General features: G+C 32.1%; 1 protein-coding gene, 1 long non-coding RNA gene, 1 other non-coding gene and 1 pseudogene across 3 annotated transcripts; all 4 read right to left on the bottom strand.

The window, feature by feature from the left end:
* Positions 1–14,860: 14,860 nt before the first annotated feature.
* On the bottom strand, positions 14,861–17,926 carry LOC141543028 (uncharacterized). Its single transcript, XR_012482303.1, has 4 exons — positions 17,823–17,926; positions 16,255–16,347; positions 15,081–15,165; positions 14,861–14,981 (listed from the first exon to the last, which is right to left on the bottom strand). It is a non-coding gene; the product is annotated as an uncharacterized LOC141543028 (long non-coding RNA).
* Positions 17,927–84,484: 66,558 nt separating this feature from the next.
* On the bottom strand, positions 84,485–258,291 carry LRRK2 (leucine rich repeat kinase 2). Its single transcript, XM_074269491.1, is given in 52 exon segments — positions 84,485–85,921; positions 87,225–87,296; positions 88,410–88,612; positions 89,530–89,682; positions 94,792–94,976; positions 97,609–97,631; positions 97,634–97,680; positions 98,916–99,109; positions 99,652–99,846; positions 100,219–100,319; positions 105,408–105,578; positions 106,753–106,913; positions 109,670–109,860; positions 111,632–111,732; positions 118,094–118,240; positions 120,029–120,220; positions 120,444–120,590; positions 122,830–122,984; positions 130,354–130,538; positions 133,467–133,555; positions 134,564–134,765; positions 143,189–143,407; positions 149,491–149,618; positions 150,992–151,221; positions 154,831–155,012; positions 159,631–159,817; positions 168,791–168,884; positions 173,847–173,995; positions 177,507–177,757; positions 178,317–178,537; positions 179,009–179,078; positions 182,248–182,366; positions 185,423–185,611; positions 187,520–187,778; positions 190,729–190,899; positions 190,981–191,112; positions 195,203–195,342; positions 196,482–196,626; positions 204,143–204,255; positions 217,362–217,486; positions 219,076–219,205; positions 221,470–221,576; positions 226,451–226,530; positions 226,613–226,746; positions 230,602–230,721; positions 237,515–237,646; positions 239,990–240,124; positions 244,955–245,092; positions 245,957–246,045; positions 251,628–251,737; positions 257,088–257,173; positions 257,468–258,291. Coding segments are annotated over 52 exon segments (7,575 nt in total). The 5' UTR covers positions 257,622–258,291; the 3' UTR covers positions 84,485–85,799.
* Positions 137,654–138,944, bottom strand: LOC141542859 (tetratricopeptide repeat protein 29-like; annotated as a pseudogene).
* LOC141545312 (U6 spliceosomal RNA) lies at positions 194,948–195,054 on the bottom strand. The gene has a single exon (XR_012482983.1). It is a non-coding gene; the product is annotated as a U6 spliceosomal RNA (small nuclear RNA).
* Positions 258,292–259,965: the final 1,674 nt, after the last annotated feature.

Here is a 259,965-nt window from a genome sequence, read left to right as displayed (position 1 = left end):
TTAGAGAATTTAAGGGATCAGCAGGAGAAATATGTGACACTAGGGTAGAAACTTCTCCAAAGCCCAAACACATGTTGTTAGCAACAGAAATCAAATATCAGCATTAGCAGCTTTAACAACCATCAACCCAGAGATGTTAAGGGAGTCAGACAAGTAGTCAGAAAGAAATACAGGGCGTCTTTTGCTGACACTGATTATAGCTGGTCCTGACTGGCAATTCTATGACCCATATGCTATTCTGGGTCACAGTTCCAAGATGAAGAAGAGTGCTGGTAGTTGTTCACAAGGAGGCAGGGGCACTAGCCACATTTCCAAGGCCAAGAGGATAGTTAGTACTAGATAGCAAGTACTAACTATCTTGCAGGATGAAAAGGACCAATAGCTCCCCCACCCCAGGTAAAGAACAGAGCACAAACCAAGAGAGCGGTGACCATATTTCTCCCAGTATTGTACCACTTTGGAAGTACCAAAAACTGAGGATCCCCAGAACAAGCTCTGAAAAAAAAGCACAAAAAACTCTGAAGCTTGGGACTGTGCCTGCCCAACCCCAGTTGAACAGAGCCCAACTTTAACATAAAGCTCTAAATGAAGAAATAAGCTAGAAAAATGAGCAAACACCTGTTTATTTTTTTGAAAAAGAGAAAGAAGAAAGTCTTAAAAACGAGAAAAATAAAACATTTTTTTCTTAAAAGATGATAAGAGAGCACTTAGCAGAATTGGCCAAATGGAAAAGGAGGCAAAAAAAATTCCTTGAAGGAAACAACTCTTTAAAAATAGAACTAGTCAAGTAGAAGCTAATGACTCTATAAGACATCAAGAAACAATAAAACAAAGTCAAAAGAATGAAAGAATGGAAGGAAATATGAAATTTATCATTGAAAAAAACTAACCTAGAAAACAGATCAAGGAGAGATAATTTAAGAATTATTGGACTTCCTGAAAACCATGATAAAAAAAAGTTTACACATCGTCTTTCAAGAAATTATCAAGGAAAACTGATCAGATATCTTAGATCTAGCAGGTAAAATAGAAATGGGAAAAGTCCACTTATAACCTCCTGAAAGACATCCCCAAAGGAAAATTTCCAGTATTATAGCCAAATTCCAGAGCTCCCAAGTCAAAGAGAAAATATTATAAACAGCCAGAAAAAAAACTATTCAAAAATCATGGAGCCATAATTAGAATAATATAAGATTTAACAGCTTCTGTGTTAAAAAAGTAGACTTGAAATATGATATTCTAGGAAGCAAACATGATAAGCAAGAATAACCAACTCAACAAAAATGAGTTTAATCCTACAAGGAGAATATTGGATATTTAATAAAACAGAGGACTTTTCACTCATTCCTAATGAAAAACAAAAACAAAGTTGAATAGAAAATTTGACATTCAAATAGAAGATGAGAAGACTTAAAAGATAAGCATGAAACAGTAATCATAAGGAATGTAGTAAAGTTAAGCTTTTTACTTATGGGAACCTAATACATGTAACCAACTCCTAATAACTTTATCATTATCAGGGCAGTTAAAAGGAGTTTACATAGTGAGAAAGCATAGGTGTATGTTGATTATGTTGAAATGACCTCCAAAAAATTAAAAGGAGAAAGAAGGATATATTGAGAAATGGGAGGAAAAGAGGTAGGATGGGGAATTTTTTCTCTTAAAAGAGGCATACAAAAGAGAGTTTTTACAACGAAGGGAGAAATGACAAAGGTGACAGGCAATGCTTGAACTTTATTCTTATTGGAATTAGTTCAAAGAGGGGAGAAAATATATATAATTGAATGAAAAAAAAGACAGGAGTAACAATCATGATCTCAGACAAAGGAAAAGTCAAAATTGATTTAATTAAAAAAAAGATAATCAGAAAATTATTTTATCCTAAAAGATATCATAGACAATGAAATAGTGTTAAGAAGTTTTACAGCAAGTTTCTTTGAAAATCAAAGGCCTCATTTCTCAAATATATGGTGACTGTAGGATTGAATTAAACAAAAATATGTATATAAATGAAAGCCATTCTGCAATTGATAAATGGTGAAGTATATAAACAGGCATTTTTCAGAAAAAAAATTCAAAGCGATCTATAGTTATATGAAAAAATGCTTTGAATGGCTATTAAGTAGATAAAGGCAAATCAAATCAACTCTGAAGAACTCCTCCTACATTTTTTCAGAAATGACAAATGCAGGAGGTTATGAGCGAAAAATAGGCACATACAATGCTGATAGAATAGTGAACTGATACAATCATCCTGAAGAACAATTTGGAACTATGTCCAAAAGACTATAAAAATGTGCATAACCTTTGATGTAGCAATACCACTCCCAAAGAAATCAAAGACAAAGAAAAATGACCCATATGTACAAAAATATTTATAGCAGCCATCTTTGTGGTGGTAAAGAATTAGAAATCAATAAGTCAATAATAATAATAAGTCAATAATAAGTCAATTAGAACAAGTTGTAGCACATATTTGTTATGGAGAGCCATAGTGCTACAAAAATGACAAAAAGGTTAATTTCTGAAAAACATAACAAGACCTATATGAACTGATGCAAAGTAAAGTGAGAGAATCAGAAGTATTGTACACAGTAACAGCAATGATGTAATAGTAATCAAACTGTGAAAGACTTAGTTGCTCTCATCAATACAATGATCCAGGATCATGGATCAATGAGGAAAAAATGCTATCCTATTCCACAGAAAGAACTTTTGAACTCTAAGTGCAAATTTAAGCATAATTTTCTCCCTTTCTTTCTCTTGCTTTTTTAAAAATATGCTTCATATAGAAATGTATTTTGCATCTTTTCACATGCATAATTGATGTCATATTGCTTGCCTTCTTGGTGGGTATTGGAGGATCTTGGAGAGAGGGAGAGAATTGGCACTCAAAATTTAAAAAAGAAAAGAACATCAAAATAAATAATAAATTAGGATTTTTTTTAAACAAAAAGCTGCTGCAATTTAAAAAAAAAAAGAGCTTTGTGTAATTCATAATAGTCATATGATAACTGAAACCAATGTTGAATTTTATCAGTCTTTACAATTCAAGTTTCTAAATAAGTTTACAATTGTGTATAAGCCATACAAAAGTTAAAAAAATAATATGTAAATGGTTTTCTTCTAACTGCAGGAATATTTTTAAAAGCAGATTTATAATTACCTATTACACAAATACCTATAACTGAAAATCTTACTATTAATTTGACAAGGTTAGACTAAAATCAAACTATCTCACAGTTTATTTTGCCAGATTCTTTGTGCCCTGATAATATAGTTTGCTTTTCCCTAAGATGGAAATAGAAGTAAGGAAGTTTTATTTCCCCTTAATAGATTCAAACACTAGCAGTATTCCTATTCCTGTCAGCGTTGTTGGAACTATCTTTCAATATCAGAAACTACTGTGCTTCCTCATAAATACCATATTATTGATATACATACACTCCAGCTTGGATCCAGTATAGCAGATACTCTTGTATTTTTGTCCCAAATCAGGATTAATCCGTTTTCAAATTTCAAAATCAAGTACAGACCAACAGTATGTATAGAGTATGCAGTTGTATTGAGTTCACATCCTTTACTTTCCAAATTTTTGACTACTGTGACTTTGCCATCATGCAAGACAACATTTTGGTCCTATAAATGAGAAAAAAAGTTTAAGATTATATTAGTTTCAATCAGTTGCTTTCTGGACTGATCAAAGTAAAAGTAAGTGAATAAGAGTTATACTGTACCTTTAGAGCAACTACTATTTTTCTTGAACATGTAAGTCCATCTTCACAACATGGAACACTTTCTGTTAAAACTCGGAATGTTCCATATTCTTGACCACAATAATCCTAAAAGAAACAATTTACAATTTTAACAATTTACAAACTTTTCTATCAAAGACATTTAATCTACCGTGATTACCTTGAATTGTCAATGTTTCCAATTAAATTTTAACTTTAATAATTATTTTAAATGACTCATGTCACTTTCTCCTCCAATTTAGCTTCTTCTAGGTATGCAAACTCTAATTTTATTCTCTAGAAAACAACTTCATTTCCACTTTTCCCCAAAATCCTTATAATATATTTATAATTATAATCCTTAAAACTTTTACCGATCTCTCAGGTTGAGAGTGTATGTATGTGTGTATGTGTGTGTGCGTGACATTTGTGATTCTATAATTTGGGGGACTATTTATTTCTTGTCAGTTTATATAAATAAATGTCTCATCAAAATATGTATAGAATTAAATATTTAATAGGACTAATCCATAAAATTGCTTACAAGTAATCCAAAAGTTTAATGTTTGAATATAAAATGTAGAGTTGTAAAGGAACCTAGAAATCAACTTGTCTGACCCTTTTTATTTTACAAATGTGGAAAATGAGACACAAAAAGGTATAGTGGCAGAGCCAAAATTTTAAGCTAGATCCTCTAACTATAAATCCAGTGCAACTTTCACTACAGTATATATCATAACAATATCAAGGAGCATATATCTATATTTATATAAATTGCGCACTGTGAAGCAAAAGTAAACTCAGTGTTTAAAAACAGTATATCTATTTGATAAAGATTAAAATATTTTAATAAGATATTTGTAATTACCTCAACAAAGGAATACTGACAGAGACCATCATAGCTGTAGCTTTTTCCATCAAAGGTTCTAACATGTCCATCCCCATAAATATGGCAGGATGTTTGACACTTGTTTTGTGTGCAATTCCAAGATCCTTTTATACAAGTACTAAAAAAGATACCAAAATGACATTTATAATAATATAATATTTGTATTATATATTTATAATAATTATAAGAAAAGCATTAATATATTAATTTATAAGGGAAAGAACAAAAGAAATTGGTATATTTATTCATAAAGTTGTAGGAATATCATTGCATGTCCTCTTTTCTTCTTTCTCTCTTGTAAATACATTTTAAAAATGAAAATCACCGGTAATTTAGTTTTAATCCTAAATGACTAAGATTAAAAAATATTTGTTTTTTCCTTTTCTCAGCCACATATTTTTTTAAACTACAAAATACAAAAACTCTCTCCCCACCCCATCCCACCCCCAATCCCTCTAGAAAATTATTAGTTTGATATGCACCATTCATTGCATCCAACTGTTGTGGTACTTCCTTGGTCATATTCCCATCCACCAAAAAAACATGGGCAGTCATCAGGAAAAATGCAGTTTCCTTTTGAGTCCCGAACCATTCCTATAGGACAGAAGCATCCACGTCTGCAGGGAATGTCCTCCTACATAAAGGAATATAAATAATCATTCCCAAAGAAATTATACCAAATCTCACTTATTTAATATAGATTAGGAGATTATATATATATATATTTTTTCCTTTCAAATAAAGTAATTTAATAACAAATTTTCCAAATGTTTGAATTTCTGAATTATTGTAGTATTTTAGCATTTAGCACTTGCCATTTACTTACATTAAAATTAGGTATATTCCAAGAGCTACATGTTCTGTCCTGTCTTCGCTGTGCATTTGGTTCACTGCAGTTCACATATTCAGCTCCTCCAGTACAATTTTCTAGAATAAAAAATAAATAATGTTGAGTAGATAGAATTTCATTCAGGTTCTTTTAGTAAAATGTGGGCATACTAAGTTTATAGACAACCATTCTCCCAGTTCCTCAGTCTTATAACCTAGCAGTCATCTTGGACTCTACTATTTCTCAGTCCCCATATCCTATCTGTTTTGAAACCCTGTTGATTTCACCTGTACAATTTCACCCTTTTCTCTTGTGATACTGCTACTTCTCTGGTAATGGGTAGTCATCACTTTATACCTAGAGTATTCCAATAACCTGCTGTTGGCTCTGCCTGTCTCAAGTTTCTCTCCATTACAATCCAGCCAGCCACTAAAATGGTTTTCCTAAAGCCCTTACTCAATAACTCCAGTGGATCCCTACTACCTCTGGGATCAAATATAAATTACTTTATTTGCATTCAAAGTTCCTCATAACACATGTAGTACTACCTACTTTTCCATTTTTTTTAAACTTTATTCCCTGACATATCTTTCATCCAGTGATACTGAATGCTGTACAAATAAGACACTCCATTTCTTGGCTTCTGGCATTTTTTCCTGACTGTCCTCTCCCTTCTCCACCTCAACTACTGATCTCCCTGTCTTCCTTTAAATCACAACTGAAATTCTACTTTCTACAGGTAATCTTCCTCAATCCTTAATTATTTCCTATTTATCTGGCATATAGCTGTGTTTGTGTATACTTGTTGACAGGTTATTTCCCTCATTAGATTGTAAGCTTCTTGAAGGCAGGGGCTGTATTTTGCCTCTATTTGTAAACCTAGTGCTTACCTCAGTACCTGATACACAGTAGATACTTAATAAATGTTGATTGATTGACTTACTTGAGATATTCTCAATTGGATCCTGGCAATGAAGACTCCCATCTTTGCAGATACTGGTAATGAATAAAGAAATACAATAAAAAACTACACATCATATAATTGCGGTTCCTTAATAAACTGCTATTGTTTGACCAAATTAATGAAATATTAATATAATAATAATAATAATAATGATCACTGATGATGATGATGATGATGATGATAATCCCTAAAAATCCTAATTATCGATGTCATAAAACAAAGATTTTGGGCAGGAGAGGCTGCAAATTAAGGGCAAGGCAGAGATAGAGTGGTTTTCATGTTCTTTGAAATATTAATGAACATTTTGACCAAAGCACTGATTGAATTAACATTAGGTTGTTATGATGCATTTAGTCAAAATCAAAGTCAATAAAAGTCAAAGAAATAAATGACAAAAATTTGAAGGCTTGTACTACTCAAAACTTTAAAGATAATTTGAGAAAACTTGATAAAAAATTTAGAAGCATGAGTATCCCTGTATGATCTGGTATTACTCAAGGAATGTGAAAAGTAATTGGTAGAAATCAACCAAATACTTTGTCATTTAGTGGAACAGTGCTAATATTATGATTTTTTAAATAGTAAAGAAAAAGTTCTTCCAAAATTAAGAAATTAGCCTTTATTTTTTATTATTATTATCTTTCTATCCATAAAAAATTGCTATGACCAAATCTTGATAGAAGTGATAATGATGTTATATAAATAAGACACTCCATTTCTTGGCTCCTGGCATTTTTCCTAACTAACCACCATGCCTGAAATTCTTTCCTTTCTTCACCCCAACTACTGACCTCCCTGTCTTCCTTTAAATCACAACTGAAATCCTACCTTCTACAGGTAATGATTCTATGACTATGTTCATATTGTGTAAGGGAAAAATCTGGTAATGAAATAGTTTGCCCCATATCACATCACACTTAGTTCTGTATTAAAAGCACAGTTAAAACATTTCATTTAAAATATATTGGTATACTAGACAGAAATGGTGGTATTTAAAATAACTTTATGATTTTTTCAAAGGAATTTTTGAAGCCATTGGAATCCAATGGTCAATGATGTTTGGAGTTGATAGGAACATTATGGATCGCTTGGTTGAACTTTTTTCATTTTATAAATGAACTAAGTCCTAGAGGAACTAAGTGGACTTCCCAAGTCACCCAAGTGGCAAAGGAAGATTCAATTCAAGTCCTTTTACTCCAGAGCTGAAATTCTTTCTAGCACATCATACTGTCTTATCTTAAATAAGCTAAATGTTGACAAGAATAAGTCCAAATAAGAAGTTAAAATTTCTAATGTGCTAATTTTAGGCCAATGCTAATTTTAGGCATGTTAAATAAACTTTTAGATATAAATAAAATCCTTCTCTCAGCAAAAAAACTAGTCTCTTTCTGATAGTTTTGTCCAAGTAAGAGCAACAGGGCATAATTCTTAGATCCCACTGTTAAAACCATCATATTGTATTTTACATACCATACATTGCCATCAATGGAAGCAATTCTGCCTGGTTTCACAATTTCATCATTTATGTAACAGTCACAGTGAGTTTTCAGGACACAAGATCCTTCACTATTAAGATACATTCCATCAGGGCAGCCACATCCATCAACTGGAACATCTTGTACATCACAACTCTGATCTCTCTCTGATAATGATTGGCAAGAACTATTGCAAGCTTTTGCATTGTATTTGAAGACCAGGCCATTTTGACAAATTTGTTCTATTTACAAAAACAATAAAAAAGTAGCAGTTTTATAGAAATAAAAAAAATAGCTGTTTATCTTAGGACATCATTAGTCTTCTTTATAATTAAGAACTTTTTTTTGCAGAAGATGTGCTTTTGAAAATTTGTGTAAAATTCATATTTTGTCAGTCATAATTTAAAAATAAATCAGTTCATTTTTTATGAATCAGAGAATATTTATGTAAAATATTTATGTAAAATATTTATTGAATCATTTCATAAATTATTTCTATATTTGATTTTCTCAAAATGAGGTATATCCAAGGGTGTGTGATAAATGTTTAATGACCAGTTCTCAAAAAAAGAGGTGTATGGAAAACACTTTTAAATTTAATCTGCATGATTAACACTTTCTCTATTACTTTCTTAAAACAAAATAAAAATAATCAAGCCCCGACTTGTTCTCTAAGGCAGATAATACTCATTTTGAAAATCTAATAATTATCTCTTACAAACTCTCACAAGTGTGATTAGGTATAGATTTGCCCTTATTATAATCTAAAGGTAAAATTCTAACTCAGCATTAATTCATTTAATCCCCAAATATTTATTTAATTATGACTGTCATTTGGAAATATTAACTCCAGATAAAAATAAAAAGGAAAGATGTTCTAAAGGAACATCTAAAAAGTACTAACAATACATTTGTAAAGATATATAGGGAAAATAGATATAGTCATGATGAAATGGGATCAGTGAAAATAAAGTTTGCTTACCACATTGGCCCTTTCTCCATCCACTTAAGTATACTCCATTCTCAGCACATGCTTTTACATAGTTTCCCATTGCTGTACATAAGCAATCTTGAACATTTTCACAAGAACAAGTGAATGTTTTACATTTCTTTAAAGCAAGAAAAAGATAAACACCATTGTATCATTGTATGATAGAAGTAATAAAATAATGATTTAACGTCCATAAATCTGAATTCTAGTTTCAATTCTACATTTAATTTATTATAAGAACTAATAATTTAATCTTTTTGAGTCTCAATTTCCCTATTCTGCAAAATTCAAGGTTTGGACTAGATAATCTCTAAGGTCTTTTTTCTTGCTCTAAGGTCCTTTCTTTCAAAAATAATATACTCTGATTTAATATCTTTAAATAGCTATGCTCTTTCACTGACTGTCTCTCTTTCCTACTTCTTCTTTGCCTTTAACTCATAAAATTTCTATGTTCCTTCAAATCCTAGTTCCAGTCTATTTCATATAGATATCCAGATTCTACTCTAACAGTTTACTTCTTCAGGAGATTACTTTGCATTTATTACACACATGAACACAAATTTATCATCTGTGTGCATATTTTTTCTTGCAATAAAATACGAGCTCTTTTAGGACAGGGAAGATTTATTTCATTCTTGTCTTTGTTTCCCTACCATAATACCTGATAAAAATAGGGGCTTAATTAATTTTTATTGAAAAATTATTTATTGGTTTTATTGAAAAATGTTGATCTTTTCATTCATTTACAAATTATTACATGCATTAATGTATATCGAAATATTTTCTCATGTGGAGATTTTCTTTGTAGCCTATTATTTGGGTTAACAATGAGAAAATGCAATCCTTACAATGAACATTTTTACAAATTAAAATGAAATATCTTGATAAATCAAAGTTTTATTCTTTCTTCAATTTTTATCTTTTAAAAATCTTACACACTAGCTACTTTAAGCCTGTTTACTATAAATTAAATTTTCTCACAAATAGTGAGATATTAAAGATTTAAACTACACCCACCTCTTGGTAGGATCTAGGGTCCACAATGGAATGACATGAAGCAAAAGGCCCACTTGGATCAGTAAGAATCAAACAATTCTTTTCAGCAAACTTTTCTGAGGAAAATAAAGAATGAGTGTATAAGACCTTCTCAGATAAATGCATTTTATGGAAAAATTCCTAATCAATATCAATAACAGTTCATTGCTGAAAGCATTATGGTAAAAATATTTTACTATAACTATAGACCTTTATTTGGTTCTTTAAGATTTATAGAGTATATTAATAATCTCATTTGATCCTCACAATATCTCTATGAGATAAATATTATAGTTATTATTATAGATTTTATAGATAAGAATCTGATATTAAAAGAAGTTAAATGTATGTGAAAGAATTAAGGTACATAATATGCAGACACAAATGAGCATATTTTTTGTTGGTTGGTTTTTAATAAACATCAGGGTCCCCCATATTAGGGAAGAGCTCACTATTCAACACAAATTGTCTTGAAAACTGGAAAGTAGTCTGGCAGAAACAAATGACAGAATAACTCATATCTTTTACCAAGATAGGTTCAAGGTGGATACATAATTTTTGCATAAATGGTGACATCATAAACAAATTAAAGATGCATAGAAGAAATTGCCTGTCAGATCTACAGAGAAGAAAAGAGTTCATGACCAAAGAAGAGGGAGAAAGGAGAAGAGATAGAGACAGAATCAAAGAGAGATACACAGAGACAGAGAAGCAGAAATAGGCAAAGACATAGACATAAGCACAGTTTTGATTACATAAAATGAAAGTTTTGCACAAATACAACCAATGTAACTAAAATTAGAAGAGAAGAAGAAATTGAAGGAAATATTTGCATAAAATTTCTATGATAAGAGTTTTGTTTTTAAGAAATACAGGGAACTGAGTCAAATTTACATGAATAAAAGTCATTCTTCAATTGATAAATGATCGAAGGATGTGAATAAACAGTTTACAGAGGAAGAGAGTTATCAATCCAAGTGGAAAATTCTCTAAATCATGAATTATTAGAGAAATAAAAATTAAAACAACTCTGAGATGTCACCTAATATCCATCAGATTGACTAATTGGCAAGATGACAAATGTTAGAGGGGCTGTGGAAAACAGGTATATTGTAGGTGAGAAAACAGGTATATTGTTCGTTGAATTGTGAACTAATTCAGACACTCCATCTCAGAATCTACTAAACTGTGCATGACTCAGTGATAATACTACGATGTCTATATTCCAAAGAGGACAAAGAAAAAGGAAAAGGACTCATATGTGCAAAAATATTTATAACAGTTCTTTTTGTGATGGCAAAGAATCAGAAACTGAGAGGCTGCTAATCAGTGGGTGAATGGCTGAACAAGTTATGGTATATGAAGGTGATGGAATACTTTTGTACTATAAGAAATGATTAAAAGAATGGTTTCAGAAAAACATAGGAAAGGTTATATGGAGTGATGCAAAGTGAAGTGAGCAGAACCAAGAGAACAATTTATAGACTAACAACAATATTATTGAAATAATAAAGTTTTAAAGACTTAGAACTCTGAACACAGCAACCAACCATAATTCAAAGGACTCATGACGAAACTTGCTATCTACTTCCAGAAAGAAAGCTGATAGACATGAAGAAAAGATTAGAGCCCATTTTCTTTTCAGAATTAACTTTTGCAAGTATTTTTCATAACTATACATATTTGTATATGCAGCCAGGTGGCACATCAGATGCAGAGCCAGGCCTGAAGTCAGGAATACTCATTTTTTTGAGTTAAAATTAGCCTCAGACTGTGTGATTTAAGTAAATCAGTTATCCCTGTTTGCCCCAGTTTCCTCATCTGTAAAATGAACTGAAGAAGGAAATGGAAAACCTCAGAGAACCACAAAGAATGGAACATGATTGAAAACTCTTGAACACAACAACAATATATTTATAATAGGTTTTGTTTTTCTTGGTTTCTCAATGAGTGGAAATATTGAAGGGAGTTGTAAAGAATTTGGAACTGAAAATAAAATAAAATTGAATTTTGAAAGAAAGAAATAATTGGGTAATACACAAAATATTAGTTGTAAGTCAATTGAGATTATAAAACAGATATTGAAACCTAACATTCTTAAAAAGGTTTTTTCTGTTCTACATAAATAATGCTGCTACCAGAATATAACAAATAAAGGTCACTATCAAATAACTATCTGTGAAACTCTATAGTCATTTGTTATGACTTTATAAACCCTTGATCAATTTTATATCAAATGGCCATCTTTCTTTTTTCGTTTCAATTACATTTTAAGTTTACCATCACAGTTAATACTAATTTTTCCAAGATTTCAATACTATTTAAAGGAATAAGAGAACTTTAGAGAGGATCTAGTACAAATCAATAATTTCACAGTTGTAGGAACTGGGGTCTAGAAAGTAGAAGTGATTCATTGATTCATCTCAGGTTACCCAATTAGTGCTAAAGCCACGATTAAAACTCAGATTCTGACACAAGATCCAGCATCAAGCTGCCTTATTCCAACATTTCCAAAGAAATGAAAAAGTATAAGATTTGTTATAGTGTTTTTTGCTTCAAAAATTATCAATTTTTAAAAATGAAAACAAAGATAAAGTAGATTGAACTGAGAGAAAGTGATCTTTGAAGAAAAGCATTTTTTTCAGTCCTAAAATATAGTTTGTAAGATGATGATGGTGAAATCTACTTTAATTTTTCCTTCAACAACCTTGTAAGCTTGTGTAAGGATCATGATCCTCATTTTACAGGTGAAATAACTGAGACTTCAGGGATGTTAAATAGCCTGCTTAAAGCCACACAATCAATAAAAGGGAAGATCTAGTTTGAACCCAAAGATAATGAATTCAAGAGGCCCTAACATTGGAGATAGCATATTTTATTTTAATATTTATTTTAGTTATATTTGAACTCTATACTTAGAGTTTAGTATTCTTAAAATTCAGGACAAAGCATGTTTGAATGGAAATGAACTATATAATAGTTAAGAGTTCTGGATTCTAGTCCTAGTTCCGATATTCATTTGAATGTTAATTTTCTTTGTAAGTTTGTCAACTCCTTTATTTCTCAGTTTTCTCACTGTAAAATTAGAGGTAAATTAGAACTCTTTCTGTAAGAATATGAACATTTGGGAGGAGATGAAAGAATGAAAGGAAAAGAAGAGACAATGTAATGACTAAGCTTACTGACATGAATTCGAAATACTTCCTTTGCTAAAATCAAAGACATTCTTTATTCCTTTCTTGCATTTATACAACAGGGACTTGACTAATCTTTTTCCTCTGAACTTTTTCCTTTCCTTTGAATTGTCCTTTTGGACAATTTTGAAAATATCGTTGAGAATAAAACAGGAATTGATCTTGTTACTGGGGATAGTTGGTAGCTTTGAGTTACAGATACAACAAACTATGTAGTTTCATGTTAATTTAAAGTATTGATCCTTTAGATATTACCATTTTCTATGCTTATACATGAAGAAGGTCTTCCTTTGGGACAAGACATCATTTCCCATGAATCAGCAAAAATCTGAGGTGTCTTTTCTAACATGTTCTGACTTGACAAGAAATCATCTTCTGCTTTGTTATTGTAAGATCCACAGAGTCCTATAGAATAAATCATATAAGTTAAAAAATAAAATATTTTAAAAATTCAACTTAAATGAATGAAATGTCACAATAGTCAAAATAATAGTGTAGCTAAATTTTATACTTCAATTCAGTAAAAATACATTGTGATTATTATTATTACTATTACTATTACTATTACTACTACAATACACACACACTTGGCATTGTCTGAGAAGTTGGAAAGATAAATATAACAATAACAGTTCCTAAAATATCTCTTTCTAATATTTAGTATTTCCTATTATAAAAGACATTTCAATATCATTTTATTCCCTTGAAATAATGAAGCAGATTTTTTTCAGACAAAAGAACTAAATTTTAAAAATCACAATTAATTAAGTTTATGTATTCTTGACAACTAAGTGGTTTTTTTAGGTCAAATTATCTTTGTTTTACAATAGCAATACAATAAAGAATGAGAATTCGCTTACTTTCAAATGTTCCACAATGGCTTATTTCCTTTAGGATAAAATACAAAATTCTCTTAGCATTTAAAGCTCTCTCCAATTTGGTTTCTACTTACCCTTCTAGGAATATCTCATATTGTTTCCTTCACTGGTCTACTAACTATTCTCTGTAAAATCAAATCTATTTCTGACCCTATATCTTTACAAAGTCTATTTCCTATATCAGAAAGGTATACCCTCTTCAAATCCATCTAAGAAATACTTTCTTTCTTCAACTCTTAGCTCAGAAGCTGTTTCTTAGAGACAGTCCTTCTTGTCCCCCCCCTCTACTTCTTGAAATTACTTTCTCTCTCTTGTCTCTCTCTTTCTCTTTGTATTGGTCTCTGTGTGTCTCTGTTTTTGTCCGTGTATGTTTGTATGTGTGTGTGTGTGTGTGTGTGTGTGTGTGTGTGTATACTTTGCATTTACCTATCTTCTTTGTTCATGTTGCATTTGTCTACTTGAATGATGGTTCCTTGAAGAGAAAATATTGTTTTGTTTTTTTATCTTTTTATCTTTAGGACCTAACACAATGTCATATGAAGAGCAGGTGCTTTATAAACATATGTTGAATAAACTACATTTGTGAAATTATAATCACTATAACACTGTTTTTTACAATAGAGGAATCTTATTTTTAAAAAGCTAACTGTGCAGATTTTTCAAAAGTGGTCTAACATTTGAGTGGTCTAACATCTAATCATTAGATTAAGGCAAAATCAGGTCTTCCTTTTTTTCTGCTTTTTAAGAAATGAAGGAGTTTTGTGGTTATCATGAACAAAATGACAAATGGAAAAAAAAACATTTTTTCTTACACTGAATTCCTTAGAAAGAAAATATTTCTTGTGAGGACTTACCTAACGTGTTTGTAAATTTGTTGGGTGGCATAGAAATATACAATTGCATCACAGGATGAATTTGTATCTGCATTTTTAATCCAAAAGAAGTCTCTACTTGTAGGTATGAGGAAGATACTTTAAAAATCTTAATTGCATCTGTTAACAAATGAAAAAGGACAATCATGAAAAGATTTGATATTTCATCATTTTGCTTTGAATTTTCATATATTTGTTACATACAAATATTCAGCTTACCTGAAAAATAATAGCCTTCCCTTTTAATCTTGTTGTTCGTGACACTACCATCGTTGTTAAATAGATATTTGTCAGCTGAAAGAGACTAATGTTCATGTCATTATTAAAACACGCACATTAATTCATGGCTTACAGTCTACTGTAAGTCTACTGCTTATTTATTATTTACTTTTAATTTTGTGTCTGTGTGCCTAGCACAATGCATTGAATATAATAGAGGGTTAATAAATCTATGAATTTACAAAAGTGGTTTCTTTTGGAACATATTTTCAAAAATCTGAATTGCAATGTTTTTGATACCATAATTATAATGTTTTATTTAAACTAATTAGAGGAATAGTCAATTTGGATTTTCTTTTTAATCTAAGCTAATATGCAAAGTAGCTTTTGGGGTTGGTTTTCTTTATTGTTTTTGCTATTATGATGGAGGGCTCTTTAGTATAGGTTTATATAGCAGGAAATGATAGTAACTTTTAAAAAGATATCCATAAAGTTTGTTTTTTTAAAGTCTGTATAGTAGAGCATCTTAAAGAAAATTTGGCAAGTACATTGCCAAAATGAAAATTTTCTTTTATAGTAATTATACATAGGATGAATCTCATTATATAGTTTTCCAGGAAATCTTAGGACTAAATGCTTAATAAATAAACAGGAATGATCAAAATATTTGTTAGGTATAAATAATATTTTTAAAGTACTTTCAATGCATATTCTCTTAATCAGTTTACATTTCTCTCAACAACTCTTGGAAAATCACAAAATAGTGATTAAGTGCCCAGTATGTGCTGAGCAATAAAGCCAAGCTGGGCTTACAAAGAAAGACAAAAGAAAGTTTCTGTTCTCAAGGGATTCACATTCAACAAAACTTTGTTACTTGACTTCTTACTATATTTAAGAGACAATTCTCAGAATGTAACAAAGAAATAAGGCAAAGATCCTTATCCATAAGAAGGGAGATTCTATTAAGCCTCGCTGCTAATATCATACAATGTTGCTTACATTATTGTTTAGTAAGCATTAAATAATAAATAATATTAAATTAAGTTGTTTATAAATAAGCATTTCACATTCTAGATCAGAGGAATACAACCAAATGAATTAGATTTACTTTCATTCTATTTACAATAACTGGCTACTTACTGAATGTATGTTATTATTATCATTTACTACTTACTGAATTTAAAAGAAGGGTGATACTTTTCAAGCATGTTCCAGTTTGACCACTTGGACATGGACGAAGTTCAATGCTAATGGACCAATTTTCATCCTATTAAAATAATGTAATTAAAAGAAGAATTATTGGTTACATGATGTTATATATCCCATTCACCATGATTAAAAAAATTAGGTATTAGAGATGCTACTTTACTACCATGAGAGCTTAATACTGAGAAGATAGAACTATGCCATACTTTAGTGCTAATTCTAATTCTACCATGAAAGGGATATGTCCAAGTTCAAATGAAAAGACTTGAAGATTTATATTCTTTCCTAAAGAAATTAAGCAATGTGTAAGTCTATTACCCTAAACTGTTTCCCTGTGCCCTCCATAGGATTCTGGAAGCATTTCTCTTACATTCCAAAAAACAGATCAGGGAATTTCATCCCTTAATTCATGAAAGAAAACTTTTGACCAAAGAATTACTAAATAATTTCTATTATTCCAAAGGAAAAGTGGATATTTTTATCTCAAACTGAAAGGTTTGTTTTAAAGATATTTACAAACATGTTTCAAAGATTGTTAGCTAGACATTTTAACACTAGCACCCTTATGCAAACTGAATATTGAAATTACACTAAAAATTGAAGCAATTATCTCAATAATTTTGGAAAGGGATAAAGATTGAACCCATTTCAATTGCTATTGGGATATTGTGATATTCCTAGCTGAGGAAATGGCTTCTAACATTGCAGGTCAGCAGCTTCTTTGCAATTTAAATGCTTTAAAATTACTGTGGAGTTGAGTGATTTGTCCAGGACCACCAAAAAATATATATGTTAGAGAAATGAGTTGATGAATATCCTCCTGTTTCGAACTCTAGCTTTCTACTTATTACATTATGCTTCCTCTCAGCAATTCATGGAAGCCTACATTTTTCATTTAATTTTAGTAGACCCTATATTCAGCTAATCATTTAGCTATTTATATCAACAAAATAGAAAGCAAACATAAGTGGGAATATGTTGACTTCAAAGGTTTTGTTGTTTTTTTGTTTTGTTTTGTTTTTCTGCCTACATTCTTGCATTCTTTAGTTTGGATAACATTGCTCCAGCCAGTCACTTTACAACTCAGCTCACTAAAGGTATGATAATGCTATTCAGATGCTCACATATTTATTAACATTTTTCTCCTACAGAAGTAGCTGCCTCCCTGTTAAGATGTTTTCTCTTGTGTATTTTCATAGGAATAGATACTTGATCTATGATTTCATTAGTATAAGGAATTTCCAAGTGAGTAAAACTTCCTTTACTAATAAAAATGAATAATTTATACTTTTAGAGACATAAAGCACTGAGATATTAAATGACTTTATAGGTTCACAGACTCCATATGTGTCAGGTTCTCCATACCCAGGTCTAGCTCTCTACCACAAAAAATAACAGAACTAACCAATAACCTTAGGTAAATCATATTTGTAATTCAAAATTAAGGCCATTATTGTACTTCTTTCAGGAATTAATTAAAATCATCAGGAATGAAAGAATATCAGTTCTTTCAAAATATTTTAAGTTACCACATACATGGACAGCTAAGAAGTGACAGTTTCCAGGATGTTCATATGAAACACCATCAAAAGTTGTAAATGAGCTTCCTTCTACTTTACATCTTCCAGGACATAATGCTTCTGTGCAGAACCACTTTGCTTCTTGACAAGTACTGTCAAAACACAATTTTTTTAGGTTAACAGCTTTAATTTCTTTATCAGTAAAAGCACTCAATTTTACTATATTAAAATTATATATGTTATATATAATACACATATATACATGTATATACCTATACATGTATATACACATATACATAAAGGGGTATGGTTAGCATACAATTGAGTTATAATTTACAGGCAAGAAATTGCTAGATATATGAATAAGAATTTCAGTCAATCATGTAGCAAAAAAGAGGGAAAATATATGTACAGCGCTGAATGTGTACTAGTACAATTTATATTTTTCATGTGAACAAAGAATGAGGGATAAAATTGGTTTGCTATGATTTTATTATAAGAGCTGGCTGATTTTATTGTAGGAGTTGAACATATGTTTATAGCCTTCAAATGAGAATCTGGGATGAAGAGAAGCGATATTTTTCTCCATTCTGTGATCCAAGGAAACACATTGTTGAAAAACTCAAAGGAAAATCCAACTAATTATGCAATAAACAGAAAAATAATCACCACTGTTTTGCTGGACTGGGAGTAAAGAAGACGAACTCAAGTACTACATTAGGCAATTAATACCTTATCTGTTTCCTTATCTAAAAAATATGAGTTGGACTCAGCGATCTTTAAGGTTTTTATATATCTCTAAATCAAGTGAACCTATTTTAGTATTAAAATCATTCAGATTTAGAATCATTGCCTTCACACTTGGTAGAGACTTCGAGTGACCATCTAATCCAATTATCATTTTATAATTTTTAATAATAACTGAGGCCTAAAGAGGGAAAATAATTTGATCAAGAACACAGAATTAGTTGTGAAGTATAAGTAAAACCTATGTCTCAGCTCCAAATCCAGGACTTTTTCCATTATTTTATGTTGAATTAAGTATACTCTTTCCCTTCAGTTACATAGTTACATACAAAAGTTACATAAATTATTTGGGATCAAATTCCTATTATATATTCTAGTTCATATTGCTGAAATTAATGTTTTTCAACAATTCCTTTGTTATTTTTATTTTTTCATGTTAAATTTGGAGAGGCAAAATCATCTACAAATTTTGATATAATATAGATATAAGTAGATGGGTTACATTTTTATGTCTGATATCAGAGTGATGAACAAAGACCAAAGAGTAATAAATACAGAAAAACAGATGTCAGTTAAATATAATAAAAAACAATCCTAACAAATCTTGAGCAAACTATCTAACATCTTTGTGGTGTTCTATATATTTTTTAAAATTATCTGTTGCTTTAATGCAATATTCTGCATCTACAAATGAATGATATGCTTCTCAAAGAAAGGTATAAGAATTTCTATTTTTAAAAAATAATATAAAATGTTAAACTCCTCAAAAGAAGGAAGAAATACCAATATGATTTTAATTTATTTTTTAAAGTTTTCTTTAAAGATATATTTACAACAATTTCAAACCACATTATTTGTTTCATTTTACCAACACCTTGTATCAAAAATGCTTACCACTTAGAAGAACAGGGCCCTTCTCGTACTTCTCCTGGCTTATATACCTTCCCATTAGATTCACAGGGACAATCGGCCTTTAATACACAGGTGAGTTTTTCTCCAATATCATCAAGCATATAACCTAAAATACATTTGAGCATGTTATTCTTTAAGTATCAGAGTATGAATAAAGATTTTAATGTCAGAAAAATTTCAGGCAAAATTAAGTAAAATCAATCCTTAGCGTCTTCAAATTTAAACTACTTCTTACAATATTTTTCTAAAACTTATTTTTTTAAACATATATCAGGCTGAAACTCAAATTTTTTTCCATCAATACTTCAAAGAACATTCATGAAAATCTGCACTGCATTAATCATTGAATTTCTATTCTCACAGCTAATTCTTGTGACTGGGTAAAAAGCTTTCTACATGGTGTGCACAGGAAGGAGCAGTGGATTTGGACTAAGTCCCAGAGCTGGCAGATCATTTAATCAGTTCCTCATTGGTAAAACAGGAGAAATAATAATTTCATTGGCCACCTCATAGACTTTTTTTGTTAGGAAGGTATTTTGTAAACCTTTAGATGGTAAATTAGTATATTACTTTGATTATTTGCAACAAATTAAAATACCTTTTGAGTCAAGTTCATGGCCCCAAAGAACCTAGCAGGAATTAGAAATATATTGTGGAGAGATTGAAAATTTAAATACAATAGAGGAAGACTGAATACTAACTTAGAAAAATCCTTATAGAACCCATTTTGGAAATTTCCTTAGAGGACTGCAAAGTGAATCTGTAAAGTCCCACATATTCTGCCATTGCCTGTAAAGAATAGACTGCATTTGGAATTTTAGTTGCTTCAGTTTGAAAATTATCTCAGAATGTATTACCTTTGGGGCAGGTACAGCCACTCACACATTCATTGTTTTGGAAGGGAGCCACATTGGAACATGTTGATGGATTTGAAGGGATACATTCTTTATAGATCTGTGTCTCTGGACATACATGTTTTTCTGAGAGAAAAAATAAAAATACATGAAAAATAGAATGAGATGGTAATTAATGATATTTATTTGTGAGTGTTAGTGGATATGTTTGTTTGGGAGGTAGGATGAAGGAGTGGTATTTGAAAAGTATAGGTTAAGGGACCGGCTTGCCTTTATATCAGTAAAGTGGCTGAGATATAACACTTCCAAATTTGGAAGCCCCTTTAAAACTTTTTTTCTTGATAACCATGTGTTAAGATCTACTAGAAGCTCTTTAGAGGCCTAGTTACCACCTGTTCTGATAGAAGAAAAGCATGTGAAGCCAAGTTCCAGGAACTCAGTCTTCCTGGAGCCACATATCTTCTCAGGTTTACAACAAGAATATTTCATTTCAAAAAATGAACCTACTTCATCTAGTTTTATTTGACTTAAATATTATAAAATTCCAGCTTTTAAAATTTAGTTAAATAATTGCAAACTATTTACATGTAAGTAAATTTAAAATTTGCCAATGATCTTGTAAGAAATCATAGCATGATAGAATGGCACAGACAGCATTTCTTGTTGTTTTTACACATATTGATAATTCTTGTGTTTTTTTGTGTAAAATTCTAAAGCTGTTTTAATATAAGGAATTAAAAAATATGTTTTCTGAATGCTTCTAAATTTTAATATTTCAGAAATATCATCAACCTAGTGATTAATAAACCTCTCTAAATATAAATTATTTGGGGAAGAAGTGCCAATTTGACAAGATGCATTAGGGGAACAAAGCAGTCTGACAAAATTTGGTTTAGACTAACTTTTTAATAAAATACATCATGATAAAATTAAAATAGATGTATGACTTAATCATTGAAAATAGAATTTGATTAGGCACCTTTCACAGTTATGAATATAGGAAGAATTAGATCACAAAGACCAAAAGATACTTTTGATTACAAAAATTTTATATAGCAAATTCATATTTCTTGAATAAAAAGAAAAGTAGTTAATTGGGAGAAAATCTATTTTTAAATGTGGATGGAATATTGAGCCTGAAGAGAGGATAATCTGAATTCAAATACAGCTTCAGATATTTACTAGCTATGTAACCCCAGGCAAGCCATTTAGCTTCTATCTGCTTCAATTTCCTTGGTTACAAATTGGGGGAAATAATAGCACATATCTCTCAGAGATATAAGTATCAAATGAGATAAGAAGATACATGGTGTATAATTATATGTATACATACACACGCATATATATGTAAATGACATAATGTGCATATATTTCCTAATATACATGTCATATGTATATTTTATGTATACTTATGTTTATATTTATATATGTATATGTTCACATTTATATATATATATATATATATACATTATATCCATATATGAGGTTATAATGTATATATCCTAATATATATATCCAAACACATATTTTTTACATAATATAAAAAGAAAGTTGTCTATACACCAAGATGACTATAACAACACTTTTTATAGTAGCAGTACGCTAGAATAAAAGAAACAGCTAAAGAAGTTATAATACATGGGTAATAATGGTACCTTGTTACATTGTAAGCAACAATGAAACTGATGAGAGAAGCATGGTTAAAAAAAAAGGTTAATATAGTATAAAGAAAGAACACTATAACAAAGGTTAATATCTTACATTAACTATAGTGTGTGTATATATACATATATATGTATATACACACATATATATATGTTATAGGGGCTACAACCATATAATTAGAAAAAAACAATATTAATCAAAAGTTAATTCTATTAAATTATAGTGGCTCTAGAAAAGAGCTATGAAAAAATCATCTCCCAACCTTTTTTGGGAGGTAAAAAACTATGAATGTGGAAGAAATTTTTTTAACATACTTTTCAGTTTTGATGAATTGTTTTTCCCCTTTTTTATTCTTTATTATCAGGGCTGTTTTTCTGGGAATGGAAATGGATGCAAGGGAAATGTATAAGATATAAAAATATAAACAATAGCTATTAGAAATTGAAAATCAAATATTTGAGATGGATAATTTTTGTTTTTTAATAATTTAAAATATACATATGTTTGTAATTTATAGTTTAACTTATAATTTGAAGTTATTATATTAATGAAATCTTCCCTAGGTTGACATCCCACTTCCTAGCCAAGTGATTTTTCAGCTATTCATTTTATTCCTTTGCACTTATTTCTTTGTTTGAAAAATGAAAGAATTGTATATTGAAGCCTTAAGAACATTGCTTTAAGCTCCAATATTCAGTGGCTTACCACAAACAATATCAGGATCATTTCTCCATGATTCATAATCACCAGGACCATCTGAAGCACAGAGGCGGGACAATTCAGAGAAACTGTCACAAGTATATTTCTTGCCCCCATTCTTACAGTAATCTTCAATGCAGATTTGTGTGTATTCATTGGACAAGGAAGAAATTTTTCCACATTTCTCAAAATATGTTGCAATCACTTTGTTGCAGTACTACAAAAGAAATAAAACATGTTTCTTTAAAAAGACAAGAGAATGTAAATTTGAAATGGATCCAGTTAGCACAGTTTCATAATTTTTTCCACCTTTATTTGGAGCACATAAGTAGGAACAAAGATAATAAATGGTGGGAGTGATTCAGGGCTGAGGCTTGGAAGGGAAAAAATGATAACAGGATAAGGGGGAAAGATACCCAAGAGAAAAGGAGAGTGTAGAGTTGAACTGGTTCATCAAGAGGTCAAGCTAGAGAAGGTAGGAAGTATAGTTAATGTAAAAGTGATGGTCTAGGAAAGAAGTATGTGGTTGAGAGTTTGGAGGTTATGGTAAAGACAAAAAACAGGAAAAAGTAAGATATTTTTGAGGATGGAAAGGGTGGAAGGAGAGAGAGTATTATATATAGGGTGAATGGGCCTGATGGGATGAAGTATTTCTCAGTATTGAATCACATGATCCCTGTTCCCAGATCTGGGATGCTGGGGAGGTCATTGGATCTTTAGAGGGATGAACTTTGAGCCCTGGGATATAGGAAGTTGAAGGAAGTGACAAGACTGTGGGAGGCAGCCAATATTGGTAAGCTTTGGTCAAGCATGGTTACATCCTTTTAGTCTATCCAGTGAGAAGGCTTGGGTCTTTTGCCTTTAAACCCTGGACAAGTGGCTTAGAAGCAATCCAGGTTCCAGGAGCACATGGCAGAGTTGGGATGGCTCCTAGGTGTGTATCTGGGCCTCTCCCTGCAGGGATTAAATAAATACTTTCTCTTTGTACCTGAGGATGTCTCTGATTAGTTAATTTGGAGAAGGGAGTATAGCACTCATCCCACACAGGGAGAAATAGAATGGAGGGAAATTATAATTGTGGGAAAATATAAAATAAAAAATTATCAAGGAAAAAAACTTAAAAACAGAAATCATGAAAAAAGGAATTAATTTCCTAGTCATTGTAGATGCAGATAGTTAAGTATTCCCAGGTACCCTTATGTGGTACTGTGAGGGATTCACAAAGGAGAAAGTGGAGATGTTGAACCTTTGAACCAGTTCAGAGTGAAGCTGAATTTACTGTGTTCTCTTTTCCTTTAAAATTATCACTTTGAGATTGTGTCCCCTTTTTTTTTTTATCTTAGAGATCAGGATCTCCCAGGCTCCCAAGGAGTCTAGAGAGAGAGCCCATCCTCCCAGGATAAGAGAAGAAATACTATTCAGAGGCAAATAAACTCCCATTGATCTTTTTGAAGTTCTGAATTCTCATTCAATTGAGAAATCCTAGTCTGATCAGTTCAGGCTGTCCCAGCCCCCCACCAAGATACCCATAACAGGTTCCCTTAAACTCACTCCTTGAAGAAGGCCTAAAGTAGCTTGCTCAGCTGCTAGGACTCTGCCCATTGAGAAACATTCCCTTCTCAGTGCAAAATTTCCATCTCCCTACTAGGACTTTGCCACTATAGAAGTCAGTCCCTTGGAGAGAAACTGGTTTCCATCCAACAATAAACTTTCATTTTGCCATGATTTATTTCATTGTCTGGTTTGTAGAATCTGTGACTTCTTATTCTGAATATGGGGACATGGTTGCTTAGAATTTTCTGGGTGTAAAAACCATGCCTTCCATCTCAGGAATATCAATCAATCAACATTTATTAAGCACCTATTATGTGCCTTTCATTCCACTAAGCCTTATGAGGAGAGACAGAAACACAGAAAGAGAGAGAGACAGAGAGAAAAGAGAGGAGACAAGAGAGATAGACAGAGACAGAGAGACAAGAGAAAGACACCTTGTCCTCAAGGAACTTACAATCTAATGAATAGAGATTAATTTATATTGCTACTAGAAAAGCATTGGTTAACTAAAGTCTTTTTTCCCCTTCAATTAACTTTCTAATGGAGGAAACAACACAGAGTAGGTAGGAAATCATTTCAGAGGGAAAGGATAGCAGATAAAGGGATAGGGAAAAACCTCCTGTGACTATTGTCTGAAACAAATCATGTTTGTGGGTTTCCTTTTCTCCTCTCCAGGGTGGAAGCTAAATTATCATATAACTTTGGAAAGGCATTTCTCCAAAGTAAAGAGAATGGAATGGATAAGGGAAAAGGGAGATGAGAATAATCATTTATATATTGTCTACTATATAGCAAGCACTACAAATATCATATTATTTTATTCTTACAACCATGTGAGGTAAGTATTTTTATTATTCTTGTTTTATAATGGAGGAAACTGAGGCAAACAAAAGTTAACTGATGCACCCAGAATCACAAAGTGTCAGAGGACACATTTGAACTCAGGTCTTCCTACCTCTAGGCTCAGTATTCTATCCACCATGCCTCCTGGCTGCAGTAACTGCTTAAGTTTTTCTATTTTAAGCGCCATTTTAAATTCTACTTCTCATTTGAGTTGCTGCAGTGAGTGGTTCTGATGTAATAAGGACTCTGTGTCTCCCTGATATTTGAGGAGAGTGAGCCACCTAGCCCAGGGAAATTCCTAAAAATGATTCCCACCCACCTGAATCTCCCTTGGGAAAGCTACCTGCTTTCCCTCTCCCATGGAATCTCCCACCTCCAATTAATCTGTGAATCACTTTAGTATGGGAAACGATCACCAAACTTATTGATTTGAAAATTAGCCCTTAATTGCTCCCAAGCCCCAAATCACAAAAGGCCAATAAAAAAATGACTCTGTACCCCAAACCTTTGCTAATTCCTATCAGGAATAGCCTGCTGAGGGAAGTTGTTTCTCAGTAAAAATAAAACCTTTTTTTTTTTTTTTTTTTTTTTGCCAAAAACCTTACAAAACCCTGCAACACTAGACTGGTGACCCTATCACTGTTAGGGTATCTACCACCCCTCATCTCACACATCTCAACAGCTCTGGTGTAATGCCTCAATTAATTTAGAAGTTAGATTCTCTAATGGAGGAAACAACATAAAATCGGTGGGAAATAATCTCAGGGGGAAAACCATAGCAAATAAGGGGATTGGGAAAAGCTTCTTTGTCATCCTAAAAACCACATGATTCTCCAAGATCCTATAAGAGGATAATGGCTGTAAAAAATAAATGAAAATAGTTTTACCGGAAACACTATACAGAAACTGCAGAACATAGAAATAATAGGCTGGTTATGTAATTCTTTCTTACATTTTTTCCATCCTCACATTCTTCATGTTGCTTAGCAACAGCATTAGGACAGTCATCAGAAATTTTACTGCTGGCAATGTTTTCATCAATATTGTCCCCTTTAAAAGAAAAAAAAAAAGAAATTCAACATTCTTTTATTTGGGGATATCTGACAGACTTCACACTTACATGAACTAAATATAGTAGCTTGGTGAAAGAAGCCGAAGTTTTGATATTAACTATAACCCACCAGCTCAATTCCTGGATTGTTGATGCTTAATAGGAGTTTGGTGATTGATGGGATTGTACCTACATTAGTGTTCCCCTGCTTATTTATTCTATTGTTGTTTTTCTTTTTATTTTTTGGAAAAAACTGGGACAATTAACTCTTTTGTCTCATTTAGTTTTTATTTATGATTTCTTGAAATATGGCTCTGGGAAACCAGGCTTCCATAAAGCCCATTGGGATTCAAATAGAACTACTTGACTAGGCCTTTAAACCCAAGCATTCTAGCTGTCATTGATCAGCCAATAATAGGTTGCAGTCCAGGCCTTACTTATTATTTGGGTTTTGATGGCTCAGAATCTGTGTAAATAGCAATTGTTTCCCTTCTGGCCAGAAACTCAGAGGGTATTCCCCTCCCAGACTGATTCTTTTGTAAAAGGCAAACTAGGCCACTTTTTGCCTCAATCTTTATCTTGCCTTTAATTACTGAAAGGGTGTTGCCTCATAGAAACTGAATGCTAGGAAAGACCTTAGTTTAAAAAGGTCAAAGTTTCCCACTACTTCAGGCTCATCATCAGTTGTTTGGAACTATATCTATCTCTCATGACTAGAGATAGAGTGAGGTTGATGACTTTGCACAACTCTGCCTGATTTCAATCCAATTCATTTGCAAATCAACATATACCCTCCTAATGTCATAGATACTTTTCTAGAATGATGGAGGATTTGCAAAGGTGAAGGTTAAAACTGTTGAATGTATTTGTAAAAATAAAATACTTTAAAAAAAAACTACAATGTAGCTTAGTGATATGAGGCAACATTAAATAGCAAAAATAAAATTAAAAAATGAAAGGCAAGCAACAACATTGGTACTATTTTGTTAAACATTAAACAAAACTAGAATATGTACATAACTAGTCTTACCAGAATCATCACCCAGTTTTCCACAAAGACCACAGGTGGCATATGATTTGTGAAGAGTAAGCTATAAAAGAAAATTGCATTTATAGTTTAAAAATGCCTCTTAAGGCACAATATATACACATTGCCATTGTTTAGAGTAAATTCTAAATTGGTTAAATAGAGAAAATTAGACTTGGAAATGGATATTTCTAGCTCCAAAGTAAGAAGCAAACCTCCTAGGGTTCCCTGGAATTTGTTCCTCTATTCAAGGCCCAAACATAATTGGTGGAATGGAAATTTAGTCATTAACTGCTAAGGTCACACATTTCCACTAATACTTTCTGAAAATGTATTTTTAAATAATAAAATTTAAAAATATATTAGATATCAGGGTTTGTTTTTAAAATCCTGATTTTTCTAATAAAAGTCTAACATCAATTGCATAGTTGTTATGGAAAGATCTCTAGATTCAGGGCCAATAATATTGTTATTTAATCCTTGATCTACCATAAAGTAATTGTGTTAACACTGACAGAATCACTGAGCTTCTTTGTTCTAAGTTTTCTGATCTATATAATGCAGCCATATAATATATGGATGGGTCTCAAATATGACTTTTTTACCCATGCTAGCTGTGTGAGGCTAGAGAAAGCAATTAATCTCTCAGGGCCCCAGATCACTCTTTATTGAAATTGAAAATATTTACTTAAATTGTGATCTTTTTAGAAAGACTTTCTTCCAAGATGACTTTTAAAAAAATCAGATCTCTACAAAAATGATAAATAAATTAATGTTCTAGAGTAAGTGATCTCTAAAATTCTTCTTCTTCTTCTTTTTTTTTTTTTTTTTTTTTTTTTTTTTTTGCCTCTGTATCACTTAGCACTTATATGTCTGGGTACATAATAAGCACATGATAAATCACTTCATTTATTCTAATTCTAAATGTTTCTAATTCTATGTTCCTGTGGATCATTTTCTTCCTAACTTATTTTTGTTTGAGGGTCAGTAATGAAGTAATAAATGCTCTGTAATTATGTGTAGGCAAGTCTATCAAAATAAACATTTTTTGATCTTGGAAGCCCTATTTATATTTGGCATATTTTATATCTTTGTCATTTATATCTTTTGTCTAGCTTATAATTAACAATAGAAAGAAAAGGTGATCTCACATACAAGGTGTGTGTGATCTATGTACATTTTAAAATTTCCCCAATAACAATATTATAGAACGAAAGCAGAGATAAACTTACTGACAATTTGTCCTTTGTGTTCCACATTAAAAATAGGATTCCTCTACGGCTTTCCAGCTTAGTATAGTCTCCATAATGTTTTATGTGAATCAACTTGTTATTAAATGGAACAGATACACTGTAAAAAATTACCATATGTTAAATTAAAGACATTAAACATTTCATTTTCTAAATAAAATGCATCTCAAACTCAACATATCCAAAACTGAATTCATTATTTTTCTATTTAAACATTCCCCAAGTTTCTTATTTTTGTCCAGGACATTATCATTCTTCTAGTCCCAACCTGAAAACATTCTTCTAGTTTGCAATCTGAGAATCATCTTCTCTTCTCTCATTTACTCCTTTCAGTATCAAATCAGTTTCAAAAAGCTCTAATGCATGCGATTGCCTATAATATATAATACTAATTCATCTACTTGTCATTTAAAATTCTTTACAATCTGTGTCAACTGATTTTTGAATAATCCTCCATTACTACTGCAGTATTTTTTACTCTCTAACCACACTGACCTACTTGCTAATCCCCATGGGGGATTTTATCTCTATCTCTGCACCTTTGCACAGCATTGCACTGCACCCATTTCCTAAATGTTGTCTCTCCTTATGAATACATCTTGAAACCTCTAGCTCTTTTCAAAGCTCAGATCAAATGCCACTTCCTTCAAGAGGCCTCTTATTTTCTTACTTTTTAGTCCTTCACCCTAGACTCTCAAAATCACTTTAGATTTATTTTGTTTATATCTCATATTTGCTTATCTGGGAACATTTTATATTCTGTTGCCCTAATAGAATGTTAAGTTCCTTGAGGGAAGAGATTTCTCACTTTTGTATATATATATATATATATATATATATATATATATATATATATATATATATATATATATATATATCACATATAAAGTAGGTACTTAATACATAGTGAATGCTTAATAAATGCTTATTTATTAATCAAATTGATTGCTGGTTAAAGATATTTCCCTATTAACACTATACCCAGCACTGATCCTGCAATAAAATCTTTATTATTTCTGAAGTATTCTTCCATTATTTAATGCTTCTAGAAATAATGTGACTGCTGGAACACAATTTTCAATGGCCTAAAATTTTAAGCTTATGAAATGTCCTCAAGCTCTTTGGCCTTTGAAAATATGTAATCTCCATGACACTTGGAAACATCTAAAACACAGAATTATTTATTACATATAAAAATTTCAAGAATGTTCACTTTTGGCATAACTTTGTAGATATAACTAAAGATACATTTTAAAATATCCTAGTCATAAAATTGTATGATAACTTAATTACTAATAAAATTATATTTTTCCAATTTTGTGATGACTATATTTAAATATTTATAATAATAGCACTTACTCTTCCAGGGGTGTCATGAGGATAAAATAGATAATATTTGTAAAGCATTTCACAAACCTTAACGTATCTGTGTGTGTATACATATACATTATATATATATATATATATATATGTTTATTTTGTTCCTGATATATAATCCTAACAAAGTAGTAACAATTGTTTTATTTTTGTCCTTTTATTAACTTTTTCTTCCATGTATTTTAAAATAAGTTTTATTGATGTTCTTTTTCAACATTTCCATCTTTATTAATTAAATTTTCTCATAAAATCTCTTGTTTTTAAAAAAAAATTTAGATGTATTTACCTTTCTCCATTAACCAGGATTGTTTTTCCAGTAATAGAGACATCAGTGCCATCAATTAGGACTGTGATCTTTTCAATCTCACTCTGATTATTGCGTTTGATTTCAATGTTAAAATCACTTCCAGATTCAACACAGTGACGACAGAAGGTGTATGTGCACGAAGATTCAAAGGAAAAGATTTTACCATTAAAGGTTTTATATGCTCCTTTGCCCCATGTAGAAGATTCACCTAAAACATGCCAGAAGTGTATTGATTATTGTACAGCAATTACTGACTTATGCTTTTACTGAGAGGCTTTGAAGTTTCCTGTAATAATGAGATTTACTGAAATTTATAAAAGAATTACCATGTATATAAATTCCATTTATAAAAGATATTATGATAAGCTTCACTACATTTAAATCCCTCTCACTAAGCATTAAGGCTGAAGGAAAGTATTTCCTTGATTCGTTCGCATTTATTTAATATAGACATCAAAAATGAAATACAATCCTGTGTCCCCAGGGAAATAAAAAATAGATTTTATTCTCTCTTTTTTGCCTGGCATAGATATTTTTTTAAAGCAGCTTTGAAAATCATCATGTATTACTCTTCACAGCTAGTAATCATTTCCACTGAGAATATATAAAAGATGTCTTTCATCTTTCATTTCACTGTCCATCTATGTCTTTGTAGGATAAATATAGGAATAATAAAGTGCCCTTGTCCTAGATCTGGATAGAAGATTATTTATAATTTCACCTGACATAGAAAATATGATCTTTCTTGAAAGAGTAAGGGATTTGTACAATTTGAATAATTCTGATGTATAACTTTATAAAGTTTAATTATTTCACATCTGTTAAAAAGCATAGAACAAGTCAGGTATGTGGCAATAACTCTGATCTCTGGTACTAAGGGATAGTGAGGCAAGTGGATGACTCTGAACTTCAGTGGACTGAGCCAATTAGATGTGTTGATTCAGTATGGCACCAATATGGTGAGCTCTCAGATCACCTGGGATCTGAGGTGGAATGATACTTAAGAGGGATCCATCAAGCTTAGGAAATAAGCATTCTGTATTGATCAAGAATAGAATCTACCTATGAATGGCCAGGTAGACTACTTTGATCCAGCAGGTTAGAAAAGCCAATAAAATGTTTGCTCTATACTTTTATTAATTTGTCTGTCTATCTATCTAAGAGTAGGTTTCCTTAACTGGTATACTAGGTTAAATATGTTCACAATTTAAAAAAATGCAAAAAGGTTTTAAACTTAAGCAGTTCCCTGAAAAGTGGTGACACAATCAAGATACTAGCTATAGGATCATAGATTTAGAGTAGGAATAGCTTTTAAAGATCAATTACCATAACTCTCTCCCTAACCCACACCTTTTTCCAGATGAGGACTACAGTCAGAATTCAAATGCAAGTTCATTGAATTATTTTCCTTTACAGTGTTCACTTGGATACACTGTAGTTTTTTATACATAACAATGTTCAAAACCAGCATCTACATCACACAAAAACCATCAGTTAATTTAGTGAAAAAAAAAAAGATCAGAAGTTCCACAAAATGTCAATCAAACTTAGAGTGGAAAACAACCTATATAGTTATTGAATTTTAAAAGTAGTTTCAACATGACAGTTTTAATATCATTGGAGGGACAAAAAATTTGATTGAAAGTAATAAAGCAAATTATCCATATTATTTCTTACCTACAATAGTAGCTGTTTCAGAGTATTTAGGTGTAGCTTCTGGTATATGGGATCCTTTTTCTGTTAAACACAAAAGAAAGCATATTTATTTATAACAAGTATTTTTTTTAAAGTGCAAAGCAGATTTGCATGGTTAGATAAAAATCCTTTATTTTAAATAAAGAACCTTTGGAGGTTCAAGGTCAGGGCCTAAATTATCCTATTTCCACAGAATGTGTGATTGTTAGGTTTTCCACCCTACCAGTTAAAAATGACCTCCCCTCACTATGCAATTCCTTGGCATACACCCAGCCAATGGTGAGAATAAGTCCATTTTTTTTTTCATTTTCAAGACCTGCATGATAGCTAAAAGGTCATAGCTACTATGTATGTGATATTCTTAAAAATGAAGATTTGATCTGCTTTATTTTTATATATTGTGTGTTATATTTTTCTATACTCAGCCTGTTTTATTTTCATCATTCTCAAAGTAGACCTTATTTCATTCTGTTTCGCTGATTAGGTTCTATAAACTAAAAAACTAAGAGAATTAGTTCTCTGGAAAACATGATTGATAATATATAACATAAATCTTTAAATTTCTGATAACCATTTTTTATGGTTATAACCATCTTCTTTTTATGTCAGGCATTTAAATAAACATGAGCATTCAAGTCCATATTCTGAAACAATCAGACTAGGTGGGATAAATATTTTAATATATTTATACATACATATATATTATCTAGACAAATATAATACAATTACCCTAGTTTCTTAAAAATAGCAAATTTATCTTTGTTAAAACAATGTACCATATTGGGGGAAATGGGGAAGAGAGATAGGAATTGGGATTGTAATTTCACTGGTAGGTGAAAAAACTCTTATTATTACAGATTGTTAACTTCTCTATAATTTAAGACCACCAGGCTTAATGACTTGCCTAATATAACACAGTAAATCTATTAATCAACTAGAATTAATCACTTACTATGTACCCTGGAGAATAAAAACCAAGAAAGTATATCAGAGAGTGAGACCTGAACTTAAGTCTTTTTTAATTTTCAAAATACCTCTCTATAATTTTACAGGCTAGTAAGACTGGTGATGAAGGGAATCTTGAAGAATTTGGAAATGTTTCAAAGGTTGTTTTTAAATAAACTCCAATAAAACCTACATAAATACCTAAATATAATTTAGGGTTTTCTATGGCTCATGCAAAGTTTAAAAATATTCAAATTGCTTTTCTAAAAATTGATTCTATAAATTCAAAACTCCTCTTATATTGTGAAAATGTATGTACTAACTACCTTGATTTGTTTGAGCCCTCAACTATACCCCAATTATCCAAGTAACTGAGAAGAGCTACATAGGATCTATTTGGTCTATTCGAATATTGAATGGCTCAACATATCAATTGAGTGCAGTGACTGTGAGAGTAAACCCAGTGGGATGTTCAGAAAATCAGCAACTCTGAAGCCAAACTCATATTAGCCTTGGGGCGGACCCTGAGCCATTTGCTTGCTTGTGGACCTTAAAAAACATCCTTATCTTCAAAAACTCCCCTAATTTTTGTGTATGTGGTTCTTTGAAATATCCTGTTTTATGATTTTTGGAGACATCCCTTTATTTTATTGTTTTGTTTTTGTTTTTTTGAGGCTGGGGTTAAGTGACTTGCCCAGGGTCACACAGCTAGGAAGTGTTAAGTGTCTGAGATCAAATTTGAACTCGGGTCCTCCTGAATTCAAGGTTGGTGCTCTATCCACTGCGCTACCTAGCTGCCCCCTTATTTTATTGTTTATGCTCAATTGTTGAACTATTTATGTATCAGAAGGCCACAACTCTGACACCTGGAATTCCTCACTTTCCTTTCTCTCCAATTCCTTGCCTTCCTTTATTTGAAAACCATATGTTCTATCCTCATGTTTTCCTTAATTGAGATGCTTAATATTAGGCTAAGTACTCCCATGCACTTATTTTCCTGATTAATAAAGATATTCTTTAATTTCACAAGCATTGTCTTCCTCTGAGTTTCTTCCTTTTAGGGAGATGTGGGATCTTGCAGAACTAGACTTTGCATTCTCCAGGTATTTTCCCCTTTGTGAGAAAGAGAGCTCTAAATTCTCTAGAGAGCAAGCCTGCCTCAGTTTACAATAAAAAATAGGAATATTGACAAAGACAACAACCACATTCTTAAATAAAAGTTTCAAATTAAACCAAAAATTTCTCCCTGATTATCTAAATCATATCAATATACCTGATTCATTAGATCCAACTGTTGAATAATCAGGTGTACTTCTTGATGCTTTAAAAAAAAAGAAAAAGAAAAAAGTTGAAACATTTTCAAAGGAAAACATTTTATTTTAGCAAACTGACAAAAAAATCTAAATTCCTGAAAAATGAACAATAGAACTAAAACCAGAAAATATATTCCCAATATACATACTGCCAAGAAATTACTTACTATAGTTATAAAAATCTCATGTCCAATGGAGATCAGGTTTTGATTCTCTATCCAAAATATTAAAAACCAAGTTCTTTGATGATAACTTAACCAACGGCAATAGATATTTTAAAATAAAGTATTTAGATGTGAATGGTTTCAGTTGCTTTTATGTTAGATATTTAAAAAGCAGTTGACAAACTGTAACTTACACTGAGACTAGATTGAAATTGACTACCAGATTTCAAGCTGGCTACAATTCTACAAGATACACTTACATGACTCTAAAGCTGGCTACAATTCTATAAGATACACTTACATGACTCTACAAGATACACTTACATGATCTTACACCAGATGAAATGCCTCCACATGAAATACTAGATGAAATTAATATTATAAATATCATAAAAATATACTATAGATCATAAGAAATTTTGATGATTTAAAAAATGCAAATAATTACAATAAGTGCACAGACATCAAATTTAGAGACATATAATGGAAGATTAACATAATCAGGGCCATCAGCAGAACTATCATGCTATCCACACTTTACTCTTAGAAAGATTTACACCAAATTCATTTCTCCTAGAAAGTAACATTCCAAAGAGAATTTTTTGGGGTGGAGTCTAACCAAAATTGAGGTTATTCATAGCATTTAATAGACCACATATATGTAAAAAGAAGAGACAAACAGGATGTGAGTGACATAGTCAATATGCAGTACAGATTGCTGGATTGATTATACTTATTTTCTCCAAACTAAATATTTAACAAAAGCAGCAGCCCAAAAGCAAAGAGCCACCAGAAGAATTAATGTCAACAGATCACAACACTTCTATGAATGGCAACAATTTTTTGCTAACTTGGAGGGAAATTTGAGCCAACAAACAGTTGGCAATGGTAGAGCAGAAGAGTGGACAGCTTTCAGAGATTTGGTGTACAGGATGACATTTGCTCATCTAGATTAGAATACTTACAAACATCAGTACTGGTTTGACAAAAATGATGGGGAAATTCAGAAGCTGTTAAGTGAAAAACCAAGAACTTCACAGGTGTACCAGTAGGATAGTTCATACATCCTTAGGAAAGTAGCATTTAATTCCAACAAAAGTAAAGTACAAGTGAAGCTTAGAAAGATGCAAGATTCTTGGCTTAGAAAGAAGGCAGATGGAATTCAGTTTTATGCTGATAGCAACAATCTAAAGCACTTTTATGAAGGTCTGGAAGTTATTTATGGACCAAAGATCTGTGGTGCATCTCAACTACTGAGTGATAAGAGAATGATCCTAGACAAATGAGCTGAACTCTTTCATAGGGTTCACAACAGGCAATCATCAATCAGTGCTGAGGCCACGGACACTTTACTTCAGAATGAAGTTATTCCTTTAATGGAAAAAGAGGTTTTTGAATGGCATTAGACTCCTTTTCATGTGACAAAGCACCTGGTGATGATTCTATTCCAACTGACATTTACAAAGTGGGGGAGGAGTGCATTGTGCATATAGAAGCTGACTGAAATCTTCTGAAATAAATGATAAAAGGAGGTTATTCCCCAGGAATTAAAAGACATCTCTATTGTCCAGTTTTATAAAGGGAATAGATTGTGACAATCATGGTGGGGGAGGTTTCCTCTCTTTTAATCATTACTGGCAAGATTCTTGACAAAGTTCTTAATAGGCTGATCCTTTCCCTGGAAGATGGTTACCTACTTGAGAGCTATTAGGGCTTCAGAGGGGGCCAAGGAATGGTTGTTAAGGGGCTTGACAACCCAAAACTGCAGAAGACATCCCCAGAATAGAACAGATGACTATACACAAGTTTCATTGATCTGTCAGTTGTGACGGCTTATGGAAAATTATGGCAAAATGTTATCTAATACATTAGTATTATACATCTGTTTCATGACAGCATGTTTGCACAGATTCTGGACAGTGTATGATGCTCTTGCACTTTCCTACTCATTAGTGAAGTGAATCAGGACTCTGCGCTTGCTCCATGCTCTTTAGATTTATGTTTTTAGCCAGACTGTGGGACTCTTTCAATAAGGATGAAAATAATAATATGTATAAAGACAATGCCTAATATTAACTTTATAATATGCTATATATAGATAATGTTAGAACAAAATTTCATTTCAGGGTGAAACAAATGTGAAAAACAAATAAGACTTGGAGCAAAACAGGAATCCTCCTGGGACAAACCAACATGATCTGAAGAAAAACTCCAGAATGAGGATTTAACTGGTGTGAAGTATAAATATCTCTAGATTAGCTCTGCAGAAATAGTCCTAGGGCTAGCTGGGTTAGAGGCAGTCTAAATCCTAAACACAGAATTTATACTTCCAGGACAGCCTGGAATGTGGGAGATCTGAATTTGGGAAGACTGAAGGAATCTACCCTCATTAGGAAGGCCAAGACCAGCTAGCTATGCTGCTTGAAACACAGCTCTAGGCTAGAAGGAACCAGCACACCTAGTGAGTGCAGAAGCAATGGGACAGGGAAACTGCTGGCTTCAGGCATTTGCAGAAAGTTTGGTTTGGGGTTCCAAGTCAGAGGGGAAAGCTGAAATGAAGCAAAAGACACTGTCCCCCCAGCCCATGATAAGACATGCTTATACTAATATTTATCACTTTAAAAAAAATGAACCAGCAAAGCAAGCAAAGCAGAAAGAACCCAATCATAGAAACTATGGGAAAGGGAAGACCAGGGTTCATCTTCAGAGGAGGATACTGAAATAAAAAACTAATGAAAGCTGTGATCAAAAAAGGAACTTTGACACAACAATGCAAGAAATAATCAAAGAAAATTGTCCTGGAGATAGAACATTAGGAGAAAGTAGAAATTGAAAAAAAAATCCATCCATCATCACCTCAAAGAGATCCTTTGTGGAAAATACTTGGGAATATTATTGCCAAATTAAAAAAAAAACAGATCAAAGAGAAAATCTTGCAAGGGAAGGATCCATGGGTGGCAGAAGGTTAAGTATTAGTAAGACAAATTAAGGAATAGAATTAAAGTAGAAGAGTTAGCAGGAATAGGAAATAAGAGATATACACAAGCAGTACAACAAAGATCAGGAGTAAAATTTATTAGAAAATAAAGTAAGGTTAGTAATCATTGATCTCAGGTAAAGTCAAAGTTAAAGATTTAATCAAAAGATACAATATATTATCAGCCATATTAATATTGTTTTAGATGCATGTTTACATATTTGTAAATGCATGTACATCTGTTTGTGTGTATATATGCATGAGGGTATATAAATACATGTATATGGGTGAATATATTCACATACACACACATATATAGTATGTATATATGATATATATGTGTATATATAGATATAGATAGCAAAATTAGAAAACTATTTTGCCATTTTATCAGTCTTGCTGACCACATTTCAATACTCTGAAGTATTGTAATTTTAAAAATTATAAACTTTCAGGTTTGCCTATATTTAAAAGGAAGTTCACCTAAACTTATTTGATTATCCCTTATAAAAATTATGAGATTGTTAACTAAGTTAATTGAAGCTACTGTTTTAATCAAGTATTTGCATAGTTACTCTAAAAGGAAAGTTGGTAATTATACAAAGAAAATTTCTTTTATAAACCTAGAAGGGTTCTTGGAATATCTAATAATAGTTTCTTATTAACCCTGTGCAAAAGTTTTCAGTGTTATGGAATTCCTACTGAGTAAATAGATACAAATATTTCTTACACAGAATGGAAATAAAGTCTTCAAGGTTCCTTAAATATAGAGTGAGTTTCATTTGAAGCTATTTGTTTATCACTTGTGGAGATTATATGCATCTTGAACCAACTTAACATTAACCAACTTCACTTTTAAAGAAATATTTTTACTTTGTAAAGACAAAATACTTTTAGAGAGAAATGTGTGTGTGTGTGTGTGTGTGTGTGTGTGTGTGTGTGTGTGTGTGTGTGTGTGTGAATCTGGAGGTTTAGAATAATTGGCCAATTTTGCAGAAAATTTTTAACAAAGAGAACTTCTTCAAGTGATGTAGATCAGGGAAGAACTGCTTTAAGACTATGCCCAAACTGCATCAGATGGTTTCAGAAAAACCAGACTGTTGTATGAGATGAGACTTCTGAAATTTAAATGGACGATTTTATTTTTCTGCTTATTTCTTCCCTTTGTGCCTTTTATGTATAAGATCAGCTTTTCCATGGGGATCTTCTTTTTTGATTTTGTCCAAGCCACAAGTCCATCTTCCCCTTTTCCCCTCACATTGCCTCCCTTTGTACGTCCCACAGAGTTAGAAACTCTTGATGAAGTGTTTGTCATATATTAGTGCTTCACTGAGGGGGCCATGCCTCTCAAGAGAATCAAATGGGGGAATGAGAGAAATGATTATTAATAATCTTTATCTTGGGGAGATCCAGAGCCTGATCCCTCTTCTCAATCCCTGATTTTAAAAGTTCACTATCTTGAAGTAAATTACTGATAAGATTGAATTAATTTTCCTCAATCTTGGTTGGACCCCACTCAATCTTACAAGAAATTTAATCTAAGATGGGGAAGCTCAAAGTATCAGGCTTGAGCTTGAGAGAGATCCTTTTGCCTAGATAGCCAGGTTGGGAATGTTCTGAGTACAAAGATAGTTTTCTATGTAGCTCTCAGCCCTCAGTGCTATGATTGTCTTTAGTCAAAGAGAGATAACCAAATGACCATCGTTTTATTAATAATGTGCTAGTTTTATTAATAAAAGGATTAAATCACCCAGAAACTATGTCTCTTGAACTTTTTTAATCATCACAAAATAAAGAGCTGGATCTGGACAGAAAGATTTCTGTTCAAATCTGGCTTCAGACATTTACTAACTCTATAAACATGGTTAAGTCTTAAGTTTCTTTGTCTATAAAAATGAGGATAATAATAGCATCAACTTTATATGATTGTTGTAAGAAGAAAATGAAATAATGTTTTAAAAACACTTTGTAAACCTTAAAATATTATAAAAATGCTAGCTATTATTTATTGTTATGTATAATGACCAGAGAAAGAAGTCAATGCTTAGACATAAAACATTTTTAAAAAACATTAGAAATAGCTAATATTTTGACACACTAAGAATGTCTATTATATCTGTAAATTAAGTCATTATTACTTTTCTTAGTTGTCAACCAAATTCAAATCATCTAAACCCTTTAAAAAGTATGCCTAGACAGGCAAGGTAATTTAGGATACAAGATTAAGGAAAATGTATTAATTGTTGTCCTCTGTTCTTAAAGAGAACCAAAATGACATCATTATTTTGGAATAAAGGTATAGTGTGTCCAATTGTGGCTAGTCAGATCAATATGAACTCAGAACTTTCTATCACAAGTCATACACAAGTAGTCCATATGAACATTTTGAATGTATGTATCTCTAAATTTGCACTTTTCACATTTCTTTTTGAGTTACTGCAATTCTGTTTCACTCATAGAGCACAGCACCTTCTTTGATGTGGGCATGTCTTGATGGGTGGTTCTTTCCTAGTGTCTCACATGTCTCACAATCATTTTTAAAAGTTCTCCAGAAAGAATGTTCTTGTATTCCTTCTTCTGACCACCACATGAATGCTTGCCTTGTGTAAGTTCTCCATAAAATAGTTTTTAGGTAAATGTACATTTGGCATTTGTTGCAAAGTAAAATGAGCAGAACCAGGAAAACTATGTACACAGTAACAGCAACATTATGTGATGATCAACTATTAATGACTTTACTCTTCTCAACAACATAATGATCTAAGACATGTACAAAGGATTCACAAAGGAAAATTCCAGATAAAGAATTGATGGATTTTGAATGCATATTAAAGCATATTTTCACTTACTTTACTGTTCCCCCCTCTTTTGATCTATTTCTTCTTTCATACCTGAAAGAATTCCATGTTAAAATGAATGGAATTCATTTTACATGATAGCACTTGTGTAAACTATATCAGACCAACTACTATCTTCAGAAGAGGGGAAGGGAGTGAAGTAAGGAAAACATTTTTAAACTCAAAATATTGTTAAAATGAATGTTAAAATGTTTCTTGACATGTAACTGGGGGGAAAATAAAATAGTATTTTTAAAAAGCTGAGTTATATTGCACAGGAGTGCCAAAAATCACCCCATTAAAAACAAAAACTATTTACATTAAATAAGAAACTTATTTTCAGACCTTTATTTTTCCACATTAACAGCAATATGTACTGTAATAAATGGTAGGAAAAAACAGCTTCCAGCACTCAATACCACAAAGTAGCATAGTTTGTCATAAAAGAGTAAAGCAAAGGGTAAATAGGGGGAAATAAGAGGGAGAGAAGGAAAGAGGAAGGAGGAGCTTTTGTTATTTCATTTCTGTTTCAGAACTCATCTATTACTTCATAGAGTGACAAAGATGGCTTACACATACTAGTTTCTGTGACAAACAGAATGTTATCCAAGTTTGTGATTTCAGCTTCATTCATGACATTGAGAATATCTTGTTAGTAAACATTAATAAGATGGCATCTCTAAGCTCATCCTCTGCCAACATCCTCATCAGTTCTTCTTTGGTTTAATTGTTCTGTCACTATTGTCAACTACAAAAACCAGTCCTCATGTATCCTGGAAATAATGGTTCCATAAGGGTCAGATCTTGTCCTGGCCACTTACATTCCACAGCATGAAACTAATATTTTTGTATTCTGAAGTTTTTACATTGACACTTATACTTGGAATTATAGTTGCGGTTTCACCCAGCTTCAATTTATACAAAATAGTTGCCTTCCTGCAGCATCCAGACCTACCATTAGAACTTGCATTTCTCTTTTGCCAAAGAGTTCCTTTAAGAGATTAGCAAATATATTCCCCATATTCCAAGAGTGATGTGTTGAATGTTGGCAAAAGAAACCTGTGAGCAGCTGCCGCTCCTTTTTTTATTGACTCTCCAGGCACTGGTTTTGCTTCCTGGTCTATTTCTTCTTTCACAACTGTGACTAATATGGAAATGTTTCACATGATTTCACATATGCAATGTATATCAAATTGCTTACCATTTTAGAAAGAGGAGATGGGAGGGAGGAAGAAAAATTTGGAACTCAAAATCATGCAAAAAGGAATGCTAAAAATTGTCTTTGCATAAAATTGGGGGGAAATAAAATACCATTAAAAACACAATTGGCATAAAAACAAGTCAAGGAAAGATAATTTAAGAATCATTAGATTCCCTAAAAATTATAATCTTTTTCAAATAACTTCAATGCTATATTTCAAGAAATTTATATATATAACTATTGCTTTACTAGAACCTGAGAACAAAGGTAAAATAAAAATAATTCTCTGACCATCTTCTGAAAGAAATTTCCCAAAAGAAACGTTTCAGAAAATATGATAAACAAGATCCAGAGTTTTTTTTTAATTAAATATGAATAGTGCAAGAATTTAGAAAGGAGTTCAGGTATGAAGGAACAAGAGTCAAGATAACACAAGACTTAGCAACTTCTACTAAAAATCAGGGGAAATCTTGGAATACAGCATTTGAAAAGGTAAAAAATAATGGCTTACAAAAACAAAACCTTACTCTACAAAGTTAAATACAATTTTACAGGTGTGTATGTGTGTGTGTGTGTGTGTGTGTGTGTGTGTGTGTGTGTGTGTGTGTATGATGGACCTACCATAAAATAAAGACTGTTTGATCATTTTTGATGAAAATACTGGAGCTGTGTAGCAGCTTTGAAATGCAGATGGTCCAGACATAACTAAAAAGAGGGATTTTTGAGAATTTACTAGCAGCTGTATGCTGATTGAGTACTATTATTATAACAAGGACAGTGTTTTTATCCTTTTAGAACTTAATGCTTTTATATTTAACATGTATGGGACTGCCTGCCATCTAGGGAAAGGGGTGGAGGGAAGGAGGGGAAATTTTGGAACAGAAGTGACTGCAAGGGATAATGTTGTAAAAAAGTACCCATGCAAATGTACTGTCGAAAAAAGTTATAATTATAAAATTAATAAAACATTTTAAAAATATTAAAAAAAGAACTTAATATTTTTTAAAGATATTAAGGGAATTAAATAAGGAGGGAAATCTAAGGGTGCATTCATTCTGTTATTAAGGTTTTAACATTAAGTAAAAAAAATCATTTTAAAAGCTTTATGAAAAATGGACTGGAATGAAAAGAAACGTAGGAAGACCAATTCAAAATCCATTACAATAGTGCTGGTAGTGAGGTCCTGAACTGTTTGCTAGGTAAGTCAGACATGAGAGATATTGTGAAGATAGAAGTATCATGATTTGGCAAGTGATTGATATGTTGGCTGACAGAGACTGAGAAGCCTAGGATGCCAAGCTTGTGAAGCTACGAGACAAGAAGAATAGTCCTACTCTCAGCAGAAATAGGAAAGTTTGAAAGAGTTGGGTTTAGGGAGAAAGACAAAACTTTTCAAGTGATTAGGTGTGGAAACTTCTGTGATAAGAGAGAGAGAGAGAGAGAGAGAGAGAGAGAGAGAGAGAGAGAGAGAGAGAGAGAGAGAGAGAGAGAGAGAGAGAGACACTCACACAGACAGAGACAGAAATAGAGAAAGAGAAAAAAAAAGACAGACAGAAAAACAAAGAGAAATAGAGACAGAAATATAGAGACAGAGACACACAAAGATATACAGAGAAAGACAGAGGTGGATTCAGAGTCAGGAAGACCCAAGTTCAAATTTTTCATTACACATTTAATTCTTTTGTGATCCTGGCAAGTCACCTAACCTTTTTCAGTTTCCTCAAATGACAATAATAATAGTACCTACTTCTAGAATTGTTGTGAGGATCAAATGAAGTAAGATATGTGAAATGCTTTGCAAAACTTAAAATATTTCATAAATATTATTATTATTATTATTATAGTTATTACAATTATAGATGAACAGACTAGAATCCAAAGTGAGTTGCAAGGTCACATAAATGGTAAATAGGCCCAGAGTTTGAACCCATCTCCTGCCACGTCATCACAATGCGGCTGCCACTCTTCATGTTGTTATGTATCATCTTACAATTATTTTTGTACTAGGTTTCAGTGAACATCAGGAGATGGAAAGAGCACAAAAGGAAAAGATATAAAATGAAGGGGAAATTAAACAATGAAGGTTTCAAAAGTAAAGTGGAAAAGGAGGAGTCCTAGAGAGCTAGTGTTGGGTTTGCTACGGGTATAGACAGTTGCTATAGTTACTTATTGCAAGGATCTTAGCTAAGTTTGCTGGGTGGATTGAAGGAAGATGTCAGTTGGCATTTTGCCTTTGTTACTTCCTTTACCACTAATACCTCTGGTGATCCCTGACCAAGTGGCATATAAACGGCAATATAACCTGAGGTGAGAAAGGTGGAATAATCAAAGGACCCTAGAAAGTGGCAATATAAAGATGGGAGGGGAAGGTGCTTTTGGGAAAACTAGAGCAGAGGACCCCATATATTAATGCCTGGGAGAAAGCAGTGTTACACTGTACTAGTTTAATCTCTCCTGTGAAGAGTTCTTATTTTATTTTATTATCTGTCTCTTATCCTTCCAAAACAATCTGTTTTTGAGAGAAATGAATTTTTCTCTTTTATATTAATAATCAATTATTTAATTAGGATCAGAATTTTTTCAGAAACCTGTGGATTGTTCAGTTTCTTAAAGAATGTTAATAGAAAAGATTGCTCTGATCCTTGGGTTACATGTCTTTCGATCCTGGGTGGGAAACCCCATCCAATTAGAGAACCTTACAAAGAATTTAATATAATCAGGGTGAAATGTGGTAGATTATGTTCTAATAAAACAGATCTGAGTGATCAAAGTCACATTCAATCCCCCCCACCCCCACTCCATTAGAATAGGTCAACCTCTTATTATAATATTCATTCTTTCATTATTTGTAAACCAATCAGAATCAATTGCCATCCTGAAGAATACTCCAACTTCCATTTATTAATTATGTACTAGCATGATTAATAAGATGATTAATTACTCATTAATTGTCCCTAAATTTTTATATATCACATTCTTCAGATACAAAGTAGAAAGACTAATTTAATTTATGAATTTTAATCCAGATACATTAATTCTTCCTGCTTTTAAATGTTGCCTATAAATTGCCTCATACTTTTAGAAAGTAGGATAATGTTTTTAAAGGACTTTCAGCAACAAGCTCTGTAACTGTAATAATGATTAGATAGAGAGAAAAACAAAAAATTAAATTAAAATCAGTTTCAATTAAGTCACATTTACATTTTAGTAAATTTGCTTCACTAATCCTCTTCTTACACTTTGCAAATATGGGTAGATCCTTTCATAATGTATCTACCCATGCGTGGAGAGCTGAAATGTTTGTTATTTCCCAGGAAATAATCTAAAGTGAAATTTGAAACTCTTAATTAATTTCAAGTTTCCTTGAAATTTTTCTTAAGTTATTTAACACAGAGATATAATTTTTATTATTTTGTTGCATTAACATGCTAATTAATATATTTTAAAAGGTAATAAAGGTAATAAATGTGTTTATGTGCATTCATATAAAGTTTTTTTAAAATCTATATTATGGGTGCAATGGATAGAATGCTGGTCCTGAAGTCAGGAGGACCTGAGTTCAAATCCATCCTCAGACAATATCAGAATGGAAATGATGATAAAGTGTTTTAAAGACTCTGAGAAAACAGGGACTTGAATGTATTGTTAGTGGGCCTATGAATGTATATAATCATTCTAGAAAAGACTTGAAATTATACACAAAATTGCTACTAAATAGCATGTAGCCTTTGACCCAGCCAGGTCTATACCTAAAAGAGAGAATTAAGAGGAAAACCTCTCTTATGTGCCAAAATATTTATAGCAGTTCTTTTTTGGGGAGAGAGAGAGTGAGAGAGAGTGAGAGTGAGAGAGAGAGTGAGAGAGAGAGAGAGAGAGAGAGAGAGAGAGAGAGAGAGAGAGAGAGAGAGAGAGAGAGAGAGAAAGAAACTAAGAGAATATTCAACAGCTGCAAAATAGTTGAGCCAGTTGTGATATATGAATGTGATGTTATTCTATAATAAATGAGGAAACAGGGGCAGCTAGATGGTGCAGTGGATAGAGTGCCCACCCTGAAGTCAGGAGGACCCAAATTCAAAACTGAGCTCAGGCACTTAATACTTCTTAGCTGTGTGACCCTGGGATTAACCTCAGTAACCTCAATTGTCTCAGCAAAAATAAGTAAGTAAATAAATAAATAAATGAGGAAACATGATTTCAAAATGACAAAATGATGCAGAAAGAAAGAAGTGAGCAGAAAAGAATGAACAATTTATACATGCATTCATATGAAAATATACAATAGATATAGATGTTATACCTAGATGAACAATTTTGAAGACTTTTTCTTTTTGTTTATTTTTTTTTTCTGAGGCAATTGGGATTAAGTGATTTGCCCAGAGTCACACAGCTAGGAAGTGTTAAGTGTCTGAGACCAAATTTGAACTCAGGTCCTCCTGACTTCAGGGCTGATGCTCTATCCACTGCACCACCTAGCTGCCCCAAGATTTTTCTAATCTAACAAATAATGAAATCTAGAACCAATATAATGACACTGAACAACTTTGAAAATCAAAAGAATTATTATCAATACAAGGACTATTCATGATTTTAGAGAACTAATGATGAAATATGTTATACATTATACTGAAATGATGAATTCAGGGTACATTATGAAATATAGGGTGAATATATTCCTCTAGTTTTTGTGCATAAAATATAATGTAAACATATTATATATATCACACATATGTATAAATACACATCATATTAAAAAGGGAAAATTGAAAACTAATTTATGTAAATGGAAGTTAGAAGTTCCAGTAACACAAAAATTAGAAAAAGGAGAGGGCTTGGGGGTGGAGGGGAAGAAAATGAGTTTAGTTCTGAATGTGTTAATTCTACAACAACTATAAAATGACAAATGGGGATGAGAGACTAGAGTACAGGATGTTTAGTATTGGAAAAGTAGATATGAAAATCATCTGCCATAGAGATGATAATTGAATCCATGGGAGTAGATGAGATTACCAAATAAAATAACATAAAAGAGAAGAGGAGCCAGGACAGGCCCTTGGGAACATCCATGGTTGGCAGACATGATCTTTTTAGCTTTACAGCAGACAACAATATTGGCGATACTTGAAAATCAAGCAAGAAAATCATTGGGGAAAATTGGTAATTTACTATTAGGAAGAAAGTAATGGTTAGGGTAGAGTAGGATGGTGAACTGCTGATGAATGTGTGGATAAGGTGAGATGGTATGTCAGCCTAGAGTGAGTGATCAATGTCTGGTGAGAACTGAGCAATAGGGGTTCAGGTAGGGGCAAGAAGAATCCCCCAAGGCCTATTCCTGATGGTTTGTCATCTTGGGAGGAAGAAGACAAGGCCCAGTTGCATAACAGAATTAGAAATATGGATAAAAATGTTTAATGTATTTTGAATTACTTGTCATCTAGGGGAGGGAATGGGGGAAAGGTGAGGAAAAATTGGAACCCAAGCTTTTGCAAGGATTAATGGTGAAAAATTGTCCATGCATATGTTTTGAAAATTAAAAAGTTTAATGTTAAAAAAAGAAATATGGGTAAAAGTAGAACTTTGGATTAAAGAGTTTAATTTTTATAGAAGATTAAGTAAGTAGTTTAAATTAATAGATGAAACAATTCCTTAACTAAGAATTAAATGAATATTGTTAGGTCTATAGCCTAAAGGTATCAAAAAAAGGGAGGGGGAAGAACTTATTTATACAAAAATATGTATAGCAGATCTTTTTGAGTGACTAAGAATAGGAAATCAAAGGGATGCCCATCAACTGGGAATGACTAACCAAGTTGTGGTCTATCATTATAATGGAATATTGTTGTGTATAAGAAATGACAAGAAGGAGGATTTCAGAAAAATGTGGAAAGACTTATATGAACTGATTCAGAGTGAAATGAACAGAGCTAGGAGAACAATGCACACAACAGCAATATTGTTTAATGAAGAATTATGAATGACTCAGCAAATACAAGGATCCAAGACAATTTCAAAGGACTAGCGATGAAGTATACTATCCACTCTAGAGAAAGCACTGATATTAATTGAACACAGACTGAAAAATGCTATTTTTCATTTTCTTTCTTTTCTTTCTTTTGTTTATTAAAGTCTTCTTGTAAAATGATTAATTTGGAAATGTTTTACATACTTGCACATGTATAACCTATATCTGATTGCTTACCATCTCAGGAAAAGGAGAAAGAAGAGAGGAAAAGATAGAATTTGGAATTCAAAACTTTAAAAGTTTTTTTTTTAAATAATTAGGTGAATAGTTAAAAATACAGAAGACATTTCCATTTATTCATGTCAGTGAGAAACTAAAAAGCTTTGCTCACTAATATTTCCTTTAAATATTAAGACCATGCATTCTGAAGATAGGCTTAATGAAGATATTAACCAAGATAATAGCCAAAGACTTAATATATCCTATTATGTGGTTAGTATTATGTAGGGAAGATTTTTATAAGAAAAATAGTTGAAAGATGTTAGGCTGAAAATCCAAATAATTAGACAGGTTCACCAAATAGCAAAGTGAATCTCTTACCTTTGCAGGGGAGGCAAAGAACCGAGACTGAGAACAAGAATATCAATTTCATGGTGATAATTAGGGACCTAGAAAGAGAGAATCAATCATCCTTAAGAATTAGATCCAATGAAGAACTCTCATCCTCAAGATTTTATACCTACCTAAAACACAATCTCACGTCATGTGTTGGGTGAGGTGAAATCATTGATGACAGAACATAGATAAATAAATGCAAATGCCAAAAACAAAGTCTACTTTAAGTCTTCTTATTGTATTCTTACTGGGCCATCTCCTTTCTTAAATCAACTCAATCAACTCATGTGAAACTCAAATAATTTCCTTTATTCCTTCCTATACAAACAAAAAACTCAGGAAGTAAAAGCTTTGGGATTAAAAAAGGAACATATATATGCTTTTATCTGTTTTATTAATCATCATGTAGATTTTAATACTTCAGAAAACTTAAATGCAATCCTTTTTCAGAGGCAATGTGGTATAGTGGATAGAGAGCTAGCTTAGGAACCAAAAGATCCGTGTTTAAGACCTATCTCTGATTCCTATTATTTAGGTAACACTAGGCAAGTCACTTAATTTCTCTATTCCCTACACAATTTTTTAATATTCTTAAAGAAGTTGTAGAGACGGTACCAACGTGTAGTGCTAAATGGAGTTTCCTCATTTAGTTATTCCTGTATCAGCAAACTCATAGATCCAGTTTCTTTTCTCAACAATCAAAATGTATTCAAAGTCTAAACTATCTTTCTTCCTTCAATGTTTTTCTTTCTCAAATCTGTGACTTCTCTAGTCATAAACTTATAGCTACCTCTTTTTTCTTTGCTTTCCATTTTAAAAATTTAAACTTTAAATACAAAATGAGAAAAGAGAAAAATGCCATATGTACAACAGAACATAAGAGAAATTTCAATATAAAACATTTTCATTTCAAGAAAACCCATATAAACACTACACATTTTCTTTTTTTTTTTTCTTCATCTTTTTTATTATAGATTTTTATTTGCAAGATATATGCATGGGTAAATTTTCAATATTGACAATTGCACAATTTTTTGTTCCAACTTTGCCCTCCTTCCCCCCATCACCTTCCCCAGATGGCAGGTTTGATATGTGTTAAAGATTCCTTTCTAATTCCCAGCCCCCACTGGATCTGAGCTAACTTGGACTGTCCCAGTCTCCACTCTAATGATCTGCTCAGGTTTCCCCAACCCCCACAAAGAGCTTCCTCCTTATCTAAAAACCCATTGAATTCTATTCTACTTCTAACCCTGTCTGAAGCTCAAGCCAGAGGCCAACCTGGGACTCCACCCACCTTCAAAATTACCAAAAGCCCCCATTATAAAAAGGGGAACCCTGAGCCCACTCTTTGCAGGAGCCCCAAACATGGCATCTTTGCACCTGCCATGCCAAGGGTTCCTGTCTGCCCAGTGCCAGCTCTGGCCCTGATGTCTTTCTACCTTTAACCTTACTTCTAAACCCCAAAATAAACCTCTTTTATTAATCTAGGTTTTCGGGTCTGTAAATTCCTTTACAGAGAACTCTCATGCCGCTACTAAACCTCATTTAACTCTATATCCTTGCGCCGAATCCAAAGGGGTTGCAGGAGAGCTCTATTTGACTCCCTGTACCCCAACCTGCCACTAGACCTCAATTAACCCTAATTTCATTCAGGTACCCCTTATCTAACTCTCATTAGGTTGACCAATACATGTTAAATATGTTAAAGTATAAATTAACTACAATATATGTATACATGACCAAACAGTTATTTTACTGAACAAAAAGAATCGGACTTTGAAATAGTGTACCATTAGCCTGTGAAGGAAATCAGAAATGCAGGAGGACAAAAATAGAGGGATTGGGAATTCTATGTAGTGGTTCATAGCCATCTCCCACAGTTCTTTTGCTGGGTGTAGCTGGTTCAATTCATTACTGCTCTATTGATAGCCACGTCCATCAGAATTGATCATTGTATAGTATTGTTGTTGAAGTATATAATGATATCCTGGTCTGCTCATTTCACTCTATAGCTATCATTTTTGAGATCCATAAATACATACATATACATATACATATAAATACATACATATACATACATATATAATTTAATTAAGCCTTATTCTGATGCCCTGTGCAGTGGTGGTGAATTTGGGTTTTCAAAAACAAGGTCATCAAGAAAAAAAGGATAGATAGTTAGGCTAGTCTGTTATTTGAGATCTAGTCTAAGGAAATTTAGAAAAAATTATCACATTGCACAATAGATTTTGTTGTCTAAAACCATTTTTGAAACCTTATACTATGTTGTAGAGAGATTGTGATCTGCATCTATGAAAAAATACATATACTTAACACATATAAGTATTTTTGGTCCAAACCTGCAATTTCATGCATAGGGAACTCGCAGTAAAGAAACTCTACCAGGGAAGATTATCAATTTATCTGTTAATTTATAGCCTTAGAGACTAAATATTTTTAGTTCTTCCAACTGATCTTTGCATGGCATGCTCTTGGGTCCTTTGTTATCCTGATGCTCTTTTTCTGGATGTCAGGATCATTGCCATAAATATTTGGTGGGATGAGATTTCTAGCCAGGCAGACATTATCAATTTTCCCCCCAAGTTCTTGAGATTCTGTTTTATTTGAATGAGTTTTGAATAAAATGCAGCCTTGAACATGCAAAGGAGAATGGAAGGTCCAAATGGAGCCTGAGGCAGATCTTCATTCTGGATTATCCAATGGCTATCAGGCAGGTGAGAGACAAAAGTACAATGAAATGAGGTATAATTTAAATGATCAGGTATTTGGAGTTAAGAAGTCCTAAATTTGAATTCTGCCTCAAACACTTACTAGCTTTGGCATCCAGGCAAATCATTTAATCTCATACTTCACATTCTTCTGGTATAATACATGGATAACATTATTAACAAACTCATTATGAAGATGAAATGAGATAATATATAAAAATATTTTACAAGCTTTCCCATGATAATATAAATGCTATTATTAAGAGTAGTAGAGCTATCAGATCATCAAGGGGCCAGTGAGATATCCATGCATACTTAGATTAGAGAACTTATACTGCAATTCCCACTAACTGAATAAGAGAGAAGAAAGAGGGAAGAAAAGATAATTTTTCCCCATTTTTAGTTTTCATGCAGATGACATTTATGGGTGTGATGTCCAAAGTGTTTACTTTTATTTTTCTAAGCTATTTGAAATTGTTATTAAAACTAACTGATCATCAACTGAAACTCATATAAGTCTCTCCCCATGAGGGGAGAGAGACAGATATAGAGAGACAGACAGACAGATAGACACATACACACACAGACACACACACACACACACACACACACACACACACACACACAAACACACAGAAACAAAGCGAGATAGACATAGAGAGAGAGACATAAAGAAAGAACCAAAAAAAGAAGGAAGTTGTATTTTTAAATTTTTTGTCAACCTAGCTTGGCAGAAGAGGAGGGGAGTAGGTAAATAAGCCAATGTGAGAGAGTTTGTATTATTATCATACATTTACAGAATATATATAAATCCTGATCATATTCTAGAAGTAAATAGATCCAGAAATCCATGTGCTATGGGGGAAAGCAGCTGCTTCTTCCTTCCTTCCTTCCTTTCTCCCTCCCTCCCTCCTTCCCTCCCTTCTTTCTTCCCTTTCTTTATCACTCTCTCTTTACATATATATATATATATGTGTGTGTGTGTGTACGTATAAATATCATAAACAGTTAAGTCATTTTTCTTAAGTCTAAGAAAGTCTAATGTCTAAATTGATATAAAAAATATCATGAACAGTTAAGTAATTTTTCTTAAGTCATTCTAAATTGACTGTTCTCATCTTTTTTCCATCAATATGTATGAAGGAGAGAAATCTATTGATTTTTAAAATTCATTATTTCTATTCCTATTAGTGGTTCATGTGTTCATTTATAGTTTGAAAATACACTTTTGACAACTATTCAGTTAATTACTGGGGAATTTTGATTGATATTATATTTTTGAATCAATTCCCTATATATTTTGGTTATCAGAATTTTGTTTTCTTTTGTTTCTGTAAAGTAATCTTATAAATGTATTTATATGAATCTTGTATGTCTTGATAAGTTACCTCCTAGATATTTCGTAATTATTTGGAATACAATTCATCTTATTATCTTTGCTTCCTGGAAATGCTGATTTATATGGCTGGTGATTGTATTTAGTATTCTGCAATACTAGTGTAGCTATTAATCATCTCAATTATCTCCTTTGCTTATTTAAGAGGATTTTCTATGTGTATTATCATGTTATCTACAAATAATAATAGTCTTGTTTACTCTTTCTTAATGTTTGTACTTTTTCCAGGCCAGTTCCCCTGGCTGACCTCTTAAGTTGTAGATGGAAGCACAAAGAAAAGCAAAGGAAGAACCTTTGCCCTCCCATTAGCTCTTTCAAGCAGTAAAGCTTTTCCTTCAATTAATTTGTCATGTGGTAAGAAAAAGAGCTAGTTGGTAGACAATGAGAATGTCAGCTGAAATCAAGGAAAGTCTTAAGTATATTCAGCCTTGTAGCTTTGACTTTTCTTGCAACTATACCAGGACTTTACAGTATGTAAAGTCTTTTAGAGTCTAAAGATTCTCTTTTAATACAAGTAAAAATAAGTGGAATGTAGAAATAAAAATAAAACTAAAAAAAATCTCTAAAATGTTTATTTAAGGTTTATAATGTGCCTTTGTTACAACAATTAGAAAAATAGATATGACAAGTATTTGAGGATCTCATTGCTCAAATAACTTTCATGCTTTGCTTAGGTCACATGTTTGCTATGTATAAAAAGGGACTAATAGTGTTAGCTCTGCAAATGTTAAGTAACATTTAAAGCAGAAAAACTGTTTGCTATTTTCTCTAAAGAGTATATACATTTTATTCTGTGTCTTTTCCTCTCAGGTAGTTTGTTATAATAAGGATTTTAACCCATTAGCTATTTCACAATGACATGACAAATAGACAAAACACTGATTAAAGCACACAAGCAGTACAGCTACTGTATGTAGTTTTAAAACATTTCCATCAAATCAGAATTCAGATTTTCCTTCTTGGTTTAAGAGGACATGGTTGAAATGTCTACCCTGACCAAATGACCAAAGAGTCACAGAGGTCACACAACTGCTATTAACTCTAAAAATACCTCAAAGAGTTCGTATGGATTATCATCTTGATCTATATCTGGCCACTGGCCCCAGATGGCTCTGGAGGGGAAGTGAGGCAGATGACCTTGCACAGCCCTTCCTCATTTAAATCCAAGTTAATTTGCATGTCATGGAATCACCTATCTGAGGTCATGGTCCTCTTCGAAAGTGAAGGACAAAAACAGCAACTCTAAAAATAAAACAAAGTAAAACCAATGATCTGACAGTGGTTATAAGCAAAAAGCTTTCCTAATTCCACTGGAGGAGGGAAACGACACATATGTACCATTGCACTACCCCCCTACCCTACATCTCACTTAGGAGAAAGTCGCTATCATGTGTGGACAAATCTCATTATTTATATGAATGGCAACACAATGAATTGTAGCACTGACAATGAAGACATAAAATTAACAATGAGACCAGTTTGATTCATAGCAGGACTTTATGACCAGAACATGGGAACTGTAAGTGCTTGTTCAAGCTCAGAAACCAGTTGATGTTGGCGTAAAATAATTCTGGGATTTTGCTGCAGTTGAAATCATCCAGAGGGTTAGTATAAAAGATTGATATTATGCCAATTTCAAAGCACAGCTTGCTTGCTGGGTCTTGGCTCTGAAAAATATGATAAAAGGAGAGAAGAAAAAGAGAAGGATGGTCTTGACACAGGGTCCTAACAGAATCCTGGGTTCATGAAGAAACAATTTTTAATGACCAACTGTCAGTAAGACAAAACTAAGAAGTACTGGTTTTATGTGATTATAATTGAGTCTTTAAAAATATTTTTATTATACAGTAATTTTCTTGATATGGATAAAGAAGATATGGAGTTAATCTGTTACCTTGTTTGTTCTTTAAACTACAAGTAAATTTCTAGCAATATATTTTAAATGCTTTAATTAATAGCTTTTATTGGTATAGTTTTTTTAAATTTTTTTTTACAGTTTATAAATAGGAACGTTAAGACTGGCAATTGCCCAAGGTGCAATGGATTCAATTTGATGCCTGACCTAGCTCTAAGCACTCCATAACTTAGACCTCTCCACTCCATCTATTTCATTCACCTCTATGGTCCTTGAAACAAATTGTTTTCATTTGCCCATTCCACCAGTTTAAAAATCTTCATGTGCTTATAGTAGATATTCCCCTGACTCACTGTTGGGCAGAAGGAAATTCAGAAGCCTGAAAAATGAAAATAATTTGAGCAAGAATTCCAAACCAAAGAAGTTTGCCACTCTAAACCAACTTACCATCCCAACTTGCTGTTTGAAACTAAGTCTGATAGCAGTCTACTGTTGTTTAGATCTAAACCCAGGACCGTGGGTACTTCCAGAATTCAGATCAAATGAACAGCAATCAGACTGTCTCCTGGATTAGAATACTTTGAGAACACTGAAAGCTTGATAGCTGAACTATCCCTTAGATGCTGGAATAATAAAATATTCAATGCCCTGCCAAACCAGTAACAGGACCAACCTAAACTTTACCTTTAGAAATAAAGTCTGGTCCTTAACATCAAGTCTAGATCAGAAAGTAGGCTGGAAGAATGAACAAATAGCAAATACATCCCATCATAAAGCATTTTTATAATGACAGGGATGCTCAAGACAGAAACCTAGAAGAAGAGAATAATACCAAAATATTCACAAGCAAAAGTCTGAAGAAAAACACATGAGCAATTCTTGGAAGAGATGAAGCAACAGTTTGAACAGTTAAAAATTTTTGTCAATGAAATGAAAACACTAGAGAAAAAAATGGAAATGAAATTGGAATCATGGGACAAAGAATTGCAAATGGAATTTACATTGCCACAAGTTTGTTGCACAAGCAACAAATTTCTTGAAGTTAGGATGGTCCAAATGAAATCCAATAACTCCATGAGAAAAGAAGAAATATTTTTTTAAAACAATAAAAAAACTGACAAAATAGGCAAAAATAAGTGTCTTGGAAAACAGACAAGGAGAAAAAAAAATTAATATTGTGACTAAACAAAAACCTAAACATTATATTCAAAGAAACCTTAGAAGAAAATTGATTTTAGCTTAGAACCAGAGGGGAAAATAGAAATTACCTGTCATCTTCTGAAAAAAACTCCCCAATGAGAACATCCAGGAACAGTATAGACAAAATTCAGAGCCTCTAAGTCAAAGAAAAAATGTTGCAAACAGATAGAAAGTTATTTCAAGTCCTAAAGAGCAACAAAGCAATATCAGTAATAAACTTACATACTTCAAATGCTTTAGTATCAAAATTCATAAATGAAATATTAACTGAGCTACAAGCAGACATAGAGGTCAGCATAATAGTCAAAGTAGAATTCAATATCCTTCTTTAGTTTTGGATAAGTAGTACAGAAAGACAAACAAAAAGAAAAATATAGAATTGAACAAATTGCTGGGAAAACGAGATTAAAAAGATTTTTGGCATTATTTAGGTGGAATGTCAAAAGAATATACAGAACCACATCAAACTTTTACAAAAACTGACTATATATATTAGGACACCAACATGTTGTAAACAAATGTAAAAACACCAAAATATTTAAAATATAATATGTTCTTTACAGATTATAACAGAATAAAAATTATCACTTGTTTAGGGACCACAAACACAAAAATATAGACCTAAACGGAGATTTTAAGTAAAATCTTAAATAATAAGCAGGTCAAAAAATAAACAATAAGTATGTGAAAAAATGATAATGATGAAACAACACAGCAAAATTTCCAAAATTCAGTTAAAATAGTTCTCAAGGGGACAAATAATATTTCTACAAATATATGCTACTAAAATATAATAGAATTAGTGAACTGAATATGCAGAAATCTATCAAATAAACAAATTTTAAATTAAGCATTAAAAGAGGAGATATTAAAAACTAGAGAAAAATAGATAAATTAGAATACTCCTCCCCACAGACATGATAAAAAACAAAACAAAACAAAAACTAAAAGCTGGTTCTTTACAAAGATTAATAAAAATGAACACACTAAAATAACAAATGAGCAAGGTAAAATCACAACAAAACAGAAAAAATTAAAAAAATAATTAGAGTTTTAGAAAATTATGAGAGTATAATTGGGTCTGCTAATTTCACTCTACTCTGCATTATTTCATATCTTTTCATGTTTTTCTAATATCAACTTGATCATTGTTTCTTGTAGCCCAGCATTATTTCATCACAATCATATACCACAACTTATTTAGCTATTTCCCAAATGATGAGTATTCATCCCAATTTCTGGTTCTTTGCCACCAAAAATAGAGCTACTGTAAATATTTTAGAATATATATAGGTTCACCATGAGATCACCATGAGAAACAGGGTATACACAGTTTTATAATTCTTTGGGCATAGTTCTATATTGCTTTGAAAACAGTTGAGTCAGTTCATAGTTAGATCAATAATGAACTAATGTCCTGATTTTTCAGGATCCCCTTCAACATTTGTCATTTCCCCTTTCTATCATTTTAGTCAATTTGATGATAGGTGTGAGAATATATGTGAAAGAGGTTTGAATTTTGATTTCTCCAATCAATAATGATTTAGAGCATTTTTTATGACTATATTATCTACCTTTCTATTTCTTAGCCAATATCAGATAATTTTAATAATTACTATCTTATAATATAGTTTAAATTTCATATATCTAGACTTCCTTTCTTTACATTTTTTTTCAGTAATTCTTTTAATATTTTTGTCCTTTTGTTCATCCAAATGAAATTTGTTATTTTTCTCTAGATCAATAAAATAATTTTTTTGGTAATTTGATTAGAATTACACTGAATTACAATGTCTAAATTAGTTTAGGTGGAATTTTCATTTTTATTATATTAGTACAACTCAGCCATGAAAAAAATGAATTTCTTAAATTATTTAAATTTGACTTTGAATAAAAAAACATTTTATAATTATGTTGACATAATTCCTAACTTTGTCTTGGCAGATATACTTTGGGTCATTTTATATTGTCTATGGTTATTTTAAATGAAATGTCACTTACTACTTCTTTCAGAACTTTATTGGTGATATGTAGAAATGCCAAAGATTTATTTTTGCTAAAATTATTTATATTTTCAATTAACTTTTTAGTTGAATTTCTAGGATTTTACAAGTATAACCTGATATTGTCTGCAAAAAGAGAGTTTTATTACCTTGTTGCCCATTCCGAATCTTTCAATTTCTTTTCTTTATTGCTGTTGTTAGGTACAATATCGAATAATATTGGTCATAAGACCCATTAAATAATATTTATGAACAGTTTTAGGTAGATGTTTCTTATCATTTTAAGGAAAAATCCATTTATACTTATGCTTTCAAGTATTATGTTTTTTAAAACTAGGAATAGATATTGTATTTTATCAAAATCTTTTCCTGCTTTTACTGGTATAATATGATATTTTGTATAATATGATATAATCATTTAAGTTGATAGGTTCCTTTATAATGAACAAGCCCTGTATTCCTGATATCAATCTCACTTGGTTACAATGTCTAATCTTTTTGATATTTTATTGTAGTCAAATAGCTAGTAGTTTATTTAGAATTTTTCCATAAATATTTTTTAGTGAAATTGATCAATAATTTTTTTTCTCTGTTTTTGCTCTTCCTAGTTTAGGCATCACCATAATAAAGGATTTTGGTAGGATTTTTTCTTGGCTTGTTTCAAATAATGTTGGAATTAATTGATTTTTAAATGTTTGGTAAAATTCCACTGTAAATTCATCTGGTCTTGATTTTTCCCTCTTAGAAAGCTCATTCCATGCACTATTAAATTTCTTTTTGCAAAGTACATTTACTTAGATATTCTATTTCCTGTTCTGTTAATCAGAACAGTTTATGTTATATTAAGTATTCTGCCATTCTACTTAAATTGTTAAATTTGTTGTCACATATATGGGCAAAACAACTAATGGCTTTAATTTCATCTTCATTAGTAGCATATTCATCCTTTTCATTTTGATAATAGTGATTTGATTTTATCTCTCTTTTTTTTAACCGATGTTTTTTAAAAAAATTTATTGTTGTTTTTTTTCCTAAAACAGTTTCTAGTTTTATCTAAAATTCACAGGTTTTATTACATTCAATTTTATTAATTTTACTACTAATTTTTAGGATTTCCAATTTAGTGTTTAATGGGGGATTTTTCTATTTGTCCTTTTCCTAGTTTTTAGAATTGCATACCAAATTTGTTGATCTATTCTTTCTCTATTGTACTGATGTAAGCATTTAGAAAGATAAATTTTATTTATTTTTTCTGATTACTGCATTTGCTGCATCATTCTCTTTAATAAAATTATTTATTGTTTCTATGACATGCTTAACCCACTCCTTCTTTAACATTAGATTATTTAGCCTCCAAGTAATTTTAATCTATTTCTATGATTCTTTATTAATGTAATTTTTTATTGAATTCTGATTTGAAAAGATGCATTTAACATTTCTCCTTTTCTGTACTTGACCACAAACTTTTAAGGATATCATGTATTTCTGAGAAAGATACATTCTTTTCTATTAACATTCATTCTCTCCATATGTTTATCATATCTAACTTATCTAAGATTATATTCATTTCCTTGACTTCTTTCTTCTTATTTTTGGTTAGATTTATTTAGTTTTAGGAAGGGAAAAACAAAGTCCCCCACTATTATAATTTTGCTATTTCCACCTGTAATTCATCTAACTTTTCATTTAAAAATTTGGATGCTATAGTATTTAGTACATATGTTTAGTATTGACATTAATTTATTATCTATGGTATCCTTTAGCATACAGTGGTTTCTATGTTTATCTTGAATAAATCTATTTTAGCTTTAATTTTGCCTGACATCATGATTATTACTCCTGCTTTTTTACATAATAATTTTTTTCAGTTTTTTATTTTAACTCTATATCTCATTTTTATTGTGTTCCCTACAAGTGACATATTGCTGAATTCAGATTTTTAATCCATTCTGCTGTTTCCATTTTATGGGTACATTCATCTCATTCACATTCTTGTATATTTTCCTCCATCTTATTTTTCCCCACTATTCTTCTCCTATTTGCCCTATCCCTTCTCTAATTCTATCCATTTTCTTGACTTCTTATTCTTTAACATATGCATGACTGTAAGAGTTCCTCCCTTAGGTTCTCCCTGTCCCCTCCATCTTTATCTATCTTTGTGATCCTTTATTTCCTCTCCTTAATGCTTAATCTACACATCCTTCTAAAAGTTCCTCCCTTAACCTATCCCTACATTCTTTTGTTCTCTCTAAATTTAGAAGATTTTTATGCCCTTCTAGATGTATCTGTTATTCCCCTTTTAACCATTTCCAATAAGAGTAAAGTTCCAGTACTACCAGATCTCCATCCACATTTGAATGAGATAATTCCTCATTTTTAATTCTTCTTATAAGGTTTTTTTTTTTTTTTTTAGAATCAACCCATCATACATAGCTCAGCTCAAGTCTTTCTTTCAAACTACCCAAATAATGATGATAGTCATTAGCGTACTGACCCACAAGTTTGTAGCTGCTTTTTTGCGTTGGCAAAAAATTGGAAAATGAGTGAATGTCAATCAATTAGATAAGTTATGGTACATGAATGTAATGGCAATTCCAATAAACTTTGGATGGAAAATGCCATCTGCATCTAGAGAAAGAATTATGGAGGCTGAACACAGATGGAGGCATACTATTTTCACTTTTTAAAATTTTTTCATTTTCTTTCTCATGATTTTCCCCTTTTATTCTGATTTTTCTTTTTCAATATGACTCATTTGAAAATATGTTTAAAATGAATGTACATAGATAACCCATATCAGATTGTTAGCATGGGAAGGGGGTGGTAAAGCAGGGAGGGAGAAAAAAAATTGGAACTCTTAATAAGAATGAATTTTTAAAATAATTCTGAAGTTCTAAAATTTACTTTGAGGTGATATTTTAAGTTATTTGGGGGAGGTGATGGCTTTGGTAGAGCCAGGTAATCTTTTGCTTTATTCTGTAATCTTCCCACAATTCCCATCTGGTACCTTGGAAGAGAATGTAGTGTGAAAAAAGGAAAATGTATACTGAAGAAAGGTAAGATTGACTTAGTAAAGTAACCTTTTATGATTGCTGCTGATTAACTCAGGGTACCTTGAGAAATTTGTACTTGAATATGTTATAACAAAATTATAACCAAGTTTTAATTCAAGATCCAGGAATGGAAATTAGTGCATGCTTAAAAAGTGACCTGAAAATTCTAAGAAATGGAATGAAATTAAAGAAGCTTATGATAGAATCATCATAAAGAGTCTTTACATTTTTGTGGCTAGAATATCACTATTTCTTGGGAGATTCAGATTATTTTTGTTTGTTGTTTGTTATCACTTGATGACTAGTCTTGACTATTGTAACTCATTAAATAATAATTTAATAAATAATTTCCCATTAGTTTAAAATAATTAATGTAACTTTTAAAATTACTAATATGTCTTGAGGAAACTGTTTGCATATAAAGAAAAATTATGTTATTTATTTATATTCTCCTTTTCTGATTTTGCTGTCAAAATTCCACATTTGTAGCATATAAAGGTAGAAGAAAGTCTTTTTTATGATTTTAGTGTGAGAAGAAAAAACAAATTTGCAAACTTACATATAGGAAAATTAGATCAACAAGCTTATTATAGTGTTATTATAGTGTGTTTAACATGAGTTAAAGAAGCAGATTGAGTATTTTTAAAAACCTTCTACAAGATTCAGCTGTGCTAATATTGTCCAAGGAAACTTCAAGAGGTTTTGTTTTTTTTCCCTTATTTGCTATCTACCTGGGAGTGTTATAGTGACATTTTAAAAAAGTCAATGCCTGAAGAAAAAAAACACACAACACTATGTTTTAAATCAGGCCCAAATAGCCTAAAGGACAACTGTTAGAAAGCACAAAATCTATATTCAGCTGATGAGTAATTAGTCATTTCTTTATAATGGACATGTGCTAACTTTTTCACGGAACATGCTAAAGTATACAAAATAAATGAGAACACTTTTTGTTAAAGTTCATTTAATAGTTTAAGTTAATAGTTGACCTAATAGTTTGCAAGCCATTACTTGTGTTTATTTTTACAATAAATATCTATCAAAAAAGGCATTGTTAAAACCTGTTATTTTAGTTTTTTAAATGTAAGAAATACAGAATGGAAAAAATTTCATTTAAATTATTACAGTTCTGTTTTAAGAGGAAACGGCTATCAAAGCTATAGAGGAAGTTAATAAAATCACATTAATTTGATTGTCAAATAAGCCAATGAATTTCTTTGCAGGAAAATCTATTTATGAAGTGATATATTGCTATAAAAGAGCATTGAAGTTTTAGTCAGAGGAACTGCATTTAAATCTCAAGTTTACCTGGGTAGGTTACTTAACCCAGATACCAAATTTTCAAAATTAAAGATTCGCCTAGATTTCTCACATCATTTCTAATCCTAACTCACTAATCCAACAAAATGAGTATATAAAGCACTGAGAAAGGTTTTTTTTTTTTTTTTTTTTTTTTTTTTGTGGCATTTTCAACTTTTTCAAATGGGAACCCAGAAAAAACTATCTTAGATTTAAGATACTCTGTGAATAAGCCATCAAGCAAGACTACTTTTTATGAACAGTCTCTAAATTTACCAAAAACAGAAAATACAGCAAAAGATGTTTAATCAAAATATAAAACAAATAAAGTAACAATAACAGAGGGTTCCCTCGAGCAAGATTAATATAACATTTATTAGATAGATGATATTATTATTTAGACCTTAACAATCTCTTAAAGGTATTCTATACCTTTTCAGCCAAACTCCTTGAAAAAATATCTATATTCAAGGTCTCTATTCCTTAATTCTTTGCAATATAGATCATTAATAGATTGATACTCTTCTCTCCACTGTTACCCATAGTCTCTTAATTGCCAAATTTTATGGAATTTTCTCAATTCTCAACCTGTTTTTCTTCTTTGCTTCATTTGATACTATTGACCATCTTTCACCATTGTTCCTATCTTTTTTTTCATTGACACTTCAATTTCCTGTTTTGCTTCCCACCTGTTCCACTAGTTCATTATTCATTGCATACTCTCTCCCTCACTCTAAGTGTTCCCCAAGATTATGGTCTAGGTTTTCTTTTTTAACTCCTTCACTTTGTACACTTAACAGTTCTCAAGAGTTTATCATTTTTTTTGTGTGTTGAAGATTCCCCAGTCCACATATCTAATCTCGGGATCTCCTCTGAGCTCATATCAATTAATGTTTGATTTGTATATTTATTTTAAATACTCAGAGTCATGTAAATTTCTTGGGTAAAAAGGGGTCACAAATGATAAAACTTTAAGAAAGTCTGAGTTAAAGGAAAAAAATAAAAGAGCTCAGGAAAGAATCCTGAGGGACATTTCTGGTTGGAAAACATGATCTGGATGAGGATCCATCACAGGAGAATGAGAAGGTTCAGTGAAATAAGTAAGATTACTAGAAGAAAGTGGTATCCCCAAATCCTAAAGTGAATATTGCTTCTACTAGCTTGAACACCTATAAATGATTAGTTTATGGATGTTATTGTGAAAATTAAGGATGTGTACTGAACGGATTTTCTGAACAGTACAGAATAAGTGATCATTATGTTTCACTCATTTTATGAGAGACATTTAAAGAAAATATCTTTATAATCTCCAGAATCTTTTTTTTTTGGTTAGCCATAGATCCATTGGTAATCTAATCTCAATTCTTAGAATAATGGATTTAAATGCATAAAATACAGTTATCAAAATTTGTTTTAGAAAAACAAGCTCACATATCCTAGTTTAAGGACACTTGAAGGTCTTGGGGGACTGTGTGACAAAAATATCCATATTTTGGATATACTGAAGATAATTTGGAATTTCCTAAAGAAGTTGTGCTTAATAGTGGCAATGAACACCTTGGCTCTAGTGTATCCAGACCCAACATATGTTGAATGTCAACTCCAATTAGTAAAAAATGAATCAGAAATAGATTTTTTTGGAACTCCCTTGATTTCTCCATAATCCAGTGAATACTGCCAATTTGGTTTCTCTTTTTTAAAAATTAAAATTTGGTGCCTCTTTTTGGTGCCTCTACTCTTCTGAAAATTCTCAGTTCACATACCATGGAAGTCTAGCTTGCAGAATCTTAAGTATAACCTTGCTAATGTGTAAGATAAGCTAATGTGTAAATCTGTAATTTGAAGATTTGGGGCATCTTTCCCCATTCAGAGATCACTGCTGAGTTTTCCAAAGTTGCTGGTATAGTGAATGCAACACTTTAATAGCATCATCTTTTAGGATTTTAAATAACTCAGCTGAAATTCCATCAACTCCATTAGCCTTATGTTAACAATGCTTCCTAAGGACCACTTGACTTCATTCATTGATTGGCATGGCACCCCCCAAAAAAAATTAACTTAGGTTAAATTGTCATTTTTACTATATTGGCTCAGCCTATGAGCAATTAAGATTTCTCCAATTATTTGAATTTATTTTTGTATGAAAAGTGTTTTGTAATTATGTTCGTTCATATGATTAGTTGCAGATAGAGTCCCAATATTTCATATTGTCTGCAGTTATTTTAAATGTAATTTTTCTTTTTATCACTTCCTTCTGATACTAATAATTTATGTGGGATAATTTTACATCCTACAACTTTACTAAAGTAATCGATTATTTCAACTAGTTTTTTAGATGATTCTCTAAGTATATCTTATATTCATTTGCACAGTGAAAGTTTTGTTTCTTCATTGCTTATTCTTATTCCTTCAATTTCTTTTTCTTATATAACTATAGCTAGCATTTTTAGTAAAGTATTGAATAATAGTTATAATAATGGGCTTCCTTTATCTTATTGGGAAGGCTTCTAGTTTATCCTTACATATCCACTATAATGTTTGCTCTTAGTTTTACATGGATACTGCTTATTATTTTAAGGAAAGTTCTCTTTATTCCTATGCTTTATTTTAACTTGCATTTTGTCATTTCTTGCATTTCTGAATTTATTTTTATTTTCAATTGTATTTTTATATATAATTTTTATTATTCTCAATGACATATTATTAAAGGACAGGTCAATTTTCCAAGAGCCTCCACAGCTGTGGATCTTAACATCCGAAGGGGTTGCAAGGCAGCCTTTGCTGACATAGGTGTTGTAGACTGGGAATGAGATAAACTGGAGGCAGAGGGAAGAGGAGAGAGGTCAGACAACACAATGGCCTCTCAGTCATCAAGGTCAGAGAACAGCAATTGCCTCTCAGTCTCTTTGTATCATTCTCTCACAAGAGGAGATCCATTCTGCAGGTCAGGGTTGGATCTCCAGCAGCCACTGTCAGGTGGCTTCGGTGTATTCCAACAGTTCCCATTTATTCCAACAACATGTAAACAACAATTTTTAAGTTTTTTACTTCATTTTTTCTTTCTTACTCCTTCCTCAGAAGGCAAGCAATTTGATAGAGATTATACATGTACAACAATGCAAAATATTTCCATAGTATCCTTGTAGCAAAATGAAATGCTAATTAAAAACAATAAAGTTTTAGAAATATGCTTCAATCTTCATTCAGACTTCATCAGTTCTTCCTCTGGAGCATTTTTTTTCCTTCATAAGTCCTTTGAAACTTTTTTGGATCATTATATTGCTTATAATAGCTAAGCCATTCACAGTTAATCGTCAAATAACATTGCTGTTACTGTGTACAATATTCTCCTGAATCTACTCATATCATTTTGCATCAATTAATGCAAGTCTTCCCAGGTTTTTCTGAAAGCATACTGCTCATCATTTCTTATAGCAAAAGAGTATTCCATCACAATCATATACCACAACTTCTTCAGCCATTCTTCCACTAATGGACCTCTCCTCAATTTCCAATTCTGGGCCATCAACAAAATACCTGCTATAAATAGATTTTGTACAAATATGTCCTTTTTCTTGTTGTCTCTCTGGATGCAGATAGTGTTTTCCATTCCAAGTCTATTGGAATTGTCTTGAATCACTGCATTGCTGAAAAGAGCTAAGTCTATCATAGTTGATCTTGCTATTAGTTGTGTGTTTTCTACTCTCTTCACTCAGCATCAATTGATATAAAACTTTCTAGACTTTTTTGAAATTATTCTGCTCATCATTTCTTATAGAATAATAACATTCTATTACATCTATATGCCATAATTTATTCATCCATTTCCCCAATTGATAGTCATCCACTCAATTTCCAATTTCGTGTAACTGCAAAAAATGCTGCTACAAACATTTTTGTAAATCTGGGTCCTTTTCCCTCTTTTATGATCTCTTTGAAATATAAATCCAGTAATAACTCTGCTGGATCAAATGGTATGCATAGTTTTATAGCCATTTGAATATAGTTCTGAATTGTTCTCCAAGATGGTTGGATCATTTCACAACTCCATCAACAATTCATTAATGCTCAATTTTCACACATTCCCTCCAACCTTAAAGTTTGAGAGGTGGATTACTATTTCTTAGCCAGTACCATATTGTTTTGATGATCATTACTTTATAATCAATTTGATATCAGGGACTTCTTTATTTTTTTATTGGTTCCCTTGATATTCTTAATCTTTTGTTCTTCCAGATGAATTTTTATTTTTTTCCCTTATTCTATAAAATAATTTTTTGTTTTGTGATTTGATTGGTATGACACTGAAGAGCTAAATTTAGATAAAGATCATAATTTTAATTATATTGGCGTGATTTATCCATTAATAATAATAATAAATTTACCAATTGTTTGCATTTGACTTGAGTTATGTGAAAAGGTGTTTTGTAATTGTGTTCTTATAGGTCACAGGTTTGTCTTGGCAGGTAGCCTCCCAAGTATTTTTTAGTGTTTGCAATCATTTTAAATGGAATTTCTCTTTCTATTTCTTCTTGCTGGATTTTGTTGAATGCTGATAATTTGTGTGGGTTTACTTTATATTCTTCAACTTTACAAAAATTTTTCATTGTTTCAATTAGTTTTTCAGTTATTTCTTTAGGATTCTCTAATTATACCATCATACTTTTTGAAAAGCATGATAGTTTTGTTTCTACATTGCCCATTTGAATTCCTTCATTAATTTTCTTTTTTATTGTTATAGCTAGTACTTCTAAAATAATAATACTGAATAATAGTAGTAATAATAGACATCCTTGCTTTACCCCTGACCTTATTGGAAATATTTCTAGCTTACCTTCATTACAGATAATTCTTACTGATGGTTTTAGGTAGATACTACTTATAATTTTAAGGAAAGCTCCATTTATTTCCATGCTTTCTAGAGTTTTTTTTTTTTAAGAATGGGTATTATATTTTCTCAGAGATGCTTTCTGCATCAATTAAGATAATCATATGATTCTGGTTGTTTTTGTTATTGATATGGTCAAATATGCTAATAGTTTTCCTAATATTGAATCAGACCTATATTCCTGGAATAAATCTTACCTACTTTCAATTTTGTTAATCTCTCTTTTGATTTTCAGGATTTCTATTTTAGTATTTAATTTGGGGATTTTCTAAGTCATGTAAATTTTTTTAGTTGCATATCTAACTAACTAATCTGTTCTTTCTCTTTTTTATTGATGAAACTGTTTAAAGACATACATTTCCCCCCCAAGATTTGCTTTGGTTGCATCCAGCAAATTTTGACATTTCATTGTTGCCATTATCTTAAATATAATTGTTTCTATGATTTTTCCTTAACCTATTCATTCTTTAGGATTAGATTATTTAATTTCATATTAATTTTTATTCTATGTTTCCAAGGCCCTTTATTGAATATATTTTATTGCATTATAATTCAAAAGGGTTACAGAGTGTTTGCTTGTGATATTTTTATATCCTGATATGGGTCAATTTTTTGTGAAGGTGCCATGTATAGCTGATTAAAAAGTTATACCATTTTCAAATCCCATTCAATATTTTCCAGAGGTCTATCATAGTTAATTTTTCTAAAACTCTATTAATCTTTTAAAAATTCTATTTATTTTATGGTTATATTTCAAGGTTCTGAAAGGGAAAAATTGAGATCCTACATTAGGATATTTTTACTTTCTATTTTCTCCAGTAACTCACTTAACTTTTCCTTTAAGAATTTGGATGTCATTCCATTTGGTTTAGTTTTGATGTGTTTAATATTGATATTACTCCATCATCTATGAATCCTTTTAACAAATTGTACTTTTCCTGATTATTTGCTTTAATTAAATTTATTTTTGTTTTTGCTTTGTCTGAGATCATGATGGCTATTCTTGCTTTCTCTTTTAACCTCAGATGAAGCATGAGGTTTTGCTCCAGTCCCTAATTTTAACTGTTTTATTTTAAAGCATGTTTCTTGTAAACACTTATTATTTGATCTGATTTCTATACTAGATTTTGTTATCTATTTATTTATGGATGATTTCATCCCATCCACTTCCAATTTATATGACTAACTTCCCCCCATCCAATTTTCTTTCACTGTCTATTTTAATTTGTCATTCATCTTATCAGTTTCCATTCCCTTTTCTCTCATCCTCTTCTCCTATTTTTCTGTTTTCTGTAAACCATGTGTGTGTGTGTGTGTGTGTGTGTGTGTGTGTGTGTGTGTGTGTGTGTGAGAGAGAGAGAGAGAGAGTATATGTGTATGAACATATGCATATTTCTTTTTCTTTGAATCAGTCCAGATGAGAGTGAGTTTCAAGTATTGCCACCACCACTCCCATTTTCACCTCCACTCTAAAAAAAATCTTCCTTATGTAACTTTATGTGAGACAATTTCCCCCATTCTTCCTCTTCCTTCCAAGAAGACAGTCTATAGTTGAACTGATTCACTATGGGGCCAAAAAGAGGAAAGAGGAGACAGTAGAGTAAGTACTGACAAGGATTCTTACAAGATGTTGTCAGTAGAATTGATAAGACAATGGTTATCTAGTTTAGCATGATGATTAATAGTTCTCTAGTTCAGTACATGTACTTAGTACTTAATATAGTTCCACAAGATTCACACCTATGATAATATAATTAAAATACAGCATATAAGCTGGGACAAACTCAGCCAAGGTCAGAGCCAGAGAAGACAAGAGGACTGGAGCGGGGAGCTCAAGCCCTCAAACTCAGAGCCAGATTTATTCAACTTCATCTCACACCACCATGGTGGTTGGCCTCCTGCACTTCCCCAATTGAGACCAAGGCCAGTCTGAAAGGCTCTCCAGAAAACTGCCCAGCCCCAGGCAAGGAGAAAATAAAGAATTTGGACTTTAATACCTGGCTATTCTTGTGATGATTATTGAACTGAAACGAAGGCTGGTCCCAAGACCTCCAGAAAACCAACAAGAACATTATAGACATGAATAACACAAACTTCAAAAGGATTACTGAAGAAATGGGAAATAGCATTAGGAATCAAGGAGTATTACATCTTTACAATATTTATCAGCAACCTAGAGGGAAGGAATGAAAATACAGCCAGTACTGGAAAGTGGAAAGGCTTTATCAACAGGGGCAGTCTGGCTTCAGTGATAGTTAGAAAATAGAATGAGTGGCAGAATTTAAAAATTAAAATAAAGGGAAGTTTGTTGTCTATGAAATAGACATTCCAAAGGGCACAAAGGTAGAGATGGGCAGTATTGAGTTGGAACTTTTTAGTGAGATGATTGGAAGGAATAAAAATTAGGAATAGGATGTAATGAAATGGGATGAGTGGGAAATGGGGTTCTAAATCACTGAGGTGTGAAAAATCTGACCAAGCATGAGAAGATCATCAGAAGATCAAGAAAGCTGGATATTGTTAGAAGTATGAGATCAACAGCATCTGGTCAAATAATTAGATGAGAGGTCTTGCTTTAGCACTTTCCTTTCCTTCAAAGGCTGGTGATTGGGTAGGAAACAACATAACAGATGAAAGGCCTCAGACAATAGTTATATTACCCTAGTCAGGTTTCTTAACCCAATTTGCCTCAGTTTCTTTATCTGTAAAATGAGCTGGAGAAGAAAATGGTGTCTTTTCCAAGAAAACTCCAAATGGGGGCATGAAGAGTTGGACATTGCTGAAAATGATTGAAGAAGCAATTATTTTGTCTAACTATAGGCTAATAAAATGACAACTTAAATGAAGTAATATGCATTATAAAATACTCAAATTAACAAAAACATTGAAATAGAAAATTTAAATATTAGTCTTAGAAGGGATAAATTAAACAATCCATAGATGAACTTCCCAAAGATAAAACTCCAAAATCAAATATATTCACTAGTAAATTCTATCCCACATTCAAAGAAGAATTAATTCTAATATAACAAACTATTTACAAAAATGCAAAAATTTCTTCTATGAACCAAATATAATCTTGACACATAAATCAGAACAAATCAAAGAAAGAATAGACTAATATTTGTAATGTACTTTAAAGCAAAAATTTTAAATAAAACATTAGTAATGATATAAAACAACATATCACAGAGATTATGAACTATGAACAGGAATACAGCATTAGTTTAATATCAGGAAATTATGAATTTGATTAATAATAACAAAAACAATACAAATCATGATTATATCAATGGAAGTTTTTAGAAAAAGCTTTTGAAAAAACTATAATATTTATTTCTGTTTTTAAAAAATGCTAGATAACAGAAAAAATAGATCTTTACTTAAAATGATAAATAGAATATATTTAAAATGACAAGCTAGCATTATATGAAATGAGAATAAATTAAACTATAATAAAATCAGAGAATGAAATAAGGATTCCATTTTCATCATTTCTATTGGATATGGTATTAAAATGACTAAAACAAAAAGATAATAAGAAGTTAAAGAAAGAAGCATAGATACAAAAAAATTATTATATATTGAAGATTATTCTAAAGAGGCACTTAAAATTAATTGAAATAATAACAAACTTTCAAAACATAAATTAAACCCACACAAATTCTTACCAATAAAACTCAGTAAGAAACTAAGGAGATTCCATTTAAAATAGCTACAGAGGGGCAGCTAATTAGTGCAGTGGATAGACCACCAGTCCTGAAATCAGAAGGACCTGAGTTCAAATCTAGTCTCAGACACTTAACATTTCCTAGCTGTGTGATCCTGCATAAGTCATTTAACCCCAATTTACTCATCAAAATAAAATAAAATAGCTACAGAATGTGTGAAATACTTGGGAACCTATCTATCAAGATACCTGTAAGTACTATATAACATCAGCTCCAAATGACTACTTACAGAAATAAGGGCAGACCTGTTGTTGTTGAGTGATATCTTGACTAAAGAGAGGCAGAGTTGTACAAAGTCATCAGCCTCTCTCTTTTCCAGAGTCACAGAAGTCCAGTGGCAAGACTGAATTCAGGATGATTGGCAATGGCCCAGGATGCAGTGGATGACCTTAATATATTCAATATCTGAACAAATTCCACAGTACCTATTTATTTCAGTTGCCTTCCTGGAGGCTGGAACAAACTGTTTTCATCTACCTATGCCATTGTCATCAGATGCTTAGGGTAGACACCTCCCTAACTCACTAATGAACTTGTGGCTTCTTGGTTACTGCAATTGGCTTCAGCTCATTTGCCAACATGGCTTTCTAGGGTATGGTTACTGCACAAGCTACAGTTTCTTGAAGCCACAAATGAGAGTTGTGTGCTAGGATGGGCAACTTTGAAAAGGGCTTGGCAAGCCCTCACACTAAAGGTGTTAATTTTCTTTGAAAATCCATATGTTATGGGACCCACATGCTAGTGGCAGTGCGGATCTATTTGTGACCAACAGAATAAGATCCCTTCATCTGAGAGGACGATAAAGATACAAATAGCTTGAGAGGCAGTTGCATTCTCTGACCTCTCTCCTCTGCCCTCTTGCCTCCAATTTATTTCATTCCCAATTTACAAGCAACATTTGCATCATTAAGGCTGATTTCCAATTCCTTCAAGTGTAATGATTCAAAGCTGTGGAGGTTTTAGGAGAACCAATCCACCCTTTAATAGTACAGACCTCTTTAACCCTTTACAGACTTTCTGGGGTTCGTACTTAGGTACCCTTAACACTCCTACACCCCCAAAACAGATCTATATAACAGGAGCACTATTAATGGCTCATGGGCAGTGTTTGTATGTATTTGGACGGACAGAGATGAGAACAAGCATTTATTAAGTACCTACTATGTGCTTATTATAAGTTTTGCTAAGAACTCATCAGCATAATAAAATTATATCACCTAAATTAACTTGCTTATTCAATGACATTAACAATCAAACTACAAAATGATTATCTTTTAGAACTAGAAAAAATGATTAAATTCATGGAGGCAAAAATTGGCCAGAAATTTCATGAGAAATAATGAAAATCATGGGAATGTGGAACTTATCAGTACCAGATTTCAAACTAATTCACAAAACAATAATTCTTAAGACAATTTGTTATTGATTTTAAGAATAACTCAGTAGAATTATGTGCACTATGTTTGTATGTATGTATTATGATATGCACCCTACATACAGAAGCAATACATGATCAATGTTACTTTGTTAAGAACTTTTATTTACTAAAAAATCCTGGCAAAACCAGAAAGTTTTGTGAAACAAAATAAGTTGAAACCAGTGCTTTTAAAATTGTGTGTTAGTATAGTAAATAGAAGATGGCTCTGGAGACAGGAGGACCTGGGCTCAAATCCAGTCTGAGAGACTTGATACTTACTAGCTGTGTAACTCTGGGAAAGTCACTCAACCATGAATGCTTTGCAAATAAAATAAACTAAAATAAAATTGTGTGTCAAGGAATGCTGTTTTCTTCTTTTAAAAAATGAGACATTATTTGTAATATAGTATTTGTAAATAGAAATTTAAAAACTAATTTTAGAGAACTTTATTATATGGGTTCTGCCAAAGTTTTTTTTTCCCCCAAAGGAAGAATTCTACCATCATGGAAAAGTTTGCCACTGTGGAAAACTACTGATTAACACCTAATAACTTATACCAAAATAGACTCCAAATGAACATATGACCAAGATATAAAAGGTCCTAACATAAACATATTAGGAAAAAATATTTATTAGATCTATGAATAGAGGGAAAGCTTATGACCAAACAAGAGAAGGAAAAGATAGAAATTAAAATGGCTAATTTTTATCATATATATTAAATATGTTTTGCAAGAACAAATACAGTAAAGTCAATATAAAAAAGGCAATAGTGAAGTGGGAAAATACTTGCAGCTAGATTCTCTGATAAAGGTATCATTTCCAAAATGTAAATGCAAATTATTCAAATTGAAAAGAATAAAAATTATTTCCCAATTGATAAATGATCCAATATATATAAATAGGAGATTATCAAGTGAATACAGGATATGTATGTATAGTCATTTAAAAATGCTCCAAATTAGAGCAATTTGGAACTATGCTCAAAAAGTTATCAAACTGTGCATACCCTTTGATCCAGCAGTGTTGCTACTGGGTTTGTATCCCAAAGAGATCTTAAAGAAGGGAAAGGGACCTGTATGTGCAAGAATGTTTGTGGCAGACCTCTTTGTGGTGGCCAGAAACTGGAAACTACGTGGATGCCCATCAATTGGAGATTGGCTGAATAAATTGTGGTATACGAATAGTATGGAATATTATTGTTCTGTAAGAAATGACCAACAGGATGATTTCAGAAAGGCCTGGAGAAACTTACATGAACTGATGCTGAGTGAAATGAGCAGGATCAGGAGATCATCATATACTTCAATAACAATACTATATGATGATCACTTCTGATGGACATGGCCCTCTCCAACAATGAGATGAACCAAATCAGTTCCAATAGAGCAGTAATGAACTGAACCAGTTACATCCAGAGAAAGAACTCTGGGAGATGACTATGAACCACTACATAGAATTTCCAATCTCTCTAATTTTGTCTGCCTGCATTTTGGATTTTCTTCACAGGCTAAATGTACACTATTTTAAAGTCTGATTCTTTTTGTTCAACAAAACAACTGTTTGGTCATGTATACATATATTGTATTTAATTTATACTCTAATATATTTAACATGTATTGGTTGACCTGCCATCTTAGGAGGGGGGGTGAAGGAGGAGAAAAATTGGAAAAAAAGTTTTGGCAATTGTCAACATTGTAAAATTACCCATGCAAATATCGGGTAAATAAAAACTATTATTATTTTAAAAAATGCTCCAAATTACTGTTAATTAAAGAAATGCACAAAATAGATCTGAGATTTATCTCACATCATCAGATTGATAAAGATGGCAGAAAAAGAAAATGATAAATTTAGGAAAGGCTGTAGGGAAACATTGATGCACTGTTAATGGAATGGTATAATATGGAAAGCAATTTGGAATTATTCACAGAAAATTACTAAACAGTATGTGCTTATTGACCCTAGAATAGTACAATAAAATACACTATGCTAGACATATTATGAAAGAATCCAAGAAAGAGGAAAAGATCTCATATGTACACAAAAAATTATAGCTGTTCTTTGAGCTTAGCAAAAAGCTGGAAAATAAGAAAATGTTCATCAATTGAGGAATGGTTAAAAAAATTGTGGCACATAGATGTAATGGAAAATACTTTGTTGTAAGATTTGTGGGAGGGAGAAAAATTATTTAAAAGAGACATAGAAGAACTTCAAATTGGTGTAAAGTTAGCATAACCAGAAAAAATTTATACTATAATAATATTATTATAAAAATTAAAAAATTCTCAAAACTTGTGTAAAATTATGAAAAGTAAAATAAGAAAACCCAGGAAAATAATATACACAATAACACTAGCACATAAATACAAACAATTGACAAACAATGATGAAGTATACCCTAACATATCCTAACAGAAAAATATGGATTCAGGGGGCAGGATGAAACTTTTTTTTGGTCCAGCCTAAGCAAATGAGAATTTTTTTTGCCTAACTATGTATATTTGTTAGAGAGACTTTGCTTTTGTTTTTTCAAATGGGATGGGGAATGTGAGGGAGAAAAAATAGGTTTCTGCAAATTTAAAAAATCAATTAAAATAATGTAAATTGTGGAAATTATAAAGGTTCAAGACATAGTTTCTAGATAATATAATTATTTTATCAATAAGAGAGTATGTTATTAATAAAAGGATGACCATTTGGCCATTTCTATTATACCAAAGACTCCTAATGGGTCACAGTTTATATGCCCTTTTTAAGAGTTGGAGTTCCTGAGTGATGGCAATCAACTTAGATTGGCTAACACAGTGGGAAGTATGAGCTATATTAAAATTAAGGTCTTGGAGTATATGACTTAAGTCCCTCAAATCTTGGTCAATGAGACATCAATTTCCATATCACTGTCTTGATAATAGGGAGAATCAACACTTCCTAAGAACTGTCTGAACAAACTCAGTAGGAGTATACTCATTAGCCCAAATTTAACACAGTAGAAATATACTCATTAGCCCAAACTTAGAATAGATTTTAATATCTGGATAAATCTTGGCCTGGTTAAAGAGATTTCTCACATTGGTTGGTTTCTGGATGAGGAAGTAGAAAAGGAGGTCCTGATTCAGTAATTAGTAATTAAATATAGGAGAGAAATATTAATTTCTCCTGTTTCTTCATTTGATTCTCTTTGAGAAAAGTCTCCTCAATGATTCATACATTGATAATACAAACACTTTATTAAGACTTCTGTACTATGAAGCTTATAATGGGTAACAAGGTGAGGGGAGAAAAAAGAGGAATTGATTGACACATTGATAATAGCAAAGGACAATGTCCTTTCATAAGTAAACCTTACAGATAAAAAACTCAAAGGGAAAAATTAAACCAAAAAATTGTCCATTTAAGGCTCAGAAGGCATATCTCATATGGCTTTCAGATTTTCATGACACCATCAGATGCAACTCTTTGGTCTGGGTGTGGTCTCAAACAATTTCCAGTCTTAGACTGAAGTTTATTTCATAGATTTTAAAAATCTATGAAATTGATCTTAGCACAGATTTAAATCACCTTGCCAATGACCTGGACAAATAATGAAAGTTAAAGAACCTTATGTTTTTGCTAATATAAAATCAAAATTTAAAACTTTTAGACCAGAATTTTACAATTTTAAGTTGGTCAACCGTTATATTTGATATGTCAAAGAAACTCGTATATAAATAAAAAAAATTACAATCCAATTATTTATCTTTCTTTTAGGATGCAATTCCACTAAAGAATTAATAACAGAATTCTTTTTATAAGAAAATGGACTCTAATTCAAAAATGAATTCATTTAAAAGGTGCCAGATGAACTTCAATAGTAACAAAAGTTTTTGGGATACATAAATAGATTGAATAATAAATTTTAGAATATGGCCTATCAAGTAAGTTATTTATAATAAAAAATTTTCAACATCTAGCCATGTTCAAATGAATAACCCTGACAGTGTATATTTCTTTTATTTATTTATTATTATTTTTATTTTAGCTTTTTATTTATAAGATATATGCATGGGTAATTTTTCAGCATTGACCCTTGCAAAACCTTCTGTTCCAACTTTCCCCCTAGTTCCCCTCCCCTGGATGGTAGGTAGACCAATACATGTTAAAATATATATTAAGTGCAATATATGCATACATATTTATACAGTTATCTTGCTGCACAAGAAAAATCAGATTTAGAAATAAGGTAAAAATAACCTGAGAAAGAAAACAAAAACACAAGCAGACAAAAACAGAGTGTTGTGGTCCACACTCATTTCCCATAGTTCTTTTGCTGGGTGCAGCGTATTGAACAATTGGAACTGATTTGGTTCATCTCATTGTTGAAGAGAGCCACGCCCACCAGAAGTGATCATAATATAGTATTGTTGTTGAAGTGTATAACGATCTCCTGGTTCTGTTAATTTCACTCAGCATCAATTCATGTAAGTCTCTCCAGGCCTTTCTGAAATCATCCTGCTGGTCATTTCTTACAAAACAATAATATTCCATAACATTCATATATCATATTTTATTCAGCCATTCTCCAATTGATGGGCATCCATTCAATTTCCAGTTTCTAACCACTACAAAAAGGGCTACCACAAACATTTTTGCACATGTGTGTCCCTTTCCCATCTTTAAGATCTCTTTGGGATATAAGCCTAGTAGTAACATTTCTGGATTAAAGAGTATGTACAGTTTGATAACTTTTTGAGCATTGTTCCAAATTGCTCTCCAGATTGGTTGGATGCATTCACAATTCCACCAACAATGTATCAGTGTCCCAGTTTTCCCACATCCCCTCCAACATTCAGCATTATTTTTTCCTATCATCCTAGCCAATCTGATAGGTGTGCAGGTGTATCTGAGTTGTCTAAATTTTCATTTCTCTGATCAATAATGATTTAAAGCATCTTTTCATATGGCTAGTTTCAATTTCTTTATCTGATAATTGTCTGTTTATATCCTTTGACCATTTATCAATTGGAGAATGGCTTAATTTCTTATAAATTAGAGTAAATTCTCTATATATTTTGGAAATAAGGCCTTTATCAGAATCTTTGACAGTAAAAATGTTTTCCCAGTTTATTGCTTCCCTTATAATCTTGTCTGCATTAGTTTTGTTTGTACAAAAACTTTTCAACTTGATATAATCAAAATTTTCTAATTTGTAATCAATAATGATCTCTAGATCTTCTTTTGTCACAAATTCCTTCCTCCTCCACAGATCTGAGAGGTAAACTATCCTTTGTCCTATTAATTTATTTATAATCTCATTCTTTATGCATAGATCATGAACCCACTTAGACTTTATCTTGGTTCCGGTATTAAGTGTGTGTCAATGCCTAGTTTCTGCCATACAATTTTTCCAGCAGTTTTTGTCAAACAGTGATTTCTTATCCCAAAAGCTGGGGTATTTGGGTTTATCAAACACTAGATTATTATAGTTATTGACTATTTTGTCCTATGAACCTAACCTATTCCATGGATTAACTAGTCTATTTCTTAGCCAATATCAAATGGTTTTGGTGACCGCTGCTTTATAATATAGTTTTAGATCTAGTACAGTTAGGCCACCTTCATTTGATTTTTTTTTCATTAGTTCCCTTGAAAGTCTTGATCTTTTGTTTTTTCAGATGAAATTTTTTTCTAGGTCATTAAAATAGTTTTTTGAGAGTCTAGTATAGCACTAAATAAATAGATTAGTTTAGGTAGTATTGTAATCTTTATTATATTTGCTCCAAGAGCACTTAATATTTTTCCTATTGGTTAGATCTGTCATTATTTGCATGGAAAGTGTTTTGTAGTTTTGCTCATATGGTTCCTGACTTTGGCTTGGCAGATAGATTCCCAAATACTTTATACTATCAGCAGTTATTACTTTTTATTCTAATTTTTTTTTTATTTACAAGATATATGCATGGGTAATTTTTCAGCATTGACCCTTGCAAAACTTCTGCCCAACTTTTCCCCTCTTTTGCCCCACTCCCTCCCCTAAATGGCAGGTAGACCAATACATGTTAAATATGTTAAAGTATATGTTAAACACAATATATGTATACATATCCATACAGTTATTTTGCTGCACATAAGAAAAATCGGACTTAGAAATAAGGTAAAAACAACCTGAGAAGGAAAACAGAAATGCAAGTGGACAAAAACAGGAGTAGAAATGCTATGTTGTGGTTTACACTCATTTCCCATAGTTCTTCTGCTGGGTGTAGCTGGTTTTCTTCATTATTAAACCATTGAAAATGATTTGGTTCATCTCATTTTTGAAGAGAGCCACGTCTACCAGGATTGATCATCATATAGTATTGTTATTTAAGTGTACAATGATCTCCTACTTCTGCTCATTTCATTCAGCATCAGTTCATGTAAATCTCTCCAGGCCTTTTGGAAATCATCCTGCTGGTCATTTATTACAGAACAATATTATTCCCTAACATTTATATACCACAGCTTATTCAGCCATTCTCTAATTGATGGGCATCTATTTAATTTCCAGTTTCTAGCCACTACAAAAAGGGCTGTTAGAAACATCGTCAGTTATTTTAAATGGAATTTCTCTTTGTATCTCTTGCTGTTGGATTTTGTTAGTGATATAAGAATGCTGATGATTTAAGTGGATTTATTTTGTATCCTGCAACTTTGCTAAAGTTGTGGATTATTTCTAATAATAGCTTTTCAGTAGAATCTCTGGGATTCTCTAAGTATTCTATATATTATCTGCAAAGAGTGATATTTTGGTTTCCTCATTACTTACTTTAATTCCTTTAATCTCTTTCTCATCTCTTATTGCCAGAAACTATCATTTAAAATACAATAGTGAATAGTAATGGTGATAATGGGCAACCTTGTTTCACTCTTGATCTTATTGGGAATGGTTCTAGTTTATCCCAATTACATATGATGCTTACTGATGGTTTTAAATAGATGCTAGTGATCATTTTAAGGAAAAGTCCATTTATTCCTATACTCTCTAGTGTTTTTAATAAGAATAGATGTTGGATTTTATCAAATGCTTTTTTTGCATCTATTGAGATGATCGTATGATCTTTATTAATTTGGTTATTGATGTAGTCAATTATGCTGTTTTGCTAATATTGAACCAGCCCTACATTCCTGATATAAATCCTACTTGGTCATGATGTATTAAGCTGGATATGATTTTCTGTAATCTTTTTGCTAATATTTTATTTAAGATTTTTGCATCAATATTCATTAGGAAGACTGGGCTATAATTTTATTTCTCTGTTTTTGTCCTATCTAGTTTAGATATCAGTACCATGTCTGTGTCATAAAAGGAATTTGGTAGGAGTACTTCAATCCCTATTTTTCAAATAGTTTATATAATATTGGAGTTAATTGTTCTTTAAATGTTTGGTAGAATTCATATGTAAATCCATCTGGTCCTGGGGATTTTTTCTCAGGGAGCTAATTGAAAGCTTGTTCTATTTTTTTTTTCCTAAAATGGGACTATTTAAGCAATTTTCTTCCTCCTCTGTTAATCTGGGCAGCCTATATTTTTGAAGGTAGTCATCCATTTCACTTAGGTTATCAAATTTATTGGCATAAAGTTGGGCAAAGTAACTCCTAATTATTGCTATAATTTCTTCTTCCTTATTGGAGAGTTCTCCCTTTTCATTTTTAAGATTAACAATTTGATTTTCCTCTTTCCTTTTTCTAATCAAATTTACCAAAGGTTTGTCTATTTTGTTGTTTTTTCATAAAACCAACTCTTAGTTTTATTTATTCATTCAATAGTTTTTAACTTTCAATTTTATTAATTTCTCCTTTTAATTTTAGAATTTCAGGTTTAGTATTTGATCAGGGGTTTTTAATTTGTTCTTTTTCTAGCTTTTTAAGTTGCAAGCCCAATTCATTGATCTTCTCTTTCTCTATTTTATTCAGGTAAGCCTCTAGAGATATAAAATTTCCCCTTACTATCACTTTGGCTGCATCCCACAAATTTTGGTATGTTTAGTATTGATATTGCTTCATTATCTATGCTATCCTTTAGCAAGGTATAGTTTCCTCCTTTAATTAAATCATTTTTTGCTTTTGCTTGATTTGAGATAAGTATGGCTACCCCTGCTTTTTTTTTTTCTTTTTTTACTTCACCTGAAGCATAATAGATTCTGCTCCAGTCTTTTGCCTTTACTCTTTATGTATTGCTCTGCTTTAAATGTGTTTCTTGCAAACAATATATTTTAGGATTCTGGTTTTTGATCCAGTCTGCTATCCACCTTCACTTTATGGTAGAGTTCATCCCATTAACATTTATGGTTAAAACTACTAATTTTGTCTTTCCTGTCATCTTATTATGCCCAGATTATACTTTTCTCTTTCTTTTCTCCTTTACCCCCTCCTCATTATTAAACTTATAAGCACCACTTGTCTCACACAACTCTCCCTCTTCAGAATCCCTCTCTCCTCCTTAGAGTCCCTCCCCCTTTCTTATATCTTTCCCTTACTATTTCTATATTCCCTTCTATTTAGCCTACCCCTTTCTTTTTCCCTTTTCCTCTCCCACTTTTAAACCAACTATGTCTAATATTTTCTCTTTGAGCCAAATCTGATGCGAGTAAGATTCACACAATGTTCCTCCCTCTCCCTTAATTCCCTCATATGATAGGTTTCCTTTGTCTTTGTGTGAGATGTATTTTTTCATTTTTTTTTTTATTTTGCTTGACTGATTCTTGATGTCTCATAAAATCATTCATTTCCATTTGTTCAGTTCTGATTTTATTACTTTCCTGGAAATTCTTTATCTTTTCCATTTCTACCAGTCAAGCACTATGTCAGAGGCTGAATTTTGTAATCAATAGTGAAGATAGTAGGATATCTCAGAATGAAGCGTGTGTCCTTTCTACCAACTTAGTTCTGCCTCCCCAAAAGTGTATATTTCTTTAGGGTAATTACAAGATAGATTGCAAGCCCATTCTTCTTCTAATTGTACTAATATTCCTTTCCTAAACACAAAACTGAGACAGTTATGCTATCCTATTGCATTATTTGGCTAATTATCTTCATATCATTAAGAGAAATCAAAGAGCCTTAACTTACATAGAATTATATAACTAGTAATAGATGTCAAGCCTAAATACTTTAGTTATTTGGAACACAGAAAGCACTAAAATTCAAAGCTAGAAATGCAAATCTCATTTCAGTGTCTTATTGAAGTTACTCAGATGTAGTCCAGTATTAGCTTATAAGATAAAGAACTAATATCATATTCATATTAATCATCTGATATAATTGTAGAAATTTTCCATAAAAGAAGAATAGGGACATAGCCATACAATAAGGGAATAATGCTTCTTTAACTTCTTGTCAATTCTAAACAAAAGTTATATACATAAGTATTGCATTTAGCATTAAAAAGAACTCAAGTCCTTTCATCAGAGGTGCTAGTCCTCCTTGAACACCCCAAACATTGCTACCAGACCCAGCTGCTCTCAACTAGGTGGAAGAATGTAATTTCACAGTGATAAAACTGTAGGTTTTGCCACTTTTCTGTCTTCAGATTCGTTCAGAAATGGATCTGAGACTCATTCAAGAGTCAGAGACATATGGTTTGATATTTGCTTTTTTTCCTTTTTCTTGGTCAATACCCAGGCTCCGTGATTACTCCTTGCCTAGTCCATCATCCCTAGATATAGGTCTCCTCCTCAGCCTTTACTGAATCTAAACCCAACTCTTGGATATGATTAATTGAGCTGCCAGTCAGTTCCTACTTTTCTCCAGGATAGTATTAAGTCTATCTGTGCTGGATCTATGGTCTCTTGATCTTAAAAAAGAAGTGAACATAGTATAAGGTCATTTTCCTTCCGTCTCTGTAATTCTCTTTCTGTAGTTGTACTGAAGGTTTCACAGTTGATCTGCTGATCTACACTGGGCCTTTCTGGGTCATGGTGTGCTGAGTCATATTCCCCTCTGATAAATCAAAACAGACCTTTCCTGAAATCCCTCCAAGATATCTTAAGCTGCAAAATTACTATACTTTTAATGTTTATGGGTTCTGTCATTCCAAAATCTGTTCAGAGGCTTGATCTTGTGCCTCTGAAAAAAACCTGGGAGAGCTCAGCAATGTCCTGTTTACTGTCCACCATCTTGTTTCAGCATTCCTGGGCTGGTGTGTTCTAATGGCACCTTTCTTGCCAGATCCTGCCTCAATGTCAGCAGAACTCCATCTGGACTAGAAAAATGACTTCCTGTGATTTTTTCTTAGATTTCTCATTCACGACTGTTCTTATTTTTTCCAATATTTGCTTTATTAGATACTCCTTTTAAAACTCCTTTTCAAATCTTCTGCTCATAGATCTAAGTCTAGAGGCAAGCTTATCTTTGCTGGACTGATACTCAAAGTATTTGGATCTGGTTGGAACTTTCCAGTTACCATTTATCTTAGCTAGAAGTGCCTAGGAACCAACCTATCAAGGTATATTCAAGATATATCATTGAAATGACAAAAGACTCTTTATAAAAATAAAGTATAATCTACATAATAGGAAGGAATTTTATAGTGACTTTGTACAACATTAAGGCCTCCTTGCCCTGGAACATTCAACTTTCTATTCAGCCTTCTCACATATTCTTCCATCATAATAGCCTGTCCTCCTGTCTTGTTCTCTCTGGTTTTCTTTCCCATTGCTGAGTTTCTCAAGGAGTTTCCATTTTGTGGAGCTGTCTACATTTCAGTATGCTTCTAGTCCTGTCCTTGTAAGGGTTCATTAAAGTTGTTCTTCATTCTACTCCAGGTCTTATTTCTGTCTTTCTGGACCTCAAAACCATGATCCTTCTTGAATTTGCTCTCAGCTTTTTGAGTTTTAAAACTATTTCTATCTTGAACTTAGTCTGACTAATTAGCTTTTAGAATCATACCATTACTACTATCTCTTCCTCAAATAAGTTCTCAGGGCCTGACTCTCATCATTATCCTTGTGTCCTCACTCCAGCATTTCTGTCTACCAAATTTTCTCATTTCTCCCATTTGTTAACTGCTTCTATGGATTTTATTTTTTGGAGAGGTTCAAGTCCACCACTTTTCTCCTCTCTCCCTGTTTCTGACTCTCCAGACTTCAAAAACATACCTTTGCTGCTATCTCACTGCCTAGGACCGCCTTTGTATTCATGTAATACTACCGTGGCCTTCTTACCTTGGAACATCCTTTCTGTGGTCTCATCTCCATTTTTTCCTGTGAAGAAGCCTATTTTGTGGAGAAGCCCAGGCTTTCCTACTTTCATGACTCTATTCTGATTTTCTGAACTTTGAGACTGACTCTGCTGCTGTTTCAATGTGATGCTTTCCAAATTCAAAACTGGGCCTCTTCATCTGTCTTATCCTGGAATTTCTTCACTCTCGAACATCCAATATGTGTGGTCTTCTCTCCCATCCTGTCTGTCTTCAATGAGAAGTTGCTACTATGACTTCCATTTTGTGAAGTGGCCCAGGCTAACCAACTTTCACTCCACTCCTAGACCAGGTTTTTACTTTCCAGTCTTCTCACTCTGAAATATCCTCTGTCAGGGCTGCCTCCTGACCAAGTCACAGAGACAAGAATCACTCCTATTAAAAAGTATTATATGTTACAAAGGCCTCTCCAAAAGAAGCTTCTCTAAAAACACTATTTTTTTTTAGCTCAAAAAAGGCCATTATCCCAACTTCTGGTCACTGCTGGGATCAATTCAAATAGAGCTAATGTTATGTTCCTAAAACTTCATTCTCCACCTCCATGAATTACCTGCAATTTTAAAAAGGGACACTTCAGGGTAAGAGGTATGAAGATTTTTATAGTCTTTAACATCATTTCAATACATTCATACTATTTTAGTATTAAGTAATCACAAAGAAAACAGGTCATTAAAATGAATGAAACAAAGACTTTTAGGAGTACATGGTAGTTTCCAGGCTTCAAATAAGATATGTAAAAATTTAGACAATGTATAATCCCTTTAAGTTTTTCCCATTTTGCCCAGATGTCCTACTTTTCCTACCTCATACTCTCAACCCCCTTCCCACAATGAAGTCTTCCAGCTCACTTATTTTGGTACTCCCCATTACTAATGGAATATTTTCTGCCAAGGCTGCTTTCTTTCTCACATTGGTAATTTCTTTCTGGGACCTGTATTGTATGAATGGATCTACATTGACCAGTCTTCATTCACTTCTAGGACCTACTGCTGATTTGCAAGATTTCAAAACCTGCTGCTGTCTCAGTGAGGTACTTCTCTCCTGGAACCTCCTTAACCTGTAGTATTTAACTAACACTATGGATTTCTCACCCTAGAAAATCCCTCTACTAGACCTGCCCCTCTTGTTGGTATATGAGCCTAAGCTACTCAACTTTCACTGCTGCTGGCTGTGCGTCTTACTTTCTGGAGTTCAAATCTATCTATGTCTCTGCTACTATTATAATCCTGAAACCTCCTACCACCCAAGGACTCCTCATCCTATAACATTAAAATTATCATATGGCCTTTTCATTCTGTAATATACCTCCACCAATCTTCTTGCCTTCTATTCTAACACTGGCTAATTTCTCCTGTGACCCTAATTCTGTGGAGGGTTTCTGGCTGGCTAGCCTTCATCCCCTTCTTAGATTAAACTTTATCAGGACTTCAAAAATCATTCCCCTTTTGGCTGCTCCTGACTTTCTGGAGTTCAAAAACATGACCAAGTATCTTTATTCTCCCATTCCCTCACTTTTCAACTCTCTTTTGTGTTGTCTTCCTCCATTAGAATGTAAATTCCTTAAGATCAAGAGACTATCTTTGATTTTGTTTATATTTGAATCCTTATTGCTTCACATAGGCACTGCACATAATAAATACCTAATAAATATTTCTTCCCTGAGTTTTCATCCCTTTCTTTCTATTACAAATCACTAGTAAACACAAATTGCAAGCCAACTCTTATTAAATATGCAAGTAATTACAGAGACATAATAATCAAGACAAAACAAAAATTCAAAGTTGTTATGCTTGATATAAATACACTCCTTCCTTTATCTCTTCTTTATTTACTACATCATCATTTTAGCATGAAATACTTTAATAACTAAACATAAGTTATAAATAAAAGTCTTATCAAATATTATTTTTAAAAGTTTCTTTTTATGATAAAAATAATTCACATATATATTTTTATAAATGTTTTTGACTTAAAAATTGCATGTAAATACAAAGTAACAACATTTTAAAATTAATTAAAAATACACATTCATCTCTTACTGTCTTATCAAGTCTATGGAAATTATTCAGGCAGCTGTCTTTAAAACAGAGAATAACTTCCAAGATTAAGAATTTGAAATTATTTATAAGTTAAAGGAATTCAAACAAATCATTGGCGTCTGCTTTGAGAAGTTGTCTCAGAGCAAATAACACAAGATAAAAAAATGGAAATTTTTTTTTCAAAGTTATCAAGTACTTTTAGCAACTACATAACAAAACCTATTTCTCTTTAAGTCAGCCAATGAAATGTTTGGTATTTTTCTCTTTAATATAAAAGAATGCAAGCAATGTCTCCAGTCCTAAAAAGTAAGGCCTCTACCAGAATGAAATGGAAGAAACAGAAGTGAAGCAATTTCAGAGAAAGCAAGTATAGGAAACAAGAAAACACAATATAGATATTTTAGGAGAATTAAAAGAAAACAAAATAAGTGTAAAGGGACACACTGCATAGTAAACACATTACAATTAATTCAGAGCTTTTATTACTCTGTGTACATTTGTGTTTGTATGTGTATGTGAGAGAGAGATAGAAAAAAGACTACTTATTTTATATGAAACATTGTTTAGGTACTTCTCATCACAGGCGTTAAGAGGTATCCCCATAGCTCATAAAATTTTCCAATAGCCATACTGCTGGTAGTATTCTTTCAAACTGGGAAATAAATTTAGCATAGTTATAAGCAATCTGATTAGATATGCTATAGGGATATATTAAAGTAGTTGTAATGATATTCAAATTATTTTGAAATTTTGATTTACAAAAAATGCATTTCAACATTAGAATTTATCAAATAGAAAATGATGTTCATTATCATTAGCAGTTTTTCCAATCTGTTGGATTTAGTTGACAAATTAACAGTTGAGTTCATACCTTCCAAATATGCAAAATAAAAATAAGTATTGTATTTCCTTTATCTTATTAATAAATTCATTATAAAAAACTATAATAATACTTCTGTTTTTAAAATACTGCTTTATGTTTAGAATCCTGAACTGTTTAGCTTAGTAGTTATTTTGTACATATAAAAGTCAAATAAAAAATATAGACATTTGCACATTTATATTAAGCTATATGCAAAAATGAATGTTACATTGTAAAATATTATAAAAGGAAATATCAAAGAATTGTTTAAAATAAAAGAAAAGCAGAGAACAAGTGTGGTTTCTAATGAGCTTTCTTAATCCATGGAAATACTTTTCATTTTTTCAGCTAATTCTTTTCTAACTTCTGTGTGCTTCTCCAAGTTTTCCACCTCATGTGGTAGGTTAATATCCCATACAGACAAACAAGACTCCATTTCTGCAAAAACAAAACAAAACAAGTTTTAAAAGGCAACCCAGAAAGATACTGTATATTATTCGTTGGCAATATCCTATCTAATCTCAGGCAGCATAGCATCCCATGGAGTTAGGAAGATATGTGTTTAAAATCTGTTTGACATTTATTAGCTCTATGATCAGGGGCAAGTCTCAGACAATTCTCTCTGATTATAAATCATAAGTGTTTTGAAATCTGTGAGAATGGAGAGAATTTTTACATTGAAAGTCTCACACTTGACTTAGAATTAGTTATCAGAAAATATAAATCTACAAATGCATTTGTGAACTTATTACATATATTATTACATCAACTAAATTGTGAAAAAAACATATTACATGTAACATGCACAAACTGATAAGAATATTGGCATTAATTAATCAAAAATTATATTTGCTGGCAATAATATTACTTTGGAGACAAAATGCTGATGTACTACATTAGGATGGTCTGGCAGTCAGGAAGACCAGCATTGCAGGACCACCTTTGATGCAGATCAGAGGTCTGATCCCAAAGGTTTGATGCAGTCCCAAAGGCCATGGGACTCTGATTAAGTTATTTAACCTCTCAGTGCCCCAGAAAATCAATCCCAAGTTATGAAGAAACTGCTGATTTGTATCAGCAGAGAAAGTACCTCACCAGTAGTTCCCTGCTTTGAGAGTTGGAACAGGCCACAGAGGTCTCCAGCCTATATATTTAAGCAAACTCCTACTACAACACATTCTACAAATAGAAGCACAGTTTCTTCTTGAGGATGGTGAACCCAATCTAGAAGCAATCCATTCTACTTCTGAACAGTTTTAATTGTTAGCAAGTTCTCACTGACATCAAGTCTGAAGTTGTTTCTTTGTACTCACTTGCTCTTAATTCTCTTCTCTAGGATTAAACAGAACAATTGACTATCGTGTTCCCCCTAGATTTCTTCAGGCTAAACATGTCTGATTCCTTCAATTTCTGCTCATATATAAAATGGATTGAAGGTCTTTTACCATTCTACCATTGTCTTTGGACACCTGAAGCTATCAATGTCCTTAAACTATGCTGACCAGAACTGAATGTAGTTCTACAGATGAGGACTGAAAAGGATGGAATATATGTGTGTGTGTGTGTGTGTGTGTGTGTGTGTGTGTGTGTGTGTGTGTGTGTGTGTGTGTGTGTGTGTGTGTAAATATATGTACAGACACATACACACAGTTTTTATTAAATTATTTTTTAGATAAGTTTTAGTTACAATTTCTAGATACAGTTTTGAATAGAGAGCTTTTTTTTTCCAATTGCACTTTACCTTTTTGGTCCTGAGTATTTTCATTACTTTTCTGGCAGTACCCCAAAACCAGCATGACATTTTTTAGGCTCCCTTTATAAAAAAGAAAATAAGAAATAAAATATTTGCTAAAATCATTTTCCAAATACATGCAAAGATAGTTTTTAATATTCACCTTTGCAAAACGTGGTATTCCAATTTTTTCTCCCTCTCCTCCCCACTATAAACAGTAAGCAATGCAATATAAGTTAAACATGTACAATTCTTCTAAACATTTTTCCATATTCATCATGCTGCACAAGAAAAATCAGATCAAAAGGGGAAAAAACACAAAGAAAAAACCAAGTAAACAAACAACAACAATAACAACAAAAAGGATGAAAATACTATCTTTTGATCTATTTTCAGTCTCCATAGTTCTCTCTCTGAGTTTGAATGGCCCTTTTCATTATAAGTCTATTGGAAATGTCTTGAATCACCTTATTGTTGAAAAGATCCAAGTCAAGATTCTTTTCTCACCCAGTGAAATTGTTAGTATAAAGATATTTTAAAAATATTATAAATTATATATGCAAAAGGTGAAGCTCCAAATTGTGAAGTGACATGTTTTCTCAAACTCAGCAGAGCCACTTCACTTCTCTTTAGGGTCCTGGAACCCAGCTCTTCTGACTCAAAGTCCATTGTTATGACAATGTTTTCTGTGATGATATACATCTAAAATTATAATGAAAAATGAAAGTGCAGCATACTATAGTGAATAATGGGAATTACTGTGAGATGTGTTGCCAGAGCTTGGTGTGAGAAAGGCTGTAACACATAAAAAACACTGGACTTGGAGTCAAAAAATGAATTTAATAACTTTTTTCATGATTACATTTCTAAGAAAGTTTGGCTTTATAGATGAATATGTAGGCCCCCTTTTTTTTCTTTTTTTTTGCAAGAAAGTTAAAACTCCAAATCAGAATAGTTTCTTTTTTTCTTTTGCTAACAGAAAACTCCGACAAATTTGGCTACTAAATATAGTGCTAAATTTATCTGAAACATCTGTTAGCATTTATTCTTTGTTTCAGTTAGATAGTCTCTGCTCTTTTGGTATCCATTTATCCTCTCTTTACATTATACTTAATTTTTAAACATAGAGATAAGATATAGAAAATAACTTTTTATTATTTTTGTCAGAGTAAAAAAGAAAGGAATTCAACTTACCTAACTGGACGGTCATCAGTGCTCTAACAGAATTACAAAAGTTCTGAATTATGTGTATGATGCGATGTGTTGAAAGATCAACTAGTAAAATGTGACCTCCTCCTGTACCTATCCAAAGGGCAGTATTTTTCTGCAGACAGAGGGTTTTCACTCTTCCAGAATAAGTCATTTTATGTTTTGATTCCTTGCTTCCTGTATGCTCCCTGAAAACATCAAGAGTTTCATTAGAGGTTTAGAGAATTTTTAATATCTAAATTGAACTTTTTAAAAGTTTCTAAACTACTTTAAATTCAGAATGCCAAAATGCAATAGGCTTTATTATATGAGTGTGAGATAGTTAATGAAAAACAAGAAGAAATTTCAAAGTAAGTAAGATGGAGCTATTCAAGGAGTTTGGAATTTAGTGGAAACAAAAGGGTGGTGCATCTGATATACATATCAGATGTATCCCTTTAATTACACATCTCTCCATTCTACACACACACACACACACACACACACACACACACACACACACACACACACACACACATAATGTAGAAGTCAAAAGACCTCCAAAAAGTGTTTTAAAAGATTTTTTTTTCACGGTCATTTAGACAATGAAAAAGAATAAACAGAAATCTTTTAAATTGTGTCCTAAACCAAAGTAAAATCTCAATGATAAGATCAGCTGAGGATATAAAAGGAAAAAAAAGGATCATTTAACATTTTAAAACAGAACATGCAGAAAATTTTTCACATCTTCAAGGAAAGAAATAGTGATTATAAAGTAAACATTTTAAAAGTGATCAAATACAATAGCATGCCATTATGAAATGAATCAAATATCTCACAAATTTGCCCATTTCATTGCTCAGATTCCATCAATAATAAAGTAAATGGCTATTTTAAAGGGCTTATTCAATAACAACTTGTGACATTAATAGGAGAAAGGATTTTACTTAATTGGTATAAAATCTAGTATATGCCTAAAATACTACTAAATGTTCAAAAGGTTCAAGAATATGACCATTCTCTTTTTAATCTTGCCTATATAAAATGTGAGCTATGTCATACTGGACAGAGCTTCCAAAAGATATTTATTCTTAAAGCCATGAAATTTTTTAAAATGGAAAATTACTTTAAAAACTGCACACAGTCTATTAGCACACAAAGTTTCTCCGTCTTCTTGTCCCATACTTCAACAAAATGGCTGTTTTTCTTAGCTATATAGATAGCTTTGTCCACCACAATTGAAATGATGTTGGAATCACTGAATGTTGCATAAGAAAACCTATGAGAAAATAAAAGACTGTTCTTATTTATTTTCTTCAATATTTAAGTATATAATAGAATTTCTTTGTGGATAAAAAAATAAATCCTCAAATCATTTAAATATATATATAATTTTTAAAAAATGAATAGCAAATTCAATAAAACAACTCACTCATTCAGACTAAAATCCGACCATTTTAACACCAACCCTGTCCTTAATAAACTTCAGTCGCTCCCTATAATCTCCAGGATCAAATACTAAATTCTCTATTTGGCATTTAAAAACCTTTTTGACCATCATCAATCTTCCTTTTCAACCCTTCCAATTTTTTTTATACTTTAAAACAATTCTCTACCCTCCCTCCTTCACACACACACATACGCACATGCACAGGTACACACAAAGCTGAGTGACAATGAATTATTTGTTGTTCCATGAGTAAGAACAATCCCCTTTTCAGCTCTGGGCATTTTCTCTGGTTGTCCTTTATGCCTTCAATGTTCTCCCTCTTCATTTGCCCTTTCTGGCTTCCTTGGCTTCCTTTAATCCCAACTAAAATACCATCTTCTATAAGAAGCCTTTTACTAACTCCTTTAATTCTTAATTTAACTGTTTCTTATTTATCCTTTATATAGCAAGTCCTCAAAGCAATGGGAATACCAGATCACCTTATCTGTCTCCTGAATAACCTGCATGGGGATCAAGAAACAATAGAACGGCTCAAGGAACAAATGATTGGTTTAAGATTGCAAAAGAAGTACAACAAGATTGTATATTGTTTATTTAACATATACATATACTCTGTATATGTTAAATAAATAAAGAAGGGATGAAAAGGTTTAGAAAAGCTATGGTGGTGAGGAGTGAGATAGTGAATTACTTAAGGAATTAGGAAAGGATTCCTTGTCACATTGAGGACCCAAATGAAACTCCTTTTTCCACACCATTATTGACATTCTTTGATCTTTTTCTATGCCTTCTGCAGTCTTAGTATTTATTTATGTAACATATACAGAGTACATCACATGAAATGCCAGGCTAGAAAGATCAAAAGCTGGAATTTAGTTTGCCAGAAATATCAACAAGCTCAGATATGCAGATAATACCACTTTAACAGCAGAAAGAGAAGAAAAATTAAAGAGCATTTTGATGAGAGTAAAAAGGAGATAGTATAAGCACGCCTGAAGCTTAGCATAAAGAAACACATAAAGCACTACAATTTTGGTAACTGGTCCCATTGGAGAAAAAAAAATGAAGTGTCAGATTTTATATTAATGGGCTTAAATATCACTGTAGATTTTGACAACAATCATGGAATTAAAAGATTTTTGCTTTCAAGAAGTAAAGCTACAGCAAATCTGGACAGTAATACTAAAAAGCAGACATCACCTTGCTGATAAAGGTCCATATCATCAAACTATAGCAATGTATGACTATGAGAATTGGGCTGTTAAAAAAAAAACAAAACAACAACTGAGTGCCACAGATTTGATGTGTTCAAATCATGCAACTGTCAAAGACCATAAGAGAATCCCTTGGCCAGTAAGGAGACCAAATAAGTCAATATTTAAAGAAATTAATTTAGGCTATTCACTGGAAGGTCAAATAGTGAAGCTGAGGCTTAAATATGTTGGCCACATAATGAGAAGATGGGACTCATTGGAAAAGACTCTGCTATTGTGAAATATGAAAGGCAAAAGGAGAAGGCAGAGGATGAAATGGAGAAATAGTGTCATGGAAGCAACAAATATCAGCTTGGACAGATTTCAGGAGATGGTAGAGAACAGAATGCTAGAATCCATGGAGTCATAAAGAATTTGAAATGTCTGAAAAGATGAATAACAACAAAACAAAAATGCCTTCTGTTTGTTATGTCTTCTATTTGATTGTGAGCATGAGGATAGGGACTGTTTTCTGCCTCTTAACTCTTGGCTCAGAATACTTTCGTACCCCGAATTGTCCATTTACATGCAAAAACATAATATAAATGGAAAAGTTAAGTGTACCAGAGGAGACAAACAGAGATATGAAATCAATACAGGGATTTTCCTCTAGATGAGGAAAATGATCTTATGAAAGCCCTCCTAAGAAGATGACATTTGTAAGGCTATGAAGAAATGGGAATATTTTAACAATACATAAATGTACTAAGCCTACAGAAGGCATAGGAAGAGATGAAGGTCAATAATGCTGTAGGAAAAGGAGTTTCATTTGAGCCCTTACTGTGACAAAGAATTCTTTCCTTTCTCCCTAACTAATTCACTATCTCACTCACCACCTTAGTTTTTCTAAATCTTTTCATCCCTTCTGAAACCTCTGACAGCTCCTTCTACCTCTACTTTCTCTCTTCAGTTTGCCCCATGTTTCAGTGCAAAAACTAAGGCCATTCACTAAGAATTTCTTCTTTTCCCCTCTTCCTATCTCACATCATCCAGATGCCTTCTAATACTATCTCCTCCTTCAACTCTGTCTCATATGAAAATGTCTTTCTCCATGCCAAGTGATTCCATTCCACCTTGTCTTCTTCAGCAGGATGTCCCTCTATCATCCCCATTCTTTCATTTATCTTCATTCTCTTCCTGTCTAAAGACTATTTATTTATTGCCTATAAAAATGCCCATATCTCTCTCAAGCTCAAAAAGAAATATTCTTTCTCTTCTTCCTCCAAACTATTTCACTTGGTGATCTCACCAAGTATATTCAATGATCATTTCTATCTTGATGATTCTCAGTTTTATTAATACAGGGCTAACTTCTCTCCAAATTTTCAGTTTTGCATTTTCAACTGCCTTTTGGACACCTTGACCTGGATGTCTCATACATATAAATACAACATGTCCAAAAAAGTAATTTTCTTTCCCAAAATTTTATCCTATTTCTTTTGTTAAAGCTTATTTTATTTTCAAAACATAGGTACAGGTAATTCTTCAACAATAATCTTCGCAAAACCTTGAGTTCCAATTTTCTCCCCTTCCCTAGATGGCAAGTAGTTCAATATATGTTAAACATACTTCCCTATTATTGTTGAGGGTATCACTGTCCTCAGTTACCCACATTCATAATCTGAGTGTCATCCTTGACCCCTCTTTCTCACACTACATATCCAATCAATTGTCAAGTCCTATTGATTTTACCTTCTCTGACAATGCCATCACCCTGAAGCAGTCTTTCATTATCTAACATCTGGATTATTGCAAGAGCTCCCTGATTAATCTCTTGCTTCAAACGTGTCACCATTCCAGTGACCCTGAGCTCCTTATCGTTTATCACAGATGATACTTCATCTCAAAACTGAAAATTTCCACTGGATGTCCTACAGTCTGGAATTCTTTTCCTTCTTATCTCTACTTTCTGGCTTCTTTCAAGTGTCAGATAAAATTCCACTTTTACCAAATCCTTTTATTTCTAGTATCTTTCTTCTATCAGCCATCTTCAATTTTTACAGCATATATCTTCTTTATACATAATTATTTTCATTTTGTATCCTCCAATAAAGCTGTGAGCTTCTTGAGAATCAGGGATTATATTTTGTCTTTCTTTGTAGTCCAAGTGTTTAGCACAGTGGTTGGCACAGAGTAAGCTCTTAACAAATTTCCTTTGCCCAATCAAAAATTCTTAACTTTGGGATTCAAGCAGTATAACTCTTTGTCACATTCTCACTCAGCCCCTCCTCCAAAGATATTCTATGCACATGCTTTTATAAGTGGTAGGATCATATAGAGTAAAAGCTGAAAGGGACTTAGATGTCCATGTATTCCATCCCTTTTTACAGATGAGGAAATCTAAGTCAGAAAAATAAAATGACTTATTCAAGACCATAGAGTTAGTAGCAGGGCAGAGAAGTTTGGTAAGAATATTGGCGGTATATTGGACTAATAATATTTCATAATGATTATTTTTTTAAAAAATCTATTAGTGTGTACTCTGTGCCCCAACCCTCATAAATTTTTGGGAATGATTGCCATATTCAGCATAGAGGAAGTTTATATGTTTGCCTTTATATGCTGCCCCATAGTTAGTGCATATAGAATAGAAGATTATATAGTCAATAGAGGAAAGATGATGAAAGCAAAAACAAAACAAATAACAAATACTCTTAGATAAAGAGAGAGGGCACAAAAACCAGAATAAGGTATGAATTTTGCTATGAAGACAGACACATAAGACAGACAAACCAGAACAAAGCTTTTAGAAAGCAGGTCCTCAATAAATATTATTGAAGTAATGAAGCATTAATCAAATAACTATAAGAAGGAGGAGGCTGAAGCTAAAAAGGGGCTTTTCAGCTGACAGCAGATACTTCCAAAACTCTCTGAGCCAAAACAATTTAAAAGATTCTGTGGCCAAGACTACAGGAGGCAATTAAATCTTGGAATCCCATGTGGAATATATTACCAGAACTTTATTATTCTGAAGGAGTTGGGGTAAGATAGAACACATAGTGCTTTTTCACATGATAAATACTCTAAACTTATTATTTAATGAATGAGTGACCAAATAAAAATCTGTTCATAAAGTTAAAGTGCAATCAGTCAATTTAAGAGGAAAGAATTCCTTGATTTAGGGTCAGATTTTGTTTCTATTCTCTCCCTGATTTCCCTTAGGAGTTTCCTGTTCTGTTTTTGTTTCTATGTTTCTAATGCCTTTCACATAATAGGCATTCAACTATGTTAAAGTAAATGCAACTTTCTCTACAACCAGTGCCTAGAGTTCTAATAATTAGCAATACCTAATACCACCATCTAATGGTGATTATGTTCAACTACAAACACAAGGTCCCTAGGGTGCTATAGATGCTTATCCAGCAGATTCAACACATTATATTAAGAGTAAACATCATAGAAACTTTGGAAATTAGGATATCATGTCAGCATATCAAAGACTCTGAATTTACTATGTTGAAATTCCCTGTGATGACATCACAATATATTTATAATTAGGAGTATAGATTTGATCATGGTCATAGAACTGCTAAGTCTCAAAAATAAGTCAACACATAGTCTATACTAAGATTCTCACCTTAGGAATAACTTAAATAGTAAACAGGAATTAAAATAGGTATCACTAACATAATTAAAAAGAGCAGAATATACTAATAAATTTGTGATTTAACTAAAAATAACTCACAGTTGATTTGTCTTTGTCTCAATAAGTTTCTGAATGGAGAAATCATTAGAAAGTGAGAAAATCTTGGTGCCACATCCTCCCCAGATTATGTTTTTTTCTGATGAATATATAGATTCATTTAAACACATTAATGGAGTGCTGACATTTCCTATATTTAATGTCTTTAAGGGAGGAGCTCCTTCAAACTGAAACAAAAAAAAGGAAGAGAAAAGACATTCTCAAAAAATATAATTCATACATAATTTATTTTATTTTTTATTATAGCTTTTTGATTTTCAGAACATATGCATGGATACTTTTTTTTAACATTAACCCTTGAAAAACCTTATACTCTAATTCTACCCCTTCCTTTACCTCTCCCTTCTCCCCTACATGACAAGTAATCCAATTATAATACATACATAATTTAAATTTAAAAAATTGTTGAAGTTATCTAGGAATTAAATCCAAAAAGTAAATGAAGCCAATAGTAATAATTCAGAGGAAAAAAAGACTAAAACTTAAATATTAAGTAGTTCTTTAAAAGGCTCCCAACATAACATATTTAGGTAGTGGCTTGTCTTATGTAGGTAAAATCTTAAACCATCTAACATGTCTTTTTATTACATTTAATGAAGTATTTAGGCAATTAAATATTATGTTATAAGTTAATTTTCTAGAAGGCTAGTTATCATAAGCAGATGTAGGAATTTAAATTCCTAGATGTTTCTATCTTTTTTTTATTATAAAGTTTAATGCCTAACTTCATCATTTTCCTTCAAATATGGTAAAGTGTTATTAATATCACTATATGTAAAAATATAGTTTAGACATTCAAGCTTAATTGACATAACTATTGAGTGTCAATTATATCTAAAACACTATAATAGATGATTTGAAAGATAGAACAGAAGTTCAGTTCAATTCAATTTGACCAAATTTAATTTTCTTGGATAAAGTCACTGGTAATTTGTTTCAATTCTTCATCAGTTAATTTCTGCTTGCCTCACTTTCACTCCAACAAAAAACCTTCCAAGGGCTATGAAGGGAATCGAATAAGATCATATTTTGTTGCCTACCACATTTAAGAAATGCTTTTTCCTTACATTTTTCAATTGCTGCAGAATAGAAATTTCTTGAGAGCAGCAACTGTCTCAGAATTGTATTTGTATTCTCATTCACTAGCACAATATTTAGCACATAGATATGCTTAATAAACACTTATTGAAAGATAGTTGGCTCATATGATATTGATTCTTCCTCAAATAATAAAGACAATAACTCACTTAGGTATTTTTATTTTGTACAATTAAAAATGTTTTGCTCAACTCTTTTGTTTTTATGTTATGGTTATTTCTCATCTTTCTTCTCTATACTGAACAAGAAATCCTTTTGTGCCCTTCATAAAGAAAAATCGTACAAGTGAACATCTAATGTAGTGATTACATCTAATAATATATGTGTGTGTGCTTGTATATAACATTCTTTTCTGCTTCCTCCCATCATGAGAGAGTATGTTTCATGTACCCTCATTTTAGTGATCTTTTCATTTACAGTCTTATAACAGTATCTATTGTATTGTTCTTTTTATTTTGTTTTGTATCATTTAATAAACATTCACATGTTTCTTTAAATTTCTCATATTTCTCATTTATTATTACATATAATATCATATTTTCTTTATGTGCTATATTTTCCCCCTAGCTATTCCCATTTCTTTGCTACTAAGAAAAATGCTGCTATGAATCTTTTGATATTGGACCTTTTTTCCTGTGACTTTCTTTAGGAGTACATAAACAGAAGGTATTAAAAAAGTATAGACAGTTTAATTACTTTTTTTTTTGAGTGCATACAAACAAACTAATCTAACTGAAACAACAAGAAGAAGACAGAAGAGGCTACATGAACAAGGTGGGTCAAACCACCACTAGACCACTATTTTCCCCCAAACCCTAGTGAAAGCAGTTTAGGATTGTAAATCCTAGAGTCTTGCAGAGTAGAGGAGAAATGGCTTCATAATTGCCTTTCTTATTCCTGTAGCCTCTACCAATGCAACAACCCATTCATAGCTATTAAAGACAAAGATAAGAAAGCTATTGCTCCAAAAGTTCTTGTCACTGTTTTAGGATTGATGTCCAAAATGTATATCATTTCATCAATCAAAATGAGAGTAGAGATGTTTGTCATCTAGCTTTTCCACATCTCTACCTTCTAGTACAACTGAATCACTTGCCAACCAATAACAAGGTATTTTTCACCTACTTGTGACACACAAGTAGGTGTGATAATCATTGAAGATTTCCTAATAGCTGAAACAACCAGGATAATTATTTACTGTCAGTATTAAATAAAACATAAAATAGGTTGTTTTCATCTGTCATGAAGAATGTACTTGTACAAAGTGAATTTGGATTTTGAACTTAATTCAATAAGACATAGCCAGTTATTACTCAATTAGAATATAAATAGAGATGAAGCCTATGATTACATCGGTAGAGAGAATTCCCAGATAGGGCAACCTTCTCTCCCAAGGTCAGATAGTACCTTCTTGGCAGTTTACATATTTATCTATGAACAAATAAATATTCCTCCAGTGATTCCTATATGCTAGGTCCTATGGGTAATATGAAAGTAAGATGAGAGGGACTTAAGAAGTTATCTAGTTAAACACTTATATTTTAAAGTTAAAGAAACTCGGGTTCACCATAGCTGAAAAGCAGCAGAACCAGGATGGACTCCAGGCTCTCCAAGGGTAGCACCATTTTTCACCCTTGTCCTTCAAAGGATTTTCAGAGATAAAACATTTGTGTTTTCATAGAAAATTCATTTAATATTTACCTTAACATTGTTGTCTTCAAAATAGCTAGTCTCCCATCTGCAGTTCCCACCAGAAGAAAATTCTTTTGTGTGCTGAAAGACGAAGAAGGAGGAAGAGGAGGAGGAGGAGGAGGAGGAGGAGGAGGAGGAGGAGGAGGAGGAGAAGAAAGAGGAGGAGGAGAAGGAGAAGGAAGAGGAGGAGGAGAAGGAGAAGGAGGAGGAGGAGGAGGGGGGGAGGAGGAGGAGGAGGGGGAGGAGGAGGAGGAAGACGAGGAGGGGAAGGAGAAGGAGGAAGACGAGGAGGAGGAGGAGGAGGAGAAGGAGGAAGATGAGGAGGAGGAGAAGGAGGAAGATGAGGAGGAGGAGAAGGATGAGGAGAAGAAGAACAAGAACAAGAAAGAAGAAGAAGAAGAAGAAGAAGAAGAAGAAGAAGAAGAAGAAGAAGAAGAAGAAGAAGAAGAAGAAGAAGAAGAAGAAGAAGAAGAAGAAGAAGAAGAAGAAGAAGAAGAAGAAGAAGAAGAAGAAGAAGAAGAAGAAGAAGAAGAAGAAGAAGAAGAAGGAAGAGCCATTAGTAGGGGAAAATTAATTCCATACCAAATTTGGGAAGTGGAGCCCTTTTAAAATTGTTTAAACTTTAATGAGGCAAGTTTCTGACATACCGATTAAAAATAAGATTGGGAACTATAAAATATGATGTAAGGTGGCAGAGGAATGAGATTCATACTCCCCTTTAGTCAATATCTCAGGCAAAAAAAAACTAAATAATTCTCTACCTTTATTTTAACCTCTCACTTATGACTTAAACACTGTGTATTCATCTGGTTTAAAATAGTTAAGAAGCTAGGATATAATAAATCTTAGAAAGGTATGCTATTATCACAATAGTTGATGAAGCTTCATGTTAATTGGTACAGCACGAGAACCTATGTCCAATAGAATGCCAAAAAGTGGAAAAAAGGGACTTAAAGGTAAAAGACCTTTAAAGTCCTTAAAGTATTTTTCAAAGATAAACTTTCATAATCCACAGTTCTACTGAATGCTTATAGGGAATCTACGAAAGTAGAAGATCTATTTTCTTTGGTATAAGAAAACCAATTACAATATATTAAAATAGTATCAAACATATCTTTCCTGAAAATGTGCCTATAATGGAGCAGAGTTTCTTAAACTTTTTCTACTCATGACTCCTTTTCACCTGAGAATTTTAAATATGTCCCTGGATAAATATAGGCATAAAAAATAGGTATGCAAATCAAACAGTTTAAGAAGCTTTGTAATAGAGCTAATCAAAAACTTTTCCCCCCATCTATCCCAAACCATCAAGATACCTTTGTTTAGAAAAAGAATTGCAGTATAAACATGTAACAGAGTCAGTCATTCTTTGAAGCATATGGCTCTTTTTATCATCATCTGTCTTGACTGCCAATAGGATACCAGACTGTGTTCCTGCCACGATCCAGCTTTCCTTTTCAACCAGAAGGTATACAAGGGCAAGGCACAATATTCTACTATCTGTCACATCCTGCCAATGTAATGCAATAAACTTTTAAAACAGAATTTTCATTGTCAGACTAAATAAGGAAAACTTTAAAATTATGCAAACCTAAGAATTTTGTCCCTATATGAAAATACTATTAAATAACCACAAAATCTATTCAGTATCTTGCAAAGCAAACACCAATAAAACAAGAGGCTCTGCATATGATTTAATGAAAGTTGAATTACTAGAGTTAGGCAAACTTGATCTTAGAAGAAAAGTCAGTGCAATGATGTATTAGAGTACAATGACTAGAATATATTTTATTCTCTCCTAACTATAGTCTTTATTATCTTATTAACTAATACAATTTATTATATATTATATATTTATTATATACATAACAATGTTTTTAACAAAATCATTATTTAGTTAATTTTTTTTTATAAAAGTAGTATTCCCTTATCCATCTAACTTCTTGCCAAGCAATTTATCAAGCTCGTATATGTTTTCAAATTATTTGAAAAAAAAATTTTAAAAACATAACTTCGGAAATTTTTTAGTACATTGGTAACAAGCAACCCTACCTTAGAGATATGTCTTTCAGTATTTATCTCAAGACAGGATAGCTGTCCCCTGTCATTGTTCCCACTACCCAGCCAGACAACTGCATTCTTGTTGTTTTGGTTTGTAGCAATCATGCATTCTGCTACAAATAATTTTGGTATTAAAATATATCTCATTAGACATATTAATTCAGCTGAGTTCAAAATTTCATATACCTGCAGGGAAAAATTGATTATATTACAGGATATAGGAGAATATCTATAGAATCAATAGAAATGACAAAGATGAAAAATAATTTAATTCAGAAAGTCATTGTAGTGGGCTAAAAGTTAATCTGACAAATTAATTTTATTATCTGTCAAAAACTAGTTTAAATGGCAAAAAGGAGCAATTACCCAACAAGATTAGAACTAGCCTTATAGACAATAAATCAAAAGTATTTCCCTTTTTCAGATTGGAAAATATCGTTTAATAATTCTTTTTCTTCATTATAAAACCCCCAATTTCTTTTTAACTCATAGAATTTAATATATTAGTTTAAAGTGATATAATAATGTCTATTTATATATAATTTTAAAAACAAATACCTGAGCAGATGTTGGCCTTTCCTGAGGATTTTCTTTCAGACACTTTTTGATTAAGTGTTCTACTTTAGGCCATGGAATACAACCATATTCCTTCACTGGATCTAAAACATTCAAAATAAATTTTATAATTATAGCAGTAAGACAAATAAGAATCAAATAATCAATCAATAAATATTTCTTAATTACCTCCTATGTATCAATAAATATTTATTAATTACCTCCTATGTGTCAGGTATTATGCTAAGTGCTGAGGATACAAAAAGGTCAAAAGATAATATCAGCCCTTAAGGAGATTACAATGTCATTGGGGAAACAACATGTAAACAAAGCAAGGTACATAGGATAAAAATGAAATAATTTTTAACTACTATACTAAATTCTGTCTTTAAAGTATCCAAACAGATAAACAGAATAATCTTCTGATACCTCAGATCCTGTTACAAATAATTTCATGAGATTGTTTCAAAAATGATTTAGAAATGTTTATATTATACGAGCCTTCCAATTTTGGAATTTGTTGAAAAGGTATTCTATCTACATTCATACTAAGCACTTGAGTCAATAAACATTAAAAATAAACAAAATACAAAGTTACTCAAGTTTTAGAATGTGAGGATAAAAATTGAAAAAAAAACAAGAGTCTTTGTCTCCTTTCTTATCAACACCTACTTGAAAAGCACCTATTATATATTAATCATTTTGCTAAATATTGGGATACAAAGTCAAAAAAATAGACCTTCAAGGACCTGTCATTTTATTAAAGAAAACAACTTGTATACATTTAAGAATATACATATCAGAGTGTGTTTTATACCCCACATCAATTACTTTAATCACAGAAATGCACAGATACTCCAGATGAATCAACAGAACAGTATGTGTTAAGAAGTCTTCCAAAAATTCTACAATGTATCAATAAGTCTTTATTCAATTCTAAAGGATTATAAAACTGTAGCCATACAGTGGAAAATAGCTGATATCATAAAGAAAGTCTTAGAATGGGTGATTAAGACATGTCTCTGGGCTAGTGTATGAAAACAACAAGTAAACTGGGGAGTCCAATAGTTGTAGTTTGAAGAACATCAGTTGGAGAATTGGAGCACACATTAGAGGAAAAATGAAGTTTATAAGAAAAAACTGCTTGAGAAGGTTGGTGGGAGGGAGGGAATATTGAGTAAGGAGTAGATTATTGGACTTTCTTTCCTTTCTCGCTACCACCACTGTCTTTTCAACAAAGATATTTGAAAAATAGCTAACAATGTTTCTAGCCAGGAAATTACTTAAGGATTCCATGAAGAAAGTAAAAAACTTTTTGTAAGGAATTGATAATTACTCCTTTGCCATATGTGCTCTCTTTACATGTACTTCACTACCATTGTATTCTAAGTTTGGGCCTTCTATTTCTATGGATGTTATGAGTATTTGTGACTTTCAACAGAAATGATGGTGGCACATGGATGTACAATACCATCTCTTCAGACACAGTCAATTCTGCTATCAGAAAATGGAATGAATCTTCAGCATTTTTATACATTACCAACAAAATGCAACAGCAAGAGATACAAAGAGAAATTCCATTCCAAACAAATGTTGAGAGTATAAAGTATTTGGGAATCCATCTACCAAAGAATAGTCAGGAATTATATGAGAAAAATTACAAAACACTTGCCACAAAAATAAAGTCAGATTTAAATAATTGGAAAGACATTCAGTGCTCTTGGATAGGCCGAGCGAATATAATAAAGATGACAATACTCCCCAAACTAATCTATTTATTTAGTGCTATACCAATCAGACTCCCAAGAAACTATTTTAATGACCTAGAAAAAATAACAACAAAATTCATATGGAAGAATAAAAGGTCGAGAATTGCAAGGGAACTAATGAAAAAAAAAGTCAGAGGAAGGTGGTCTAAGTGTACCTGATTTAAAGCTATATTATAAAGCAACAGTCACCAAAACCATTTGGTATTGGCTAAGAAATAGACTAGTTGATCAGTGGCATAGGTTAGGTTCACAGGGCAAGATAGTGAATAAAAATAGCAATCTAGTTGTTTGACAAACCCAAAGATCCCATTATTTGACAAAAACTGCTGGGAAAACTGGAAATTAGTATGGCAGAAACTAGGCATGGACCCACATTTAACACCACATACTAAGATAAGATCAAAATGGGTCCAAGATTTAGGCATAAAGAACGAAATTATAAATAAATTGGAGGAACATGGGATGGTTTACCTCTCAGACTTGTGGAGGAGGAAGGAGTTTGTGTCCAAGGGAGAACTAGAGATCATTATTGATCACAAAATAGAAAATTTTGATTACACCAAATTAAAAAGTTTCTGCACAAACAAAACTAATGCAAACAAGATTAGAAGGGAAGTAACAAATTGGGAAAACATTTTTACAGTTAAAGGTTCTGATAAAGGCCTCATCTCCAAAATATACAGAGAATTGACTTTAATGTATAAGAAATCAAGCCATTCTCCAATTGATAAATGGTCAAAGGATATGAACAGACAATTTTCAGATGATGAAATTAAAACTATTTCCACTCATATGAAAGAGTGTTCCAAATCACTATTGATCAGAGAAATGCAAATTAAGACAACTCTGAGGTATCACTACACACCTGTCAGATTGGCTAAGATGACAGGAACAAATAACGATGAATGTTGGAGGGGCTGTGGGAAAACTGGGACACTGATGCATTGTTGGTGGAGTTGTGAAAGAATCCAACCATTCTGGAGAGTAATCTGGAATTATGCCCAAAAAGTTATCAAAATGTGCATACCCTTTGACCCAGCCATACTACTACTAGGCTTATATCCCAAGGAAATACTAAAGAAGGGAAAGGGACCTGTATGTGCCAAAATGTTTGTGGCAGCCCTTTTCATAGTGGCTAGAAGGTGGAAGATGAATGGATGTCCATCAACTGGAGAATGGTTGGGTAAATTATGGTATATGAATGTTATGGAATATTATTATTCTGTAAGAAATGACCAACAGGAGGAATACAGAGAGGCTTAGAGAGACTTACATCAAATGATGCTAAGTGAAACAAGCAGAACCAGAAGATCATACGCTTCAACAATGATACTGTACGAGGATGTATGCTGATGGAAATGGATATCTTCAACATAGAGAAGAGCTAATCCAATTCCAATTGATTAATGATGGACAGAATCAGCTACATCCAGAAAAGGAACACTGGGAAATGAGTGTAAACTATTATTTTTACCTTCTGAATCCAATTTTTCCTGTGCAACAAAAAATTCGGTTCTACACACATATATTGTATCTAGAATATACTGTAATATATTTAACATGTATAAGACTGCCTGCCATCTGGGGGAGGGGGTTGGGGGAGGAAGGGAAAAAATCTGAATAGAAGTAAGTGCAAGGGATAATGTTGTAAAAAATTACCCATGCATATGTACTGTCAAAAATTTTATAAAAGAAAATTATTTTATTATAATTATAAATTAAAATATAAATTATATTATAAAATAAATATAAAATTATTTATAATTATATTATAATTAATATATAAAATAAAAATTAAATTAAAAAAAATTAAAAATAAAAATAAAAAAAATAAAGATAAGGAAACAAACATTCAATAACCTGCCCAAAGGGACATATTTTTGTGTGTAGCAGTCAGGATTAAATTCATGGCCACTGAAAAAAAAAAATGGAATAAATTGAAAAACTACTAAAATCTTTTCCTCATCAATCATCTGTAGCCTCAAGTTCAACAATAAATGGGCTAATTTATGGAATAAAAACAAATGAACCTAAAGGAAATAGGACAGAGTCAAGCTGTGGAGAACTTTAAAAGATAAAGAAAATACTTTCTATCTTATCCTAGGAGCAAGAGAATGGCAATAGAATGACATGGCCAGAACTCTTTTAGGAATATCACTTTGGGAATATGGTCTAGAAGAAGATATAGGTAAGGAAACTAACAAGAAGCACTAAGACATTTGGAAAGGGTACTAGGAGAGAGTGGTGTTCCAAAAACCTATAGAAAAAAGTGCTAAGAAGAGAGTGATCAATTGTGTCAAAGGCTAAAGAAAAATCAAGAAGTATGAGAATTGAGAAAATGCCACTGGGTTTCTTAGTTAAGAGATCAATGGTAATTTAGAAGGGAATAATTTTGGTGGAATGTTAAGATCAGAAGCTGGAATAAGGCCACTTTTTCATTTGAAACATGATGGAGGATGACATACATGACAGAAGTGATCTAAGTAAAAAGAGATGAGAAAGAATGAAGAAGAAAGATGATGGTGGGAATAATCCAAGACTGGGTCATGAGCAACATTTGGACAAGAGGAAAGGGATTTGAAAGTAGAGGATGGTGTATAATGTAGAACTGGTTAATGGTAGTGTCAGCTTGGAAGGAAAGAAAGAAAGACAAAACAAAGGTGATGGCCTGGAAGAATACTGCAGGGGCAGAAGGAATGGAGGTCATGAGGAGGATCTGACAATCTAACAGAACAGAAAACATATTTACAAATAAGTACAGGTTAAAATGAGATAGAAAATGATAGGATCATAGGTTTAGATTAATAGCTAGAAGAGATCTTAGAGATAATTTTATCTAATTCCCCTATTTTATATATGAGGAAACTGAAGATCAAATAACATAAGCATCTTACTCAATATGATATAAAGTGGGAGAAATAGGATCTGAATCTAAGTCTTCTTACTTTGAATCCACTGTTTTCTCCATTCACCCTTGCTGGTCTAAAGGAGTCATTCATACAAAGGATATTTCATTTACACAAGGGAAAATTTAAGGAGATCATCTTACCCTAGAAGAATTATTGCTCTTTTTCATGGATGTGGCAACTAAGCCTTGAAGGAAAAGAAAGATTTCAAAAGGCAGAAATAAGGAAGACATGCATCTGAGGCATAGTGAATGGTCTGTGCAAATGGACAAAGGAATATAGAATAACTCAACAAAATTTATGCAAACCACTTAAGCAATGTACAAACAGAATTCAGGATAAAACATCACTGAGATCAGATTCTGTTTGTCTTTATTTTAGTACCCTTAGTGCCTCACAAAATGCTTAAATATAATAGGTGCTTAATAAAAGATTGTCGAATTGAATCGATGTCATGGAATTGCAGAATTCCTTAAATCTCAAAGTGGTTATTAATTATTAATAAAATATAACTTACCTGGTAATTTCCCATGTATAGCTAACTCATCAAACTCATTTGGGAATTTCAATCCTTCTAGAATTCTACTTCCTGTTGTCAAAATGTCGTAAAGCAGTAAACCAAATGAATAAACATCAGCCTGTTGGTTATAAATGACATTTCCTCTGGCAACTTCAGGTGCACGAAATCCTGAAAATACATGAACAAGTGAAAAGCTATATTCTACAGCATAACAAACATATAATAAAAAGCAAAATGGCATTAAAGACTAAGAATGCAGAAGGAAGAGCTCTAAATCTGCTTCTCTTAACTACAAACACAGAGGAAATATCTCTGTTTTGTAATAATTCCATTTTTTATGGGTATTCTACCATAAAAATTACTACCTTTTAATCTTTGTAGTCTGTTTTGTTGGAGTGTGGCCATTGAACATTGAACAAAGTACCTTATATATAATAAGTGGTTGATAAATGGTGGTAACTGATTTAACTTTTTAATCTAAACCTTGCCAGTATGGGCTAAGAAAATAGTCTAAGAAATTTTTTCTTACTACAAGTTTTTAAAGTACTATCATATCCTTTGTAGGCCCTCTTTAGATTATGTCACCAGTTTTTTAAATTGCCATTTTTTATATTTTTATATGCCATATTTTCATTTCCTTCCCTCATTTTGGATTCTAGTCTTCCACTAACTTGTTCTATGTTTGAAATAGCATTTTTAGCCTTCTTATTATACAGCTGAGTTATGCTTAAGATTGAATTTGCAATACCCTAAAACCCAATTGCTTTTTTTCCACATGATTAGCATATCATCTAGTCATCTCTCTCTATCATTCTGTATTTGTGTAATTGATTTTTGAACCCATGTTAGAATTACTACATTTCACTATTAAATTTCACTATTAAATTTATAGGCTGAACAGAAGTTGATATGACTAATAGAAACCTATTAGATTATTCAGCCTAGAATCATAAAATCAAAGATTAAAAACTGGAAGGGGGACTTTATAGAACTTTTATAATCCAATCCCTTCTTTTTTACATATAAAGAACTACTAACTCTCTAGAATCTTCTATTTGAGGTTATATTTTATCTCATTCAAACAAGCAATGTAGTAAAAAAAAAAGAGATGATGGGCCTAGGAGTAAAAAAGATGAGTTTAAATTTTGTTTCTGATATAGAGTTGCGTGTCCTGGGAAAACCATTTAATGTTTCAGTGACCCTAGAGGTTTCTAAGACTATAAGGTATAGAGAAGCTGTTATTTGGCATTCCTTACTGGGAATTTCATATATGAATGAAATTATAGTTCCCGCTTTCCCTCCAAAAATAGTAAACAGACAGAATCTAACTTTTATGATATACCTGCTGTTCCTTCAGATGTCTTTATCCCCATTCTGCAACAGTACTGAGCAATTCCATAGTCTGCAATCTTGGCAATGATTGCAGAATTAGGATATAGAGTAAAAAGCAGAACATTATGAGGCTTCAGATCTCGGTATATAATCATAGATGCATGGAGATATCTGTTTGATAAAGTAGAAGTGACAGATTTTGAAAAAACATTTTAAAATTGTAATAAAATATCCCTTCATAATTCCCATGTTAAAGTGTACATACTCATAAAATGTTCAGTGAACTGATTATTTTATATTGAGGTTAATTTAAAAAACATTTTGAGGTTAATTTTCAAAATTAAAAGAAAAAAAGTTACAAAGTCTAGATACATAAATCAATGAGACATTAAAATCTACAATTAAGTGGCCAGTTGAGTAGATATTTTTGTTATACTATAATGATTATTTAAATAATTATTGTACACTTAGCCAAGAAGGAGAGCTAAAATATGAATGGCAGTCAGCATACAAAATGTTCTTGATAAATGACAAATCAGATTTAAATTTAATAGGAATAATTTTAAGAGAAAAAAGATGCAGTCTTCTACCTGAGTGAAAAAAATGTCAAAATATGATATTGAAGGAAAATGGTAGATAGTAGTTTGGGAAATTAGTGAGTCAATGATATGTATGGAAGCCAAAAAAAAAATGTAATGAGTTGTAAGGTAGAGCTAAGAGAAAAAAGGAAGTGATAATCAATCAATCAAAAGGAACCTATTAAGAGTTGACTATGAGCCAAGTGTTATTCTATAAACAATAATAGCAGCAAGCATTTATAGTGACTGTGCCAAGCACTATGTTGTAGGTGTTTTCCAAATATCTCACTTGATCCTCACAGCAACTTGGAAAATATGCCTATCTTATAGATGAAGAAACTGAGGCAAACAGAACTAAAATGACTTGGTCAAGAACACACATGTAATAAGTATCTGAGCCTATATTTGAACTCAGGTCTTCCTGGCTTCAGTTCCAGAGCTCTGTACCATCTAGCTGTCTCTAAAAATCCTTGCCCTCAAAGGTTATATTTCATCAGGGGGGACAACATGTACATACCTAAGTATATAAAGAATAAACAGAAAACAAACACAAGGGGGAATTCTGAAAGTGAGGACACTGGAAATTTGGGAGACTCTGGCAAGTGTCTCATTTAGAAGGTGTCAGTGATCTAAATCTTGAAGGAAGAAAAAAAAGTATTCTAAAGAGTCAGAGATAAGGTGAGAGTACATGTCTGTGATGGAGGATAACCAATGCAAAGTCATAGAGAAGAGAGATGGAACATAATGTGTAAGGAATAGCAAGAATGGAAGATGAGTGGACTGTAGGATGTGGGAAGGGGAATCATATACAGTAGACCTGGAAAGGTAAGATGGGGCCAAGTTATGAAGGGCTTTAAAATGCCAAACGGTGAAGTTTGTATTTTATTGTATTGGGAGTTATTAGGGTTTATTGAGTGGGGGGAGTTGGTATGGTTCAAAGTATATTTTGGGAAAAGCACTTTGCCAGTTTTGTAAAGAATGGGTTAGAGTAAGGAAAATTTAGTCTGGTAGGCCAATTATAAGGCTATTCTAAAAGCAAAGGTATGAGGCAATGAAAACCTGAACTAAAGAGGTAAATCTGTGATTTGAGAGAAAGAATCAGATATGAGAAACACTGTGATGATAGAAATGACGAGATTTGGTCAATGAAGGTAATGAGAACGAAGAGTCAAGGATAATTCTGGATGACTAGAAGGTGATGCTCTTGACAGTAAAAGAGAAACTTAGAAACTTATGGGGAGAAAGATGAGAAGGAGAGAAAGATTTGAATTGAATTCACTGAGGAAGGAGAATGTCCCAGAGGACTGCAGACAAGAGCTACCAGAATCTTGATTAGATGATAAATATAGAATGAATTAATCTCAAAGGATATCTGTATGTATGTATGTGGCTTATACTTAGTTGTTTCTATGTTGTTTCATTACAACTTTGAGAGTGATAACTGTCTTTTTTTCTGCTTAGCAGAAGTTCATAGGATATACTTAACAAATGCTTGTTGTTAAGTACTCCCTGAATTTCCCTTCTTAAATTGCCCTATTTTTCACTCATGCTGGTCCTGGGGTATGCAGGGAGCCCTAAAAACATCAAGGACAAAGCTTCTGTCCTGAGTTGATATAATTTGTTGTTTGCACTCCAAGCTGGGCCCTTTGGAGTGAAGACAAACACCAATCAGTCTGTATCCAACTGAGAAACTGTTTGTGCAGGTTGGACCCTTGTAGATAAGCAAACCATCCTATCTTCATGATCTAGCATTTCCTAAAATGAAAAGAAAGATGCTTTTGCCAAGGTTTTCCTCCAAAAGACTCTGGGAGGGGATTCAGGCTTCCCATAATTAACTTCTCCTTGTTCCTGTAGTTTAAATACCCAAGGTTTTCTTGGGTACCCACTAGGATCCTTGGTATAAGAAGTTCCTCATGCATATAACTTCCTCTTGTAATACACCCATTTGCAACACATCTCTGTGACTTTGTTGTTGTTGTTGTTAACATTATTGATGATCAGCTTGTGTCCCAAACTAAGTTAAGAATGTATCTTGTCCCAGACACAGATAATATCTCTTATTTTCAATTAAGCCATGCTTGATTAAAACTACTTTGACTTCTGCTATCTCTTTTGTAAAATATCTTAGAGCATTTATATATTATTTTAAGTCTTCCAACAATCCTGGAGTATGTGTGTATGTATACACATATATGTAGTCTAAACAGATACATGAAATTAAAATTTTCTTTCTAATTTCAATTGCTTCATGAATATTCAACAATTCAGAAAATATCCTCGTTAAAGTCTCCTCCTACATAAACCTAAAACAGAAATTTCCCCCATTTCACTGCCAGGAAAAATAATTACCTTAAGCCATCAGCAACATGTAATGCTATCCTGTGTTGGAGTGTTCTGGTTAAGCTAGCTTTGTCTTGTTGAAGCAACCGATCTAGAGAACCTTTTGAGGCTAATTCCATTACCAACATTCGGGGACGAATACCAGCAGCAAGCAAAGATATCAGACTAGGGTGATGGAGATGGCAAAGCACTACTAATTCCTATAAATGTTAAAAATTATAATGTGAATTAATGGAAATATACAAAAAATCATATAAATACTTATCAAAATTATTTTTCTTCTGCATTTAATACAGAATATTCAACATTCTATATTTACTTAAATGTAAAGTATGTCTGGGATGAGTTGAAACTTTCTATACTTACATACATGCATATATTCTACTTAAGTTTGAAATTGTTCAGTTAAAGGAGGTAGCAAATACTTTCTTAACCAATATACATAAAAAGATAGATGACACAAGAATCAGAAATAAAAATACAATTATAACTCAGGGTTCCTTTATCCTCCATTCAATTTTACTTTCAAATAAATGTTGGTTAATTAGTGAAGATTTTAATTAAATAAGTTCTTGAAACAAGAAAAACAGACTATCAATAATTTCTAGGTATGATCTCTTAATACAAATTAGGAAAAAATTGATAAACATCCACTTATAAATAAGATCTTTAAACTCACTAATAATTAGAGAAATGCACATAAAAACCATTGGGAGAAAATACAAATAGCAAACTGGAAAAGAGTAAGAGTCAATGTTGGTATAGATATAAGAAATTGCTAAATAAGTTCACTGTTTAACTTAGTTTGGGACTAAATTGGTTTTAAATTTTGAATAGCAATATAGAATTATGCAAAAAGAGTTAAAATATTCATGTCTTTTAACTTAGCAATCCCATTTTTATGCTTACATGCTAATAAAACTGGAAGAATAAAATAGGAAGAAACAGCAGATATTCCTATTCTTAACAGCACTACTTAAAGGAGAAAAATATTTAGAAATAAATTAAGTGCCAAATAATTAGGGAATGGCTATATTAATTGTGGCATATAATTGGAGGGAAGTATTATTTTGTTATATGGAATGATAAATATAAAGAAATATTAGAAGAGAAATTGAATTTTTTTTTCATATGGAAAAAGTCTGGAGTAAAAAGAAAAACCATACAAACTTTGGAAAGCTGCTTAATATCAAGACAGCAAAATCATTATTAAACAATGGGTAACAAGCAATATTAGCCAAATTTGTACTTTGTTTCTTTTATCATATTGTAAACAATATGAAAATATGATTAAACAATAATTTCTTAAATACATATAGGCTTAATTTTTAAAAGCTTTTTTGTTAATGATTTGTAGGGAAGTTTGTTACTTTGTGTCTTCTTCATTATTGTCTAATAATTTTACTTATCTTCTTTTGGTTCCTGCTCATATGTTTAAATGGTTGGATGTGGCAATGGAATTTAAAATAGAAATTTGCAAAAAATATGTGAGATAGTTTAAAAAATAAAACAGTTCTAATTAAAGTAAACAACTTTAAAGTTGACAATTGAGAAAAGCTTATTCAAAAGTATAATAGTAACATAACTACTATTTAAGAGGGAAACATCATCTTCTACAAAAAATAAAATGAGATAAACCTAAAAAAAGGTCTGATAATCTGCTTTAAATATGCATTTAATCTGCTCCCTCTCCTCAACCTCCTCTCCCAGAAAAAGTCTTTCTTTTTTCTTTTTTAATTTTCCTGTGAGGAAGAAACTCTAAATTCTTATTCTGTAAATATGAAGAAATGTAGAAATTTCATTTTGAAATTCATACTGCTTTTTTGATCATTGTTTTCATTTTATGGAATTTTAGTATTATGTCATTAATATCAATTGTTACCTTTTCCTAATAATTTAAATAAGAATAGGCATAATTTTTTAAATGGTAAAATAACATTTATTTTTAAACGAAGAATAAATATTTCATACTTGTCTTAATAGCCGAAGTGATGTATGTTTATTAAAAATCTTCACAGCCACTTCTTCTCCTTTATAGGATGCTCGATAAACGGATCCAAAACCACCATCACCTTTTATAAAAAAGTAAAATACTTTTAGTATTATAATCAAATATAGTATAGTCAAACTTATTTCTAATAAATGCTGTTTATTTTTCTATATCTTTTTAGTTGGCTTCTGGCAAATTTGTCATTTCTTAAGATTTTTAAAATTTTTTTGCCCATTTATGATCTGTCTATGCTCTTCCTCATCTACTTGCATGATTTCAGTTAACATTTCAAATTCAACATGTTTAATAAATGTTTATTAAATACCTTTAGTATATAAAATACCATGAAGATAAGATGCAAAGATAGCTATAAAGTACGATATTCTATAAGCATTTTAGAGAGGAAAGTGAAAAGTGCCATGTAAAATCTAAGGAGAAAGATCACAACTAACACAGAGCATTGGGGAAGATTTCACTAAGAAGATGACACTTGTATTGGACTTTAAACAGGATAGGTAGGCAATTTAACAGGCAAAGAAAAAGGAGAAGGGGACAAGAATTTGTAAGGATAGGGTACAATATGATTTAAAAGCATCAAGGTAGTTAAACAACAAACAAAACAAAATGAAACAAAACGAAACAAAACAAAAAAAAAAAAAAAAGACACCAAGCATTCCATGCTGGGAGAAGAAAAAGAGAAAAATATTCAAGTTAGTTGGAATATAAATTGCATGAGTGAAGTTTTGAATTAAAGTTAAAAACTTAGGGCTGATCCAGATTCATAGGTTTTAAATAGGAAGCAAATGAAGATGTTTTAATACATGACTAGATCTATGCAGAAGAAAGATTATTTTGTAGTTTTTTGAAAGATAGCTTGAAAGAATTAGAAGAAAAAGAATGTTGAAAAAGCTATCAAGAGGCATGTTCCAGTTCAGATTGCTACTGAGCAGCAACAAAAACCTATATTGGGATTGTGGAAAAGAAAATAGAAGAGGTTTCTGAAATAGCAACAAGATTCTTTGGTAACTGAATATAGGTTAGAGAGAAGTAAGTATCAAAGATAGAAATTACATTTTTAACATGAGGGACTGGATGGTGAGATGAGGTGGGGAGAGAGCAAATCTGGGAGGGGGAATATAAACAGCTTCATATATGTTAAGTTTGAGGTACATATAGGACATACGAATGGAAATATCTTACACAGACTGGTGGTCTAAAAAGAGAACAGAAAGAGAAACATAAATTTGGGAATAATTTGCATGGATATTGTTGTTAAAAACATGAGACTGAATGAGACTGTCATTGAATGAATCTATAAGAATGAGTCTATCTATAGCACTACAGAAGTGTAAAGATAAAGAAAAGTGAGCCAAAATAATCTTGCATTATACCTCCATTAAGGGATCAATAAGAATAAGGACAAAAGAAGACAGAGATGGAGAATTTTGTGAGACAAAGGATCAAAAGGTATAGTAAATGAAGATAAGGACTTTAAAAAAATTGGATTTGGTGATTAGTAGGCTAGTGATAAACTTTGAGAGCAGTTTAAACAAAATAAATAGAATGGTGTGGCACAGATACTAGCCCAAGAAGCGGTGAGAAGAGAATGTGTAGTAAGGAATATGTAGCCATGTGATATAGATGATCCTATTTTTAATGAAAACGAGAAGATACCAAGCATCAAGAGAACAAGTGTTTTTTGGGACTTTTGAATATATGGCAAGAAGCCAGTGGAGCAAAACATGGAAGAAGAAGGAAAGGATGAAAGGAAAGGCATTTATTAAGCACTTACTACTTGCTAATTATTATTTGAAATATTATCTAATTTGATCCTCAAAATAATCCTGAAAGAGAGGTACTGACATAGCCAGGATCACACAGTGACTTAAGTCACAGTGCTTAAGGTCATAACTGAATTTACGTTTCTCTACTCCAGATCCAAGGCCCTATCCACTGTAACACCTAACTACCTAGAAGGATTCAGGAAAGATTTTTGTTTGTCTTTTAGAATAGAATTTAGATGACAATTGAAAATGTTTGTAGCTATATGGGAAGGAACCAGTGGAGAAGAGATTAAAGACATGAAAGAAAAAGGATAGCCCCTTCCTTTCTTTCTGTTGAGGATAGCAACTATTTTCCTGATTATTCAAATTTGACATTTAGGAATCATTCTGACTTTTCATTCTTCCCAATTTCCTCATATATAATGTTACCAAGCTCACTGAATTTTACTTTCATAGTGTATCTTCTATGCATTTATCTACATTTATACCACTACCCTATTTCAGTCCACTTCACTTCTTGAATGCATTACTGTAATGGATATAAATGTGTTATTCTCATTCTTGCAGGTCCAATATAGAGCCATTCTTGCTCTAATATTTACTTTCCTAAACTCTTTGCTTTTGGAAGGAAAGTCACAATCTTTATTATCCTTTCCCATTTCTACTTCAGGACTCTCCCCCTGCCATCTACTTTGAGGTTCTGCTTCCCTTTATTTATCATCCAATTCAGATCCAAGTAGCTATTATCTATAGCCCCAGGTCATTGTTTCCCTGCCTTCTCAAGGAGGTTAATACTTGGTTCAGTCTTTCTTTCCTTTTCATTCTGAATACTTATAAATGGTAATATTTCTTTACTTTAATCTCTGAATTCCAAAATCTTCCATTCTCATAATCTACTACTTCACTCCTCCTTAGCTACATGCAGGGATAGTTATACTTAGTCTTACCACCTCTTATGAACAAGTATTTTGAATTTTCTTTAATTGATCATAAGATCTTATGGTTTTTTTCTCTCCTTATGCCACACTTGTTCTAAACTTATTATTTTTTTTGTCCTCATTGTGACCTCCATTCAGTATTTTCTTGGCCATCTACCCAAATCTGGTTTAATTTTGTTCCGTTCCCAAACTATGTTCCATAGTTAACAAGTACAACTTCTCTCTGTTCTCTTGCTTCACTGATTTGGATTAATTCCATCATCCACCTCCTCTATGTGCTGCTGAATAGAACTAAAAGAAATAATACATTTACATATTATGTAATTATGAAATTATATAATCCATTCTCAATTACGTCCTCATTAAGGCAAGCAACCCTTTTGCTCTTTTCTAAGCTGATCTGGCAAATGATTGTTCAAACCTTTTCTTCTCAAGTCTCCTACATTATGCGCTTTCCCAACATGCCTGATCCCCTGAAAACTTACCAAGAAAAGTGGCCATCTTCTTCCCTTCCCTATCCTTAATAGCTTCTTGAATCTCCCATTCTCTCCTTTTTAACTCTATTTTCTGATAAATGAATTAATGTTAAAGCATTTATTAAGCATTAAGAGATGAGGGTGCAAGAAAGATAGAGAAAAGAAAGAGCAGGTACATATCATGCTGATGTGATAATAACATTCATATAATACTTTAAGGCTAACAAAGTGCTTTATAAATATTACTGAATTTTATCTTCATTTCACAGTTGGAAGAAGTGCTATTATTATTCCCATTTTACAAATGAAGAAGTTGAGGAAGACATAAATTAAGTAATTTGTTCAGGATCACATAATTATTAAGTTTCTGAAGTAGCAACAAGTATTAATATTAAGTAGGTGAGGTAAGATTTGAACTCAGGTCTTCTTGACTTCAGATCCAACACTGTATTGACTGCACCTCCTACCTGCCTGCCTTAAATACAGTGGCAAGATGGCTGGTGAAAAAGCTGTGAAGGAGGTGATTTTTAAAAAGGACAGAATGAAGAGAAGTATCACTGGGCTTTCCAAAAACATATATTTTTTGGAGAGATAGTCACTAAGCAGGAGAGTAGAGCCCTAGGGAAGAAGTATCTCCAGGGCAACATGTCTGGTATAAGTATTCCTGAGGCTATTGGTAAGGTGGTCTTTGGTTTGGTGACCTGACTCACCAAACCCACTCTTCTATAGCAGCCATTAATCCCATCCTTTCCTGTCTTCTCCAGAATATTTCCCTAATAATTATCCTCTCTCTTACTCTTATGTTCAACTCTATCTACTGGTTCTTTTTCTATTGACTAAAAGTATGCCTAAACATCCTTCATCTTTAAAAAAAAAATTCTCTATTCCATACCATCTCCTCAAACTATTGTCGTGTCTCTTATCTCTCTTTTCAGTAAAACTTCTAAGGGGAAAAAACTATCTACATTTTACTTCTTTTCTTATTAAGTTCTCAATATTTTGCAAGCTAGGTTCCAACCTCAGCATTCAAAAGAAATTACCCCAAATTGCCCAAGACCTTTTTTTTTCTGCCCCCCCCAGGCAACTGGGTTAAGTGACTTGCCCAGGGTCACACAGCTAAGAAGTATTAAGTATATGAAACTGGAATTGAACTGAGGCCCTCCTGACTTCAGGGCCAGAACTCTATCTTCTGTGCCATCTAGCTGCTCCTACCAAAGACCTTTTAACGACTACATCTCATTTTCTTTTCTCAGGCTTCATCCTTCTTATTTCATTGTCACATTTGACACTGCCAACTATTCTCATCTCCTGAGAATTCTTTTTTTTTTTTTTTATTCTATTTTCATGACTTGGCTTTTTCTTGTTTTTTTTCCTTACCTACTCAACTGATTCTTTTTTTAATCACCTTTGCTAGATCATTTGTTAAATATTTTCTATTATTTATTGGTTTACTTCAATGCTCTATCCTGGATCTCCTTTTCTTCTATGTCTTCATTTTCTCACATGATAATCTCAGCAACTCCTCTGAGTTTATTTCTAGACTGATTACTCTGTGATCTATAAATCCAGCTCTAGATCCTTTCTTTTTGTTCCACTCACAAATCACCATATAGTTACTTTAAACTTATATTCCACAAGCACTTTAAATTCAAAATTCATTATTTCTCTTCCTGAATATCTATTTTTTTTCTGGTCTTCTCTAGTTGTACTGCCAAAAGCACTATTTTCCTTTAAGTCCTAGAGGTTCTCAAGTTTTGTATCATCTCAACTCCTCATTCACTACAAATACTTTATTGACCATCAAAACTTGACTATTCTGACTTTACAACATTTCTCATCATAATATGATGCTTTCTCTCCACTCACATTACTCCACATAACCTCTCAACTGAGTTGTTGAAATGAACTTCTTAAATGGTATACCAACACAAGTCTTTTCAGTTATAATCCATCTTTTGCCTCGATATCAAAGAGATTTTCCTAAAGAATAGACATGACCTTGTCAAAAAAAAGTCCAGTGACTCTCTATTACCTCTAGGAAAAATATAGACTCCTCTTCCATTTAATGATCTTAACAATTTGGTCTCAGTTTCCTTTCCAACCCTATTATATATTACTGTCTTTCTGATCTTCCTATTTCATCAATGGCATTACCATTCTCCTAATTTTAAAAGTTTGAAATTTTGAAAGCAATGCAAAGAATATGGATTTTTTTTTGCTTTTTTCATCCAAACAACTGTCAAATCTCACACTTAATTGTGTGATATACTTGAATTAATTTCTTTCTATATATTTCCACTATCCTAATTTAGGCTCATTCATTTCATGCCAAAACTATTGCAATAACTTGTGCTTTTCAAATCCTATCCATTATAATCTATTCTATGTGTTACTGCTTATCCTGGATATTAAGTGAGATTAAAGTTGTCAACAGTTTTTTAAAAGTATAATTGTAAAATGCAACAAATTTTCACACACCATACATTAATATTAACTCAAATCTTCAATCACATCTTTCAGATGACTTTTTGAATACCTGTATAAATACTTGAGATTTCATGAACTTGATGCTTTGTGCAACTAAACTAATTTATTTGATATTCCAAGTCAAAAAAAATTTTTTTAAGTATATGAATTAACTGTATAAACACTTCCAGGAAATTCAAGATTGTGAAAGGGGATGGCCACATTAGGCATAGTCTTGTACAATTTCTTTTAAGATTGCAAAGTTTCTGCTACACAAGGATAGCCTCAAACCTTCATAACCTGAAATAAAGGAGATCTCAGAAAGGTTTTCTTACGGTAGTTTTGTGTTTCTACAATAGAGTATCTCACACCATCTTCACATCTTTGAAAGTCTAATATCACCAGGAAGCAACACTCCACAGAGCAAAAAAGCACTAGTCATTATCAGAGGATCCAAGTTCAAATACTACTTTGGATGTTTTTAATTTCCCTTGGCTTAATTTCTTCAGCTGTAAAATAAGAGGGCCTCTTCATAGCTTTCTAACTCTGGGTCTATGATCCTACACAAGTCCACTTTTTTAATGAAAAAATGAAACATCATCAAATATAAAATGCCAAATATAATTATAATAACCATGTACATAATGATGATAAATCTACAAAAAATGAAATATTAATGTTCTGAAAATTTAGAGGGAAAAAACTAAAGAACTAAACAGTGTATGCTTGATTTTTGTGGGCATCTATTTCTCTATATCTCTAAACTATAAAATATTTACCTAAAAGAAATTCTGGTGCTTGTTCAAATTCCAATTCATCATGATTCAGTATGATATTTCTAGGCAAATCGGCCAAAATTAAATCAGGAGCAATATGGCCTATTGGGATAGTAAGCCTTGGTTGATCTGGATTAATTAAGAGATCTCCTGTGAAGAGAGGAAATGAGACATTTTTGTTTAACGTGACATTTAATTATAAAGTGACTATATTCAAAACTTATTTTTGATTGATTAAGTATTTATTAATCCCACTTTGAGTTGCTTAATTCTTTATCAAAGGTCACATATTTAAAGATAGATACAAATATAGAAGATATAAATATAGATATATGCACATGAATATGGATATATGTAGATAAATAGATTTGTATTTATTCATTTTGTGATGACAATGTTTTTTCTTTTTTTTTTTTTGACCTCTAATTCTTTCCTTTTTTCCAATCATGTATTCTATTTAAAGCTACCATTTATTTTAATCATTTTTGTATTCTTTCTCTCTGGAAGCTTTGAAACATTTCATACTGATCAGTAATTCTAATTTTTAAAAGTTCACATCTATTATTGGGAATCAGTATCCCCTAAAAAAGCAGACTCTTATAATCACTTCCTCCTACCCTTGGAGTAAGATAATGGTTTAGAAAAAGTATTCTCAGGGATAAAAAATTTGCTTGCTTTATACATGTCTTTTCATCACAATCTATACTTTTAAACTCCTCTCTCTCTCTCTCTCTCTCTCTCTCTCTCTCTCTCTCTCTCTCTCTCTCTCTCTCTCTCTCTCTCGTCTACCTCAGAAGGATACAGATATTATAACTCTCCTGATGTCCTGATGTTATTCTATATAGGAGGGGAATCAGGAAAATGTATACATGTACAGAAGGGCTTGACTGTTGAGTATATGCTACCTAATCTTTGCTTACAAACAAATATACATATAGGCCTTTTAATCCATAGAAAACACAAATTGGCTCACAAACACCCATTGGGTTGGTGTGCTTAAAAAAAAAAAATTCCCATTGTCTTCAATATGTAAGTATACTACTTACAGTAGCCTCATGCAGAATTTTCTAAAGTTGTGCATACTCTCATTTGTTGAGTTCCACCTCCCTATCTAACTGTGTTAACCCATACTGCTAACCATCCTAAGCTACTTAAGGAAGGAAACTAATTAGAATATTCTCAGCTTTGCATTATCTTTTCCATCATAAATTTTTTTTTCATTAAGTGTATCAATAACCTTTACATATGTTTGTATGGTATATAAATCCTAAAGCGATTATGGTCAATATAAATATTTATTTTATCCTGTAATTACTGCTCCATTAGAATAAAATACATGTCAAAGAATCTTTTAATATACACATACATGAAATAAGAATAAGAACTGGACCTGAAATTTCATTGGTAGAGGGAAATCCAAGATAAGGAAATTTCCTCTAGCAAATCAGTTAGCATACCCTCTGCAACTTCTTAGAAAAGTTAACCAGAGCACTGAGAGTCTGTGATTTGTCCAGATCACGTAATTAGGAGTTGGAAATGAACCAAGGATTTTCTGATTCTGATGCCAGTTCTATATCCACCGCTACCATAACCACCACCATCACCACCACCCACCCACACACACTTTTAAAAAGACTGAATAAAATATTCTCTTTATTAAAAATCACCTTTGTATAAACATTATAAATATTTACAATATTAAATTTTTCTTTTTAAAGCCATTTAGTAATTCTTTTAGAATAAATGCATTTTGATAGTTGCTTCAAGGCAATCTCAATACCTTATATCAAAAAAAAATTTTTTGTTCACTGATTAGTTTCTAAATTCAACTGTGTATATACATACTGTCATAGAATAATTTAGTTCTCAAATAAAAATGTTTCTTCATTAAAGGGCGCATCAAATGTTGTACCATAGTGAAATTATTAAAGAACATACCTTCTTCAGTTTTCTTCATTAAATCATCAAGTAATATTTTTTGTTGTTCTTCACCATCATTAAAACTATATAAAGCCCATTTCTTTAACAATGTTTCTCCTTCACCACAGACATCTATTTCCAATAAACCAGGAAACCATTCTTCCATGAGAGAATCTATGTGATCTACAACTTGTCCTAAAATGATACAGCCTATATACAATCCAAGAAATAGATTCATTAAAATTATGCTCAAATGCTATATAGTTATAATTATACAGAGCCTTTATATAATTATCACAATATAGTGCAATACAACATAGTATTTGTGTTATTTCATATATAATTATATTACAAATAGTTTTTAATAATAAAATGAAAAATAAGCACATGAACCTTTCTCAAACAGTTTGAGAAAATAAATCAACTGATTTACCTTTTCTACATGATGGTGCCGTAATTTTCAAGATACTCTCTGAGCTGTTGTCCAAAATCGAAGATTCTACCAGACAATAGGCTTCAGGAGACCAATTTAGGTAGATTCCTTGTCTCCAATACATTCTGTTAGGGCGAAGGGTCCGTTCTAAAGGAGATTGCCAAAACTCTTATAACTTTCAATAATATATTTTACCAAAACCAACACAAACTTCCCCAAACAAATGACAGAAGTTCAAATTAGGACTCAGAAACTTAGGGTTGTTTTTTTTGTATTTTGTATTTTTTTTTACCCTGGGTAAGTCATTTAACCTGTTTGCTTCAGTTTTTTTGACTATAAAATGACTATATAATAACAGCATTTGTTGCACATGATTGTTGTGAAGATCAAATGAGAAAATATTTGTAAAGCACTTAGCCCAGTTCCTGCACAATCATTCCCTTCTTTTTACCCTATGATATCTGTGAGATACTGTCCCTCTCCTCTATGGAAATTTTAGCTGATAAAAATGAAACAAAATGAAATTTTACTTTTAAAAAATCATCTTAAAACATAAGTAACATGGTGATGACAGATATAGACTGTTTGGAGAACTAGATGGAGAAGTGCACATCAGATACATGTTTTGAAAGGACCTGTTTAATATAATCAAAGCAAAGAGTAAAGATTGCTGGAGGTATGAATAATAAGAGCTGCAGGTTATGTTTGTTTATTGGCTTATACAGGCGCAATAAGCTAAACCGTGGTTTGGAGAATATGGGAAAATTAATAAAGACTGATAGAATAATATCTCACAGAAAAGTGAAATAATTGGGTTTTACATCTTGGCTTAAAAGGAGGCACTGATTTGAGGGATTACAATAATAATAATAGATAGTATTAGTAACTAGCATTTATATAGTATTTTAAGATTCATAAAGTGCTTTACAAATATTATCTTGTTTTATTCTCACAATAACCCTGGGATATAACTTCTATTATTCCCATTTTACAAATGAAAAATCTAGAAAATGACTTTTCTAGAGTCACATGGTTTGTAACTGTCTGAGACTGGATTTTAACTCAGGTTTCCCTGACTCCAGGTCCAGTTCCTATCCACTGTACCAAGTGGATGCCAAAAAAAAAAAAAAATATGAAAGAAGAGTGGAATAGGAGAAAAAAGAGGAGAAAGTTGGATATAATAAGAAAAGTTGCTTGCAGAAGACAGAGAGCAGTAAGCTAATAGTGCTAAGTCAGATGAGATATCTGACCATTGATTGGCTCTGAAGCTTTTTGGAGAAGAGTTAAATCCTGTTCCTTTGTAGGGAACTAAGTGAATTTATTGCTTTCTGGGGCTTACTATAATGTAAAGAGAATTCTCTCAGGGATGTCTGAGTTGTTCTCTAATGATCTCTTTGCTTTTAAGGGGGAGGGGGATTCTCAGATCTTAGACACTTGGCAGCTCTCTAGATTAAGGGAACTGTTTATCACTGCAGTATCCTGCCAAAGGAGTTCTAAAAGAGTTTGTTACCGCATTAGCAGCTCAAGAGTAGGAGAAAAGCAGTTTCACCCAGCAGAAGGGCTATAAAGACTAGAAAGGAAATAGCAGAAAAGTGGTTTTTTTCCTCACCAATGATTCATGATAGAGACGTCTTCTAAGAGAACAATGATAACAAGACTTGCCATTCAGAGTAGTGAGTTGCTGTAGACACATGGGCACCTAATCTCTATTTTTCTTCTAGTTTTTTAAATGTGTGTCTACTTTTCTCTAAGGACACTGTGTGTAAAATTTATGGATGGATAATTATATTTTGATTATTCTTGCTTTGTCTTCTATTATTCTTATTATTCCCATATTTTCCAAGCAAGTATCCTCACTCTTGTCTGCTGATATAAATGTTGTGACAACTAATTTTGCATAAATAGGAAACACGTTGGTGGGGACTCAATAATTACAATAATGAATAATAGGAGTAAATTCTCCCCCCCACACACACATACCAGGCTTATCACTAGAGCGTTCATAAAAGAATCTCAATAGTAGCAATATAATGTGCCTCCTTTTCAGAACCCCAGATCTACTGTGAATATAAGTTGGGTAAGCAAATCAATCCAAACATGGAGAGTGGGAGGGCTACATTCTTATCATTACCCTGTTCATCTGAGAGGCTAGTGCTATGCCTAGGATACACATTTATTTGGGTTCTTTAGAGAGTAATGATTCTCACCTATATAGCTACTTATTAAGGTTCACACATATGAAGTATGAATAAGTGAGTTATTAACTCATCACTATAGATAATATTCATATGTTTTGATACTTTTTATCTCTAAATTTTAAAAATCCTCTAAGGTTTTATTTTCCTGGCCAAAGACTATCATCAATTTACTGGTATTAAATACATACCTCTGCCTGAGAGTATGTAAGGAGAAATTTCAAGTAATCGACTGATCAGTCTGGACCAAAATCCCATGGGAAAATAAGGCATTTCATACAACCTAACAATAACTTCAGAGTTTTCACAGTGTGGAAGTTCTATCACAGGTCTCTGATCACACAAACTAAAAGAGAAAAAAGGAAATCATCATTTTGCATTTTCATTAAAATTTTAATCACACCAACTTGTTCCTATTGAGGATAACCAGTACATTAAATACACATTTTTTTTAAAAGTCTAGTATTTCTATCACTTCCATAAATTTATTTGTATATAATATGTAGGGAGCTGTATTTGGTTAATCTGAAAACTTATAAAGCTATATTAGATGAAATATAAATCAAGCTAAATAGACTTATTAGTTCTTGTACAAAAAACTGAGATAAGGACACTGAGACAACAGGAAAATCAACTAAATTTTTTTTTAATTACAGGAATCTGTACAATTATAAAATGTTGGACAATTGCTTTACCTCTTTATTTTTTTGCTGTTTTATGTTAATTTCATAATACTTTCCCTTATGTGAAGGAAATCTGTAGAGCCCAGATATTTCTGATCTACTCTGCCATCTTCTCAGAATGCTCCACAACCCCTGAATTGGTTTTATTTATTTATTTATTTATTTTTAATACATATTATCATGTTGGGAGAGAAAAATCAGAACAAAAGGGGAATAGCATAGGAGACAAAAAGGAAAAAAAAAAAGTGAACGTAGAATGTGTTGATTTACATTCAATCAGCATGGGTCTTTTTCTACATTCAGAAGGCATTTTCTATCCAAAGGCTATTGAGATTGCCTTGTATCACTGAACCACTGAGAAGAACCAAGTCTTTCACAGTCGATCACTGCACATTTTTGCTATTATTACATACAATGTAATTCTGCTTGTTTCGCTCAGCATCAGTTCGTGTGAATTTTTCCAAGCCTTCCTAAAAACAGCTTGTTCATCATTTTTTATACCACAATAATATTTCATTACCTTCACATATAACAACTTATTCTGCTGTTCACTAACTGATGGACATTACTCATTTTCCAATACTTTGCTACTACAAAAAGAGCAGCACAATTTTTGCACATGTGAGTCCTTTTCCTTCCTTTATGATTTCCTTGGAATATAGACCCTGTAGTAGAACTACTGAGTCAAAGGGTATACACAGTTTTCTAGCCCTTTGAGCATAGTTCCAAATTGCTCTCCAGAATGATTGGGTCATTTCCCAATTCCATCAGCAATGCATTAGTGTCCCCGTTTTCCTACATTCCCTCCATCATTTATCATTATCTTTTCTTGTCATCTTAACCAATCTGAAAGGTGTGAAGTGATACCTCAGAGTTATTTTAATTTGCATTTCTTTAATTAATTAGTGATTTAGAGCATTATTTCATATGATTATAGATGGCTTTAATTTCTGTTCATATCCTTTTATCATATCCATTTATCAATTGGGGAACGATGTGTATTCTTATTAATTTGACACAGTTCTTTATATATTTTGGAAATAAGATCTTCATCAGAAACATTGATTGTAAAGATTTTCCCCAGCTTTGTACTTCCCTTTTAATCTTGTTTCTGTTGGTTTTGTTTGTGTAAAAAGTTATTAATTTGATGTAATCAGAGTTGTCTATTTTGTCTTTCATAATGTTCTCTATTCTTTAGTCATAAATTCCTCCCTTCTTCAAAGATCTGATAGGTAAATTATCTTTTGCTCTCCTAATTTGCTTTTGAGATCACACTTTATGCCCAAATCATGTACCCATTTTGACCTTATTTTGGTATGGAGTGTGAGATATAGGTTTATGCCATTTCAGACATATTATTTTTCAGTTTTCCCAACAATTTTTGTCAAATAGTGAGTTCTTATTCCAGAAACTGGAGTTTGGGGGTTTATGAAATATTAGATTAATATAGACATTGATTATTTTGTTATGTGTATCTAACCTATTCCGCTGATCCACCACTCTATTTCTTAGCCAGTACCAAATGATTCTGATGACTGCTGTTTTATAATATAGTTTTAGGTCTAGTACTCCTAAGCCACCATTCTTTGTATTTTTTTCCATTAATTCCCTTGATATTATTGACCTGTTTTTCTTCCAGAGGAGTTTTGTTATTATTTTTTCTAATTCCATAAAATAATTTTTTGGCAGGTTAATTGGTACTGAATTGTTTTTAATGTGCATTACTCTGGTTAATGATGAGGCTCATTTTTTTTCTCTCAAATGATTAATAGTTTGTTTTCTTTTTGAAAAGCTTCACATTCTTTGTTCATCCTTTGTAGATTGAGAATTTTTAATTAATTAAAGGAGTTTTAATGTATTTTAGATGTCATATTTTTATCTTGCATATTAGCCCATATTGTCCCTGTTCTATTTTTCAAATTAGTTTTTGTTAGTTTGAAAAATTCTTCCTTTAATGTATTCCAGCACATGCATAAAACATTCTTCTATTAGTAAGTCCCAAGTGAGAAAACTCCTTTTTATCAGTGTAGGTTTTTATCTTCTCTCCAATTTAAAGAAACTGTTTGGAATACTAGGAATTAAATAACTAGCTTAGGGTCCAGGTTTTCCTGGCTATGAGTTCATTTTTAACTCAATTATAATACATTGCTCTTATATTACATAAGATAGGGACCTAAATAAATTTCCAACTAAATAACAAACCATTTTTAACTAAGATTTTCTTTTTATCATAAACTTAAACATGAATACTACAAAATATAAATAAGAGAAGACTGTATATTAAGATAAAACTTTAAATATGTTGTAAAATAAAATGTATAAAAGTAAACATTATGGAAACAAAATTGCCCTGTTTGGCTGTCTTCTTCCGACTTTCCTTTCTATCCTATTACATATTTTCTTAATATTTCTTTGATGCATTTTTGTTCCCTCAAATAAAAATCCCCCCTTATACCAAATACATTGAGGTCATTCATTGTAAACACTTTCTTCCTTAGCTCCTATCACTTCCTCTTTCTTCACCCTTGTCTCATATAATGAAATGGCTTTATGCCTTTTCAGGGTAACTCCTTTACTTTCCAAGAGATCTCATTCCATCCCTCTCCCCCAAAATATTGTTCCTCTGCCATCCCCACACTTTCACTTATTTTTAATTTCTCCTTCTCTCTACTGATTCATTTCCCCCTGCCTACAAACCTGCTTTTTCCTCCCCTATTTTGAAAAAACAAAAACAAAAAACAAACCTTTATTTGCACCTTCCATCTCTACTAACTTTCATTCTATATATATTTTATCCCTTTGTTCCTCTTTATTCACAGGACTCAGATAGCAGATAGTCCTTTTTGCTCAAGAAAACCCTTGTAGATGGACCCTTAATTCAATCACCTTCTGACTTTTCCAGAAAATTGTACTTAATATCATCCTCACTCTCTTTGCTATCTTTAATGTTTCCCTATTCACTGGCTCTTTCCCTACTTTCCACATGGCTTCCCCATCTCCCCTTTATCCTTAAAAACTTCTAACTTGACCCAACCATGCTCACTAGCTATATGTCCTCTATGTAAAAGGACAGAAACTCATGCCAGATACCAGCTCTTAACACAGAACCTAATAGCTTACTAAGATAGATAAAAAATAAAAAATAAAAAAAATATATAAATGCTGAATGATTGAATAAGGAGATGACTAATAGATTCTTTTGTTACTTTGTCATCTGATTCTACTAGATCTGGGTACTTTTGTGACTTTTCAAAATTTGGCATTTCCAGGAATTTTATTTATCATAGTTGTCAAAGAGTACAATGATTCTTTATTATCCAAATTCAATTTTTTTTTTCAGTTTAGTTGTTTTGGACAGTAAATTCTGTCTCCTAATGTTTCTTCCAACATTTTTTATTGTTCATTGAAACAATGACTTATGTTTCTTTCATTTGATTTTTCAGAAACTTGTTTTCTACCTTCTTATCTAAGCTAATTTTTTTCTACTTCCATTTTCCTGAAATTTTCTTGCTTAATTTCTTATAGCCATTCTTAGAATCCTAACTAACAGGCTATTCTTTTTTTTTTTTTTCCTGAGGTCCTACTTGTAGTTATTATAGAGTTATTTTCTTCTGGTTTTATTGCTTGAATTTCTCAATCCATAATATTTTTGCCCTTGCATTTGAGCTTTTCTATTTACTTTTATCTCCAGCTAAATTTAGTGGACTGAGATTTTATGCTAGGGTTAAGATCTGACCAAACCTCTTGAATTTCTGGATAGTATGGGTGGTTCTTGCTCCCCCTCTGGCCTGGGGTCCTAGAACTCTAAGAACTGGGATCAGTGCTCACATTCAGCCTCAGCTCCCATTTTTCTTCACTTACTGATGGCCCTGGATTAGAGATAGTTTTGTTCCTATATAAGTTTTCCTTTCTTTTTTTTTTTTTTTTTTTGGCAAAATTACCAACTATATGTTGGCTTTTTTTCTGCTAGGTACCAAATGGATTATAAAAATCTGGCAGGCCTTCAGTACACCTCGGATAAGAATCCAAAAAAGAGTCAACACTCCCCAAAAATAATTTGACTTAGCTTATTTGTGGAAAGATTCACCTAACAATGACTCTGTAGGCATATAAATCTGTCCTCTTGATCAGCTCACTGTGAATTCTAAATGTAGTTTAATCTGTAACCTAACAAACTCCTTTATAGTTTATATAACTCTAAAAAGTTTATATGGCATCCAGCCTGGGTGACTTGTAAAAGATTCATTTTATTTGAATGATGCAATTAAATTGTACAGAAACATTCCATGGGAGCTGTATCCTTTATCTTCATATGAAAATTCTAATCTGAAAATCCCTGGAATGATAAGGGAACCTAAAAATCTCTACCTAAAAATAGTACAAATTGAACAGAATAATCCAACATCTGTCCCTATGACTATTATTCTGAGCGATCTTTTATCCTCCATAAATTGAGAGGGTGGTCTATAATCCTTGTTAATTAATGATGAAGGACTGTAAAAAAAATAACTGTACACTGGAAAAGAGAATGGTACCTGGAATTTTGTGTGTTACTAGACAATATACCCATACGCTTATAGGTAAAAAGTAGTTAAACCAGGCAAGCTAGATGGCATAGTAGATAGAATGCCAGCTGGAGTCAGAAAGATTCATGTTCCTGATTTCAAATATGATAACAGACACTTAACAGTGTGATACAGGGCAAGTCACTTAACCTCAGTTGTAAAATGAGGTAAAGAAGGAAACCACTGTAGTATTTTTGCAAAGAAAAGCCCAAATGATATCAAGAAGAGTAGAAAACAGCTGAAAAAGAACTGAACAGATATATATATATATATATATATATATATATATATATATATATATAAAATACACACACACACACACACACATATATATACCCCTTTTAAGATTTTCCTATAGTCTGTTATGACAGTTATATAAAATATAATTTATAAATATATATCTGCTTCTAATATATATATATATATTATTGTCAATCAGTATAATTTCCATATTTAAACATGTTAAGAATTATGCCAGAGTAATTAAAATTTCAATATGAGCATTTCTCTAATTAAAAGACAAGGACTGCAAATCAAGGCTTAATTTGTTTCATTGATTGGCTAACAGGATAAAAAAAAGAAAATGACAACTGGTGAAGGAGATGTGGGAAAAATCAGACATTAATGTATATGTTGGTGAAATCATGATTCCACTAGTCTATAGAGCACTTTTGGAACTTTGTCCAAAGGGCTATAAAACCATGCCTACCTTTTAACCTAGTAATATCACTCCTAGGTCTATATCCCAAAGATTAAAAAAAGGAAAAGAGCCTATATGTTCAAAAATATTTATAGCAGCTCTTTACTCGGGATAAACAATTGGAAACTGAGAGAATATCCATCAATTGTGGAAGGGCTGATTGTGATGGAATATTCTATGCTATTAGAAATGATAAATAGGATGCTCTCAGAAAAATCTGGAAAGACTTCCATGAAATGTACTGTGCACAAAGTAACAGCAATATTGTAAGATGATCAGCTATGAATGACATAATTATTCTCAGCAATACAATGATCCACTACAATTCTGAAGGATTTAGGATGAAAAATATTATCCATAATCAGAGAAAGAACTGATGGTGTCTGAATTTAGACTGAAGCATTTTTTAATTTTAAATTTAATAATTTATATTTTTATATTATTTAATAATTAATAATTTATTTTTCTTGAAGGTTTTTTTGTTCTGTTTTCTTTCGCAACTGTTATGGAAATATTTTGCATGATTACACATGTTTAACCTATATTGAGCTTCTTGCATTCTCAATGAGAGAGGTGGGGAGAAAGAAAGGAGAGACTCTGAAACTTAAAGTTTTAAAAGCAAATGTTAAAACTTGCTTTTTACATGTAAATGGAGAAAAATAAAATGCTAAACAAACAAAAAAAGAAATTTAAAAAAAAAGTATTGTACATATTTTCCCCAGGAGAATTTGTTTTTAATCATTTACCAGCATACCCCAGCATGTAATATTCCTTTAAAAAGTCTTATGGACTCTGAATTCACCATAGAGCAGCATGATTGAATAATAAGCTACATATTAAACTAGTTCCATTTCTTTGCTGTAAGGTAACAGTTATGAATGTCACAAGATCTGAAACAGAAAGAGACAGACATCTAGTACAACCTTTTTTTCAGAGAGGAAAAACGGAGGCTCACGAAAATCTAGACAAATTGCACTGCCTATTAGTGACATAGTCTAAACTAGAACCCAATCCATCTAATGATTGTTACAAAACAAAAGTGTACTCATTAACTTGCTATATATTGGTCAAGTCAATTAATCTCTCATGCTCATATTTCCTCATCTAGAAATATTATGGGGTTGAACTAGAGTAAATGATCTCTAAAGTATATCCTTTTTTTCTAAAATTCTGTGAATCTTTCTGAGTTTTTTTTTTTTTTTTATTTCAGTTAGGCAATTCATGTTCGTGATTCATCCTTCAAGAATTCTTCCCAAACAAAATATCATTATAATCAGTCTATCATTCTATATTCTTTCATTACATTTCTAGTTTCTACCTTATAGAATACAATGACAAGGAGAAGTATGGCTGGAAAAAAAATAAACCTTATAAAGCTTATCATGAAGCTTTACAGATGAAATTGAAAATTTTATCTAAAGAGCAAGAATGGATAGTACAGCACAAGTGTTTTACTGGTACCCTTAAGAGCAAACTAAAGAAATTTCTGATTAATTTACAGAAATTTGTGAACAAGAACCCATACTAGTGTAATCACAGATCTAGCAAAGCATTTAGTTCCACTGATGATCACATATACCATTTTTCTGCTTTTCAACAAGATGCAATCTTGAGAAAGACATACTACTTTTACAATCTGTGAGGCAGAAATAATAGTGAGAGCGAGGAAGGCAGTTACTTAATACTGACATCAGTCCAACTTCCATGATTTAAAAAATGAAATGAAAATTTATAATGTTTTATAATACATTTATATTTAGAGTTTACCTGCTTGGAACTAGTAAATGTTCTTCTCCTATTGGTAAAGCAATCTGAAATTTTTCCAGGAGTTTAAAGTACTGAGACATGTAATTCTTGGGAAATTTGCTTTTCTTTGAAAGGAACTTTTCCACATCTGAGCGTTGAATAATACCCTTAGGATATTTAGCAAATTCTACTTTCACTGTCAAAATCTGAAAGGAAAAATATTTACTTTCAGTGTTATAATTGAATTACATCTTCTGAATGGCTTCAACTCTACAATATTTTGTGTTTTATTCTTAAGAGAAAATGATCAGAACATTTTCATCTGCATTAAGAAAGGATGTTACACAAGGATTAAAAACTTTAGCCTGTAAGAAACAGAACATGGCATATGATAAAAGCATACTTGTTAAAAAATTAGAGAAAAATGGGTATATATTCTTTTTGCCTCAATCACTAACTCTCTCTCCATTTTATCTTGGCTTTTCAAGTTGAATAATTTGCCCCCAGTGTGGTAGTTGATAATGCCATGGTCATTTTTGTTAAAGGCCTCTGACAACACTGTTGTAGACATCATGCTAAATATCATGTGAACAAGTACACAGCTTTGTTTCACTTCCTTGGTGCCTGGGAAAGCTTGAAAGCATCATCCATAACCCGGAATCCAGGCAAATATGCTATCATCAAATTTATGTATGATACTGATAAACTTTTCTGGGCAACCACATTTCGTCCATAAGTTCCCATGAGTAACAGAATCAAAAGCCTTGTTAAGATGGATGAGTGTTGTATACAGTTCTTTGTTCTGCTCCAAGCAGTTCTTCTGAAGTTGTTGGGCTGCAAATACCTTCTCAACTGTTCCTAGGCCTTTTCTGGAGTCACACTGGCTCTTAGAGAGATAACTATCTTCCAGGTGAAGGATTAACCTATTAAGGAAAACTCCAGCAAGAACTTTGCCAGCAAAAACTAAGAAAGAGACCCCTCCTTCTCCATGTGATTGTCAGAGGACAATCTATTTCCTATCTTGTGATAGAGATGGACAAGGGAGGTGTGCCTGAAGTCCTGGGTGATGACCTTCTTGATATGTAATTTGGAAAATTTCAGTCAGTTTTTGTACAAGTAATGGACCCATTCTGTTAGGATTACTAGGTGAGAACTCAGGTTGTCTGGACAATTACAAGGTGAGAACTCAGGTTGACTTGACAGTTCTCTGGCTCAGACCTGTAAAGGGAGTTTACACCTTAGGAATCCTAGAAAGAGCAAGCTCATTGGTTGGAGTACTTCTTCCCAGAAGCCCTTGCATTATCCCACTCCCATTCTCTGGGAGGATAAAAGAGGACACCACTCCAGAGATAGGAGAAGTCTCTGCATTACATCAGGCCTGACGGGGCTCTCTTCAGGAAGGGAAGTCACTTCTCTGGACAAGAGTTAACGGCAACTGTCTGGAGACAACGGTTCACTACAAGAAGAAGAATCTGTCTGAGAGATTTGAGTAGACACAGCAGATCTCTTCCCAGAGAGCGATCTGGCAGCTTCTGGAGACGACAGCTCGCTACACCATTCCTTGTAAATCTTAGCTGGAATAGAATCAATACTAGGTACTTTGCCACAGCAGAAGAGCTTAATGGCGTTCAAACATCTCTTCTTCAGTTGGAAATTTGGTTAGAGAGGGATTGATTTTAACTAAATGTAAGCAGGCAATGGCTTAGCATTGAATGTCCTTATCACTAATCAATGTGGCTCCCTCAGCATTGAGTAGTTGTGATATACCATAGGTGTATAAATACGCTCATAAACAGCCTTAAGGATATCATAAAAGCACTTTGGATTGTTACTATCCATGTAAAATTGAATTTCATCTTTCTTATTTTTACTAAATTGAGAATCCTGCGACTCCCTAAACTTCCCTTGTATTTTACTTTTGATGGAGTTAAATGCTGTCTTCTTAGAGGGATAAACCATCCTGCTGGTAAACCCTCTGGAATTCTTGTTTTTCATTTAGCGGCTTCTAAATTTCCCTATCACTTTCATCAAATCAGTCTTGATGTTCAATCCAGATGAGTAAATGAAATATTATACACCAACTCTCTGAAAGCTGTCTACTTTATTTCTATTCCATTATTGCCAATTATGTGTTGACTCAACTTTCCCTCCAAGTTAGCTAGGAAGTGTTTCTGCTTAGACAAATGCTCTAATGTCCTGGCATTAAATCTTCTGGTAGTCATCTTGCCTTAGGGCTCCAATTTGTTGGGTTCAAATATTAGTCAAACTGCTTTCTTCCACTTAACCATCTCAAGCATAGGTCAAAAAAGATCAGATACAAAGAAAAAAAAATTTTTTCCACAAGCTACAATGCTACAAGCATTTTTGAATTCTGAAATTTGAATTCTGAAAAAAAATGTACAAAATCACTAGAAATGAGCTAAAAGATTTGTGTGTGAATAACAGCACTGTCATGTACTGCTTTTGTGACTCCAACAATCATTTAACCTCTATAACTCTCTGTTCCCTAGTATATAAAATAAAGAGGAAGTTGAAGATGTGACTTCAAAAGTTCCTTCCAATTTTAAATGACATGACTTTGAGATAACCATATATTAAGAGATAACTTTCCAATTATATGTTCACCTTAATATAACTTTTTCCAATATTTCTTTAAGTTATTTCCCTGCCTTAATTCTCTCCACTAAGCCACCAACACACCACTTCAGCCTCTATAGAGCTGCCATAGTGATATTCTTAAGCTATATATTACTGTTCTCAGTAAATGCCAGTAATTTCCTATTACTCATAAACTCAAACACAAACTCTTTTGCTGGGCACTTAAAGGCCTTTACCCTTTTTTCTCCAGTTTAATTTTTCAAACTTATTGTATACTATTCCCCTTTACAAATGTAAGGTTCCCATCAAGCTTTCATTCTTTCTGTTTCTCACATACAGCACGCTATGCTTTCCTGCATTTGTATAGGCTCTCCATCTTGGCTGGCCTGGAAAGCAGACCTTCCCTATTAATGCCTCTTAATATTCCATTTTATTCAAAGCTTATCTCAAACCGCACTTCTACATGAAACCTTTCTTGATCTCTCTTGCTATTAATGCCTCCCCCACACTCCACAATTAGTGTACAAATGACTAACCTGTGCCATCATTTTGCATAGCCATCTAGGTTCCACAAAATATAAGTCACTTAACTGCAATGCTGGGTCTTGGAAATGTAGCAGAACACCTGTAATGCAATTCCAACCATTAGAAAATTATGACTCCTAATATTTTTTATCTTTTTGTTATTTGCACTTCAGGATCAGTGTAAGGAATTCAACAGTGAGGAAACTCCCTTTACCAATGCATATCTGCAATTCTTCTACAACCGACAGTTTCAGAGAAATTCCTGTGTCACTAAGAGGATAAGTGACTTGTTTATATTTTAGAGAAAGGATATGAGCCTTGGTTGTACTGATTTTAAGGGTAGTTCCATATCCACTATAAAATACTGCTTCTCTACTGCCATAATGCAGTAATACTGCCATTACTTTGCAAACCATATAACATTATATAAATGTTTATTTGACATAGATCTTATATCTAAAGATAAACAAAAATTGAATATTTTTCTTTTCATCCAACCACTAGATGTATGTTATAACACATTCTGTGTCAAAAATAAGTTACAAATTTAATATCTGAATAATCCAATATTTAAATAATTTGGAGAAAGGAATAATTATTTCAAATTTTTATGAAAATATTTTTGTCAAGAAAATCAAGGAAATAGACAGAATACTACTTGCCAGCTCCTATCTCAATTCCTCATTTTATATTTCTAGTCAGATATAATTTCAAGTACATTAAAGTTGGATCAATAATTTTTTCTATTCTGGATAATGACATTCTGAATGTACAAGGCTTAGATCCTGCTGTTATGAGCAAGTACATTCTACAGCAAGTTATTTTGATATCTGGCAGCTTCAGTTTCCTCATTGAAAAAAAATGAAGTGATTGCCCTAAAATTGAATGACTAACAGAAAAACAAATCCTTAACTTTTCATTTCCTATGATTTGGTATTATGATTCTACAGCAGATCACACATGTATTCTATTTTAAGATGATCTTGTGAATCTTTTCAAAAATGGTTTATTTTATATTTAGAATTTAAGTTTCATTATTCAATGTTTTGATTAAACTTTTATTTTTAAACTCTGGGGAAAAAAGTAAAACCAGAATTTTTAAAAATACCTGATTCATTTAGGAAGTGAATTGCATGAGGAAGTTCATTCTCATCCAACTGTAGATGATTTTCTTTTACTAACTGTATCAATCGCTTCTGACTGATTACTGGAAATTCAGTAGGAACATTCTTTCGCTCCAGTAAAATTTTCTTCTCAAGTTCCAAGTAGCAATCTGGAATTAGCTGTCCTACAACAGGTTGGTCTCTGATCTGTGCAAATACCAGAAATGATGATAATTGTATGAATGAATAAGCATTTTTCACTCTAGAGGAGAAGATAATTGAATAACGTGTTCCAAAGTACTGGAACTCAGGATGCACCCCAGGCTAACTTCAGTAAATCTAAACTTAATCACACAGGGCAGAAGATGGACATTAAATAATTATAGTTTGAAACAATTTTAGAAAGAAAATCGGAGTTGAAGAAATTATTTGCTTTTTAAAACTCCCAAACACAGAAATGAAGGAATGAATAGATATAGACAACAATAGTAACAGAGTGACCACAGAAAGGACAAATTGAGACATTTCTTTCTAAATGTTTCTAAGATGACAGGGGTAAAGGTGGAAATTTGGTAGAGATAACACTGAAGAGGCAGAATACAGAACCTGGCAACACTTTGCCTACAGATGCATGCTTCTTTTGTTGAATACATAGGCTTATTTAGACAAGATTGTAATTTTTATTATATTGGCTCATTTATTATGCTAGAAATTAATGGTTTTTCCAATTAACTCTGCATTTTTGTAAATTTGTTTGTGGGGAGCATTTATCCAATACATCTTGTATCTTTGCATATAAACTATTAAATATTTTCCATATAGTAAATTTCAATAGATTTCCCCTTTCTCTTCTTACTAGGTTTTATTGGGTTATATAAAAATGCTAATGATTAGGTAGATTAATTTTATATTCTAGAAGTTTGTAATGTTATCACTTCAATTTAATTTTAGTTGACTCTTTAGCATTTTTAAAGTATATTATCAGATTATTTGAAAAAAGTGTTGTTTTCTTTACTGATGGTTATTCCCTCAAATTTTTTTTCATCATCTTATTTCTATAGGCAGCCTTTCTAGTGCTATGTCAAATAGAAGAGATAATGGTGATTATGTTTAATACACCCCTAATTTATTGGAAAGGATCCTAATTTATCTTTGTTCACCCATTCCTGATTTTTCCAATGCTTTTAACAGAAATAGGGGTTGTACTTTGTCAAAAGCATTTTCAGTATTTATTGATACAAACACATGGCTTTTGTTGATTTTTTTATTAATATTACTCAATTTTCCTAACATTAAACCAACTCTGTATTCCTAGTTTAAATCCAACTTTTTATACTAAATATTTTATTTGATCCATTTTTATACCTCATATATTAAGTTGTTGATCCTCATTCTGATTTTCTTCTCTATTCTCTCATTTTATTTTTAATCTTAATTTTTAAAAAAAGTGTTAACATTTGTTTAATACTAGGGATAGCTAATTGGGACAGTGGATAGAGCACCAGCCCTGAAGTCAGGAGGACCTGAGTTCAAATATGACCTCAGACACTTAACAGTTCCTAGCTGTGTGACCCTCGGCAAATCACTTAACCCCAATTGCCTCAGCAAAAAACAAAGAAACAAAACCCAAATTATTTTAATTGTTTTGTGGGCAAGTTGATTCTTTCCCAAACATTTTGAAAACAGCTATTTTTTAAGTTATTTTCCTCTTCTAGGGTTGTGCCTTGGTCATCCATAATATCATAACGTTCTTTTTTATCTTTTCTTTGTTGAAGAAGCCTCAGAATAAATTTCTTCTACTGTGAAAATCAAGTCAAGTTGGGGACCTTTCCTTTTCACATAGGCATTTTTTTTTCTTAAAAGTAGATCCTGAAGTTCTATACGGTGATTAGCCTTAATTGAAGCCCTTTCATTTGAAAGAAAAGAGAGAGAAACCAAAGGCCTTTTTTTTTCATCCTCAGATAAATCTGACAATGCCCTCGGTGGGAGAGACTAAGTTGCTTAGTTTTCTTACCACTAGAAGCTGAGTTTTACTTGACTCCTTCAAATGATTTCCTGCACTTGAGACAGCTGAGAGTTTTTTTTTTTCCTTCTTCTAAATCAACTGTCAGCCTGAGACTGAGATTTCCTTTTCTTTTTTCCCCTACTTAATGTGTAAGATGCTTTGCCTTAGCTACGAAGCCTGTTATTTTCAGCTCAATTACCCAGGGTATTTCTTGTTTTTGAGACAAAACTTTGGTCTTTCAACTTCACATATTTTTTTTTTCATTTTCCTCCAACAGATGATTTCTTACCATTGATTTTTGCATCCTTTCTTAAAAAAATCTTTTTTAAAAGTGGCAAAAAGTCTTTATTATACTAAAATAGATTTATATATTCAGAGTTTTCTAACAACTATCACGCTATAAATGGTGTTTAAAAATCCCATATACTTTAAAAATGTATCTTCAACTGGCTTCTTCAACTCACTTCAACCAAATCTTCTGGACTTTTCAAGGAAGAGGGGCCCAAGATTTTTCTAAGGATCTCTAGATTCTAGGTTTCCATAGGGTGTGACTGCACTCAATCACTGTTGATCTGGGCAGAGGAGATTACATATTGTTAGCTAAGACAACAGACAATGGGTTTTCTAGGCAATGAATTATTTGAAACAGCCCTGAAGAACATAGTGGTATCTTTTTGCAAAAAAGATTCATTCCTTATAGAAAAGCATTCTGGAATTTTACCAAATACTATTTTTTTGTTCTTGTTAGCTTAGAAGAAACCTTAAGTGATGTAGTTGAAACAGTTAGCTAAACTTTTAATTGCTAGCATTATTATTCTTGAAACAGAAGAAAAAAATGACAATTTAATGCAAGCCATTCATGTTCTTGTTAAGTTATACCTTAAAAAAAATCTTTTGGGGGATATTTTATTTTTATGGATTTTAATAGACTATCACATTGGTGATTCCTGTGATTTGAATAACTATATAAATGCATAATCACGGTGGATTTTAATTGTGCCAGGATATACTTAAATTGATCTGATTTTAATAAATCCTCAAGGTTCAAAGTGATTTTATATCCTTTTAGTTTTTAGCTGTTCAAGCTTCTTTAATAATCACATTCCTTATCCTTCCAATAGCTGTCAATATCTGACTCCAGGTCAATTATCTGGAAAGCCTCCTGTTTTTGAAGATACTAGACTTCTCAAGAGTGGCTTCTGGGAAAATGTCGCCTTAGTTATATTTCTATTCCAGAAAGTGATTAAGGTTGTTGAAATCAGCAGATTCTATGTAACTGCTGTCACCATCTGGTGAGCTTGGCAGTTTCACAGTGGACTTTGGTCTTGTTCATCAATGGGATACCCACAAACTTAATGGTTGCATCAAAAGTTTGCTTTAAAAATCCTTTTGCACGCTAAATGTCCCCAAACATTGTACAGGCTTCTATCAGTCTTTTTTTTTTTTTCCAAATTTTTACAACTTTTTCCAAGTAAGACTCCATTGTTTTTCCTTACCAAGGCTTTTGTTAAGGCTTGGGCTAATAGAATTGTATAGAGCAATGGAGATATCTGAGAAAACTTCATAAGATGATTTTTGCCAATTTGAACTCTCCAGTTGAATGATATGCTAAGCCTAAAGCAAAGGCAACTAACTTCTCTTTCCATCTTTTTGCCACTTTTTTTTTTTTGGCTTTTTCCTCAAGTTTTCAGTAGAGTCCTGATAGCCTATTTGTATTATTTGTCATTCAGCATTTTTTCTACTAGCAATGTGAAAATCCTCCAGAGATTTTCACGGGCCATGTGAGAAAATGGCCATGTGCATCTTGCCATAGCCATTTTCCCCATGGAGAAGACCCATGTTTGCAAAGGTTTCTGCTAGCTTTCTTATATCATCAACTTTGATCAGTTGAGCAATCTTAAAAGATCGTTCATAAAAGTAATTCCTCAACCACTTGTCATCTGGGTTGTCAAAATAATGGACCAAAGCAAGTTTATTATTGTACATTTCTTTGTAGCAAGCTGTGAGCTCAGCATCTTCAGCCTTGGTCAGGAAGAAGTACAGTTGGTCCAGTTTCTCAGAGGGCTCCTCTAGGAGCATTTGCATCCAGAAAATTGACCTAATCTTTTCAGCTTTTCTCAAGGCAATCCACATTTTGAGCAGGAGAAGAACTCACAAAAGGACTTATAATAATCATGTTGTAGCATGTCTATACAGATATTCTTTTGGTATGAATTTCGGTATCCAGCTGTCTCTTTTTTGGTCAATCCTTTCAATTCTAGATATTTGTCTGTCTCATCTTTAATTTTTAATAATTGAGCCTTTGTGAGCCTTTGTCTGTTGTCTGTTGGAAAACATGTTCCCCTCTTTCTTGTTAAGAGGGCAAGGTTTGAGTAATCTATTTGCACATGTGACAGTCATCATTGTGCAATTTTATGGTTAGGTAAGATGTATCTCAGGTCTAATGGACTTAAATTTTCTCTTCCAGAGCCATCTGGGTCCAGTGGCCAGATAATTGACTTTTGCATCCTTTTATCTTTATCCCTAAGGAGATCTGATTATATAAATTGCTTACTTCAGTGGTAAATTGTATTACCATAAATAGCCTTTACAAGTTTTTTCTTTTCTAATTCCTCTCCCACCCCCCACCCCCACCCCCAGCCCCGCAATCTCATGCTAGGCAGAGGAGAGATTTTCTAAAGACCAATGATAATTACATAAAAATGAGCAAAGAAAATCCATTAAGCTTTCCATTCAAGGAGATATTAATAGACCTATTACAAATAGAATGAAGGTAATAACTTGTACTTTCACAGAAAATGAAAGGAAGAAAATCTGAATGACTTACAGAGGACATTTTCTATATAAAATACTTTCAAGGCCTTTTTTATTCAGTTCACTGACTATTCAACTCATTACAATTTAAATAAATGATTCTTGAGACCACTAGAGGGCAAACTCTATCTATTTCTCTAGTAATGGAATTTATTTTAAACAAATTTTATGCAAGTTGAAACTGGCAATGACTCATCTTCAAATTTGTGCTTGAATACTTATAGAGATTGAAAATGTGATTTGGAAGTTTAAGTAGGGCAAGTGTGACGAGGTCCATCTGATGCAGTATCCGCAGAGTTCTTTTTCTTAGTCCTATGTAGAAGCTTCAGAGACTATTTCTAGACATGTGGTGAACCAGTTGTTTTGGTAAGGCAAAACACAAGTGATATGATGTTCCTCCTCTCCTTGGTATTAATGACGGGAGGACAGGTTACTGAATTAAATAGTTAAAAGAAGAGACAGTTATCCTTCCGGTCCTTCTTTCTTTAGCTTTCCAGGGAGACTTCCAATGAGTAGGGGAGAAGAGCTGGCTTTTCTCTAACAACATCATGGCGCACCCGTGTGGCCACTAATAGGAAAGCTCAAGTAGGCATATTTGCTTAGGCTCAAGGCTTCTTTTTCTGCCTATTTATTCTTTTCTGATTTTAATGAGAAGTATTTATATTGAGGGAGATATATAAAAGTTTGGAGACGACTATTTGAATTTAAGAAGACCAGAGGTTCTGGGTTTCATTGATTTGGAGCTGAGAGGATGACTACTAGTAAATGTTGGCCCTAGCCTAGCCATTTTACCATCAAACATGTAGTGGAAACCATGCGAGTAATGTATAATGAAAGTGAAATATAAAATGCTTATTAGCAATCTAAATAAAAATTTAAGCAAAATTAATGCTTTATTTTCTGATGTTTAGGTATCAGCCTCCCAGGAAATTATAACAGTACTTAACTGTTATTAAAGCCTATCTTAACTTATTCTATTAATATTTGCTTTGAGTCTTTATGTTTAAGATTAATTTTTTTTTGTTAGTGAAGCAACTGGGCCCAGGATCATATAGCTAATAAGCATTAAGCAAGTGCCTGGGAGTATATTTGAACTCATGTCCTCCTGATTCCAGGATTACTGCTCTATCCATTGCCCCATCTAGCTGCCCCTGAGGATTTCTTTTAAGTGTAGGAATATATGTACCTGCCACATTTTTATTGAATACTTTTCCAACTCTCTCACTCCCCATAAGACTTCAGTCATAATATAACCTTTAAGTAAATTTATCATGAGACTAGGCTCCCCTAGGACTATATCTAATCAAAGTAGAATATCCAGATACAGAGCAGAGGGATTCCTTAGTGGAGAAGGTGGGTCCAGAAGTGGTTCCATCAACATTAAATAACAAATACTACTCTTGAAGTTCTGTTGGAAACTTGAAATATGGCATTTGAGACATTGTAAAATAATAGTTACAATAACTATTATTTCATGGTTGACCTAAAAAGAACTCCATATTTTCCCCATGTTTATTTCATGCTCCTGTGAACAAAAATATTATTCACTTCAACTGTAACTTTTCATTTCTCTCTTGATCATTTCTTAGATCAGGATCTGAAGATGACAAAAATGATATCAAAAATATTTTGACTCTAAGGTTATTGATTTGAAAGTGTTAATATTCATTTGAATGTAAAAGTTACAGGATGCCCGATTTTTAAAAATGTCTTAGCTATTTATTCCAGTAGAGCTCATAAATTCGTTAAAAGATAAACTTAAAACTATCTGTTGCTGCCCAGCTGCCATATACTTAGTCTAGCAAAAGCCTTAAGTTTGCAGCAGACCAAATAATCTTCAATAAATTCAATAAAAAACAATAAGTAACATATAACAGACCCTAAATCTGCAAACAAAAATGTCATCATTTTAACATACATAACATAAATACAAGCAAGAAGAATCAAATAAGAAAAACAGAAGATATGGGTGTGGATAGATTGGTTCCATTCTGAGGTTTTAACATGAGAAAGATAAAGGAAGGCAAGAGGAGGAATAGACTAGTATAGAAAGGATGAAGACTGTGGTAGAATTTGCTATTTCTTAAAAATAAGGTATATGATAAGAATATATACAAATGAGAAGGAAGGAAAGGAACATCAGAGGAACTTCACTCTTTGAACCTCTAGTACTATTTTGTAACCTAACCTTATTATATACTAACATACTTATTATACAGATAATAAGTATATAATAGATACTTATTTATTACTAATAATAATTATAATATTACTATAATATATAAGTATTTATTATATATTTATTATATAATAATTTATATATTATACATATACTAATAAATTACATACTAATTTATATTTTTATTACAGCTAACATTTAAACAGTGCCTGAAGGTTTGCCTTACATGTATTATCTCATTTAATTTTCACAAATCTGAAAAGTAGGTGCTATTATTTTTATTCTCATTTTGTAGAGGAAAAAAGTGATGCTAAGAGAGGTAGTGCTATCCAGGGTCTCAAATTTCTGGGGTAAGACTTGAGCTTAACTCTACTTAACTTCAAGTTCAAGACTATGTAATGTAACATCTAGCCCATTTATATCAAAATACTATTTTCTCTATCAAAATATAAGCTCTTAGAAAACTAAGACTTTTCTTTTTAATCATTACGCCCTAGCAAAGAGACTTTAATGATGGATATAGTTAATTATCAGTTGAATTGAACTGAATTGTACAAGCTCATTTCCAGTATGGGGCTGAAATTTTGGGAATGAGGGCATTAAAAAAGTTACCAAAAATCTACCTTTTGGGAGAGTAAAAAGCTTTAACTGAAAGTAGCATTCAGTTTTTAAATAAATTTGATGTGGAAATATGAAACTTTGAAAACTGGGACAAAGTGACATTTGCATTTGCATAAGTAACAAAGTTGCATTTTTTTTTTTTTTTTTTTTGTTTAACCCATGGTTACGGGTTAAACCATGACAAAGCTCTGATTTGATCCTTTAGAAGGAGTTTTTAAAAAGGCAGTGGAATAGAAGACAATAAAAAGAAGCAATTTAAAAAAAAAGTAGGAGTTAAGAAAATGCCAGGAGAAGCAGTCAGCAGATAGAATCAGAGGCTGTTGATTGGAAGAAAGCTAAAGTTTGTGCCATTTCAACTACCTGAACCATTGGGACTATGTATAGTTTTAGAAAGGTGAAGTCTCTCAGAGGTAATTAATTGTTCTTTGCTGCTTCTCCATTCCCATCCATGGGAAGAGGAAAAAGTAGGAAGACAACAGGCTTTTTAGCTGCTTTGCTATAAGCATAGACTGAGAATGGGCTTGCTGCCCCTAGGTTACTCAGAGAACCAACACAGCAAGACTCTATTAGACCCCAGCAAAGTGTCTTTAAGAGCATATAGTTAATTATCAATTGAATTGAGTTGAAGTTGAATGAGCCCAGGAACACCTCCATGCTATGATGAGGCCTTAGAGTAGAAATTTAGTAATACAAAGTATTTCTGAGTATAAGAGAAAAGGAGCAGTTTTGTGATTTCCTTAGTATATGGAACTTTTATTTGTAGAAATTCTCTCTACCAAGGCAGGTGCAGTTTATAGTCTTCTAACACTGAGAAGTTAAATAACTTGCCCAGGGTCACACAGATACTTATGTGTTAAAAACATAACCTGAAATCAGATCTTCCTGGTTTTAATGCCATCTGTTTATATACAATGCCTACATTATTCTGACTAGAAATCAAACAAAATGAACTAAGAAAATTCACACTAGTTAGGCACTCATAAACTCCAATATAAGAACATTAAATAATACCTTGAAGTTTAGACTCTCTTTTATGATACTTTTCCGAAGTTTTTCTAATGGCTCACTTTCTTCTGTAGCATCCACAAAATGGTAATCACGTATTTCAGGGAACCCTCTTTTGTTTAATAGCTCCCTGGTGATTTTGCTTATGGAGTCTTTTCGCTGTTTTTCATCAGAAACATCCAAATGTGTACCAATTAGAATCACTGGTGAGGAAGAAGCCCGAGCCTATAGGAGAAAGTCAAGAAAAATCCAAGTTTAATCTAGAATTAGGATTTTCTTTTAATTCTATTGAGGGTAACTCCTATAGCACTGCCACTAATGAAAACAGCACTTTAATACTTGAAGGGGCCATAATTTTAATACACTTTAAATTGAAAATTAGTAATCTAATATTATACAAATGCAATGTTAATATATCACTAAGCATTAACTATGTAATGATCCTGTTCCTGGGTCAGGATAAACAAATATAAGAGGTGAGATGATTCTTATACTCAAAAACATAGACTGAAATGGATAAGATACTCATGTGCAAATGCAAACTTTTAAAAAAAATAATAATAGTTTTTATTTACCAGATACTTGCATGGGTAATTTTACAAAGTTGACAGTTGCCAAAACTTTTTTTTTCCAATTTTTCCCCTCCTCCCTCCCCAGATGGCAGGTCGACCAATACATGTTAAATATGTTAGAATATAAATTAAATACAATATATGTATACATGACCAAACAGTTGTTTTGCTGAACAAAAAGAATCGGACTTTGAAATAGTGTACAATTAGCCTGTGAAGGAAATCCAAAATGCAGGCGGACAAAATTAGAGGGATTGGAAATTCTATGTAGTGGTTCATAGTCATCTCCCAGAGTTCTTTCACTGGGTGTAACTGATTCAGTTCATTACTGCTCTATTGGAACTGATTTGGTTCATCTCATTGTTGGAGAGGGCCACGTCCATCAGAATTGATCATCATACAGTATTGTTGAAGTGTATAATGATCTCCTGGTCTTGCTCATTTCACTCAGCATCAATTCATGTAAGTCTCTCCAGGCCTTTCTGAAATCATCCTGTTGGTCATTTCTTACAGAACAATAATATTCCATACTATTCATATACCACAATTTATTCAGCCATTCTCCATCTGAGGGGCATCCACATAGTTTCCAGTTTCTGGCCACCACAAAGAGAGCTGCTACAAACATTCTTGCACATACAGGTCCCTTTCCCTTCTTTATGATCTCTTTGTTACACAAACCCAGTAGCCAACACTGCTGGGTCAAAGTGTATGTACAGTTAGTTTGATAACTTTTTGAGCATAGTTCCAAATTGCTCTCCAGAATGGCTGGATGTATTCACAGTTCCACCAATAATGTATCAGTATACCTGTTTTCCCACATCCCCTCCAACATTCTGCATTACCTTTCCCTGTCATTCTAGCCAATCTAACAGGTGTGTAGTGGTATCTCAGAGTTGTTTTTTAATTTGCAGCAAATGCAAACTTTTTAAGACAAAAGACTTTAATTTTTATCTTTGTGCACAGAAATTCGGAGAGAAATTTTTTTGTTGTTGTTGGCAGAGAAAGAAAATTTTTAGGACCAAGATAAGTAAGTCTCTAGGAACTGTAATTCCCAAAAGATAATGTTTTTGTTACTATTATATAGAAATACTGTTAATTTTTGAGAGTTTATTTGTAGTCTGTAACTTTGCTGAAGCTTTTATCTTAATTATTGTTCTTCTCTTCACCTATCCTTAAACCTTTAATTTCTTTCTTCTATCTTATTGCTATTATTAACCTTTTCAGAAACATACCAAATAATAATGGACATTCATATTTCACTCTTGTATCTACTGAGAATATTCCAGTCTATCCCCAATCCTTGCAATGCTTGCTTTGAGTTTAAGATAGACATTTTTTACAGTATTAAAATAAACTTCTCTATGCCTATACTTCGTAACAACATTGTCTCCCAACATTGGTATGATGATAAAGTGGGTTATCTAGGCTTTATAAATGCTACCTACTATTTGAATATTCAGCATTTAGTAGAGTGCCTTGTATAAGGTAGGGACTTAATGTTGTAGAACTGAATTGTAATTTCTAGAAGGCGACTCTTATCCTTTTAGCAAAAACTGAGGAATGTTGGTCAATTCTTGAGAATAATTTCTGTCATTTCTTTTCAAATAGCTAATAATATTTTTAAGCCTATACACAGGTAATGACTAGGAATAGATGGAAGTACAATTTATCTGGGTCACCAGTAATATGATAAATATAATTTTTCCTCATCTGCTTTATTGGATAATCTTGATTAGTATTTATTGTTTAAAAATTATCTGGCCATCAAACTTTTGATGATAAATAGAACTCTCCAAACAGACTAGTTCTTCAACCATATACATATAAGTTTATTACTAGGACAACACTTGAAACCTTTCCAGCATCATAAAAGTCACCTAGATCTTAAGAAACCAGGTGTCACCTATATGCCATGATGAAGAATTGAATTAGCAATTAGTGAAATAATAATTATTATGTTTATACTTCTATAGTTCTTTATGGTTTACAAAGTACCTTATATCTATGATTTTATCTGATCTTTCCAATAATACTGTGGGGTAGGCTGTGATAATAAGTTCCATTTTACAAAGAAAGAAACTCAGTTAAAGAGAATCTGATAACAATATAAGGCTGTTGAGGATAAAGACACCTCAACAAAATTAGGGTCACCTGATTGGTATTGTGAATTTGGTGAAAGAATTCACACACTCAGTCTCCAAGTTAAGAGGCAAAGATTTATTATACTGCTTGACAGCAGGCTAAAGTTCCATGGACACCTTGCAATAATTGTAGAATTTCCCCTGCATACTTAATGGGGAAATATCTGATTATCAAAAATTCCCTTTCTTTCTATATAGTTCCAAGAGCATGAAAGGCATATTTGGAGTCAACATAGAAGTAAACTTTCATTCCTTTCCCCAATTCTAAAGCTCTGATGAAGACAAAGAATCCTCCTCTGGGCAGAAGTCCCAGGAGTGGCTTGACCTTCACAGTACTGAGACTCACTAAAGAATAACCCACTTGATTTTCCCTGTTTAAATCTGGTAGGGCTAATGCTGGGACAGAGGTCAGTTTAGCTTTCTTTGAGGCAGGTTCAGAGAGTGACAAGATCACCTACTTCCACTTTTCTGAGAAGGAATGGGAAGTGGGAGCTAATTCATGGCCCAAATACTTAATGGACTAACTGGCAATGTGGGCCTTAGACAAAGATATTTGATAGTCTCGAGAGTGAGAAAGTTAAGGGTTTTTAATAGCAGCAGCCAGAGAAGTCTCTCAGGCTGGGCTGCAGGTAATGAGGCTGCAAATAAACAGTTCCAAGTTTCTTAAATCTTTAGCCAGTGCCTGTCCAAATACACCCAGAGGTTTAAAAATTCCTATAGTACCCACCTCCACTGGCATCCCACAGAGGTGAAAAATGACAAAGGTTCCTTAGTCAAGAAACAACTTTGCTGAGAAATGGAAAGAGATTCCAAGTCAGGCAGTATTCCTAGCAAGGAAAATTTGCAGAGCGTGGAGCTGACAATCCAGAAAAGCTTCCTAAGAGCTTGGGGTATCACTTCAGCTATAGGATCAGGTGCAAAGAGCTTACCATAAGAAAGAGAGCATAAAATTTAGGGGGCCAAATGGGGGCCTCATATTGGGTGCCAAAAATGTTGAGAAAAAAGATACCCCAATAAGATTAAGAGTACCCCCTAATCAGTTACTTTCTCACACCTTAGTCAACTGAGTAACATTGAAAAACAAGTTCCTTAACTCAAAATTCAGTATTCATTACCATACCGTATTCATTATCATACTTAGTACACATTAGTAAGAATAGAACTTTAAAAAATAAAAGTTTGATTGTCAGTTCTTATAAATCTATAGTTAGGTGTCTCTTTCTTTCTTTTTCTTTTCTTTTTCTTTCACTGAGGCAATTGGGGTTAAGTGACTTGCTCAGGATCACATGTGTCCATATTTTTAATAAGAAGTAGAGCAAATAGGAAATCATCAAGATTTTTTAAAAATTGGTAAGGTTTCAAATTTCTACACAATCCTTTACTAACAGTTTCTAGGATTTTTGAAAAATGGCAATTTTAATTATCCATTATGAATTGAAATTTTATGTTTTTGAGTTTAAATAAGAAGTGATTATAACACTCATTTACTGAAAAAATTCACCTGACAACCTCAATTATCAAGAACATAGCCGAAAACCAAGAAGTAACCAAAATACCAATCACAGTCATCACAAAGTCTGTGCACTTATGTATTTATTGTTATGTAAGACATAAAATGATAATTTTCAAACATAGTATAATGTTCAATTTGAATAATAAAAATTTGACCCATCAAGAAAATAAGCTATTTTAAAATGTACCATGTAAAAGCATATAAAGGATATATACATATATATATATATATATATATATATTTAGAACATTTTTATTTAAAATAGTTAATATAAAATAGCATTGTTATCTATAATGGAGTGATCTTCAATTATATAGAAAATTCATCCCTATGTTATGTTTCCTTCTATTACTGAATAAATGAGATGTTAATTGTACTACACAGTTATTAAAAGAGTTTATGCTCAAAGAATATTCATTTAAAAGGTAACATTGAGAACTTGGTATTCATTTTTTAGACTGGGGTTCTTAAGAAGATGTCCGGTAAAATAATCAATAACTTTAATACAAAATAATCAATAACTTTAATAGTCTAGTGTTTGACAAACTCAAGGACCCCAGCTTTTGGGATAAGAACTCAATGTTTGACAAAAATTGCTGGGAAAACTGGAAATTAATATGGCAGAAACTAGGCATTGACCCACACTTAACACCGTACACCAAGGTCAGGTCAAAAATGGGTTTATAACCTAGGCATAAAGAATGAGATTATAAATAAATTAGAGGAACATATGATAGTTTACCTCTCAGACCTGTAGAAGAGGAATGAATTTATGTCCAAAGAAGAACTAGAGATCATTGTTGATCACAAAGTGGAAAACTTTGATTACATCAAATTGAAAACTAATGCAGAGAAGATTAGAAGGGAAACAATAAACTGGGAAAACATTTTTACAGTCAAAGGTTCCGATAAAGGCCTCATTTCCAAAATATACAGAGAACTGAATCAAATTTATAAGAAATCAAGCCATTTTCCAGTTGATAAATGGTCAAAGGATATGAACAGACAATTCTCAGATGAAGAAACTGAAACTATTTCTAGCCATATGAAAGGATGCTCCAAGTCATTATTAATCAAAGAAATGCAAATTAAGACAACTCTGAGATACTACTACACACCTGTCAGATTGGCTAGAATGACAGGGAAAGATAATGCAGAATGTTGGAGGGGATGTGGGGAAACAAGGTCATTGATACATCGTTGGTGGAATTGTGAATACATACAACCATTCTGGAGAGCAATTTGGAACTCTGCTCAAAAAGTTATCAAACTGTGCATATCCTTTGACCCAGCAGTGTTACTACTGGGCTTATATTCCAAAGAGATCTTAAAGAAGGGAAAGGGATCTGTATGTGTATGATGATCAATACTGATGGATGTGGCCATTTTCAACAATGAGATGAACCAAATTTGTTCCAACAGAGCAGTAATGAACTAAACCAGCTACACTCAGCAAAAGAACTCTGAGAGATGACTATGAACCACTACATAGAATTCCCAATCCCTCTAACTTTGTCCACCTGCATTTTGGATTTCCTTCAAAGTCCAGTTCTTTTTGGACAGCAAAATAACTGTTTGGACATGTATACATATATTGTATTTAATTTATACTTTAACATATTGAACATGTATTGGTCAACCTGCCATCTGGGGTGGGGGAAGGAAGGGGAAAGTTGGAACAAAGGGTTTGGCAATTGTCAATGTTGTAAATTATCCATGCATATATCTGGTAAATAAAAACTATTAATAAAATAAATAAATAAAAATTTTAAAAAATTAAAAAAAAAGATGTCTGGGGATAAATTACATTTTCATTTTCTAGCTGAAATCTAGCACTGAATCCTTAAGATCACCTATATCATTGATCAAATATTGTGACCTATTCAGAGATATCAAGTACTAAATTATTTAGAATATCTACTATTGTAAATGACACACGTTTTTTATAATATTAATCTTTTCTTAAAATGTAATGATTCATAAAGAGACAACAGAAAGTAACTGCTTTAAATGAATTAAGACCAAATTATTTTGGAATTTTAAGAAAAATTATTTGAAAATTTTAAATTGTTTAGTTACCTTTATGTTGAAAAGCCATGGCTTCATAGCATCTACTTCAGCTCTTCCTTTACTAAGATCATATACAGCAAGATATAATGCTCGTTGTGTCATAAAGTGAGGGTGAGTGCTATAGAACTCTTCTCTTCCTAAATGAAAAAGTCATATATGTTACCATGCCTATGGTAACAAGCAACTATGCATTTCTGTTACAATAATGTTTGCTATTTGATAGAAAGCACAGGGCCTAGTTTATGTGATATCACTACCTAATTAGAGATTTTAAGAGATCATAGAAGAAATAATTGGAAAGTTTTAAAGACAACCTAATCCAATTCTCTCATTATATAAATAAGAAAAATTAAGTTCCAAAAGGTTAAATGAATTGACAAAATTCAGATGAATGGCAAAAGATATCCTCAGATTCCAAATCCAGTGTTCTTTCTCTAAGCCCAGTTTTACTCTGTACCCATGTGACTATTTAAAAAACTTGATCTTAAAAAAGAGAAGGAAAACTAACTTTGAAAATTAAAAAAAAAAAAAAAACAGAAAAAAAAACAGGGATTCATGGATCAAATGTTAAATGACTTGTCTAAGATCACAAGTATATACATATGTGTGTATATGTGTATATTAGTATATCATCAGTTTATATTCGACACATTTCCAGTCTTGACAAATCCTATCAAACTTATAGTTCTATTGACATTGGATTCAAAAGCCAGAAAAATGACTTCCATTTCAAGATGAAGTACCAGAGCAAGATCTGACTGGCCAAAAATGACTTTTAAAATGAATTGAGTAATTTTTAAAAGAAGAAAAATAGTTGCTTTGTGTTAGGGAGTCCAAAAATGTATGCCAGAAGTTGATTGTGATTGTGATTGTGAGTGTAAATTTGATTCTGAAAAAGCCAGTTACTATTTATACTCTCAGTTTTTGCCAGCTACTTTCCATTTCACTACTTACATCTACTTTATTAGTTAAGGCACAACTGGTATAGTTGAAGAAGGAAAATAGTCCTAGGATTCTTCCTCTTCCCACCATCAACTTTATTTCATGAATTTTAAGAAGAAAATAAATGTTTTTCTAAACTCTATACACTAAATTCTTTTTCTGTGATTTCATTGGTGCATGTATTTGCCTCCATAACTGCAATTGACAATTCCTCTATAATTTACAGAACTTTGAGAATTGTTTTTTAAAAAAAATTGCAGCCAACATAGTGATGATAGTGATGAGACTTTCCAAATAAATCTAGAATGCTCCTCAAATGATGGACATACAATTTATAACTAAACCCATTCTCAAAACCTTGCCAGTTTGGTAGGATCTGCTACAGCTTTTCATTCCACAGGCTCAATCTTTGAGAAGACCAAGTAATTTCCACAATCCATGCCAGTATAAACAAAAATATTCTTTTCTAATGTCAAACATCATTAACAACTTGAGAATAATATCAAAAAGTTGATATAATTAATTAGTAGATGTTGAACTAGATGAAACATTCTGTTGAAATGGATACCTCCAAAATCCCAGACATTTAGGATTAGCTCTTTCTTCCCTTTGCTCCTCAGGTGGATAGACCAGTCTTTTACATCTATGCCTACTGTAGTACTCAGGGTGCTCAAATCTGTTTTTTTATACTTCATCAACTGTTGCAACAATGTAGTTTTTCCACTGCCAGTATTTCCCACAACCATAAGTTTCATTCGATTATATGGCACGGCCTTCTTTAACCTCTGTTGAAGAAACCTGTCATTTCAAAGAAACTATTAAAGTAATACACTAATATAGCACTGTCATTACATTGAATAATTATAGGCATTTTTGTCATAATTCAACTTCTAAATAATCTGAAAATAATATTTACCATAGTCTGCATTTCAGAGAATACGCCTACATTTATTTTAAGAAAATTATAATTTTGATACTCTGAAAGATACAAATTTTCAATGGCATATTTATTCTCTTCATCAGTGTGCTAAAAGTAACTACTATACATTTTGGAAGATGTTCTAGCTACAAGTATTTATTAAACATTTACTAAGTGTCGGACACTGCACTGAGGCAAAGAAAGGAAAAAATATGGTACTTTATTCCCAAAGACTTTATGTTTTAATGGAGGAAACAGCAAGCAAACAATTATGTACATGCAAAATATAGAATGTAAATAGAAATTAATCTCATAGTTGAAAGCATGAGGGGAGGGGATGGGATTGGGGAGGAGAGAAAAGAAGAGAAACAAAAAAGGCTTTTAAAAAAAAAGTTCTTCAAGCTGAATTTTGAAGGAAGCTAAAGAAAGAGGGTGAAAGAGGAAAAAGAACGTTCCAAGCCTGGTGAAAAGGCATAGTTAAGTGACAGAATGTCATGTTTGAGGAATAGCAAGAAAATAAGTGATGCTGGATATTAAGGGCCAGATTAGAGAACATTTATATTTGATTCTAGTGGTAATAGAGAGTTATTGGGATTTATTCAGTAGGGATTTACCATGATCAACGCTGCACTGGAAGATCACTTTGATGGCTGAGAGTAAGATGAATAGGAAAAGGAAGAGATTTGAGGTAGAGAGACCAAGCATCAGACTACTACAACAATCCAAGTATGAGGTGGTGATGTACTAGGGTAGCAACTGTGTAAAAGGATAAAACAGAAGGATATAATGTAAGATGTTCCAAAGGTAGAAATGGAAGCCCCTTCTAACAAAATGGATATATGAACTGAATCCAAATGAGAAGTCTAGGACAACTATGAATTTGTGAGATTTGGGTTAGGAGACTGATGTGTTTTTAACAGTAACAGGGAAATTTGGAAGAAGATGGGGTTTGGGAGAAAGATAACAGGGTTATGTTTTGATTATACTGAGTGTAGATCTTTAATAGTTCGTTGATGAAGTAAAAGTGGAGTTAAGAAGAGTCTTTAATGATATTGGTCCATAGAAGATAAAAAAGAATCTATATTCAAAGACTTCCCAATCTGATGAAACCTAACACAGTCTGTACTCTTTTAAACCAGTTTTCAAGAATTCAATTTTACACACACACACACACACACACACACACACACACACACACACACACACACACACACTTAAAATTAATGCATAAAAGTATGATTTTTAGAAGAACTATTTTAATATTGCTAAAGTAATAAATTCAAGGAATACAAATTTGTCTTTACATTATCACTAAGGAAGACACTTTTATATATTTACTTCCATCAAAATTAAAAGAATGCTGAATCCCAAATGCCTGCTATGACCTTAGGCAAGAATTAAAAGAACAAGGATTTAACATACCACCTGAGGAAAGGTCATGTACACAGATAAAAAAGATTTGGGACTGAAACTGTAATTTCATTTATACAGGGAACTTCCAGGTAAAAGAACTCCCTCAATGATGCAGCTTAGCACCTTCTTTGCAAATTACAGTCTAAGAACACTGAGAGGTTATATGACTTGCCTAGTTCACACAGCCACAATGTATCAGGACAGAAGCTGAATCCAGACATATCTGATTTTGAAGGTACCTCTCTATACACTATACCTCATTGCCTCTTTTATATAGAAAAATTCATAACATTAAAAAAATTCTTGTAGAAAAATGGCCTTTGATTTGAACTTTCAAAGAACCTAAGGATTTCAAGCTTTGAGATGAGCAAAGAAAACATTGCAGGAATAAAGGACACTCCAATTATAGTATATATAATTCTATGTTATAGAATTAATACGCATTTATTTTTTTAAAGATGTATGTTAATTGGAGTTCATATTTTAACCTACAGGGTAAATGGGAATAACTGAAGTTACTTGAAAAGGAGAATAACATGATCAGAACATGATGAAGAATGTGAAAGAAAGGAGTCCTTTGGAAAGGTGAGAAATTATTGTTGTAGGATTAACAGGGAGATATTTTGGGAATGGAATCAATAAGATCAGGCAACTAATTAAATATGAAAGGTGGAAAGTGAAGAGTCAAGGATAACTGAGGTTAAAACCCAAGTGATTAAAAAGATGGCACATACACAAAAAACAGGGAAATTAGGAAGCCAAGTGGATTTACGGGAAATAAGAATTAGTTATGTCTTAGACTTGTGTTTGAGATACCTAAGAGACACCTAAGCATTGAAATATAGCAGGCAGTTATTGACAGAATCCTAGAATTCAACAGAAAGATCAAGTCTTACATCCACATGGCTATAAATTTATTCTGATGAAATAATAATGATTTATAGTAAAACCAGTGTCGATCTTTTCAAGAAAAGGATTTCAGAATTTATTTCAATTAATTTTTCATGTTAATATAATTCATAATAAGGTCAAAATGTTTATAGACTACAAAAATAGAAATATGAAATGACTTAATTAAGTAGTTTGGACCCCTTTAATATAACAGTAGCTTTTATATGACATACTTTCTATTCTTGTCCAAATTGAAATATTTAAAGCTCTTTAAAATTTTAGTGGTTATCTAGGTTGGAATTGGAGTATGATAGATATTTCTTGGCAAATTTCTAAATAAAAATAAATCAGACCAAAAGACAACACTGTTTTTCTTGAATTTCTGATGACTCTTAATGGAATTACAGACATTTTTATCCAAGCAAAAAGAATCTTAACTATCAGGTTCAGTGATAGTGATATAAGGCATCCTATTAATATCAGTTTAGCATGGGAATAAGAAGATACACACTAGTTATTCAATAATAGACTATATAGGAAATTGTTATAATGTTCTACTTTTAAACTTAATACATTTATAAAAGTTTAAATTTTTTATGAGACAATTCTAAAGAGGCCTTCTGAAAGAAGATGGAAGGCTTCTAATCAGTGTAAGATTAGTCATTCATTCAATTCCCCAGGAGAAGTAGAATTACTTATTAATCAATGAACTGATTAATTAAGCATGGAATTTGAACACAAGAAGCACTCTAAAAGTACATTTTGACTAAATGAATTACAGTAAATAAATGTACCAGACTGTAACAACGTGATTTTTTTTGCCTTTAAATTGGTTACGGTAATTAGTTATCATATTAATTTTTGTTAGCTTAATAAAGACTTCATTTTTTAGGTAAAGCATAATGCAGTAAAAAAGTGTGTTATGTACTATCTTCCTCATGCCTCACAAATGTCAAGTCAGTTAGTTCCATATCAATTTTAACCAGGCACTACATGGTAACAGCTATCTGAATTAGAGGCAATAGTGGCTAGGATGCAAACTAGAATCAATCAAGTAAATCAAATAGCATAATTATATGGTGGTCCTCAAATGCATTCTATGTCATAAGTCAAATATACAGCAAAATCACAAGCTAAGGGAATATGAAATTAGAGATAAAACAATTGAAAATAAAATATCTAACCTTATGATGTCCTTAGTCTTGCATCCTATATGCTTAAAATCAAAATTAAGATGCAATTCATCCAAAGGAAGGTCCCAGATTTTAGTTAATTTCCCCATTTCATTAGGAAAGGATCTCAGCTCCAAATTGTAACTCACATCAAGAGATGTTAAATTTTCAAGAAAACCGATTTCAGGAGGAATCTTAGTGAAATTAAAAAAAAAACAACAATTGTATAAGATCTTTTTTAAAAAGATATTTCATTAAGAATGTAGCAGAATTGTATAACATAAAGAATTAAGGAAACTGGATGAGGCTTCAAAGTTAACTAATCTATATCACTTGTCATTACAGGAGAATGAATTATCAACACATTCTAAAATTTTCCAAATGTTTTTCATTTTCTTAATTATAAAAGTTATTTATTATGAATCATATTGTCTTTTGATTTTTTATAATATTTTCTTTTGAAATTAACCTTCTTTGATGACATTTTTCATTTTCTCGTAACCTTAGAAAGGAGAAAGTTTGTCTTGCTATATAATCTAAATACTATGACTTGTGTTTTCATTTCATTTTCTTGCATTATTTTCTTGAGTACAACACTACCTAATAGCAACATTTAATACACTTGAGTCTTCTATTAAGTTTCTCATTCTCTTAAGTTAAAAACATTATAAGGTTATAATACTAAATGTGAGATCTGGATTTCTTTTAATATAAGGAACTCCCAGTATAGGAAGTCTGCATTAAAACAGATCACAGATAGTTTATGATTTAGTTGTTTAATCCTGAAAAATGCCTCTGGAGGACTTAAGAGTTTAAGTGACTTTATTAAAATCACACAAAAAAACATATGTTTAAAACAAAGTGGTAGTATTTTTCATAAGGAAGAAATGTTTTTTTTCCAGAACAAACAAGGTATTTCCCTATAATTACTATATATGACACAGTTCTAGAAATACTATCCAAAGCAATAAGAAAAAAAGAACAAAACTAAAGTTAAAAACAGTAATCAAGGGACAGAATTACTCCTGTTTTTGACCTAATAGTTTACCTTAAAAAAACCCAAAAGAAATAAACAACAAAGAATTTACAATGACTAACATCAGCAAAACAACAGTTTATAAGACAAATACATGCAAAATCTATATAATACCTGAAAAATGAGATTAAGTAAAATTGCATTTTATATCATTATGAAGTACCTAAAATATCTGAGTCAACCTAATCAAGATTTACAGAAGGTTTATATAACATAGCTTAAAATACTAAAAGGAAACAATAAATAGAGATTTATTCATTGCTTGTGGTTCTGCTTGTAGTTATGTTGTGACAACATAATCTAAATCCCAGCTTTTTAAACTGTAGTAGATAATGCTATATTGGGTCTAGTAACTGAATGTGGGGTCATGAAATTATGATTTATTATCAGTAAATGTTTGACTTGTATGCCTATTTTACATAGGGTTATATACCTGGGTCACATAAAAATTTCTTGGGTAAAAAGTGTCATGAGTGGGAAAAGTTTAAGAAGCTCTAATCTAAATTACCATATAGATGTCATGTTAAACAAATGATATTACAAAAATGATTTTTCTATAGAATCAGATGAAATAAAAACATGCATTTGGAAGAATGAAAAGTCTAAATATCAAAAGAAATAAGAAAAATGTGAATGAAGAAGACACATTATAAGACTCAAATTATTATATAGCAGTGATCAACAAAGCATTTTGATACTGGGTTAAAAAACTGAAAAAGTAGATAAATGGAATAGACTAAGAAAAAGAAGAATTAGATCACACTTGATTTTTTGGAAGGTCACATTCATCTTAAAATTATGAATTTCTATTGTAAAGCTCTTCAGGGGATGGGTATATAATGCAGTGCTTTTAAAGCATATTCAGAGATGAGCAGATGTCCATGGGCTACCAATTAATTTCTTTTTTAATATTGTCTCTGAATTTAAAGGTGGTCTAGTGGATATGCTAGGGAATATTCTCAGAAATTACCAAAATTGGAGAAACTCTCTCACTTCAAAGTAAAACCAAAGAAATACCTTCTCTCATAGTCTACCTTCCTTTCTTTCAATCTTGAACTTAGAGACATAACAGAAATTATAACTTATATAATATATAATATAATATTATAATATATAATATAAATATAACTTATTAGTAGCATTGACATAAAAATCTAAATAAAAATTCAAACAAGGAAAAAAACCTAGCATTTATTCAGCACCTACTGTATGTCAAAACTATGCTAAGTACTTTGCTGAGTAAAAAAGCCAGGAAGTCTTTGAGGCTATATATGAAGTCAGGTCTTCCTGGCTCCGAACCTATCACTTTCCCTACTATGCCACCAGCTACCAAAGTACTCAAGGCTACGTTATGTTTTGTTCATGGTTCTGGGTTCTTATATGTGCATATTTCTCACTCTATTTCTCTTTGGATTATTTCATGTTCTTGAGCCATAATCTCCAAACCTAACCTGGGATGGCAAGTTCTACTAATTTGTGTATGTCTGTTATGTTATTACACAGGGTCGTTGTAAAAATCAAATCAGATAATGCAACCACAAAATAAATGTCAACTATTATTAATATTGCTTGTTTTCCACATTTCCCAGACAGGATCCTTTCTTAGATACATTCATTTCAGATCCCCTTTGCTCAGACAGTAGGCAACATGTAGTAGCAAGAACCAGGTTTTTTATGTTAACCTTGGCAAAATGCCTAGCACATAGTAAATATTTACTGGCCATTGACCAAGTACCTACTAACTAGTCTGAGTAAGGTTGGGGCTTTTTAAGCAAATCAATCAAATCACCACACTGAGTTAAACATACATCATAAGATGCCCTAATACCTCAAAGAGGTGAGAACAAATCCCAATTAAAAAAAAAAAAACCTTTAAATTAAATGTGAAATGTCTTTAGATAAACTGAAATTATATAATACAAAAAGTATTTGGATAGGCTGTGCAAACTTGGTCTCTAAGGATTTATAACTATAAAAATTAAGCTAGTTAACACCAATGGATATTCATATATCTTGCAGATTTGAAAATGGATGCAGAACAAGAAGAGAAATTGTTTCACTCTGATTAATCACTTTGGAGAAAAAAAGGAACACTGTGGTCTTGACTTTTGTTTCCATTACTATACTCCCATCTTACCACCACAGCTGGCTATGTAAGTTCCTTTCAAGCTTCAAAGAATCAGAAGAACATTGAATTTCTCATTTTCCAATCACTTGTTGAACATCATGTACCTGAAACAGCAATACTTGGCAACAATACCTGAATCAGGAGTTATTGGACATAGATAATAGTTATTCAAAACAGTCTAGCAAATTAGTTGTATTATACTAAAGAAAAACATCTTATGTATACTATGAAGGGAAGAAAAGGACATCCAATGACCAGTATCTGTGTATTCTCTTTGGCACCAGTGTCCAAAAGGAACAATATACTAGTTATGGTGAACTCTGTACTTCAGATGATACCTGGAGCATTGTGTTTTATTTTAGTTAAGCATTGATGTAGTATCTACTATGTGCTAGACACTGTGTTAAATAATTTTTACAACTGTTATCTCATTTGTATTTGTAAGAAGGTGTTACTATTATCCCCATTTTACAGCTGAGGAAATGGAGTCTAGCAGAGAGTAAGTAACTTGCTTTAAAGTGTCTGAGACAACGTTTGAACTTAAGCCTTCTTGAATTCAGGTCCAACTTTTTATCTACTACTACTAATTATTTCTAGGTACTGCATTTTATGAGAAACAATGGTAAACTAGATTGAATATAGGGTATATTATTCAAAGACAAAATGAGAGGGGCATGGCTAACCAAGAATTCATGCAAAAAAAAAATCTTAAGTCATAGTGGACAGCAAGCTCAGTAGTAGCCAAGAAAAGCTAATGATATCCTATATAAGGCATGTATTCCCAACAAAGGAAATAACAGTTCCATTTTACTCTGTCCCAATCAGACCATATCTAGAATACTACATTAAGTTCTGGACTAAATATTTTAAAGAGGACACAGAAAAGTTTGCCATTAACATAGTAAGATTTGAAAATGTTATAAAAGGATTGAAAGAACTTGGAATTTTAATGTCTGTAAAATAAACTATAGAGAACATTAAGCAACATTTTTTGAATATATGAAGAGCTTTTGAAGGAAAGAAGATTAGCTTTGTTATGCTTGAACCAGAAGAACAATGAGTGGAAGTTGTATAAAATTAAATTTAGGTTAGATATAAGAAATGAGGTCTCAAAAATAGAATGAGGGGCCTTAGAAAGTGGTACTTTTTTCCTCCTGGAAATCTTAACTCAAGAGGCTACATAACATTTCTTATGTTTTAGAGGGAGATTTCTATTCCATGTATGAATTGGATTAGATGGTCTATGAATTTTCTATCACCTCTTAGATTATGTAATTCTACAGTAGGAAAAGCACAGCATAATCTGCTAAAACACTATTCACATTACTCATAAAAAGCAACACTTAACAGGGTAGCTAAAGGGTACAGTGGACAGAGCAATTGGGCTTCGAATCAAAAAGAGCTGAATTCAAATATGGCCTCAAATACTTACTAGATGTGTGAACCTATTTGTCACTTAATCCCTGTTTACCTCAATTTTCTCAGCTATAAAATGAGTTGAAGAAAATGGTAAACCACTCTAGTATCATTCCCACGAAAGCAAAGAATAAAAAGCAAATGTGAAAATGATCAACGATTACAATGCAAATTATGGCACCATAACTTTAAAATAACAATAATTTTTTTTTGTCATAAAATGATCTTTTACCTCCTTTAGTTTATTATGGGACAAGTGTAGTTTCTCCATCCGTGACCATGCACATGCTTTTTCACTTAAGTCCAAAATGCTGATCTGATTATGATTAAACAAAAGTTCCCTTAAGTTTAATGATTTCCAGTGTACAGGCCCAGGTAGGTTGTGAATTTCATTGCTGCTCAAATCTAATGACCGCAAACTGAAAATAACAAAAGACCAAATTAAAGATACAAGTAACAATTTGTACATGTTGGTAAAATATTTCAAAAGAAAAGTTTTTGCAATTATGAAAATCAAAATAAATTTCTACCCAAGAAAGTGCTCTGTCTCTCCTTTATCTCTCTCTCTCCTTTATCTGTCTCTCTCTATAATAATATGTAAATATAAAATGCATACTCACACAGAGAGATAATATATAGAGGGAAAAACAGTAGAAAACATCAATTATAAACAAACAAGGATATTTAAACGATCATGGGACCCATATTGCTTCTCTAATTTCAATTGTGTCTAGAGAAAGGAGAGCTTCAGGATAAAGGAAAGGACCATCACCATTTTTAAAATGTAGTAATACAAGAATAATTTACTTCACAAAAATCATGACAATAATATAATTTTCTCTTCTTTCTACATATATATTTTGCATTTCTCTTCTTTTCACTATTAAGGGGGTTTATTGACAGCCAAATCTGTATTTTACTTTTGAATGTTTTAAGCAACAGACACATTGCTCTAAAGCAATAGTATAAAACTCAGGTACATTAAAGACCTCTTATTCAAGGCCTATATTGACTTTGAAAATCACAAATTAACATCATTTAAGTTATTTTGTATTTCTGTATTTATTTCATTAAACATTTAATTAAACTAGTGTGCAAGGCATGAAGGCCTAAGATTTGATGCCTCTCTGCTAAAGATCATGGCAATTTAAGTTCCTTGTTCCCACCTCATATGTGTTATAATTAGCTCACCAATGCAAAATACTTAGAAAGCAATAAAGGAAGAAAATAAATATAGAAAAATATATCCTTAGATATAAACCTTAATTTGATAGATGATAAGGTGATTTTTAAAAATATGCTGCCTTAATTTGTTTTCTTCTATTTGGTGAATTATTTTGGTTCTTTACTGGTGCCTTGAAGTGAATGATATGATGAATCTAACTACATTGATCTAAATAATATGTAAACAAATTATTTTAAATTGTTTGCTTATAGAATAATAAAAACTCTGCTCACCTTAGCATATTTTTTAAAAAACTAAACCAATAGTAAGCAAAAACATTTCAGTATGCAAAAAATAAAAAATAAAAGTTGTACTTGAAACCACAGTTGTTGCAAAATCACTCTATTCAAGTCCTCTTCTCAGGTTTTTTGTTTTAATCTGGTTATTTTTTGTGTCTTTTATTGAAACACTTTAAAAATCTCCATTTGTATCCACTTGCTCATCTCTCCCCACTCCCATTCCAAATGAGCTATCTCATAACAAAGTAAGTTATAATCTAGCAAAAAAATTAAAAGCATTTACAAAAAGATTATATCTATTAATTCTCTGCCAAGAAGTGGGTAGTATTGTCTCATCAGCCTCCTGATGTCAAAAGTGGTCACTGTATATATTTGAGTTCTCCAGGTCTTTCACAATTATTTCCTTAACATTTATATCATTTATCTAAACTACTTCCTTAAAAGATGGCTATTATTCTCATAAGTCCAAATCTATGTGTTCTTTAATAGTCACAATTAGTAGACAGAATCATTTCTTCAGCAAAGGGATTTATAAAGTTGGTATAACAAAAGTACTAGATATAAGACATTACCATCCAAAAATTGGGCCACAAAAATTGGTAAGAGTGGATTCAAATCATAAATTCTTTATGTAGCTCCATGCTGGGTATATCTTTGCTGGGCAGGTTTCTCAGTGCCAAAGCTGATTCTTTCTTGATATCTCTACTATCAGAAGTCATACCCCTAGAAATTTCCTCAAGGGACTGTTTCATTGCACTGGTGTTTGGAGAACATGACTCTGTTCCCTTAATCGTGCCTTGAACTTCTGCAAACTGAGCTTTCAGCTGTGGTGTGGAATGTCCCTTTCTCATCTTGTGGTTCATTTTCAATGTGTTTGAAGGGTAGGAGAAGGAATAAGAAGACAAATCATTTCTCAAAGTCTGGGATATCACTCAGATTCTTCCTTCATTGCTGTTCAAAATGGTGAGCTTCAAGCCCTTCACAAGCATAAATTACACTAATTAAGGGAGGGGATGAGGGGAATAATGGGAGAAAGGAGATAAAAGGGAAGAGAGATCTCTTCCAGTCATCCAGGCTCACATTCTAGGCTCAGATCTTCATTCTCTTTCATCCTCTGCATTCAATGTGTTGCCAATGGCTGATGATTTTTAGCTTCCTAATATTGCTTATATATGCTCCCTTCTTTCCTCTGACATTCCAGCTACCCTGGGATAGATCTTTATCAACCATTACAATACCCTGATTGCTGATTTTCTTTTTTTAACTGCCTTCTAACTCCAGTAGTCCATCCTACACTCTCTAAAGTGCAGATGTGACCATATTATTCCCCCTTACTCAATAAAGTCCAGTGGCTTCCTCCTATCTCAGGAAGTAATTAGAATGCCTTTATTAGGCATTCTAAGCCCTGTATCACCTGGTCCTCTCCTACTTTTGTCTTCTTACACCTTACTCTACAGAGAGACTTGCATATTAACGTTAATGTTTCTCTATCACCTTAAACAAAATAGGCTCTTAATAAGTGCGTGCTATTTATATGGATTTCTATTTTTATTTCTGTCTCCACACAAAGATTCCACTACTCATTACTTGGGCCCACACCAAAATTATCCAGATTACCTCTAACCAATTTCCACAATTATGTCCCCAGTCATCTTTATAGAGGGCCTTGATTTATTAAAGAATTGATCATTTAATTTTTTTTCTGTTAAGTTTTTCTAAAATTTTACTATACACTAAAATAAATTATTTCAATACTTTTCAATAATGGTGGCTTTTTAAAAGAACTGTCCTTTTACCTATATGAAATAGGATGCACAACCTGTTAGTCCTGGTTAAGATGGAGAGATGAACCATCCTGGAGAAGCCCACAAACACTTCACAAAAAATCAAAAAGGGATAAAGATGGAATGATAATCAGGAACATTAAAACAAAACACAAGTAAGCTACTCCACCACACCTATTACTGCAAAAATGATTGCCAGAATCTTGTTGATTCTGTCCCACTTGTATCACTAGTTGGGTGATACAAGTGCATAAAGCATTGGATCAGAAGTCAGGAAGATTGAAGTTCAAAAATGGAATCAGATACTTCCTAGTTACATGACTCCGGGCAAGTAATTTAACCTGCTCACCTCAGTGTCCTAAATTGTATAAAAGGACAGGTTGTTTTAATAATAATATTTGTAAAATTGCTGAGCACAATGCCTGAAACATATCAGGCACTATATAAATTCTTATTCTCTTCTCTTTCCATCTCCTCTGCACACCTGGAAAACAGAAGCACCAAGGAATCTTGGTGAATCTGCTCCAGTGCAAGCTCTAATAACAGGGCCTAAAGTCAATATTATTTTATCCCTAGCCTTGCAGAGCAGCAGAAGTCAGAGTTATCTATTTAAGTGACTCCAAAAAGCTTTAATCCAGCACTATTATCAGCCATAAGAAGATATGGGGAGAGCATAGTCTCCTTCCTATCCAAGTGTCAGAGGCAGACTATGTGCCACCCATGAAGCCTGACAATGGCATCATCTCTGACATTTAGCTGAGGATTAAGAGTTAGAGTAGGGGATGGAGCTTGCTCCTGGCTGGGGACTGGAGATAGAGGCAGAAAGCAAGCAGCCACTTGGATCAACAAGACATACAGATTATGGTGAAGGTTGGTGCCTATTCCTACCCATCTGCCTCAGAGTCACAATATTAATATCCACACAATAAAGGGAACAGGACCAAAAATGACATTCAAGAGTACAAAGAGGCAAAATCTGACCCTGACACAAAGTCAAAGTTCAAGAATGAGGCCTAGAGAGATGAGTAAAAAGAAGAAGAAAACCCCAAATACAATTAATTAAAAGAAGTCTAAGAGGTAAACTCAGTGTACAGATTAAATATACAGAGAAAAAGGAAATCAATGACTTCATAAAACAAGAAATTCTAGAATGAATTTTAGAACAAAGTCAGAAGATTGAAAAAGATAATCCACTACGAAAAACAACTAACTTGGAAAAGAGCCAAATATACACAAATATATAAATACATAAACATATATGTATGTATGTATCTATCTATAAATGTATATATATGCATATGCATATAGTTGGATTCTTGGAAAACTAAGGCCAAAATGACTGGGATAACTTATTTCAACAAAGCATAAATGACAACTACTTAGATATGCTAAAACCAGCAAAGTGAAACTGAATGTGTTTTGTTTGATTACATAATTTTTTTTTCTGTGAATATGGAAATATCCATTTTGGTTAATGTTTGTCACATTTGTAAAAAGAAATTCAAATTTAATTATTTAAAACTTGTTTCTCTAAAAAGAAAACATTTAAAAAACAGTAGATGCCATATTTCAGAAAATTATAAAAATGATTGCCCAGATGAGCAATAGAGAGAAATACAGCAAATAGAGAGAATGGTCACTTCCCAAACTTTCCAAAATAAGAGAGAAATGTAATGTACAAAATCCAGAACTTCCAGATAAAAGAAAACAATAATGCAATTAAAAAGGATAGAGCTCAAATACCAAAATAACACTGTCAGAATTACATAACCTAAATCATAACTACTTTACAGGAAAGAAAATATGAAGGATAAAAAGATATAATGCAAGAATAGTTTACCTTGCAAAAACATTAGATATCCAAAATGGATATGTACAGACATTTTTCAGATGAAGAAATTAAAGCTATCTATAATCATATGAAAAAAATGCTCTAAATCACTACTGATTCAAGAAATACAAGTTAAGACAACTCTAGAGGTATGTTAAACCTTCTTAAATTGGCTAAGATGACAGGAAAAGATAATGATAAATGTTAAAAGGGAAATTATAATTGGTGCACAAATGCACTGTTGGTAGAGCTGTGAAATGACCCAACTATTCTGAAAAATAGTTTGGAACTATGTCCAAAGGGCTGTTAAATTGTGCATATCTTTTGATTCAATAGTTTCACTATTGGGTCTGTATCTTAAAGAAATCATAAGTAAAGTGAAAGGACTCACATGTACAAAAATGTTTGAAGCAGTCCTTTTTGGAGTGGCAAGGAACTGGAAATTGAATAGATATCTGTCAGTTGGGGAAATGGCTAAATAAGTTGTGTTATATCAATGTAATGGAATATTATTTTTCTATAAGATATAATGAACAGGCTGATTTCAGAAAAGCCTGGAAAGACTTACATGAACTAATTCAGAGTAAAATGAGCAGAACCAAGATAACACTGTAAACAGTAACAAGATAATGTGATGATCAACTATGATGGACTTGGCTATTTTCAACAATTAAGTGATTCAAGGCAATTCCAGTTTGGCTTGTGATAGAAAGTGCCATCCACATCCAGATAAAGAACTATGGAGACTGAATATGGATTGAATCATAGTATTTTTGCCTTTTTTATTTGTTTTATTTCTCATGTTTATTTTTTCCCTTTTGATCTGATTTTTATTGAACAACATTATTGTACATATTTAATCATATCAAATTGCTTGCTATCTTGGGGAGAGAAGTAATAAAGGAGGGAGAGAGAAAAAGCTGGAACACAAAATCTTACAAAAATGAATGCTGAAAACTAATTTTACATGCATTTATAAAAGTAAAATACTATCTTAAAAAAGTTAGATCTCTTAACAGAATATAGGACTCTCAAGTATTTCTGATAAAAAGATCAGAATTTTTTAACCTAAAAAAGATAAATGCATTTAAGCAATAGGAAAGTATAAATGATGACTAAGTGCTTACATTTTAAAGGGGGAGGGAAAGAAAAAAGAAAACAATTTTCAGAATTTCACTATCTTCAAGAGTCTCAAAGAGAGAAAGAGAAAGTTAAACAAGGATCTGAAGGTTGCTGTGTTTTGTACTGTTAGTTTGAAGACATTAAAGAAAAGAGAATAAGTAGAAGGATACAAGAGAGAAAAAAAGGAAAAAAGGTGAATAACTTACTATTTTGTATAATTGTTTTTAAAAAGTATAGACATGTTAAAGAGGACAGGAAAATAGTTGTGTCAAAAACCCCATTCTTACCTGAACCAAGCAAAGGAGGGTTGAACATAGATGGAGATGTATACATTAAATTCAACATGGAGACTTTGCAGGTAAATGAAAGAGAAGAGATTAAGAGGACAGGGCTGGTCAATGAGGAAATGGCAGCAAAAGAAACTAATTTTGGAGGGTGAATCATAAAGGATAGATATAAAAGCAAGAAAAAGTTTAAGAACCAGTGATCAGAATTCAAAGTAGGTTAAGATAAAAAGAGAAGACTGACAGAACTACTTCAAATATGTATTAATAGCACTGGCCATATTCTTTTACTTTTAGCAAGTTTCTTCATTGCAGAGAGAAAATAAGGGGAAAATGTATAAAAAAAGAAGAGAAGAAATATAAAATCATATTATGGAATGAAAAAACACAATAATCACAATGCTGAATATTAACTGGATGAAGTCCCCCAGAAAGTGGAAGAGGAAAGTAGAATGAATTTTAAAAAAAGAATTCAACAATATTTTTAAAAGAAATATGTTCATAATATGAAAATACATATTGAATTAAAATAAGAAGCTGGAATAGAATTTATTATGCCAGAAAAAAAAAGGAACACATAAAACAATTAATAAATGATTTTGGACTCATTTAAGCAAACTCAAAACAAAGCAAAAATTGGCCAAATTAGACATTAGTAATAAATGTAGTTAAAGAGATAAGCCTATACAGTACATTTACCTTAAAATCATGATATTCATTGAACTATTGTAATACATAACAATGTCAATGAATGGCAAAGCATAAAGGAAAAACTAATTGAAGTGCAGGGAGAAATACCATAAAATTATATGTATACATACATACATATATATGATTATATTTTTTCAAAGTGCCCTTGTCAGACCTCAAGAAATTTAACAAAAAGATGAACAATAAAAAGTTAAGGACTTGAATAAAATTTCATAAAAAGTAAAAGACTGATAACTGACAAGGAATCAAAAGGATTACACATATTTCTCAACTGTGAATGACAATTTTTCGTATTGCTTTTTTGTGTTTACTTTTTTAAAAAATATGTTGCTTTTCTAATTTTTTTGTTGTACTACAATTTATTGACTGATTCTTTCTTTTTTTTTATTAATGACAGTATTAAGAGATATATATTTTCCCCAAGAGAATGTTTGGCTGCATCCTAAAAGTTTTGGTATGATGTTTTATTATTGTAATTTTTCTCTGATAAAATTATCTATTAATCCTATGTTTTATTGTTTGATTTACCAACAATTTTTTCTTTTGAATATGAACTAGAGAAATCATCAACAAACCTGAACTTTCACATGAATAAAGAAGATTTAGAAGATAGTGATTGTAAATGAAACTGTGAATCTACTCCCAAAACCTTTTTCCTTTGAAAATATATTAAATTTAAGGTGATAGTGCAAGTATTTACTTTAAAAAAAAATTTGTCCTCTAAATCTTCACAATATTTTTACTTTTAAGTTTTTGTTTTAAGTTATTGTTTAAGTTTAAATCATTTTTTCCAAATGCCATTTTAATTATAATTTTTAATTGTGTTGTACTTAGTAAGAGATTTTCCATTTCTTCTTCTTTGAATTTATTCATGACAATTTTACAGAATTACATAGCTGGAAAGTATCTGAATCTGGATTTGAACTCAGGTCTTCCTGACTTAATATTTATTAATAAATTTATTAATTATACATTTTAAATTATTAATAAATATTAATATTCCTTGAATAATATTTACAAAAATATAAAATCTATTACTAGAACAATAAATAAAGAACCTGATATAATCATAACAGGGGAAAAATTAAACAAGCCATAATAGAACTTTCAAAACCAAAAAGGGTAGATTTACAAATGTTATAAAAATTTTTAAAAACAATTAACTACAATTTCATATAAATTACTAACAAAAAATACAGAAATGGATCCTACTAAATTCATTTTAAAGCAGATAAACAAAGCCCTGATAATTGACACTGTGAAAAATAAGGGAAAATATTAACAAAAAGACTACAATCACGTATATATAACAAAATTAATGTAAACCAGGATTGCAAGGTTGATTCTATGTTAGGAAAGTTAAACATTAACAGAACATATTAATAACAAAATCACATGATTATACAGATACAGAAAAGACTTCTGACAAAACATAACATTCATTTATATTTTTTTAAAAAATTAAACAGAATAGGACTAAAAAGATCTTTCTTGAATAATTATATTAGTGCCTTCAGTTGTAATTTCTTATACTTTTTGACTTTTTAAATTAAAAGTCAGTCAACAACTCTAGAACCAGAAAAATTTCATCATTTTCATCAAAGAACATTGCTATCAGGCAAAGTTTTATATATTTTCAAAATCAATAGTTCATTTTCAATTTTTCAATTTACATACAAATTAAAAGCATCCATTATGTAAGATATCAAGAATCATTATGATGGCGACTCAAGTTTCACTCAATCATTAAAATGATATATCAGAAAGTCAGTGTATAGAAGACAAAGAACCAGTCTCAGTCAGGAAGACTTTTGTTCAAGTTTCACTTCTGACACAGACTATCTGTAGGAAGCTAAGTAAGAACTGATCCAGTTAAGGCCATAAATTGAAGCACACCTGATTTGCATCAAAATAGTTTCCTTCACCAGTGAAATCAGAGGTGTGAATTTTTATAGATGGAAAAAAAAAAAAAAAAAAGACCATAAAACTACTTCTACAAATGTCAAACTACAGCTGGAAAACAAACAAATAAAAACAAACCAACTAATTAATCACCATCTTTTTCTTCATTGAAGCCAAATATCTATATCTATTTATCTATCCAAAAAACAATGGACATAAGTAGGTTTTGACACTTAAAAGCATATATCTCTAATCCAAATCTGGTTTCTAAAATTTAAAGTAAAATAAACTTACTGTGGAAGACTGAGAATTACTTCTGGAATACATGTAAATTTGTTTTGTGACAAATTTAAAATTGTTATGCTAGATGGCAAGTAAGGCACAGCATCTACATAAGAGAAAAGAAACAAAATTATGTATATTCTTATTTCTTTATTACCTTAATAACATTTCTTGACAGACTTTATCAGTTGCAATGATTTCATCTAAGATATTAGTTTTATCTTAAAGTCTTTCTGACTCCTCTTTATCGAGTAATTTTTTTCTTCTGCAAACTATAGTTTTCTTTGTACTAATATTAAGCAACATCACACAATACTTGAGAATCTTTTCATCTGAGAACCTCATCAAAGTCCTTCAAATTTAAACTCAACTTCAAAGAATCACTGTAAGAAATCAACTATAATTTATCACATATTTATAATATAAGCTAAGTCAAAAATTTATAACTCTAAACTTAAATTAAGATGACTACAATTCTATATCACTTAGGAGAAAATAATATTTCTTTTAAAAAACAGAAGATGTAAGCCATTAAAATTTTGTAGGAATGGGAAAAGTACTCAGTTGGGAATAAAGAACTCAGGTGGTACTCCTGACTCAGCTGTGTAACCTTGCTAAGTTACTAAATTTGGAATTAATGAATGCCAAAGTTGGAAGAGATTCTACAGGACATTTATTACAGTTTCTAACCACAGTATGAGTTCCATCTTTGATATTCCTGGCAAGTGGTCATCTAGTTAATGCTTGAATGCTTCTTCTGACTGAGAATTTACTACCTTCTGAGACAGTAGCCCATTATTAAGTATTTTAATTTCTAGTAAGTTTTTTTTTCTTATATTCAACCTTCTCATTATCTGTGCACTTTTTTTCACCAAATAATTCCAATTCTATTAGAAAGGAGGATATAAAACAGTACTTACAGCTCTATTTCAGTATACAAAATTCAAATTTGTGCAAGAAAAACCTTCAATTTGAAGATTACTATAATATAACTATTAACTCTTCTCTTCTCTGGGAAAAAGAATATCAAGTTTCTTTAATATCACATGATGTAAAATCTTTACTGTGTGGTTTGTGCTAACTACATACTCCATTTATAACATCCCTTCTAAAACGTAGCACTTGACATGTATAACCTGTATCAAATTGCTTACTGCTTCAGAGAGTGGGGTAGAGAAAGGAAGGAAGGAGAGAATTTGAAACTTGAAATTTAAAAAATTAATAAATGCTAAAACAATGTTTATATATGCAATTGGGAAAAGATTGTTAAAAAATAAAATGTAGTATTCAGAGCAGAGTGCAGTATTACAGATGTGATTGACTAGAGCAGTGTTAAGAAGAAATATTTCCTCCTATGATCTGAATGCTAGTTTAAAAAAAAATTAAGAGTAATTTCCCCTGACTTTTAGCAATCACCTTTTCAAGATTTTGAGTTTCATTTTTCCCCTCCCTGCCTTCTTTCCTAAAATGGTAAGCAATTTGATAGAGGTTATATATGTTCAAGCAAGTAAAACATTTCCGTATTAGACAAAGTTGTGAAAGAAGACCAAACCAAAAGGAAAAAAATGTGAAAACTAAAGTGAAAAAAATTATGCTTTAATCTGTATTCAAAGTCCATCAGTTCTTTCTTTGAATGTGGATAAAATTTTCTTAAGTCCTTTGGAAATGTGTTGAGAAAAGCTAAGTCATTCAGACTACACAATGTTGTTGTTACTGTGTTTCTTTTAATTTCATTTTGCATCAGTTTGTACAAGTCTTTCCAGGTTTTTCAGAAATATGCCCACTTATTATTTCTTACTGCATATAATTGTTCTATGACATTCACTGAATGTCATACTACAACTTGCTCAGCCATTCCCCAACTGATGAGTATTCCCACAATTTCTGATATTTTGTTATAACAAAAAAAAAAAGCTTCTTTTGCACAAAGGAGGTCCCTTCATTTTTTTTTAAACTCTTTGGGATAAAATCCTAGAACTGCAATTGTAGTATCAAAAGGTATGCACACTTTGGTTGCCCTTTAGGCACATTCCAAATTGCTCTCCAGAATGGTTGGATGAGAGCAGCTAGATGGCACAGTGTATGGAGCACTGGCCCTGGAGTCAGGAGGACTAGACTTGCTTAGATCAGTTCACACCTCTAACAATAGTACATTAGTGTTCTAATTTTTCTACATTCTCTCTCACATTTAGGATAGTTTTGTTTCCTCATTGCCTATGCTATTCTTTTAATTTCTTTTTCTTCTCTAATTGCTATAATTTAAATTTCTAGTAAAATATTGAATAATGGTGATGATAATAAGTATCCTTACTTTACTTCTAATCTTACTGCAATGGCTTCTAGCTTATACCCAATTCAGGTAATCTTTGCTGGAAAGCTCTATTTATACCTATGCTTTTAGTGTTCAGACTGGAACATCCAAAACCTGTACTCATTATTTTTTTTCCTCTCAAAACCTCTCATCTTCCAAATGTCCCTATTACTACGAACAATAAAATCATCCTCACAGGCTTGCAACCTGGATATTCTTGATTCCTCATTTTTACTTTCAATCCCTGAATCCAATCTTGGTCAATTTTTTTTCCTCCTTCATAACATCTCTTGTATATTTCCCTTTTCTCCATGGACACTATGATTACCCTGGTACAGGTCATCACTAACCTCACATCTTAACTGTTATTGCTACAACCAGCTGGTTAATTTATTGATTTCAAGTCTCTCTTGAACTGCAGTCTGTCCTAACTCAGTTGCCAAGGTGATCTTTCTAAAACACAGTCCTGAGTATGTCAACCCCTTCTTCCCTCCAATAAATTCTAGAGCTTCTTTATCGCACCCAGGATTACACAAAATCTTGTTTGAAATTTAAAGCCTTCCATCACCTGCTCCTCTCATCTTTTCAGTATTCTTATACTTCAGCCTTTCTCTACCCCCCGAACTCCTACTCTGCCATTTGGTGACCCTGACCTCCTCACTCTTCCTTAAACTAGATACTTCATTTCTTGATCCTGGGTATTTTCAGTGGCTGTCCCTCATACCTGGAATACTCTCTTCATCTCTGCCCTGGGTTCCCTTTCCAATTAAAAATCTCACATTCTATAGAAAGTCTTTCCCAATCTCCCTTAATTCCAGCGCCTTTCCCCTGATTATCTTCAATGTATCCTGCATATAACTTCTTTGTATATAATTGCTTGCATGTTGTCTCTTCTATTAGAATGAGGACAGGAATTGTTTTTTGTTTTTCTTTGTATTCCAGTGCTTAGCACAATGTCTGAAACACAGCAAGTGACTGATAAATGTCTATTAACTGATAGCCTTATATTGTGGGCAAACATTGGACTAGATATCACCTCTGCATAAGAAGAAATATTTACGTTTGAAGGCTGCAAATTCTTTGATAACAGAGCTATTGCTCTTTTTACCATTCCACACTACTACCCAACGATTTACAAACTAGTTATTTTCTAGCATTATAAATCACTAAATTTTTTATTACACTGTTTAGCGTAATGTCTAATGCTTTTCAAATATTTCTTTAAATCCTGAAACATACTATCCAATACATATTTCACAATCCATGATGGCTTGTATTTTCAATCTGATTATGAATATCTTCTCAGCTTCTTCACAGAATCTCTTTTTACTTCATTTTGTGCATCAGATATTGACATATACATTATAATTATCTCTACTGTGGTCTATTTGTTAACATTTATCATAAGAATGATCAAGTGTTCCAAGTGTGCTGTATCTGGAGACAGAGGATTTGGATTCAAATCCTAGTTTACTAACTATCTATGTAACATTAGAAAATTTATTTAATCTTGCTAAGCTTTTGTTTGCTTCTCTATAAAAGATTAGACTAGAGCTTCTGATGTCTCATGCTACCAAATGATACAATGAAATGATATTTTTTGAGATGAATTGATATTTATTATTGCTTTTGGAAACATGATAAAAACCATTTTATACTTTCCAATCATTACCACTCCTATGAGTTATAATTCCATTTTTTATTTATACTTCCAGGGGCAGTGAGATGGTACAGTAGATAAAGGGCTGGCTTTGGAGTCAGAAAGATCTGAATTCAATTCTGGTCTCAGAAGCTGATTAGATATGTGATTCTAGATAAGTCCTTTAATTTTTCTCTGCCTCAGTTTCCTTTACTCTAAAATAGGGATAATGATAGCATCTATCTCCTAGAATTATAAAGATCAAATGAAGAAATATATGAAAACTACTTAGCACAGTATCTGGTACATAGAAAGCATTATATTAATATTATTAGATATTAATATTGTTGTTATTGTTTGCCTTAAACTATTTTGTTTTCAGATGACAAGTTACATTATAGCTTATATTGTAATCCTAGATATGTATTTAGAAGATCCAGGGCTGAATTTGAGCTTTACCATTTATCAGCTAAAAGATATAAATAAATTACTTAGTCTGTCTGAGACTTAATTTCCTCATCAGAAAACTAAGGATGACATAAGTGCTTTATAAATCTTAAATTCCTATTTATAGAAATATGAGTCATTTTTATGATTTCTTATAAATGACAATGTATTATGGGTTCAGTTGCTCCAAAAATTTCACAATAAAGGATTAATAATTGTCTGAATATTATTAGAGTCAAACAATGTGATTCTTAATATTATTTGTCCCTTCTTTTGGCCACTTTGGCATTGCCTTTTTAGAATAAAGAATCTGCATAGAACTAAAGATTATTCTGAAATTTTTTATGTGTTTCAAATAGACCTATAGCCAAAAAATGTATCTCTTCCTAGTCAATTCCCATGGGATAAGCCATCATATTTACTGAGGTTACAAAAATTTTTTTATAGCTTGATAGAATTTGTTTAAATGTGTATCCTGTTGATGAGGTCCCCAAACTCAAGATCACTTCCATGCCATGATAAAACACTGAAGTTTCTTTACAATAAAACCAATGCTTGAAATAAACCAACACTTTCAAAATCAACACTTAAAATGTTTATATATAGGATGCTCATTCAAAAATACTTAGAAGGAATTTAAAAAAAACAACCACCAAGCAAAAAACACTTACCAAGCGAATTCATTCTGGCATTAAAAGTTTCCAATTTCCTACATGTCTCAAAAAAATCTTCAGTTATGGATAATATGTGGTTTTTACTAAGGTTTAAAAACTTCAACTCTTTTAAGCACAATGGTGAGTGTATTTCTGATATTTTGTTTCTAATCAAAAAAGAGGGGAAAATAAAAATAAAATCATTTGACATAATTATCAGCTTAGTAATAGCAAAAAAGTAAAGTACACATGTTGCAAAGGTCAGGTAAGTGCTATTATTATGCCCTTTTTATAAATGAAGAAATTAAGGCAATTAGAAGTTAAGTGTCTGGCCTAGGATCACATAGCTAGCAGGTGTCTGAGGCCAGATTTTGACTCAAGTATTCCGTTAGATTCCATGAAGTCTTCACTAATTATCTTAGCTTCCAACTTCAAATCTCACAAGTCAACTTATTTGACTTTTATTATATACTTATTACATTATAAAATATGTAGCAGGTATATATGATTGCTATATGATAATTATTTGTGTAAAAGTCATACACAGTAGAGTGGAATCACACAAGACCAAACAAAGACTGCATTAAAAAACCGCTGGAACCCCAGATATCAAAGAGCAAAAGAAATGGAATATGGCCATAAATATCATAACTCAACAAACTTAAGCATAATCCTGAACAAAAAAAAATGGACATTCAATAAGTCATGAGACTTTCAGGATTTTGTTGCAAAAAGACCCTAACTTAATAGCAAATTTGATATATAAGAGAAATATAAGGTAAATATCAAGACTAATTACAAGGGACTGAATAAGGACAAAATATTTATGTTTATACATGGAAATTAAACCACATAACTAAAATTGTCATTAGCAATTAGCAACTGGTTAGTTCAAAAGAAAGAGTGGGGTAGAACTGAGTGTGAGGTGAAAATCAAAACCAAATAGGAAATGGTAAAGAATAATTATCTTATTTGAATGAGGTGTGAGAGGAAGAACTGACATAAAGGAATTAGATGGGAAAGAAAGGCTGACAGTTCTAGAACCTTACTTTCAGCAAGAATGGGTTAAAGAGAGAACAATACACACACACACACACACACACACACACACACACACACACACACACACACACACACACACACACACATTGAAGGGTATAAATGTCTTCTAAATTCAGAAAGACATAAGAAGGTAAAGGGATGATAGGGAGAGGTTAAGGGAGGAGTTTTTAGAGGAAACCTACTCATATTTGATCTGAGTAAAATAGAGAACATATACATTTAGAAGGGAATAAAAGTCTTATGAATTTAAAAAGAAATAAATGGGTGATAGAATAGGATAAGGGGTGTTTAGAAGTAGGTGTAGATTAATTAGAATGGGATAAGGTGTTCAGATTAATGGGAATGGGATTAAGAGAGAAGGAAAAGTGAAGAGAGTGGTTAAGGGAGGGATATATGGAGAGAGAATAGGTTAAGTAATAGAAAGATTTGGTAATGGAAGAGAAGTCAGGAGGGAAAGGAAATAAGAGGTATGTGCAAAACTAACAAAGGTCAGGAGTAGAATGTATTGTTATTTATGAGATAAAATAAAATCAGGGGTAGTAATCATTGATCTGAAAGTTAAAGCTAAAATAGATTTAATCAAAAACAGGGAAAACTGCACTATACATCAGTCATATTAATCAATATTGTTTTAGACTATTTAAAATAACTATATAGTATAAGTTGGAATATTGCTGTAATATAATTCATTCAAATGATGAATTGAATTTAGAAACATATGAAAAAACTTGGCCTTATCCACGTCCAGAGAACTTCAGTCAAAATCAAGAGAAACAGTCAAAATACAAGCCTCAGTATGGCCTTACATAGATGTAAACAAATGTATATGTTTTTATATGTGTATGATAATAGATATTTATGTACATGTATTCTCATTTGTGTGTAGATAGATAGATATGTGTGTTTGTGTGTGACATCCATGCTAAATTATAGCCTTCTTGGTGGGGTTGGGGGAGAAGAAAAGGGAAAAAAAATAAAGAATAAAGTATACAGAAAAGGATGAAAGAAAACCTACCAGGAAGCAAAGAAAAGATGAACAGCTCTGAACATGATGTTTATTATATTTATTATATAGGCCTTCTAGAAATGGAAATCTATTGTTATTATATTTTGCAATCTTTCCTATGTTCTGCTATATACATGACAAAGTTCTCTTCTCCATTTTTTTCTATTTTGTATTTAAGGTATAAATAAAGATAAAAGTCATGCAATGGAAAGACTGAAGGATTCAGAACTGGAGCATATATGTTTGAATACCAGCTCTGCTGACCATGAGTGATCTTAGAAAAACCACACTTCTACAGGTCTATTTCCTTATTTGTAAAATGAAATCTGGACAGAAAATCTAAAGCTTCTTCCAGAATTGGAATTTACTTGAATTTAAATTTCTTGAAGGCAAATGTTCACAGATATTAATTTCACCCAAAGCTGATATTCTTATTAAACTACTTCCTAATGCACTCACACCACCAAGATCAATCCCTAAAATTTTAAATTCACAAAGTAATTTTCAATTTATATATTATTTCTCCTAATGGGGTTATAATATGTAAGGTTCATTGAGATGAAATTTTTAGTTAAATTTGTAAATCATTATTTGTGATTGGTGATTTCCTAATCAACTATGAAGCAAAGATGAAAAAATATCAAGTGCTTGACTAAAAGCAAAACAACTCTAGCTCATAAAAAGTTTACAATTTAGATGAGGGGAGGAGACAAATATGTATAAATAAATGCATATTGGAAACAAAAAAAACAGATATAAAATAATTTTAGAGAGAAAGCACTAACAGCTGGGAACCAGGAAAGATTTAACATTTTGGAAAACAATACTTATAATACTTCTAATTCTTAAAAGAAACTAGAGAATTTAAGAGGTAGAGGTTGAAGGTGAAGTGAATTCCATTACTGATAGAGGCAGAGAGACAGAAGATGAGTAACTGAATGAGAAACAGTAAGAAGCCTAGTTTGGTTGAAACGTAATAAACATGAAATAAAATAATATGCAATAAAGATGAAAAGTCATGCTTGGGTTAAGTTGTGAAAGGCTTTAAAGTCAAATAGAGGATTTTATATTCTAGAGATAATGGTGATGGCAGTAAGGGAGCACCAAAATTTACTGAATAAGGTCAATATATGATTAGACTTGTGATTAAGAAAAATCACTCTGATAGCTATGTGGAAGATAAACTGCAATGATGAACTATAATGCTACAATAAACCATAACACTAGATAATTACAAATGGATTTCCTGCTGATATCATGCTGATTTTTCTAATAAATCAATTCTTTCTGACACATAATAAAAACAACATATTTAATAGACTACATAACAGGATAGTGAGATATTCTCTTACAGTAATAATCCAAACTACCTATTTAATTAATTCCATGAGAGAAATATGGGACTCTCAAGATAGTCAGTGATGTGTTTAGCTTCAATTTTGTTAATTACTAGCTATAATTTTACTGGGAAAGTCATTTAAGTGAAGTCTCAATTGTCTCATCAATAAAATGAAATAATCAGGTTATACTATATATTACCTTCAAATTCTTTCCAAGTCTGATGATAATCTCACTTTAATTTACACCCTAAAAATTTGCATCATCCTTACCCTTCTATAAAGAGCTGTTCTAGATTTTCTGTGACATCTGCAAGACGTTCAGGGACAGAGTATAGTTGATTGTATGAGAGATTAAGTTGCTTCAAAGTTGGACATCTGATAGATGGATCCAAAATTATAGAAGGTCCAATATCATTACGGGAGATATCAAGATTTGCAATGCAATTCATTTTCAACAAATAGGCAGGAATTGAAGTGATTTTGTTACTGTGTAAGTCCAAATATGTCAAACATTTTAAAGTCTAAAAAGAAAATATTTTAAAGTTATAAAATTATATATGACCAAGAAAATCTAATTTGAAGCTTAGAACTTCAGATAAATGAGAATAGCTTATAGAAAAAAAGTTAAAGGTAACTAAAATACAAAGTATACTCTATACTCAGCAAATGTGTGTTAAGTATCTACTAATTATAATATGCTATGATAGACTCTAGGGAAATACAAAGTTTTCATCCTCAAGAAGTTTATAATCTAGAAGTAAAAGATAAGTCATACACACAAATACATATGACGCAAATTAAAATACTCTGTATTTTCTTTCTTTTTTAAAAAAAATCACTGATTGGTAAATAACAGCTCATGTTCTAGCAAAGTATAAGATTAATAAAATATTCTGTATTTTCTTTCTTTTTGTTTAAATCACTGGTAAATAACAGCTCATGTTCTAGCAAAGTATAAGATTAAAAATATCAAGTTTATAATATAACAATATTCCCTTTCAAGACAACCATAAAATTATTTAAGTTAATGAAAAAAATTATGAAAAATACACATTTTCTTTTTAAAATATATTAAATTACTTCACAAAGTTGTTGTGGAATTCTTGTAAGTGCATTCTGATGAAGCTCCAGTTTCTCAAGATGTATTAAATGATCAGTTAAACAGCTTTTCTTGCTTATACCATCAATATCCTCTAGTTCATTTGCTGAAAGGTCTAATGACTTTATATATTCTCTTTCTGAGGTTAGAGAAAAACAGCTCTCTGATTGTCTCAAATGGGACTGGAGTTTTGAAGATCCTTCTGCAAAACATAATATATAAAAGAAACAAATCATTTTATCTAAAACTTGCATTTTATTAAAAAAATAAAAGTATGAATGAATTTCTTAAAATTCCACACTATTCTACTTAGAAAAAGTAAGCAGGTTTTCATCCAGAATGATACTTTATGCTTCTACTAAATATAGACTTTTAGATAAACAAAATATCAAGATTACTAGGGGCAGCTAAATGGTGCAGTAGGTAGAACACCAGTGCTGAAGTTAGGAGGACCAGAGTTCAAATATAGCCTCAGACACTTCCTACCTGTGTGACCCTGGGCAAGTCACTTAATTCCAATTGTCTCAGAAAAAAAAAAGATTATTATGTAAAATAAAGTTGGCATTGAATAATATTAAAATATTATTCACATCAGTTGTGAATTTGATAACTTGATTTTATTACTTGATTCTGCCCTGTCTAATTGCTTAAGGTTATTAGCATAAATACTCACGGACAGAATCATCAGGAGAAAATAAGTCTTTTTTTTGCTTCGACAATTCTTCACGGTCAAAACTGGCTTCCTTTTAGAAAATAAAGACATCCATGAGAAAGTCTGTGCCATTTTCTTTTATTTTTTCATAGCATTTCATTTTTATCCAATTAAACATACAAATAATTTTAAATATTCTTTTTCTTTTAATTTCAAATTCAAAATTTTCTCCCTCCTTCTTTTGCCTCCTCCTTCCTTGAGACAATATGCAATTTGACCTAGGTTATACATGTACAATCAGGAAAAATACGTTTCCATATTAGTCAAAATGTGAAAAAATCATATAATTTTCTAAAAGCAAAAATGTCTATCTATGAAGGAGCAACTTCTATCGGCTTAAAAAGTATTATATACTGTATGTTATATACAATGAAACTGAGCACAAAAAAAATGGAGCACCTAATTCTAATGTTATACGATTATTAACTCATCAATTTTGAAATTGGAAGAAATTTGAGATTACATATCTACTTTAGGGTAGGACGGTTCTCATCTATCAGATTATTTTCTATTCACGATACTATATCTGCAAACTAAGAAAATCTATGGTATACAATTTCCCACTCATCTTTAACTAGATTTTATTGTTTGTTTGTTTATTTATTTATTTATTTATTTTTGAAGGAATAAGGTGGCTCAGTGGATAAAAAGCTAAGCCTAGATTCAAGAAGATCTGAATTCAAATATTAGTTTGGTAACCCTGGGTAAATTATTTAATCTCTTTTTCTTAATCCATTGGAGAAGGAAATGCCAAACCACTCCAGTATCCTTGCCAAAAAACCCCAGCAACTACATATACAACATTGATGAACTATGGTCTACAGGATCAAAAAGAATCAGATATGACAGAACAATTGTCTACTTTTAAGTCTGTTAAAAACTTACATTAACTCATTTTTTTGGTAATTAACACAAGATATCTATTAAAGTTAATTACACTATTGGTCTTTCAATGCTACTAACGAAGCCTGCTTTGGCTCCTAACTCAACAATGATTATGTTTCACCACAAATTAGAATGAAGTAATTTAATCTTTTTGCCTTTTAAACAATACTACACAGTCAAAGCTCTAAAATGTGGTAATTAGGATACATTTTGAGAGATTTCAAGTCATTCCAGACTCAACAACTATAAGAAGAATTTAAGTCATTATCCATGAAACAAAGCAGGGATTCCCTTGAAACGAGATATAAATACAAATGCATTCTCGAAAAATTCGTCAGAAAGCAAAACCGACTTTCATAATGAATTTGACAAGAGCCCTAGAGTTATGTTCTTACAGAAATAAATCAGCTTGTTAAAAGACAATTTTCTGTATGCAAGGTAGGAATATTTTAGATGGGGGAAAGAGGAAAACAAGCTTATCATGTGCCAGAGTTCATGCTAAGAATTTTACAAATATTATTTCATTTGATGCTCACAAAAGCCCTTGGAGGTAGGTGATGTTATTATCATTATTTTAAAGTTGAAGAAATTGAGACAAATAAGTAAAATGACTTGCCCAGGACTAGCTACTAAGTAAGTGCCTGAGGTTGGATCTGCTCAGGTCTTCCTGAATGAAGATCCAGAGCTTTACCTACTGTACATCTCTCTGCCTTATTCTTTTAGAATAAAGAAAAATAACTGGAGAAAAATAAGGTAAAATATTTTAATTTTAAAAAAGAATAACAAAACTGTCCCGAGTTGGATCCTTTCTTATCTAGTGCCTTTCAGGTCTAAATAGTGTATCACTTAAAGGTGGATTTTCCTCTCCAAAAATTTACAGAGATGTTCTCGTCCATTGTATTACCTGGACATCACTGGTATATATGTTTATGGTGATCATGTTGTGGGAAAAAGCATCTAAATCAAGCAATCCTTTAAAAGATGATAGTTCTTTATACAGTATTTTATTAAACTTCATGTACCTTTGAATTAAATATTTTTGATGTACATTTTATAAACTTTGCAATAGAGAGTATGTAAAAATTTAAATGATGCCTTTACTTACTAGTTTCCAGATTAAAGAATCATTGAGTCAATAGGACAGAACAGATTTAATTATTGGTATGTGGAAATGGGTCATAAGAACCAGATTTGTGCCAAAGATCATTCTCAACAGAATGACAGATATAGTCGTTGAAAAGCCAGAAACTAAATAATCCAAGGCTTCTTACAGCTTTTTGTGACAAAAAAAATGCCATTCTTGGAGAAGAAACTCATAAGGAAGAAACACAATTTAGACAAGCATATAAGATCTTTATCTGAATCTAGTAAAGATCATAGATATAGAGAATAGGTTATAAAGTAGGGCAAAGAGGAAATAAATATATTTGAAGGAAATTTGAGCCTTTTCTAATAAGCAACTTGGCAAATAATTCAATAACCTTTTATGTAGTATATAATTGGAAAAATCACTTTTCCTATAAATTAGTATTCTTTAATAAAGCCCAAGCTTGGCTTCTATCACCTACATAAAAGTATCTCTAAAGGAAATCTAAGAAATGGAATGAAATAAGAGTTGTTGCTAGTTTTCTTGAAAATCAGAATCTTATTCTTGATTATCGCCCTATGTGGACAGGTCTCTAATAAATAAGAATTTATTTTGATTCCTACTGCTTACTGTCCTAAACCTTAACCTACAGGCTACTTTATGTAATAAAGTTATCATTTTTCTTTTCTTATTACTTGGCTTCTTAGTGGTTAGTTAAAAATAATACTTAATTCCCTTAACCTTCTACTCTTTCTGTTTGCCGATACTGAATTCTGACTGTAATATGAACCAGGTGGGAGGAAAAGTTAAACTTGAAATTCACCCTAAATTAAATATTTGATGGCTAAATTATAAGATAATTGTTTTCAGTTACATATAGTAATTCATGTACAAAATGGTATTACTTAATTCTTACTGTAATTAATATTTCCTTGTACTATCATTCTGGTAAGACATCCACCTACCAATTGATCTCTCTGAAGCTTTCTACCTATTTCCTAGTTCTTTTATTTACTGTGATACTTTCCTAAATACCCCCACTTTCCCAGGATTATTCTTACTGTTCATGTTGAGTTCTTCCTAAACAATCCAAGTGGTTCTTACGATCTCTTTTAGTAAATTAAAGATCTAATCCATCATTTTGCCCAAAGTCACAGAGTTAATGGCAACTAACTTTGTCCTATGTTTTTAACTATTAAAAAGACAAATGAGTCATGATTTATCTTACCATTGAATTAGGATGCCTTTCCAAAGTTGGTGAGCCATGCTGTAAGGCAGGATCTCTAAAAAGATCTCCCACATTAAAAGAACTCGATTTCTTTTTCATAAAAATTGAACTTTCACTTCCTATTTTAATAATAAATATAAAATAAGGATATAAAGCCATGAAGAATTTCCATGAAAAATTGGTACACAAATCATAAACATAGGATTTATACATTTTCTAATTACATGAAATTTTGATCTATCCTCTTTTAGAATTTTTTACTTAAGTAAGCAAAATCATATATTTTACATATTAATAATAAAATAATTCTGGTTTTACCAGTTCAAACATCAATATTGATATATCTATCAGTTTCAAGGAATTATTTCTTCAAATTCCATTAAACCCTTTATTTAAAACATTCATCATTTCTTCTCATTCTACTATTCTGGAAAGTGATATTCATTCAATTAAACTATCCATTTTTGTTTGTGGATTCATTTTTTTTTTTGTTTGTTTTTTGTTTTTTTCTGAGGCTGGGGTTAAGTGACTTGCCCAGGGTCACACAGCTAGGAAGTGTTAAGTGTCTGAGACCAGATTTGAACTCGGGTCCTCCTGAATTCAAGGCTGGTGCTCTATCCACTGCACCACCTAGCTGCCCCCTGGATTCATTTTTTAAATTAAAATTCCGAAAAACTGTGATTCCTAACACCGTATACCAAGGTAAAGATTCATGATTTAGACATAAAGGGTGATATTATAAGCAAATTAGAAGAACAAGACATAGTCTAGCTCTTAGATCTTTGGAGAAGGAAGGAATGTATAGCCAAAGAAGAACTAGAGAACATTATGAAATGCAAAAGAGATAATTTTGATTATATTAAATTAAAACCTTTTTGTACAAATAAAACCAATGCAACCAAGATTAGAAGGGAAGCAAAAGGCTGGGGAGAAAATTTTACAAGATTTCTGATAAAGTCCTCATTTCTAAAATACATAGAGAATTAACTCAAATTTATAAGAATACAAGCAATTCTCCAACTGATAAATGTTCACAGGATATGAACAGTCAATTTTTAGATGAAGAAATTGAAAACGTTTATCCCAAAGAGATCCTAAAAATGGGGAAAAGGAACTACATGTGCAAAAATTTTTATAAGTAGCCCTTTTTGTGGTGGCATAGAACAGAAAACTGATTGGAAGCCCATTAGAGAAGGAATGGCTAAATAAGTTATGGTATATGAATGTAATGAAATATTATTGTTCTATAAGAAATGATCAGCAGCTGATTTCAGAGAGGTCTGGAGAGACCCAAATGAATTGATTCTAAATGAAGTGAATAAAACTAAGATTACATTGTACATGGCAACAATAAGATTATGTGATCAACTATGATGGACTTGGTTCTTTTCAACAATGGGGTGATTCAGGCCAATTCCAACAGACTTGTGATGGACAGACTCATCTGCATCCAGAGAGAAGACTATGGGGCTAAATGTGTATAACAGCATAGTCATACACTTTTTTTGTTGTTGTTTGCTTGCTTTTTTTCTTTCTCATTTTTTCCCTTTTCATTTGATTTTTCTTGTGCAGCACAATAAATGTTGAAATATGTTTAGAGGAATTGCACATGTTCCACCTATATTGACTTACTTGCTGTAATTCTTGTTGAGTTACTTGATGGAGTGGGGAAGGAGGGAAAAAGAGAGACAAATTTGGAAGACAAGGTTTTGCAAAATTGAATGCTGAAAATTATCTTTGCATGTGTTTGGAAAAATAAAAACGCTATTGGCTTTTTAAATTGTGATTGTGGAAAAGGATACTGCTTTAAACAACCCCAGTAGACTTGCAATGGAAAGAGAGAACTAGAGATTGATTTATAGAGATGGAAATATATTTAGAAGAACACATGTTTAAACTATTTTGGAGTGCCTGGTATCTTGAGGAGCGGAGAGAGAAGGAAGAAAAGGAGGAAAATGTGGAACACAATGTTTTGTAAAGGTGAATATTGAAAACTACCTTTGCATATATTTGGAAAAATAAAATACAATTTTAAAAGGATTATTGCTTTAAGAAATATGTATATAAGCTCCTAGAGAAGAAAATATTTTTAAATAATAGGAACACACTGAAAACAATTATATTAGGGGTAACAGATATGTGACAGTTGAGAATCAATATACAAAATATTTTAACACTTTTTCTATCTAGAGAATAATATTCAAGGAATTCATATTTATAAAAATAATTGGAAACTGATGTCCAAAATTAGTAGTGATTTAGTTACCTAGGTAGATCTTAACTGGTAGAGTTTGGATTCATTTCTTGGTCCTTTGCCACTATGTATAACACTATCATAGATAGATAGTTTCATAATAAATGCCATCATTTTTTAGCTAAATCTATGATTTCATCAGTGCAGAGATCTCTCCATGAGATCCTCTACTAGTGAAGATGAACACTTTCTCTGTAACTCTATCTTAATGACTAGCCTATGAACACCCAAACACAGTATGTGAAAAGTAGAGGACTGAATCCAGAATCTTCCTAAATTCAAGAACAGTTCTTTATCTATTATGGCACTCTGACAAAAATCTTATATTAATAAATGTTGAATTTTAAATTACAGAGTTTAAAAATAAATTATTTCACAAACATGATTGTATTTTTTCAGAAAGCTATGCCAGTTTAAATTATGTATCTAGAAGACTGAGAAAAGGCCTTTGTTAAAAAATGAGGTAGTAGCTAATGCTTACTACATGCAAAGCACTGTGCTAGCCTCTAGAAACACATATATTAAGGATGGAATAACACTTCTTCATAAGGAATTAATATTTTCAAGACATACTTGTAATATAAACCTTGATAAGTCATTTAATTTATCAGTACTCCAGTCAATTCACTAAGCCTACAAATTGCAGAAAAGGTGCTAACTTGCTTTGGCAGAGGAGTTTTCTCATCTAAAATTTCCCTTTATCAATGAAACCATAGGTCCAATCACTATCTCAATGCCTAAAGAGAAACAAGTTAATATGCAACTTTTATAAAAGACTAGAATTTGATTTCTCTTTATTTTGAAGACCTACAAAATTAAATTAATCTTAACTAAATTTCTTAAATTGCTGTTCTTCCAAATAGTGTGAGCAATTATATCTAGAGATATAACATGAAAGAGTTAATATGTAATAGTCTTTACCTTCACTATCAAGATCATCACTATGTCCAAATACACAGTCTAAAGATGACTCAGGAATAAAAGTCCAATCATCAAATTTATCAAGATCATCTTCAGGAAAACTTCCATCACTGCCCGATATTGGTTCATCTTCTGATAAACTTTTAAATTGATATCTTAATACCATTCTTGCCAATGCAGATCCTGTGTCTAACAATGAAAAAGACAGAAAAATTGATATTTCTAAAATATATCAATTTTTAAAAATCAGGAATATAAAAAAACAAGGCAAATACAACTTTTTACATAGTTATTTGATGAAAAACTTTGTTAATTTTGTCTTTTACAAGTGTTATGAAACAGTATTGTCACTTGATTTTTTTAAAACAAATAATGCATTTAAAAAATAAATCACTGAAAGTATAAGATTACTTTTAGACTTGATCTAGACTTTAAGTCACAAAGTAGACTATACAACTGAATGAATCCATATTTTTTTTATCAGAGGACAATAAATAGTCCCCAAATACTGAAGTAAACAACAACAATAACAAAGCCACAATATAACAGATGGAATCATTATAAAGCTTTGGCCTGACTGGCTGCAATAATAAGGGTCACACCAAACTTAAAAGTTTCCCAGCAAATCAGAAAATTTTTCAAAGGAAAACTTGAAATTAAAAATAAGAATAAAAATGGTGGCACTAATCTGAATGTAGATACAAGTATAGCTATTCTTCTCTTATTCTTGTTAAGTGAATTTATGTAAACCGAAGTATTAGACTTTATATTTTATATGCATTATTTCATTTTCTTAAAATATGCAATATTCTAATTTGTTGAGATCTTTTTGAATACTAGTTTCCATTTAACACATTGCCTATTCTTCCTAGGTTTATGTCATGCATAAATCTAAAAAGAATACCATATATTTCTATCAACAAAAAGAGTTTAATAACACAGGTCTCAAGGCTACATCACTAGAAAACTCCTACCAAGTAATAATAAAACTATTCTTATATATTCTTTTGAAGTAGTCATTTAACCATTTATCAAATCTACCTAACTATATTATTGTCTATACCAGTAGTGTCAAATTCAAGTAGCTATGGAGGCCATTAAACTGTACAAAAGTATTCATTTAAGCTTACTGACTTAGAAAAACCACACAGTTTATGTATTGATTTTTTTTCATTAATCCATCAACACATTAAAACTAGGCAGGAACTAAATATAATTTATATTTTAAAAAGAAACATATTATGCATTTGATAAGGTTTTCCTTATGAGTTTTTAAATAATTTATATATATATATATATATATATGTATGTATATATATATATGTGTATATATATATATATACATACATATATATATATATATATGCATACACATCAGGTAGGAACTAGAGAGGAAAATATGCAAGTTTGTGCTTAATATTAGACTCTAAATCATTACAAAACATATCACCAAAACAAGATAAAAATTTACTATAATTTAATATTGTTTGTTACAAATGTGGCATCTGAAACCATTTTATCAATATTGAAAAAAAGCTTTTATGAAACTAATTTTCAGCATCGATGACACTCCTTTTTTTATTTTGCCCTTTGTGAAGTTTTCATAGTCTTTAGGAGTAAAAATAACTGCCAGATTCTTATCAAACATTACCAAAATTCTTGAGGCAAAAAATGCACATTTCAACAAAATGTCTTGGCAAGTAAGAATAAAAATCTAGAACACTAACTTCATTATACTTTTCTTTTAGCACTGTATCACACTGAATTATAATGAATTTCAACAAGTTCCATTTTGAACGTGTTTTTTTTTCCTCTCTCAACATCAAAGTTGTTTTCAAACATTTTTAACTTTCAAATCACCATTAAAATTCAAAAGAATAATTTTAAATTCTTGAAACCCACTTGCTGAAATTATAAGACTAAATGATTTTGCTTTATGAGATAATGCTACTGATTACTGTCCATCATCCTTCTTCATAAGGCTTTACAGATAAGTTTCTAGTCTAATCTATAAAAATAGATAAAATTATTAGGAACTATAAAAAACCATTAATATTCTAACCTCCAGCAAATTAAAGAGTACCTACTGAAACTTACTTGTTTGTTTTTTAAAATTAGATGCTTTGTCTGGAAATAAAGGAGTAAGCCATGAAGGTTCAATTTTTCCCATGCAAAATCCTCCAAGGCAAATGCTGCTATTGGCAAGATCCAGGCCAAGCTTCCTTAATAGTAAACTGATGATATGACTATTATTTTTCTTTATGCTGATCATCAATGCTTTCCGAATCTCTTGTTCCCGTGGTCCATTATCTAATAAGAGTTCCACTAATTTAGGACTGCTTTCTTTTTCACAAACCTACAGAAAAAAGAGACCAGGAATATTAAATAAACTATAGTTTTTACAACTAGTCTTCTGTTTTCCCCACTTTGTGGGTTCATAGTTTTAGAGCTGGAAGAGAAGTTAAGGTTATTTAATATACTCCCTTCACATGACATTTAAAGAAACTGAAAGGAGAAGTGAATGGCCCAAAGTTATACAGTACATGAGTGACTAATTTGGGATTTAAACCCAAATTCTGTTTGTTAATCCATCATACATTTTACGCTGTAATGTATGAAACACAAGGCAAAAGTATTTCCCTATCACCACATGTCAGAATGATATAAATATATAGCAACAAGTCATATATAAGCTATTTTAAAATATTCAGATTTTAATTGAATAAAAACGAAATCCCACAATCCCATAGCATCAATACTACAAAGCTGTGATTGTCAATGCTGATGGGAAAACACCAAAGCTCAAAATTTCCCCAATTATCAGGACTGTGGTTCTATCAGTGGTAGTATGGACAACTATGTAGCACCTCTAGATTCTCTAAAAGCCCTAGAGGCAGCAAATTAGGGCATAGGGCCTGTGCAGCAAGCACTCCACTAAGCCTGAGAGAAAGAGCAGAGCATCCAGCTAAGGTCAGTTCTAACCACCTAAAAGTCATTCCAGAGACAGTGAGGTGGAACAATGGATAGAAACAAAAACCTGAGTTCAAATCCAGCCTCAAGTAATTATTACCTGTGTTACCCTGAACAAGGCACTATAATGAGTAGGTAGATTAAGGCACATATTTTCCAAGAAAGATAATAGTTTATTAGCAGGGAGAAAGGCTCTAACAGCTACCTCAATAAGCCAGAGACTCTTTAATGAAGAAATCATAGAGAAACCAGGAAGTTTCTTTTTATAAGCATAGGATAAAGAATAGAACAAGTTAAAAGAGAGGGGGAAAAAAACCCTGAAAAATATGAACAAAAAGCAATTAAAAAAAAAAGAATCTGGCTAAAGTTATGATGGTTAGAGGGAAGGTCAAGGCACAAACTCCAAAGAAGATAACAATGTCAAAACACCTATGGATAAAACCCCAAAGAAACAATAGGATCACAGATTCAAAACTGGAAAAGACCTTAGAAGTAAGCTAGTTCAAGAGTCCAATTCTTTGTTGCTGTTACTCTCAGAGGACCAGTGACATCAAGAAGGGGATATCTTGATTTGTAATGAATTAAATTTAAGTGAGGGGGGGATGAGCAAATTCACCAACCTCATTCTCTACTCCAGAGTCATCTAGGTTCAGGGGCAAGAAGACTGAAGATGGTCCCTAAAGACCATTAGTAAGAAGTGAGCAGTTTCAGTTGAACCAAAATGTTTGAAGCTAAATCGTGGAAGGGAGTGAGATGAGAAGTGGAGGTACTTCTTCAGAAGTTTAGGCACACATGAGGAGATTTGTTTTGATTTTTAGAATACAAGAAGCTTGAAAATGTTTATAGTCAATAGAGACGTAGCTAGTAGGCAAGGAGAGGTTGAATATAAGTGAGGGAGAGTGGGGATAACAAAACAAAGCAAAAGAAAATATGAAGTGGGATCACTTGTGCATGTGAAGAAGCTGACCTTGGCAAACTTTGCATGTGAAACATAGGTAAAGGAGATGATAATATTAGGAAACACTGAAGTGGTGAGAGATGAGAAAAAACTCTGGGAAAATGGTCTGAATTATTTTAGCTAAATCTAAGGCAAGGTTCTCAGTTGAAAAGTGGTAGTCAGAGGAACCATGGGAGGCTTGAGAAATGATGCAATAGAGAGCTGCTGTGTGAGTGGAAGAATTAGTTAGGGAGGTGTAGAAGTATATCTAGCAGCAGTGATGTCTCATTTGAGGTTATTTAACACAGATTTACAGTGGATGCAGTCAGCAGGCTTCTATGATTTTCTCTACCAAGAACAAAGGCAGAAGATGATAATCCAAGGCTGAGGTTTAGCTCAGGGCAAAATCAGTTACAAGATAAAAAAGCTTGGGATTCAAGAAAAGTCAGTTTAGAGGTGAACGAGGAAGGAAGAGTCAAAATAGGGAAAGGAGCAGAATATAGCTAGTGCCAGAGCAATGGCTCAGCAGAGTATTGAGAAATTGAGGGACTGGAAGATGGGATAGCTTGATATGGTTTTCATGAAATATTAAAAGAACCACAGGAAGACCTCTATTGCTTTGGAGTATTTTCCAAATGTCATTGAGAAGAATCATATATATTAAGGATTAGATGCTGGAAGGTGTTTTACCATAAAGATAAATGATCACTTTAATAAGATCACATAATCACTGCCTTTTAGGCTTTTGGACACTTCACAATATATTTTATGTATATACTGGGCCAGTCATCTTGACCATTGTTTTACTACTAGACTTCGATGACTCTGAGAGGAGAGAATAAGGCTGACAACTTTGCTAAGCTTTTGCCTTACACGTATCTAATTCATACTCAAGTCAAGATATCACTCTTGTGATATCGTTGGTCTTCTTGAAAAACAAAGGATGAACAATAACAACATCTATCTCATCTTTTCCCCCTCTTTCTTTTACTGTTGCTTATCTCAGACTTTCATCATATCTTGACTAGACTATTACAATAACGTCCTGTTGGTTTCCCTACAACCAATCTCTCATTCCTTCAATTCATCCTTCAAACAGTTACCAAAGTGATTTTTCTGCAGTGTATGATCAAATCCCTACCTTTCTCAAATGTCAGTTATTACCTCCAAGATCAAATATTATCTTTTCTTTTTTTGGCATTTAAAGCTTTTAATAATTTTAGTCAAATCTACTTTTATAGTCTTATTCCTCATCATTTCTATTCAGGCAAACTTTCCTTGCTTACTTGTCTTCATAAATGGCACTCTTTATCTCAATAATTCTCCATAACTAGAATGTACTCCCTTTTCACCACTTTTGTTCTTATTTTAAAATAATTGTATCAATTTGAATATTTACCTGGCAGATTAAAGAAGTTTTTCCAGTCATTTTATTAATATCAGCTCCCAAAAGGAGAAGGCATTCCGCCATAATGCTATTGTTTTCTGCACAAGCTCTTGCCAGTAGGATATTTTTAATATCGTCATCACAAGTTATTTTGGCAAAGAATTTGCAACAAAGATTCCTAAACTAGAAAGAAAGAAAAGAAATGTCAGTTGGGAAACAGATAAATTCATGACCTTTAATGCAAGAGTGAAAAGAAATGTTTACCTGATGATCTGCTTGTTCAGTGAAACATCTGGACATCTGATAGAAAATGAGTGAATCATATGAATGATGGCTTAACAGAAGCTTTGCAAAGCTAAGTGATAATTCAAGTATTGCCAAAGTTGTTTGAAATCCCTGAAAATATGACACAAAGATAAATAAATAAATAGTGACAAAATGCCCAAAATAAAAAGAATTTGATAAATGTACTTAAAATTTGGGATAAATATTACTTTAGTTACATAGCTACTATTGCACAGAATCTGAATATTCCAATTAATCCTATTTTAACTTTGATCTAACAATATTTTATTTTCTTTAAATTACAGACTAGAAATAAGTATAACAGCTAAATTCTATGTCTTTTGCAAATTATCTCTCTGGGTCTTTTTGTGTTCTAAATCTCTAAAATAAAGAAATGGGACTACCTCAGTTCTCAAATGTGGTCCAGAGACACCTTAACATCGTCTAGATTTTTAAGAGGTTCCACAAAGTCAAAACTATTTTATAATATTAAGGTATTATTTGCTTTTGTTTCACTCGGATTATGTCACGATTATAGAGTTTTGAAGAATTAAATGTAAATTAAATATTCAACTGCAAACGTAAAAACTAAGTAATCAAGAGTAAAATTATCTCTCTGCAAAATTTATAAATGGCTGGGGACCAGGAAAGGCCTCTTTTAGAAGGTGGTATATAATTTGAGTTGTGAAGTAAATCTACATGTAGAAGTATACAGGAAGACTATTGTGGGGGAAGGAGAACAGCCAATGAAAGGGCATGATAGAGTGAAGACATGGAATGTCATGTGCGAGCAACAACATAGCCAGTGTCCTTATCATTGAATATGTAGCTGGAATAAGTGAAAGAAGTCAAAGGACTAAAGACCCAGATAATAAAGAGCTTTAAGATTTTACATTTTATCCTGGAGATAAAAGGGAGCCATCAGAGTTTTTTGAGAGGTGGGTTTTTTATGACATGATCAGACTTGAGATTAAGGAAGATCACTTTGGCAGTTACAGAGAAGATATGTTAGAGTGAGAAGAGACAGGAAGCAGAGCAGAAATTCTAATGTTTCCCTTGCTAAGTATGTTATCCTAGATTAGGTGGCTTTGGAATTTCCTTATATTTTTGAGATTCTATTATTTTGTCACAAACAAGCCAGAAAGCAAGCAAAAACAAGTAGGTATTTTATTATAATTTGCTTTCTTCTACATGCTTATTCTAATGGTACTTAGGTTGCAGCATAGTAAAGTAACTGCTCATCCTGAATTTCTGGCATGAAATGCAAGGCTTTTACAAGCAATGTAAATGATAGAATTGAATTAAATAAATTTAAGGTTGCATCACATGTAAAATGGATAATTTTTATTATGTTAAATTGAAATTTTTTTTGCACAAACAAAACCAATGTAATCAAGATTAGAGGGAAAGCAGAAAACTAGGAAAAAATTTTTGCATCAAATGTCTGTGATGAAGTTCTCAATTCTCAAATATATAAAGAACTGAATATATAAGAATAGAACTATAGAAAGAATATATGGGGGGGGGCAGCTAGATGACACAGTGAATAGAGTACCAGCCCTGAAGTCAAGAGGACTTGAGTTCAAATCTGGTCTCAGACACTTAACACTTCCTAGCTGTGTGACCCTGGGCAAGTCACTTAACCCCAGCCTCAAAAAAAAAAATTTTAAAAAGCATATTCACATTTATTAAAAAAAACAAGAAAGAATATATACATATATAACAAATGCACATAAGAATGTAATATATAATAAAATATGTAATATAATAATATAAAATGTCAAATATTTATATTTATAAGAATATAAGTCATTCCCAATTGCTAAATGGTCACAGGATATGAACAGGTAATTCTCAGTCAAAGAAATCAAACTAACCATTTAAAATCACTATTGATTAGAGAAATGCAAATTAAAACTAGGCTGAGATGTCATTTCCCATATATTTAGTTGGTTAATATGACAGAAAAGGAAATGGATAAATATTGGAGGGGATGTGGAAAAACACTGTTGATGGAATTATGAACTACTGTAACCATTTTGGAGAGCAATTAAGAACCATTGCTAGCAGGTTATAAAACTATGTATGTGCTTTAACCCAACAATGCCATTACTAGGTCTGTATCCCAAAGAGATTATCAAAAGAGGAGGGGATAAACATATTTATAGCAGCTTTCTCTATGGCAGCAAAGAATTGGTAACTGGAGGCATGTCCATCAATTGGGGAACAGCTAAACAATTGTAGTATGAAATTGCAATGGAATATTATTGTGTTATAAGACATGACAAGTAAGATGATTCCAGAAAAACCTGGAAAGACTTACATGAACTGATGCAGAATAAAGAGAGCAGAATCAGGAGAACAATGTACATAAGTAACAGCAGTACTGTATGATAATCAGCTGTGAAAGACTTAACAATTCTCAGCAATACAATAATCCAAAACAATTCCAAAGAACTCATTATGAAAAATGCTATTCATCTCCAGATAGAGTCTGAATGAAGAACAAAGTCTAATATTTTCTCTTTTTTATTTTGTTCATTTTTTTGTTTTTTTTCCTCTTACAACAAAACTAATAATAGTAATATGTTTTATATGACTATACTTGTATAACCTATATCAAATTGCTTACCCTCCCAAGGATGGAGGAAGGAAAGGAAGAAAAGAGAGAATTTGGAACTCAAAATTTTTTAAAAATTAATGTTAAAAATCATTTTTACATGCAATTGGGAAAATAATTTTTAAAAGAAAGAAAAAATAAAGTCCCACCTTATTTTTCCTTTTAAATCCTAAGATGTTAAGTCCTTTCTTTAACTTAATTAGCTCAACACTATAAGAATTGTGAAGGTATAATGAGAATTACATTTTACTTATTTTCCCCTAAAAAGAAAAAAAATTGCAAGAAGATTTACTATGAATGAAAATTTAGAACAAATGGATATTAGCTACAAAACTTTATAAAATTAAAACATATTTATCTGATAACTTATTCTAATGGTTAAGAGAAGAAAATCAAAATTTCATGAGAAATATGAGCTGAGAGAAACTACTGGGGTGTTTTTTTTTGTTTTGTTTTTGTTTTTTTTTTTTTAACAAATAACTATTGGTTGAAGCCTTTCTTCCTATTTATTATTTTCCTGGGAAGTTGATCTCAGACAACATGTTCCTTCTCCAGGATCTGTGGCCAGATTTTTGACTTTTTCCCTTCAATTGATCCTTAGGAGAAAATTGTGCTCAACAAATCCACTTAAATTCAACAAACACTATGGTGTGCCTAATATTTTAATTTTATATCCTCTCTACATAGCATAGCTATGTAGAGAGGATATAAAATTAAAAAAAAAAATTGTAAATCCCTGCTCTCAAGAAGTAATGTGAGTAATCAATAGTTTAGGAACATTAGTTGGGCAAGCAGACAATCAATCAATATTTTAAAGCTCTCATTGAGTGTCAGGACTACTGGGATTTTTTAATGTCAATTATATTGTCTATATCTTAGGGCATGAGGGACTTTTTTGGTTTGAGTATTTTTTAAGGATTACTGTTGTTCTCTCATTTTTTCAGTTGTGTCAAACTTTTCATGATCCCATTTGGAATTTTCTTTGCAAATATAATAGACTGGTTTGCCATTTCCCTCTCCCGATGAAGAAACTGAAGCAAACAGGTTTAAGTGACTTGCCCAGGATTATAGCCAAAAGGTGTCTGAGGCCAGATTTGAACTCAAGAAGACGAGTCTTCCTGGCTCTAGGTCCAGCACTCTATCCCTTAAAGTGAAGGAAGAATCTATTTGAGGATTTTTTTATTTGTGGTGTGTATTTGTTCTAAAAAATAATTAGATCCTAAATTCATATTAGTTATTTGATTTTAATAAATAAATTACATTATTATATCAAATGCTTGCTTTAAAAGATGTTTAAGGCAAATTTTGCTTTGATGAAGCATATTAATGCATATAAGAATACTTTATGAATTTGTGTATCATCTTTGCACAGAAGCCATGCTAATATTCTCTATCGCTCCAATTTTTAGTCCATGTACTGCCAAAGCAAGTACCAAGCATCATTTTGAAGTTTGCTAAACATTTTGAATTTGTGAAAGTGAATCCAAGAGATACCTATCTCTGGTCAAATGGAGTTGAAATAGCTGCCATAAAAAGAAAATTATACATATTCTTAAATTTGTTTTAAAATAATTCACATACACTTATCTGTACTTCAGCAACATCTTTAAATCGTTGTAAGCTGGAAACCAAAATATTTGCAAGCAGATCCTGAGTTTCTGTGCACAAATTCTTTTTTGTTATCAAACATCCCAGTAGACTCAAACCCACGTATTGAATTACTAGGACAAGAAAAAAATTGAATAAACAAAAATAATGACTCTCAAACTAAGAAGAAAGCAATTAAAATATCTTTATTTCTAGTGCTGCATTTCACTTTTGAATCAATCTTTCCTTTTCCTCTTACCAAAGATTTAAAAATAGAGAAGAAAAAAATCTTCAGCAAAACTAATTAAACATTAGAAATCATGCTTGACAGTATATGCAATAGTTCATACCTAGATTCTATAACCTCTGAAATGGAGGAAGGTAGGTGTTAATTCTCAATTCTTCCCCAGAGCAACAATTTTGTGTGTGTGTGTGTGTGTGTGTGTGTGTGTGTGTGTGTATGTGTGTGTATATATATATATATATATATATATATATATATATATATATATATATATATATATATATATATATGTATATATGTATATATATACATATATATATACACACACACACACACATTTGCTTATTTAAAAAAAATAATTATTTAAAAGTGCTGCATAACTATCAGTTGGGGAATAGCTGAATAAGTTATGCTATATAAATGGAAGGAATATTATTGTTCTTTAAGAAAGGATGAGCAGGCTGATTTCAGAAAAGCCTGGAAAGACTTATATGAACTGATGCTAAGTGAAGTGAGTAGAACCAAGAAAACATTGTACATAATAACAACAATATTAATGATCAACTGTGATAGACTAGGCTCTTTTCAACAGTGAGATGATTCAAGGCAATTCCAAAGGTCTTGTGATAGAAAGAGCCATTAGTTTCCAGAAAGGGAACTATGGAAACTGAATGTGGATCAAAGCATAGGATTTTCAGTTTTGTTGTAATTTGCTTAAGGTTTTTTTGAGTGCTTTTTAAAACTCTGAATCTGATTTTTATGTTGCATGACATACATTTAAAAGAAGTGCACATGTTTAACCTATATTGGATGGCTTATTGTCTATAAGTAGGGGTAGGAGGGAGAAAAATTTGGAACACAAGGTTTTTCAAAGGCGAATGTTAAAAACTATCTTTGCTAGTATTTGGAAAAATAAAGAGTATATAGTAGTAGAAGGAAAAAAGTGCTAAATAAGATTGGATAGAGAACTGACCTACATCAAATTATTGCAAATCTTAACTACTTAAAAAGAAAGATATTTTTACTAACCTCTATTATCTGGATACATCTGCAATGTATGAAGTATTGAATCAAGGGCCCCTTCTTGAGAAAACATTTCTAATGCACCAGAACAATTTGCTAAAGAAGAGATTATTTTTAATCCACATATTTGAATTCCAGGATTTCCAATAAACTAAAAATTTCAAATAAGAAAAAAGATTTTAGCAGGCAAATAATATGATTGTTCATTCAAAACTAGGATTTACTTTCTTCTCATGGTGAAAGTATTTATATTATCAAAATTATATATATATATATGTATATATATGCAGTTATAATTCTTGATTAATTTAATACAAGATTGCAAGAATGATTTCAATATATGTGTTTTAAATAAAAACATTTTAATTTTGCTTTCTTAAGAGAACTGTTACTCTCATAATATTATTTACTATTATCCTTATATTCAAATTTTTAAAAACTTATCTTTGAAGTTCTAGCTTTTTATCAATTCTTTAAAATATAATTAAATTGTTAAATAACCAAAATATCTGTATTATTCTAAAATTTTAAAGTTAACATGCTGCTTGACATAAAAAGCAGCCCATTAAATTCCCATACTTAGGAAGAATTAGGTTTAATCAATTTTTGCATAAAAAACAAGTCTCATATAATAGCATGACATCTCTTTGCCCTTATAGCACTGAATGAACTCATGTTCACAGTCTTCATAAAGTAAGAATAAAATTATTCACGTGGGTAAAATGATAGATGAAAATTACAATGGTATATCTAAAATAGAGGCTATTAACTTGTACTCCATGAAATGTTTAAACTATAATCAATTACAATTGGTTCTAGCTTCCATATTATATATTCCATATATATCTTCCATATATGTTGAAGGACAAGGCATTTTTTTCCTGAGCCCCATGATATCTCAAATCTCTCCAAAAAAGAAATTATCTGCCAGAGATAAACATTCCATCTTCATGGACTAGCACATTCAGAATTCAAAAGGTTATTTTTTAAAAAGCCCACCAACTAATGGCTACTCTGAGTTTACTCAGCATCTCACTCACATTACCAATAGCAGGGCTATACTAGCAGATGCAAGGACCTGATATATGGCTAACAGCAAAATTAATCCCTCTGCTCCAACTCCTCCTACTCCCTTTTCAGTATGGGAGAACCCTAGTACCAGACTGTCCCAGTTTTCTTGGGTCAGTACAAACAGCAAAAGCAGAAGCCTATTGAGAGCTATGGTAGATATCCAGCACCCAAATAAGACAACCGCATAGCTCCAAAGCTGCAAAGCTCTTGTCAGATCCCAGCCAGAGAAATGATGAACAGTGGGAACAGGACAGTACACTGGTAAAGAAAACTGTGAGGGATTAGGGGGAGGGTGAATGAGGGGCCTGAAGAAAAGAGCCAGCATTTGGATGGGAACAGTTATGTCCATATCTAAATCTAATAAGATGAACTATAATAGTGATAAAAGCAAAATGTCACACCTGAATCAAACAATTAAGAAGTATATGAGGGAAATATGGCTATTATTTTTGTCTGAAAAAAAAGGAGCGTTTTAGTGGATGCAAACTCGATATTATTCAGTGGTGATGTATGGAGATCAACAAAACAAATGTAATCTTAGGGAACGTAATGAGAGTAGTAGTGTATAAGACTAAGGAGTTATATTCTGCCATAGTCATAGTTGGAGTACTATATTCAATTCTGCATCTTGCATATTAGAAAGAACATTAGTACATTAGAGAGTAAGGTAAACAGGATAGTAAAAAGATTTAAGTTAAATCCATATGAGGATTAGCTAAAGGAATTGTAAATGTTTAAAAAAGATGACTAAGATAAAGATCAGGGGCAGGAATTGTTTCATATTTGAATAATTACACTTATTGTGCTTGTCTCCAGAGAGTAGAATTAAAGGCAATGAGTGAAGTTGTTTAGAATTGTATTTAGTCTTAATAGCAGCAGGTAAAATTTAAAACCATAAAAGTTGTCCAAAAGTGAAATGGGCTGACTTGGGAGATAATAGGTTCCCTTTAAGTATTTTGTAAAAAGGATAGATTCTTTTTAATAAATAGGTTAGATGAGATGATCTCTAAAGTTCAAATCTCTATCAGCAATGAATTGGTATGCCTTTTTCCTGACAGCCTCACTAATACTGATCTTTTCCCCTACCTTTTGCCATTTTAGTCAATTAGATGCGTGTAATCTGCTTAATAATGTTTGGTCCCTTCTTTTTTTTTCACCAAGTCTCTTGATACATTTTATCTCTTGTTCTTTTATGTGAACTTTGTTATTTTTTAATTCTATTAAGTATCCACTGACATTTTGATTTCTATAAAGTACACAAATGTAATTTTGATATATAATTGTATTATATTAGTATATATATTGAGCCACACTAATTTTTGAAAAAAATTAAAGATCCATAAGATTGATAGAGTATTAGCAAAAAAAGAAGAAAATTAAAATCAAAATCTTCAACAGCCACATCTCAGCTAAAATTCTACCTCTGTAAAAAGTCTTTCTACACTATGACAAACTCCAATTTACTTTCTGTATATCTTGTTTATAAAATAGCTATTTTCATGATGTTTATCCCATTATATCACAAATTCTTTTAAAGTAAGGAGTATCTTTTCTTTCTTTGTATCCTCAGTGCACAGAATGCGGCAATAGTAGGCAATGAAGAAATGTTTGTTGACTTAACTTGATAATTTTGAATCTTCTTTTATTTCTGTAAATAATGTTTTATAATTGTGTTCATATTAATTTTTGCATCTTCATAGTTAATTTAAAGATAACTAATCCTTTTTGTTATTTTAAATGGCATTTTTCTTTATTGTAATTTTTCTTTTTTTGTCAGCAGTATTGCATGAGTTTTCTTATTAATTCAATTAGCTAAAGTAAGTTAAGCCAACATGAATCAGAAGAAAGGCTTTTTTAAAAATATACTCAAAGTGTAGCATTCTTGACCAGCCATTGTTTGGGAATGCAACATTCATAATTCAGCAAACAAAATTTATATTCATATATTTATATAGATGTTTATACCTACATATATATGTGCATATATATATATGTGCATATATATATATATGTGTATATATATATATATATATATATATATATATATATATATATATATATATATATATATATATGTGGGTGTGGGTGTGTGTATATATATATATACTATATGTTCTTCCAAACCTCCATATTTCAATTACAGGCATCAGCAACTTTCTGATGTCTCAGGTTTGAAATCTTGGCATTGTCCTGAATTCCTCACTCTCCCCTACCATACATTTTCAATCAGTTATCAGATTTTGCATTGTTTTTTACAATATCTCTTGCATCTAACTCTTTTTAACCACTACCACAACTACCATTTTATTTTAGCCTTTATCATTTTTACTATGATTATTATAATATTCCATTTGGTTTTTCTACCTCAAGTCATTCAACTCCAGTCTAACCTACGCCTAGTGACCAGATTATTTTACCTTAAGTGTTAAAGTAATTTTCTATTGACCATGTGACACCTTTATTTAATTTCCATTTCCTCAAGGATAATTCTCTTTGCAGTGCAGCCAACATATCTTCTTTCTTAATTATATGTCATTAGTAACATTTCATCTCCTGTTACTATGCTTTAGAATTGGCCATTTTCCGTGACTGCAATGCATTTCTTTCTGAACTTCATCTCATGGAATTCCTTTTTTCTTCTACAATTTACTATGAAATCTTTCCCTAGGCTCCTTCTAATTAGTGTTCTCTCAAACTACTTTGCATTTAAAGACTATGAATATATTTATTCAATTTACATTTATTCTATATATGTCCTACACACTGCTGATGAATTTTTACCTACTTTACATATATATATATATATATATATATATATATATATATATATATATATACATATATACATTTATAACATACATTTTACGTGTCTTTGTATTTACATATAAAAAATTCCTGATCTCTAGATCTCTACTCCATTAGAATGTAGCTCATTATGAGTATTGATTGTTTCATTCTTTGTATTCAAATCCCCAGGACCTAGTACAGTGCCTAAAACTGATGATTAATAAACATTAATTCATTTATTATTTTAAAGCACAGATCAATCAGCTATGGTACTAGACCAGACCAGCCTTATTTCTTATTGCAATAAATAGGTCAATACTTCCTTCAAGCTCAAATTCTATAAAACGATTATACTTTTAAATTTAAAAAAATTATGAGCTGCCAAATTTTACTGTTGTCTTATATTGTCATATATATATATGTATATATATATATGTGTATATATATATATATATATATTTAGTGTCTCATAAGAAGAATATGTGATTTTAAGTCCTTAAATCTCTGATTCTATACTTGTGCATTTGATTTCTCTCTCCCATTACCAAAGTCCTTTATTCCCTCCCCTTTCCAATCTTTGACACCTCTTGCTCACTTACTCCTCTCATACTTACAGAGGTCATTTTCCCCTCTTTTGTAGCCCTCAATTTCACTTGGGCACACTACATATATTCCTTTCTAGCTCCTACTTCCCTCCTCAAGCTGCAATGTCATCTCACAGAAAACACTGATTCACTTATAGGCAATGTTTTTACCAGGTTCTGTCTGTAAAATGCTTCATCCCTACTTGTATGGATGTTATATCTTTACACCAGTCAGTCTCCTGAAGTGCATTAGAAAGAAACCTCTTACTGGTGTCTCTGTTACTCAGTTGCTGTTGATGTACTTGGCTGTTACATTTACTCATTCCTCTTATATTTCTATTATTTGCAGTGTTTCAGAAGTAAATACTTTCTTTAGCTCTGTTTTTCTTTATAAAAATATTTTGAATGCCTCTTTAACACTGAATTTCCCAAGTTTTTTCATTTGTGGATAAACTCATATTAGCATAAAAGTTAACTTATTTTTTGGAATATATTTCATTCCCTCCATTTTATCTGATGAAAAGAGAATAATCTTGTGTTATTAGAATTTTGTTTCCTTTGTATTTCTTCTGGTCTTTCTCCTAATTGCCTGGAGAACTTTTTGTTTCTGAATTAAGCTGTTAAATTTAACCAGTCTTAAGAGTTCTTAACCTTGGGGTTTAAAAAACATTTTTTAATGGAGATCTATAAATTCTTTTAACTGGTATTTCATTATCAGTGTTCAGAAGTTCTGGGCAATTTTCTTGTATTAGGGTATTCCGGTTTTATCTCTTGTCATGCTCCTGTGGAAGATGTATGATTCTTAAGGTGGCTCAAAGACCTCCTGTCTTTGAGATCAGTATGTTTTACTTACATAGAAACCATATTTTTTTTTTTTTTTGATGCTGCATTTTTTGCTTCTCTTCTTCTAGATTGTCCTTTGCTTCTCTGTATGAGAATTTGTAGATTCAATCTCCTGTTGCTTTCTTTTGAGAGACTTGCCCATTTTCCCATTCTCCTCAATATTTTTGCTCTGCAAATTCTCTCACATAATTCTCATTTCTCTTTTAAATTACTCAGGGTCAGCAATGATGGTTCCTGGTTCTTATATTCATAGGGTTCTCAGTCTCATCAAATGTTAGATCATTTTCCTTTATTGTATAGTATTTATTCATAAATGGTTAAACTCTTTTATCTGATTGGAAGGCCATATTTCCTTCTGTTCACGTTTTCCCTGCCAGTTTATCTGCTTTTATTTAAGATTTTTGTTTTCTTTTTTCTGAGATCTTTGGAACTTTTTATTTATTTTTTTATTTTTTGCTTTTTTCCTTATTCTTCTTTATTCATTAACTTTCTGACTCTTTTCCCTCTGATGGCAATTTCCTCTGGGGATCTCAAAGTGTATCAGCCTCATCCCATACTGGTCAATCCATGATTCACTAATCAAAATCTCTGCCACATGTGATTTTTAGGGCAAACAGAACTGCCCTCTTTGGATGCTAAGATCTTTCTTTTAGATTTGGTGAAGTGCTGCAAGCCAACTCTATCTTTCCCAGCAACCATGGTTCCCTTTCCTAGTGTCCTGTTCAACTCCCACTGATCCTCGTTTCTCCAGCTAAGCACTGGTAGTTCACAGCTTTGCAATGTTGTTGCTGTGAGGCTGTCTCATATTAGCATTGGATGTTTGTCAAGGCCCTCACCAAGCTTCTGTTTCTGAAGGGCTATTGCAGCTCTGTTTGTAGTGATCCAAGCAAATCTGTGTATCCTGGAGCCAGGAAAAAGGGCAAGGAAAACTAGAGTATAGGGTTAAGTTTTGTTGCAAGCTATGTAAGTCAGATCCTAGGTCTGCTAGTACAATCTTGGAGGCTTAATATTGTAGCTGTGTAAGACATGTTTGGATCTCATTTTCATCTAAAGTATTAACTTTCTCTCCAGCTTTATGTCATTTGCAAATTTGCTTTCTTCTTTATTTGAATAATTAACAAAACTATTAAGCTATAAGGGAACAACCCACTCATTTCCAATGGAAATCTTTCAGGCTAATAAAGCACCACTAATAAATATTTAACCAATTCTTAATGTAACTAACTGTACTATCAGTTAACTCATTAATCTTTTATTAATCTTTTCCCCAAGAATAGTGTGAAAAATTTTATTAAATTCTTTTCTAAAAGCTGATTAAACTATATCTATGTCATTCCCCTGATTTCACAGTTTAATAACATCAAAAAAATGTGTCTCTATCACAACCTATTCTTGATGTTCTTGGTTTTATTTAAAATTTTTTTTCTGAAAAGTTTATTATACTAACTATTCCCATGGTACTTTCTATAATTTTACCAAAAATTGAAATCAGACTGGACAAATTCTACCCTTTTTCTTTTTTTCTTATTTTTGAAGATCTATATAGTTTCTTTTCTCTTAATTCCATAAAACTTCCCTAATTCTCAGTGATCACTTAAAGATCACTGGCAGAGGTATGAACTGATCCAGTAATTCTGAAAATGGCTAAATAAGTTGTGGTACATGAATATAACAGAATATTACTGTGCCATAAGAAATTATAAGCAGTTTCAGAGAAAATTCTATGAACTGATACTGAATAAAGTAAGTAGAACTAAGAAAATAAGTTATACAATGACTATACAGAAAAACCACTTTTTTTATTCCAGTGATTACATTTTGCTTATGATTATGATTGGCTTAAATAATCTCAGTATGGAAATTTCTTCCATTTATCAGCAAATATTTGTCAATTTATAGTCTTAAAGAGCTGCTGTTGACACCTGGAAATTAAGTGACTTGTTTGAGAGAGCTAAAGTGTATCAGTCATATAGGACTATGAGTAAATGAAAAGAAATAAAATCTAATAGTTGGATTTAACTTTTTTTTAACAAACATAACATATATTGGATTACTTGCCATCAGAGGAGGAGAGGAGGGAAATATTTGGAACACAAGGCAAGTAAGTATGCAAGGGTCAATGTTGAAAAATTATCTGTCCATATGTTTTGAAAATAAACAGCTCTTAATAATAAAATTAAAATAAAAAATTAAACTGTAAAAAATAAAATAAAATAAAATAGCCTTGTCACTATAAAACATCACTCCTTCTGACTATTAATGTTAGTAACAAGAACAAAAATATAATTAATCTTTAGTTCTAGAGGGAACCTAAATAAGAACATTTTAGTCACATTTATTGTTGGGATACCAAAGAAAAGCAAAATGAATTTCTAAACATACCTTATTTAAAGCACCCAGAACCAATCTGTGAATGTCATTCAACAGGCATTGGTTTTTAACCACTTTTAGATTTATATTTAATGAAACATCTTCCTCAGGTTCCTTCTTTGATTCTAAATACAAAGGGAAGAAAATTATTAGTTTTTTGGAGAAGATTAAAAAATTTAATAATTCTACTTACTATGCATTTAGCAAACTATAAGGTATTTGTTGTACTTTTTGATACCCAAAAGAAAACTTGTAGAGAGTTTACATGACAAGGTATGAAATTAAGTAGCGATTGAATAGTGTCTACAGTTGCTGAATACAAATGAAAAGCAAAAAACTAACTAATTAGAATTATCTGATAAAATAAGATATTTTGTTGATTATTTATAGTGAGAAGATAAGCTGAAATTAAGAAACTAAAATGACTTCTACTAATAATATAACATTTAAGAGAAAATTTGGTCATAAATAGTGACAGACTAGGGATGGTCAGATATAAGATGTGGTGTGTAAGAAGGATGCAACTACATGTTATGGCAAAGAAAATGCAAAATGTGATGTTGATAGAAAAAAAAATACAATGCCATCTTAATTTTAGTGAAATGAGGCTAATGAAAAGGCTGAAATTAAAAAGGATGTTAAAAGAGAGCTAAAAGAAAAATGGGGAAAGGAAATGAAAACTTTGCAAGAGGGTTTGGAAAAAGCATATAACTCATTAAAAGATAGATTTGGTAAAATGGAAAAAGAAAATAACTCCTTAAAATACTGAATTTGTGAAATGGAAAAGGAAAATAACTCCTTAAAAAAAAGAATTTGTGAAATGGAAAAAAATTCCAGAGAATAAAACAACTCATTTAAAAACCCAATTGGACAAATACAAAAAGAAGTTAAAAAGGCGACTTCCGGACAAGATGGCGGCGTGGAGGCAGACAGCTGCTTGAGCTCCTCGTTTTCTCTCAGAACTTACTTCATGACAAGCCTCTGACTTAATGCTTGACCCAGAAAGAAATCCACAAATTATCACCAAGAGAAGACATCCTTGAAAGTCGCCAGAAAAGGTCTGTGTTTGTTCGGGGGAGGGTCAATCAGACTGGGCGCAGACTGAGGGCAGACAGCCAGAGCAAGACAGGCAGCTCACACAGCTCAGACCGGAGGGGGAGGGGTGTGATCTCTGTCGTTTTTGTGAAAGGGCTTTTGCCCCAGTGTGGATGCTCCGTCTTGGCAGCAAGCCAGGAGCGGTGGAGAGGGTGTAAACACTGGAGGTGAAGATTAAAACCCCAGAAAGCCAGCGTCTCTCAGAGCCCGGCCACCCCCAACCCCCACCTGGACTGACTCGGTGCGTTCTCGGAGCCTCAGAGCGCAGACTCAGTACAGTCATTGCTGTTCTGTTAGTGGCTCTCTGCTGCCCTACCCCCAGTCTGTAGAGGAAGCCCATTAATAACATCCAGCCCCATCCCCCGCAAAACAGACCAATTGTTTCTCTTGTCAGTTTGTTTTCTTTGATTCCTACTCTGACAAAATGAACAAAAAATTCAAAAGGGCTCTAACCATTGACAGCTTCTGTGTGGAGAGGGAGCAGACTTCAAATGCTGAAGAGACTAGGAACAGAATGTCCCCAGATGTATCCCCTGGGAGGGATATAAGCTGCTCCTCAATACAAAAGAACCTCATAGAGGAAATCAAAAAGGCTCTCACAAGAGAGCTGGAAGAGAAATGGGAAAAGGAAAGGGAAGCTTGGCAAGAGAGCCTGGAGAAGTCATCCCATGCATTCAAAGACAGAATGGATAAAGAAATCAAATCATTGAGAAACAAGATTAGTGAGCTGGAAAAGGTAAACAACTCCAAGGAAAACAGGATTAGAGAGCTGGAAAAAGAAATCAGCTCTCTAAAAAATACAATGGAAAAAAATTCTATAGAAGATAAAAACTCAATTGGACAATTACAAAGAGATATAAAAAAAGTGAGTGAAGAAAATACATCATTGAAAATTAGACTGGAACAAGTAGAAATGAATGACTCAAGGAGAAACCAAGAGGGAGTCAAGCAAAACCAGAGAAATGAGACAATTGAAAAGACTGTCAAGTACCTTACCAGAAAGACAACAGACCTGGAAAACAGATCCAGGAGAGACAATTTGAGAATAATCGGACTCCCTGAAAAATGGGAGGAAAAAAAGAGCTTGGACACCATTTTCGAGGAAATTATCAAAGAGAACTGCCCAGACGTTTTGGAAACAGAGGGTAAAATAGACATTGAGAAAATTCATCGATCACCTACTGAAAGGGACCCTAAAATCAAAACGCCAAGAAATATAGTGGCCAAGTTCAAGAACCATCAGACAAAGGAAAAGATATTGGAAGCTGCTAGAAAAAAACAATTCAGATATGGAGGATCCACAATAAGGATAACACAGGATCTAGCAGCGTCCACATTAAAAGAACGCAGGGCCTGGAACATGATATTCCGAAAGGCTAAGGAACTTGGTATGCAACCAAGAGTGACTTACCCAGCAAGAATGAGCATCATTTTCCAGGGAAGAAGATGGACATTTAACGAAATAAATGAATTCCATCTATTTTTGATGAAAAAACCAGACCTACATAAAAGGTTTGATCTTCAAATACAGAACTCAAGAGACTTCTAAAAAAGGTAAAAAGAAATCTTGAGAACTATACTTCTGTCAAAAAAATATGTAAAGAACATATGTACAATTTGTCTTAGAAACTAGAGGTGGAAAGGAGATTATATCATAAAAAAGTATAAAGTGGTGGTACTACATCTCATGAAGAGGCAAAGGTAACCTATTATATCTGAGAGAAAGAAAGGAGGGAGATGAACATAGCGTGTATCAATAGACATATTCGATTTATGGTGAAACTTCTTCCACTTCATTGAAAAGTGAAAGGGAAGGAGTAAGCTAAGGGGAAGGGAATACAGTAATTTCGAGGAAAAGGGATAAAATAAGGGGAGGATCTTTAAGGTGGGGGAGGGATCCTAAAAAGGGAGGGCTGTGAAAAGCAAGTGGTGTTTACCAGTTTAATACTGGATAGGAGGGTAAAAGGGAAGGAAAGGGGAAAAGCATAAGCAGGGGTTAATAGGATGGCAAGCAATATAGAATTAGTCCTTCTAACCATAAATGTGAATGGGGCAAACTGCCTCATAAAGAGGAAGCAGTTAGCAGACTGGATTAAAAGTCAGAATCCTACTATATGTTGTTTACAGGAAACACACCTGAAACAGGATGAGACATTCAAACTAAAAGTAAAAGGGTGGAGCAGAATCTATTATGCTTCAGGCAAAACCAAAAAAGCAGGAGTAGCCATCCTCATCTCAGATCAAGCAAAAACAAAAATTGATCTAATTAAAAGAGATAAGGAAGGGCATTATATCCTGCTAAAGGGAAGCATCAATAGTGAAGCCGTATCAATATTAAACATGTATGCACCAAGTGGTGCAGCATCTAAATTCTTAAAAGAGAAATTAAGAGAGCTGCAAGAGGAAATAGATAGCAAAACTATAATAGCGGGAGATCTCAACCTTGCACTATCAGAATTAGATAAATCAAACCACAAAATAAATAAGAAAGAAGTCAAAGAGGTAAATAGAATACTAGAAAAGTTTGATATGATAGATCTTTGGCGAAAGCTAAATGGAGACAGAAAGGAATATACTTTCTTCTCAGCAGTTCATGGAACCTATACAAAAATTGATCATATACTAGGGCATAAAAACCTCAAAATCAAATGCAGTAAGGCAGAAATAGTAAATGCATCCTTTTCAGACCATAATGCAATCAAAATAACATTTAATAAAAAGCCAGGGGAAAATAGACCAAAAAATAATTGGAAACTAAATAATCTTATACTAAAGAATGATTGGGTAAAACAGCAAATCATAGACATAATTAATAACTTCACCCAAGAAAATGACAATAATGAGACATCATACCAAAATGTGTGGGATACAGCCAAAGCAGTAATTAGGGGAAGTTTTATATCTCTACAGGCCTACTTGCATAAAATAGAGAAAGAGAGGGCCAACGAATTGGGTTTACAACTAAAATTGCTAGAAAAGGAACAAATTAAAAACCCCCAGACAAACACAAAACTTGAAATTCAAAAAATAAAAGGTGAGATTAATAAAATTGAAAGTAAAAAAACTATTGAATTAATTAATAAAACTAAGAGTTGGTTTTATGAAAAAACCAACAAAATAGACAAACCCTTAGTAAACCTGATTAAAAAAAGGAAAGAGAAAAAGCAAATTGATAGTCTTGAAAATGAAAAGGGTGAACTCACCACTAATGAAGAGGAAATTAGAACAATAGTTAGGAGCTACTTTGCTCAACTTTATGCCGATAAATTTGATAACTTAAATGAAATGGAAGAATACCTTCAAAAATATAGCTTGCCCAGATTAACAGAGGAAGAAGTAAGTAGTCTAAATAGTCCCATCTCAGAAAAAGAAATAGACCAAGCTATTAACCAACTTCCTAAGAAAAAGTCCCCAGGGCCAGATGGATTTACAGGTGAATTCTACCAAACATTTAAAGAACAACTAACTCCAATGCTATGTAAACTATTTGAAAAAATAGGGATTGAAGGAGTCCTACCAAATTCCTTCTATGACACAGACATGGTACTGATACTTAAACCAGGTAGATCGAAAACTGAGAAAGAAAACTATAGACCAATTTCCTTAATGAATATTGATGCTAAAATCTTAAATAAGATATTAGCAAATAGACTTCAGAAAATCATCCCCAGAATAATACACTATGACCAAGTGGGATTTATATCAGGAATGCAGGGCTGGTTTAATATTAGGAAAACTATTAGTATAATTGACCATATTAATAATCAAATTAATAAAAACCATATGATCATCTCAATAGATGCAGAAAAGGCATTTGATAAAATCCAACATCCATTCCTACTAAAAACGCTTGAGAGTATAGGAATAAATGGACTATTCCTTAAAATAATAAGGAGCATATATTTAAAACCTTCAGTAAACATCATATGTAATGGTGATAAACTAGAACCTTTCCCTGTTAGATCAGGAGTGAAACAAGGTTGCCCACTATCACCATTACTATTCAATATAGTACTAGAAACTCTAGCCTTGGCAATAAGAGCCGAGAAAGAGATCCAAGGAATTAGAGTAGGAAATGAAGAAATCAAATTGTCACTTTTCGCAGATGACATGATGGTATATTTAGAGAACCCCAAAGACTCTGCTAAAAAGCTATTAGAAATAATTCAGAATTTTAGCAAAGTCGCAGGATACAAAATAAATCCACATAAATCCTCAGGATTTTTATACATTACCAACACAATCCAACAGCAAGAGATACAAAGAGAAATTCCATTCAAAATAACAGTCGATAGTATCAAATATTTGGGAATATATCTACCAAAGGAGAGTCAGGAATTATATGAGCAAAATTACAAAACACTTGCCACAAAAATAAAGTCAGATTTAAATAATTGGAAAGACATTCAATGTTCTTGGATAGGCCGAGCGAATATAATAAAGATGACAATACTCCCCAAACTAATCTATTTATTTAGTGCTATACCAATCAGACTCCCAAGAAACTATTTTAATGACCTAGAAAAAATAACAACAAAATTCATATGGAAGAATAAAAGGTCGAGAATTGCAAGGGAACTAATGAAAAAAAAGTCAGAGGAAGGTGGTCTAAGTGTACCTGATTTAAAGCTATATTATAAAGCAACAGTCACCAAAACCATTTGGTATTGGCTAAGAAATAGACTAGTCGATCAGTGGCATAGGTTAGGTTCACAGGGCAAGATAGTGAATAAAAATAGCAATCTAATCTTTGACAAACCCAAAGATCCCAAATTTTGGGATAAGAATTCATTATTTGACAAAAACTGCTGGGAAAACTGGAAATTAGTATGGCAGAAACTAGGCATGGACCCACATTTAACACCACATACTAAGATTAGATCAAAATGGGTCCAAGATTTAGGCATAAAGAACGAAATCATAAATAAATTGGAGGAACATGGGATGGTTTACCTCTCAGACTTGTGGAGGAGGAAGGAGTTTGTGTCCAAGGGAGAACTAGAGACCATTATTGATCACAAAATAGAACATTTTGATTACACCAAATTAAAAAGTTTCTGCACAAACAAAACTAATGCAAACAAGATTAGAAGGGAAGTAACAAATTGGGAAAAAATTTTTACAGTTAAAGGTTCTGATAAAGGCCTCATCTCCAAAATATACAGAGAATTGACTTTAATCTATAAGAAATCAAGCCATTCTCCAATTGATAAATGGTCAAAGGATATGAACAGACAATTTTCAGATGATGAAATTAAAACTATTTCCACTCATATGAAAGAGTGTTCCAAATCACTATTGATCAGAGAAATGCAAATTAAGACAACTCTGAGGTATCATTACACACCTGTCAGATTGGCTAAGATGACAGGAACAAATAACGATGAATGTTGGAGGGGCTGTGGGAAAACTGGGACACTGATGCATTGTTGGTGGAGTTGTGAAAGAATCCAACCATTCTGGAGAGCAATCTGGAATTATGCCCAAAAAGTTATCAAAATGTGCATACCCTTTGACCCAGCCATACTACTACTGGGCTTATACCCCAAGGAACTACTAAAGAAGGGAAAGGGTCCTGTATGTGCCAAAATGTTTGTGGCAGCCCTTTTCATAGTGGCTAGAAGCTGGAAGATGAATGGATGTCCATCAATTGGAGAATGGTTGGGTAAACTATGGTATATGAATGTTATGGAATATTATTGTTCTATAAGAAATGACCAACAGGAGAAATATAGAGAGGCTTGGAGAGACTTACATCAACTGATGCTGAGTGAAACGAGCAGAACCAGAAGATCATTATACACTTCAACAATGATACTGTACGAGGATGTATGCTGATGGAAGTGGATTTCTTCAACATAGAGAAGAGCTAATCCAATTCCAATTGATTAATGATGGAAAGAACCAGCTACATCCAGAAAAGGAACAATGGGAAATGAATGTAAACTGTTATTTTTACCTTCTGAATCCAATTCTTCCTGTGCAACAAAAAATTCGGTTCTACACACATATATTGTATCTAAATTATACTGTAATATATTTAACATATATAAGACTGCTTGCCATCTGGGGGAGGGGTTTGGGGGAGGAAGGGAAAAAATCTGAATAGAAGTAAGTGCAAGGGATAATGTAAAAAATTACCCATGCATATGTACTGTCAAAAAATGTTATAATTATAAAATAAAATAAAAATAAATATAAAAAATAAAAAATAAAAAAAAAAAAAAACATTATTAGATAGCCTAGTAAATATATTTGAAATTGTACCTTTGATATGACATGAATTTTTCTGCACAGAAATTTATTGCAATAAAAATTTTATGAAGTTCAAAAAAAAAAAAAAAAAAAAAAAAAAGAAGTTAAAAAAAAGTAAATGAAGAAAATAATTCACTAAAAATCAGAGCTGAACAAATGGAAATGAATGCTCAATGAGACAAGAATCAGTCACAAAAAACAAACAAACAAACAAAAAAAAAGTAAAATACCTACTTGGGAAAACAACCAACCTAGAAAATAGATCTAGGAGAGACAATCTAAGGATTATTGGACTCCCTGAAATACATGATGAAAAAAAGAGCCTAGACACTATTTTTCAGGAAATTATCAAAGAGAACTGTCGGGATGTCATAGAATCAGGAGATAAAATAGCCACTGAAAGAATTTATTGAGCACCTCCTGAAAGATACCCCAAAATTAAAACTCCAAGGAATATTGTGGCTAAATTTCAGAACTATTGGACCAACAAAAAATATTACAAACAGCCAGAAAAAAACAATTCAAATATCACAGAGCCACAATATGAATTACCCAAGACTTAGCAGCTTCCACCTTAAAAGATCGAAGGGCCTAGAATATAATATTCTGAAGGGCAAAGGAACTTGGAATGTAGCTAAGAACAAATTACCCTGCTGAACTGAGCATTTTCTTTCAGGGAAGAAGATGGATATTCAATGAAACAGGTAAATTCCATTTATTTCTGATGAAAAGACCAGAGCTGAACAGAAAATATAGAACTCAAGAGAAGCATAAAGAGATAAACAGAAAAAAATAAAAAACAAACAAACAAACAAAAAAAACATTGTAATCTACTTTTTGTAGTGGCTAGAAAGTGGAAACTGAGTGAATGCCCACCAACTGGAGAATGGCTGAATAAACTATGGTATATGTATGTTATTGAATGTTATTGTTCTGTAAGAAATGACCAGCAGGATGATTTCAGAGAAGCCTGGAGAGAGTTACATGAACAATGCTAAGTGAAATGAGCAGAACCAGGAGATCATTATACACTTCAACAACAAGACCATACAATGATCAATTCTGATGGACATGGCTCTCTTTAACAATGAGACAATTCAAACCAGTTCCACTTGCTCAATGATGAAGAGAGCCATCTACACAGAGAGAGAGACTATGGGAACTGAGTGTGGACCACAACATAGCATTCTCACTTTCTCTGTTATTACTTTCTTGCATTTTGTTTTTTCACAGTTTTTTTTCTTCCTTCTTGATCTGATTTTTCTTGTGCAGCAAGATAACTGCATAAATATGTATATGTACATTGAATTTAACACATGTTTTAACATATTTAATATATTGGACTACCTGCCAGTTAGGGGAGGGGGTGGGGGAAAGGAGGGGAAAATTTGAAATGGAAGGTTTTGCAAGAGTCAATGTTGAAAACTTACCCATGCATATGCTTTGTAAATAACAAAATGTAATAAAAAAGTGGAAAAAAAAAAGATTCAATAGAACCAGAATAAAGTTCTCGGTAGTAGATGAATCTTATACCTTTTATATTGAATTTCAAGCATAGGACCAGAGTAGTTCTGGGCAATTGGTTACATATCCATTAAGACAAAACACTGAATAGGACCAAACTATGCTCCTGCTTTTGGACTATAAGAAGCTTTCCCCCTTATACATTGTGTTCCTTTTTGAAAGCATTTTTATGTAACTCATTTAGAGTCTTGTTGCTGAAGGAATGAATGTCAAGTATTAAATTGACTATACATATAGTTAACATTAAAGACATGAATTTAAAAAAAAAAGAAAACTAATCCAATATATTTCATAATTAGTAACCTCAGGAAATTTCATAAAAACTGCTATAATCTAAACTGACTAATAACATTTCTCTTTTTAAATAAGTATTTCGATAATAACTATTTCAAAAATATTTTATTAAATTCCTAGTTGCAGTGGTTAGCCAGTTGTGTCAACTCTGACCCCATTTGGGATTTTCTTGGCAAAAACACTCGAGTAGCATTCTATTTCCTTCTCCAGTTCGTTTTGCAGATAAGAAAACTGCAACAAGCAAACAAGGTTAAGTGACTTGCCTACCAGGGTCACATAGCTAGTAAGAGTCTGAGGCCAGATTCAAACTCAAGAAAATGAGTCTTTCTGACTCTGGGCCTGACACCCTATCCACTGAATCACCTAGCTGCCCTCTACTAAAACCTACTACATACAGACCAGGTCAAGAAAATGTTGATTTTGGTAGGGATGTTTAAGGGAAATTTATAAATATGAAATTTGGACATTATGAGTTGGAGATTCCAGTGAAGCATTCAGATGGAGATTTTATTTATATATATGTGTAAAAAAAAAAAAAAATATATATATATATATATATATACACATATATATAATGTGTGTGTATGTGTGTGTATATTATATATATATATATATATATATATATATATATATATATATATATATATATATATATATATATATATATATATATATGTGTGTGTGTGTGTGTGTGTGTGTATATTTATTTATTTATTTTTGCTGAAGCAATTGGAGTTAAGTGACTTGCCCAGGGTCACACAGCTAAGAAGTATTAAGTGTCTAAGAATGGATTTGAACTCAGGTCCTCCTGATTTCAGGGCTGGTGCTCTATCTACTGTGCCACCTAGCTGTCTCCAATGGAGATTTTTAACACAGATAAAAACATAGTACTAGAAGTTCCAGGATCAGTTGAAAATGGCAACACAGATTTGAGAGATGCATAAAGGGATCTGTTAAAGTATATGAAATGCATGGAGAAAGTTAAGAAAAAAAATGCAAAGATAAGACTTTACAAGATACTTCAAAGAATTAAGAATAGAAATCTTTAAAGGGTATTTACAAGAGGTCATCAAAAAACATCTAAAAATACAGAAAGAAAAAGAATAACTTAGAAAAGATCACAGACTACAGGAAGCTGAAGAGTAGGAATGAATGGAGGAAACAAATTAAAGGTGACAGTTTAGGAATCTCATATCAAGTTTGGTAGTAAAAGAAGTAGAGAGAAATAGGAGAATGTGTGTGTGTGTGTGTGTGTGTGTGTAACATATCAAGACACATATCAAGATAAAATTATTTTAGAATAGAAAAGAACATGTTTGTAAAGGCAAACAAAAAAGGGGAAAGTATGGAAAGAGACTGAATATATAAAAAAGGGGAGAGGGGAACAAGTTAGTAAAGTGAAGGACTAGAGGAGAATGAAGGTAATAGAAGGATTAATTTTAGAAAGAAGAAGGCTGTGGAAAGGGACCTGTATGTGCCAAAATGTTTGTGGCAGCTCTTTTTGTTGTAGCTAGAAACTGGAAGATGAATGGATGTCAATCAATTGGAGAATGGTTGAGTAAATTATGGTATATGAAGGTTATGGAATATTATTGCTCTGTAAGAAATGACCAGCAGGAGGAATACAGAGAGGCTTGGAGAGACTTACATCAACTGATGCTGAGTGAAATGAGCAGAAGCAGAAGATCACTGTACACTTCAATGCTGTATGAAGATGTATTCTGATGGAAGTGGATATCTTCAACATAAAGAAGATACAACTCACTTCCAGTTGATCAATGATGGACAGAAATAACTACACCCAGAGATGGAACACTGGGAAGTGAATATAAATTGTTAGCACTACTGTCTATCTACCCAGGTTACTTATACCTTTGGAATCTAATACTTAATGTGCAACAAGAAAATGGGATTTACACACATATATTGTATCTAGGTTATATTGTAACACATGTAAAATGTAAGGGATTGCCTGCCATCGGGGGGAGGGAGTGGATGGAGGGGGGGATAATTTGAGAAAAATGAATACAAGGGATAATGTTATTTTAAAAAATTGCTCATGCATATATACTGTGGGAAAAAAAATTCTAAATAAATAAATAAATGGAAAAAAAATAAAGAAAGAAGAAGGCCATTTCATACTCTGAGCACACAGAGGAAAGAAGGTTTAAGGATAGAGGTTTTGAGACAAGGAGAAGATATAAAAAAACAAAAAAGAAGCCTTAAGAAAAAAGGACTGAAAGTATAATTAGAGGTATCTGAAGAGAGAAAATATTTTGGGGAAGCTGCTGTAGGAAGTATGACAGATGAATAAAAGGCACTTATCTCTTTCTTTACTGTCTAGTTGAGATTAATAGTTGAGATTGCATCACTCAGTCATGCATAACATCAATATTAAACACTTCCAAGTTTATGGATGTGTCTAAATATGCAAAAGAGATGTGTTATCCTTTTTAAAGAAGACAAACATACTGCCTTATCCCACCTGTGCTGTTAAGGAAATAAAGCCATGTTTCTTCCAGGGTTTTAATCCATCACTAAGGATAAAATAGATGAATGTGTTCAGGTGAAAGCTTAGGTATTTCAATGATGATTACAATGCTTAAAACATTAGAACTTCTTTAAAACCAAAAACTCATAAAAAGAAAAATTCTCTACTTATTATAGTGAGAAATTGGAACCTCCAACAGATTGCTAACTTGGGATTAAAAATTCACAAAAGAAAATCACTACTTGTTATAGTGAGAAATTAGTCTATAGCCTCCAACAGATTGCTAACAACTGAGGATATCTGAAAGAATGCACCTGCAGTTTTGAAACTATGCTCAAAGAGCTATAACACTCTACATACCCTTGATCCAGAAGTCGTACTACTGGGTCTGTATTCCAGAGGTCAAAAAAAGATGGAAAAGGACCTACATGTGCGAAAATTTTTATAGCAGCCCTTTTTGTAGTGGCAAAAAAATGGAAATTGAGTGTATGCCCCTAAATTGAGGAACAGCAGAATAAGTTATGGTGTTTAAATGTAATGGAATACTACTGTTCTATAAGAAATGATGAACAGGATGATTTCAGAAAAACCTGGAAAGAGCTACATGAGCTGATACTGAGTGAAGTGAGCAGAACTAGGACAATGCTGTACATAGTAACAGCAAGATTATGTGATGATCAGCAAAGATAGACTTAGCTCTTCTCAGCAATTCCAACAAAGTTGGGATGGAAAATATCATCTGCATCCAGAGATAGAGCTATGGATACTGAACACAAATTGAAGCATACTATTTTCACCTTTGTTTTTTTTAAAGAAAGGAAATTTGCCTTTTCTTTCCCTTCTGTTCTGATTTTTCTTTTACAGCATAACTAATATGGAAATACATTTAAAATGTTTGTACATATATAACCTTTATCAGATTGCTTGCTGTCTTGAGAGAGGGAAGAGAAAGGAGGAAAATAAAAAAATATGGAATTCAAAATTTTACAAAAATGAATATTGAAAATTATCTTTACATATACTTTGAAAAAATATTGAAAAGTTAAAAAAATACATCTGTAGACTCCAAAGTTTTTTTTTTTTAATATTTGTTATTTTTTCGTTTTTACTCTTTCTCACTACCATTCCTCTGTATTGATCAGTAAAAAAAAGGGCAGGAGAACATGAAATAAAACTCTTAACAATTATGCATAGTCCAATAAAAAAATTCCCACATTGACCATGTCCAAAATTACATGTCTTATTCTGGATTTTCTGGTTTTAATCACTTCTCCAGCATGTAGTGTATATACACTATACATCCTCTGAAAGTGAAGGTCATTTCAAAAGAATTCTAAAAATGTGCTTTATAAGGACAATGTCAGCATTAAAGTCTCCTAATATCAAAACTCATTGACCACATTACTTTATACAAATCTAATTTCTTTCATTTTTCATGAGATTACTATTTAAGTTAAGCTAAAAATATTTTATTATTGGCAACAAAATATCTAGATATTTAATGATAAGTCTAACTTGCTATCTTTTCCCATTTCATTTCCTCTAGCAAACAAAACCAATTATATCACTTACCTGGCACAATAATATGTAAAATAGTTCGGAGTGCCTCCAGTTGCACTGTTGATGAGGTTTTGTGACTTTTCATAACTTTTATTATGTGAGATGTCACTGATGTCATTACATCTACATGAAGGTTACTGAAGATATGGAATTTAAATAAATGATAAAATGTGAAATACTACACAAAACATCTATACATTCAAAACAACAAAATGAGATGAATGTTATATATGACTTTAATTTAATTAAAACTGTATGTAGTGAACTTTATGAAATTAATCTTTTAGATAATATAAAAAATTTAACAACAACCTAAATGAGGGTCAGTGTGTTAAGATGCCATAGTCAGATTAAGTCTCTCATTTTCTTATTAAATTTTTATATATACAACACATTGTAGTCTCCTAGAAGAAAAGAATACTTCCTGTATAAACCAGTATGTCATTATGACTGGAGCTCAGTATTACCATTTGACAGATTTTTAAGGATAAATAAATTAATTTCTTCTTCATACATAACATTTTCACATGTAAACATATTATATTTAGATATTTTCCTCAATGGAAAATAACAAATCCTTTTTTTTTTTTTTTTTTTTTTTCCTCCGAGGCAAAAAAGGGTCACACAGTGAGGATGTGTTAAGTGTCTCGAGCTAGATTTGAACTCAGGTCCTCCTAAGTTCAGGGCTGGTGCTCTATCCATTGCACCACTAACTGCCCCCCCCCAAATTTTTTTAAAAGTTAAAATATGACCAAACTGTAAAGAAAACAGATTTATTCTCAACATTTCTAAATTTTGTGAATTCTATAAAAAACAATGTAAAGTTTTCTAAAAATTAATAGAAATTAATTTGTACTCCTTTTTGTAGTTAGTAAAAATTTAATCTTGCTTATAAAAACTTTCTGAATAATTAAAAGGCCTATACCACTTATAAAAATTTTTTGAGTAATTAAATAGCCTAAAAATAATTTAAAGTCTCATATGGATTCCTGATACCTGAGGCAGAAAATCATTATCAAGGTTACTTTTATGCATAATTTTAAAGTATTTTTATACCTCCATTTCTCATTTGTCAGAATTGATTAAACAATCAAATTACAGCTAAAATAACTGCAATGTAATGTCTTCCCATATTTACACTTTCTTCTAATCTGATGTGTTAGTACACAGGCAACTCCTATCCCAGAAATCTTCTTTGTATATTTTAATCAGTAACAAAATTCAAGATCTTATAATGGGGGATCAAAAAAGGTTTGAATGGTGGTCAGCTAGTGATTTATAAATTTAAGTCAGCAGCAGAAGAGAGACAATTAGGTAGATTTCTTCTTGCTTATTTCTCTCATATCAATGGATCAAATGAAAGCAAATGAGATAATCTATAATGTATAAACTTTAAAATATTAAATAAATGCTAGTTATCATTTAATACACACTTGACGAATAGGTAGGTTCTGTCTATAAATGCAATTAAAGATTCCCTCCCTCCCCCAAATCTAGTACTTAGAAAATTTAAGTAGGAATTCTAAAAATTTAACAATAAGGGTCCTTTTGGACCCTGAAGTGCTTTATGTCTAAAATTGATGATGCTACAAAATTAAGACCATAATTTTCCAAAAAAAAAAAAAGTTTTAACTTTCAAATTTCTGATTATTAAAAACTATTTATAACAAAATTCTATCTGATCCCAAAATCAGGCATATTCAGTATCTCCATAAATCTATATTACCTTCCTTCCAAAAGATGATTTAACATTTTACATCCACTTTCAGCTACTTCAGGGAAGTCTAAATGCTTCATCATCAATCGCATTACATTCCAGTATATTCCTTTTGATAACAGGGCTTTTCTTATATTAACTACAAGAGAACATATATTATTTGCAAAAATGAAAATAAAGGTCTATAAACATTTTATAAAAGAATGTATTTAAATACTTCAAATTAATAGGAAAATAGAATAATACAGATTAACTTCTATAATTTGTCTATCATTACCAATTACTCTAAAATAGAAGCTTCTAGGTCACCTGGCAAATAAAATAGATGACAAGACATTTTCTTTGATTCCCATGAATTCTTAAACCTTCCTGAAACAGAAACTATGAACTATATATAAAGCACCATCAGTTGTCTCCCTGGTCTAAGACAACCAGAATTCAAAAGAAGGTCAAAGAAAGAAAAACCATGAACTGAAACCTATCCTGAACTTATTCAACACCTTTGTCTAGCACACTTTCAGCAATGTGGCTACACTCTATAACCCAACATGAAAGAAACAAAAAAAAAAAAATGAGAAAGAAATTTCCTTTCAGGACTATAGATAGAAGAAGAAGTTATGCCTAAACAAGAGAAAAGTGGATAAAATGAGAACATAGTATTATATAAAATGTAATACTTTTTGAACAAACAAAACCAGTATAACTTAAATTAGAAAGAAAAGAGTTAAGTAGGAAAAAAAACCTAATTTTATACCAAATTTCATTAGAAAATAACTCTCAGGTTACATAAGGAATGGATTTGAACTTTTAAAAATAAAAGCCATCCCTCAATTGATAAATAATTAAAAGATATGAACAGGGAGCTCTTGAAAGGAAGAAATTCAAACTACCAACAGCCATATGAAAAAAGTGCTCCAAAATAGAGAATTAGAGAAATGCAAATTTAAACAACTCTGATGTTTTGCTTATACTTACAGGTTGAAAGGAAAGCAGAAAACTGGGGAAAAGTTTTGCAACAGGAATCTCTGAGAAAGGCCTTATTTCTCAAATATATTGAGAACCGAGTCAAATACAAGTCATTCCCCAACTGATAAATGGTCAAAGGATATGAAGAGGCAGTTTTCAAGTTTTCAAAGGGCTATAAATATGTATACCATTTGATCCTGCAATATTACTGCCAGATCTATATCCCAAAGATATCCCAAAAAATGGAAAAGGATCTTTTTGTACAAAAATATTTATAGTAGATCTTTTCTATGATTCCTAAAAACTGGAAATCAAAGGTTTGCCCATCAGTTGGGGAATGGCTAAATAAGTTATAGTATATGATTTCAATGGAATATTATTATGTTATAAGAAATGAGGAGCAGGAAGATTAAAAAAAAAAAAACCTGGGAAGTCTTGAATGAGCTAATGCATAGTGAAGTGAACAGAACCAGGAAAACATTGAAGATAATAACAACAATACTGTTGATGAAGAATTGTGAATGCCTTAACTATTCTCAACAACACAATAATCGAAGACAATCTCAAAGGACTAAATAATGGAGCATACAATCTGCCTCCAGAGGAAGAAATGATATTGACTGAATACAGACGAAGCATGTGATTTTCCACTTTAATTTTTTTTCCTTTTTATTCAAGTCTTCTTGTACAAAATGACTAATATTAAACTGTTTTACATATTGCACATGCTTATTTCTCAGAAATGGGGGAGGGAAAGGTCAGGAAACAGAGAGGGATATTCAAAAGTTTAAATTAAGATGGTTTAAAAAATTTTAAAAACATAGAAAGGATAAGAATTTATATTTGGGCTTTGAGTGAGGGAAAAAGAAGACGGTCAGGGAAGGAAAGCAGATGGCACCAAACTTAGGATATTTGGAATTTTGTATGCTTCTCTCTCACAATCCTGATTTTCATACAAAAGGTGTCAAAAACAAAGAAAAGGAAAAACATATAAACATAGAATAGAGAGCAATACACAAATATCATACAAATATGAATGGGATAAATCACCCTTAAAATGGAAATGGATAACAAAAAAAGGTTAGAAATCAGAATTCAATGTTTGATATTTATCTGAAACACATAAATATGTATACATATTTAAAATAGGGCTAGAATAAAACCTATTTTATTCCAACTGAAGTAAATACTTAAATTCTGACTAATTCAATGATTAAGCATGCTTTCAGAAGGCTAATAATGAAGTATATTATCCAATTCATGATAGAGAGGGGATGAACTCAAAATACATAATAAGATTATCATTTTAGGATAGGATCAATGTGATAATATGTTAATATTTTTCCTGATAAAAGGTAAAACAAAATAACAGCTACATTAAAAAGTAAAATAAAAATTTCATGACATAAAAAGTTGTACTTTATCAGTATGCCTTACCATTTTGTTCTGATAGAGTTGACAATGCATTAGCAGTGGCCTGAAATACTTCTTTTGTTGAAGAATGCATCAGCATGGCAAGTACTATTTCCCTATGCACCGGATACCTTTTTCAAATGAAAAGAAAAAAAAAATTGACTTTTAAAGATTGTTTTATTTATTCTCTATTAAATGTTTATTAAATGTTGTTAACATTTTAATATAAATCCTTTCATAAAAGGTTGATATTAATATTAATAGATTGATATTAATAATAATAATTAAAATTAATATATTAATATTAATGTATCCATAAGATACAGAGAAAATAACCATTTTTCACTAGTCCTTCAACAATGATTCCGGGCAGAAATTATAAGAGAAGGGAAGGTCAGAGAATAATAAGAAGAGAATCAAAATAAGAATAAGGGAAGGAGGGAAATACTAATGGTAATAGAAAAATACACCTAATAAAAGGTATTAAAGGAAAATTCTTATAGAAAATGAGATTAAATGAAAGCTTATACCTCAAAAGCATCAGTATTTATGTTAGAAGTTATCTTTCGAAAAACAAAAAAATTACATTAGCATCTTATACCACTGTTAGTTCTAAATAAATACTTGAAAAATAATATCATGAAGTTTTTCAAATGGTCAAAAACGGATGGAAGCATTCTTTAAAATTCTGGCTAGTAAGAGACTTCTTCATCAAACAAAGAAAAGAGAACATGAAATATCAAATAAACAATTGTGATGACAGAAAATTGAAAAGCTTTTGCACAAAAAAAAGGAAATAAGATAAGAAGGTAAGCTATGGAATGAGAAAGAAATGTTTGCAGTATGGTGCAATGTAAACAATGCTCAATTTAAAATTAGAGGACATGAATTCAAATCCTAGCTCTATCATTTATTACCTGGATGACCTTGGGCAAGGTACCTAAGATTTATAGACTTTAGTTTTCTCCTCCATAAAATGAGGGGAGTAGATTAGTTGACCTTTGATCTCTGATAAAAGTTTGAGATTTAAGTAATATAAGGAATTAAAGAAATAGACTTAAAAGTCAAAAAAATTTAATCTTTTTAAAGGGAAAGTTTCTTGTTGGTATAGGAGAGGGATATATTCTGAAATAAATGAGATATTGCAACAAAAGGCAATCATTACCCAATTGATATATGGACAAGGAGCATGAAAAAATAATTTTTCTGGGTAAGAAATAAAAGCTAATAAATAGCCATATGAAAAAATATTCCAAATTAATGAAATTCTCAGCAATTAGGTACAGTTGGCAGACAGGGACTGTAGCATTGAATTGCTCTCTGGGACACGCAGGGAATGGCACTGATAGAGATCTAAGCAGACTTATGCTCCTACTCTGTACATATGGAGGTCATACATATCCCTACTTGGCTATATCCAATCAGAAATCCAACTTATATGAAATCCAAATCCCAAGTTAAATTTCCCACATAAATCTGTCCATGGCTCACACTATCTTTACTGAATCCTTCTTGAGGTTATATACCATCATTGCACTTTGCTTTGTGGTGACTTTCCCCTCTTCCCTCCTTCATGCTTTGTGGTATCCTTCCTCAACCCACCCACCATGCCTTATAGTATCTTTGTTCTTCTTATAGCTAACTCTTTTAGGGTTTTAAATCTCTTGCTATTTAGCCTGCCAGTTAAGGGCATACTCCAACCTTATAGAATATTTCCTTTCTCATGATAAATTGTGAGTTCCACTAGGGAACTTATCTTTTCCATAATCAATTGCTAAAATCTCTTTCCTTGCGAACTATATGCTCTCCCAAGTCTATTTCATATTTATCACTTGGTGTTTATTGTACTTCCTCATTTTTCTGCAACCTCTTCTAAATAAACCTAACTTTTGCCAAAGAGAATGGTCATTGTGAATACTTCACATGACTGAACCCCAACATTTGGTACCTACAATCTCATCACAAATCACCTACCACATCAAAATTACTAAAAAGTATAGAAATTCATATAAAGTAATTCCAAGTCATAATTATCAAGTTAGAAAAATAATAAAAAAGGAAAATGACCAATCTTAGACACGTTATAGGAAAACAGGGGAATAAATATATTGTTGGTAGAGCTGTGAATTGTTCTAGCCACTCTAGAGAGCATTTTGTAACTGCATTTAAACAGTTACTAAGGTAATGACATAACAATACTATTAGCAAGCCTATACACCAAAGAAATCAATCAAAGAAAAAAAGAACCTAATAAGTAAAGAAACATTTATAGCAACTGTTTGTGGTAGCAAAGAATTGGAATCTAAAGGAAGTGTCTATCAACTGGTGAATGGCTAAGTAAAAATAGTACATATAAATGTAAGGAACACTATTGTAATATAAAAAATAATGAAAGGAACAATTTCTGTATGAACTGCATGGGGAAGTGAGCAAAACATAACAACACCATTGTAAAGATAAATAATTTTGAAACACAATAAATAACCATGATTAAATACAATGATGAAACATGCTACCACCCACCCCCAACAGCAAAATAATGAACTCAGATATAGAATGATTTACATATTTTTTGAATAAAATCAATGTAGAAATTTTGCTTAATTATGCATACTGATTACAAGGTTTTTTATTTTGTTTTATAAAAGACAGAGGAAAAAATGAAAAAGAAAATAAATTCTTGTTCAAAATATATAAAATTTAATTTTAAAAAAGGCATTCACAAAACTTTGTAAAAGGAAAGGAAAAAAAAATTTCTTTGAGGAAACTAAATAAATTGGGTTTAGCAGCTGAAAATTAAATAACTGTCATATGAATATTAATTATGCTAACTCCTAAAACACAAACAGGGTGATAGCTATATTCTTTTTTTTCTTTGGCTATATTCTTTGAACAGTAATTTTTCCTTCCAGATTATTCAACAAATATTTATTAAGCACTTATATAGGCCAGGCACTGTGCTAAGCATTTAGAATACAAAGAAAGGCAAAAAATAAATAAATAAATAAATAAAAATGAGGCCTGAACACAAAAAGCACATGTAATAGAAATGTGTAATGGAAAAAACAAAATGTAAATAACTATGTACATACAAGATATATACAGAGTTAATTTAAGTTAATTAAAAAGTAAAGGATCTAGTAGAGGTGAGGAGAAAAACGGATGATTTGGAAAGGTAACCTACAGAGAAGGTTAGATTTGAGATGAGGGAGGCCAGGAAACCTAAGAAGTGAATAGGGAGAATGTTAGAAGATATAAGTATCATATTGAGGAACTGCAAGCCATCCAATGTACTTAGATTACAGAATCCATTAGAGAGTTATATATAAAAAAAAAAAAAATGGAAAGATTTGGAAGGGGTCAGATTGAGAAGGCAATTAAATATCAAAAAGAGGGTTATTTAGAGATAATGTAGACTAGATTGGAAAAGTATAGCCAATCTCAAAAATGATATTTGCCATTAATTTTCTATTGTCAATATCAAATTAACAAAGACTTATTGAAGTATATGAACCGCCTTCAAAGAATTCACAATCTAATGGGGCAGAAAATAAGTAGATATAAACAAGCTAAGTAAGGGATAAATTAGAAGTAATTAATAGAGGGAAAGCACTAAAATTAAGAGGGAATGAGAAAGACTTTCTGTAGAAAGTAGTATTTTAACTGGGATGTGAAGGAAGCCAGAGACAAAGATTCCAGACATGGAAAACAGCCACTTAAGTACAGCTAGCTGAGAAATGGAATGTTTTCTCTGAGGAACAGCATGGAGGTCAGTGTGGCTAGGCAGACAATTACATGGAGCCTGAAGGGTGTGAAATATAAGAAATCTGGAAAGGTAGAGGGGACTAGCTTATGAAGGGCTTAGGATACCAAAAAGAGGGTTTTATTTTTGATTCTGGAAGTAACAGGGAATCACTGGAGTTTGCTGCATAGGGATGGTGATATGGTCAAGCCTGTGCTTTAGGACTTTGGAGGTGTATGGATTGGCATGGGGAAAGACTTATGACAGGCAAACTAATCAGAAAGTTATTTATAAAGGCATGAGGATAAGGACCTATGGCAATGTGGGAGCAATATTAGAGGAGATAAGGGGAAGTATTTGAAAGATGCTGAAAAGGTGAAATCAACAGGTATTGTCAAGTTTGGAGGAGGCAGAAAAATAACAAATTCAATTTTATGTACTGGAAATTTAATTCAATCATTTAGAGATGTGAGAATGGAGGTCTGCAGAGAGTTAGAACTGTATAAGCAAATGTGATAATCATCAGCATAGATCTGATAACTGAATCCATAAGAATCCGGAAGAGATAATTAAGTAAAATAGTATATTGATATAATTCTTGCAGATCATGTATAATAAGCAGCAGGATCTGGTCCTTTAAACTTTTCTTGCTGGCTTTTATATCTAGCAACCAGTGGAAGGGAAAAAGGAAAGTAGGGTTCCATTTATGTCAATAGAACACTTTCTATGTAATCTTGATTCTTGATGTTTTTATTGCTACAAAAGAAGCATTTTTAGACAATGTTGGCAACCTGCCACATAATGTTTTTAAAAGGAGTCATGTTTTATGCTATGACCTCTAGTATCTACTATTTAAATTCCTAGATAGATTGTTATATGGTCCACCTAGAGATGAAACTGGAAATGTAATTTTTTGAATGTACTATTCTGATTACCCAGAAGTCACTAGAATATTGGAATTTTGTAATAGAATTTAAAGACTCTTGTTAATAACTTTCAAACATAAGTTTTGCTAACAAAGTTAGTAACTTATTATTGAAAATGCTAAGGTTTAAACATTGTGACTCCACTATTTATTTTATTACAGTATCTATTATATCTATTATCTGTTATTTACTATATAATTTATTATGTTATCTCTGGAAAAACTCTCAGATACACATAAAGAACTTCTATAGTAAAAACAGCAATTTTAGTAAATAAAATTTTCTAATTTTATTAACATTTACATATATATGTATATATAAAATAATTACTACTGACTGGTCATCTTCATCACCGATATTTTCGTGTAAATTTCTTTGATACATAAATAGATTGTTCAAAGCCCAGCATGCAGCCTCCTGGATTGAAAAGAAAAACAATTTGTAAAACTATATAAACAATTCTCAATCAATGTTAAAGGTGACTTGGGAATAATCAAACCTGCACATGGACGTTCTTTCTATGTAATTTCAATGCTGTGTAACTGGCTTCTAACCAGTATAATTTATTGTCCTCATCGTCATCCTGATTCTTTTTCTTTTCTTCTAAATCTTGGTTTAATATAATAGTTTCAGCTTGAAAATAAAAATGTCATAAATTAGTTCTAATTTGGAGTGACTACCATGTTATTTCATATTTCAAAATGAATAGTAAGTTTTACCTCTACTAATATGTTACATTAATAAAGAGTAAAAACAAAACATATAACATTCATTGAATAATCTTACTATAGATGGCACTTCACTTATAAAATAAATCCAATTATGTCACAATTCTTAGGTCAACCACATATATCATTAAATTAATTTTTTCCTTTCCCCCACTTTAAGTTGAACCAGTGCTAAGATTATTTTTAAGGAGACAGTACTTGAAACTATCACCCCCCAAAAAAAATTTAATATAATCAACCCACTGAATAAAACTTTGATATCTTCTTCAAAAGCAAATTCTGAGTATGTTGAATTGTGGAGGAAGCAATAATTATGAATTTGGCTCCACAACTGGATAAACCACTATTCTGAAGCAACCAGATAGCGTAGTGGGTAGAGAACTAGGCCTGGAGTTAGGAATTTTTGATTTCAAGTTTGCCCTTATACACTTACTAGCTGTGTAACCCTCACTTAGCCTCTTTGCCTCAATTTCCTTATCTATAAAATGGGCATAATAATAGTTGCTACTCCCAATGTTATTGTGAGGATCAAATGAAATAATAATTATAAAGCATTTAGCACAGTGCCTAGCAAACAATAAACATGATGCGAATATTAGAAATTAGCTATAACTATTCAACATAGTTCTCTAGGGAATTTTTTGGATTTAAAGAAAATTATAAATAAATGAAGGCTGAAAAAACTACTACTTCTGGCTAGATCTTATCTTCTGGAATATTAGTGAATAACTAGTAAGTTATTAATAAGATTCTTTCGAAAGCTATTTTGTAGAATTTTCAAGCTAATTTTTATATATTATTCCAACTTCTACTCCTTGGAGAATTCTAATCAATGATTTACTTTTCAAAAATTTCACAACAAAATCAACTAGTTTTAATAAAATTCCTAAAGTGTTCATGACTGTGGTTTATTTTCTTTTGCTTTTTTTTAAGTTCAGGTAAATTTTTTTTTTTAATTAAAGATTTTTAACTACAAAACATATGCATGGGTAATTTTTCAACACTGACCCTTGCAAAACCTTCTGTTCCAAATTTTCCCCTCCTTCCCCCCAACCTCCTCCCCTAGATGGCAGGTAGTCCAATACATGTTAAATATATTAAAATATATGTTAAATCCAATATATGCACACATATTTATACAGTTATCTTGCTGCACAAGAAAAATCAGATCAAGAAGGAAAAAAAACTGAGAAAGAAAAAATGCAAGCAAACAACAACAGAAAGACAGAGTGAAAATGCTATGGTATGGTCCACCCTCAGTTCCCAGAGTCCTCTGTCTGGTGTAGATGGCGCTCTTCACTGAACAATTGTAACTGGTTTGAATCATCTCACTGTTGAAGAGAGCCACGTTATGGTTTATTTTCTAAGCATGAGAGATTTTATTTTTTAAGACTATATATTAAGATGGAATAGAGAGGAAGCCAAGGAGACAGATTAGACTCAGCTGTACTTTCTCAAATTTTTTCTTAAAGCAACTTTATTTTTTATTAAAGCTTTTTATTTTCAAAACATGTGCATGGATAATTTTTCAACATTTTCCCTTGCAAATCCTTATATTCCAAATTTTCCTACTCTTCACCCCTCCTCCTCCCCTAGATGTCAAGTAATTCAATATATGCTTAAAGCAACTGTAAAATAAGTTTGAAATCAAATTTTGGATGGCAGAGCAAACAAAAGCCTTGGGGTAAGACATTTCCCAGCCTAAGAACTCTTAAAAGGTCAGCAGGACAAATCTGTGGCATCTGGGTGGAAGTCTGAACAGATTCCCCACACAATGCAGTGGCAACAGCAGCCACAGTTGCAGCAGTAGCTTCAGGAGTTCTCAGGCCAGAGATGGCAAGGAGTTGAACTAATCCAAAAGAGATTAGAGGGGCCCCTTTGCTGGCACTGGGTACAGATGGCACTAATTGGCAAGTTTATTGCCCACCAGCAGTTCTAGGTCACAGTTCCAGGGTAGAAAGAGCCTGAGGGTTAGTGGCTCAGAGTTCTGCCTTGATGAGGTTTACTTGCAGATTGGACATTTTTGGCCTACAGTCAAAGGAGAGAAACTGGAAGTTTTCAGAAGATTCAGATGAAAAAAATGCTCTAAATCATTACTACTTAGAGAAAGGCAAATTAAACTTGCTTTGAGGTACCACATCATACCTACAGAAAGGGCAAATGCTGAAGAGAATGAGGGGAAAATACATACATAAATGAAGTGTCGGTGGAGTAGTGAACTGGTCCAACCATTCTTCCCCCCCCCCCCCCCCAGCTGAGGTAAAGTGACTTGAGCAAGGAAGTGTTAAGTGCATGAGACCAGATTTGAACTGGGGTCCTCCTGAATTCAAGGCTGGTGCTCTATCCACTGCGCAACCTAACTGCTCCCCCCAACCATTCTTGAGAACAATTTAGAATTATACCAAAGCACTACACTGCTATGAAGTCTGTAAATAGTTATAGCGGCTTTTTGTGGGGGCAAAGAATTGGAAATTGAGGGAATGCTCATCAACTGGGGAATGGTTGAACAAGTTGAGGCATATGACAAAGGGAAAGGGGTTGTTTCAAAAAAATATAGCAAGTCCTATATAAAGTAATGCAATTGAAATGAGAAAAAATAGGAGACTATTATGCCCAGTAATAATAATAACATAATGATGATCAACTGTGAAAGACTTCCAAAGGATTCATGATGAAGAAATAGTAGTCACCACCAGGGAAAGAACTGATGAACATTTAATTGCAAACAAAAGTAAAATTTTCTCACTTTATTTTTCTTCCTTTTTTTGGAAAAATGGCTAATAAGGAAATAAGTTTTGCATGATTTCACTATATAATTGATATTATATTGCTTGCCTTTTCTTGAATGAGAGGTGACAAATAGGGAGAAAATTTGGAATGTATACTTTTAAAAGAAAATAAATTTTAAAATGAATAATAAATCAAAATATTAAACAAATTATAATAAGGGGGAAAAAGATATAACTTTTAAGGATTCCTTTTAACAGTAAGACTCATTCATAAAAGATTTATGACAAAGATACCACTTAGCCTTTAATAGTTGTCAACATTATAAAAGTGAAACACAGAAATAAAGTAAATGGCCATTAATATATAAACTCTCCATGAGTAGGGATTATTTTATTACTTGTAATGCTAGTGCCTCTGGTCTTAGATACTTAACTTTGAGTGGTAACCACACATTTTATCTTTTTTTCTAGTCTCATTTTTCTTTTGCAAACTCCCTCTCAAAACAAAACAAAATACTTGAATCTGAAATAAGTAAATCTCAAACTGAGCTAATAAGCAAACTGAGAACAAAAAAGGAAACAAAGGAAAAGCAGTTCTACATCTAGTTCATCCTCCTCCAGCATCTCCAGATAAAAATAATAAAGTATCCTAGAGAAATTGCAACCCAATCATGGATTAAAACGAAATCTATAAAAAATAAGAAACTAAAGGACAGTTAGCAAACAATGACAACATCAATGCAAAAAAAGCAACTGATATTCAAAACCAAATGATGAGAGTTTGAATAATTAAACTGTTGAGACCACATCAAGCACAGAACTTAGAAATGCAAATGAGTGATATCAGTGGGTTAGTCATGGCATCTCATCCCATGGAATGAATTAATGGATTGCTCTTTGGATAGAAAAGTATATCTACCTTCTTTTGTGCATGAAACATTATGATACTATGAAAAAAATCAAATAAAATATTTACTTTGGAAATTACTTTTTTTTTTTTTTTTAAGCAAAGCAAAGCAAAATTTACTTACTCAGGAGAGCCAAACAGCTCAGTGCTGCGATCTGCAAGGTTGCATTTTCTGAATATTTTTTGACAGCTTTCACAATTATCTCATGAACTTCATTTAAGACCAGGATATTAAAGAAATTATCTAAAAACAAATTATAAGTTAAATCTACATTAATAGGATTTTCCATTTACAACCAAGTAATATTTTTCTTTAAAAATAATTTAGCATGCTTATACAAATTTTCTTCGTAAATTGTTGTACATTTAATTATCTTATCAATGCAATGAAACTGAGTAAGCAATAGTAGTTTTTCTTACACTGCTCTTTTAAGACATCACAAAAAAAGTATAGCATCTCATTGTATAGAGGACTGATATAAAATCCTCTTTTAATAATAGCTCACATTTACATAGCACTTGATGGGGCAAAAAAAAAAAAAACAAACATTTTAACAGAATCTAAAAATTTCATAATTGGAAGGAATTTCAGTGTCCTTTCTTCAAATTCTAGTTCAAAAATTCCATCTATAAATTAAGAGCCATTTCTCAATTGACAAATGATCAAAAAATATGAAATCAGTTCTCACGTCAAAACTATCTATAGTCATATAAAAATGTTCTAAATCACCATTATCAGATTAGAGAAATGCAAATTAAAGCAATAGTGAAATAGTATTGCTATACCTATTAGACTAATTAATAAGATAGAAAAGGAGAATGACAATAGAGGAGATGAAGGAACATGAAGACACCAATGCACTGTTGTAGGGTTGTGAACTGATCCAACCATTATGTCTAGCAATTTGGAACTATGTCCAAATATTTATAGTAGCTCTTTTCTAGTGATAAAAAAAATGGAAATTGATATCTATCAGCTGGGCAATGGCTGAACAAATTAAGGTACGTGATTATAATAGAATACTATTGTGATTTAAGAAATGCTGACCTAGATGCTCTCAGAAAAACCTGGATTTACCTGAACTGATGCACAGTGAAATCACCAGAACCAGGAGAACATTGTACACAGTATTAGTCATATTCTAAGATAATCAATTGTGAATGACTTAGCTATTCTCAGCAATACAATTAGGGGAGTGGGAAAGTAAAGAGAAAATTTAGAACTCTATTTTTAAAATGAAATTTGGAAATTTGTTTTTATGTGTAATTAGGGAAAAATAAGATATTAAATAAGAATTCCTTTATAGTATTCCCAAGAAAAGTTAATCCAGCCTTCACTTAAAGATTTGCAATCAGAAAAACCAGCACCACTGAAAGTGGGGGGAGGGGGGAATCAGAACAAAAGGGAAAACAATAGGAGAAATAAAAACAAACAAACAAAAAAAAAGAAAAAAAAAGAAGTGAACAGAGCATATGTTGAGTTATATTCAATCTCTTAGATTTTTTTCTGGATACAGATGGCATTTTCTGTCCAAAGTCTATTGGGATTGCACTGGATCACTAAACTTTGAAAATAACCAAGTCTTTCATTGTTAATCATTATACAATCTTGTTACTATGTACAATGTATTCCTGGTTCTGTGTTTCTCTCAGCATCAATTCATGTAAATCTTTAGGAAGAGCTTTTTAATGACTTTATTCTGGGGTCAAGAGCAGTCGTAGTAGTTTCCATTCCTTGCCAGGATATGCTCCTGGTTCATCTCCACAAGATTTACTGTGTTATGCCATAGAAACCTCTTCATCTGGGAAACCTGCTCAACCCCTGGACTATCTCTCACATAGAGAAGCCCTCATTCCCAAACCTTCATTTCACGGATGAGATCTGGGCTTCATTCATTCAAAAAATCCTCCCCAGGATTTTCTCTACTTTCATCCTTTCTTGGAATCCCCACCCTCTCCAGGTTCTTTTTACATATTGTCTTCTTCCATGAGAACACAAACTCCTTAAGAGCAAGGATTAGCTTTCATTATTCCTATTTGTATTCCTAGTTCTTAGTACAGTGCCTGGCACATGATAAAAATTATCCCCCCTCAAGGTAAATGTTTAATAAAAACTTAATGATATTGATCTAGTAGAGCAGAGATATATGTTGAGATTTATAATTTTAGGATAATCTTTGATAGCTGTGAAGACAGAAATGGCATGAGGAAAGACTGGAGGCAGGGAGCCCAATTAATCTAAATAAAAGATAAACATGGTCTAAACTAGAGGGGTGATTATGTGAGTGGAGAGAAGAATATGAATGCAAAAATTTACAAGATTTGGAAATAGGATTCAAGAGGTTACTGCTCTCAATCAAAGGAATCAACCCATAACATGGTTATGAATTTGGGTGATTTAAAAGAAGGTAGCACTCTCAACAATAATAGGAAAATACAGAGTGTAAAGGTTGAGAGAAATGATAAAAAAGTTGTTTGGAAGATGCCCAGTTTGAGATGCCCAAAGGAAATATAATCAAAATGTCAAACTAGCAGTATATAGGACTCACATAGGATTCAATAGAGCTCAGGAGAGAGAAGGGCTATTTATTTTCTGAAACCTAAATAGATCTAGGAGTCATTGGCATAAGAAGGGGACATCGAGCATAGTTAATAAGCATGACATGAACAAACATCAAGCAGTCAGACAGGTAGGAGAAGCAAGAGAAATCAGGCAGAAAATCCCATACTGAGATGTAGAAGGAAAATGTGGTTAAAAGTTTCAAATATTACACACAGGTCAATAAGGATAAGGATCAAGAAACAGTCATAAAATTTTTGCAATGAAGAGATTAGTAACCATAGAGGGAGTGGTTTCAGTTGAATGAAGAGGTAAGAAAACAGACTTGTAGATTTAAAAAGAAAAGGAATAAAGTGTCTTTGAGTATGGATCTTTTTTTTGAAGGGTTTGCTAAAAGGGGAGGTAGACAAATACAGACAATAGCTGGCAAGCATGACAGTATTTAGTGAGGATCTTAAGAATTGGGCACACTTGGGAAAAGTTGAAGATTAAAAGAGGAAAGAGGAGATCAAGGTCTTTCCAATAAATAAAGTGTCTTTCTAGACGCTTCTCATGCAATTTCTTGGGAAGAGTGAAGAAGTATACACAGAGTACTCATCGAAATAAATTAAGACTCCATCCTTCTTTACCTAGAAGGAATAATCGAAATTAGTTTACAGATTATTTCATTTTTTTCCCAGAACAGAAAGGTATTCATTTTTATATTTCATTAAAATGCAAGAAAGTACATTTTTAGTTAAATACATGGCAAAGTACTAAGTCAAAAGAGTAGAGAAGAAGAATGATTATAGGACATTTAAGGAGGAAAGAAAAATTTGGAAGAGCCACTATGAATATAGCTATACTTTAGCAGTAATGGTAATGGTACTGGCATTGTGGCAACCTTATTTTTGGTTTATAACAGCAACATGTAAAAAAGCCTTATGAATTAAATCCCAAAAAGGTGTCTTTTTAAATATACAAAGATTTTTGGATGATAGACTTTACTCAGAGATTTGATAAAAAGATTTTTTTTTCTTTCAATCTATACCTTTTTTTTCTTACTCTGGCTGTACTTTATCTGTTCATGCAAAACCTTGTTTATGATTAAATAAAATTCTTTGTTATTTTTCATAAGCTTTCCTATTTTTTCAAATTCATTTTTCATAATCACTGTTGTGAAAGATGTAACAATTATTTTCAATTATTTTATGCTGTGCCTTCTTAATATTTAGTTTTTCTGTCTATATGGAATTTATTGTAGCATATGGTGAGAAATGCTAATATAAAGTATTTTTCACAACCAAAAGTAAATGAAAACTATTGTAATAAATAGTCCAGTCAAGAGGAGATGAGGGCTTGATATATTGTGGATGGATAAAAGGAGTCATCTGTGAAAGATGCTGCAGAATAGAACAGACAAGATTTGGCAATTGATTCAATATGTGATGTGATTAAATATGAGTGAGAAAAAGGAAACAAAGATGACAACTAGATAGTAATCAATGTGAATAGAAAATGGTAGTACCCTGGACAGTAATAGGCAAATTCAAAAGAAGGATGTATTTGGGAGAAGAGATGAGTTCTCTTTGGGTTGAGTTTTAAATGCCTAAGGGACATTCAGTTCAAAATGTCCAAAAGACAGGGGGTGATGTGAGATTGAAGCTCAGAAAAGAGACAACAAAACTCAGAAGGGCTGGATATATAGAATGGTACAAAGCAAAAATAACTATTTTTATAAGCAATGCATCCAAATATTTGGAATCCAGTAGTAAAAGCAAAGGTGTTATAAAGTAATGAAAATTACTCCTGAACAAACATACTGAAACTTAATTCTGTGTATTCCCTTTCAAAAATGGTCACCTCAAAGGAAAATATTTCTCTCTTCATTTCCCATTCAGTTGTATTCCTCTGGATTTCATCATTATTCCATAGAAACCCCATCATCCTTTAAGATTAAGCTTATGTCAACCCTGGAATTTATACTTCATCAGTATACTTCATCTCTTCCTGAGGCTCCTATCTCTCGGAAAGGATGAAGTTAGGCAGCTCCTCCCATAATTTCCGTTTAAGATGGGCTCCTAGGCCAGCAATCTTTTCACCATTGCCAAGTACCTTTCTCCTCCCTACCTTTGAGCTTCCTTTTGTATGTTGCCTTCCATAATTAAACTGAAAATTCCCCTAAGAGCAGGGACTATCTTTTTCATCCAAAAAAAAAAAAAAAAAAAATCCAGATCTTAACATAGTGTCTATCACAAAGCATATATAATGTTTACAAACTTTGTTAAAAGTTTGTTTAAAGATTAAAATCTTTGTTTCAGTATGTTTGTTTAGGAGTCATTTTCATTACTTTATAATAGTCATTTAGCAATTTGGCAATAATATGCCTATGTGTTTTCTACAAAGGATCCCATTGAGGTGGTGATCAATGGATTTTTTCCTATTTCTACTTTCCCCTCATGGTCTATCACTCCAGGACAATTTTCTTGGATTACTTCTTGTGTCAAGGTTCTTTTTGTGGTCACAACTTTCAGGCAGTCGAATTATTCTTATATTTTCTCTTCTTGATCTGTTCTGCAGATCTGTAGTTTTTTTTTTTTTTAATATAAAATGTTTCACATTCTGTTCTATTTTTTTTTCATTCTTTAGAATCTATTTTATCATTTCTTAGTCTTTTATAGCTTCACTAGCTTCCCCTTGACCAATTCTAATTTCCAAAAAGATATTTTCATCTTTGAGACTCTATCTCCTCTTCTAATTGGTTTACTTTTTTTTCATAATTTTGTTTTTCTTGGATGATTTTTTTAAGTTTTTTCTCAATGTCTCTCATTTGATGTTAAAATTATTTTTTGAGTTCTTCTATAAATTATTTTTTGAGTTCTATAAATTCTGTCTGGGCAGGGAGCCATCTCACTAATTCTTTTAAGCATAATCTCTTTTTACTTTGGTATTCTCCTCTGAAGATGAACCCAGGTCTTCCCTGTTCTCATAGCTAAGTTTCTTTCTTCTTTGCCAGTTCATTTTTTTTTTTTAATAGAGGTATTAATGTGTAAGGATCTCTAATTGTGAGGTAGGAGAATAGTGCCTCTAGCTTCACTTGAGCTCTCCCCTCTGATCTAGAACCCCAAACCAAGAACTTCCCCATCCAGCAAATCCCTGCAGCCAACAGTATTCTTGCTCCACTGCCTCCACACTCATGGGTATGCTGTTCCTTCTTGCCCAGGACCATGTCTCTGCAGCATAGCTGGACCTGGACTCAGAGCCCCATCTCCACAAACAATCTAGGAGGTGGAAGTTTCTGTGGTTCCTGCTGAGTGGTCCAACCACATCCAGCTAGCCCCAAGGCTCCCCACTTGAAGTTTCTATGGAGCTAGCCCAGAGGTGTTTGTATTTCACATGAGTTTATTCTGGTCTGCCCTTTTTCTTCAGATCTCAGGTTGTACTTGGAGGACCCTATTTTGCCCCAAGTCTTCTTGATTTTTCACCAGTCCATGTTCACCTGGAGGTAGAAATCTATTCTATTTATGGGGAAAAATCTGAAGACCTTGAAATTTACCAGCCTACTCCACCATCTTCCCGGAATCTTTCCATTTGGATTTATTTTCAAAGTTAAGTTTGTGAACCACAGAAAACAGCTCTCTTCTCATTACTTTACAGTCAGGGGTAATTGGGTTTTCTTTATCAAAACAGATCACAGAATCTTAGAATGGAAAGATATTTTAGCGATCATCTTATTGCAAAGAGAATTTAAACATCTGCCCTGGTCACAAGGCTGGTGCCAGCAGCAGAAGTAGAACTCAGGCTGACTTCCAAGTATTCTTTCTACTTTAACCAGAAAACAAAAAAAACTTCATCCTATAAAAAAAGCGAAAAGAAGAAAAGCTTAGCACTGAATGCTTAGGGCTATTTACAAAATACCAGATTTGACTTCAAAATATGAAGATCTGCCACCATTTGGGGTATTCAAAAGGAAGAAGTCTTAACAGAATGCCTTTCAGCAATAGCAACATCATTAGAAGAAGTATATCACATTCTCCTTGATTGTGCGGAAGAGGATAAGTTCCAATATTATTTATGCAAAAATGCAGCTAAATTACTTGACCCATATCTTCTACGAGTGATGAGATTATTCTAGTGCCATTTCTTAAATGCCAACATGTAAAATATAACCAAAGAAGGCTTTTGGTTTCCCAAAAATAAGAACATTTATAACATGAGGTATCTTTGAAGAGTAAAAAAAAACAAAAACAAAAACAAAAACAAAAAAACAGGAAAGAAGACAGAAAAACATTCATAATTATAATTACCTCATTTAACAGATTAAATCATTAACTGGATCACTTTTTTAAAATTAAGAACCTGAGGAGGAATATCTTAGTCCTGAATTTGGCTAGCTAGACCTTTAGGAGTCTTTCATTTTATAATAGAAAGACTAAAAATTATGACTGTACTTATAATGCATTTAAACAGAAAAATCATTTAAATAAAAATAACTCACCCAATGTAAGCCTATGTAATAAACAGCAGCCAACTTCTTGAATTTTTTCACTGCTAGAGAACATTTTCATGGCTTCTACCACAATATTGTAACATCGGACATTTCCACTCATCAGGACTTCAACATTACTGCCTAAATCAAAATTACAACACATCAATATGGGGAAATTTTCCCTTATGTAAACACTTACACATGGTTTCCTAATTTCAACCCTCATGGCCATGATACAATATTCTACTGACTAAAGCAATTAATAATGCTTCATTTTTAGCACATTAATTATATATGAATTATAACTTATATTAGAAGAATTATGTTTAACCTTAAAAGAAAATATCTATCTTAGATTCCTATAAAAAACATGAATGAATCAGAGTGATGAAATTAAGGGATAGGTTCAAAAGGCTACCTGGACCAATCTTTGATTTTAGAGAGGAGGATATTGAGGCAAAGAGATTAGGTGACTAGCCCAACATCATACATAAGATGAGTTAAGTCAGAATCAGACCTAGCTCTTTTAACTCCAATTTCATCACTTTTTCCACCTGCTAGTGGATAAAAAAAAAAAGGAAAAGAAGCAAGATTTGTAAGTAGAAGACTAGAAAGGGATTAAGAATATACAACTGTTTTTAAGGCATAAATAAGCTGCTAACAGCTACAGAGATAAATATTTTAAATAAAATTTAGAAAGCTATAATGACAACCCTAAATAATACTTCCCCCCAAAAAATACATGGAGATTTTTAACAAATATTAACAGCAGTTATTTTTAAAAATGAGAACATGACTTAGAAAATGAGGAGGTAACTGCACGAAATCAGACATAAAACAGTTAAAATAAATGGTTAAAATAAAATGGTTTACAATTCTGTTTTCTAAGAGTTATTTTCTTTGACCTTTCCATTACAAACCAAGTCATTTTAATTTTTGTGTCATGCTAGATGTGGGTGGGACACAATGCCTAAGACTTCAGCCAATAAGAAGTCCACCAAAACTATTGCCAAGGGAAAGCAAAAGGGTGCATTCAGTGTGATGACACAGAGTAATGTATAATCATTAGAAATTAGATCATTCCCTATCATTATTTAGCCACTTCTACTTTGAAGATTTAATCTCCTATGGAGATTAAAAAGTACAGATCTAATCTTCTACTCTGTCATAGAATGGAGGTACCCCTGGATTCCAGTAGTGAAGCATACAAACACATTTGGTAACAGGGTTTGGCAACAGTCCCTGTTGGCTAGGCAACAGACTAGGTGTTTGAAAAGACTAATCAATAAAATGCTAGCTACCAGCTAATAATGTTTTAACCAAAGCAGTCCAAGAAGACATCTACTAATGTATAGTTTTTAAAGCCCCACATTACTTAACCCCAACCTACTTTTTTCCATCTTTACTTAGCATTACTCCCCTTTCCACATGCTGTGATCTAGCCAAACAAGTCTTCTCTTTTTAAATAAAAAAATTCATATCTGAAGTCAGTGCCTTTGCATGGGTCATACCACCTGTTTGGAATGTGCAATACCTCTTTACTTCATGTAACCTCAGGTAACCAGTTTCTATTCCTTTAAAAGGCAGATTAGACACATCTTTTTTCAAGAAGCCTTTCCTGAACCCCAAACTACTACTAGCATCCCTCCCAAACTACTCATTAATTTGTACTTAACTACTATTTCTGTCTACCTACCCATTTTTATATGTGCATATACTTATATTTACTAACTATATATGTATAACTATGTTGTATAACTATTGTCTCTGCTATTAGAAATTAAGTTCATTACAAGTAGAAATGTTTTCATTCTTAATATTAGGTGCCTACTAGTATATGCCTAGCACATAGCAGGTGTTTATAAGTACTTGTTGACAGAATTTAAAAGGATTGTTTTCTTCCTCAATAAAAAGAGCATCCACACTGATGAAATCATGTAACCAAAATATTCATGTATTATAAGAATTTGGAGATTGCATTTATAAATTTGAAAAATACTGTCAATGATCTCAAGGTTTTCCATGGTGGGGAAAAAAATAACAAAAAACAATCTGCCTTTTTGATACAGCTATTTTTCCAAGGATACTACATATACATACACATGCACACGCACATATGCGCACACACAGACGCACACACACATATACACCATTTTATTTCACAGGATCTAAAGAATTAAAAAATTAAAATTCTGGGTTACTACTGGTGAGGTATAAACTCACTGAGAATCAGGATTTTTGACAAGTAGTCCATAAACCAAAATCATTCACTCTTCACAACCTTCTTTCATGAAGAGTGATAGTCAATTTTAAAGTGTCAGAGAATGACCTTTTTTTTTATATTAACAACAGCTGATTTTTTTTCTGACATCAACACATTTTGATTTCTAATTTATAACTTATCTCCAAAAAGGCTCTTGGAAAAGATATTTTAGTTTACAGTGATCTAAGTAGATAATGACATGTTTACTTATAGATACTTACATGGGAGTGCTAGGGAATGCAAACTGTGAAGAACATGAAGAACAACTTCTTCTTCATGATTAAATCTTTTTAATGCATTCAGCAAAAACATATAATCTTTGTTTTCAATAAATTCAGTCAACTGCTCTTCTGAAACTAAGTTGAAAGGAAAATATAAACTTTAAGGATTATATAAAAGCATGAATTATTCAATGACATTTTTATAGTTAGAAAAATAAAAATATCTGAACAAATCCATGAATCAAAAGTTTTTCTTTACACAAAATTAAGCCAAGAAAAATGGGAAAAATATTTTGATCAAACTTATTTCTATTATTGTCCTAAAATGAAAACATGATACTAAATAAGGAGTTGATAAAAGATTTAAAGTTTAAACAAAGAGGTACTTTAAATAAAATTTTATCCATAATTTATAGATAGCATGTTAGAAGATAGATTGAAAATTTTGAATATGGAAAAGTTTTACATAATTGCTCATATATATCCTAAATTTGAATACTTACCATCTCGGGGAGGGGAGGGAGAGAGTGAGAGAGAATTCGGAACTCAAAATTTTAATAAAAAAAAGTTTGAAAAACTTGGAAAAAAATAGATAAAAAAAATTAATGTAATTGGCCAACTCTTAAAAAATAAGGTAGATTGGAAAGTGAGTGAAATACTTTAGAGAAAAATGAAGTTGAGGCAGAATCAATTGTGAAGTAAAGGGCAGAGACATGCCCAAGATCCCTCCCAAACCCCTCAAAATACCCTTAAATAATGAGTCTAAACAAATTCTAGAGGAGCAAAACCTCATAAAAATATGAACTGAAACAATTTTCCAGTCCAGGACAACTTGGAGAATCAGCAGGAAAGGTCTATCATACTAGGATGAGAGAAGAGAATACTCTATTGCAGGCTACACTAGCATAGACTTAAGACTCCATCTTTCCATCTCTTTTTTCATCCCTATCAATTGGGGAATGGCTGAACAAATTGTGCTATGTGATTATCATGGAATACTATTGTGTTCTAAGAAATCATGAACAAGATACTCTCAGAAAAACCTGGAAACACTTCCATCAGCAGATGCAAAGTGAAATGTACCGTGTACAAAGTAACAGCAGTATTGTAAGATGATCAGTTGTGAATTACATAACTATTCTCAGCAATACAGTAATTTAAGGCTATGCTAAAGAACTTATGATAAAAAATGCTATTCATCCCCAGAGAAAGAACTGATGGTGTCTGAATACAGATTGAAGCATACTTTTTTAAAACGTTCTTTACTTTTCTTGAGGGTATTTTTTGTCTGTTTTCTTTTATAACATGACAATTATGAAAATATTTTGCATGATTACATATGTATTGCTTGCTTTCTAAATGGAGAAAAGATGGGGAGGAGGGAAAGGAGAGAATCTGGAACTCCCAAAGTTTGAAAAATGAATGTTAAAAGTTGGTTTTACATATAACTAGGGGAAATTTTTTTAAAATATTTTTTTAAAAAAGAAAAGGAAAAATAGTTTAGCAAATTAATGGTGGGGATTTATTCAATATAATGATGCAACATCAAAAAAGATATTGCCATTAGTATTTAAAATGAGAAAAATTGTGAGAGATATTATTATTCATGGATTTGTATGTAATTCTGATAACCATTTTTCTTTAAATCAGTATCAACATATCCAAATAATCAGTTAAGAAATGGGCTCTTTAATAAGAAAAGTAAACAATGGTAACTGGAGGGTTTTTTGAGGCAATTGGGGTTAAGTGACTTGTTCAGGATTACACAGCTAGGAAGTACTAATGAACTGCAACATGTATCTCCTCCTCAATGATGGTAATTGTTGAAAGCTATAGTAGTTTCATATATCCTACAAAATACTCAGTTCTTTTCTTGCTTGTTTAAAAACAAACAAGTCATAAAGAGAATCACAAGAAATAAAACTGATAATTTTGATTAATTGCATTAAATTAAAAAGTCTGTGTACAAAAACTGAGTAAATTCATTCTCACTTTTTCATATATATATTATAAATAACACAATATTTATTAATGTTGTATATGTAACATAATAAATCATGTAAATATATAAGTAAATATTACATTAGTATGTGTGTGTATGTAAAACTAGGAGTTGGTTTTAAGAAAAAAAAATTCTAGTAAAATAGATAAACCAAAGGTTACTCTGATTTAAAGAGAGAGAACCAAATTACCAATATCAAAAATAAAAAGAGTGGATGCACCAAATGAATATGAAAGTAAAACTATTAGGAACTATTTTACCCAATTATATGCCAATAAAACTAATAATCTAAGTGAAATGGATAAATATTTATAGAAACATTAATTGTCCAGATTAAGAGAAGTAGAAATAGAATACTCAAACAATTCTATCTTAGAAACAGGATTTGAACAGAACATCAATGAGCTCCCTAAGGAAAAAAATCACTGGGGCCAGATGAATTAACAAGTAAATTCTATCAAACATCTAAAGAATAATTAATTCCATTATCATATAAAGTTACTAGGAAAAATAAGGAGAAAAGGCATTCTACTAAATTCCTTCCATGACACACAGAGGTTTTGATATCAAAACCAGGGAAAACAAAAAACAAAGAAAACTATAAACCAATTTCACTAACAGACAACTGATGCAAAAAGTTTAATAAAAAAACTTGTAAAGAAATTACAGCAATATATGTGAAAAATGCAGAACTGATTCAATATTAGGAAAATGATCAGCATAACTGACCGCACTGATAACAAAAATGACAAAAATAATATAAGTATATCAACAAATGTAGAAAAGACTTTTGACAAAATATAACATCTATTCTTATTAAAAACAACAGGAAGCAAAGGAATAAATGATGCTTTCCTTAAAATGAAAAGTAGTATTTATTTAAAACCAAGAGCAAGCAGTAAGTATAATGGGGATAAACTAGAAACCTTCCCCATAAGATCAGGGGTGAAACAAGGTCCACTATCAGTATCATTCAAGACTATACTAGAAATGCTACCCATAGCAAAAACAAAAAACAAAAACAAAAACAAAAAAAACAAGAAAAAGATATTGGAGAAATAAAAATAGGCAATAAGAAATAAAACTACCAATCTTTGTAGACACATACTTAGAGAATCCACTAAAAAACTAGTTGAAGGAATTAACAAATTTTAGCAAAGATGAAGAATATAAAAACCATAGAGAAAACATTAGCATTCTACATATTACCAACAAAGTCCAGCAGCAAGAGACAGAAAGAGAAATTTCATTTAAAATAACTGCAAACAACATAAAATACTTAGGAGTTTATTTACCATGATCTATGTGAATATAATCATAAAATAATTCTCACATAAATCAACAGATTCTAATAAAGAGAAATATTAATCTCTCATTGGTAGGCTGAGCCCCATATGATAACAATGACAATTCTACCTAAATTACCTTATTTAGTGCCATATCAATAAACTATAAAAGATCAGGAATATCTAGGGAATTGATAAAAAAAAAAAAGTGAAACAAAGCAGTCTAGCAATACCAGATGTTAAATTATATTATAAAGCAACAATAATCATAAAAACAATCTGATACTGCATAGGAAACAATTGTATAGAAGAATGAATTAAGTACAAAATATACTGTAGTAAATGAACATAGTAATCTAATGTTTGATAAATCCAAAGATCCAAGCTTTTAGAACAAGAATTCACTATTGAACAAAAACTGCTGGGAAAAGTAGACAATAGTTTAGGCAAAAACTAGGCATACAACATCTCACATCTTATATCCAAAAAAAAGTTAACGTAAGTATGTGAGTTAGATAAAAAGTGATATGAGCAAATTAGAACAATATAGAAAATTTTACCCATCAAATCTATGGATAAAAAGTTTAAAAGCAAACAAGTAATAAAGAGAATCACAAGAAATAAAACTGATGATTTTGATTAATTGCATTAAATTAAAAAGTTTGTAGACAAAAAACCCAATGCAGCCAAAATAAAAAGGAAAGCAGAAAACTGGGAAGAACTTTTTACAACAAGCTTATTTAATTTCTCAAATATAGTGGGGATTGAATCAAATTAATAAAAATATTGGTCATCTTCCAATAGATAAATGGTCAAAGATTTGAACAGTTTTCAATACTCATAAGAAAATAATCTAAATCACCATGAATTTGAAAAATGGAAATTAAAACAACTGAGGTATTTCACACCTACCAAATTAGCTAATGTGATAGGAAGGAAAAATGACAAATGTTGAAACAGGATATGAAAAAATCAGGGCATTAATGCACTACTAGTGAAGTTGTGAACTGATCAAATCATTGTATAGAACAATTTGGAATTATGCCTAAAGGTCAATAAAATTGTGACTATCCTTTGACCCAGCAATATCATTAATGGATGCAAATCCTAGAGACAAAAGCAAAAGAACTACAAGTACAAAATTATTTATAACCACTCTTTTTGTGTTTGCAAAGAACTGAAAATTAAAAAGGCCCTCATTCGGGACTGTCTGAATAAGTTGTAATATATAATTGTGATGCAATACTGTATGAAATGATCAGAGGAATAATTTCAAAAATACTTATGGAAGACATATGAACTGATGCAAAGTGAAGGGAGCAGAGCAGCAAAGGAAAATTGAACACAAAAGTACTTTTGTAAAACAACTGATTGTGAAAGAATTATCTACATTGATTAATACAATGATCCAAGATAAGTCCAAAGAAATCATAATGAAATATGCTATCCACCTCCAGATTGAATCACTAAACTCATACATATTTCATTTTATTTATTTATTTTTTGCCTTTAGGGGTAATGTGGGTAGGGGAACATGGCTCATGTGGAAACATGTTTAATAGCTAACATATAGCTTGCCTTTTCAATGTGTAGGGGAGGGGTGGGAAACAGGAGGAAAATCTGGAATGAAAAATCTTTAAACGAAAGAAATATAAACTACAACAAAAATTAGAATACCTTTATCAAAAAGCACATGTAAAATTTTACACCCAAATTTTTGGATTTCTTCATTAGCGATAAATGTATGCATGGCATCAAAAATTAATGTGAACACATCACTGCAATCTTCTTCCAAGATCCGCAAAGTCATCAAATCTATATAAAGAAACCAAAAATTAATAGTTCTTTTGATACTCAGAAACTTCAAAATTCTTATGTGAGACTCCATATTTTCTGGACTTTTCTTTTTTTTCTTTTTTAGTAAGTTCCTTAATTTCCATAAAAGTTATCATAGTCAAACTCATAAAAAGACAACCAAAATATTTCATCAAGTGATCTAAAAATAATATCTGAAACGACTTTCCACTGAATTTTTCTAATTTCTGAATGCTGTATAAAGAAATAGTACTTTTAAACAAAAATTTTAAAACTCTAACATTATACAAATACTGCTGATTTCTATACACATCTAGATTTCTTTCAGTTCTTATTCCTATTTATTGCTGATCTGAGAATACAAATGTTTAAAATTTAAAAACCCTGAAAAAAAGAATGAAATTAAAATAAAACACAAATAAGAATGACTAATACAGTTTTGCCAATTTTTTTCTATTGAAAAAAAAGGATAGTTATCATCTAAATGTGAACTCTGTAATTGGATCCTCTGAATATTAATTCATCATTTTCTTTTAAAAATTTTCTTTCTTCAGTTCATTTCCCCTCTTTTCCTACTTCTTTTCCTTTTAATCCTTTCTTAAGAAACAAAAATAAAAAATAGCATTTCACATTAAAACTTGTGATCTGAAGATTAACTCCAGTGAATTAATGAAAAAAGAGGGAAACTAGCAAACATGTAAGGCCAATAATGGATTTTTCCCTGTTTTATGGATACCTAAAAAATCAACCTTCATGAATAATTTTGTTGAGTCCTAGTAAATGTAAGAAAAAAAAAGTTAAAATATATTAACATTTTGAACTTTTAAAAAAATGCTGAGCTTAAGTAAAATTAAGTTTAAATACCTGAAGTCAGTAGCTGATCTAATGCCTTTAGTCCAATCAATGAAAGGGTTATATTGGCATTGTGAACAGTGAGCATTTTAAGAATAAGCCTGAAAAAGAGAGCAGAAATAAGATCAAAACCTCAATGATATGTCAGTTTATTTTTCAATGTCACATTCACATTTTCTACTTTTGATTTTCTTTATTCAATGCACATGAAAATTAAACTCTAAAAAATTAATGTAAAGTCATTTATGTGAATCAATAAGAGATTTTGTTAATTAATAATCAAAACCTACAGTCTGTCCAGTGGGCTGTTCCCACAGGCAATAAAACCAATATAATAAAAAGTTATCTTGCCTACGTTAACTAGGTCTGTGAGGTTTCTCAACCAAGAAGTTAAACAACGGCCCCAACCAAAAGAGAAATCAAACAGCTACACAGTGATAGCAAGATGTTCAGTACATAAAAGTAATGAGTTGCTTGTAATCAATTTGCAATCAACCTAATGCAAAAACTGAGTAAAGTCTAACTTCTTTAAAATTAAAATTTAAGATTTTAAGTAAGTTAACACCTATTGAGTGTTATGCTTATGAAGTCTCATGGATACTTACAAAAGGAAAAATATGAAACATTAAAAAAAAAGATTTTAGAAAAAATATTTCTTAAAAAACTAAAATAACCAAATAAAAACAATTTTCCCCAAAATATAAATAATTGAACACCTTCTCTATTTAAGTAAATGTAAAAAAATGTATTGAATACAAGGGTATTATAATGACTATAAGATTTTTCTATTTAGGTTCCTAATTACAAGGGCTACTTAGAAAATATATTTTATTTATAGAAATTGAAAGTTTTCTATTTTTAAAATAAAGCAAGGCCTATTGCCCTCTGTGCCCCTGATGTAGTGATGCCCAGGCCAGGTCAGTGGGCAGCTTGAGGAGGGGACTTCCCCTTTAAGAGGCCAATGATCTTTCAGAGCAGAAAGTGGTCCCATGGCAGGCTTCAGTGGGCATGTGTTTGGCATTGAGCAGGGCGCTCTCTAATGGCTTTGAGCAGAAGCTGCCTCTGCTGGAGGAACTCATCTTGGACTCAGACTTTCTGGGATAGCATTTACAATCTTGAGGTCCATCTTCCCCGAAGGCCAGCAAACAAGATATCTATCCCTTTCCTAATTCTCAGCAGCTAGAGTCTTACTAGTCAGAAGGAAGCATCTGATGTAGAAAATCATCTAAAAGTGGAATAGGTTATATATGTATGGTCATGTTAGACATATTTCCACATTAGTCATGTTGTGAAAGAAGAAACAGTGAACAAAAGGGGAAAAAACATGAAAAAACAAAGAAAGTAAAATAGTATACTTTTAGGATGTGGATAGCATTTTTTATCATGATTATTTTGGAACTGTCTTAGATCACTGTATTGCTGAAAAGAATAAAGTCCATCAAAGCTGATCATTGCAAAATGTTGCTGCTACTATGTACAATGTTCTTCTGGTTCTGCTCACTTCATCAGTTCATGAAAATAACCCTTATTCCAGAAATAACAGAACCAAATGATTAAAAGAGAATTTATACCCAAGATACTTGATGAATTCAAGTCTTTAGGCCCAATGAACTATAATATCCTCTCATCATTAAAAAACTGGCAGATATTACTGCTGAGCTCACCAGACATGTATGAAAGATCACAGAAAATCAAAGGAGTAACAATGGGAGATGATCAAATATTGTTTCAATTTTAAATAAAGGAGGAACTATTAGACTAACTCAACTTCCATTTCTGGGAAAATTCTTAATTTTTCATTAAAGATAGAGAACATCTTTAAAGGAAAAAATGATTACAAACAACCAGCTGCAGTCTTAATCATGCTTTTAATGAATTCAATTAAAATTAAAAGAGAAAATAGCATTTAGATACAAATATTTTGCTATTGTAAAACCAATTTGACAATTAACAGTGTGAATCAAAAAATATCAAACTGCTTTATACACATCCTATGCTTTCAGCAGTTAAAATAAGATCTCCATTCCCACTCAAATTTGAAGTGAATATATTTTCTGAACTGAAATTACAGTTTTTGCAGTGTTTTTTTTTTGAACCTCAATGCAAATGCTTAAAAAGAAAAGAAAAGAAAAAAAGAGTCTATATTTTAAAATCTATTTAACTGTGAACTGAAAAAATTTTACCTAAACTTCAATAGGAAGTGATTAATTTGTAATGTAATGACATACCAAATGGGCAGCTAGCTGGACCTGGAGTCAGAAAGACTCCTTTTCCTCAGTTCTAAACTGTCTTCATACACTTACAACCTGTGTGATCTCAGGCAAGTCACTTAAATCTGTTTGCCTGAGAACCTCATCTAACAAATAAACTGGAGAAGGAAGTGGCAAACTGTCTCAGTATCTTTGCCAAGAAAACTTCAAACGGGGTCACGAAGAGCAGGACACTACTGAAATGACTCAACAACAATGACATTGCCAAAAGGCAAAAATCAAGATAAGAATCTAATAAAATGCTCTAAATGCCTTCTAAGGAATGAATATACTCAACTAAAATTATATGATCATGGATTGATACCCACATTTGGCAATTCTCATTTTTGCGAAGACATTTGTAAAATCTCATTACGAATCAGAATATACAGAGGAATACTTACAATTAATTTTAATGATAGGGAACACTGTGAACATAATTGAACAAAATGTTATTCCTCCGAAAAGAATTCTATTCTTCTCATTAGTAGAATGAAGATTTTTTTTTAAATTGTATTCAATTATTATATTTTGAATTTCATCAAAAAAAGGTTTGTGAAAATTTGTTTTATCTCTTGCTATATAGAAATCTACATAATATATATGATTTTAGTTCACAGAGTCCAAAATATTTGCTATCTGGCCCTTTACATTAAAAGCTTACCAACCCTTTTAAGTTCAAATATTGTGTGAATCTAATAAAATGAAATTCTATATGAAAAAATAAAATAAAGCAAGGACAACACACTACCATTTTTAAAAATCAGATTTTGGAATTTTCTTTCCTAATTTATCATTGTTTAATGCAAAAATCCCTAAATTTCCCTTTTCCTCTCTACTGTTCTACAAAGTTCAGGGGAAGAAACACTGGGTCCCTTAAAACCATGTGAATCTAAATAACCTTTCAAAGTATTCTTAAGCTAATAAGATTGGGGCTGGAAACTTTTTACTTTGAGCAAATTGTCCCACTTCATCTATCTTGCTTCTACTTTTCCAAGAAATATATTGTTAGTGTGTTCAGGGCACTGGAAGCCTGACTTCAAGTTTAGTAGTTAGATATCTCACTGGAAAAACAACTGACCTGGAAAATAGATTGAGGAGAGATAATTCAAAAATTATTAGATAACCTGAAAGCCTTGATCTAAAAGAGAACCTAACCATCATCTTTCAGGGAATTATCAAAGAAAACTGCCCTGATGTATTTAGATCCAGAGCATAAAATAAAAATTGAAAAAAAAAAAAAAAGTCAATCACTTTTTGAAAGAGAACTCCAAAAATGAAAGCTCTCAGGAATATTAAAGTCAAATTCCAGAGTTGCCAGATCAAGAAGAAAATATTACAAACAGACAAAAAGAAACAATTTAAATATCATGGACCTATAGTCAGGACCAAACTTAGCAGTTCCATGTTAAAGGAGCAGAGTGCTTGGATACTCAAGTACATAAGATATTCTGGAAGGCAAAAGAGCTAAGATTACAACCAGGAATAACTTATCTTCCCCCCCCCAACCCCGAACTGAGTGCAATCTTTCAGGAAAGAATGTAGAAATGTAATTAAAGAGAGGACTACTAGGAATTCCTGATGAAAAGACCATAGTTGAATAGAAAATCTGACTATCAAACATATTACAACTGTAGATGTGAATGGGATGAATTTTGCCCATAAAATGGGCCACATAAGCTAGTACATACAAATAGAAAAAAACCTGAACCCAATTGTTCATGATTCCAAGGCCAGACCTTTATCCATCACATTGACTTTTATTATTAAATCACTAGTAATTATAAATGTACATAAAATATATTGTATAAAATCTGATATTCTGTGATAATCTATTACCTAAGAAATAAGGATAATTCACACAAATTTATAACTAAATGATATGGACTATGGAACAAATTATATTTTTCACCAAAATCCCACTTCAGTGTCTCAATGTGATATAGAATAGACCAAAGGCTCTCAAGGACCAGGTCAGTGAAGCACAAGTCTGGTAGATCTCACCAAGTAGGAACATCCTCAAGAACAGGATTAGTATTGGACTCTTACTTGGAGAAGAGGCACAGCAATTAATTAAGAGTACCTACTAAGGTGAGAAAGGATTCAATAAAAGAAACACCTGTTCTAAAGAGACAGATCTGAAGCACTACCATTTCAATTATAAATTGTACAGAAACTTTGAGGAAAAATCAGAATCATTCTACTATCCTACTTTTTCTCTATCATAGAAAAAGTATAGCTTAAATGTAAAGATTACACAATGTTAACCAGAAGACATAAAAGTCAATAAGTCAGCAAAATTATACAAAAAGAAATTCCCCTGGAATGCATCTCTCTACAGAACCTTTTTTTGTTTCCTTAAAGTTAACTACAGTGAAGGAAGTGGTCTCATCTATGAAATGATGTTGCAAACTGCAAGAGAATTGCTGGTGAAATGACTATCAAGATTGAGTGCTAGGAAATAATTTCTTTTTTTTTTTAAACAATAGTTTGAACCACCTAAATAAATAAACATATATATATATATATATATATATATATATATACATACATATATATTGCTTCAGGAAGAAAAAGCACAGTTTAGTTAATATATTACTAATCTCACTGCCTAGTTCCTATATTTTTGTAGAACTAACTATGCTATATTAGTTATTTTATCAAAAAAAAAAAAAAAGGTACTTTGTTTAAAATTTTTACTTTCTGTTCTCTGAAAATAGAGAATTCAAAACTCACTTCAGCTTGCCAAAACTTTTTGAGTCATGTTTCTATCATCTACTATAATAACCACTGATCTACCTACCTCCCATATATATTACGAGGAATATTCATAATATTCATACCCCTAAAATAATATTCATATTTGTATAAGTGGATTATTTATTATATTCATAATAATATTCCTAAAAGTGAATTAAAATATAAGACCCAAGATTTGTAGGTGTAAGTTTTCATTCCACTCATGTAAATTCAAAACCCTTCTACACATTAAGAGACAGTATTCTTATGTTACTGTGGTAAAAAATATCCATTATCTGGTAGCCAATCCTGTGGATGGTGAGCTTTTCCAGTCTTGGTCAGCTTTTCCAGTCTTAGTCAGCCTCAGATAACAAAGAGATAATCCATAATGGGATCCATAATCAGTGACTTCCCAGTTTGATTGGACCTGCTGAAATTGGCAGTCTCCTCTAGCTAAGTTTTAAGAGCCCAGAGGCAGTTCCTTGTCTATGATGAATCATTGGAATAGGACTTTTGAGAATAAAATTCTGTATGCATGTAAAATATTATTTTAAGATCATATAGTATTTTAGGTATATCTTCAAAATATCTTTCTTCTTTTGAAGAATCTAAAAAAAAACTGCATATCTAAACATTCTATATTTGTGTACTTAAGTTAAAAATACAATTGCTTTTTGCAGAAAATTAATACTTACTGGTGAACACCAAGGACTTCCCAATCTTTTCCAACATCCTGGGGACCCATTAGGCTTTGCATTATATCAGGACAAATATCTGTCAATTTACAGATAAGTGACCAACCCACCTGAAAAGTAACAAAAATAAAATATCTTTATCAACTGATAATAGTTGCACATTTATTAAATTAAAATGTATTCTTCTTTAACAGAACCAGCCAATGTGAAGATGACAATTGAAGCAATTTTTAAAAACTAAACTATGCAATGAAATTTTACTGAGAAGTATCTTTAGGCATTAAAGTGACTTTCTACAAAAAATAAAAGCATGTACTACTGGGCTTATATCCCAAAGAAATACTAAAGAGCGGAAAGAGACATATATGTGCCAAAATGTTTGTGGTAGCTCTTTTTGTTGTAGCTAGAAACTGGAAGATGAATGCATGTCCATCAGTTGGAGAATGGTTGGGTAAATTGTGGTATATGAAGGTTATGGAATATTACTGCTCTGTAAGAAATGACCAGCAGGAGGAATACAGAGAGGCCTGGAGAGACTTAAATCACCTGATGCTGAGTGAAATGAGCAGAACCAGAAGATCACTATACACTTCAACAACAATGCTGTATGAGGATGTATTCTGATGGAAGTGGAAATCTTCAACATAAAGAAAAGCCAACTCACTTCCAGTTGATCAATGATGGACAGAGGTAGCTACACCCAGAGAAGAAACACTGGGAAGTGAATGTAAATTGTTAGCACTAATATCTGTCTGCCCAGGTTACATGTACCTTCGGAATCTAATGCTTATTGTGCAACAAGAAAATGGTATTTACACACATGTATTGTACCTAGACTATATTGTAACACATGTAAAATGTATGGGATTGCCTGTCATCGGGGGGAGGGAATAGAGGGGGGAGATAATTTGAAAAAATGAATACAAGGGATAATATTATAAAAAATATATATATAATAAAAATTATTAATAAAAAAAAATAAATAAAAGCATGTAATACAAGAAAAGCAGTGTAAGTCTGGCAACAGACATTACTGAGTGCTTACTTTATATTGACCAGTAATGACTTTATCATACTTATTTATTTATATGTTATTTCTTCCATTAAAATTATCATACTTGAGGATGGAGTCTCTCTCTGTCTGTCTGTCTGTCTGACTCTCTCTCTCTCTCTCTCTCTCTGTACATATATATATATATATATATATATATATATATATATATATATATATGTTTGGCTTTTCTTTGTATCTTTGTGACTAGCACATGGTAAAACCATTGGCTGAGATCCAAAAATAGAATCCTTCTGGGATGGGACTGACTCAGGCCATAATCCTGGTAGTTTAGGTTGGATTTTGGAATAAATTGATATACTTATAGTGTCTCATTCAATCATTAACAACGAGAGAGAGAGAGAGAGAGAGAGAGAGAGAGAGAGAGAGAGAGAGAGAGAGAGAGAGAGAGAGAGAGAGAGAGAGAGAGAGAGAGAGAAAGAATGGAAAATAGATTCAGCTGACAAAAGCTCCCTTGCCTGAGGCTCCCATTAAGATCTGTCAAGCATCAGAGTGCCCATAGAGGTCCAGAGTGGCTATTTTACCCTCAGGCAATGAGGAAATAATATTAACACTCTGAATCTTTAATCCTTTGAGACAACAAATTTTACAACAATGTTTCAATACTTTTTAAGGAAGAACTATCTGCATGGATAGAGGGGTTAGAATATTGTTCCCACAATATTCTACCCCTTAGAAAGTCAAGCTCCTTAAAGGTCTTCTAAAGAACTTTACACCATGACTTTAGATTACTCCAGGTTTCAAAAAGCTTGATAATAGGTAACATTAAAGTCAGAAGAGATAATCTAAAAAAAAAAAAAAAAAAAAAAAAAAAGTATCGCAATGTAATAGTTCTTTTAAGGATCAAGTCCCAGAATTAAACGATCCATGAGTGGGTGATATTAGATCTTTACAATTCTGGTGGGGGTCTTTTGATATAAAAATGTGAACATAATTAGGACAATTTATATAATAACAGCATGTGCCAACTATAGAACCATTACATCATCACATCACCCATGGCAGCATACTAGCATTATACATAACAAAGCCCATGTGTTAACTATAAAGCACCCTGCTTTGATATATAAATCCTCTTACCTTAAGTATCCCTTGCTTCAAGCAGAATATAGGTGGTCACACCCTCAACTTCTGAGAAAGGGTGAGAGCACCAAAGGGAGGATCACACCCTCCCGGATTTCTCCCACTATCAGTAGCCCTCTACATTTCCAGCTTTCTTTTGTTTTACAAGTATACATAAAATCAGCATGGGAGGTTTTACACAAGCAAGTAGTAATATAACACAGGTAAGTAGTGATGTAACAAACAATATGAATCAACATGATTTTATAAAAGATTTCCATGAGTCCTACAAGAAAGGTGTAAAAAATAACTATCGATTCACAACCCCACATACACCTCCTTCAGCAGCCAAGAGTCCAAAACCAATCTATTGTCCATTACTTCATGTGTCATGGAATCCACTTACTCCAATGGGTTTTGAAATCCTCCAGTACAGGAACACCCTACCATTGATATGTAAATTCCTCTTACTGTAACTATCCCTTGCTTCCAGGAGAACACAGGTGGTCACCACCCCTACACTTCTTGAAAGCAGAGAGCCTTTAGGGGAGATAGGGAGCTAAAGAAATATTGTCAGCAGGTTCCCTCTGGACTGAAGGGTCTTATACCTTATTCCTTACTCAGAGTATATCTCCACTATCTGTGGCCCTCTCCATTTATTGATACTGCTTTAACACTTTATGATTTATATAGCACTTATTTCACAACCACTCTGAGTAAAGTAACATAGGTATTCCCCAATTTAGAGACAAGAAAAAGCTAATATCAGAAACTGACTTGTTTGCATCAGTTTTCTCAATTGTAAAATGACAATAGTAATGGATCTACCTTCCAAAGTTGTGAAGATCAGATGAGATAATATTTGTAAAGCATTTAACACAGGGTCTGACACCATTATTATTATTAGTGGTGATACTACTGCTATTATTTTCACTACCACCTCCACCACCTCCACCTCCACTACCACCACTACCACTCCTACCATTCTAGGAGGTTGCTTTCCTTTTAAAAAAGGATGTGTTGTGAATTCTATCCACCAAATGAAAAATTATAAACTTTTAAAATTACACCTACTTTTAGTGTTGTAAAACTCATTAAATGTTCCTGTACTGGAAGACACAATATAATTCTACCTCTGAAAGATATGGGTACAATATTGAGCTGTCTCTGATCTAGGACACTAGAAGGGCTTGAGATATATACCAGGGGTTCAATCTAACAACTCCCATGTATCCTATAGATAAAATCCAGTTTATAACATCCTGTTTCCAAAGGTTTCTTGATACCATCAATTCCATTAAACCTACCCCAAACATGAATTGGAGAAGGAAACTATTAGTCATCTGGTAAAGACAAATTTAAGTAAAAAAGATAACATAGGAGAAGATCATCAGAACTTAAACAAAACAAAACAAAATAAAACAAAACAAACAAACAAACAAAAACCCTGCCCATAAGCACTAAAGCACATGGACTGTCTAAATTATCTTTATGTTTAAGCCTATCACAGTACTTCATAGAAAAGAAACATTTAATAAATGGTTGCTCAAATTATTGATATATGCCATATGTGAAATTTTTATTTTAATTGAACAGTGATCTAGTTCCCCAAAAATAAAGTCTTTATCATCTTTGATTTTATTGGATTTTTATTTACATCTGAACTCAAATTGAAAAATCCTACACTGTAATCTAGGGAAAAGAGGATTTGTTTTTCTCGCCATATAAAGTACTATGCAAAATCACATACCTGTCTAATTTAGTTTAATTTAGATAGCTGAAAATTTCCCTTAGCCTTTCAAATGAGTATAATTTAATATCATCTTTGCTATCAGCATTCATCAAATTTAAAGTTCCCTTCAGTCATCTAACTATCCTGAAGATGAAAAAACTGATTTCCCTTTGCAAAATGCATGAAATCTGCTTGTCAACTTGTACAGGTCTCAATTTATACTTTTAATATTCTATCATCATTATGTAGGCTTTTTTGACTAAAAATCACATTTTCAGATGAAGAGAGGCAATCTTCTCTTCAACATGGTAAATTCTTAGGGTACCTGTGGCAGATTAGTCTCCCACTACATCCAGAGCCATCTCCACTGTTCTGATCTATACCTTGTCCCTGAACCCAGATGGCTCTGGGGGAAGAAAATGGGGCAGATGACTTTGCACATCCCTCCCTCACTGAAATCCAGTTCACTTTCATGTCATGGTATCAAGTCCCAGATGTCATGGTTGTCTTCAGGAATGAAGGACAAGAAACAAGAAGCATGTATGACAAAGTAGAGTCTGAAGGCTTCATTTAGAATTCTCCCTTTGATATTAATATCTGAGTGGCCTAGGTCAAATCAGTTAACTTCTTTGTGACTCAGTTTCCCCACTTTGTTATAGAAACTGGACTTGTCTTCAGAGGTTATTTCCAGTTCTAAAATTAGAATCTTCTGAACAGTACTAAAGAAAATGTTTTATATTCCCAAAGGAAAGTCTTAACAATATAGCTTTTATCTTAATTCAATTTCACATTTTTAAGAACTTAGAGGCTGCAATCAGAGAACCAGGCCTACAATTAGAAAGACCCGAGTTCAAATATTACCTCAGGCATTAGCTATGTGACCTGTTTTCATACTTAATCTATTTGCCTTAATTCACTGGAGAAGGAAACAGCAAACCACTCCAGTGCCTTTGGAGGGGAAAAAAAAGTCAACATCCACCCCCTAAAACAGAAACAAAAAACCATGGGCAGTATGGTTCACTAGGTTTCAAAGAGTCAAAACGCAACTGAGCAAAAACAAGTAAAAGATCAAGTATAAGACACTTTACTGGTGTTGGAAATGCGAAAAACCAAAAAGAGCTTATATTATATAACACAACTTAAAATTGGCCAAATATTTTAGTGGTTATTCGAGCTACACTTTGTACATTTGTACTACACTCTGAACCATAACAAATGGTTAAATATTAATATTTATGCATTCATTTCCCACTTCAGACAATCTTCATTCTCCCAAATAGCCCACTCTGTTCTCCACTCTATTTGCTTCCTCCACTAACAATTCCACTACAGTTATCATCAGCTAATGTACTTTTTGTTCTTATTCAAAGACTCAATATGAGTCACAATCCTTTTGCACTAAAAAAAAAAAAAACAAAAAAAACCAAACATTCAACCACCTCTCCATTTTAAAAATCACAGCAAGCACAAAAAACAGAGAGGTCCTTAACAGGGAGACCAAACATACAAAGGTTTCATCACAACAGTTTCTCCCAAGAACTTTGAGCTTAAAGCATTCTTCTCCCGTCAGGAACGGAAAATGATGTATATTTACCTGTTGCACACCTGCGACTCTCATGTAGGAATCCAAAACAATTAACAAAGGCATATGGACATTTTTGCCTTGAAATAACTTGGAAGCTGAAAACAGAAGAGGGGAGGAAAACAGACGAAAAGTTTATTCACTGTTGCTTTTTAAACAGAAGAATGAAAGGAAATAAGTGAAAACAAGTTTTTTTCATTTTCGATTCCTTTCCTAAAAATAATCTCTTTTCCCCAGAGTTTGGGCCAATGCAGAAAAGTATCTCCAAAGAATTTTCTTGGAAAACTGATGATTTCAGGGATGTGGATATATTCCTTCCATTGCTACATATGTCCTAAGTTTAAAAAAAAAAAAAAAAAAAAAAAGGAAGAAAATAACGATTAAAAGCTTACCGCGATCACTGTATGTTAACACCAGCATATCCTCTAGGATTTGGATCAGGGTTTTTATCTGTTTTCCTTCCTGGACATTTTGCAGTCTGACTATCAACTTTTGCAAAGATTCCTCTTCTTTTTCTTCACTCCTCAGGCTGCGGCTACTGGCCATGACGGACCCCGCGGCTTCCGAGGCCCTCCCCGGTGCTAACCCCGAGGCGGAGCGCTCCCGGAGCGGACGGGGGAAGGCTGACCCCGCGGATCCCGGGAAGTCCTCGGGGCAGGAACGCTGCTGGCTTTGGCCTGTTTTGGAGAACAGCCGCTGACCCCGCCCTTCCTGAGCCGTCCTCCTCCTGCCCCACCCCCGGGGCGGGAAAATGAACTCACTGCAAACTTTGGGGGGGGGGGGGGGAGGAGATAAGGCAGCAGCTGGGAGCTGCCAACCCCCGAATCCGCTCTGCCGCTCGGCCGAGAACTTTTTCTCCCGGACGCTGGGACCCGAGCACCAGGGAGGACCGGATTCTGGCCCCAGCAGTTGTGCCCTGCCCGAGCCAGGGCAGGCCAGGGCAGGGCTCCATTGCCTAGATTGGAAGAAATAAGGATTCACTTCCGCCCTAGCTAGCAGGGTAGAGGAATTAAGTTTAGAAAGCAAAAGATTGCTAAAGGGGAGGCACACCCTTGGGAGCCGAGAGTCCCGAGAGGAAACCCTCAAGAGCCAGAAGGGTCAGATCCGGGAACCTCGAAACGAAAGGCATGATAACCTAGCTTCTTTAAAATAGAAAGTCAAGCTTTTGCTAGAAAAGGCATTGTTCTTCAAGGGAAACACTGTGGGATTTAATCACTTGCTTTGACTGATGAAAAACATGTCTCTGGAATCTGGGAATGCTAATCATTGTCCAAAAGAAACTTTGGATTTTTCTTTTCTTTTTCCCTTTTCCCTTTCTTTCTTTCTTTCTTTCTTTCTTTCTTTCTTTCTTTCTTTCTTTCTTTCTTTCTTTTCTTTCTTTCTTTCTTTCTTTCTTTCTTTCTTTCTTTCTTTCTTTCTTTCTTTCTTTCTTTCTTTCTTTCTTTCTTTCTTTCTTTCTTTCTTCTTCCTTCCTTCTTTCTTTCTTTCTTTCTCTTCTTTCTTCTTTCTTCCTTCCTTCCTTCCTTCTTCCTTCCTTCCTTCTTCTTTCCTTCTCTTTCTTTCTTTCTTTTCTTTCTTTCTTTCTTTCTTTTCTTTTCTCTTTCTTTCTTTCTTTCTTTCTTTCTTTCTTTCTTTCTTTCTTTCTTTCTTTCTTTCTTTCTTTCTTTCTTTCTTTCTTTCTTTCTTTCTTTCTTTCTTCCTCTCTCTCTCTTTCTTTCTTTCTTTCTTTCTTTCTTTCTTTCTTTCTTTCTTTCATTCTTTCTTTCTTTCTTTCTTTCTTCCTTCCTTCCTTCCTCTCTCTCTCTTTCTTTCTTTCTTCCTTCCTTCCTTTCTCTTTCTTTCTTTCTTTCTTTTTCTTTCTTTCTTTCTTTTTTTCTTTCTTTCTTTCTTTCTTTCTTTCTTTCTTTCTTTCTTTCTTTCTTTCTTTCTCTCTTTCTTTCTTTCTTTCTTTCTTTCTTTCTTTCATTCTTTCTTTCTTTCTTTCTTTCTTCCTTCCTTCCTTCCTCTCTCTCTCTTTCTTTCTTTCTTCCTTCCTTCCTTTCTCTTTCTTTCTTTCTTTCTTTTTTTCTTTCTTTCTTTTTTTTCTTTCTTTTCTTTCTTTCTTTCTTTCTTTCTTTCTTTCTTTCTTTCTTTCTTTCTCTCTCTTTCTTTCTTTCTCTTCATTTCTTCCTTTTTTCTCTCTCTCTTTCTTCCTTTGTTTTTAACTTAGATGAGACCAACTGTAATTTTGTCACATAGATTTTGTGGTAATTCTTGGGTGCAAATCATGGGGGGAGGTATTTGAAAAAAAACAACACTAAATTCTTCCTAGGAGCCCGGTGACATTTCCTGAAATGCTAGAGATATTGATAAATATATTGGAGATAGAAACAAATGTGACAATTGTATCCCATCTAATTTAGCTGGGACAGGCAAAGGATGATGCATTAATGTTAAAAAGTTCTCACTCTATGTATTTCTTTTTCTTTCTCCATCCCTCTCCATTCCTCCTCTAACCACTGTGCCATCTAACTGCCTGTATACACGTACATGTATGCATATGTCATCTGCAGAATTGTCAGACATATGTATCACTTATGAATGGTGTACATCACTTGGGTAAATCAAAATAATTTGGGCAGTACCTAGTAAGACCCCGAAAAATTCTCTCAACTCAGGCTTCAGCAGTCTTCAGCTTTCTTACTTTTTGTGTTGCTCCATCTTTCTCCTATTTTATCATACTTCCACTGTATGCACTCCCAGCACTGGCAGAGCCCTCTGTGTCTTGCCAGCCAGCAGGCCCCTGTTCAACTCCCTGACTAGCCATAGTGGTTGGTTTCCTACTCTCCTCATTGGCTTTAAGACTTACTACCAACCACTTAGACCAGCAAAGTCTGTATTCTATGTGTAT

This window comes from Sminthopsis crassicaudata, chromosome 5, assembly GCF_048593235.1.
Source record: "Sminthopsis crassicaudata isolate SCR6 chromosome 5, ASM4859323v1, whole genome shotgun sequence".
In the NCBI taxonomy this organism is placed as follows: Eukaryota; Metazoa; Chordata; class Mammalia; order Dasyuromorphia; family Dasyuridae; genus Sminthopsis; species Sminthopsis crassicaudata.
The sequence above is the reverse complement of the archived record's forward strand: the minus strand, read 5'-3'. Positions and strand labels throughout refer to the sequence as shown.